Source organism: Schistocerca cancellata, chromosome 6, assembly GCF_023864275.1.
Source record: "Schistocerca cancellata isolate TAMUIC-IGC-003103 chromosome 6, iqSchCanc2.1, whole genome shotgun sequence".
NCBI classification, from domain to species: domain Eukaryota; kingdom Metazoa; phylum Arthropoda; class Insecta; order Orthoptera; family Acrididae; genus Schistocerca; species Schistocerca cancellata.
The window spans coordinates 360,644,655-360,910,319 of NC_064631.1; the positions used below are offsets into that span (position 1 = coordinate 360,644,655).

The 265,665-nt window shown below is 42.5% G+C and overlaps 1 protein-coding gene across 6 annotated transcripts; it reads right to left on the minus strand.

Moving 5' to 3' along the window:
• Nucleotides 1-7,124: 7,124 nt before the first annotated feature.
• Nucleotides 7,125-223,328, minus strand: LOC126190720 (uncharacterized). Of its 6 annotated transcripts, none has more exons than XM_049931195.1 (7): nucleotides 223,240-223,328; nucleotides 113,416-113,487; nucleotides 113,186-113,310; nucleotides 30,418-31,797; nucleotides 28,620-28,880; nucleotides 20,903-21,082; nucleotides 7,125-9,491 (listed from the first exon to the last, which is right to left on the minus strand). In XM_049931195.1, exons 4-7 carry the CDS (start codon nucleotides 31,738-31,740, stop codon nucleotides 7,971-7,973), a joined length of 3,285 nt encoding a protein of 1,094 aa, XP_049787152.1. In that variant the 5' UTR covers nucleotides 31,741-31,797; nucleotides 113,186-113,310; nucleotides 113,416-113,487; nucleotides 223,240-223,328; the 3' UTR covers nucleotides 7,125-7,970. The 6 variants fall into 6 exon arrangements, with proteins under 6 accessions (XP_049787152.1, XP_049787154.1, XP_049787153.1 ...); XM_049931197.1 differs by having other exon boundaries at nucleotides 113,186-113,340; XM_049931196.1 differs by having other exon boundaries at nucleotides 223,236-223,313.
• Between the last annotated feature and the right edge of the window lie 42,337 nt (nucleotides 223,329-265,665).

A 265,665-nucleotide genomic window follows, 5' to 3' on the forward strand; every position in this document is an offset into this window, starting at 1 on the left:
ATACAAAACATTAATAAATCCAGTAGTACTATATGCTTGTCAAATGTGGAGCACCCGAAAACAAGACTTTCAGACTGCTTAATCTGATAGAAAGGTCCTCAGGAAAATACATGAACGTCTGAGATCCAACTATATGCGAATGGAGGAGGAGCCACAGTACAGAACTAGATCTACAAAACGGGCCTAAAATCACTGGAGTGATGAAAAGCATAAGACTCCAATGGACTGGACATGCAGGAAAAATGGGAGAAACAAGACAGCCATAAACTACAATAAACTGGATCCCATCAGTCAGCAGACCAGTGAGAAGATCTAAGAAGAGATGGAGGGATAGTGTAAGACAAGACTTGCTGCAGCTGGGAGTCTTGGAGACAGATGGCAGAAGACTGAAGCAGATGGAGAGCCTTAACTGTGACATCACACAGACATCTGGGCCTGATTGTAAAGGTTCCACACAAAATTAATTACGTATAAAAATGGTTTATCCATCCTGGGAATTGAGACACTTGACAGACTTTGCCTGTTATTAATATCAATAGTAGCAACAAATCGGTCACAGGAATTCCACGACCATATCAGAATCTCTACAGCAATTCCTGAGACTAGCCTGCACATACAAAAAGAAGTGAGCAGAGACATCAGTTTATATCTGTACAGAGAGATTAGATTTAATAAATTATGTTTTATTTACTTGCCGAAACATGACTACAACTTACATTTATGTTTGCATGCAGTAATATTTTTACCTTACACTTTTCACAGATGATGAATGTGAAGTTAGTTCTAATGCCAAAAACACTTTTTTTTTGTTTTTTAATAAGACAGAATCACACTTTAGCAATTTTCAGGTTTTTTGTTCTTTATTTGTACTGTGAAACCTTTCTTCTTGTAAAATTCCATGATTTTAGATCAACAGGAAGTACCCTATATGTTACATTATTGCACCACCCAGGGATCATATACCATAGGATGTGACAAAGTTCAACTTTATGCATCTACAAAGATACTCCGCAAGCTACCGTACAGTGCATGTACCACTGCTAGTCATTTCCTTTCCTGTTCTACTCACAAATAGAACAAGGGATACACAATGTTGCATTCTCTCCAGGGATTCCCATTTTATCTCGAAGCATCTCAGTAACACTTGTGTTCGTCAAACCTACTGGTAACAAATCTAGCAGCCTACCTCTGAATTGCTTCAATGTCTTCCTTCAATCTGACCTTGCACTCAAGAATAGGCTGCACCAGCACCCTATATGCGGTCTCCTCTATAGATGAACCACTGTTTCCTAAAATTCTCCCAATAAACCAAAGTCAACCACTCTTCCCTACCACAGTTCTCACACGCTCGTTCCACCTCATATCACTTTCAAATATTACGCCCAGATATTTAAAAGACTTGACTGTCTCAAGCAGGGCACTAATAATACTGTATCTGAACATTACTGGTTTTTTCTTCATACTTATCTGCATTAACTTACATTTTTCCACACTTAGGGCTAGCTGCCATTCATCACACCAACTGGAAATTTTGTCTGTCGTCGTCTTGTATCTTCCTACACTATACTCACTCAGCTTTGACACCTTACTGTACACCATGGCATCATCAGCAAACAACCTCTGATTGCTGCCCACCCTCTCCACCAATTATATTCCTGTATATAGAGAACAACAGTGTCCACATCACACTTCCCTTTGCACTTCTGATGTTACCCTTGTCTCCCACTCCTGAGAAAAAGGGGTCTTAACAGTCAACCAGACGAGGGACAACAGAGTGATTCTATACAGGTTCTGGTTTTGCTGACTGAGGTATGGGACCCTAAAAAGCCAATACTTTTAATTGTTTGCATTGGTAGTACTTGGAAGTTCACTTTCTGAAATAAGAATTGGCCAGCCATTCTGTTCTCCTTTTAATCTCCAATCTTAGGTATCTTGTCTGTATTATTTGTGTGTGCAATAATATAAAATACATCCTGTTTCATATTACTGTTATTCCATCCTAAATTTTCTGTTGTTTTATTTCTGTGTGCAGTCCTGAAGTACTTTCACAGGAGGTCTGATAGAATGTTGATTGTTAACAATAATTTAAATAATTTTATCTCATTTTATTATCCTTGAAATAAATGAAAATGATGATAATAATAACTGCTCCACTCAATGATAAACATTTGAAAACAATTAAAAATTAGATAATGCACCCTGTCCTCATTGCTGCTTTGTGTTTCTGTATTGGTTGTGTCTAATCAATGACCCACATCTCAGTTTATAAGATTATTTTAACATTTTATACTACCTGTGATTAACCTCTGTTTTTATTGTCTTTCAGACTCTGCTGTTTCTAATACAATTTTCTGGTCAGTAACATCAGTCTTCCAAGTAATTACGTAGTAATGTATCATTTTCAAATGAAACAAGAAATCAAAATAATATTCAAAACTTCATCCATAAAACTTATTCTTAACTCTGAGAAGCAATCTTCTTTTTAGTCGGCTTGTAAGACATAAAAACATAAATTCTCGAACAAAATTTCCTGTGTGTTATTGCTGTTACATTTTTATGCTATGATAGTTTTCATTGATACTTTTATGTCATTTGACAGTATTTGATAGATTTCAGGTTTCGCTCTCATCTATGAAGCTTGCAATGCAGTACAGCAATAAAACATGGGAAGAGTGACAATATGTGATTAAATGGGAGTAACACAAAGAGGAAAAGATAATACAATAATAATATAGATTAGAATAGAAAATGAAAGTTAACAAAAATGAAAGACGCCCTCACCAGGAGGTATATGCGGACAAGAACGGGAGGGAAGGGGGGGGGGGGCAATTAGCGGATTTTTCCTTCCCAGACTTCCCGGTTAAAAATGCACTTAATAGACTTCTTCCAAGGGAAAAAATACACTTTTTCCATGGTAAGTGACAGTATGCTTTCCCTTGGAGCTGTAAAAATATCAATTCATTGAATGGTAAAGGTTTTATACACCGGTGTGGAACTTCAGAGGGGGAGGGGTAAGTTTTGGAAAGATCTGAGGTGTGCAGCAACATTTACACTGCAAATTTTCATGTTACGATATGCTGTATATTTTTCTATTCGTATTACGAAAGTATAGATTCTAAACAGCACATTAGTTTCTGAAGCATTGAAATTGAGATTGAAATGCGCTTTTGTAAGCCAGTTGTAGCTCATGTCATGTGATCTGCCAGCCAATGACAGCAGATATTTAATGCATTGGACATGTGACAGTCAGCCACAGCAGCATCACTGTTAAGTGGTATGAATATATAAATAGAAACATTTAATGATTTAAATTAATGTACACAGTGTAGCTACAAGAAAAGTTAAGCTTTCGCATATAATAGTGGTCTTTTTTGCATTTGTTACACTTTTAAGATACATCATCACACAAATATGCAACTAAAATTTTAAATGATGACAATGTCTGTTCTTCTGGGCTCTAAATTCTTTTAAGTGGCTAGTCCTCAATATGTTAAGTTTTAAATGAGAGTCAGACACTCTGTGATTTAAGTAATTCATTGCACATTCGCGCACGTAACCTAATCTATCTTGCATACAAGGAAATTTACTATGAAACTAACACTTTCCAAAGTACCACTCGCAATATTTTCCCAAGACATGTTAGAAATAGCTTCGTTTCAGCAGTTGCCAGAGAGCACCAGAAACAGGCATTACTGCACTTGGGCAGCTATGATGATGTAGGAAGCCCATATGTTTGTACATATATAGTATTAAAGGATTTCACATGACATCATAAAAGAAATAGGATACTCCAAGAGCTTTGGAATTCCATGCACCATACTAAAATACATAACTCAGCTTAAAAGTGCACATTTTTTATATGTCCAGATTCACAATGAAGATTTCAGGACGGTTAGGGATGCACATTTTCTTGGAGTACCAGTACTGTATTATCTCATGTTTCGTTCTTTATTGAGGCATAATGTCATACATGCCAGAAGGTGAAAATGTGCAACTTTAACTTCAGTGAGCAGTTGAAACTAGCCAATAGCGCAGAATGAAACACTTTGATTCTAATAAATTGACTTCCTCTGGAGGAGAGATTAATAAAAACCATATTTATTTAGTAAACTGACAATAACTTCATTATTCTGTAAGGCAATTGACTGCCAAAAACATGGAAATAAAATAAGATCAGAAAACTGAAACTAATAACATATGTTAGCCTTCTGTAATTATTTGAATGTATTTTAATTCACTTGATAGCTCCCAACCACAGAAATCCGTTTTGTTTTCATATGATGTGAATAGTGTAAATAAAGAGGAAACAGCAAAAATACTAAACTCAAGCAAGGCTTACGTGGAGACTAGCCCCCTCCCCACTACAACCCAGACTTCCATGCATATGCGGCAATCTGGCAGCTTGGGCAGACCAGAAAAATTTTCCCGGATAGCATCTGGGCACTTGTTGCTACTGCTAATACAGCTAACAGCCACACTTCAAGTAGCCGGAAGGTACTGCATATGCGCTTGAGCCCTCAGGCAACTACTCAAATGAACTTAATGCAAACAGTTGTGACATCATGCTTGTCAACAGCAGTTTATTGTTACGAAGTATTCCATAGTCTCTGTCCTAAAGCCTTTGACGCATTTTTCTGTTTATCAGTTTCAGAGTTGAACTAAACTCTAAAACAACGAAAAATTCCTGGGTTTTCCCAGTTTTCTCCCGGTTGTAAAAATTCCTGGGTTTTTCCTGGATGTCCTGGAGCGTATACATCCTGCTCACTGAACTATTCCTGATAAAGATCTGTGGCATTTTGAGGTTCATTTTTTATATGCTCCCTCAGCAACAGTTGCTTCCTTCATTCATGGTATCCAGTTCTATTAGACCCTTGTACCTCACAAATAACCACTTTTTTATTTTTACAAGGAAGACAGAAATTTTTACAAAACAATCAACAGCTATCATCTTTCTTCAATTTTTGAAGTGAGCAGTGTTTACAATACACAAATAAAAGAATATACAAATTAATGGAGTAGGTATTTCTTTATTAACATAGTAAAAATTCCTTTACCTAAGTTATGTGCTTACTGACTTTATTGTAATATTTGTAAAACGTGATATGTGGAAATACACTTTTTAATGGTCAACTTTTCTCCTTATGGACTTTTATTTGGGCCACTTATGATGATCTGAATATTTTCTGATATATATATGGAACAGATTCTTCCATTTCCGTGTAACTGAACCTTATTACATAAAAAGTACATGTTTCTTACAGGAATTGATAGAATAATGAGCAAGTGCTTATTACCAGAAGTACGGGCCGACTCCTATGAAGTACTTTTTACTCCAGTTTTAAAACCTGGTGACAAACCAGTTGACATTTCAAAAATTCACTTATATGTCATAGAAGTTCGTGTGCATCCCCTTATGGTAAGTACCAGATAATTTTCTTCAAAACACATACCTTCCCGTGCAAGTCCTTTTTTTCAGCAAAATCTTTCCAGTTTGTGACCACTTTGCTGTACACATGAATTTTGAAATATGATAATGCAGTTAATGAAGCTGAGAATGACCACAGAAATCAAAGCTTGTAATTGTTCTTTTTCTTTCTTATGGCATGCATTGTTTCAGCTTGCAGTTTTTTTCCTTAATTTACTAGCCCTTTCCCTACCCTCCAATTTTACTACCAACCCCAGTAAATCCATTAGAAGATAGCTGCCTTTCATAGTACCATAAACTTGCACAATTTATGAAATGTAGATAATATTGTTTGTGCTTGATATATCTGTATTTATGTGAAAATTGTTTCATTTTACTCCAGCATATGGCTTACGTGGTGTATCAAGGCCGACGTTGTTTCATGAGACAAAATACCAGTACAGTTGAATGGACTGTAACACAGAAAAAGAATTATATGATGGAACAAGAGGAAAGAATTTTAGATGATTCAATTGAGAAATTAAATGAGGATACCAGAAATAATCTACACTTATTAGCAAACCTCATGCAGAAATATGTTATGGATAACAACTGAAGTAGCATTCTTTTGTGTTAGTAAAGCAAATACTACAAGAGTGAAGTAAGGTTTAATTTAAATATTTTGCAGTGTGTCCATTAAAACTGTTTACTGCTTCTACATGTTCTCTCTGCTTGAATTCCACAATTATAACAAATTGTAAGTGACACTTGTGAAATATCACTAAGCAACTGCAAGGAATGACAACACTGAAGAGAGATTTTATTCCAAATTTCAAATAAAATTATTACTCACATTATAACAAACTGTTAACTGAGGCAAGAAATGAAATGTTATCTAATATGGCTGTAAAGGCATGTAATAAAATAAAATAAACCCAACCCTAATTTTTTCTACACATTTCCTTGTTGGATACAGAATGTGGTGGAATGTGTGTGTGTGTGTGTGTGTGTGTGTGTGTGTGTGTGTGTGTGTAAGAAGGAAGTAATGACCTGCCAGAGAAGAAGAGAGGAAAGAAATATGATAAAGTGTGCTATGGAGAGCAGTCATTATAAGGAAGCAAAAAATTGAGTAAAAACATTAGGTATAACCCAAGAACATCTGTATCTCAAATAAGTTTTGTTTTTTCTTGAATGTTGTGCACAGCAGTCTGCTACTGCCTTAATAAAACACAACTTCTTGTTTCTATTGTCAATGTGGTATGTGAAAACTTTTACAAAAGATATCTGTGTATTAGATTAATACTTACCTCTTTCTCTTTTCATTTCATTTCATAACATTAAAGGTAAGATACACATAACCGATTATTTATTACAGTACTAACTGAGATTGCCATGTGTAGCTGTTTCTACCATTAAAATACAGTAGCAAGAGTCAGTGATGATGTTGACATGTTATGCTGAAACAAGTGTAAAGTGGCTCCTAACGGCCAAAACCATTAATCAACTGTATTATATCATCATTGTGACTATAATAAATAATCTGTTATAAATTTCAAACAGTTGCTGTATATCTCAATAAATATTATTTCTGCTCAGGAAGTATGGAGAAGTGTATCAGAAAACCTCTCAATTCACATGTGATTGTACACAGTTTCTGTCCCTCAAGAAAGCCATGGCAACTTACTTTGAGAGTAAATATTCTTATACAAAATTTTCTAGCATTTTGAATATGCTCTGACAGCAAACAACAGTTTTATTATTAAAACCTTGACATGTTATCAATCAGAAAATTTGTTATAACAAAATTAGAATACCATATTTTAACAGAGTCTGTTGTCATAGTTATGTTTACATTGATTACCAATTTTGTTCTTAACTGAACAACTTCACGTCTGGTAAAATAAATGAAAGATGTGCTAAGTTTGACCTCATTTAGTTTATCTCAAATATATGTGAGATATACGATACCCATCACAGTTGTAGAGCTGTGCTGCATTACAACTTATACCGACAATATACAGCGCATGAACCATTCATTGCCCTGCAGCTACAACAGTGTTTATTGTATAAACTGTTTTATTTGTTGTGTGTGTTTCAGAGATCAGTTAGCAAATTTAGCATGTCTCATTTATTTTATCAGATCTTAAGACTTTTTTTGAAAGAATGAAATGGGTTATCCATTGTAAAAATAAGTGTGAAAATAGACTGCATTAAAACAATGTTACAATTTTATTGTGTATTATGTAAGAGAATTTGTTGTTATATATCCTGTCCTGCCCTCTAATTCTAGGCAATCTACAGAAATTTGTTTCAAAGCAACCAAATGTAAATATTAGGAAGTGCAATCAAAAGGTATGTTTCTTTTGGTTTGTTTAAAACAAATTTTCATTTTCTTTTATGGGTTCATATTTTTGATGAAAAATAAATATAACATGGGTTGTTATCATACACTGCACAGTAACTTCTTTGAAAGTATACAATATATTTAAAACATTTTTACATTTTTCTGAAATGAATCATAACTACAATATATACTTTTTTATAAATACACCAGAACAAACATAAATTAGGCAGACACAGTTTCCACCATAGATTTCTTAATAATTTCACCAAAATTTTCATCACAGTCATCTGTCCCACCACTGGAACCTGTGTTATTAGTAACAAGTGGAGCTTTGCTCACATTGCACGATGACTCCGTGCCAGAAGTCATGCTGTTTTGCGGCAACTGTTCTGCTGTCACATTACTATTAAAAGTTGCAGATGGACCCTGCACGGAGTTACTAGACTCTTCAAAGGGAACACCATTTGATGGAGTATTCCCACCATTAATATAAGAATATCGTCCTTGCAGCAACTCTGAGAAAGGTTCCAACTTATTGCTAAGTGAACACACTGTATGTAGATTGGTATAATGATTGTTCTGTACAATGTCTGTTGATACCATGTTTTTACCATTCACATCTCTTGAAGAGATGTGGTCTTGAGAATAGCTTTCCCTTGCACTTGGTACAGAGGAAAATCCATGGTAAACACTGTTGTTTGAAGGGTGTGTTGGATGTTGCTCACTATATTGTGCATTAGATGCATTTAAGTCCACTCTCCCTTTGTAACTTTCACTGTCCAGCACTTGAACATCATTTTTTGGACTAAATTCTGAATTGTAAAGTGAACTGTAGTGACCAAAGGAGCCTGTCTGAAGATGGTGGTGTGAAGTGAAAGTGGGAAATGAAGATGAATACGGATGGTACTTTGCTGCCTGCTCATTAGCATAAAGTCCAATAACATCAGATGCTGCAGTCTGTGACTGAGTGTAATTTGTTTGAACAGTTTCGCAAAACCCACTGCCTTGCAAAACTGCAGAACCATTAAATCCTCGATTCACATTTGTACTTTGAGTGATATGAAAATTATTATCAGCTCCATACTCATGATGGACAGGACTCTGCAGTTTTCGTTGCTGGTGGAGAGGAAGGTTTGAATGGTGGGAGTTGAACTTACTATGATTAACACCATTGCTCTCCAGTTGATCCACTGATAGTTCTGTACTGTTTTCTTCAGAATAGCATTCATCTCTGAACACATACAGATCTAAAGAATCTTCTCTTGCAGGTAAATCCCCTACTATACCTGAATAACTCGAATTTGTTCCCTGAATGTCTGAACTGCTCGATACACGAGGTTCTGCTTGTGTTCTGTACTGCACATTGTTGAAGCTTCCAGAATGGACACAAGAGTCTGACTCAATATGTGAACCTACTGCAGCTTCACGTAGTAAATTGCCATTGAACTTACGTGGTGACACATTGTTTACAGTACTGACATGCACAGATTTCCCAGAACTTTCATATCTGCTCGAGTTGCACCGTACATGGGTATCTTCACTCCAAGTGACTCTTGGTGACAGATGCCTATGCTTGCTCCCAACGCTTTCTTCATCTTCCAATTTCTGTTTTTTCTCCAACTCCAATCTCATCAGAGTGTGAATGAAGTGTGTGCGTACCCTCACTGGATTAAACTCTATACGTCCGCTTGAGTTAGCACAGCCATCTCTTGTACAGCCACATGGAAAATTTAATCGATCAACCTGGAAAAATCCAACAGCAAATGTAAGTAGGATGTAACTGTATAATTTTCTAAATGAAAGCAATTCCACATGAAAGTTAAGAGTTTACCAGCAGTGGAGGTGGTTGTAGTAGTAGTAATATAAATATACATTAATTTTTACAGCCATAGCGTGCAATAATACAATTTTGAATGAATTATTATCTCATGTAAAAAGCAGCCTGAAAATAGTGTGTATCATGTTTTGGTACTGCACCATACTGCAAAACAGTGGTTAATATTTACACATGCTCAGACATTTTCAAAGAAATAATTCTATCACATAACCACTGCAACCACTGGCAGCCTAGTGAAGAAGATGCATAATTGACTCCTGGTAGTGCAACTAGATTACAAAATTGTGAGTTACAACAAAGGAGAAACAAAAAATTGGCGAAAGAACCATTGGTTGCTCTGGTACTACACATAAAGCAGTTTCTTGACAAAATTATAATTCTGATTGAAACATTACCTCTTGTGTGGCGATTGAAAAAACACTGGTTACAAACAGGTGTTGCATTACCTTAAATTATAATAGTGATTAATATTTTGAAGTGAGTGCACACACACTACCACTAATCATATTGCCTTGCAACAACAATGTACTTCTGAAAATGAAAATGATCCCAACAGCTGCTAGTCCCTAACAGTGCTGGGGTTTTGCATCCAAGCATTGACTTAAGCCAACATGACAACTGTATATCAGTCAATACTTTTCTGTAATTCCACAATTTCCAGTAATAAATGTAGAAAACCATCTACATCACTGTCATTTGGTGCAACAAGTTGTGTTACAAACAGATTTAATGTTTTATTACTGAAAACAAAGTAAAAGTAGAGAGTTGTTCTGATACAAAATTCCTAGCATTCATATACGTTTTATAACTGCTCCATATAACAGAAGTAAATCTTGAACTTGATGAAAGCTTAAAATGTTCAACAAAGAAAGACAAGGAACAAAGCACAACGGGTTTGTCACTGTCTTCAAAACTGTATCTCAATTTTTCCATGCCTTTTTCTTTCAGCTCACTTAATGCACATGGTTATTTATCTTTGAATTACTTGTTAGGATTAGTTTCTCTGTCAGCAGATAGAAAAAGTTATGGTAAATTCTAACCAACAAGCTACTTAGGATTGTTGCTTTATGGCTGACAACATACTGTGAAATGACAGATGCCTACAACTGCATTTCTTTAACAGGACAAATGCAATCGACAATTCATGTTCTTTCAGGTCAAAAATATTCTCTCTTAATGTTTCTGCTCTTCTTTTGTGTAAAGTGCTGTTCTGTTTTATCTATTTTGACCACTATATTAACTCCCAAGACCTGTCTACCGCATACCACTTTCACAATAGCACTCTAAAACTACACGCTTTAATCTTGTTTCCTTCAAACTACTTCAAATTTGACCTGTCTACCGCATACCACTTTCACAATAGCACTCTAAAACTACACGCTTTAATCTTGTTTCCTTCAAACTTACTTCAAATTTCTAACACTTTCCCCACCGGAATGCAATGATTACCACTCTTTCAGCTTACTATTCTGAGAGTATGGAAGCATGCTTCCTTTCGATGGCTGCATGTATCAATTCCAAGAGCTACAAATGACATAACACATAAATGTTATGATAGATTTGCCCAATACCCAAGAAACTGACTAAATGTGGCAAACTCGTACAAACGATTTCTACATAAAGCCAGGTACAAAAACACTGATTACCAAAATATATAATTTACAGGTCATGGTGGTACATAGTTTTTATTTTAGATTAAATTATTAAAACTAAATAAACAAGTTCATAGAACTGACAGTTTTAGACATAAGTATTACAGAAGGAAATACAAGATCAGGTTATTTTTATTTATCATAATATCTAAGTATTCTCCTACAAAACATACTTTTTTATGTCCCCCTCTTAGAATGATTTATACTGTATCTTCTGTCATGTTCGACGCTACAGCTTCGGTAATAATACTTTTTTTCTGAGTGACAGGAGTAGCCTTTACACGATGAAACCTGCCTTCTGTTTTATTTGTTTGTTTTTGTCAGATGTGCCCATGTCAAAACTGTAGAACACAAAAGACAAAGAGTGGAGTTAGAACACCTACATGTCAACCCAAATCGATGGAAGAGAAGACAGCTAAAAACAGGGATGTGGAGAAAGGTCTATAAAATACGCCATAGAGAAACGGAGGTCCAGAACTAAAAATTAAATGGCCTTTGTCATATTGCTACGATGGATAAAAAGTAAAACGCAGTCGACAGCTCAGCAAACACATATGGAAATGTAACCTACTAAAAAAAGAGCATTATGTCAGAAATGGCGGACAGTTAAAAGTTGGGCTCAATGTGCACAAAGTGGTGCACATTACACTTAACAAATGACAATGGCTAAAAAGACAGTGCCCAATAAGCGCACCTAGTTAAAATGATCTCGCAGTGGGAGGGTCGAGAGGTAGTCGTCCCAGCCGCTGGGATATGCTTAATAACCTGACGCTCAGGACACAACCCCAAGGCACACCGCTTTCCTGGATAAAGGTGTCTGACAAGGCAGAACCCACACAACCTTAAAAACTCAGCCTTTTAAAAATTCCTGAACAAAATGGGGCAGATGGCCACAGAAGCCCCACATGTAGAGAGTACGAAGGATACCAGTCCTCCAGCACGTCTCAGGCTTTCTCCAAATCGAAAAAAATGGTCAGTCTTGAATTTCCGCAGAAAACTATTCATGACATAGGTGGACAAAGTGATGAGAAGGTCAACTGCAGAACAGTGCACTCAAAATCCACACTGTGCAATGGTAGTAAATGGCAAGACTTGAGCCACCGTACCAGCCAGGCAAGAATCAGGAGGTCCATCACCTTGCAAACGCAGCTGTTGAGAGAAATGAGGCCAGCAGTTAGAAGGAAGGTGATTGTCCTTACCGGGCTTAGGTTATGACAGTGGCTTCATGCCAGCGTCTGGCAAACATGCCCTCTGCCCAGATGCAGTTGTATGTATTAAGCAGAAAGTGCTTGCCCACAGGAGAAAGGTGCTGCAACATCTGAATGTTAACAGCATCTGGCTCTGGAGTGGAGGATCAGGATGAAGTGAGAGCATGATCTAGCTCCCTTGTAGTAAAGGCAGCATTGTAGCACTCACGAGTCTGAGAAGAGAAGGATACTGTCCAAACCACCTCCACTTATTTCCGAAGTAGGAAGGCAGGGTGACAGTGGGAGGAGCTCAAAATCTCCGCAAAATGGTGGCCCAACATGTTGGAGATAGCAATTGGGTCCACGATGACATTGTCTGCTACCGTCAGGCTGGAAATAGGGGAACTGATCTTGGTGCCAGAGAGAAAAGATGTCAGAGGTTGGCCCACATGAAAGAAAAGGGAATGGAACTGTTAAAAGAACTAGTGAACAAAATCCAGCTAGCTTTTTTGCTATCCTGAAGAACATGATGACACTGTGCATGCATCTGTTTATAATGAATGCAGTTTTCCATCGTAGGATGACAGTTAAAAATGTGGAGAGCATGTCTCCACATGTGAACTACGTCACGCCATGCCTCAGTCCACCAAGTGACTGGGACATGGCATGGTAATGAGGATGTGTGAGAAACGGAACATTCTGCAGCAGTAAGGAAAACATGTGTAAGATATTCCACCTGGTCATCACAACTGGGGAAATCTTTTTCGTCGAAGGTTGCCAAGGAGCAGTAAAGCCTCCAGTCAGCCTAAGTAAGCTGCCATTTTGGCTGTGCACGCAGGTAAGGTAGGAGTCAGCAAATAGATAGCACATGGGAAATGGTCGCTGGAGTATGTGTCAGAGAGAATGGACCACTCAAGATGATGGGCAGTACAGGATAGGTCCAAATGGAAATAGGTGTGCAAGGAGTCTGAAAGGAACATGGGTGCTCCTGTGTTAAGGCAGAAGAGGTTAAGTTGATTAAGAGGGTCAGCCAAGAGGGCGTCTCTTGGACAGGTTCTGCGAGAACCCCAAAGGGGATGGTGTGCATTAAAGATACCAAGCAGTTGCTTCCATATGAGCAGCACGACTCCCCCATGGCATGGAATATTGACGTCAGGGAGGTGGTCAAAACAAACCAGGAAGAAATGCGAAAGTTCAAACCGATCATGAGGACGCAATTTTGTTTCCTGAAGGCAGAGAACAAGTGGACACTGTGATTCTGAGAGCTGCAAACATTCGATTGGAAGAGACTCATGATGAGGAAAAAATGAAAGGGTGTCACATCAGCAGCTGCCGAGTGCCAGCCTGTGAAGACTTGCTGCTACAGGGCACAGAGGCAGGAGTGTCCTGCTCCCTGAGGTCCACAGAAGCGTCGCCTTTCTTCTGCTGCAGAATCCAACGCACAAACATGATTGATGGTGCGCACTGGTGACATGGAGGTCGGCTGGGCGAGGGTATCACGTGATGACACTAAGAGGATCTTCGAATCCGCAAAGGAGAAGACCGTTTGCCTTTTTTGGACTTATTCGAGCCTTTCTGGTTACTGGAGGAAGATTCAGGCATTGGTTGGCTAGAGGGACATAGGAAGTCTTCACAGGAGTGTTCCTTCTGTCCTTTCCAGCCTGCCACTTGTATAGCTTGTGACTTCACCCCACAAGGCGACAGTTTGATGGCTTGTTGCACAGCCGGACGAGGAGACAGTGATGCTAACATGACATGGGTGATTTCAAAACCTCAGAGCTGAATACGACGTCACATGTCTGTGTGGCCATGCCCTTTAAGGAGCTAGGAGTAGCAAGAACAGTACTGTAAGTGCCAGGCTGTAGAACGCAAAGTTTGTGACTAGCCAATAACGAGCAACTGGGTAAGATATTTTTTCCTTTACCCAGATTTCCTGGACATCACCACTCGTCGAGATACAAAGGACAATCACGAAAGGTGGCGGCGTGGTCGTCACTGCAGTTGACAGAGCGGGATGAAGGAGGTGAACAACTGACCTCGTGCGCATCCCTACCGCAAGTTACACATATGGCTGGGTGTCGACAAGACAGTTGAGTGTGGTTGAAATGATGACACTCGTACAGTGCATTGGGTTTGGAATGTACAGTTGGAGTGTGATAACTTCATAACCTGAGTGATCTTGGAAAGAAGCACCACTCTATCAATGGTAAGAAAAAGAGTATATGTGGGCACTAAGGAGGCATCTAACTTTTTCATCACCCGATGGACGGCAATGACACCCTGATCCGAGACATAGGTTTCGATTTCGGCCTCGGTCAGACTGTTGAGGAGCCTAGTGTAAATAACTCCATGGGAAGAATTCACAGTTCTATAGCTTGCGGCAAACAGAATAGGTGTGGAGAAGCAATGTGGCAAGTAGTAGTTGTGCTTGAGAATCAGAAGTAGTCTCCAAAAGCAAAGTGCCATTGCATAAATGAGAGCAGGATTTCATGGGGCTGGTAGTTGCATCAACACCTTTCTGAATTAGAAACGAATTTACCATTGCAAAGGACTGACCATCTTCAGTTCAGGAAACCACGAGGAACTGTGGTGCAGCTAGGAGGGCATTTGAATTGATAGCTTCGTTGCATTTACATTTGGTGGACATGGACTGCAAAGATGATGACTGGCTCATTGCAAGAAAAACCAGCATGATTGCCCGCATTTCCGATGGCGCGCTCCTTCCAATTGGGGATCCCCTTCACAATGGGGCACACCCACGTTTGGTGATTGTTCACACCTCAGGTCACAACTCCCAAACACCTGACAGATGGACGAATCGGCAGTTTGGGAAGGTAGTAGCTCAGGCAATAGCCCCTCCCTAGGCCTCGCCTATAGCATGGAATACATGCTAACCCTACCTGTCGGCCCGGGGCTGGGACCTACCCAGTCGCTTGTTACGTGTCAGACACATGTGATGGCCTGCAGGATGCACAGGGAGGTAGACGAAAAGAGAGGAGCCTCAAACGTCAATGTAGAGGGAGGATACGAGAAGGTGAACGAAAAAAAAGGTGAGGCTGTTCTTATGTCAGCTACGGACAGTGCAGAACATTTCCAAAAACATCTCAGATATGTTCCCCAAGGGAGGTGAAAAAGAATAGCAAGATGATAGACATGCAGCACAGAAGGGAAAAGATGCTGCAAAGGCTGGGGACCCATGGGAGCTAATCACAAACCAGCTAAAGAGCAGCGAGCCCCCTGAGGGGACATCTGTTTTAGTTTTCTACTGGATGACTAGCATCTTATTCCTATCAATGCTTGAAGAAAGTTTCCTCTAAAAGAAAATATGTTACACCTTCCAGTTATCTGAATGTAAAACAGATCTGTGTTGTTCAGTTACATTTCCACAGTATGTAAAGCAATCTTTTCTTGCCATCTAATAAGATTTAGCACAGCAGAATAATATGAAAGTTTTTGATTGTACTGATCAATGCCCGACTTACCACCTATTTTAGTTTCTGACTACCTTAAATTTAGAAGAAACTTTAACCATTTCAGCACGGTGCATATTAGAAATGGCAAGGAATTCATTTTGACACTCTACTTGCAAATAAGTACACCGTCATACAAAAATTATTCTTGGTATACTTGAATGAAAATTCATGCCTTCAGTGATAACCTCCACCTTTCTCAGGAAAACTTTTTACAAGAGATTGTGTTATTTAAATGCAATGTCAGGGGTGCTCATTGAAACATAAATGAGTTGGTGAAGTTCTTTGTAGTTTCCTTATGTCAAGAATCCAGTCCCCTGCAACACTAAGATTATAGGCAATGTCCCTGACAAAATTATTGTTGCATCTAAAGAATTTTACATTCTTTTTGGTGACAGCATCCCATGCTGATGTGTGGAACAAGATTGTTGTTACATCAAACATAACTATATGTTTATTCATGAAGTAGTTTTTTCTTCTTCTTTTCTTTTTCTTCTTCCTCCTCCTCCTCCACCGCCTCAATCACAATTATTTAATATGCCACTGATGTTCCACTCAAGGTTTGGAAACTGTATGGATTGACTGATATATTGCTTCCACAAGAGCATCTGTCATTAGGTAATGTTTCACACATAGGTTTTATAAGTAGACACCACTTTTGTCAAGAGCTACAGACCTATAAAGATAATCTAAATAAAATGCATGTCCTTTGTCAAGGTGGTTTCCATCATCAGGTGTACAACTCCAGATGCATAACCTATTTCTGTCTTGTCTGCTGACTTGCTGCAATAGATCTTTTCTTTATTTTGAGAACCAAAGAATTGGATTCATAGAGCTTAATGTTCCACGATGTTGTTAAATGATCCACAAATGGTCTACCATTGTAGAATTAGTAATGGTAGCAATGAGTTTTCTGAAGTGCAGATATCTCAATAACCAGCAAAATCTATTTCGTTCATAACAAATCATCACTATGTGACAGTGTAAAAATGATTTTTATTCTAGTAACATTCTATTAACAAATGAATAAGTCCATCAATTACAAAATTTTGCAATCTGTTTCTAAGGGTACGTTTATTTTAGAACTGTGATGAGTGTGTCAAAGAGAGCAGCAAGTGAAGTGAACCACGGCTCTTAGCTTTAATAACATGTTTGTGGCAGAGCTTTGATAACAGCAGGGTGCTGAGCAATTAATTTATTTATTTACTTAGGTTTGGTATGGAAGCCAAGGTAGCTCTAAATTCATCACCCAAGTTTTTTCAATTTATATTATACTGGAGTTGCTAAAAAGCTAAATACGTTACTATTGAAAAGCACAATGCATAAACATAAATAAACAATAATTTGAAAAAAGAAAACAAAGCATGTTTTACTGAATGCCAATCCCACCCAATGTATGTCTACTGGTCAGGCTTTTATGAGAACAAACTTCGGTAGATGTGGCTAACAATATTATTAAATGCATTTGCTTTCTACACAATTGAGTATTTGACAGAGAATACATTGATCATCATCTCATAGTGAAAACTACTTCACAACCAATAAACACATCACCTAACCAAGCTTCCGCAAGAAGTCCCCAAATAATGGGGCTAAAATTTTCATGATCTCTCCAAAACTTATCTTTGTCAGAATCTAATGTTACTTATTACACATGTTGTTGTGAAACTAAACTTTCACATGTGTTATTTTGAATGTAACTGTCACTTTAAGACAAAATTTGTCCAAAACGAACATAATTATGACTTTATCTTTCTGGCCCAGCAATGCATGCTTCGAAAGTTTTTCAACAATAAAACTTTCGACATCCATCGTTGACCCCAGCAAAGAAAATTCAAACAGCGATAATTGACCCTCTTATCACTTTTCAGCTTCTAAACATGGCTCAGACAAATGCCCCAATAAAAGAATTGCTATGGGAATGCCATTTATAGTTTTTGCCACTACACTAGTATCACCACAGCTCCCACAAAATCATACCCTCAACTCACCTTCTCATTGAACACAGATACAGGTGGCTCTGAGAAATTTCATTCCACACATTACACATCACTGTTCGTAGCACCTACATTGTCATTATCTTCCTTGCATTCACAGACATCTGTGTTTGAATCTTCAGTAGACTGTTAAGCTTAAAATGAATTTTAGACACACTGTTTAGAGTCTGATTATAATGAACTCATACCAATATGATTTCTCTACTTTAGATAGCTATTGAAGTTCTGTATCACTCAGCTTCTTATTGTTAGCTGTTTTACATGGTGCAATAACAACAGGTAATGAGAAACATCAGTGAACAAGCTACAATGACGCTTCAATTGGATAGATAAAATCTCTACTCACCTAGTGGTGGTGGGAGAAAATGCACACAATAGATATGGAGATACACAAGCTTTTGGAGCCAGTGGCTCCTCCTCCTGACAGAAGGGTTGAAGGGAAAGGAAGAGGGATGGAGGAAAAGGAATGGCGAGGTTTAGGAAATGGGGGTAGCTGCAGAAAAGTCACCCACGATCAGAGGAAACTTACTGAACAGCAAGAGAAGGAAAGATTGACTATCAGTGCCAGCACCGTACAAGATCTGAAACCCTGATAACTTAAAGGTGGAAGATATGGTAATATAAAAGCCAGAGATTACTGGGGAGAAAATAATTGTCCAAGAGTCAATATGGTGTTATGCACAGTGGACAGGGAGGGGGGAATTAGACAGGTGGAAATTTAGGCCAGGTGAGGAACTAGAATTGAGCTTATGTTGTAGCGCCAGTTCCCACCTAGGGAGTTTTGAGAAACTGGATCAGGAAGGATAATCTAGATGGCACGTGTGAAGAAACGCAATGAGGTCATGACAATCCATAGAATTTCTTATCCCACCCAAACCATGCACTCCCACCTTTTTGCCTTCTTGCTAAGAAACACAAACCAATTCTTCTTGACCACCATTGATGCAACCTCCTCTATACAAACATTGCCCATGTAGATGGCTGGTTTGCTGCTGAACATTACCTCAAACAGTGCCCACCTACTTCCAAACCTATGACATGCTTCCTGCTTGCCTTAACCAACTTAATACTTATGAAACTTTATCTTTGAGGGGCAGGCATACATACAGATCAGGTTTATAGTCATGGCTCCTTCCTATGGCAACCTTTTCATGGGTCACTTGGACGGGGCTTTCCTGGGATTCATAAGCCTTCAAACCATTGTTTGGTTTCGATACACTGATGACATCTTTGCCATTATATTATATTTTAAAAGTCTTATTAATTTCAATTTCAAAGAGCACTCATACCTATTCATTATGAATGTAACTTTTTATAAATTATGCCCTCCATGCGAGCACCACTCTTGGCAATGCAACATTCAGCATCAGTGTATGCACTCACTATAACATTATGAGGAATGCCACTGTTTATGACCTCCACTTTTTTGGAAACACTCTGCACAAGGTTGTCATGGATGTTCATGCTATGTATGGTTGCACCATCCTGTAGGAACCACAGTTCCTGCTTATGGTTCATTTTCTCTGCTACAGTTTGATGCAACATAACCATCTGGAATGGGTGTGCCAGTGTCACCTTTCTCATATATACACGATGTAATGTGGTCGGTCTTAACGATGGTAAGAATTAGCAGGCGTCCAGTACCCATTTTCTGCCCAATAAATGATAAAGAGCTTTATTAGACAATGAAACTGTTAAGAAACTATCACCCGAAGCTGCATACAGAGATTTCAACGTTTGTCTCCAGGCAATTATTAATACACTTAATAGGAATGGAACTTGTGAAGATCCTACATCCTCCCATGTCAGAATATTTATTATATTTTGTTTTAAGCTTATTGATGTGTGTCACTGCAGCTACTACTGGTTCAGCTGCACCCAGCATTAAAAATAATCTGTGCCTGCTTACAACACTTTCTAAAGTAGTGGTTGTTGCTCTGTATGTACAAACAGCATAGTGCTGGGGTAGACAGTAAATAGTATCTCTTGCAGTTATTTGGCAGCTGTGCTTGTTAATGTGTTCAAGCCAACAATCTATGCAACATTCAGACAAACTTAATGTTCCACTCTGAAGTGATTAATTTTTTATTGTGGTATTCGGTACGCTACTAAAACTAAGTATATTAAAATTGGTTTCAAATGAGTAATAACTTCAGCAACAAGTTGTATAATCAGTGATGCCCCAGGATCTGTTCTCCATCAAACCACTTCAGTGCCTACTTCCCAAAAATGACTAGTAATAGGAGGTATATAATTAGCTCCTCGAGCTGGAGAGGAGAGATGCAGCATCAATTATTATAGCACCCAAGTCAGTCATTTTATATAAACTTAATAGTCAAATGCAACATATGTTGCACATTTCTGACAGACATATTGAGACTTTAAGAATGCCTGAAAACATTCTTACTGTTGCAAGGTTGTCCAGGATGTGAACTATAAATGGCCGATCAGGTGACTTGTTTGAAGCTGCTGTGCTGTTCTGAGCTATCTGATGAACCTTTTGCAAAGTGGCTAGGCCATTGCCCAATGTTGAAGTTTTGTTGAAACAAGTAATGTATTTTTGCATTCAACTGACCAGCATTCTATGCTGACTGTCACGTACACTGCGCTGTGTACCATAAAACAATTCATCAATTCAACTGCCAAGATGGCAATGGTTTCAACTGTGAATTCAAAACATAAGCTATCAGCAACAAAAATTCAAAGTGTTCTTTGAAAAAGTCTATAGTTCTTCATGCATAAATTTATAGTTTAAAATACTCCAAAGTTTCTGCTGCACACCTCAGTACAGAAGATATCTTCATATCACTACAGAACGCAATGGAATCAGTCATTTTATTAATTGCCAATACTTTCACTGACCAATGATTAATGTTACAATGACCATTTATAAACTAAAGTTTTTCTGTAGATAATGTGCATTAGTGTTCTGAAACTTGTTGACTGGAATCTATGTCCTCCTCTCTACAGATGTTCAGTACAATATTATGGCAGGAGACACTGTACTGTACCTGGCATTTTATTCCAGCTTGTGAACAGCTACAAGTATCAGGATCACAGTATCCTTTGCAACTGCATCCACAGAATTCACGAGATGAACGAATATCCCTGCATTCATCTTTTTCCAGGGAGTCAATTTTTCTCACTCCAGCAGCACGGAGAAGAGCTCGGCGCTGACGTGTAGGTACAGGCTGCAAAGAAATACTACACTGTACTGAATACAACATTTCATACATGATGAAATCATAAAAAGCAATTTCAATTCAATAAGACAAAGTTTCACTCCGAGTAGAAATAAGGAAAGCAATTGCTTCAACGAGGAATGACTTCAATCTTTAAATTAAGTACATGGGAAATTAAAGGGAAACTTACTTACTAATCAGTTCGCAAGAGAATACAAGTAACTTACAAGTTCTCATTTAACCAATCTTCTTACACAGAAATTGAACAGAAGTGAGAACAGATTCAATCTTTCCACAGGAAAAGCTAACAGCACTTTAATTGATTTTGAATGGGTTATGGATACTTGTGACAAAAGTGTGTCATTCTATGCTCTGCTGAAACAGAAATCGGGAACAAACACTTTATTTAAGCTAAAGCATTTGGAATTTTCTGAATGTTCCTTAACTTAAAAAAATATATATATATATATATATATATATATATATATATATATATATTGTTGAACAGGGGAGAGAAGGAGCATAATCATACATTCTGAAGGTCAGGAATCTTATGGCAAACACTAGATCAGGGGGGACAACCAAGAATTAAAAATTGACTTAAAAATTGCAAAATCTTAAAAATTCATTCATGTTGTTTGTGTATCTGTTAGTTCTACTGCAGTGTGTGTATATAAATATATCTTCCTCACCCCCTCCCTCCTTTAGGGGTCCCAAGCCTCAGTCTGTAAAACCGGAACCCATATAGGATTGCTCAGTGTTCAGACTGTCTAAGAAACCATTTCCTCAGGAATGAGTAGACCAATCAAGTTAAAATTTATGTCGCATACTGAGGCCAATGGTCCCTTGGCAGCGAAAATGTTTTAAACTTCTAAGCCAGTTCAACCATAAGATATGGCCATTTATGTCACATACTTTCATACTCATGGTACACAAAACACGTCACAACACTGTTGCAGAAGCAACGAAAAAAGCATGCCAAATTCAGAAGAACGCAAAATCCCAAGACTGGTCAAGTTTCACGGAAGCTCGAAACTTAGTGCAGACATCAATGCGAGATGTTTTTAATAGTTTCCACAATGAAACATTGTCTAAAAATATGGTAGAAAACCCAAAGAGATTCTGGTTGCATGTAAAGTACACCAGTGGCAAAAAACAGTCAATACCATCACTGTACGATAGCGATGGAAATGTTACCAATGATGGTGCCACTAGAGCGGAGTTACTAAATATAGTTTTCCGTAATTCCTTCACGAAAGAAGAAGTAAATATAGCAGAATTCGAAACCAGAACAGCTGTTAGCATGAGTGACATAAAAGTAGATATCTTAGGTGTTGCGAAACAACTCAAAGCACTTAAGAAAGGCAAGTCTTTCGGTCCAGATGGTATACCAATCAGGTTCCTTTCAGAGTATGCAGACACAACAGCACCTTTCTTAGCAATCCTATACAACCTCTCACTTAATGAAAGGTCTGTTCCTTGACTGGAAAGTAGCAAAGGTCACAACAATATTCAAGAAAGGAAACAGGAGTAACCCACTGAATTACAGACCCATATCACTGACCTCAATTTGCAGTAGGATTTTGGAGCATATACTGTCAACATGGATTCAGAAAATATCGTTCTTGTGCAACACAGCTATCTCGTTATTCCCATGAAGTAATGAATGCTGTCGACAAGGGATCTGATCGATTCCATTTTCCTATTTTTCCAGAAGGCTATTGATACCATTCCTCACAAGTGATTATTAATCAAATTGCATGCATATGGAGTATCATCTCAGTTGTCTGACTGGATTCGGATTTCCTCTCAGAGGGGTCACAGTTCGTAGTGATAAACATTAAATCATCGAGTAGAAAAGAAGTGATACCTCGCATTCTGCAAGGTAGTGTCATAGGCCCTCTGCTGTTCCTGATTTACATAAATGATCTAGGTGATTATCTGAGCAGCCCCCTTAGATTGTTTGCAGATGATGCTGCAATTTACCATCTAGTAAAATCATCAGACAATCAATTCCAATTACGAAAAGATCTAGAGAGAATTCCTGTATGGTGCGAAAAGTGGCAATTAGCATTAAACAAAGAAAAGTGGGAAGTCATCCACATGGGTACTAAAAGAAATCCGATAAATTTTGGGTATATGATAAATCGCACAAATCTAAAGGCTGTAAATTTGACTAAATACCTAGGAATTACAATTACAAGCAACTTAAATTGGAAAGACCACATAGATAATATTGTGGGGAAGGCAAAACAAGGACTGCGCTTTGTCGGCAGAACACTTAGAAGATGCGACAAATCCACTAAAGAGACAGCCTACATTACACTTGTCCGTCCTCTGCTGGAATATTGCTGCGAGGTGTGGGATCTTTACCAGGTACGACTGATGGAGGACATCGAAAAAATGCAAAGAAGGGCAGCTCATTTCGTGTTATCGCACAACATGGCTGAGAGTGTCACTGATATGATACACATGTTGGGGTGGCAGTCACTGAAACAAAGGTGGTTTTCTTTGCAGCGAGATTTATTTACTAAATTTCAATCACCAACTTTCTCTTCCAAATGCGAGAATATTTTGTTGACACCCACCTACGTAGGGAGAAATGATCATCATTAGAAAATAAGAGATATCAGAACTCTAACAGAAAGATTAGGGTGTTCCTTTTTCCCCATTCGCCATTAGAGAGTGGAATGGTAGGGAAGTAGTATGAAAATGGTTTGAGGAACCCTCTGCCAGGCACTTAAGTGTGAACTGCAGAGTAACAATTTAGATGTAGACTCAAAAACACATTCATCACAACCTATAGGGCACTTTTGTTGACCTAGGGTCACGAAATATGGCAAGAAGCACAGTCACGCACAAGTAAAGTGAAAAATATGAAATTGTTAATTTTTGATTACATCACACAAAAGACATTTCTTTTGTAATATGTTACCTAACTTCAAACTTTAAATTAAAACATTCTCAAAAGTTTTGGAATACATAGGACCAGCATCTTGCTAGTATCAATGACGATAACAGGCAAAAATAAACAACATTCAGATTACTGAAATGGATAAACTGTCTACATATATAATTTTGTACAGAATCCTAGGTGTGCGGGTCCTGCTCGTATCTGATCTTTCTTTCTTTTTTAAGCAGCTTCTTAGAGGACACAATCCGTCAAATACACAATTAACAACATTTAAAGATTTCATTCCTATTGCAGTAGGCTGTTGGTTAGCCTGTCTTGAATGTTAGAATCTGAAACTTATATTAAGTACTGTTCTTTTTCACACCACCATCTCACAATACCGTTTATTTTAATTTTATTCACATTTTCAATTGTGAAGATTGTAACCACACTTTAAGAGGTTGGACATTACTGTGCAGTTTTTACAAACATTTTCTTCGCCATTTTTTAAAAATTTTGTACATCTTTAGCAACATTTCAATAATAAGAATAGCGCAATAACCAACTATGATAAAATTCAAAGCAACCGGATATTGAATGTAAAACTCTTTGGTGGACTGTATAAGCCTATGTTAGTGTATTGTTAAGCTACTACAATTACTGTTTCAACTAGTGTTAATATTACAGTTACAGGTATGATAACTAGTACTGCTATTTGCCAATTTACATGCTCGTGTGAGCCATTTATGTCTTGTGAAGTGAATTTTGTGACTATATATTACAGGAAAGTATTTCACGGTGTTTTCGTGTTCTGAGTAATTGAAAACTGAAGACAGTGTTTCTGTCAAAGCAAGCACTTAATTACACAAAAGACTCAACTCAATAAAATCACAGGCTAAAGGACGAAAGCAAACAAAAATGACAGTTTCAAATCAGGAAGGGTTTTTTTCTAAATAATAATTTTCAATGAAAAGTTAGAGATGTACAACTTGGCAGTCAACACATAGTTGATTGGAGAGAGTATTGTAGAAAAGTTTGTAGTTCTATGTGTTTACAGAAAAATGGAGAACTTGGTAGGAAAGATGTAATAGTGGAAATTAATGAATATTTATTTGGGAGAGGCAATAATGCAAAAGGGAGAAGGGTATCTGGCATTACTGAAAGACGCCATTTTTTCATGTTGTCCAAGATATATCTCAGGTGGCACTTCTAGAGGTAATAGAAATTATGTTACCAGTGGCAACAATAACATCTGATTGTCTCAGTTTGTATAACTGCCTAAGGAATTCAGGATTCAAGCTTTCTGATAAGGTGAATGATTTCCAGTTTCCCTAATAAATTAATAAATGTGCAAGATAAACTGGGAAATGTTGTTTAATATGATAGAAAAAATTGCATTTGTTGACGTCTCAACATGGGCTTGGACAAAAGGAGCAGGGCACTATTGGTGAAGCTCTGTTATCAAAAAAACAATAATGCTGCAGCTGCACTCCAAGAATATCGCCGGCTGAAAGGACTACAGAAGCGTCCTCTTCCTCCACCTGCTGTGCAGAGCATGATGAAACTTGAGAACTGGGTGACGCTCCAGGAAGAGGTGGACGACCATTTGCACCACACATGGTTGCTGAAATCACAGTTGCTATGGCACGCAGCACTGTGCACAATTCCCGATCATCAGACAGTGTGTGAGGTGTATCGCAACAGTTAAACACCCAATAGCCCACTATATGGAAGATGCTTCTAATCATTGTCAAATGGTATCTGTACAAGATCCATATCATACAGCAGCTTGCAACACAGGACGCACAATAGCGCGTTGACTCCGCTCTCCACTTTCTTGCAAGGATTGAAGTTGATGAGGTCTGGCTGTGGACCATCCTATGGACAGATGAAGCTCATTTTTCTCTGACGGGCGAGGTGAACACACAGAACTGCCAAGTGAGGTGATATTCACAGCTACATTCATCACTGGCCCATTCTTTTTCGAACAGGTTGGCTCTCAAGGAGCAAAAATGTGCAGTGTGACTGGCCAGTGTTACTGTGATATGCTTCACCAGCATGTCATACTCACCCACCAGCAGAGACACGCATTGAACTCAACAGTTTTCATGGAAGATGGGGTCTCATTGCACACCGCTCGTGAAATTCACCTGTTTCTCCGAAACACATTTGGAAACAACCGAATTATCAGCCAATATTTCCAAACGCTTGGCCGACACTATCACCTGATCTCACACCCTGTCATTTATGGTTGAGGGGCTACCTGAGGGATAAGATTTGCCTGGAGAAGATTCACTCATGTGCTTCTCTGAAGTGCAACATATCAAGAGAGGTTGCCAGCATACCTATGGACATGCTTCGTTCTGTTGTGCAGAATCCAATCCTGCACTTTCAGACTCTTGTGGACACTGATGGGAGCCATACTGAGCCCCTTTTGTAGCAGTAGGGTTCTGGTATGATGTACCATAGCAGCACATTAAAAGTGTTTCAACTGAATTGATTCTGCATTATTTCTCTTTCCCATCTCGTTGACATTAATGCTACCAAGTTTGGTATTTGTACGGTAATTATTTTCTGTGTTATAATGTGTTAAATAGAAAAAGTTTAATTATAACCATCTGGATCAGATAATAAAGTAGAAGGTGCCAGGGACGCAGGGATGAATATTAAAAGTGATACAGAACATGCAAAATTTACTCAAAAATGTAATTTGGATTTTTTTTTTGCAAACACATTAAATAACTTCTCCCATTTATTTATGAAACCTTATATCCTCCATGTGACCACCCAAGCCCATGCGGCAACGAGCAATGCGTTCACTGATGTTCTCGATGACATTCACAAATGTCTGGTGGGCTATCATTAAAAACCATTTTAATTTCATCCTTTAACTGGTGTATTGTTTGTAGTTTGTTCAAGTATGCTTTTGATTTCACAAATCCCTACAAAAAGAAGTCAGGCATAAGATCACATTATCTGGCATGCCATTCCTTGTTGCCACACAAACAGATAACTTTTTTAGAAAACTTTTCATTCAGCACAGCAATCATTTCACCGGATGTGTGACATGTCGCATCATATTGTTGAAACCAAAAATTATTTTCATCAATAAGAGGGAAAAATCAATCACAAAGCATGTTTCGGTAATGGCTGCCGTTCACAGTGACAGCAGCTCCCTTATTTTGAAAAGTACGGGCTGATCACTCCTCCTGCTCAGGACCCACACAGTTGTGCATTGTGGATGCATCTCAACTTCCACAGTCACTCTTAGATTTACATTAACCCAAATTCTGCAGTTCTGCTTACTGATGTACCCACTAAGGTGGAAGTTGCCTCATCTGAGAAAATTATTTGAGTGAAGTTCTCATTCTCCATTTGTTGAGCTAAGACCCATTGAGCAAATCAATGTCTTTTTCCATAATCTACAGGCTTCAACTCTTGTGCAAGTTGAATTTTGTATGCAAGCACTTTCAGATCTTTTAAAAGGATTTCATGCAGTGAACTTTGTGACGGATTCAATTGCTGACCTCAGTGAACTAATTTTCTGAGGCCTACAGTCACGTTGCCATACACGACAGCAATGGTTTCTTGTGTTTGAACAGAACGTTTGAAACAGAACCCGTGGTCTCAAACTTCCAGATCAACTCCACAACTGAGGATTCAGTTGGAGCAGAATTATGTCCCAGTGTCACATGCAGTTCACAAAAGGTTGCCGTGGGACTTTCACTGTTTTTGTAATAACTTTTTATCACTTGGATACATTGCTCAGTTGTCATCTGCTCCATGACAAAAATAAATATCATACAATGATACTCACCACAGAAAAGCTATCAGGCTAATAATGTGAAGGATCACAGATAATAAACATGAAAAAACCATGGCTGTCAACCATCTTCTGACAAAATGGCACAAAATTCAAATTCGTCCATGCTTCTATTTGACATTTGAGCATAGAAAAGGGAAATATCAGTTTGCTGTTTTGCGAAAGGGAAATATGGCTTTGGTAACATCAGCTGTGGGGTTCAGTACTGAATATGTTCCAAAACAATCAAGTTAAAGACAGCAATTGTCATTCACAGCTGATTGGGAGCTAGCAGCTGAGGTGGCAGAGCTATTTCACAACTGTGGAGATGACAGAAGATGTGACCAAACTCGAGCTTGGATCGGGCGTTATTGTAGCTGTCCTGTAAACAACTAGCTGCCACTCACTTTGTTATTTTAATCAAAGTACAAATTACCAAAAATGGGAGGGGGTCCAATATGTAACATTTACCTACTAGGTCGGCCATTCTATCTCCTTGTAATTCAACTATTTGGTACACAGATTATGGTGCTCAAGGAGAAAGAAAACTGAACAAAAGAAGGCAACAGTGGAAAAAAGTAAAGTTTCTGATGAGGATTCATTAACACAGGCAAAGGCTATGTGAAGAGAGGAGTTAACGAAATGGGCAGATGGTGTTGCACTGCTCCCCTACCAAACGATGGTATACTACCAAACAACAATGTTTCTCGCTGAGTGAAATGATCTGCTGCCTACAATGAATTTATGAACAATGATCTTGATAGTATAAAAATGTTTCCACAGCTGTAGCCTTACATGAGTGATGATAAAGTTTTGGTGATGTTGTACCCTAATAAAAATAACAATCTCACCTGCAAGAAATAGTAACTGTCGAGATCAAGCTCCGACTCAGAAATATCACTGGGCTCATCATCAGTATCGGAGTCATCACTGGATGAACCATGAGGACGAGAGCTAGGAATGCCCCCTGCTGCTGTACCAGATGCTAGCCTCTCATTGCGAAGCTGTATTAGCATCTGACGATGATGTCTTCGTTGCTCAACAGCATGCTCCAACAGTGAGAACTGTTGCACATGGGCATGCTGTGGTGCCATACCCAAAGTGGATCCTCCCTGTAATGAGTAACCATCAATAATGTTTATGTGCCATAATATGTCATTTTGTAGGGCTACAAATTTGTAAGTCATACCTTCACAAGCTTACAACTACACACAAGAATGCAAGAGAAATGCCACACAACAGTATAAACAACATTTTCAGAAATTTTTTTGGTTATTTTAAATGGCATACATGGTTTCTTCAATCATTAAAGACAGAACTGCTATTAATTAAGGATAGCAGTCCCAGCAGAAGTAAAACATACTTGCAATAAGCAAATTAATTAGTTATATGTAAGAAATTGTCGAATTGCTGGTGCATATATTGACAGCTATATCATTGCAGACCCTACACATGTGTAGGGTCTACAATTATACAGTTACAATATGGCAAGAATTTATAACAACACTCCATATTAATTTCACCAGCATTCTCTTATGCAATGTACCAGAGATAAGCCTTGTGGCATTCAATGGCAATCACTTAAAGAATGGGAAATTATCTCATAATTTTAACAGTAGGAAACTACGGTACCTCAATGCAGGCTGCAAAATGAACAGAAGAAGCACAGACATATAGACTAAAGTGCACTTGAGGTGTACCAGGCTCTTTTGCTATGTGCTACTGTTGGCAATTTGTTTTTGTCAGTATTTTTGAATTGGGTTATAGTATTCAGCAGTCAATGTGAAACTCTGAGTCCACTTTCTTTTGGCACAATATGTGAACTGATTTGTTTGTGATAGAGAGAGAGGGGAGAAAATTGTATGTGCTAACTGACCGTCTGACGTGTAGTTTAGATCAAAGCCGAGGTTGGATCAGAATGCCTGAATTTTATTATAAGTTGGAAAAGCCAACAAATTTAAATGGACAAAAAATAACTTGTGCTGACTGACTGACTGACTCGTAGCAAAGCCCCCAGGCCTAGGTTTGGACGGAACATAACACTTTGGCTGAGAGTTGGTGAATACAATAAAACACGAAAGCCATCATAATCTGTTGTGCTGTACAGTCTGATACACACATTCATCATTGCAATCACCTGTTTATATGGCTTAATTCCAATTTTTTTCCAAAAATTCCAACAATGTTGGTAAATTCTGACCTAGCATAACAAAATACCAACTAAATTTATTTACAGACCATAGGAAAATACAAACAGGTATTCAGATTAACTAAGGACTATTGACTCACTATTTGTTGCATTTACTTCCCATCACTCGCAGCACCACCCAACAGAAAAGCTGCAATACACTGTTTGACATGTTAGGTTAAAGTTGTGAATGGAGAACGGGCATAGGGAATAGATAATGAGCAGCACAAAGTTTATTAATCTCGACTTCCAAAACCACATCAATGACCACATCTTTATACTTAAAACAAGCTAGACCTGGCCATCCATAGGATATCTACGCAGTATCTCAACAATTCACATTTCTCTGTATGTCACTGTATACATTTCTTGCCAAATAAAAATACAGAAGCACGTAAAACCCTACTTCTTACACTAGACAGGAATATTTATCAGAGAAAACAATGTCTGAAGGCATTTACCTGTGATGGAACACATGTGAAGCCCTGTGCACGTGGGAAGTAGTAGACTGTAACTTTATCAAAGCTGATTGACTTTCTTTTCTTTGGTGCTGGGCCTTCCGAGTCATCAAAGTCATGGCGGCGTTTCAGGTTGCTTCTTCTCTGTGTACAATTACTTGAACTTTCTGCAGCATCAAGAATAAGACCAATGTCTGTCTCTACAGAAGACTGACTTGAAGCACTTTCTGTGGAGCATTTGCCACCCATCTCTGTTTCTGATGCAGATGAAGTAAAATCAAAATAACTGGATGATGCACAACTTGAAGACTGTGGTTCAGATTTTGAAGACTCAACTGATGTTTCACCACCAGACTGCTGTACAGAATATGAAGCTTCACTTTCAACAGAACAGTTTGCCGAATCTTCAGTGAGCACATCTGGCTCTTGACTACTTGCAACTGCTTTTATGTCACCAGCCTGTTTTTCCAGATTATTAGAAGATATTTCAAGCTCATCTGGAAGCCTACCTAAAAATGAAGCAACAGAAATCCTGTCTTTTTCCCCATGCAAGAGAGAAGTCTCTGGGCTGTCTACGTTTCCAGCTACTAGAGTGGAATGATCACTGCACTGAACTCTCTCTTCTGTAAGTTCTGACCCCAACCCAGAGTCATTTGAACGATCGGACCTATCATTTGTCTCCAGAAGGGTTTCTTCTTGTCTGACTAAATAACTTACACTAAGTGGTTCCTCAAGTGTCCTATCTGTCTCACATTCCACTTTCAAACACTTATTTGAATCATTAGAACTTAAGGTTACAACTGTTTCAGTACTATTCATTTTACTGTCAATATGCTGCTCATCAGCAACTGTTACAATGCTATCTCTTGCCACTGCACTATCACAAAACATATCATCACCAAAAATTTCCTTTGAAATATCATCAGATTTTAATTTCAATCGCGTTAACTTGACAGTTGGATTCATTTTACTGTTAGTCTTCTCTTGAGAAGCCAGATTATTACTTCCCTCCACTAAGTTTTCATCACAGTTCAAGCCACACAACACTCTCTCACAAATTCTTTGGGTCACATCTTCATTATCGACCACATTAGGATGTTTGCATTCAAATTCTTTAGCGAATTTTTTGAAAAAACAGTTCAGATTCTTTACTGGCACTTTATTGCTGCATTCTCCTTGAAGAGTTTCATCCTCTTTTAGAAATAATATTGTGGTATTCCTTGAAATTTCACACAATGTAGCACATGCATGCAGCCTGCTTGCTGATGTTATCTTGTTGCTTAATAAACTTCTCTGGCTGACACCATCATCACTGGCATTCATCATGCATGCCAGCCACAGTCAGTGCTGTCCATCATGAAGTGCAGCATGGTGAGGCCACAGCTGTAAATAAAATCATCTTATTAGTTGTTTGTTGGTTCACAACATTCAAATATGGGCATTTATATACAATTTTATTTCTACTGGAGATATAGTGCTTTTGAGCAATGAAGTCTCAGATCACTGATATAATACAAGACACATTGGCATTTTACCTCTATCAGACCAATGTGAATAGTTTTAAAAGGGGACACAAAGGCAACTTTTTAAATGTGCAGGTAATGCAGTAGACTCCAGTTTTAGTGAAACTTATTTGTCTATGATATAAGCCACTTTAAGAACGACCTACACGAGGCAGAATGAGATCTTCAGATCACCGCTTCAGAATAGAGATTCCTTCACTACAAAGGTAAGGAATAAAAGAACCAGGGAAGATAAAAAAACTGAATTAAGAGATCCATAGCTCTATAAATGATATCTATTTTCCTTCAAATCTTCTTTTGCAGCTGTGTTTATGGTCATAAAAACCTGCAAATGTTTTGTAAAGTGTGAAGTACACCACTTCCATACAACAAGGAACTCCGGATGTCTAAAACATGAAAACCTTTTATCTATGAGATGAACATTCAACAATAATGTTTTGATATCTCATAAGTTACATCTTCATCTTCATAAGGCCAGCAAACATTGTGCAACATAAGAAGAGATGCTAAGGTGAATTCTGGGATGGTTCCATTAATAAGGCCATGGCCCTATTCTCAGCTAATCCTACCCTACTTCATATATGTCTATATATGTAGATATAACACTGGAGTTTGTCTGGCATGTGCGATAGTACTGTGCTGAATGGCCTAAGGATGCGTAAATAAATAAAACAAACATTCTTATATCTCCGTAATGACAAGTCTTCAGTTTAATAGATGACAGTATCTTCATCAATCAAGCACATGTTGCATAACTGCATCAACAATGAAAAATAAATGAAACTTTAAAAGTTGTTCGAGCCTTTAAATACATCATACCAATGGTATAGAGAATCACTGCCAACTGTGTGTCATCAATGGTGTGACAGTGAAACATGCTAGATATTCCAGTAAATATACATAATTTATACCTTAAAACCTGAGTTCAGTTGGTTTAAACATAAACAATATCAGATTCAATGTAAAAGATAAATCAAAATTACACTAAAAGATATGTTGGCTAAATTATACTGCAAAAAATGAAAAAAATATGCCGACACTAGATACATAATGATATACGTCTTAATACTTTAAATCATTTAGTCTAACAAGGATTAGTATCTGGTGTATATATTATTATTATTATTATTAATTGTAAGCAGGGTGTCAGATACAGAAGAAATGGCACTAAATAACTTAAAACACAATCACCATATGATGCATTAATTGTTCCATCACGCTTGAATTAATTAAAAAAGAAAGAAAGAACTACCCAGTACACCCCTTTTACGATTTTCGAAACTTACTTCCTCCCTCTATACTCACCCTTTTTAATATACAATGACTATTCGTAAAAACGAACGAATATGAGGAAAATATAACCCACCATGAACTACATACTGTTGGATCAATTCATCTCGAGAACATAAGAGGGGAGGGCCGGAAGCATGCTAGCTACAATATACGCTTAAGACAGATTACTTGTCGAAAATTTATATGTGAATGCCTACCATCATTATTCGACACGTTCACCATGCTTACCTCTGATACTAATAATGACCTGTATTTTCTGAACTTCTCCATTCTGCTTCAAAACATCTCCTTCGACAGCGCGAAATCAAAGCAACCGTCACTTACATCGAGTCCATTATCTTTTAGTTTTGGTAAGACGTATTCGTACGTAGCGCCAGTAACGGCACCACTGCAAACGTAATGACAACAAACCAACCTAAGTTACGCCTTCAAACCATATAAACAACTTCCCACCTCTGCTTGACATTGTACTAACGCTGAACATCGCTGTCACTGAACTGCAGTATTATCTATGGTATCAATCCTGGGCAGCGAAATCGATACAGCATGGGTTTCTCATCTCTGACTGCTGCGTGAAAGGAAATGGATGTGTATCTCCACCAATAATATTAGAAAAAGGCAATAAAGACGTAAAATAAGCGGGAACATATTCGAAAAATCTGCTCTCCCGACCACATCATAACTCACCAGAAGGCGAAGTACTTTATTCGTCTCGGTGCGTAAAAATTCATGTCCCCATATATTATAGAAACAAATATTTCATACCTGTTACTTCCCTGCACGATTACAGCAATTTCTGTTAGAATTCAATTTATAAGGTATGGTGTTAGTGCTGTTGTATGTTCAAGCACTGAATATTACACTACATAGGGTCGTGTATCACGTCTATCAGCATTAGATCCGATTCACACTTGACGTCAACGGACCGCCACGTCAAGTCACGGTCACGACAGAATGTATTGATGCTGGACATCACGTTAGTTCGCCCATTTCCAAACGGTGAAAGTGGGGATAAGAGATAGCCTATCATACGTGATGCAAAAAGTTGGGGTATAATATCGGAAATAAGGAACCAACAATGGTAGCATTTATTAATGGTCAATTCAAACTTCCTAACGTATGGTCTTCATCAGTTTTTTGTGGTTAAGTACTGAGAAGTGAAACATTATTTAGAAATATCGACATTTAACAGCGGAAATATATATTGTACGTAAAAACACATCAAACAATATTTATAAGTGAATAAATAGAGACTGTTTACCTTATCCATTATGTTTTCCCCCTTACGTAACTAATAACATCATAAAAACTATTTTTCTCTTTCATTAAGATTATGTTTTTGCTTAAAATATTTAATGAAGATTGTTTCATCAACTAATGTTACTTATACACAGTATATGTGTCTAATCTGTTCTGATGTTGTAAAATTAAATCATTTTTTGCTTTCAGACATCTAACCTACCTAAGGAAGAATATTCACTGGAGAAAATATCGAAGTCATCGTTGAACATCTGGAACTTACCACAAAAACAAGCCAAATAATACAATGAAGAATATAAAGAAACTAAAGCTGAAATCCACCACTAACAGGAATGAGCACAGCTAAAGAGGTTAACTTCCGACATCACAAGAAGATGACACAATCAAATCATTCTTCTTGAGAAACCTTGCTGATGATGTGATGTGACGTGACGTGACGTGACGGTCTGATGACAGCTTGTGAGAATGCCACCATTTGAAATGCAATGTGATATATTATGACATGACGTGACATGGTGTGGCAAGTATGAATTTGACTTTAGTTGTCAATAAGAAGTAGCAAAGAAAGTTCAGCTATAATCTAATATCAATAACACTGTAATTTTAATGATAATTAGTGTGACAGTAAACACACCTTGGTAGCGTAGCAGTTGACCTTTTATGTCACTCTTTTGTCCAGAAAAAAATAATCCTACAGTAAAAGAGAGATAAAAAGGTAATAATTTTTGCTTCAATGCACATGAAGTTTTTCTACCAATGAGGTTCTCCAAGTCGTTAGATGGTTGAGAACGCGGAACAAGTTATTCCTTCTTGAACCAAATATGGCTTCATTAAGATACATTTCGTGCAATTTTTTACTGTCTAAATATTAGCATTTTCTGGCTTTGTGTAATGCATAGGACAAGACGTACCGACAGTAGTTTTATTAGAGTATCAGAAAGCCACTTGAGACAACTAAGAGAGCTGCATCATAGAATCCAAGAAAGTCTTAGTGACAAACAAATGCTAAATGTAATTACTTGGACTAGAAACACAGGGAAGAGAGAAGTATTACATGTCTATGTCTACATCTATACTCTGAAAATCACCGTGAAGTGCATGGCATTGGGCTCAAAAGTAAAAGACAAAGCCAACTGGCATTAACTATGCTACATGATGTCCATAATTTTTTTCAGCAGAAAATCATGAAGTGAAATATTTTCAGAGTTAAATAAGACAAATGGTTTTTATTATAAATCAAACATGATATAATAAGATTGATAACCAAAAAATCAAAGACACACATTTCTTATTTTATTTATTTGGTACATGGTAAAAAAGTACCACACAGCCAATTTGCATTATAAATACACATTACAAATACGATCTTAAACATTCATTTTCAGTGCAGAGAAAATCTTACAGTAGATCTATGACGGCTTTTCTCAGGATGAACATACATAAGTACATTATGACATACATTACGAACAAATATTAAGAACAAGGTTATTAACAATAATAACACTCACTACAAGATCATTTTTGACAATACTCACATTCTTGTTTTTTTTTTACTTAACTATTGAGATCATTGAGATTTTTTTTTCTCTATTTGATACGGATTAGTCTCTAGTTAAAGGCTTTGTAAACAAATCTGCCAACTGTATATAAAAAAAGCGATAACTTCGATCTTTTGTTTTCAATATGTAGGTAACGGTATTTAATGTCTATGTCTTTGACATATTTGAGATAGTTTATATTTTTAATCAACTAAACAGCATTCTGATTATCAACTCCATTGAGCCACTAGTTTTTATAACTGAAAATCAAGTTCATTGAGAAAATTAAATAACCAAACAATGTCAGTAGCACCATAAGATGCTACTATCTATTTGGACTCTCGTTACACATTTCTGCCGACTTGAACACCATGACACAGATCCAGCTGCTGAAAAGCTCACATAGCCTGTTGCTGACCAACAAGTCTCGCAGTCACCAGCAGAGTCGCCATCAGAGTAGACCATATGTCCATTAGCTTTGTACCTTATGGTCATGTTATTGGTACCCTGCAGATACTTCATAAGCCGTTTAACAGTATGCCAATGTTCAAGATCTACTCACCATCCTCATGGTGAACATTGTGTTTAGCCACATGACAGTTGATGCAGACATTAAGCTACCAACAGCCTGTCAAAAGGGACTGTTGTCCACCCTCCTTTACCATGTGCTGGTTTTCAAGAGATTGTCCACTGCATAATATGGTTCCATGTTCCAAAGGAGTGGAATTTGAATAATCTATGCTGGACTTCTGAAGTAGATAAATGATGTATTCTTTCCAGCTTCTGTTAATTTTTTCTGCACAATGGTTATCTTCAGTTTCCATCCCACAGAAGTATTTGTCATTGAGCACAGCAATTTCAAACGTTGACTCCAGTGTTATCATAATGTTTTCCAATATTTTTGGAGACTTGCAAATGAACAAGCCATTATCTATATAATGTGTCAGGTATACGTTCAGGTCATATGTTAAAGCTTAGAAAACATACTTGCCCATGTCCAGTTTCTCAGATCCAAACACCATCAAATTTTGATTCCAAGAGGCTAGTGATCCTTTTAGTCTGTATAGAATCATATTCAGCTTGCAAACTATATTTGAATCCTCTAAAACAACACCTTTTCACTGCTCCATAGAAACTACTTCTTTCAAGTCTCTACCAAGGAATGCAATCTTAACATCAAACAGCCTGATTTCTGCATCACATGAAGTGGCTATGGCTATGAAAAATCTGAATTGTATCAAACCACAGGAGACGAAGTGTCTCCATACTCAATGCCTTCTCACTGTGAGTAGCCTTCTGCATATAATTTAAGTATAAAGCAGTCAGATTTTTCCCCTCAGAGTTACACATCACATGATGGACACATTTATAGACAACTGCCTTGCGATTGCATTGTAATACTACCAGGTTCCAAAGCTAGTTCTTCTTCAGAGAGCCATTTCCTTTCCCAACGCTTACTTCCACTTTTAGGATTCTCACACCATAGCTTTATCAAAAGTTTGAGGTTCAAAGATAATGGCAGAACAGGCTATATCTTTGTTCCAAAACTGAGCAGGTGCTAAAATTAGACTGACCATCAGATTCATCCTTTAATTTTCTTTCACTGGTTCACCATTATCATCCTCTCCAGATACCACTTCAATGCCTTCTGCAGCACTGTCCCCTAGCATATTTTTATTCCATAACCACCAATTTCCTTTCATTAAAATATACATTGCAGGAGATCGTTATTTTTTTCGATTCAGGATTGTAGAGGCGATAATTTGTACTCTATCCATCGTAACCAACGATGACCAGTTTACTACCCCCCCCTATGATATAAGCTGATAAGGAACATGTACATATGCTGCTGATCCAAACTTCCTCATGTGTTTTCCAAAGTGTTTTTCATACAATGTGATATTATCGTTATTTTTACTGGATTTATGATAGATTCAGCACAATTTACTGCCTATACCACAATTTGTGAGGCAATTCAGTACTGAATAACATAGTACATATCTAATCAATAACAGAAACATTTCCTCTCTCAATTCGGCCACTTTGTTGGGGTGTATAAGGACTTTTTTCCTCATGTTTTATTCCATTTTGTTTGAAATAATCTTAAAATTGTTTATTTATGAATTTAGTCTCATTGTCACTTCTCAGAACTCTGATTTTGTTCCCAGTTTGTCTATAAACCAATCTCTGAAATTTCAAAAACACAGGGAAAATATCACATTTAATTTTAAGAAAAAGCACAAATCTGTGTAAAAGTTGATCAACGTTGATAATTCTGCACAAATTTTCCAAGAGACTGTTTTCTCATCCATCCACTCACATCTGAGTGAATAAATCGCCAGAAACTTATTATCTTGTTTCCAAATTTGAATTAAACGATTTTCTCTTAATTTTGCCAAACTGACATAATTCACAATGAACATCATCATCTTTCTTCATTTTCAAACCAGAAACGAACTGAATTCACATCAGCCATATTCGTCAGGCATTTGAAGTGACCAAGTCTCCCCAAGAGAGATCACTGTGGAAGTCAACAAAGCAGGGTTTAACTGTACCAGATCTGGACGATTAAACATCATTTGATAACACTGACTGTTCATCTTAATTCCCACTGCAGCTAGACCTGAATTGTGAATTTTCATTCTCTTCATACAATGAAGGCTTTCATGACTGGATATCAGTTTTTTATGAGTCTTCTGGGCTGTATGGCTGTGGACAAAGAAACTTTTCAGTTCCTAACATTAAGTTTTCTGAAACCAAAATTTTACCTAATATGACAAAGCATTAACCACATGAAACTCAATGATATATGGATAGGGGGTCTTTAGTCACAATGGATAAGTTTTTATCCTTGATAGGCGACAATCTATAGTTAAGTTTCATCTCTGACGAAGATAATCTCTGCTGTTCACTTGTAAACCCGACATTGCTCACTTGACACATTATTTATGTCGCCCTCCAACGTCTGCCCCGTCAGTTGGCAGGACCCAGCATCACCAAAAGCATTTCCAAATATGTCCAGCATGGCTCTGGACAAAACACCACGAACCAGAAAGTTTATTCCACCATGGCCATACAATCCAGAAGACTCATCAGCAACTATTCCATTCTCTTCTTGTCAAAAATGATTTATATTTCTCTTTTGTGACTGCTCCCACCAACAATAAATTTTTCCATAGCTTACAAATGTGTAGCATGTTTTCCAAAATGTAAGGCTGCGACAGTATGTCAGTGGATCCAACATCTTCTGTTTTCACAATTTAGCTTTCTCCAATTTAAACATAGGAGTCATCAGATTAACTTGGTTTAAAAGTATTAAAATGATATTTGTGTGACATACGTTATCAACTAACCAAATAGTTTCGCCACCTGGAGCAGAAACATTCGCTTGTTCTTCATTCAAAGACTGGTGCTCAGAATAATTCTTGTGTTGAGCCCTCGCTAAAAGTTTTCTGCACTCAGATTTAAAATGTTCCCCTTTGTGAGAATAGTAAACTTCAACATCTTTTCTACTGACATGTTACACAAGCGGTTATTCTTTGAATTAACAATGTTTGTCTTGTTAACGTTAAAATAAGTTGCTGCAATAGCTATTATCTTCATCACATTCAAAAGTATTTGTTCCTCTTTAAATAATATTAGAGTCAAATTATCGAACATTTGTGATCATAAGCAAACAGTCCAAAAAAATTTAAATTTCGCCGGCAGACTTCTCAAAATTTTAACCATTTTGTCAACTTCTTTAACAGGTTTACCAATGTCAGTTAATGCTTGAACCAAAGACTCAACTTGATTGACGTGTTGTGTGACTGCATAAGTTGGCGACATTCTGTAATTAAAAAAAAAAGTCTGCTTCAGGTGCATCTCATCTCATTAATTGCATATTGTACACTTCATAACACACTCCAACTGCTCAAACTCCATCGCAGTAGATAGAATCAGTATCGCCTTGCACTTACGTCGTCACAAGTTATTTGACAACCACCAACCTCATTTGCCTTGGTTGCATGCTCTCCACGATACCAAGAATTTTTTCGGCATGAAAAACATTTGCAACTGACATTTCCATAACCGAAAATTCCTTTCGTCAAATTTTTGGATACTGCAACTATTCAGTTTATCACCTTCAACGTTTTCCCTTATGGCGAAAAGCAGCACGTAATATACCCAGGAACGTTATCGAACATGATTGTTTTTGTGGTCTGGGTGTAATGGCGTAGGGCGGATCGAACTCCAGATCTTTGAACTGGGTACTCTCACCAGTCAACATTATAGCGACAGTGTACTCCGTCCCCATATGCATCTTTTCAGGGCGCATTCGGCCCTGACTTCATTTTTATGGATGACAGCATCGAACAGAGGAGATTGAAGATCTTTTGGAATGAGAGGATATTTGGCGAATTGACTGATCTGCCCATTTCCCTGAATGATACCCCACCAAGCACATGAGGGATGCGTTGGAGAGATGTACTGCAGCAAGTCCACATGCTGCAACGATCATCCAGCAATTATCAACCGTGTTGTTTGAGGAATGGAATGCCCTACCGCAAGAACTCTTATCAACCTTGCTTCCAGCGCGGGAGCACGCTGCACGGCGTGCATTGCCATCTATGGTGATTACACATCCTATTAAGAACCATGTTCCGTCGTTCATAGTGTCCACGAGACCATCATGAATCACAATGACTTCAGTGCGATTAATGCCTTATTTAAAGTGACATTTCTGCTTGTCTCATCGTGTGTTTCTTTCAGTTACCTTCTGTTCTATACTGTAGCAGTTCTTTTAAGTGTTGTCCAAGTTGCAGAGAGCTATATTAATTCCACTGACTCTTCAAATATAAGTTATTTTCGTCTTTAATTTTTGCACTCCAGTGTATATACGTACGCGATTGTCTATAATTTCGTTTAGTACGATTTGAAAGATTGAAATAAGATCTGAGCTGATTAACACAACTGCCCTTTACTAGAAACCAAGCATGTCACAGTAACAACGATGACACAAAAAAACAAAGAGACATGTTTTACAACGTCTCAGAATGAACATACACAATGACTATGCTGAACGAATATTATAAACAAGTTTATTGGCAATAATAACATTCAATATAACACGTTCATTTTTGACAGTACTATGTATCAGAGTCTTCTACAGAGTAGCGCGCTCTTTAAGCAACAGTGCAGCTGCAGCGGTGGGTTCCATGTGATATATGAAGGGCAGACAGTGTGGTTCAAATTCGACGAATGTACTACGACTGGTGCGCAGTCAGTCAGATCAACCTGTTTGGAACACGTTCTGTGCTTGTGCATGACAATTTTTCTGCAGACTGAGCAACTCTTTTGTAGGAATCGACACTGATCGTATTAGATTACATTGAGCGCATTTCAGTTTGCCCTATTCGTTTAGGAGACACCAAAAGCTTATTGATGGTAGTGCTCAAGTTGACATGTAAAGAGTTTGCTACAGCTGTACATTGTTGTGTACTAAAAGAAAAAAATGAACACAGTAAACGAGTTCAGACATGAACCTGCGCTGAAGAACTCGTACAGAATGTTACATTTTGTCCTATATGAAGAGACAATGCGTCGGGTGTACCTCTAAAAAGAGCAAAATGACCTTCACTATCCGTGATACACACTGATGATTTATTAAGTAACTTCAGTAGCTGCAAGGAATCGTTCACAATCGACGTTGTTACATAATTCCCTCAGTAGGGAAATTATTGGGCGAACAGTACAATATAATTAGAATTGAGTGTGGCATACGCACATTATACACTGCCTAAAAAAAAAGTGAAGCATTCAGAAGACATGGTCGAGTGTCATAGTATCGATTAAACACTGGTTACACGATAAGTCACACAAATCTGATACCTACAAGCAGAACTCTTGCAGGTGCAACAAATCCACTAAGAGACAACCTACACTATACTTCCCTGTCACCTGCTGGAACATTTCTGTGCAGTACGGGATCCTTACCAGTATTGACAGAGGCCATCGAAAACGTTCAAAGAAAGGCAGCTCGTTTTGTATTAGCGCGAGATAGAGGAATGATATGCGAGTTCTGGCGGCAGTCATTAACACATGACGTTCTTCGTTGAGGCGAGTTGTTTTCACGTAATTTATGTATCCAACTTTCTACCCCAAATGCGAAAATATTTTGTTGATGCCCAATCACATAGGGAGCGTAATAAAGTAAGAGAAATCATAGGTCGCACGGAAAGATTTAAATGTTCATTTTTTTCTCACTCGCTGTTCGAGAGTGGAGCGGTAAAGAAACAGTGTGTCGGTGGATCTATTAACCTTCCTTCAGGCACTTAAGTGTGAACTGAGGAGTAGTGATGTAGATGCAGATCCAGATGTCACTTGAACTTCCCACACATGCACACCATTAGCTTGCAAATCTCTGTGACAGGTAGATCAGCCATGAGAGTGCATTAAAGTTGTTCTTTTTTAAAGTTGTCACCAAATCTAGTAGATTGAATAAGGGGGTGTGAACAGCGAAAGATGATGAATGATCTCTGTCAAGAATGCGGACATGTGAGACAGTTATCAGCATCCGACAGAATTTGGAAGGCAGGTCGAACCGCGCTACATTTAGATTTGTGGGGCATTCAGATGTGACAGTGGCCCGATGTTGGAGTGCATGAGAACATGAGGGCAGCGCTTCATTCAGATTTTGTTTGTCAGCTAGGCTTTGACTTCGCTTAAATCTCTGACGATGGTGTTGCTTTCATAGAACCTTTGTAAAACGACTATTAAATCAAGGCGCACCTTTGACGTTCCTGAAAACCTTGCTTGGCACATAAATGTCTAAGGAGTATTGAACAATTCTTTTGAATTTTATGTACTTGTGTTCCACAACATCAGTCTCCGAACTTAATATGTGATGTGAACTACTCAGATACTCTACAATTCGTATCATGTCACTCCTGTTAAGGAAAAATATCTTCCTACCTTCCTTACCATTTCTTGTAACACCCGAAGTGAATTATGCTATCACAGCCTTAAGATAACTAATGCCCTCCTGTAGTTAACTCATTCGAAAAATTAATTGTCAAAGACAAGACATTCAGAATAATTCGGAACGAATATTTGTCCTTGACACAAGGCTTGATCGGATGACTATTCCACTCTATATCTGTAAATAGGAATAGTCTCGTATCATACAGGGTGTTTCAAAAAGGACCGGTATATTTGAAACGGCAATAAAAACTAAACGAGCAGCGATAGAAATACACCGTTTGTTGCAATATGCTTGGGACAACAGTACATTTTCAGGCGGACAAACTTTCGAAATTACAGTAGTTACAATTTTCAACAACAGATGGCGCTGCAAGTGATGTGAAAGATATAGAAGACAACGCAGTCTGTGGGTGCGCCATTCTGTACGTCGTCTTTCTGCTGTAAGCGTGTGCTGTTCACAACGTGCAAGTGTGCTGTAGACAACATGGTTTATTCCTTAGAACAGAGGATTTTTCAGGTGTTGGAATTCCACCGCCTAGAACACAGTGTTGTTGCAACAAGACGAAGTTTTCAACGGAGGTTTAATGTAACCAAAGGACCGAAAAGCGATACAATAAAGGTTCTGTTTGAAAAATTTCAACGGACTGGGAACGTGCTGGAAAGGTAGGGCGACCGCGTATGGCAACCACAGAGGGCAACGCGCAGCTAGTGCAGCAGGTGATCCAACAGCGGCCTCGGGTTTCCGTTCGCCGTGTTGCAGCTGCGGTCCAAATGACGCCAACGTCCACGTATCGTCTCATGCGCCAGAGTTTACACCTCTATCCATACAAAATTCAAACGCGGCAACCCCTCAGCGCCGCTACCATTGCTGCACGAGAGACATTCGCTAACGATATAGTGCACAGGATTGATGACGGCGATATGCATGTGGGCAGCATTTGGTTTACTGACGAAGCTTATTTTTACCTGGACGGCTTCGTCAATAAACAGAACTGGCGCATATGGGGAACTGAAAAGCCCCATGTTGCAGTCCCATCGTCCCTGCATCCTCAAAAAGTACTGGTCTGGGCCGCCATTTCTTCCAAAGGAATCATTGGCCCATTTTTCAGATCCGAAACGATTACTGCATCACGCTATCTGGACATTCTTCGTGAATTTGTGGCGGTACAAACTGCCTTAGACGACACTGCGAACACCTCGTGGTTTATGCAAGATGGTGCCCGGCCACATCGCACGGCCGACGTCTTGAATTTCCTGAATGAATATTTCGATGATCGTGTGATTGCTTTGGGCTATCCGAAACATACAGGAGGCGGCGTGGTTTGGCCTCCCTATTCGCCAGACATGAACCCCTGTGACTTCTTTCTGTGGGGGCACTTGAAAGACCAGGTGTACCGCCAGAATCCAGAAACAATTGAACAGCTGAAGCAGTACATTTCATCTGCATGTGAAGCCATTCCGCCAGACACGTTGTCAAAGGTTTCGGGTAATTTCATTCAGAGACTACGCCATATTATTGCTACGCATGGTGGATATGTGGAAAATATCGTACTATAGAGTTTCCCAGACCGCAGCGCCATCTGTTGTTGAAAATTGTAACTACTGTAATTTCGAAAGTTTGTCCGCCTGAAAATGTACTGTTGTCCCAAGCATATTGCAACAAACGGTGTATTTCTATCGCTGCTCGTTTAGTTTTTATTGCCGTTTCAAATATACCGGTCATTTTTGAAACACCCTGTAATAGCACAATCTCGAAACGTAATGTTCTAGGTTTTCTCCGAAGTGGACTGCCACTACAGCTTGAGATGCAAGTGATCTAAGAAAGTATTCAATTACCATGTTTGACCCAACTTTGAAGCCAACTTCACCCAAACTACTTCACATTCGTAGTCTATAATAACGTCACTAGATATTAGTGAATGCTTTACGGCAGTAAATACGAGCCACTATATTCACACTATAAACTGATGAAGCAAAACATTATGACTACCTGCTTCGAACTGCAATACAGCAGAGATCTGACAAGTCCTTTGTAGGTTTCTGCAGATAAGTGACACCAAATGTTACCGCACATGCAGTTCCGTAAATTATGGGACAGTGGTTTGTAGGTGCAGACGTGGCACCTGACAGCATCCCAGATGTGTTCCACTGAGACCAGGTCAGGCGAATTTGGTGGCCAATACACCAACATGAGATCAGTATCAATACTGCTCAAATCACTGCAGCACGAGTCTGGACTTGTGACAAAGGACCGTTACCCTGCTGGAATATGCCACTGCCGTTGGAGAAGACATCGAGCCTGAACGGATACAGCTGGCACGCAATAATGTTCACAAAGACCGTAATGCCTTCGATTACTACCACAGATCGAATGGAAGGTGAAGTGAATGTTCCCCGTAGTATAATGCTTTCACCATTGGCCTGCGTCCCGTGGCACGCAGCACGCGTACAGCGGCTGCTCGCCTGGGTGACGGCATATCCGGATGCAACCATCGACCTAGTGCAGGCCTGGCCAAAAAGCGCTCCGCCAGCGTGAGCACTGCGGCCGCGCTCCGAGTGCAGCGGCGCGTTGGAGGAACAGGAAAAGGCTGCAGTCTACCAGAGCACGGCAGTCGGCTTGGCACAGTTTGCTAACAATACCAGCTGTGCTAAATTAGATTTATGTCTTGCATTAGGAATACCACGGGGTCTAAGCATTTCTCCCAAACAAGAAAAAGTGGAGAAGCCACATCACTCAATGCTGAATAGGAACTGCTTTGCTTTTCGTACGGTTTGAGGGCCATGTATGTGCTTAACGGGTCATCGCACTATCATGAGATGGAAAACCATCCACTGGAACATCATTACAACACCAGCCACAAAGATGATATGATGCATTTGTCTTCTGACGAACGAGAGTGAGTGCTGGCTGAGCTTAAGTTGTCCATTAGGGAAAAAATGGACTTAAGGATAAATATAACACTGACGAAATCTTTCGTGGCCGACATTGCCGATTATTCGAATTCATTAAGACTTTTTTTATTGGGGGTGGGGGGTTAGGGTGCAAGGGTAAAAAACCGTTTCCAGGTCTAATACAGAAAGGAAGAAAAACAAATCTAAAACGTCAAGACGTTACGGAAGAGTGTCTAAAAGACGTCGACAAGACACCGGAGTCACCAAGTAGAAATCAAATCTCTCGTCATATTACTGCTTTTTAAAAAACTTAAAATGCGAGCCATGGCTCGCAATTCATCCGCTACAAGGTCCGCCAAGGAGGGCGGCAGCCCGACCCTGAGACGTAAGTGGCTAAAATAGGGGCAGAGGACCAGGAAATGTCTGACTGTTACTGGCTGGCTACAGAAAGGACAGCTGGGTGCAGGGTCGCCACTCAACATGTGGCGGCGACTAAGGCGGCAGTGCCCTATTCGCAACCGAGCTAACATTACTTCCTACGGCGAGACGGCCGGGAGGAAGTCGACCAGGCTGATGGGAGAAGTCTCACTTCTCTGAGTTTGTTCCCATGAAGGGAGTACCAATGGTCATGCCAAAGTGACGTGATACGCAAACAGAGAAAAGTACATATATCTTGCGAGGGAACAGAGTAAGAGGCGGGCCGACCGAGATGGACTGAGGCCTTGGCTGCGGCATCAGCAGCGTCATTCCCAGGCACACCAACGTGGCCAGGAACCCACATCATCACTTGGGCTCCCCTCCCGGGAACAAATGGAGGCAGTCATGGATCCGTCGAACGATGGGGTGGACTGAATCTTGATCATCTACACTCTGAAGGGCACCGAGGGAGTCAGAGCAGGTCACACAGCGAGTGAGCTGGTGCCTCCGGACGTAGTGAACATTCTAATAGAGGGCAAAATGCTCTGCGGTAAAAACTGTGCACTGGTCGAGAACCCGGTATCGAAACTTATCATACCCGACGACAAAAACACAGCCAACACCGTGGGCGAACTTGGAACCATCAATGTACAAAAATATGTTATCGGCAAGTTGTGAGCAAAGTTCGAGAAATTTGCAGCGACAGATCAGCTCGGGAAATGAATCCTTCAGGAACGAGCTGAGGTCAAAATGAACACAAACCTGTGCCTGAAGCCAAGGTGGTGAATGGTGAAGGGCTCTCGCCCATTCGGAAGGTGACAAAGTGTGAAATGCAGCTGCTGAAGCAGGTGACGGAAGCGGACGCCGGGAGGCCGCAGAGAAGGAACGTACATCTCGTATTGGCAGTCAAGAATCATTAACTCTTTTAATGCGAGGGGAGAATCATTTGGTAACGGATACGGTGGACAAGGCTGATGCTACCAAACAAAAATTAATCCTATGGGAACACCAGCTTCAAGTGCATTATATGGAATATTTATTGAAACTCAGGGCAATCGTTTGTGGACCAGACAATAATTCAATCATTTCATCATGAGTTACATGCGACATTCCGAGACTTTGCACTCTGATGACTGATTTCGATTTATTTGTCAGGCGGTTCTCGAGTTTAGCTGCTGGCGTACCTCATCAGTACCTCGAGCTGATAAACGTACAGTGTAGCATCTGACTGATTGAGCTATTTGTCCAATACAGGTATTTACAAGACTCTCATGAAAAGTTACCCCAAGAACAAAATCCTCGACTGCGCAGACAATGCGTTAAAACGGTTCCCGCGTAGACCATATGGCCAGCTTGTCGGCAAGTTCAGTGCTTGGATTACTGACGTGTCCTGTGGTCCACACAAGCACCACTGAACGACGGCACCGGTCCAGGGCATAGACGGATACCTGGATGGACGCTGCCAAAGGATGGCGAGGGTAGCACTGGTCGATAGCTTGTAGGCTGTCAAGGAGTCAGTACACGGAAGAAACGATTCAAATGGTTCAAATGGCTCTGAGCACTATGGGACTCAACTGCTGAGGTTATTAGTCCCCTAGAACTTAGAACTAGTTAAACCTAACTAACCTAAGGACATCTCACACATCCATGCCCGAGGCAGGATTCGAACCTGCGACCGTAGCGGTCTCGCGGTTCCAGACTGCAGCGCCAGAACCGCGCGGCCACTTCGGCCGGCCAGAAACGATTCCCTAGGGCATGAACGGATATACCGAAGTGCACGAGAGATGGCCACCAGCTCTGCAGTGAATACAGTGCAGCCATCGGGCAAGGAATGCTGTTCATAATGGTCACTGTGGACGTAGGCGAAGCCAACATGACAAGCAGCGATCGAACCGTTGGTGTAAACCACTTCAGAGCACGGAACACGTCAAGAATCGAGAGTTTTCCAAGGAATTCCAACGGCACACAAGGTATCGCAGCTTTCGCCACTGGTGCCCCAATGTCGTTGCTGTTTAGAGCAGTTACCTGAGAACTGTCATCAGTGACTAACGCATATTCTAGTCGTTTGCTGACAGCGGGCAATTCTGCGTGCGTCCGCACACAGCAAGCACGCTGCTTATCCATTTCGTACAATGTAAAACCGCATCAAATCGCAACAAATGTACAATCAAAGCAGTAAGGAATAACTGGAAAAAACAGACAGACCTCTGCAACAGATAAAATTACCCGTCTGTGGTGCTACTAAAGTTGCGATGTACACCTAAATATAAACAAGAAAAACAAAAAATATCTAGACCAAAAGTCTGCTCTACAAAGTAAACCCAAAATAAACAGCACTAATCAAACGGCTAAATAAATCGTTGCTGTTAACTCTAAAGTCTAGTATGGTGTGATCTGTCGATGTCGCAATCAGAGGCCTCTAATCGTCGTGATAGGAAGCAAAGAGGGCCTCCACATGTTCCTGTACCTACACAGCTAGTTTGTTTGTTCAAACAGCATCAACTAACATTGCTGGAGGGCCGTGACGAACATGTTACCGATCAGCCATATGATGTTGTTGTGGTCTTCAGTCCAGAGACTGGTTTGATGCAGCTCTCCATGTTACTCTATCCTGTGCAAGCCTCTTCATCTCCGAATAACTACTGTAACCTAAAGTCTTCTGAATCTGCTTAGTGTATTCATCTCTTGGTCTCCCTCTACGATTTTTACCCTACACGCTTACCTCCAATACTAAATTGGTTATCCCTTGACGCCTCAGAATGTGTCCTACCAACCTATCTCTTCTTCTAGTAAAGTTCTCCCCAATTCTACTCAGTGCCGCCTCATTAGTTAAGTGATCTATCCATGTAATCATCAGCATTCTTCTGTAGCACCACATTTCGACATTTTGTATTCTCTTCCTGTCTAAACTATTTATCATCCATGTTTCATGTCCATATACGGCTACATTCCATACAAATACTTTGAGAAAAGACTCCCTGACACTTAAAGCTATACGCGCTGTTTACAAATTTCTCTTCTTTAGGAAAGCTTTCCTTGCCATTGCCAGTCTACATTTTACATCCTCTCTACTTCTACCATCATCAGTTACTTTGCTTCCCAAATAGCAAAACTCATCTCTTACTTTAAGGGTCTCATTTCCTAATCTAATTCCTGCAGCATTATCACCTGATCTAATTCCACTACCCTCGTTTTGCTTTTGTTGATGTTCATCTTATATCCTCCTTTCAAGACATTGTCCATTCCGTTCAACTGCTCTTCCAGCTTTGCTGTTTCTGGCTGAATTACAGTGTCATCGGCAAACCTCAAAGTTTTTATTTCTTTTCCATGAATTGTAATTCCCACTCCAAATTTTTCTTTTGTTCGCTTTTCTGCTTGCTCAGTATACAGTTTGAATAACATCGGTGATGTCTACAGCCCTGTCTCATTCCCTTCTCTATACTGCTTCCCTTTCATGCTCTTAGACTCTAATAACTACCATTTAGTTTCCGTACAAATTGTAAATAGCCTTTCCCTCCCTGTATTTTACCCTTGCCACCTTTAGAATTTGAAAGAGAGTATTCCAGCCAACATTGTCAAAAGCTTTCTCTAAGTCTACAAATGCTAGAAAGGTAGGTTTGCCTTTCCTTAACCTATCTTCTAACGTAAGTCGTAAGGTCAGTACTGCCTCGTGCGTTCCTAAATTTCTACGGAATCTAAACTGATCTTCCTCGAGGTCGGCTTCTACCGGTTTTTCCATTCGCCTGGAAAGAATTCGTGTTAGTATTTTGCAACCGTGAGTTATTAAGCTTATAGTTCGATAATTTTCACACCTGGAATTGGAATTATTATATTCTTCTTGAAATCTGAGGGTATTTCGCTTGTCTCGTACACGTTGCACACCAGATGACAGAGTTTTGTCAAGGCTGGCTCTCCAAAGGCTATCAGTAGTCCTAATGGAATGTTGTTTACTCCCGGGGCTTTCTTTCGACTTAGGTCTTTCAGTGCTCTTTCAAATTCTTCACGCAGTATTATATCGCCCACTTCATCTTCATCTACGTCCTCTCCCATTTTCATAATACTGCGCTCAAGTACATCGCCCTTGTATAGACCCTCTATATGCTATTCCACCTTTCTGCTTTCCCTTCTTTGCTTGGGGCTGGTTTGCCATCTGATTTCTTGATATTCGTACCGGTGGTTCTCTTTACTTCAATGGTCTTTTTAATATTCCTGTAGATAGTATCTATCTTACCTCTTCTACCACGCGGCTTCTTCTTTTATTCCTTATCCCCAGTTCATATTCACCTACTAATTTTCCTTCTTTTCCTTTTCGTACTATCTAATTCCAGTCCTCCATGACTATTAAATCTTCGTCTCCCGTAACTATCTGAATAATTTCTTTTATCGCAACATACATTTCTTCAATCTCTTCATCATCTGCGGAGCTAGTTGGCATACGAACTTGTACTACTGTGGCAGGCGTGGGCTCCGTGTCTATCTTGGCTACAATAATGCGTTCACTATGCTGTTCGTAGTAGCTTGTACGAATTCCTATCTTTTTAGTCATTATTAAACCTACGCATGCATTGCCCTTATTTGATTTTGTATTTATAACCCTGTATTCTCCTGACCAGAAGTCTTGTTCCTCCTGCCATCGAACTTCACTAATTCCCATTATAACTTTAACCCAACCATTTCCCTTTTTAAATCTTCTAACTTATCTGCCCGATTAAGGGATATGACATTCCACGCTCCTATCCGTAGAACGCCAGTTTTGTTTCTGCTGATAATGACGTCCTCCCGAGTAGTCCCTGCCCGGACATCCGAATGGGGGACTATTTTACCTCCGGAATATTTTACCCAAGAGGACGCCATCATCATTTATCCATACAGTAAAGCTGCATGCCCTAGGGAAAAATTACGGCTGTAGTTTCCCCTTGCTTTCAGCCGTTCACAGTATCAGCACAGCAAGGCAGCTTTGGTGGCTGTTACAAGGCCAGATCAGTCATTCATCCCGACTGTTGCCCCTGCAACTACTGAAAAGGCTGCTGCTCCTCTTCAGGAACCACATGTTTGTCTGTCCTGCGTTGTGGTTGCACCTACGGGACGGCTATCCGTATCGCTGAGGCATGCAAGCCTCCCCACCAGTGGCAAGGTCCATGGTTCATAGCATATATTTCCCATGGACGACTGACAGGCGAACGTGCGGGACAGAGAAAAAAAATAATATCCACTGTTCTTCGAAAGCGGTTTGCATGTTCCTCAAAATATGTGGCCCAAGATTGTCCTTCTGAAATATGACATAAGGACAGAAACCTCGTAGATGCAGCGGTTCCTCTACATCCACATCAATCACTGAAGTGCATGGTAAAGGGCACTTCCTATTCTATCATGTATTATGGTTACTTCCTGTTTCATGGGCAAGAAGAATGATTAATTATATGCGTCTGTGTCTGATGTAATTAGTTTAATCTGGGAGGAAAACGTAGGAAGATAAAAGTTTTTTGTGTTTTACTACATTCCTCACTTAACATTGGTTCTTGGAACTTCGTACGTAGGCTTTCACAGGATAGCTAGCGTCTATTTTCAAACGTCTTCCAGATCAAGATGTTTAGTAGTTCCGTGACGGTCTCCCATTGGTCAAACAAACCTGCTTACCTTTCGTGCTGACCTTCTTAGCATATAGTCAATGCCCTCTGTTTTTCCAGTGTGAGTCTGATACTCTTGAGCAATATTCTAGGTTGGATCACACGAGTGTGTCGCAAGCAATTCCCTTGTAAACTGACCGTATTTTCTCAGTATTCTGTCACTGAACGAACGTCTGCTTTCGCTACTACACAGCTTATGAGCTCGTCCAATTTCATATTCTCGCAAATTGTTGCACACAGGTTTTGTACGAGTTGTCTGTTTCCAACGGTGACATATTGTGATCACAGGATACTCACTACTTTCTGCGTTTTGTGTCGTGCACAGTTTCACATTTCTGTACATATGAAGAAAAAGTTGCCAACTTTTGCAGCACTTTGCAATCTTATCAAGATCTGACTGAGTATCTGTGTTGCTTTGTTTGGGTAGTAGTTCATTAGAGGTAACTGCATCACGTGCAACAATTCTAAGGTTATTACTAATACACGCTATGAACAGCAAAGGTCCCTACAGAGTTCCTGAGGCCCGCCTCAAGTGGCTTACATACCTTTCGATGACTCTTTAATCTGATTACCAAGAAATTCTTAAGCCAGACACAAATTTCGTTTGATACCCCTTATTACTATCCTTTCATTAAGAAGCTTTGGTATGTATCTCAGTGAAATGAGTTTTGCAATACAAGAAATTCAACGGCTACCTGACTGCTTTAATTTATGACTTTTAGGATATTGTGTGAGAAAAGCGCAAATTCTGTTTGGCATGACCGACGTTTTTGGAAGCCGTGCAGATTACCTCGTTACGTTTGAGCTCAGAGTATGGTTCAAATGGCTCTGAGCACTATGGGACTTAACTTCTGAGGTCATCAGTCCCCTAGAACTTAGAACTACTTAAACCTAACTAACCTAAGGACATCACACACATCCATGCCCGAGGCAGGATTCGAATCTGCGACCGTAGCAGCCGCGTAGTTCCGGACTGAAGCGCCTAGAACCGCTCGGCCACTCCGGCCGGCAGCTCAGAGTATGTTCCGAGATGTTACAATAGATGAACTTAGAACATTTGGAACGGTTGTTTTTCGGCTCAATGACGTTGCCTTCTGTTGTATTCTACAAGAGAGAAGTAGTGGTAGCTAGTGACAGCTGGACATGCAGAAAAACAGCCGTAACACATGGAAGCTGGTGACATGCTTCAATAACTATATAAGTGCACGTCAGGAGGCATTCCAAACCACAACACACCAGACAGCATCATTGTTGAACGGGAAAATGAACATCAGTTCTGATAACGTAACGCTCTGAAGACGCACAGAAGAGACTGACTACCTGCCAGCTCATTTTAACTAGAAGCTAATGGAAATATCCATCTTTGCAATGAACGTCAACAAAACCTGCCGGCTTCGATAATCCGCGCACGGAGAAAATGTTTTGGCGAGAAACAAAAGAGTGGATCCTGAACTTAAGCAACGGCTGCGTCTCACACGGTAAAATGGCGAAGATGTGGGGGAAAGCTAGGGTTGCAGCTTTACTAATAAGGAACCCGTCAAACCCCAAAAAAAGGTTTGACCACTTTCACTCATGAGTAATCTCCGCAAATTATTTCAAAGAATGATAACCCGTCGAACTTCCTTGATCACTGATCGTACTCTTATAAAGGAACAATACAGGAGATGGACAAAAAAATTGAAACACCACGGGATTGCGTGCTTCAACATGGATGCATATGGTAACCAAGCCTGCAGGTCGCGTTGTTGTAACTGACTACGAAAGACACCTGCCCAATGCCCTCAATACGTTGCAAGCTTCAGTCCTGATCAGAACAGTGTTCTGTCTAGTAGTGAGCGCACTATGTCGGAGCGAAGTGGCTCTGAAAATGGGTAGATTGTTGGTTTTAGTATGAGGGGTGCCAATGTAGTTGCAGTGTTCGGTGTTTCAAGAGGCGCCATATCACCATATGGAGCACTCGTATACCACATACAGGTAAGGGGAAAAACATCATTCGCTACGTCAGAATGCGGACAGAGTACTGGCCACTGTGGCTGTCCTCAGGTTAGTTAGGTTTAAGTAGTTTTAAGTCTAGGGGACTGATGACCTCAGATGTTAAGTCTCATAGTGCTTAGAGCCATTTTTGAGCGGACAGACCTGTCCGAAACGTGGACGCACTTTCAGCCTCGCGGATGTTCTGGCTCCTGAAGGCAGGAAAACCTCATCTAAGGGGTGTTTCAGGGGCTGCCTCAACCTCAGCGCGAGAGCAGCTGCGAGGTTGATATGTATCGAAGTTTCTGAAAAGTACATTTGTAACGTGCTCAGTAATGGTTCGCAGTTGGCACTGACGGTTTTGCCGAACTGGGGGGGGGGGGGGGGGGGGGGGGCTTAGACTCTTTATTGTTTTATTCACGCACATGTTTATGTCTCTCTCTCTCTCTCTCTCTCTCTCTCTCTCTCCTCTTCCCCCCCCCCCCCCCCACCTCCAACTCTAATCCACCACACGAAGAAGCGAAACAGACTGCTTCGGATCACGTTCAGACCTCGTTGAACAGTTTTGAACAGTCACCAGTAGTTCCATCCTGTATACCGGAGCAAAAAGACGGGTCAGATCACGTTCAAGGGGTTGCAGCCCACGTTGTACTTATAGTAGGGTTGAAACGCCCAGGGGTTGGCAGCAGTGGCGAACGTTGACAAGAGCGTCGTCCTGCTGCTCATCGGACTTCGAACTGTCGTTTTCGACAGTGCGGGAATCAACGCCCCACAGGAAGGGGGTGGTTTCATTGACGCTTTTATGCACCCTCTGAGGCCTTTTCGTGTAGACTCTGAGCGGCGGTGTGTCCGAAATGTTTTCGTCGCAATCCATAAGAAAACCACGTGACTTCAACGCTGTGTGTCGCGGTTCTCATTTCCATCGTAGAGACGTCAAAAGAAGGGGCGAAATGAGTTTAAGAGGAGGGGTGGCGACCTTCCCATCGTGTGGCACGTCCACGGTGGCGTTGAGCAGAATTGTGACTAAATTTGGTGTCGATGTGACGTCATTAACCCACCTTACAGCTCACATGAACTTCTGAGCTGAAGCCTTCTTTCAGCATCTGTCGACACCTTGCTGTCTGAGGCGTCGCCGAACCAGATGATGACGTTGCAGGGCGCCACGCTTTTGCACTATTACAGAGGAAGGCTGCAGGGGCACCTTCGAGACAAATCAAAGTTATGCGTAGGAATGTAGGATAAATATGGGGTTCCGGAAAAGTGATACTTTAATTTTGTTGCGCAATGTACTTTCAAGCCAAGGACTTTCATATCTAAATTTCAAGATGTGAAGATATCGAGCCACAGAAACCGCAATACTCTACTGATTCCAGAGGTGGACACCAGATTTTATAATTGGTTATGTGCGTACAGTGTTAATCTGTTGCTCGATTAGTCAATTATGTCCACTGATTCACCCCATAAAATTTACCCGAGTAAAATATGATTGCCAATTTTTAACATCTCAGCATCTGAGTATGAAACTTTATCCTTTTGTGCTATTTTGAATGATAATATGTAATTAAGAAATAGTGAAATGTATCGACAATTCACAGTTGCCATAATAAATGACTATGAAACGGTAAGTATGCCCATATCAATGCAATTATCTAAATATCTGGATAGGCAGGAGCCAAAATCTAGAATAGAAAAAGGTTGTGACGTCATCTGAGCACTGCCCACGGCTGACTAGATATATCTCTAGTCGGCCGTGAGCACTGACACAGAACACCTAAACGGACCGGCGTTTGTTATGGAGCTTGTACTGCAAAAGAGTTGGTGCTGTTTGCATTTAGAATTACGGCCCACAATTGACCTAATTTCAGTCCTCAAAATTTACCTTTAAAGCTGTTTCTTTATTTTTGAATTTCTACGACATAAATGTACATCCTCGCATAGTAATGATTGCACCCTCATAAAACTACAGTACAAAAGAATCGAATTTGGCGGTTTCCTGGCCCGTTGCATAATCCGCTACTGCCAATTGATCTGTGTACAAAGGAACTACTTAAGACAGCATCATCACCCGTATTAAGGAATACAGAAGCTGTCGCGCCTGGGCAACGCGAATATATCCTTTCAGAGCACCAAGTAAGAGATGATGTCATGAATGGGGTACCGACAAGAAATAGTCTTCCGAATGTGGAAGTACTCAGAGGTATACTGGAACAAATTAAGACGTTTTAATAAGTACATGGCCTTTCCGCGTCAGGGATGTCTGTGCCTGCTAAACCACACAATAGAGATAGTGGCACAGTTGCAAGCTTGTCTTACGGTTAGCGTTAAGCAGCTCGCTGTTGGAAGGCATCATGGCACATCACACAGGCAGCGTACGTACAGGGCTGCAATACGCGACCCATCGGTAGCTGTCTAATGGACATAACGAAGACACCTAACGACACTGGCAACCGTATAGTACGTAGTGTCTTAAAATACCTCGTTAGCAGCGATGTAAGAAGTCTACGGTCTTGCCAGACTTTTATTAGGCATGAATGGCTCAATTCACTGTCAATTACGCCGATGATGCTAGCAGACGCGAATAACTGTTGACCAGGAAGGTCAGAGTTTAGCGTTTCGCCGTTCACCGACGTAGTAATATCTCAACTAGAGAACGACTGGGGAGCTCTCTGCCGTGTTCTTATAAAATAGCACGTGCTCAGCTATCGCACGAAAGCGGATTAGAAAAACCATGTAACATTTAACATGCAACCCAGGATAGACGAAAGACGATCTAATCCTCGTTAACTTCAGTCTGAGAGTTCTGTGCCCTAAACGTTGCAACACGTACTCCGTGACTGTTTACAAATACTGCCACTGTAACTATTTCATTTCCATCCTATTTCCATTAAGCCAGTGGTTCCCAATCTTCTGAGACCATTGATCGTGAACGAGAGCACATATCAGCCAATACTCCCACCGAAGTTCGGCATAACATTAAACTTTGCAATGAATAAGAACACCAGTTTTCTTCAAAGTGACGAAAGATAAATAAAATTTAAATTTAAATATTTTGTGTGCTGGGCAGCTTTGATAAACCTTAAAAAACTTTTATAGCATAATATACAGCTGTATTTCTTATTTTTATTAAAGAAAATCATTTCGATCATGAATCTGACCATTCTCGGGTCACAAAAAAATATTCAGCTCTGCATTGCATAATTGCTATACCCAGTGAAACTCTTACAACGTATCATTCTTATTAGAGCTGTCCATGTAGGTCACGGGTGCACTACACGAAGGAAGCAGCTGCTCGGGTAACACAGTGCACATGGGGGATTTTTCTTAGGCAGGGCTGTAGTTTGACGTACTCTGATGAACACTCGCCAGTCGATAGGCAGCAAGGGAAAACAGACTGCTTTAAGAGTAAAGACACTTCGACTGTCAAAATTTAATGAATAAACTGTCGAAGTATTCGTAACGAAGTTCCCGAATTTACTGCGCTCCAGGAAAGCACACGTGCTCAAATTATTCTTGGGACCGAGAGTTGGCTGGAACCCGAAGTGCAAAGTTCTGAGACATTTAATGAATCGTGGAACATATACCGGAAAGAGAGATAGAAGCGATAGGAGTGGCAGTGTTCATTGCAGTTGACAAATTATTGTCTCTATTTAGGTCGAAGTGGAGAGCGACAGTGAAGTTATCTGGTCGCGTATAGCAGGTGTAGCTGAAACCAAGTTAATTGTTGGCTGTTTTTACCTGCCACCTGATTCTGCTGTGACAGTTCTGGAGTCATTCAAAGAATGCCTACGGTCAGTAGCGCGTGAATCCCCAGATCATGCAATACTAGTTGGAAGCGATATCAACATACCAATTATAGACTGGGGTGTCTATGGATTCATTGCGGGGGTACAGACAGACAGTCGTGTTAAATACTTTCGAACAGGTTTTCTGAAAAGTGTCTCGAGCAGCTAGCTCGGCAGCCCACACGCAATGGATATATCTTAGACTTTGTAGTTACAAATATCGACAGTGTCAGTGTAGAAACGGGGATTAACGATCATGATGTCTACGGCGACTATGGTTACGAAAGTTAATAAATCAGTCAAGAAGGCTAGGAGAGTGTTTCTCCTAGTTACAGCAGATAAACAGTTGTTAGCATCTCACTTAGAGAGTGAATTGACGTCACTTAGTTCCAGTAAGATGGACGTAGAGAGATTATGGGCAAAGTTCAAGAAGATTGTAAATCGTGGTGTGGAGAGTTGAGTGTCTAGTGAATGGATAAAGAATGGAAAAGACCCGCCGTGGCTTAATAACGAAGTTCGGAAGATGCTGAAGAAGCAGTGGCTGTAGCATTCTCGGTTCAAATCTTGGTTCAAAAGAGAACGTACAAATAACGACAACCAAAGGTTAGCAGAGATTTTTGCGTCTGTGAAAATATCTTTGCGCGAAGCATACAACTACCACCGTCATACCTTAGCAAAAGATCTGGCTAACAACCCGAGAAAATTCTGGTCCTACATAAAAACGCTAAGCTGGCCCAAGGCTTCCGCTCAGTCCCTGTTAACCACTCTAGTGTGGCAGCTGAAGATTGTTGTTGTTGTTGTTGTTGTTGTGGTCTTCAGTCCTGAGACTGGTTTGACGCAGCTCTCCATGGTACTCTATCCTGTGCAAGCTTCTTCATCTCCCAGTACTTACTGCAGCCTACATCCTTCTGAATATGCTTAGTGTATTCATCTCTTGGTCTCCCTCTACGATTTTTACCCTCCACTCGGCCCTCCAATACTAAATTGGTCATCCCTTGATGCCTCAGAACATGTCCTATCAACCGATCCCTTCTTCTAGTCAAGTTGTGCCACAAACTCCTCTTCTCCCCAATTCTATTCAATACCTCCTCATTAGTTATATGATCTACCCATCTAATCTTCAGCATTCTTCTGTAGCACCACATTACGAAAGCTTCTATTCTCTTCTTGTCGAAACTATTTATCGTCCACGTTTCACTTCCATACATGGCTACACTCCATACAAATACTTTCAGAAACGACTTCCTGACACTTAAATCTATACTCGATGTTAACAAATTTCTCTTGTTCAGAAACGCTTTCCTTGCCATTGCCAGTCTACATTTTATATCCTCTCTACTGCGACCAGCTGAAGATAGCAAAACGAAAGTCGAAGTTTTGAATTTCGCGTCCAAGAAACTGTTCACGCAAGAGAATCGTGCAAACATACCGTCATTTGACCATCGGATAGACTCCCATATGGACGGCACAGTAATAAGCATCTCTGGCGCAGAGAAAAAACTGAAAGATTTGAAAGCAAATAAGTCACCAGGTCCGGATGGAATCCCAATTCGGTTTTACAAAGAGTACTTAAGGTATTGGCCCTTTATCTAGCTTGCATTTATCGTTAATCTCTCGCCCAGCACAGAGTCCCAAGCAACTGGAAAAAAGCGGTGACTGCTGTGGACAAGAAGGGTGAAAGAACGGACCCGCAAAATTATAAACCAATATCCCTAACTTCCGTTTGCTGCAGAATCCTTGAACATATTCTCAGTTCCAATACATTTTCCCGAGACTGAGAAGCTTATGTCCACGAATCAGTATGGATTTAGACCGCATCGCATCGTGCGAAACTACAGTTTGCCCTTTTCTCACATGATATACTGCGATCTAAGTATGAAGGGCAAAAGGCAGATTCCATATTTCTAGATTTCCGGAAAGCATTTTACACGGTGCCCCATTGCAAGCCGTTAACGAAGGTACGAACATACGGAATAAGTTCACAGATACGTCAGCGGCTCGAAGACTTCTTAAGTGTGATAAAACCGCTGTTGTTCTCTATATAAATGAATGACTCGGCAGACGGGATGGGATGGGCGGCAATCTGCGGTTGTTTGCTGATGACGCCGTGGTGTACGTAAGGTGTCGAAGTTGAGTGCCTGTAGGAGGGTACAAGTGACTTAGACCAAATTTCTAGTTGGTGTGATGAATGGGCAGCTAGTTCTAAATGTGGGAAAATTTAAGTTAATGTGGATGAGTAGGAAAAACAACCCTGTAATGTTCGGCTACAGCATTGGTAGTGTACTTCTTGACAGTCACGTCGCTTAAATATCTGGGCGTAGCGTTGCAAAGTGGTATGAAATGGAACGAGCATGTGAGGACTGTGGTAGGGAAGGCGATTGGTCGACATCAGTTTATTGGGAGACTTTTAGAGAAGCGTGGTTCATCTGTAAAGGAGACCGCATATAGGATGCTTGTGCGTCCTATCCTTGAGTACAGCTCGAGTGTTTGGGATCCGTACTAGATCGGATTGAAGGACATCGAAGCATTTCAGAGGTACACTGCTACATTTGTTACCGGTAGTTGAACACATACGGACATCCATGGAGGAAAGGCGACGTTCTTTTCGGAGAACACTATTGAGAAAATTTAGAGAGCCGGCATTTGAAGCTGAATGCCGAATGATTCTACTGCCAACAAATTTTGCGAGTAAGGACCAAGAAGGTGAGATGCGAGAAATTAGGGCTCATCCAGAGACATATAGACAGTCTTTTCTCCATTGGTCTATTTGCGAGTGGAACGTAGGTTGCTTGCTAAGGTATCTATGTAGACGTACATGTTGTTGATGTAATGTGTGTGTAATATTTCTTACCCTGTACGATTTATTTAATGTAAGAAATAAGTTTTATATTAGGTTTAGAATTGCACTGCATGTCTAATTCACACAGTTATTTAAAGACTTAGTCGAGTAATTCCAATACGCAATGTGATGCACTGATTTGTCCAATACTGCGGCAGACAGTGCTACCGTAGATATGAAATGAATGAAGTTCCATGCTTCTTGACAGAGCGCAGGGGAAGGTCCTAGGCAAGGTCCTAATGGAGGTGGTTTGTCGCTGCCTTCCTCCAACCGTAATGTGGATGAATGATGATGATGAAGAAGACACAACACCACCCAGTCATCTCGGGGCAGGTGAAAAATCTCTGACCCCGCCGGGAATCGAACCCGGGACCCCGTGCTCGTGAGGCTAGAATCCTACCGCAAGACCACGAGCTGCGGACACGTAGATATAAAGGGCCAAAAATGTTGAACGAGCAATACAGTGAAAGTGTTGTGACGAATGCAAATTTGTGCCAAATCAATATCCTAGCTTGGACCAGCATTTTTGGTCAAAAGGAACATTTTGTTGTGCCACAGCCGAATCCAGCGTAAAGAACAGCCCAGCGTTGATTCAGCAGAACGAGGCCACAGAGGGAGAAGTGCCCGTCAGCCTGAAGCAAGAAAGAGTATTTTAAGTGCAAGCGCACTTATTCAGCACGCTGACGTTGCAGAATATGCCAGCCACCGCCTCTAAAACGGGAGCTGGGGCACCTTCCAGCAGTGGCAGGGCATCCAGAAAAGCTGACGTGACGAGACAATCAGGAGTGAAGTCACCATTGACTAATGGTCACAGCCGAGCTCTCCACACTGTTATGATTTCCGTTGTTGTTGTTGTTGTTGTTGTTGTTTGTTTGGGGAGAAGAGACCAAACAGCGAGGTCATCGGTCTCATCGGTTTAGGGAAGGATGTCGGCCGTGCCCTTTCAAAGGTACCATCCCGGCATTTGCCTGGATCGATTTACGGAAATCACGGAAAACCTAAATCAGGATGGCCGGACGCGGGATTGAACCGTCGTCCTCCCGAATGCGAGTCCAGTGTCCTAACCACTGCGCCACCTCGCTCGGTATGATTTCCGCGCTGAAGTACTGCCGTGGGGAAAACATTAGCCAACCTGGCTCACATATATACCACGTAACTTAGATCGTCACTCTCAGATGTTTTGTGTACTCAGCAGTAATCAAGTGTATAAGGTACTCTGGGTGACGGAGTCTACGCCAGCTCGTGATTTTGAGACTTGCAGTACAAGATGAAGCAGCCGGCCGCCATATCCGGATTAGCCACCAGTAGGTGCAGGATTCCTCCTCGGCTAACGTCTGCAAACTTGCGGCTTTCGCACCGCTGGGTCATCCACTGGGTTACTACCTTCTGCCGACGGGTACCTCCGTGGCGCGTAATGAATTCGATCTTGGGGCAGCTAGACGCCCAGCTACAAACTGTTTTCGGCCTGTGCGTGTCTACACTGTTGTTTACTATCGCACGGGAAGGGGGAACGTCATCGTTTCCGACCATGCCGGACACCACAGCTGTGGTGTATGTACGGTGCGGCCACGAAGCAGCGAGGGGCTGCCTCTGTCATCTGTCGCTGACGGCACACTGCATTACGTCGGGGCTGCGTGGCTGCGTTGACGCCAACAATGGTTCAAATGGCTCTGAGCACTAAAGGACTTATCAACTGAGGTCATCAGTCCCCTAGAACTTAGAACTACTTACGGACTACGGACTAAAGCGCCTAGAACCGCTCGGCCACCGCGGCCGGCGACGCCAACAATCGCCGCCACTAGCACGCGCTGCCGGTCTGGTAATAATAGGGATGGGAAGAACCGACCGGTTAAAACTGATACAGATATTTTAATTCTGAATCATCGGTATTTTGCGGTCTTTATTTGGCCTCGGTTATAATAGCTGTTTTCTTATTCTTTACTAATAACCGAGAAAGAAATCCGAAACATCAATTAGCTACAGCAGAAGTACTATAATTTTTCGTTTCTAAATAAACCTTATTTTTTTAAAAAAAAGGAGTAACTTTTATCCGTAAAATTTGCATTGTTTTGAAATATCGAGTTTTATTTCTCAAGCAATCAGTGCAATTTTGACAACAATGCCCACAGAAAAAAGCCACAAATACATTGGTTAGGCCAGTATTACACTGTCAAATATCTCTGTCAAAGAAATTTGATGGTGTAATAGGGAACTTCGCCAAATCTCGTGTGTCCTCAAATAAATTTGATCAAATCTAGGGCCTCGCTGCAGATTTGATGCAAGAAGTCGCTTGTCTTTTGTTCACTGCAATGTGACATGTTACCACGTGGAGCGCTTGCAACGCTGCAGCGTTCTGTCATCGTAGTGTTTTCATAAACATTGCCAGTAAATACAATTGGTGTGTACCGACAACTACAAAATTAAGAGAGATGTATGAAGCTGATGGGGCGCTTTACAACCTGAGGCACCCTGAATACAAAAATAGTTTAAGAAGATTGGAGACCTGACCTAACCTAAACTAAACTAACTCTCTCCTGTAGCAAGGAATCGGAGCGTTACAGTGAGCCTGTCTTCTGCAGATATAGCAGTTCTTAAGAGAGTATTGTGCTTTGTGATATGAGGATATACTTCACTGAGCACATGCTGAATTGTATGTTCATCCATTCTTAAGTAACTGATGTACGATTTGACGTCCTCCACTATAAGCTCACGTAATAAGTTTTGTTGAATGCTTTTATCATGTCATCGTAAAACCCACGGCTTCACCCAGGTACGTTTCCTTTTTTTTCCCCCGCTTCTCTTCCATATGTCCATACAGTGCAACTGTGGTACATGCAACTGCTGCGGTTAATAACAAGTTGTTGTTGTCAGCCATCTTGAACTTTGACGAAAAATATGATAACAGTGTAATACCCCTTTTTAGCGCCACGTCAAAGATCTTTGTCAAATATATTTGACGAATATTTGAAAAAATCTTTGACAAAGAAATTTGACAGTGTAATACCGGCCATACGAATGTGTATAGCACCTGCTGAGACAATAATGTGTGTGCTGGCTAGTGTCGCGGTTTACGGTATGCAGTGTGCGGGAGTTGCCCCCATCTGGACTAGACGGCAGTTCCGCGCTATCGTCGCCGGACATCCGTTGTATTGCAGGTCTGTACCGACGCTAGTCTGGATATGTTCTTACGAAGTGACGTAGCAATGGAGTACAACAACGACGACAACGTAGAAAGTAGCTGGTCTGCTTGTAGCCCTCGAAAACAGACTTTTAACAGAAAAAATAGAATCCTTCAACCTCTGTTTTCACTCTTTGTCACTGACTACTAATCGCAATGATCAAATGGTGGGATGGTCGCCGATTATAACATGGCTTTTGAGCAGAATTTCACAAACGTAGAATCATTTGGAGAACACTGGCGATTTTTTCTAGTATTCGATCACTTATCACTATTCGAGAAAAGCACTTATTCTATGTATTCTGAAAGTGACTTCCACTTCTACATTTTGACAGGAAATAATCGGTTGTTTCAGAAACCTGTTATTTTGAGCGGTTTTAAAAGACAGGTTAAATTGGCGTGAAAAAAAAACCATATATTCGAAAACGGATTGTTTCAGCGATAAACGGCGCATCTACCAGCCAGGCAAACCGCTGACGCCGGCATGCCGTTCGTATGTCTGCAGTCACGTCACAGAGGACAACAACCTTCCCTCCAGCTACGATTCCATCCCTATAACTGGCATGAATAAAAGACTTTCTTAAGCATGAATTTTTTACTGACGGTCCGCCGTACGATTCGTCATCACCTCCACCACAGCCCACGCCCCGGTGGGGAAACGGTTTTCCATCCTCGTTTGCCAGCAGCCGATTCACTCGATACCGTAGGGATCAAGTCCCGACCCCTACAAATTAGCAAGATACGCATTTACATAATCTGCATACTCTGGACGTAATAACTAGCATTTCATATTACTTGTAATTGCTCATTCCGGTCGACAGTATTTCGCATCTCTCACTGTCATATTCTTAATCACTCTGTATTTCCGAGGCAGAAAAAAAGTCTCATCACAACCAAGTGAATACTGTTACCAGATCTGCAATAGAAAATTCAAACATATAAATATTAGTGTTTGTGCGCTTCATAGCACTGTGTAGGAGTCACTCACGCGTCCCCCCCCCCCCCCCCCCCCCCCCCCCCCCCCGCCACGCGGTGAACCGAGACAAGATGAAAGTTACTTCTTTACATAGCCGAGTTTGTTTCCTGAATCCACTGACAGTCAGTAACAACTGTATTGACGGTAGCTGCTCCTGAGTGTCGAAGGTAATCTTAACGGCAACGTCCAAGTCAGCGAGGTCCTAGAGCACGAGATACTTTCACTCCTTCAGAGGACTCTGCCGCTACGCGATGTTAGCACTGCTTCTGTGTTCCGCAAATACACCCGACATGTAGCCTACCGAACACAGTGTCAGACCTCGAGAAATTCTGTAATTTTACCCATTTGTCACGCACCTAGTCTGTCACATTCCTTCTCCATTTGTGCTGTTATGACAAAAGTTAGTGTACGTCAGAAAGTGGTGTGCACTGTGGAGCACAGTGGAAGGGTCATGCTGAGCGTGAAACGCTGTATCAGTCTTTAGTGCCTTATCCAGTATCGTAACAAACACCACGGCGGGAGTACAATATCATCCGCGGAAATGCACTGCAGCATGCATCCTATCTGCTCTGATGCCCCAAAATTCTTCTTATACCGCTGTAGCTGGTAGCCAGCTATCTGGTTGACGCGACCGTGGATGGCTGCAACTGTGGGATGTGATGACAAAATGCACTCGCACTTAACAGACACAACGGAGAGCAGGCAACGTGCCGTTGCTGATTGCTAAGCGGCTCGCTCGTAGTGATTTTCTACTGCACTATGTACTAATCGTGACTCGACAGTCAAATCGTTGACATGAAATTATTTGAATCAACTGGTATGATCAGTGAAAGCAATCAACATACCTCAGCCAGAATTCGAAACGGATCTCCTGTTTACCTTGAGCTGTCACTGTAACCAATAAGATTTTCTGGGCCAACCGAAACTGTGTCAAGCAACTTTTACTAAATACCTAAAATTCAGTAAAAGTTTTCTTTTTCATTTCAGTGTGAAAGTCACATTTCCAAATGCTGTTAATATTTCCTTCGTTTCATAATGAAAAATGGAAACCTTATTAAAATGTTCTCAAAAGCCGCGCGGGATTAGCGGAGCGGACTGGCGCTGCAGTCATGGACTGTGCTGCTGGTCCCGGCGGAGGTTCAAGTCCTCCCTCGGGCATGGGTGAGTGTGTGTTTGTCCTTAGGATGATTTAGGTTAAGTAGTGTGTAAGCTTAGGGACTGATGACCTTAGCAGTTGAGTCCCATAAGCTTTCACACACATTTGAACAATTTTTGTTCTCAAAAACAGTTCTGAACACCGGCTGTAGACTTGATACACTAAGAAAAAAAAATGAACGACGCATCACGAAGCAATTATCCGAAAGGGACAGAAATCGGTAGATGTGATATACGTGGACGGACAAACAAATTATTACAATTTCAGAAAAAATGGATGGTTTCTGCAAGAAAAAATGAAATGAGCGTTTGGCATCATTGACCGGGAGGCCCCTTACGAGGCAGGTCCGGTCACTTTGGTGCAGGTCTTATTACATTCGATGCCACATTGGGCGACCTGCGCGCCGGATGGGAATGAAATGATGAAGACAACACAACACCCAGTCCATGAGCGGAGAAAATCCCCGATCCAGCCAAGGATCGAACCCGGGCACCTTAGGACGGCAGTTCGTCACGCTGACCATTCAGCTATCGGAGCGGCATTTCTTCAAGAGAAAGAGCTTCACAAATTGAGCAAAACAGTAAGGCAATGGTCCATCTGTGGGGCCTTATGCAGGCAGTTATTCGGCCTGACAATGATTAATAGAGTTGTTGGATACCCTCCTGAGCTGCCCAACTGACGCGTTAGAGCGTCAAAATCCCCCTATGGTGGAGGGCCTTGACCATAACCGAGCGAGGTGGCGCAGTGGTTACACACTGGACTCGCATTCGGAAGGACGACGGTTCAATCCCGCGTCCGGCCATCCTGATTTAGGTTTTCCGTGATTTCCCTAAATCGCTCCAGGCAAATGCCGGGATGGTTCCTTTCAAAGGGAACGGCCGACTTCCTTCCCCGTCCTTCCCTAATCCGATGAGACCGATGACCTCGCTGTCTGGTCTCCTTCCCCAAAACAACCAACCAACCAACCTTGACCATAATGCTCCAACGTTTGCAATTGGGGAGAGATTCTGCGGCCTAGCTGGGCAACGTAGGGTTTGACAAGCAGTAGAAACCCACGCGTGTGCGGGCGGGCATTATCTTGCTGAACCGTAAGCCCAGAATGGCTTCCCGTGAAGACCAACAAAATATCGTGGACATACAGGTGTGGTGTTAGAGTGCCGCTGATAACAACCAAAGGGGTCATGCTGTGATAAGAAATGACTCCCCAGACCATCATTTCTAGTTGTCGGGCTGCATGGTGGGCGACAGCCAGGCTAGTATCCCAACGCTGTCTGGGCCATTTCCAGGCACGTTTTCCGCCTAGAATATCATTGACTGGAGTAGAATTGTCTTACGTGATGAGTCTCGCTTCGAACTGAGCCTCTATGGCCAGTGAAGACGTGTCTGCAGGTGCCCCAGACAGCGGTAGGATACCGAACCGACTGTCTCCCGCCACACGGCCGACAACAAATGGCTCTGAGCACTATGCGACTTAACTTCTGAGGTTATCAGTCGCCTAGAACTTAGAACTACTTAAACCTAACTAACCTAAGGACATCACACACATCCATGCCCGAAGCAGGATTCGAACCTGCGACCGTAGCGGTCGCTCGGTTCCACACTGTAGCGCCTAGAACCGCACGGCCACTCTGGCCGGCCGGCCGCCAATTATTTTCACATCAGGACCGATTTGTTGGTTGTCATACGCGGCATACTTACAGCACAGCGGTACGTCGACGATATTCTGCGCCCCCTATTGTTGCCTTCATGGCACGCCATCCTGGGCTTACATCTCAGCAAGATAATGCCCGCTCGCAAATAGCAAGAGTTTCCACTGCTTGTTTTCGTGCTTGCCAAACCCTGCCTTGGCCAACAAGGCCGCTGGATATCTTCCCAATTAATGGAGAACGTTTGAGGCATTATGGTTGATTGGTTTGTGGGATTGAAGGGACCAGACTTCTAGAGCCATCGGTTCCTTTTTCCACGAACTTGAAACACCCACAAAGAATAAGAACAAACAATAGAGATGGCAAGAAAGACACAGGACAAGAAAGACACAGGACAAGAAAGACACAGGACAAGAAAGACACAGGACAAGAAAGACACAGGACAAGAAAGACACAGGACAAGAAAGACACAGGACAAGAAAGACACAGGGCAAGAAAGACACAGGGCAAGAAAGACACAGGACAAGAAAGACACAGGACAAGAAAGACACAGACAGAGACAGAGACCAGAAAAAAGGAATTAAAATCACACCGAGTGTGACAGTGGTTGGCCGACCATAGAAACAAAAAGGAAAAGCCATGAGGCATTATGAGCAGGACTCTCCAAACGGCTCCGAGTTTTGCCGATCTAACGCGCCAATTGGACAGAATATGTCACGATATCCGTCAGCCGGCCGGGGTGGTTCAAATGGTTCAAATGGCTCTGAGCACTATGGGACTCAACTTCTGAGGTCATCAGTCCCCTAGAAGTTCTAAGTTCTAGCGGACTGATGACTCATCACGTCTACCGATTTCCGTCACATTTGGATAAGTCCTTCGGAGTCCATTGTTTTCTTCTCTTAGCGTTTATATGAAATCGGCAAGATTTCCCAGCACCGACCGCTGACTGGATCTTTACTTGCGTAACGAGGGGCCCTGTAGTAAGCCTGCACGTTGTCAAACTGTTCTACGAACTTCCAGCATGCTGGAATAACTGCAGGTCAGCGACTTTCGTTAATCAGTACAACGAAAAAAAAGCCAAAATTGCAAATTTCACTTTTTTATGTACTCGATAATTACTTTCGGGCCGGCACCCATTTTCAAATCAGCGCAACAGATGGTCAAAATGGTAAATCCGAAAATATAAACACCATGTCAAATATGTATACGTATTGCGAAGTGCAATCAGCTCGGGTGTCTGCTGATCTAACGCACCAGTTGAACAGAATTTGGCACGATATCTCTCACGAGGACATCCAACAACTATGTCAATCAATGACAAGCCGAATGAATGCTTGCATAAGGATCAGAGGTGGATCAATGCGTTACTGACCTGCTCAATTTGTGAAGATCTTTCTCCTGAAGAAATCATCCAGTGTTCATTTGTTTATCTGTGCATGCATAGCGCTTCTACCTATTTCCCTCTTATTGGTATCCTTCGCAATGCGCCGTTTTCTTCTATGTCTTAAGAGTGTATAACGTATTGCAGATGAAAACCAATTATTGTTCGCTAATACGACTTGCGATAAATGGCAGGAAAAGGAACATGAATGACCACATGAAACAGGTTACATGATAATTTACCCTTGAAAGACACAGCTTTCAAAGCCCTCATTTGACTGCTACTCAGTATTGCTCTTCCGTCTGCGACCCTCATCAGGTAGGATTAATATAGGAGAATAAGGCAATCCAGAGAAGCGCAGCAAGTTTCCATGACGGGTCCGCTCAGTAACGGCGAGAGCGCCACGGAGATACCTGTCAAACAGCAATGGCAGTTCACGCAGCAGAGGTGCTGTACATCACCGACAAGTTTGCTTTCTAATTATGAGAGTGTATGTATCAAGGAATAAGGAATCCAGGAAACTTCCTGGAGTAGTGATTGAATCAGACCACAGGCTAGGATTTTAGGTTTTTTTTATTCCTCACACATTACGCATAAATACACACGGATATCTGTCAGGTAAGAATCACGTAATATTTGTTATTATTACTTGCTTATGATGTTCTTTCTAGGGTCTGATGGATTAACCTGATGACGCTGGACTATTCCCAAGACAACATGCGATACAGTGAACACTCAAGAACCTCTGCAAAAGTTCCTCCGGATGAAGCGACCGATTTGTGTTGTACGACGAATGAACATGCCATTCGCCGGCGCCATTTAATTTTTTAAAAAAATGCCGAGTGTTTTGAATGAAAGGGTTCGAATACATCCGCCTAACTGTAGAGCTGCACTTCTGCACGATTCCGCGCCATCACAGCCACACTGCGTCCCAACTGTCCCGTTATGCACCGATAGGCGCCGTTATCTCTCTAATGTCGTCGAGGAACAATTCAGAGAAACAATATTTACTTCCTGTTGTGCACCGCAAGATATACTGCTTGCACTGTGCTAATTCACAGAGTGGTAAACGCAGCCGCCCAGTACCTTGCAGAACTGGGTTTGAACGTCACATAGAACATCCTCACTCGTGTTTCCCCCAAATAAACTAAAAAATCATCAACACAAAAAGAAAAACAGTGGAAAATCCGTTCTAGGTTCGAGTCGTCCCTCTGGTATGGGTGTGTGTGTTGTTCTTTGCATAAGTTAGTTTACGTAGTGTGTAAGTCTAGGGACAGATGACCTCAGCAGTTCGGTCCCTTAGGAATTCACGCACATTTGCGCTGTTGTATTTGACCATAAACGGCATCTGTCCAGTGCCCTCAATAGGTTGCAAGTGCTAGGCGAGGTCAGAACTGTGTTCTATGTAGGTGTGAGTGCATTATGTCTGAGCCGAATGACTTAGAAGTGGGAAAATTGTTGGTGCTCCTATGATGGGTGCTTCCATAATCAAGGTACCAGATGTGTCTGGTGTTTCAACAGGCACCGTATCGAAGATTTACACCGCACATAAGGAAACCGGGAAAACATCAACCGCTAAGTCACAACGCGGACGAAAGTGTGTGCCTCGAGTGAACCTGACAGAAACTGATGGTTGTGGCGAAAAATAGGAGGCAGCTGCAAAAGTCGCTGCAGAACTGAATGTCGCACTCGCTAACCCTGTCAGTACGAAAACAACACGAAGGGAGCTCCATAAAGAGAGAGTTAAAGAGCGAGATGGGATTCTAAAGCCCTTAGCAGAAAACACGGTGCCGAAACAGCAAAAGCTGGACCACGGAGCAAAGGAAGAATGTTATTTGTTCGGATGAGTCTTGTTTCACACGGTTTCCAACTTCTGGCCGAGTTTACGAACCAAGAGCGAAATATGGCGGGGGTTCGGGGTTGGTTTACACACCCATATCGTGGTATTCCATGGGTCCCATGGTTAACCAGCGAGGTCGCTTTATTGTCAAGGATTTTGCGACTAGTTGGCTTTTTCCCCAGTGGCGATTCTGTGTTCCAAGGCATCAGGGCCCCTGTTCACTTAGTTCGCATCGTCCAGGACTGCGTTTGTGTCCGCAGCTCGTGGTCTAGGGGAGAGCATTGAGACTTTGTAGGGGCGCCGATGACCGCGCAGTTGAGCGCCCCACAAACCAAACACCACCAAACAGAACGCGTTTGTGAGCACCATGATGAATTGTTGCGTCTCCTCTGGCCACCTCAATCATCGAACCTCAATATTATTAAGCCTTTGTGACGCATCTACATCTACATCTATACTCCGCAAGCCACCTGACGGTGTGTGGTGGAGTGTACCTTGAGTACCTCTATCGGATCTCCCTTCTATCCCAGTCTCGTATTGTTCGTGGAAAGAAGGATTGTCGGTATGCCTCTGTGTGGGCTCTAATCTCTCTGATTTTATCCTCATGTTCTCTTCGCGAGATATACGTAGGAGGGAGCAATATACTGCTTGACTCTTCGGTGAAGGTATGTTCTCGAAACTTTAACAAAAGCCCGTACCGAGCTACTGAGCGTCTCTCCTGCAGAGTCTTCCACTGGAGTTTATCTATCATCTCCGTAACGCTTTCGCGATTACTAAATGATCCTGTAATGAAGCGCGCTGCTCTCTGTTGGATCTTCTCTACCTCTTCTATCAACCCTATCCGGTTCGGATCCCACACTGCTGAGCAGTATTCAAGCAGTGGCCGAACAAGCGTACTTCCTTTGTTTTCAGATTGCATTTCCTTAGGATTCTTTCAATGAATCTCAGTCTGGCATCTGCTTTACCGACGATCAACTGTATATGATCATTCCATTTTAAATCACTCCTAATGCCTACTCCCAGATAATTTATGGAATTAACTTGGCTCTGAGCACTATGGGACTTCTATGGTCATCAGTCCCCTATATGGAATTAACTGCTTCCAGTTGCTGACCTGCTATATTGTAGCTATATGATAAAGGATCTTTCTTTCTATGTATTCGCAGCACATTACACTTGTCTTCATTGAGATTCAATTGCCATTCCATGCACCATGCGTCAATTCGCTGCAGATCCTCTTGCATTTCAGTACAATTTCCCATTGTTACAACCTCTAGATACACCACAGCATCATCCGCAAAAACCCTCAGTGAACTTCCGATGTCATCCACAAGGTCATTTATGTATATTGTGAATAGCAACGGTCCTACGACACTCCCCTGCGGCACACCTGAAATCACTCTTACTTCGGAAGACTTCTCTCCATTGAGAATGACATGCTGCGTTCTGTTATCTAGGACCTCTTCAAACCAATCACACAATTGGTCTGATAGTCCATATGCTCTTACTTTGTTCATTTCCCCTTTGGAAATAAGGGTGCGTGGAAGATATCCACTTGCACCGTCGTTACATGAACTTGCCACTATTTTGAAGGAAGGACAGTACAAGCCTTCCTTAAAAATGAAACAGGGCCTGTATATATCCATTCCGAGACGACTGGAAGCTGTTTTTGATGCCAACGGTTTTCCTACATCGTATTAGGCAAGGTAATGTGTCGTGTCTACATGTTTCTGTCCACCCCCATATATTACAGGCGTGATAATCCAGATATCACTACCGAAATGTAAACTTTTATTCAATATTCATCTCGTAGACGAATTGACGTAACAGCGAGAGTATCACGGATAGTTAAATATAATTCGTAATAGTGCTTTACGTGAAAAGTCGTGCTAACATAAAACCACGGCGTCCTATGTGTTATATAGGGTGGCTGATAAGTCACTCCCTATTTTTGACAGTTAGAAATTTGGCTCATAAATAAAGAAATTGTGAGAACTACTTTTGTTAGAAACAGCACTTCTTCAGGTAGTGTTTAACATCGAACGGGCCAAAATAGCAGCTCGTTATGAAGTCTGGGGATCTGTGGTGTGAGTACAAAGGTGGTGGAGGGCTGAACGAGGGCTCCGTGCAACATTGGATGCAAAAACGGTTGAAAATTACCATTTCAAGTTACTAACAACGGCGAGTGCCGCCGATGCAAAAAGATAATCAACTTCGAGGACAGCAGAGAACGTTGACGGAGGTCGTGAAATGTTCACGAGGAGCCCTAAGAAGTCACTGCGTTAAGGATCTCGTGAAAGTGGTCTTCCAAGTTAAGCAGTTGCAACGATTCTTAAGAAAGATCTCACTTCTACGCCGTGGAACACACACATGTGCAGCAATTGTTTCCTGAAGACTGTGACAGAAGAAGGGAGTTAGGAGAAAGTTTCTTGGTTTGGAATGACGATTGGCCTAGCCTTTTTGAGAACATTCTGTGGGCTGATCAGGTAGTTTTCCACACTGGAGTATTTGTAAACAGGCATAATTACAACTACTTGGCAGTCGAAAACCCTCACGAAAGTGTTGAAAAAGCAGAGGGGCGTCCGAAAAAGATGATCAAATGTGTGTGAAATGGGACTTAACTGCTAAGGTCATCAGTCCCTAAGCTTACACACTACTTAACCCAAATTACCCTAAAGACAAACACACACACACACACACACACACCCATGTCCGAGGGAGGACTCTAACCTCCGCCGGGACGAGCCGCACAGTCCATGACTGCAGCGCCTGAGACCGCTCGGCTAATCCCGCGCGGCGGAGCGTCCGAAGGTGACAGTATGGTGTGGTATCATGTCATCCGAAGTTGTTGGTCCTTTTTCTATGCGGAACACAGCGAATGGCGAAAGATATCTGGAAGTGCTTCAAGATCGTGTATGGCCAGTAATTTCACAATGGAACAACCGCACGTACCAATTCGTTTAAAAAAAATGCGAAGAGAATGCTGTAGTTTATGTGTAAGTCTAAAGTAATTTTAAACACAGCAGCAAGGGGTGCTGTTTCTAACAAAAGGAGTTCTACGAAAACTGGTTCACAAATAAAGAAATTGTAAGTGTTTAAAAATAGGGAGTGACTTATCAGACGCCCTGTAGATCAAGATTACTGTACTGTCGAAGTGCGGCATAAAAATGCTACCAATTTACAGAATGCTGGAGTAACAGCTGGGCAGCAACTTGTGTTAATCAATACAACGAAAAAACAGCGAAAGTTGCAATTTTCACTTTTATTTATATGACGACTAGTTTCGGGTCGGGTCCCATTTTCAAAGCACCCGGATAGTCAAAATGGTATTGTTCAAAATACACTGAAGAGCCAAAGAAGCTGCTCCACCTGCCAGATACCGTGTAGGGCCCCCGCGATCACGCAGAAGTGCCGCAACACCACGTGGCAGGACTCGACTAACGTCTGAAGTAGTGCTGGAGCGAACTGACACCGTGAATCCTGCAGGGCTGTCCACAAATCCGTTAGAGTACGAGGGAATGGAGATCCCTTCTGAACAGCACGTTGCAAGGCATTCCATATATGATCAATAATGTTTATGCCTGGAGAGTTTGGTGGCCAGCGGAAGTGTTTAAACTCAGAAGGATGTTCCTAGAGCCACTCTGCACGTGTGGGGTATCGCATTGTCCTGCTGGAATCGCTGAAATCCGTCAGAATACGCAATGGACATGAATGGATGCAGGTGATCAGACAGGATGCTTACGCACGTGTCACTTGTCAGAGATATATCTAGACGTATCTGGGGTCAACATCACTTTTTTCCGGCCGCAGCGATGTCTGAGATTTGATGTGTTGCCGGATACCTGATATTCACTGTACTCTCGTGAAATGGTCGTCCGTGAAAATCCCCACTTCATCGCTAGGTCGGAGATGCTGTGTTCCATCGCTCGTGCGGTGACTATAACACCACGTTGAAACTCACTTTAATCTTGACAACCTGCCACTGTAGCAGCAGTAACCGATCTAACAACTGCGCCAAACACTTGTTGTCTTATATAAGCGTTGTCGACCGCGGCACCGTATTCCGCCTGTTTGCATGTCTCTGCCCTTAACATAGACAAATGTATTGCGAATACATAGAAAGAAGGATCCTTTATTGTGTGGTTATATGATAGCGGAACAAACATTGGTAGCAGTTATTTCTGTAAAATATCTGGGAGTATGCGTGCGTAAGGATTTGAAGTGGAATGATCATATAAAATTAATTGTTGGTAAGGCGGGTGCCAGGTTGAGATTCATTGGGAGAGTCCTTAGAAAATGTAGTCCATGAACAAAGGAGGTGGCTTACAAAACACTCGTTCGACCTATACTTGAGTATTGCTCATCAGTGTGGGATCCGTACCAGGTCGGGTTGACGGAGGAGATAGAGAAAATCCAAAGAAGAGCGGCGCGTTTCGTCACAGGTTTATTTGGTAAGCGCGATAGCGTTACAGAGATGTTTAGCAAACTCAAGTGGCAGACTCTGCAAGAGAGGCGCTCTGCATCGCGGTGTATCTTGCTGTCCAGGTTTCGAGAGGGTGCGTTTCTGGATGAGGTATCGAATATATTGCTTGCCCCTACTTATAACTCCCGAGGAGATCACGAATGTAAAATTAGGGAGATTCGAGCGCGCACGGAGGCTTTCCGGCAGTCGTTCTTCCCGCGAACCATACGCGAGTGGAACAGGACAGGAAGGTAATGACAGTGGCACGTAAAGTGCCCTCCGCCACACACCGTTGGGTGGCTTGCGGAGTATAAATGGAGATGTAGATGTATTTGAATACGCATGCCTATACCAGTTTCCTTGGCGCTTCAGTTTGTAAGAACCTTGCCAAGATAAACATACACGCATTTAGTAATAACAGATCGTTCTGGTAACTCACAGAGTAGAAAGAAAACTCATTTGCAGTTTGTTATATGTTTGTTACAAATAAAAGTGTAATTTCCAGTTCAGGCCGTGTATCCCTCGTATTCAAAATGCTGCGTGTTCGCGTCGAGGTGCCGCCGGCTCGGGCCAGCAGAAAGGCTGTGATTAGCGGCAGAGTGATGGGGCGTGGAGAGGGCCAGCCAGGCTGGCGGCGGAGCGCACGTCAGAGCGCAGGCCGCCGGGCTGCGCCGCTCCGCCGCCCACCTGCACGCCGCCGCCGTGGGCGCCGCATCGACCGGTGACGCGGGCCCGGCCCCGGCCCCAGCCCCAGCCGCGGGCGAACGCGCGGGGGGCGGTGAGGGGCGGCGCGGCCGCCGGGGGCGGCGCATCGACCCGTCGGCCCCACCCCCGCGCCGCCGTCGCCGCGGTATCGGCGCGGACGCGGACGCGCTCACGTACGAACAAGTGGCTCGTCTCCGGCGCGGCGCTCGTCCACCGCTGCATTGCACCAAACGTCGCAAAATGCTACACTACTGGCCATTAAAACTGCTACACCACGAAGATGACGTGGTACAGACGCGAAATTTAACCGACAGTAAGAAGGTGTTGTGATACACAAATGATTAGCTTTTCAGAGCATTCACACAAGATTGGCGCCGGTGGTGACACCTACAACGTGCTGACATGAGGAAAGTTTCCAACCGATTACTCATACACAAACAACAGTTGACCGGCGTTGCCTGGTGAAACGTTGTTGTGATGCCTCGTGTACAGCGGAGATATGCGTACCATCACGTTTCCGACTTTGACAAAGGTCGGATTGTAGCCTATCGCGATTGTGGTTTATCGTATCGCGACTTTGTTGCTCGCGTTGGTCGAGATCCAATGACTGTTAGCAGAATATGGAATCGGTGGGTTCAGGAGGGTAATACGGAACGCCGTGCTGCATCCCAACGGCCTCGTATCACTAGCAGTCGAGACGACAGGCATCTTATCCGCATGTCTGTAACGGATCGTGCAGCCACGTCTCGATCCCTGAGTCAACAGATGGGGACGTTTGCAAGACGACAACCATCTGCACGGACAGTTCGACGACGTTTGCAGCAGCATGGACTATCAGCTCGGAGACCATGGCTGCGGTTACCCTTGACGCTGCATCACAGACAGGAGCGCCTGCGATGGTGTACTCAACGACGAACCTGGCTGCACGAATGGCAAAACGTCATGTTTTCGGATGAATCAAGTTTCTGTTTACAGCATCATGATGGTCGCATCCGTGTTTGGCGACATCGTGGTGAACGCACATTGGAAGCGTGTATTCGTCATCGCCATACTGGCGTATCACCCGGCGTGATGGTATGGGGTGCCATTGGTTACACATCTCGTACATCTCTTGTGCGCATTGACGGCACTTTGAACAGAGGACGTTACATTTCAGATGTGTTACGACGCGTGGCTCTACCCTTCATTCGATCCCTGCGAAACCCTACATTTCAGCAGGATATTGCGCGACCGCATGTTGCAGGTTCTGTACGGGCCTTTCTGGATACAGAAAATGTTCGACTGCTGCCATGGCCAGCACATTCTCCAGATCTCTCAACAACTGAAAACGCGTGGTCAGTGGTGGCCGAGCAACTGGCTCGTCACAATACGCCAGTCACTACTCTTGATGAACTGTGGTATCGTGTTGAAGCTGCATGGGCAGCTGTACCTGTACACGTCATCCAACCTCTGTCTGACTCAATGCCCAGGCGTATCAAACCCGTTATTACGGCCAGAGGTGGTTGTTCTGGGTACTGATTTCTTAGGATCTATGCACCAAAATAGCGTGAAAATGTAATCACATGTCAGTTCTAGTATAATATATTTGTCCAATGAATACCCTTTTATCATCTGCATTTCTTCTTCTTGTAGCAGTTTTAATGGGCAGTACTGTACTAATTCACATACAAATTGGCCGCAAGTGCTGTCCGTCGCCACACTAAGTCTGAGCTTATACGAAAGGCATTCAATAACTCGTGCAACACTTTCTTTCCTGAAAGCAGATTGCTTTTATTCAGCATTTCAATACACCGTGTCATTCTCCACTGTTTTGGGTACAAAACCCTATTTTTCATATTAATCTCCGTTCAAGGTGCGGGTCGCGAACTCTAGTGTGGATAAGGAAGAACAGTACGACGAAGTTTTGTGAGCTCCTATCGGGAGTGGTTGGGGAGGGAGTAAGGCAGGGTTGTAGCTTCTCCCCGATGCTATTCAATTTGTATATTGAGCAAGCAGTAGAGGAAACAAAAGAAAAGTTAGGAGTAGGCATTAAAATCCATGGAGAAGAAATAAAATCTTTGAGGTTCGCCGATGACATTGGTAATTCTGTCAGAGACAGCGAAGGACTTGGAAGAGCAGTTGAACGGAATGGACAGTGTCTTGAAAGGAGGGTATAAGATGAACGTCAACAAAATCAAAACGAGGATAATGGAATGTAGTCGAATTAAGTCGGGTGATGCTGAAAGAATTAGATTAGGAAATGAGACACTTAAAGTAGTAAAGGAGTTTTACTATTTGGGGAGCAAAATAACTGATGATGGTCGAAGTAGAGAGGATATAAAATGTAGACTGGCAATGGCAAGGAAAGCGTTTCTGAAGAAGAGAAATTTGTTAACATCGAGTATTGATTTAAGTGTCAGGAAGTCGTTTCTGAAAGTATTTGTATGGAGTGTGGCCATGTATGGAAGTGAAACATGGACGATAAATAGTTTAGACAAGAAGAGGATAGAAGCTTTCGAAATGTGGTGCTACAGAAGAATGCTGAAGATTAGATGGGTAGATCACATGACTAATGAGGAGGTATTGAATAGAATTGGGGAGAAGAGGAGTTTGTGGCACAACTTGACTAGAAGAAGGGATCAGTTGGTAGGGCATATTATGAGGCATCAAGGGGTCACAAATTTAGTATTGGAGGGCAGCGTGGAGGGTAAAAATCGTAGAGGGAGATCAAGAGATGAATGCACTAAGCAGATTCAGAAGGATGTAGGCTGCAGTAGGTACTCGGAGATGAAGAAGCTTGCACAGGATAGAGTAGCATGCAGAGCTGCATCAAACCAGTCTCAGGACTGAAGACCACAACAACACCGGGAGCGCAGACTTGTGTAAGGCCTTGCGTTGCCATAGAGGAGAATTCCGTTTGCATTTTTGTGGCGGCGAACACGCTGAAGCCGTGTCTTCAATTTCCTGAGTGTAGCACAATACACTTCAGAGTTGATTGTTGCATCGTGAGGGAGGATATCAAACAGAATAACGCCTTCAGAGTCCTAGAAGACCGTCGTCACGACCTTACCGGCTGAGGGTGCGGCTTTGAACTTTTCCTTCGGAGGAGAGGTGATGTGGCGCCACCCCCAGGGATTGCCGTTTTGCCTCCGTTTCGAAGTGATGAACCCATTTTCCATCGTATGTGACTCGACAAAAAGTTGTCACCATCACCCTAGTAACGATAGCTGGGCACAACACCTTTAATCGGTAGACTCTCTAACTTCAGTTAATATTTTTGAGTCCGTTAATCGTTAATTAGGTTCCTACTATTTATGACAACAATGACGCCGCGTCGCCGGCGGTAATCATGTTCCGACAAGTTAGGGTCATGTAGATGCTTGGCTACGGCGGGGTGTGCGCGATTGATGTATACAGTCGAGTACGAAAAGAGAATAACTCGGTGTTGGCTGTTGAAAATGCACGTCAGCAGTCTAGTGGCAGTAGCAGGAAAATGAATGGATGACGCTGTAGAAGAGGCTTTGATGCAAGAAGCCACCGAAAGTGCAGCCAGAGATAAGGAAATATGCATCTTCGATGTCGGATACTGATTCTGCTATGTAAAATGGATAAACCGGTTTTTTGTTTATCTTCGATGTCATACCCACCCCATCCAAAACATTTTTATTCAAGCAACGGTAATACGTTTGATTCACTTGCTCATTTCACTACACCCACAACGTAACATGTGCTATTACGAGTTAAGGATTAACTTCCAATGGATGCCCTGTAAAGCAATGAAATGAAATGGCTCTGAGCACTATGGGACTTAACTTCCAAGGTCATCAGTCCCCTAGAACTTAGAACTACTTGCACCTAACTAACCTAAGGACATCACACACATCCATGCCCGAGGCAGGATTCGAACCTGCGACCGTAGCGGTCGCGCGGTTCCGGACTGTAGCGCCTAGAACCGCTCGGCCACACCGGCCGGCTTTTGGGGGTGTCTGAATACTTTTGATCACATAGTGTATCTTCATGGAGTATACTCAAATGACCGTCGTGAAATGTTAGCTAAGGGTTACCATGCTGTGCCAGAAAATAAAAACCGCCACAAATCCGTAACGCGCGCTCGCTCGCGCAGTGTCGGTTCCTGTAGTGGCATTTTCTACACTGCCACTCTGTCATGTTAGCGTGCTATACTGGATGCATTGTGGTTCCTATATAACTGATTGAGGAATTTCAGTTAAGAGGTCGGAGCAAGGCAACGGCATGTCACCTCCAACAGGATCACGTATAGTAAAGCACTATGGTGTGATAGAACTTCACCTTTTAGAATATTGACAACTCGACCTCTCTGCCTTCATCTTACTCGCTTGGTGTAAGGAGCGTGAACACTGGACGATTGAACAGTTGAAAAACTGTTGTGTGGGGTGACGAATCACGGTACACAATGTGGCGATCCGATAGCAAGATGTGGGTATGTGCGAATGCCCGGTGAACGTCATCTGCCAGCGTGTATAGTGCCAACACTAAAATTCGAAGGCGGTGGTGTTATAGTGTGGTTGTGTTTTTCATGGAGGGGGCGTTGCTTGGCGTGGCACTATCACAGTACAGACCTGCATTGATGTTTAAAGCACCTTCTTGCTTCCCACTGTTGAGGAGCATTTCGGGGATGGCGACTGCATCTTTCAACACGATCGAGCGCCTGTTCATAATGCACGGCATGTGTGGGAGTGGTTACACGACAATAACATCCCTTTAAGGGACTGGCCTGCACAGAGTCCAGACCTGAATCCTACAGAACATCCTTGGGATGTTTTTGAACGCCGACTTCGTGCCAGGTGTCACCGACCGACATCGATACCTGTCCTCAGTGCAGCACACCCTGAAGAATGGGCTGCCATTCCCCAAGAAACCTTCCAGCACCTGACTGAACGTGTGCTTGCGAGAGTGGAAGCTGTGATCAAGGCTAAGGGTGAGCCAACACCATATTGAATTCCAACATTACCGATGGAGGGCACCACTGACTTTTAAGTCATATTCAGCCTGGTGTCCTGATACTTTTGATCACACAGTGCACATGCTTCAAATAGGATTCCCCAAAGCAAACCGATAGGTAAAAGACATTCTGCTTCACACTAACGTTAATTTCTGCCAAAGCCCAATCAAAGCACTGAGGAAGGAGTTTCACGACCAAACATGGCCTGATATTTAGGGAACACTCCCTAAAAATCGTACCTCGAACTATTTTTCTGTAAGGTAAGCGGTACTTCGGGAACACTGTGAACGAAGAGTACCTGCGCTCTATTGACCTGTGAGAGATACAGCGTGCAAGCACGCTGTCGCTCCGACGTAGCCTTATCTCTGGACATTTCACAGGGCTGCGTGCGGCTCGGCGTTGTCGCCGCGCTCCTAGCTTCTGAACAATTACGTGCCGGTAGTCGGAGTGAGTTCGCGTTTATGTCCTGCGGAGGGACGGCCGAGGCGTTATGATTTTGATTTGATTTAAATTACGTAGAAGCGTGTAACTTGTTTTCGAAAACTGCTTCTAATAATAATCAGTGAACAGAAATTGACTGATCATAGGAGCAACTTATACACACTCCGTCAATCCGAAAAGTTTAGAGACTGGACAAAAAAAAGGAACGTCAGATATTCTACAAAGTCTCCTTCCGCTTCAGTACGTCGTACAGAACGTTCACACAACCATGTTAAACTGTCAGAAAAGTCCTCCTTGGAATGTTATATGAGAACCTGGGCTTTCTCGGTGAACCTTGATGGTGAAATCTTCTCGGGTTGACAGCCAAGAAGATTTTACCATCTCCTTGGAATGTTGTTGAGCTTGCGCGTCACATTGACTTGAATGTCTGTTACGTCGTCAGTTTCATGTGAATTTCTGCTCGCTTTTGTCGTAGATTCGTATCGATAACACTGAGTCTCGTCACCCTCGATGATTTTATTTATTTATTTATTTATTTTCAGAAAAGAACTGTCTGCGTTTTACATTTCGATCAGGTCGCGGCAGGTGCCCACACGTCGTCGTCTTCCTTTGGGAGTAAAAACATTCTAGAGAGTGTCTTGAACACTTGTTTTAGTAGTAGAACAGTGTGTATATATCTACTAATATGAGACTGTAACTCAGTACTTCGGATAAGCACTTTCAAGAGTTATGCAAGTGTGTTCGTAACTTGCGGAACGTTATTTGGTACGACCACCAGAGGTGAAGTGTAATGAAATTGCAGGAGCTGCACGAAAGCAGCTTGCTGTCTAGCAAACGTGAGTGTCTTTAAAGAACTGTGTTCGAGTGACACTCTCACGCTCTCCAAATTGTGCAGGCTGACGCAGTGCGTTCCGTATGAGACTTAGGCCCACTGTCCACCTATAAGTAAAGATCTTTCTAATTTAGCTCTGAAGAGGGGCGAAGCCTAGTATTGTATATGGAAGTCATTAAACCACATCAATTCTAATCGAACATTCACCACAAATTTCACGAGAGAAAGTATGTACTACGATGATATAGTTAAATATCTAACTTCTCGAACAGTTATCATAAGACGACTGAGGGCGAGCACAACATATTATTCTTATGCCACGCTGTTGTGAAATTAAGACTTTCTTTCTTACAGAGGAATTACCTCCGAATACAATTCCGTATGACATAACCGAATGAAAATAATCAAACTATGTTAAATTAATTACTTGTTTCTCTTCAAGACTTGAATAACACGAAATGCAGAAATGGCTGAGGTGGGTTGATCAAGAAGCTATAAAATCTAATTATATTCTCATCAATCAGTACATCAAAAAAATCTGAAGATTCTGCCGTTCTTACTAACACCTATTAATGCTTTAAATTTATCACTGGTGTGCCCTTTGGTAAACAGAATTGAATATAGGACCCACTGCGTTTTCTTAAAATTTAAGAGTGAGAACGTTCACAGAAAACCATTCTATAATATGAACATACTATTTATATTTTCCTCTGTTGCTGTATGTATATTGGCGGGGCAGATTGTAATGTTTGTGTCTTCTGTAAAAAGAACCGTTTCTACTTGACCTTTGTTAAGTGGAAGATCAGGAATATATATATAACAAACAACAGAAGACCTAATATTGAATTTCGTGGAACTTTTTTAAAGATCAGCCGCTACCCTTCCCCCCCCCCCCCCTCCCCGCTCCGCTTCCCCCAAAAAATGACGGAATCAGAAAAAATTTCTCCTGTCTAAAGTTGATAAATTATGAACTACAACGTTCTGTATTCTTTTACATACATATAATGCCAGTCTTCTGTTATCTATACCAGCAACTCCATAAAATCTTCCTTTTGTAGCAAAATACTATGATTTAAACAAATACCTCGGATATGTCACAAAAATACCAACTGATGGTTTCTTTTTTAAAGTAATCCTCGTCAAAAATGTTAAGACCTGCAAGTAGCACTGCTAGGTGAGTAATTCTTCTGAAATCCAAATTGTATTAGTATTAGCAAGACGGAAAACTAGTCGACATTATTTTCTCAAAAATGTTAGAAAATTGTGTCAGAAACGAAATATACGGTAATTATTCACAATACACCTGTCACCCTTTTCATTAGGAGTTTAATAATTGCATATGTTGCACTCCCTGGTAAAATAAAGCTTAGTGATTTCAGAGACAACAGTACTTATTGTATGACAACTACTCCTGAACGTTATTGATAACGCTACCAACTCTGTATAAGCTTTTATTTTCACGAGAGTTTATTATTGCGGTTCTTTTGTTCAGTAAAATTAACAGTAGAATATAAGTGAACACTCCGAGATGGGAAAGTAAACTGCGTGGAGATTTCTCGAGGTGTATTTGCCATGGATGCTAATGTCGGAATTAAGGCAACCGAATTAAAACGCGTTGTATACGTTATCTCTGTCAAATCTGCAGCCAAACTTAACATTCACGTACATGTGAGACGTGTACACTTCTTGACCTCTCTTTCCTTATTGTGAATTTTGATTCCTGACGAAGCTGAATAAGTTGGCTCCTACGAATGTTTGACACTGTCTTATGCTTGCAGATAGATTCATTCCGTAAGGCTCGCTTGCATGTCATCGCGTGTATTCATTTCGTGACGACACTGACTCGTCGAGTATTCTGGTGGGATTTCCACAACTACAATCAATAGGCGACATTATTGACCAAGAGTCCTTCATTTGGAGAGGGTGCGGTGATCAAAGGCCTTATTCTATCGGAGAAGTGGCCACTTACATGCACATTCCCCCTAAATCAATACCTCTACGCCAAGGACATTACCTCACTGCGACAAAACCTCATCCTTTTTCGAACAGTCGACACCGATACCACTATACATAAAAAGAGACCGACTGTGTGAGAAACTGACAACAAACAATTCTATATTTTGCGTGTCTATCTACAGCTACATTCATACTCTGGAAACCACAGCACAGCGTACTTGCCATTTAGCCAGTTATTAGCGCTTCTTCCCGTTCCATTCACGTATGCTCCGTAAGGATGAGGGTTTAAACGCCTCTGTGTGCGCTGTAATCAATCTAATCTTGTTCTTGCGATACCTACGGCAGCGGTATTTAGGGGGGTAGTAGTATGTCCCTAGATTCATCATTTAAAGCTGATTCTTTCTCAGGGTAGTTTGCGACTGCCAGTTCAGTTTCTTCGTTATCTCCGTGATACTTCCGCACGGGTCAGACAAAACTGTCACCATTCGCACTGTCATTTTTTGTATACGTTCCAATGTCCCCAGTTAATCATTCATTATAGGATCCCACATACTTGACAAGTAGTCTAGGATGTGTCGCACAGTCAAGGATGTGTCGCACTGTAAACAATCTCCTATGTGGACTGCCTGAATTCCCCTAGTATTGTACCAGTGGACCGAGGTCTCCTACTTACCTTGCCAACGACTCAGCCGATGTGATGGTCTACAATTGTTTTATTGACCTACACATGTCCCTACTGAGTTGCTGCTGGCTACTTAATATGTAGAATTCACAATCTATCTAATGTATAGCTAATGTCGCCGTCATTTTTCCTTGATGTGAGCTAAATCATTGATTTCATTTGTCCATATTCTGCGTTGCAGCAGCGTTCATGTAGGCTGATCGGAAGTACGACCTGTTGTTCGTTTCTAAATAGTAATGGTCTGACACAAGAGGGCTCTGCTGCTGTTTTCGTCTAAAAAAAAATGTTCAAATGTTTGTGAAATCTTATGGGACTTAACTGCTATGGTCATCAGTCCTTAAGCTTACACACTGCTTAACCTAAATTATCCCAAGGACAAACACACACACACCCATGCCCGAGGGAGGACTCGAACCTCCGCCGGGACCAACCGCACAGTCCATGACTGCAGCGCCCAAGATCGTTCGGCTAATCCCGCGCGGCTGTTTTTGTCTCAGCACAACTAATTTATATACGTGAAATGAATTAAATGAAATCACTGGATCGATCTGGAGCTACTTATACACGTTTGCTTTGTAATTCACACTTATGCATTTGACATTAAGTCATAGGGTCACATTCAGACTATTTCCAGACTGTTCCATCCTCAAATAGCACGTGGTGGAAAATGAACACCTAAGTCTTTCCCCGCAACCTCCAATTTCTCTTATTTTATTTCGTTGGTGATTTCTCCCTATGCAGGTCGAAGTCAATAAAATATTTAGAAAGAAACCAATGCATAAGCAATAACATTAAATATTATTTCTGCAAACCGTTCATATATGGGGAAATAGCAATGAAATAAATATCACGACAACTGAAAATTTCTGCCACACCAGCATTCGAATATGCATTTCCTCCTTTTTTCACACTGTCACCTTAACCACCATGGTATTAGAACATGCTTCATAAATGCAAAAAAGTCGACTCTTGCTAATTCCAGCCTCGATAAATCGATTTTCTCGACAAACCAAATTGATACTCCTGTTTTGTTGGAAAAACCTCGATAAATCGAAAAATCCTATTTGTTTTGGTTCACTTGATGATTTCAGTATGTGACATACCACCAATGAACAGACGATGATTCGAAGTCATCGAGTATCTGTTGTTGTTGTTGTTGTTGTTGTGGTCTTCAGTCCTGACACTGATTTGATGCAGCTCTCCATGCTACTCTATCCTGTGCAAGCTTCTTCATCTCCCAGTACCTATTGCAGCCTACATCCTTCTGAATCTGTTTAGTGTATTCATCTCTTGGTCTCCCTCTACGATTTTTACCCTCCACGCTGCCCTCCAATACTAAATTGGTGATCCCTCGATGTCTCAGAACATGTCCTACCAATCGATCCCTTCTTCTAGTCAAGTTGTGCCACAAGCTCCAAATGGTTCAAATGGCTCTGAGCACTATGGGACTTAACTACTGTGGTCATCAGTCCCCTAGAACTTAGAACTACTTAAACCTAACTAACCTAAGGACATCACACACATCCATGCCCGAGGCAGGATTCGAACCTGCGACCGTAGCAGTCGCGCGGTTCCGGACTGCGCGCCTAGAACCGCTAGAACACCGCGGCCGGCGCACAAGCTCCTCTTCTCCCCAATTCTATTCAATACCTCCTCATTAGATATGTGATCTACCCATCTAATCATCAGCATTCTTCTGTAGCACCTCATTTCGAAAGCTTCTATTCTCTTATTGTCTACACTATTTATCGTCCACGTTTCACTTCCATACATGGCTACACTCCATACAAATACTTTCAGAAACGACATCCTGACACTTAAATCTATACTCGATGTTAACAAATTTTTCTTTTTCAGAAACGCTTTCCGCTATTGCCAGTCTACATTTTATATCCTCTCTACTTCGACCATCATCAGTTATTTTGCTCCCCAAATAGCAAAACTCCTTTACTACTTTAAGTGTCTCATTTCCTAATCTAATTCCCTCAGCATCTCCCGACTTAATTAGACTACATTCCATTATCCTAGTTTTGGTTTTGTTGATGTTCATCTTATACCCTCCTTTCAAGACACTGTCCATTCCGTTCAACTGCTCTTCCAAGCCTTTTGCTGTCTCTGACAGAATTACAATGTCATCGGCGAAACTCAAAGTTTTTATTTCTTCTCCATGGATTTTAATTCCTACTCCGAACTTTTCTTTTGTTTCCTTTATTGCTTGCTCAATATACAGATTGAATAACATCGGGGATAGGCTACAACCCTGTCTCACTCCCTCCCCAACCACTGCTTCCCTTTCATACCCCTCGACTCTTATAACTGCCATCTGTTTTCTGTACAAATTGTAAATAGCCTTTCGCTCCCTGTATTTTACCCCTGCCACCTTCAGAATTTGAAAGAGAGTATTCCAATCAACATTGTCAAAAGCTTTCTCTAAGTCTACAAATGCTAGAAACGTAGGTTTGCCTTTTCTTAATCTTTCTTCCAAGATAAGTCGTAAGGTCAGTATTGCTTCACGTGTTCCAACATTTGTACGGAATCCAAACTGATCTTCCCAGAGGTCGGCTTCTATCAGTTTTCCCATTATCGACTATCTACCACTCGTTAATTCGAATTATTTCGTCAATTGTTTCGACAGTTGTCTCTTCACGACGTTCAGTGAAGTACAAGTGATCTAGTTTCGCCGGGCCTTCATCTTGATGTAGAAGAAAGGTGACAGTTGATAATTTCGTACATTTTAACGAGTATGTGCAAAGCAAAAGAAGAAGCAGAGCCGATTCTATGTGTGACTCAAAGAGGAAAAGTCGTCATTAGTGGCGTTGCGCATATGCACTTCAAATGGCTCTGAGCACTATGGAACTTAACATCTGAGGTTATCAGTACCCTAGACTTAGAACTACTTAAACCTAACTAAGCTAAGGACTTCTTCCAATCCGTATGTGGCATACAGCAAACTATTGGTTAACAGTATTGGTTAAAAACAGTTTTGGTTGCAATTTCAGTTTTTTACTTTTTAACGACGCGTTTCGCCTTATTTAGGCATCTTCAGGTTATCTTTTCTTGCTGAAAGATCAAAAGATAACCTGAAGATGCCTAAACAAGGCGAAACGCGTCGTTGAAAAATAAAAAAATTAAAATTGCAACCAAGACTGTTTTTAACCTAAGGACATCACACACAACCATGCGCGAGACAGGATTCGAAACTGCGACCGTAGCAACAGCGCGGTACCATACTGAAGTGCCTGGAACCGCTCGGCCACAGCGGCCGGCGCATATGCACTATACGATCAAAAGCGGAACTGGCTATCAGATAGCACGATAGGCCTGACCCGCCAGTAGAAAAGAAGACAGTGAGTAATGTGTTGCCACTAGACAAGCAGTAGCAGCAGGCAGGGTCCGTCCGGAGGACACAGTGGCTCTGAACGTGTCCTTCTGGGACATTTAAACCCCTCTAAACCTGCTCTGTTCGATTGTAGGTGATGCGATTGTGAAATGGAAACGCGAAACAACGACCACAGCTAAGACAAGACCAAGCAGACCCACATGTACTGAAGGACAGGGACCGCCGAGCATTGCGCACAGTAGGTGTACGAAATCGCACAAAATCACCGTAAAAACACACTCGTGTGTTCCCAAGTGCTACCAGCAGTCTAGCTAGGGCATTGACTGTGCGTAGGGAGTCAAAGATAATGGGGTACAATGGCCTACCGGCAAGCCACAGATTTCTGCAGTCAACGTTACGCGGCGCTTGAGGAGATATAAAGAGTGACCCAACTGCACGGTGGACGACTGGAAACGTCTGATTTGGAGTGACAGATAAATCACGCTACACCCTGTGGCAATTCGATGGAAGGATGTGGCAAATGCTTGGAGAATGTTACCTACAATCACAGCAGTGAAATAAGGAAAAGATGGCGTTAGGTAAGGAGATGTTCTTCGTGGTTACGACGTAGTGCCCTCATTGCGCTTATGAAAACTGTAAAAGCGGAAGGATATCAACACATTTTACAGCAATGAGAACATTTCGGAGACGATTATTGTATCAGCATGACAATGTGCACTGTCAAAGCAGCATCTGTGAGGGGCCGGCCGCGGTGGTCTAGCGGTTCTGGCGCTGCAGTCCGGAACCGCGGGACTGCTACGGTCGCAGGTTCGAATCCTGCCTCGGGCATGGGTGTGTGTGATGTCCTTAGGTTAGTTAGGTTTAAGTAGTTCTAAGTTCTAGGGGACTTATGACCTAAGATGTTGAGTCCCATAGTGCTCAGAGCCATTTGAACCATCTGTGAGGGAATGGTTCTGTGGGTAATCACATACCTGATATAGACTGAGCTACTCAGAATAGCGACCTGGACCCAATGGAACACTTTTGGGATGAGTTAAAACGTCGACTTCGCTCCAGATCCCAGCGTGCAACACCTCTACTTTCCTTAATTTCGGCTCCTGACGAAGAATACGGAGCAGCTTCTCTACAGACATCCAGATACCTAGTTGGAAGTGTCTCCCGCTGAGTTAAAGCCGTCATAAAGGCGAAGGGTGGACCCACTTCGTATGAATGTCCACTACTAGGTGTCCGTATACTTTTGATCAGAATGTATGAATCAGTACATCCGTAGAACGCAAGCAGAAGATGATGTTTTTCAGATTTTGGACACAACAGAGAATGCGCTTGCTCAATCACACTGGACGTCACTGAAGCAGATACTGATCATAGCTATCATTTCTGAACCATTCTTGTACCGTATGCCGTTATTTCGACTATTTTTTGAGTCCATCTTCATGAGTCAAACTTTCTTTAATTCTTTAACTGTTAATTATCAAGATACGACGGTAGCGTAATGGTTAAGACGGCTGCTCGCGTAAGGCAAGAAATCTGGGTTCGAGTCCCTCTCTGGTACAAAATTTCAAGCGTCGCAAAATGTCCTGTAATTTAGATCTTACCATAACATTATTGAGACTTCAAAATATTCAGTTAGCTTATTTTACGGACGTGTCCAAATGCAGACTCCCGTTTCACGATTAAGTTTGAGACATCTCACGTCAACCTACAAAACTTGGAATCTCAGAGTAGAAACACAACACCTGTACATCTGATAAGGCGACAGACCTGTTCATATAGCGGTACTGTAGGAGACAGGAAGATGGGCCCGATTCTAAACGGATCCGCGCGTCGAGTTTACCAGTCATTGGTGTAGAGCACCGCCAATCTTTTATGTTGTTTTTAGTAGGCTTTCCCACGCTCCTTTGGCTGGTTCTCCATTTCTGACTTGGAAACATTGTCTGCAAACTATTTACAAACGAAAAACCCTGAACAAACCCATGAAACTGCGGGAAATCGTCCATAACCAAACTTTGCCTACTAGTAATATTTCGGCTGTAAAATCATTCAGTCATCTTCAGGATTTTTTTCATTACAAGTTATTTACATTCCTAGCCGAAGAGGAGACAGGGTAGCAGCAGTCATGTAGCTGGTCGTATGTCACTGTATTTTTTTTTAATTTATAGATTAAATTACAATTTATGAAGTTAAACTACAGATGATTATGTTTATGATAAGATGGTAATGATGTGATGAACATGTAAAATTCACAATGGGAACGATGTGGTCTGGGCTGCTACTACCCTACTTACTGATAGGGAGAGCCAAGTGCTTAGGAGTAAACGGCAAATCACAGTGGATGAAATACCGCACGGACCGCAGAGATATTTGCTGCCACGTGTTTTTCTAGGGGGATCAACTAGATAACTCTACAGTATTCCTGTCGACCAGAATTTGTGAAACAACATCCTTCACAGATGGTAGCATAAATCTCTGTCTGGATATTTAATCCATTATGATTTACCATATACTCTTATGCACCTCACTAGCACCACCGGTACAGGGGTGGACGGAAGCACTTTACCGCCAGTCTTTCCGACTCGCCCTGAAGATGGTGAACACTTTACAGCAGAAATATTAGCAAGAGACAAAGTTCTGTTATGGCAGAATCCCGGTAATTTGAGGGATTAATTAATGCGCTGTATGAACATGAAGGTTCACGCCCAGAACAGAGTTTACGCGAAGGACGCAGTGACATATCTCTGAAAATCAGGGTGACGTGTTTTCCATAGGCCACAATGGCGCAACAACAGAAGTCTCAACGGCTGCCATACGTGCTTTGGGAGTTAATACCAGGCTAGAAAACCTAAACCTGCCGTGGAAGTGAGCAGCAGGGTAGAAAACCAAAACCTACCTATGAAATTACGCTGGGAACTGTCAGTAACTGTCTGTGGAATGAGGTAGTACTAAAATGAAGCACAGGCTAGGTTACTACGAATGAACGTCGGAGTGCAGCGTTATGCAAGAAATGTAGAAGACAAACTGTTGTGCATGTCGACAAAAAGCGATCTTCGAAAACTGCTCGTCTGAGGGCTGTAAATTTCCTGTGGCGATAGCGATTTTTTAGTTGTCTGCCCTTCACGCACCGGCCAATGAAAGAGTCGTCTGTTTTCTGCCAGTTCAAACGATAACTGGACGCTCATTTAGAGTCACGTCCCTTTCGCAACCAAGAACAGGATACGATAGCAGCAGCGGGCGGCGTTCGTCACCTGTCATCGCCCCTGCGCAGCACAACAAAAAAAGTCCACATCTCGCCCGCTACTCGAGGCCATTCGACGCGCTGGCAGTGGGTGCGTAACTGCACCGTGGAAATGTTAGAACTGAGCTGCGCTCTTACGGAATTTTCAATCGATAAAGAAAAAAGCATTCCTGTATCTTCTTTTCAGGTGACAGCTGTATCTGGTTAAACTCTTTTTATGAAAATCTGCCCCTACGACTTGTCTAGAGGATGGAATTAAAAAAGGTGAACCTACATTTTTACATTTACAGAAAGCTATTGACAAAGTTCATGGAATATATTCTTTGAAATTCTGAGTGGGAAAAATACAGGGAGCGAAAGATAATATGCAACCTCAACGGAAGTCAAACTGTAGTTGTGAGAGTGGAAACATATGAAAGAGAAGCAATAATTGAGAAGGGAGTGAGACAGGGTTGCAGCCTTTCCTCAGTGTTATTCGATCAGTAGACCGAGCACACAGTAAGAAAAACCGAGAGGAAATTTAGAAAAATAATTAAAGATCTCAAAGAAGCAAGAGACACTTAACGGTTTTCCTATGAAACTGCAATTGTGTCAGACTTGGCAAAGGATTTGGAAGATCAAATGGAATGAGTAGTGTCTTCAAAAGAGATTATATGATAAACATCAACAAAGTAAAACAAGGGTGACTGAATGTAGTCGAATTGAATTAGGTGATTTTGAGGAAAATAGATTAGGAAAGGAGACACTAAACGTAAGAGGGGAAAGAAAAGGGATACAAAATGTAGACCTACAATAGTGGGGAAAAGAGTTTCAGAAACTAGAAATATTTAACATAGACTATAAATTTAAGTGTTATGAAGTCTTGAGAGTATTAGATACGAGAGTAACTTTGTATGTAAGTAAGATGTGAACGATAAGCAGTACAGAGAAAAACGGTAAAGAAGTTTTTTAAGCTACCAGAAGAATGCTGCAGATTAGACGGATAGACCGAATTTATTCATTAATGAAGCTGTCCTAAATCGAATAGGAGAGTAAAGGAATTGTTGGCACAACTTGACAATAGACGATAATAGGTTGACATGACACATCCGAAAGCAACAGGTATTTTTCAATTTGGTAATGGTAAGGAGGGGGGAGGGGAAGAGAGATAGATAGACAGAGAGAGAGAGAGAGAGAGAGAGAGAGAGAGAGAGAGAGGGGGGGGGGGGTTGGAGAAGAGGAGATGCAACTGTAGAGGAACCCAAGGCTTGCGTACAGTAAGTTTGTTGGAACAGATGTAGAGTGTACTAGTTCCGCAGAAACGAAAAGATATGCACAAGACAAACTAGCGTATGAATCCAATCTTCTAAACGAAGACGACAACAACAACAACCACTATCAGTCAGTGAGAAATAACTAGTTTATTACTGAACTACTACTTTTGGTCTTGCACCGACTACTAAGAGGCACCGTACATACAAGGATTACAATTTAAGCCTAGTACATAATTCATCGAACTTTTAAGTAGGTAAACCACTTTCTGCAAAGCTGTGTGATTTCTGTTGCTCTTTTTTCTTTATTTTTACTAGCAATATGCAGCCCTGTCCCTACTGATCTATTTCCTTTGTAACCGAAGTCTGGGTTCTTTACAAGTTGTAGACAGCCAGTCGCTCCAAGCTAATTTCAGAATTTCAAAGATCATGTTATAGTCATTACTGTCAAAATTGTACTACTAGACCTAAAATGTTGTTAATGCCTAGCTTCTAATATAATTCGTAGGTCAGTAACGCCTCTCCAGTTACTACATTTCTCCCGAAATCTCTGAGGTCGGGTTCTTCAGTCTTATCTTCTGTAAATAATTTGTCTTAGTATTTTCCAAATATGACTCATTAAGACGAGTGTTTGGCAATACTCACTCCTGTCAACATCTGCATTCTTTGCAGCTGAGCACGTTCTAATATGAGTTGGGTCCAAAATACATTCTGCGTGCTAAGGACCACAACTGAAAGATCGAACGCATTCGCGTTAAAAAGGGCGGAGGGTGACAATATTTTTTTTATGTGGAGCATGAACGAAAGGTTCGTCACACAATACCGGTGTAAATATCAAAACAATCTGTGTTACTGCGCTGTGTGGAGTTATTCTCAAGGCGACTAACTCGTACCATATATTCGTCCTTTCAACTGTAGCCGCTCTTACGTATCTCAGTTGACTGAGCTGTGCATTATTTCTTCTGAGTGAAACCCGTCTACAGTTCTTTCATTTTTTGAACAAAAGCAGCGGTGTACAGGGCGTATCAAAATGAAACATCCGATTTGGCACGTTAACTACGGAGAGTAGCCCTAACCCGGGAGGTACCTGAAGACATCTCAGAGGGTAGGCCAAAGCTAAGATAAGGATTATACATGCACCTTTAGTCTTACACTTCTTTTCACCATTTAAATCTGTTTAATATATTGCTGGGGATTAACACACAACTAATTAAGCTAATGTATCGTTGGTGGTACAATGTTTAGCATGTTAAGTACCCTTAGGGGTACGTGAAGAAGAATCATTTCCAAATTTTGGCGACTGTTTGCATTTCTTGTTCTGAAAAGGTATATGATTTCCATTAATTAAACATCGTTTGACTGTAGCCCTTAAACAATTATTCAGCCATATATTTGAGTGGTAGATAAATACAGGGCGTATCAAAATGAAACATCCGATTTGGCACGTCTATATTTTTGAAACCAATAAACATATACAATGAATTTTGTTTTTTGATGAAAGAGAAACTCAATTTTTTTCCATACCTTTTCATAGGTGTTCAATATGGGCCCCTAGAGATGCTCGACATATGTAAATGCGGTATTCAAATTGTTCCCACACTCCAAGCGAGTATGTCTTGAGTTACAGTTTCCACAGCTGCTGTTATGCGATGTCTCAGTTCATTCATTGTTGTTGGTAACAGCGGCACATAAACAGTCTTTTATAGACCCGTACAAGAAATAATCACATACAGTCAGGTCCGGTGACCCTGGAGGCCAGTAATGTAAGGTTGACTCATTTGGTCCAGTGCACCGATCCATCGTTCAACAGTCCTCTGATTTAAAAATTCCCGCACTTGCAGGTGCCAATGTGGCGGTACCCCATCCTGTTTGAAAATGAAGTCGTTCGAATCACTCTCCAACTGTGGGAAAACAAAGTCCTCAAGCATATCGAGATATTTGCTTCCTGTAACAGTGTTCTCAGCAAAGACAAATGGACCATCCACCTTTTCCCGTGAAACTGCGCTAAACACCTTAAATTTTGGTGAGTCCCCTCATGTTGTACAACTTAACGCGGTTATTCAGTACCCCATATTCTCACATTATGACGGTTCACCTTTCCATTTAAATGGGATGTTGCCTCGTCACTACACACTAAGCGTGGAAGAAAACCGTCATCCTCCATCTTGTCAAGAACGAAATTACAGAACTCCACACGTTGTTGTTTGTCACCTTAACGAAGAGCATGCAGTAGCTGCATTTTGTATGATTTCATGTGTAAAGTCGACGCAACACAAGCCAGACGGCCGTCGGAGGCATGTTGAGCTGTCGAGTGCACGGCGAGCGGGTTTCCGCGGACTCCTTGTGAAACTATGGCGGATACGTTCGACGCCTGTGTCTAGACATTCGGGGACGGCCCGGTGATTTGCCTGTAAGCAAACAACCTGTTTCTCGGGAATTGTTCATGCCATCGTCTAATGCTCTGTGCTGTAGGATGATCACGCCACACGTAGTACGAAAAGTCACGCTGAACAGTTATTAACGACACGCTCTACGCAAAACGTAGACCACAAAACGCTTTCTGTCGTCCCGACACCATCTCTACTAGAACTGAAGTGGGCGCACACTGCTGCTACCTAGCGGGAACCACGTAAAACTCGAGAGTTTGCTCTTTCCAACAGTACGTTGTTTACGCACATATCTCAAATAACATAATAGGTCGGATGATACTTTTGATCACATAGTGTATCTGTTAACTTTTACAGCCTCTGAAAAGTAGAAGGTACAGTATTTCAAGGGTATTTACGCACTGATACTTGGGTTTCACAGTTACGCCTACCCCAGCAAGTATTGTAAACAGTCTGTAACCACGTTCCTCTCCCTCTCTGGGCCGCTGGGAGCTACAACTGGAGTCGCCTCATCCGTGCAGCGTTTAGTTTTCAGCGGAAAAATCGATCGTTTTGGACTTCAGGCATTGTTAAATCACTATTGTTGACTGACTGTTATCGCTTTATATCACTGTTCTTGTTGTTCCGATGTTTCCTTTTTCCTTTATGCCAATTTAGTAGCTTTTTGTTCAGTTTTTCGTACACATTTACGAATAGGAATTTTACTTAATAATGAACTTCTGTCTGGATAAAATGCTCAGTGGCGTGGCTTTGGGAAAAATTGTATGATTGGACAAAAAGTGATTCTCAAGATAAATTTAATGCGATATGCAGTATCTGCAAGGAAGATTCATATTCTGAAACTGTATTAAAGAAAGTCAAAGAAAATCAATGAGAGAAGAAATATTTCAAGCGAAAAAAATTTCCCACAAGTGATAGTATGTGTTCAAAACGCAAGCGATTACGTAAGTCACCTACCAACTAAAAAAATTGTATCATTTATATTTTCTGCTCATGTCGTCTCAACTTTTACTGAAAGGAAATCGTCGGTAATGCGCGCAAACCAGAGGAAAGAGAAAGACAGAGCTTCGATAAATTCAAATAAAAAAGTAATTATTTATTTGAATATAAATTTATTATGTAGCACATCTTTTAAAAACAACCAAAAATCCATATTTAATGAAGAAGTATGAAAAATTCTTATCGAAGTAAATAAATACATGAATACAGAAAATATTTCGTTTTTAGAAATTTAGTCTTTTCACGACTCCGTGAAATAAGATGCTTCATTTGCCCGTAAGTAGTTGTCAACCCTAGTCATGGTTCGTATATAACTGAGAAAGTAAGTAAGAGAAATTATTCAGATTCGGAGAGTGAGTGAGAAATATATATATATATATATATATATATATATATATATATATATATATATATATATATATATATATACTACTGGCCATTAAAATTGCCACACCAAGAAGAAATGCAGATGATAAACGAGTATTCATTGGACAAATATATTATACTAGAACTGACATGTGATTACATTTTCAAGCAATTTTAGGGAATAGATCCTGAGAAATCAGTACCCAGAACAACCACCTCTGGCCGTAATAACGGCCATGATACGCCTGGGCATTGAGTCGAACAGAGCTTGGATGGCGTGTACTGGTACTGCTGCACATGCAGCTTCAACACGATACCACAGTTCATCAAGAGTAGTGACTGGCATATTGTGACGAAACAGGTGCTAGGCCACCATTGACCAGACGTTTTCAATTGGTGAGAGATCTGGAGAATGTGCTGGCCAGGGCAGCACTCCAACATTTTCTACATCCAGAAAAGCCCGTACAGGACCTGCAACATGCGGTCGTTCATTATCCTGCTGAAATGTAGGGTTTTGCCGGGATCGAATGAAGGGTAGAGCCACGGATGGTAACACATCTGAAATGTAACGTCAACTGTTCAAAGTGCCGTCAATACGAACAAGAGGTGACCGAGACGTGTATCCAATGGCACCCCATACCATCACGCCGGGTTATACACAAGTATGGCGATAACGAATACACGCTTCCAATGTGCGTTCACCGCGATGTCGCCAAACACGGATGCGACCATCATGATGCTGTAAACAGAACCTGGATTCATCCGAAAAAATGACGTTTTGCCATTCGTGCAGCCAGGTTCGTCGTTGAGTACACCATCGCAGGTGCTCCTGTCTTTGACGCAGCGTCAAGGCTAACCGCAGCCATGGTCTCCGAGCTAATAGTCCATTGCTGCAAACGTCGTCGAACAGTTCGTACAGATGATTGTCGTCTTGCAAACGTCCCCATCTGTTGACTCAGGGATCGAGACGTGGCTGCACGATCCGTTACAGCCATGCGGATAAGATGCCTGCCGTCTCGACTGCTTGTGATACGAGGCCGTTGGGATGCAGCACGGCGTTCCGTATTACCCTCCTGAACCCACCGATTTCATATTCCGCTAACAGTTATTGTATCCCGACCAACACGAGCAGCAATGTCGCGATACGATTAACCACAACCGCGATAGGCTACAATCCGACCTTTGTCAAAGTCGGAAACGTGATGGTACGCATTTCTCCGCCGTACACGAGGCATCACAACAACGTTTCACCAGGCAACGCCGGTCAACTGCTGTTTGTGTATGAGAGATCGGTTGGAAACTTTCCTCATGGCAGCACGTTGTAGGTGTCGCCACAGGCGCCAACCTTGTGTGAATGCTCTGAAAAGCTAATCATTTGCATATCACAACATCTTCTTCCTGTCGGTTAAATTTCGCGTCTGTACCACGTCATCTTCGTGGTGTAGCAATTTTAATGGCCAGTAGTGTATATATAGCTCACATGGTCGCATAGACGAAGAAAACCGGTTTCGGTAGCCAGCGTGGATCCGTCAGAGCCACGTGCACTGTTACAGATCTTCGGTCGGGGCAAATGAAGTCGATTCTCGCATCTCTACCTCTCTGCGAGTTGGATTGTTAAACCGACTCTCGGTTACGACCACAGCTGTAGCGGCTAAGCAGCTCAGTGGCAGCCCTACCTGCATTAACCGGGAGTAATATTCCGTAAGCGTGTCCGCCTCGGCAGTGGTGTGTGGATGCAGCGCTGATGGCCGGCAATTAGCCACAGCCTTTCCTAGTTGCGTGAATTTGGGGGCGGGGAGGGAGGGGGAGACGGGTCAGCAAGCCAGCAGCAGCCTTCGGGGTCCGATTAGGTCGCGCCGTTCCCCTCTCCAAGGCTCCACTTCTCCTTCTCTCTCTTTTCCCATTCTCCGCGTCTTTCTAGGCGGCGTACATCCAAGGTGGCACAGAAAGATACTGCGCAGCGCTGAGGCCTTGAACTTAATTCAACAGGACGTGGATCTGCCCGCCGCCACAGTCACTACAATGCTTGCTTTCTCGTATTGTACAGTTCCCTCTGCGGAAACGCTAATGCTGATTTTTAACACAGTTGACAGCCTTTTCATTTGGTTTTGAGGATATACATTCACTGATACATTCACTGGAAAACTGTTCAGGGAATGTTAACGGAAGGAGTTAAGCGCCTCGTCGATGTTTGTGTCATTTGAGAGGGAGCACTAACTTCGTCTGACGAGAAAAAAAATGCCGGGACTTTATTAATTAAACATTTAGCATTTTTATTTCATCTATGATGGTGCTTGCATGGAGTCCAGCGAATGAAGAAGCTTTTGAGTTCGAAATTCGCATTTAGTTCACACTTACAATTCGAAATGCAATGCGCACAATACGAAAGTTAAGAATGTGACTGAAATCGGATTTTTTACCCCCAATAATATATTCAGTGTTTCCCGTATAATGCGGGAAACCACCGAAATTCTAAAATAGGATAGTTGTACGACTATTTGAACTCGTTCCCCAATAAGTTTCAGTGTCTGCCACTACGTCAATGAATGTGCCTTCCCCTTATCATCATTATACGAATCCATACACACTAAATTTCGACTTGGAAGGCACTTTGTAAGAATTTTATCACTAGCTGTGTCAGGCCACGCGCTGCTGCGCCTCAGTCTGACTAAGCGAATAAGGAAACAGACACCACACGTTTCCAACATGTATGAGAACTCGATATACGTCCTGATCTCCTTCACCCGCTCTGACTGTGTCCATCGCCTCCTCCTCTGTCTGTCACGTCGTCCCCCTTTCTGTCCATCATCTCATCAGTCCTCTCTCATCATCTTCTTCTGCCCCCTTGTCCGTCGCCTGCCCCCTTACCATCTTCTCCTTCCACTCTCTCTCCATTTCCTCCTGCTACCTCTCGCTGCCCATCTTCTTCTTTCTGCTTTGTATCTCCACTTCCTTCCACCCCTCCGTGCATCTCCTCTCCCCCCCCCCCCCCTCGCCCCGACCTCGAACATTGTTTATTGTTATGGCATATCCATATTCTGTAGTAGTATTCTAATCCGGTATGCCATAGATAAAATTTTCCAGTTTGCTAACATCGTTTAACTATGTGTAAAGCCCGGTGTACTAAATCGATCACGAACTTTTCGAGATTTTCGGTGATAATTTTTCCCTTTTACACACCTCATACACTATGTGATCAAAAGTATCCGAACACCGGGCTGAAAATGACTTACTAGTTCGTGGCGCCCTCCATCAGTAATGACAGCTTCCACTCTCGCAAGCACACGTTCAATCACGTACTGGAAGGTTTCTTGGGGAATGGCAGCCCATTCTTCACGGAGTGTTGCACTGAGGAGAGGTATCGATGTCGGTCGGTGACGCCTGGCACAAAGTCGGCGTTCAAAAACATCCCAAGGATGTTCTGCAGGATTCAGGTCTGGACTCTGTGCAGGCCAGTCCCTTAACGGGATGTTATTGTCGTGTAACCACTCCCACGCATGCCGTGCATTATGGACAAGCGCTCGATCGTGTTGAAAGATGCAGTCGCCATCCCCGAAATGCTCCTCAACAGTGCGAAGCAAGAAGGTGCTTAAAACATCAACGTAAGCTGTGCTGTGATAGTGCCACGCAAAACAACAAGGGGTGCAAGCCCCCTCCATGAAAAACACGACCACACCATAATAGCACCCTCCGAATTTTACTGTTGGCACTACACACACTGGCAGATGACGTTCACCGGGCATCCGCCATACCCACAGCTTGCCATCGGATCGCCACATTGTGTACCATGATTCGTCACTCCACACAACGTTTTTCCACTGTTCAATCGTCCAATGTTTACGCTCCTTACGCCAAGTAAAGCGTCGTTTGGCATTTACCGGCGACATGTGTGGCTTATGAGCAGCCGCTCGATCATGAAATCCGAGTTTTCTCACCTCCCGCCTACCTGTCATAGTACTTGCAGTGGATCCTGATGCAGTGTGGAATTCCTGTGTGATGGTATGGACAGATGTCTGCCTGTTACAAATTACGACCCTCTTCGACTATCGGCGGTCTCTGTCAGTCAACAGACGAGGTCGGCCGCGCGGTTCGAGGCGCCATGAATGGATTGCGCGGCCCCTCCCGCCCGAGGTTAGAGTCTTTCCTCGGGCAAGGGTTCGTGTGTTGTTCTTAGCCTAAGTTAGTTTAAGTAGTGTGTAAGTCTAGGGACCGATGACCTCAGCAGTTGGTCCCTTGCCACACATTTGAACATTAGACGAGGTCGGCCTGTACGCTTGTGTGCTGTACGTATCCCTTCACGTTTCCACCTCACTATCACATCGGAAACAGTGGACCTAGGGATGTTTAGGAGTGTGGAAATCTCGCGTACAGACGTATGACCCAAGTGACACCCAATCATCTGACCAATTTCGAAGTCCTTGAGTTCCGCGGAGCGCCCCATTCTGCTCTCTCACCATGTCTAATGACTACTGAGGTCGCTGATATGGAGTACCTGGCAGTAGGTGACAGCACAATGCACCTAATATGAAAAAGTGTGTTTTGGGGGGTGTCGGGATACTTTTCATCACATAGTGTATTTACTTACATATTATACATATTAAAAATGGGTATATAAAAACACGCGCGTATCTGAATGTAACGTTGTGTCAAAATTTCAAAGGAATCGGTGAAGAACTTCCGGAAATTTACCATTTTGTACAAACGAACTTTTACACTTTTATTTATATAGCTAATGAGGAGGTTAGCAAGTGGCTCGGAAAGTATGTCAACCAACTGAGCACTTAAAACCAGAATCACCAAATGCGTTTAAACGAATAATTTAATAAGACACACTCGCGGAAATATCAGACTTACAGCTAAGAGAGTAAGTAACGAAAAATGTCCTAAGTCTTACTATCAATCACTGAAATTAAATAATAACAACACAGATTAAGGTCGCGTACTGACTTTACAGACAGTCGTGCGCTTATGAAACTAAAGACAACAGCGCTGAAGGCTCAGCAAAATAATACTACGCAACGAGATCACGACTGAATAGCTATGCCTTAGTCACAACGAAATCCGGTATTGTTTGTAGAATATCTACAGCAAACGATCACTGTAACTGCCACGTCTTAACAGATAACGACTCCACACCGATGCGGACGGACAGCGACATACTCGTAAATAAAGAAAAATATAGACAAGTACATAAATTTTACGAAATATGTTAACAGTCTTAGTAGGGCCCTCCACATCATCGCTCAATGGTTACTAATTTAGCTGGAAGTAATGGCGCTTTACTTTCGTTCTGAAACTTTTAATCACACTGCGGTCATGTACGATGACTGTCTTGCTTCCTGTCTGAAATTTTTGCGGGTCATTACTCCCAAGAGTGCTTTTTAGTGCGTTCAGGTGCACAGCTCTCTGTTTATAAACTGATGAAAACATACAGAACGAAAAGGGGGACACCTGCTATCGATATCAAGGTCATCATAGACCAATACCTGACTTAGAAAACGAATCGTTACGGCATTTTCCTTGAGCGATTAAGAGCAATCACGGAAAACTTTAATCTGGATGGCCGGACGGAGATCTGAACCGACGCCCTTCCGAGTGCGAGTTCGTGCTTCATTTTTCACGACCGTATAACAGTGCACGTGGCTCTGACGAATGCGGTCTGGCTACCGAAACCAGTTTTCTTAACTCGTGCATCAGATACTTGAGGTTTCCAAAGGCAATCGATCCACGACTTTCTTTTTTTTTTGTGGCGCCCTTCTAAAATTCTGAGAGGTGAAGGAGCGCGCTGGTTGAACAGGTGCGCAGCCAGACAGCTTGTCACCAGTCTTCTAAAGACAACCGCTTCTTCTCAATCTTTCCACGGGAGTGTCTCTGACATATGCACTTGAGGTGACGACTGAACTGCTGTATAAACAGGCAGGACGGTAGTTTAGCGTTTAACGTTCCGTCGGCACCGCGGCTTACATCAGTGAATTTACTCTGCAACCTGCTACATAGCCCACAGCGAAGGGTTAGCTACCTTAGTGCCAGAGGGAGAATTACAGCGTGTATGCCCCCAAACACATTTTGAAATCTCTCATTCTGACATCCACTATGCGATATAATATACGAAGGATGCTGAAGAAATGTTACACATTCTCCATCGATTTTTTTTATTTACTCGTCTTGTTTTCGAAAGGACAGCGTTACCTTTCACCTAGTGACTTCGATTTATGTTGCCTGTACATCACTGTACGGTTTTATATGGGGTACCAACCTTTTCCATGCAGCTTCGCCCGCATACGCGTGTGTTACGTACAGTAAAGAGCCAAAGAAACTGGTACACCTGCGTAATATCGTGAAGGAGCCCCGCCAGCAGGCAGAATGCCGCAACGCGACGTGGTACGGACTGCAGTAATGTCTGAAGTAGTGCTGGGGGAAACTGACACCATGAATCCTGCAGAGCTGTCCACAAATCCGTAAGAGAACGAGGGGGAGATCTGTTCTTAACAGTACGTTGCAAGGCATTCCAGATAGGCCCAATAACCTTTATGCCTGGCGAGTTTGGTGGCCAGCAGTAGTGTTTGAACGCAGAAGAGTGTTCCTGGAGCCGCTCTGTAGCAATTCTGGACGTGTGGTGTGTCGTATAGTCCTGCTGGAATTGCCCAAGTCCGTCGGAATGCACAATGGAAATGAATGGATGCAGGTAACCACACAGAATGCTTACGTACGTGTCACCTGCCAGAGTCGTATCTAGACCTATCAGGGGTCCCATTTCACTCCAACTGCGCACGCCCCACACCACTGCAGAGCCTCCAACAGCTTCAAAAGTTCTCTCTTCACATGCAGGGTCCATGAATTCGTGAGGTTGTCTCCATACCCGTACACGTCCATTTGCTCGATACAATTTGAAACGAGACTCGTCCGACCAGGTAACATGTTTACAGTCATCAACAGTCCAATGTCGGTTCTGACGGGCCCTGGCGAGGCGTACAGCTTTGTGTCGTCCAATCATCAAGGGTACACGAGTGGGCCTTCGGCTCCGAAAGCCCATATCGATGATTTTTCGTTGAATGGTTCGCACGCTGGCACTTTTTGATGGCCCAGCACTAAAATGTGCAGCAATGTGCGGAATGGCTGCACTTCTGTCACGTTGAACGATTCTCTTCAGTCGTCGTTGGTCCCGTTCTTGTAGGATCTTTTTCTGGCCGCAGCGATGTCGGAGATTTGATGTTTTACCAGATTCCTGATATTCACGATACATTCGTGAAATGGTCGTACGGGAAAATCCCCACTTCAGCGCTACGTCGGATGCTGTGTCCCATCGCTCGTGCGCCGATTATATCACCACGTTCAAACTCAAATCATGATAACCTGCCATTGTAGCAGCAGTAGCCGATCTAACGACAGCGCCAGACACTTTTTGTCTTATACAAGCGTTGCCGAGCGCAGCTCCGTATTCTGCCTGCTTACAGATCTCTACATTGGAATACGCACGCTGCAGTTTCTTTGGCGCTTCAGTGTACATTGTTCACATGTGTACATGTGTGTTTGTATGATTCTCTGCTGTTTTACATAATAGGACTCTCGAGAGGATGTTAAATAGTCTGTGGTATCCATACGTGTGGCATGATATTTGGTGCCGAAACACGTTGACAAAATTACTATCACTTGGTGCTCATTCTTGCAACCTGTTTGACAAACTGAACAGCTCAAATAATAGAGAAACTGCACTTCAGAATACAATATTCTGACTTGTAGTTCCGCAGCTACCTAGATCTGAATGTCATCCAGGGAGGTCGAAATTAGTCACATTGTCAAAATTATGCAACTGGGATTGACAGATGAATGATAATATACAAAATTTTTAAAATTAAATTTGGGTTTTTTAATTCCACCTTCTGTAAAACACAATGTATATGCACCACAGCAAGCTGCATCAAAAGTTCAAAATTTGCGCCACACTAGAAAAAAACAAAACAAGAAATAAGAGAGCAGTGACAATACCGCAGCGTCTCTCAATGAATATTGCGACGTAAGTTAACTCCCAAATCTCGTTCTGTGTATGAACAGTGTGAAAATAAAAATGGCTCTTAAGCACTATGGGACTTAACATCTGAGGTCATCAGTCCTCTAGACTTAGAACTACTTAAACCCGACTAATCTAAGGACATCACACACATCCATGTCCGAGGCAGGATTCGAACCTGCGACCGTAGCAGCAGCGCGGTTCCGGACTGAAGTGCTTATAACCGCTCGGCCACAGAGGCCGGAAGTGTGATAGTAGGCGATGGGGAAGTGTAGAAGGTGTGAGAAACGTGTATGTAATTATAATGAAACAACAAAACACTTTAGTGATGCACAACAGGACGGTAAACGTTAAGTACAGAAGATGGACCCCTACAAACTTAAAAATTAGTAACTTTCTAAGCAAATTCTTGCGACTACTTTGCAGCTGACATGCTGTAAAATCATAAAAAGCCATAAATCCAAGCCATTCCGCACAAATCCACTTTCACAGTATACGTAATTGGAGGCAACCAATCAAAACAAAACATAAAACGTATATCTTATAATTTTTAGCCAAAAAACAGACAAGCAACCGTGAACCCTGTATAATATTTTTACAGAAATACATCGAGGCACACAGAAGACGACATAAAATTTTCCAAACATGTTTGGTTAAACAGAAAAAAGAAATACATTGTGTTTTATAGGAGGTGTTTCACAACATAAATTTAATTTACAGACACGGAAAAAACTTCAGCAGGAGCTGTCAATCGCAGTAAGATGATTGGCGAATTAACTACGAGGAAGTTTTGTGCAAGATACGCCCCGCGTTTGTTGAACTCTGGAAAAAACAATATTCGATACGAATTGTCAGACATGTTTGGACGCCAATTGATTTTTCTGCTTCGCTTTTTTTTACGCTGGATGACAGGTGGTTCCCCTACTTCCCGACAGAAATTAAACAGGAAATCGAAGTCATGGCTGGACGTTTGTGACTCCACGCCGAAAAAGGCGAAGTCGATTTCATGTGCCCGAAACGCTATGGCCTGTGTTTTCTGGGGTGCAAAAAATATTCTTCTCAGTGAGAACGATGAAAAGATTGATGGAAGTAATGCGTGAGAAGAGGCTTGTACTATAAAGGAAACTTATCTTTCACCAGGACAATGCACCTGCCAACATAGGTGTTTTGACAGTTGGGAAACTCGGATAAAGTGGATGTTCCACTACACCGCGCGTCAAATGCCAGATCTGACACCATCCACTTCCGCATCTTGCCGTATGTTATTCAATTCGTGACTGGGAATTACTTGAGTCCAACGCAGATGTTGAGGCAGCCGTAGAACGGTACGTTGCAGATCTTTCAGACACGCACAGAATATACGTGAAAACGTTACATAAAGTGCTCTGCCATAATAGCAGACAATATTTTACCGATTTTCCAACAGTCTTTCGCTATTGTGTCGACAAATTTCTTTTACTCCTCGTGTGCGGATTGTTTCAGTGAGAGTTCGGGACCTCTACACTGTCTTGTGTCACATCCTCTTGTCTCCATCTCCTTCGGTCTAGTTACATGCAACCAACAAAACAACTTGTGAATGGTACTTTGGATTCTCAAACATGAGTGCACGTGGCTTTAAGATAAGTCCTCGGGGCCTAAATTAGCCTTGGGCGAGTGGCGGCTGTCTATTAATATGCGGTGGACACGGACGGGCTTCCGCCGTCGCACAACCCCGCTTGGCCGTCGCCCTACGCCCACTGCGAGCCTCTACACAGTGCACACTGCCAACTTCAGCATTTTCTGCGGGAGCGCAGCTGCATCAACACCGGGCGTTTCTTTACTCCATTTTCGAAGCTAACGGCCACTAATACGTACAGTGACATCATGCCGGTTATTGTACTGGGTTGGGGCATACTTCCGTAGTGTTTTTCCATAAGTTTAATAAACACATATACATGTAGTAGAGACTGCAGCCATCAGTAATATATTCTCCTTAACTATTTACAGCAGTCTGCACAACGCTGGAGTAAACTTTCCGTCCCAAGACTGTAGAAATCACGGGGTTTTGAGGCGAAGAACTCGTCAAGCCACGTTCGGAGCGCGCGTTTTCGTTCGGGAAGGAAGCTCTTTGAGGGTTGTTTGATAGTCAGCGGCAACTGTGAAAATCTGAAGGCGCCTGATTAGGTGAATAAGGTGGATGCCGAATGATTTCCCAACCCAACTCCTGTATAGTATTTTTTGTCAGTTTAGCAGAATGCGGGCAGACACCATTGTGGGGTAGCATCCCTTCACACTGCTTGTAGGGAGTTATACTCTGAGTGCGTCTGCAAGACGCCTCAGTTGTTGACAAAAAATGTCAACATTGATGGTTACACTCCGGGGAAGCAATTCGTAGTACACCACACCGACGGTGTTCCACCAGATGCGTAATATTATCTTTTGTGGATGCGTGCACGTGTTTGCACGAACAGTTGCTGTTTTGATTGGGCTTAATCATTTCCTTATTTTCCTTGCTTTATCATGAAGACACGATTTCTCGTCAGCAGTAACGATACAGAACACGAATGGTCAGTGTTGTTCCCGAGACAACTGATGATGAGCAAACAGAGATGCACATCTGGTCACCTGCTGATTGTTGTGATTTTCGCTTTGAGCACGCGGTACCCATAACCCGATTTTTTAACCTTCCCCACCGCGTGCAAATGCCGCACGATGGTGGAATGATCACAGTTCATCTCGTTTTGCCAGTTCACGAGTACAATGATGTGGATCGTTGTCGATCAATGCGTTTAACGATCTTCATCAAACCTAGAAGGTCTTCCTGAGAGTGGAAAGTTTCTAATCCCAAAACGATCCCCCTTAAAACGAGAAAACCATTTTGTTGCCGTGTTCTGTCCAATAGCATTATCCTCATACACGGCACAAATGTTTCTGGGTGCCTCCGCTGCTTTCACCTCTCTGCTGAACTCAAACAGGAGACTATGTCGGAAATGTTGCGATTTATCTGTTTGGCACTCCATTTTATAGCGTCCACAGCTCCACTCACTATCTCCAAATGACAAAATGATGAAATTACAATACGTAAACAAAAATAGCAATAGTCAACTACAAATAAAATGGCAGTCGATAAATAAATACACAGCAAAGAGAATACCAACACGCAAAACAAAAATGCTACGAACTTTTGTACCAACCTAATATATCTTAGTGACGAAGTGGTACAGCACTATAGCTAAACACCCAGAAATAACATACTCGTATCCCCGGGTGCATTCATGTTTTACCGAAAATTAAACCACCAAGGAACCACAGAAAGCTGTTTATTGTCCCATACTGCTACAATAACTGCATATCTAAAGGCACATGCTAAATCGGAACTCATTCTCCTCTCCGTCACTGTCTAACAAACATTTATTTTTTATCTGTTTTACAGTCTGTTCGACAAGGGCTTTCACCTTCCGGAATTGCAGTATGGCGACATCCTGGAACATCCGACAGCCCAGTGCTAACGTCAGTTTAGCAGAGGATATGTGGTGTCAAACAAGTAATCTCTTCAAAAATTTACTGTGCTGTATATGACGGTCACATATCTCAAACATTCGTAGGCCCAAGTGAACAGAGAGCTTCTCCAGTGCCAAAACTGGATGGTAACTGGCATTGACTAGTACAAATTATAAACGAATAGTTCCAAAATGTATGTCTCTGTTCGATAATCGAACAGGGCGTGGACAGTCTTTTCAGTTGCTTGTGAAGTCTTAATCGAGCAAGGAGCTACATTAACGGATTAGTCTTCAGTACCGGGACATGTTGACATTAGAGGCAACTTATGATCAAATCAAGTGGCGAAAATGGCGCAGCATCTACTTCTCATCGACATATCCCAACGATACAGAGATTTTCGTAGTAGACTTGTTAGCTAAGTAAAAACGGAATGGACAAAGTTAGCGGACACAGGCCGTAACATGGAAGGAACACAGTATTGCGTGATTCATCAACAGATTACACGCCACATTTGGTTTCTCAACTTGGCGCTCGTGAGAAGAGAATGTCTTACTCTTAACAGGCCACGACGCAAGTCACATGAATACCAATAAAAGGAGACATTTCTTAAAGTTAAGTCGTTCTGCACAATGTGGTTTCTGCCTCACTGACGAGGACATTGTACATATATTCACTGAATGTGATAAGTACCACCATTCAGGAACAATTACGCTGTACTATATTTTAAAAATTATGGACTATTTGTCTCTTCGAGTAGCTCTTAGTTCCACGAATAGGTCCGTTGCCAAATGGGTCAGCATGTTCCGTTATTAATGTGTACAATACGATTTTATATTGAAACGTCTTGGCTCTAATTGTAATGGTGTAGTGAGACCAATGTACTTTGTGACTCCTACCCTTGTTTAATTATGTTTTATACTTTGTAATGAAATCAGTCCAATGTGGTGTTTACAAGTGACCCTGAAGGTAAATAAACATAATGTATCGAGCGTAAAAGGGCGAAGAATACTATTACTGTCTGATTGCCCTATTTGCGATAAATAAGATCAAGCATCTAGAGCAGTGGAAGTCAACCAGGTCTCCATCGTCCACTAGTGAGCGTTCCAGCTTTCATGACAAGCAGTAAGGGTTTTAAAGTGTTCGATAAGATGATGTTATATGCTGTAACTTGCTATAACTTTGCTTTATAAAGTTACTTCTGTACTTTAAGTCATCACTACTGTGGAACCGGTGGACGGTTACAGTATTTTACTACTTGTAGTGATACGAAAGTTGGCGTTGGGTTGAAAAGGTTGACTACCTCTGATCTACAGCGACCTGTACTGAAAAGTCCACAGACAACTAAGTGAGATCCGCTGGAAAATTTAAGTCGTCGACGAAAGCAGTGGCTTACAAAATATTTGTTCGACCGATTCTGTATTGATTAACGGAAGAAGTCGGATTATTCTAAGAGGGAGTCTGGGAGCCTTACCAGGTAGGATTAATGGGACGGAGGAGGAAGGGAGGGAGGGAGGGAGGGATAGAGTGTTCGGACGAAGTACGCCACGTTCCGTGACTGTACGTGATCATTTAGCAAACGCGAGAACATGACGGTGATGCTGCTCAGCAATCTCCAGACGCAGACTCTACAAGGAGGCGCTTTTGTATAACGGACAGGTTTACTGTAGAGATTCAGAGAGCATACCGGCACGTTCGAAGAGGCGTCTGGCAACATGTATTGTGCATTGTGTATCGAACCGGGAACCTAGAAACGACGGAGAGGCTTCTTCTCCGCCATCGCCCTCAGTGGTTCATTACCCTACAACAGGCTACAGCAGTCCACTCACCCCACCGCCGCCCCACACCGAACACAGGGTTATTGTGCGGTACGGCCCGACATAGTTTAACTGAGGCGGAATAAGGGGAACCGGCCCGCATTCGCCGAGGCAGACGGAAAACCTACTTAAAAACCATCCACAGGCTGGCCGGCACACCAGACCTCGACACTAATCCAGCGGGCGGATTTTTGCCGAGGACCGGCGCGCTTTCCCGCTCGGGAAGCAACGCGTTAGACCGTGCGGCTAACCGGGCGGGCGGCAGCATGTGACTCCATCGCACATACGTCTCGCGACGAAAACCTCAGAGAAGAGGAAGCTCTTATGGGGGTAGGTGATATTTGTACCAGATATACATACACACACACACACACACACACACACACACACACACACACACACACCGTAAAAAGGGTTGCATAGTACAGACACAGATAGCCCACAGCTCTGACTTTTCGCTATTGGGTAGTTTTTTGATTTTTGCGGTTCTCGGAATGCGGTGCAACTCCCCGGAAACACAGCTATTCGTCTTCTCTCACTCCATGCGTTACATCGTGATTCTCGCTCCCGCGAGGAAAACTGTTTCAGATGTACGACTTAATGTACCATTTAGCGTCAAACTTCTTATATACTAACGTCTTGAACGTTACAACACCTTGGTAGCATGGCTCGAAAGAATTAAAAAACCGAAGATGTGGTGAAAACAGCATCAGTGATACGAAATTAAGATAGCAGAAAGATTGTGTACACATGAACCCAGCACCGTGACTGGAAATTCAGTGAGTACGCTACTTTTATGATGACTGTCACCTAAAGTGGAACCGTGGAAGTAAGTGTCAGTATGCCTGAAGGGGGCTCGAAGGACCGAACGTCCGGAAGGGGCAGAATGATCAGTCTCCTGGAAATGGCTGGGTCTTCTCCTGATATTTCGGCTAGCACAGGTCATGCTGCTACAGTAGACCAGAATTTAACGTCCTTTCAACATCTGAGACATAGCGAGCTGGGATGAGACAGGAAAGGGAAGCGTGGGTCATTTCGAAACATCAGTCACGACATTTGCCTGGAGTGTTTTAGGACAGCCACGGTAAATATAAATCGAGTAGACCGGATCGAAATTTGGACCTCATTCCTCAACGATACAAGTAAAGTCGTATTGCACTGTTTGCTAGGATACTCTGAAGGGCAGCTTCCGCCGCGTAATTGGAAAAGTTTTTCTGTTCTTCACGCACATTGGCACCTTTCCTCCGTGAAGTGTGGGAGTTGTGTGCTTAAGTGTCTTTGATAAGTGTAAGTGACTGTAATGGATATGAGCAGTATGATGCCATGTTGGTGTTGGATGATGAGGGTGAAACTCGGTCCCAGCCCAGAGCCTGTTCCTCTTGAATAGCACCGACTTTGTCCCCATCCGAGGAACAGGTTACCATCAGCAGAGACATGTGCTCTGAGTTCATGAGACATTGCGGACAGGTTTGGAATTTAATAAAGGACTTCGGCGCAAAGATTGGTGATCAGGAACTTCACGCCACCACCCCTTCCCCCTTTGCTATAAAGGTGAAGGGAAGGCAGCCACCGGCACGTAACGTACCCAGGCGCTTACTCATCCAGGCACTGGCCACACCCGACGTAGCTTAACATCGGTGACCTGACGAGAACCGGTGTAATCAATGAGTCAAAGTCGTTGGCGAGAATACGAGTGGAATGCCTTAACTGCAGCGCCTTCTCGCCCCGTCTAACAGAACGGAGGCTCTGAAGTGAACACCAAGAATTGTCGACATGTACCTCAACATTTCATTTCTGCGACGCTGTCTGATAAAAGATCTAATGAATGATGTGCATACCCTTAGCCATGAGATAACTGTGTAATAGTATTTGGCCTTATTTCGGGTGTGTCTCCTTAATGGTGTCAAACGCATTTTCTACGGAGTTTCGGCAGATTTTTGTAATTTTGTTTTTGCACTGCGTAGCTGGAGTCTGCCCAAACAATAACAGCTCGTCACGTCTTTCATTCGACGTCCAGTGTCAACAGAAAATGTCGATTTGCTCCCCGTCACAAAGGAAATGATTCTTAAAAGCGGGTGCCCATTCAACAGAGCACTCCCAGCTTAGTCTATCGCGATATTTATTTTATGGGCATGTACTAACGGAAAAAGTTAAACAAGAAGAATAACCAGTACTCTAGCAGCGAATGAGCAGCGCTGCATGCTTGGCAGCAGCATTCTGCTCGGGGCAGGGCAGTGCAGTCGCTTCTGGAATACTGTTTATTCTTCATGTTTTACTGTTCCTGCTAACACATATTGATAAAAAAGCAAATATCGCATGAGATTAATCTGGGACCACTCTATCAAATGGGCAGGTAAAATTCCGCTTCGAGAAAATACGCCTGACGACTCTTAGGAGAGACACCCTCTATATTTCTTAGATATATACAACAATATTTATAAAATATTAAGCATAATATTTCATATTTTAATAATCTTTCCAACCTGTACTTGCAAAATACAAAACTTGTGTCTCACTGACTTCCTATGGCACTTACCTCTTACGAACTTTTTTTACACATATCACAGATAAATGCAAAGGGACCGAAAACTCTTTTCTTTGTTACAATCTTTATCTTCCTACCTGCTACTATTTAACACGCAAAGGTGAAACTTGTGTCAAAAACGTTGGAAGAATTCTTTTTATTTTGATTTAATCAGCGTGGCTGTACTTTTTTACCACTACTGTAACCAGGAAACGACTGATTCTTGAGTTTCTCCCGGCGTATTTGATAATCAACATATCCAAGGGTGTACTGCCGGTCTACAGTGTCCAACGGGCACAATATTTCGGCAATCATACATGTCGCCATCATCAGGTGAACTGACGGACTGAGCTCCTGTGAACGTGCCGGCACGTTCACAGGAGCTCAGTCCGTCAGTTCACCTTATGATGGCGACATGTATGATCGCCGAAATATTGTGCCCGTTGGACACTGTAGACCGGCAGTACACCCGTGGATATTTTGATTAGGAAATGATTGAATTAGCTAGTATAAGTGGAGGGAGTCATGGATATCCTTTCGTTTATGGGCCGGTGTCCACGTACTTACGAAGGTCCATGCAGATTGCATCGTGTGTTTGGGGAAAATTAAAACGCAATATTCAGTGCATGCTTGATATTCTGAAGCCTGCTAATAACGACATTTCATTTTATTACGCGAAGGTGTGGACTCTTGACTCATAAAAAGAATTTTGCGACAGAAGTTTTGTGTTGATAAAGTAACTAGTTCTAAGTTTCCCTTTAACTCACTTTTCTAAAATAACTTTTCGGCTTAAGTCCAAGAAGAAAGACGCATTTAGATATTTGTTAAACGGTTGCATTTTGTTCAAGTACAATACACAACGGTTTTCCGTAACAAAATGAGACAAGATAATTCCTACTTATTTACTGTACAACAAAAAGAAATTAAATTTGCAAACAGTATTGCTTTTTCTCTGTAATAACGATATCTTTCTGTTGATTTATCCCGCGATGCTAAATATGTAAAAAAAAAGACTTTTCTATAATTATTTAAAAAAATTACAAAACCAAACCTGTTTATTGGCCTCTTGCTCAATAGCTGCAATTCATGAAATGCATCAGTGATACACCTTCGCATCATACGGATGTCAGTAGATTTTAGAGAACTTATCTGCGAACCGGAAACGTTCTGAACTTGCTGTAACGTAAGGTCAAATAACAAACAATACTGATGAAGGGACTCATTTCTTTTCTCAACATACCGTATAAAGTGACTTGTTGAGTGAAATAATTTTATGCTCACCTTATTGCACCCATTCTGCTTTGTAGTGTCTGGAACCCCTCCGATTTTCAAACTGGTTCATCGGTTCATCTCCTAGAAAATGGAAAGAAAAGAAATCTTTAGTATTAGTTCTTCGATATTACACAGAAAGATTCTTTCGGAGCAGGTCGAGAAGAGTCGTGAATATTCATGAAACTATGGAAGGTATTTATGGAAAAATTGTGGTGAAGTCTTTCGAGTGATTAGCGGGCGACATCCAGCTCCCACTATCTTGTGCTAACCGTTTTGCACTGATGAGTCAAAACAAGACAGCTGCTTAACAGCGTGTTGACGCTGCTCCAAAACGTAATACTGTAGCGATTCTGCGTGGCATGGATTCCACAAGTCTTTGGTAGGTTTCCATAGGTATATGGAACTAAATGTCTACGAAAAGGTAGCGCAATTACCGTAAATTTCGTGCCAGTGGTTTTTGGCTCCAGAGGTCGCATCCCATCGGGTTCAAATCGGGCGAATTTGGTGTCCAAGAAATCGACGTAAGTTCGCTATCATGCTCCTTAAACAACTGTAACACGATTTTGGCCTTTTGAGACAGAGTTATCCCGCTGGAAGAGGCCATCGCTGTAGGAGAAGACATCACGGATGAAGGAATGCAGATGGTCCGCAGCAACGTTCAGATAGTCCACAGCTGTCACCTTGCTTTCGATTACTATCTCAGGTTCCAAGGAAGTTCATGTGAATGTCCCCCTTAGCAAAATACAGTCCTCACTGGCATGCGTCTGTGGAGCAGTGTGTTTCGAGCGGTGGCTGGGCGTATCTGACACGTCCATCGTCCCAGTGTACCAAGAAATGCAATTCGTCCGACCAAACGACACGCTTCCGCTTTACATGATCCCGCGTCCACTGGTTTCACCATCCACCAACCACTTTCCATAGACTCTCTAGACAATTCCACGCGAAAAACCGATCAGCTTCGCAGTTTCCGAGATCTTCTTTCCCACTTGCCAGATTATAACAATCTGCCCTTTTCCAAAGTTACTTTTGTTTACGGTTTCCCCATTTGCGGCCCGTTTCGTCGCTAGAATGATTTCTCAGCCGTTCTGCAGGGTGTAAAGTACAGGAGTGACAGAAGTTCCTGAATCGCTTCTAAAATACCTTTATACGCTCACAGATATACATTCTTAAGGTATTCTTGTCGAAAATCACTATCAGTTTACTGGGGTAGATAGTATGCAGCACACCTGGTTAGTAAACCCTGGTAGGTTAGTGGAATGTCGTCGTCCCAGGACCGGCGGGTAGTAAAGGACACCAAAAGTCGCTGTAAGTGTCAGTGCACATTTTATCTCTAACTAAAGTAAGTTGTTCCCCATTACCTGATCTATCACCCCTGCAGGTTTGATGCAAAGACTTTGAAACACACTGTATACTTTCCATGCCGTGTCACGTACCTGCAACGCCACCAGGATGCACTCTGTCTCGCCTTGGGCAGTGGTTACAATGTTCTGGTTCATCAATTAAATGCGTATTGCTTTCTCCTTAAACTCATTATCCTAAATCATCTGTTCTACATACTGACACGCCAGGTTAGGCGAGAGCGCTTCCTAGAGTCGGGTACGCGCGCCGGCCCTGGATCGGAGTCGCCCGGCGGATTAACGACAAGGGCCGGTGTGCCGGCCAGCCTGGATGTTTTTAGGCTGTTTGCCACATCCCCTATGTGAATACCGGGCTGGTCCCCACGTTCCGCCTGAGTTACACACTGCGCAGACGTCTGAATACGTTCACACTCTTCCATGGATTACACTAGACGCAGACAGCTGGGGTACACTATTTCCGTCCCGGGGGGAACAGAGTGGCGGCAGGAAGGGTATCTGGCCACCCATTACCATTAACCTTGCCAAATCCGATACTAACAATGCCGACCTTGCGAAACGGCGAGATAAAGGCACAAGTGAAAGAAGAAGATCTGTTCTACGTTTACAAACTTTCTTTCCTATCTCCTGATACAAAGCTGTTGTATGATGTGTGTCCAAAAAGTACCATAAGTTCTGATCAGTCGCGAAATGGAAACCACAGTGAAAATCCGATGAAGCTTTGCACAGCCGTGTTGGGCAGTGTCTCTAGGACGCCCCTCGATCTCGTCACAATGCACTCTGCAGTTCTGAGCGCACAGTGAGCTCGTAAAGATACCCAGAAAATGTCTCCCGCCACGTATGAATGCCTGTCGAGAGATTTCGTCTGATTTCATGCAAGCCCACATAAGGTAACTATCACGCATTTTCTTCTTCACTGCAATCCTCGCTCGCACACTGCGGGGGTAATGAGGACGCTCCTGTAGCGTGTGTCGATGGGAAGTGTTCCATCACCCATCACACAACCCGGACGTGGCTACATGCTATTTTCCACCTGTACTCACTTGTACAGCTGACTATGAAGACAGCATTTTGCCACAGACAACGAGCTACAGGCAAACATGGAGAATGGATGGAAAGGATAGGCGACTGCCTTATATGACGAGGGTGTTGGGAAGTTGGTACAAAGCTACAACAGATGTCTAAGCCGGAGCGGGCGAATACGTAGAAAAGTAGCTAGATGGCGTAGCTAACTGTTGCAAATGAAACATTTCTCATTTTCACTATGGTTTCCATTTCGCAACCGATAGGATGATTCTTTACGGACAACCCTCGCACATGTTCCACTAGCTTGCCTGTTCCTTTAGAAAGGATTTGCCACAGACTTCTTTACTCACTTATTCAGTAACGCCTCACAGCGCATTTCACACGTTTTCAGTCTTCCTTTTCCGGTTTTCCTATTGTTCGCCTTTCATACAGCGCAGTGCTCTAGACGTGCGAAGTTTTTCACTTGCACGCTTGTTCCTATGTTAAATTTCCCTTATCATTCTTTGAGATGCTGAAGTGGAATGAATTCGTCATGCGCTCGTCCTTTGAGAGCGTACGGGAACAGCTTAGGGCAGGACTATGAACCACCTCGTATCGTTAGAGGTCTGGAGCATTCAAGTATCCGCGGTAGTAAGTAGTTTGCGGGTAAAAGCCACTCCTATATTTACAAATACCCGCAATTATAATTGCTTTGTGGTTTAAAGTTGACAGAGGAAAAACATGCCTCCGTCCTTAACGTTTAGATTCAAGAGCTTTACCTGCACTTATTGGCTGTTTTGGTATGAAATCCTTAGTGAAATTATCAAATGCTGCCAGAGAAACTTTGTAGATCATTCCATGACGCTTCGTCTTACAGACCTACAGTTTAACATGGACTCCGAAACGTGTCACATTTCGGAATTTTTCACGTAACAAATCATTGTCTGAAGCGAGAAAGCGATGCTGGAAAAAAATCTCCGAATAATCATTATGCAAACGAAAATAATTCGGACCTGGCGTAAGCCTCTCGTCAGAGCTATGACATATCGAACAAGTCAAATGATCTATAAAATCGTAAAATCCACGTATGCGGATGAGGAACTTGCAGAGGCGGTGAGGATACTATATCAGTTGTCTGTGTAGACCGATATCTATGGTGCACTTGGACTCAAGCTTTCACTGTCTTTGTTTCGTGCATACATCTCCCATGAAACAGGGCCGGAATACGTGTTGAGGCGAATATAATCTTTGAGATCTCTTCGAGAGCGTCATCTAGAATATGGAACATGACAGAAAAACGACTGGGGGCGGATGGCGACCCTGTGGCTCGCATAAGTGGAGGCCGCTACCAACACCGCACATTACGGACCGTCTACACACGTAGTGATAAACCTGAGGTCCTTTTTGCACGCCACTATCTCCGTTATGATGAAAGCTATTCGTGATTTTCGGAGCGTGCCCAGAAGACTCAAATTACATAAATTTACTGTCTGCTAATGTTAGTTGTGAGAACAACAACAATAATAATAACAATAATAGTAATCCTAATACATTATTATTATTATTAAGACTGTGTTTCATTGCCAAAAAAGTTTCGCCTTAATCTGGATATGTATAAGTCACATCCAGAAGTCATTTGTTATTTGGTTGCAACGCCATTTCCTATCACCCGGGACAACCGGAGTCGGTGAAGATTATTCGAAATTCTCCTCCGGCTACCAGGAAAATAAGACAGACAAAGAGAATCCCAACTAAGGAGATGTGGCGGGGAATTGTCCATTTCTACCGTCTCCCTTACACGCCTCCGAATCTGAGAGGTATATTTTCATTTCAAGTACATTCGAACTTCACTGTACATGTCTACTGACAACGTATGAACTGAAGTGTAGGGCAAAGACTGATTAGATATTACCGCAGCAGAGCAATCTGACTTTTACTTGGCCGGCCGGTGTGGCCGTGCGGTTCTAAGCGCTTCAGTTTGGAACCGCGTGACCGCTACGGTCGCAGGTTCGAATCCTGCCTCGGGCGTGGATGTGTGTGATGTCCTTAGGTTAGTTAGGTTTAAGTAGTTCTAAGTTCTAGGGGACTGATGACCTCAGAAGTTAAGTCCCATAGTGCTCAGAGCCATTTGAACCATTTGACTTTTACTTCTAAGGTTAACAGCATTACACTGAAGTGACAAGAGTCATGGTATAGCGGTATGCACATATATAGGTTGCCGTAACATCGCGTACACAAGATATAAAAGAGAAGTGCACTGGCGGAGCTGTCATTTGTATTCTGGTTTCCGACGTGATTTTGGTTGCACGACGGGAATCAATGAAATCTGAACGCAGAATGGTAGATGAAGCTAGACGCATGGTACACTCCAATTCGGAAACCATTATTCTGAGATACACCTTGTCAAGAATGTGCCGAAAGTACAGAATTTCAGGCATTACCTCTCACCACGGACAACGCAGTGTCCGACTGCGTTCACTTATTGACTGAGAGCAGCAGCGTTTTCGTAGAGTTGTCGTTGTTGTTGTTGTTGTTGTTGTTGTGGTCTTCAGTCCTGAGACTGGTTTGATGCAGCTCTCCATGCTACTCTATCCTGTACAAGCTTCTTCATCTCCCAGTACTTACTGCAACCTACATCCTTCTGAATCTGCTTAGTGTATTCATCTCTTGGTCTCCCTCTACGATTTTTACCCTCCACGCTGCCGTCCAATGCTAAATTTGTGATCCCTTGATGCCTCAGAACATGTCCTACCCTTCTTCTTGTCAAGTTGTGCCACAAACTCCTCTTCTCCCCGATTCTATTCAATACCTCCTGTTGTCAGTGCTAACAAAAAGGCAACACTGCGTAAAATAACCGCAGAAATCAATATGGGACATACAATGAACGTATCCGTTAGGAAAGTACGGCGAAATCCGACATTAGTAGGTTATGGTAGCACAAGACCGACGCGAGTGCCTTTGCACGACATCGCCTACAGCGCTTCTACTGGGCTCGTGACCATATCGGTTGGACCCTAGACGACTGGAAGGCCGTGGCCTCGTCAGATGAGTCCCGACTGCAGTGGGCAGAGTGTGGGGGCAGGCCTCACGAAGCCTTTGGCCCAAGTTGTCAACAAGGCATTGTGCAGGCTAGGGGTGGCTCCATAATGGTGTGGGCTGTGTCTACATAAACTGATCATTTACTGGAAATGATGGTGGTCGGCTGCTTGGACATCATTTGCAGCCATTCATGGACATCATGTTCCCAAACAACGATATAATTTTTATAGATGACAATGCGCCATGTCACGGGTCCACAATTGTCCGCGACTGGTTTGTAGAACATTCTGAACAATTCGAGCGAATGATTTGGCGACCAAGACCGCACAACATGAATCCCTTCGACCAGTTATGGATAGCAATCGAGAGGTGAGTTCGTGCACAAAATCTTACACCGGCAACACTCCCGCAGTCCCCAAGGGACTTTCAACGACTCGAGTTGCTGCACTATGCCGGGCAAAAGAAGGTCCGACACGATATTAGGAGGCATCCCATGATTTATGTCACCTCACTGTACTTTTAATATCTACTGTCATTTCGTTTTTTATTATTTCACTCGCAACACAAGGTTTATATGTTTACAGCTGCAAATGACAATGTTCTCGTCTTGTATGTGTTGGCAACACATTCAAATACATGTGATCTCAAAATTTGTGCCTTCCGAATCTATGTACACATCTTGTCAATTCTTAAGCAACATATTATAGAGCGTTTTTAATAAGTCAACTGAAGAATCGAAACACCATATTGTCACGTAGAAGGTGTAATTAAATAAATGACGAACACTAACTTCACTTAACGAAGGTTTATTCAGAACATGCACATTCAAGAGCGCGGAGCGAACTGCCTCCGGCCAGAACACATACAGTATATATACGGCTACAGATCGTTCCAGTACAATGATTCTTGACATCTGTGGATACTTTTAGAATGTTCTCGAACTGAATATGGAAATTAAAATTATACAGTCGAGATGAGTTTTGAACTCACGACCCTCCATGCATCAGTTTTTTTTTTTTTTTTTTTTTTTTTGTTCGGTATAGTTCGTTGCGTTTGGTCTAGGCGGACGTCACAAGACATCCGTTCAAGTTGATCGTTGATTCCTTGACTCAGTTTTTTTTATTACAGAGAGCACACAGCCCTCTGACCGAACACGCTGAGGTACCGTGCCGGCGTTAAGTAGCACAACCACTACACTACGGTGCTTTTCAGCTTCTTCAGCGACAATATAAACGTGTAGACAACTTTAGTGATATGACACATCAGGAACTGACCACAATGGAAAACATCAACTACAAAAAGAAGAAAGGAATCTCCACTCGGCACAATATGTGTGATGGTGGTGGTGGTGGTGGTGGTGGTGGTGACGTCATTAACCCACGGAAGCGAGCAGATGAATAAAGAATAGGCCTTCAGAGGCGCATCATCTGCTTTTGTTACACTCTGTTGTTCAGAATTACTGTACGGCTTTATTCAGTCTCGTAAGAAATCATTCAGGCCGCCGTGACCACTTGTTGAAGTATAATCGGTTGGCGTCTGTCTCAGTATCTTCGGTCGACATTTGTTCAACGATTTTCCGGACGTTTCGCCAGAACTAGGAGTTGGCATTGTCAAAGGTTTACTCTTCATTGCTGGTAGAGGACAAAACCTTTGACAATGCCAGCCACTAGTGCTGGCGAAACGTCTGCAAAATCGGTAAACAAACGTCGGCCTGCCGGCAATAAATCAGCGTTCTCATATCCCCTTCAATGCAATATCAAAGTCCCAAAGGAGCGTCTTCATAAAGAATTCCACGCATCCACAGGTCCGGAGAACATGGGGGCCACTCTATTTGTGAGATGGTCTCTGTCTATAGTATGCCGATAGTTTTTCGAGAATGAGCGTTTGAGTATGATATTAAAAGAGCCAACCGTCCCACGGAACAGATTTCCCTCAAATATATTGGTAGAATACCATTATCCTGCTACCACAGTCGCTGTACAGTAGGAAAATAGTTGCATTTATGATGCTGCCGCACGGACCGTAATTTTTAATACAGCTTACGATACTTTTTGGACAGATAAACCACTTCCTCTTTCTCTCCAGACCAGTTGGTAACAGGAATGGATCGGTACAATGAAGAGAAGATTAACCTGAGAACTCTGTCGTGGTCTATTGCGTTCAACAAAATCACCCCACTAAGTAGGCAGTACCGAGATAATGTCGACTCATACACCGAAGTAATTTGGCAGTGCCCTTGCCGGGAGTCAGCAGAATCCACTGAGTGACATTCCGAGCGTACGTGGCACCGGGGCAGTCCTCGTGAAACAGCTGTTGTGGAACTAGGGTGCCTGAAATAGAGGACTAACGGAATTTTGCAGGAATTTAGGACTTCTGTTATAAAGGCTGTTTACGATCTCTACAATAGACGGACATAGCTATTGTTCTAGTTAACAGCACCGATCTTCAGTCGTAACGTCACACCTTTTCGTCACTGACATCATACGCACACTGATGCTGACACTGACCGCCTGGAGTCAAACTGCTGCCCTTCCACGATTATTACCATTCTCGTATAGGATTATTCACTGCATGCCGCAATACTGAGCTACACAAGATCGAAACTTCCTGTGAGGTTAAAGGTGTATGCCAGGCCCGGAATCGAATCTGGGACCTTTGATTTTCGCGGAAGTACTCAGCTGACTGAGCTATGTAGGCAAGACCACGACCTGCCGTTATAGCTTTACTTCCGCCAGCACCTCGTCTCCTAGCTTTCAGACTTCTTTTCTTCTATGAGTGGTAGTCCCGCACGAAATGCAAGAAAATTTCTGGAACTGTGGAAGGTACGAGAAAAATTACACGCGGAAGTGAAGGATGTGGGGGAATAGAGTTGTCCTTGCCACTGGGGCAGTCCTCGTAAAACAGTCGGTATAGCACTTGCCCGCGTAACACAAAGGTACCAGAGTCGAGTCCTGGTACAGCACACAATTTTGATTTACCAGGAAGACGCAAATCAGCTCACACTCTGCTGCAAAGTGAAAATCCATTTTTCATACAAACGATTGCTTCTGATTTCAATATTGATTACAGCAGATTTTCCTTGATTGGTCAGTTCAGATAGCGCTTATGCGTGGTGTACTGAAATGTGTCGTTTGCAGTAGCCCCTACGAGGACCTACATATAGATAGCATCCAGGATATCTAATGTATTATATTGCTGAAACGCAGCTACGATTGTGGTAATTTGGTTTACTTTGACAGTTCTCAAGAAATGTAGATACTAATTTAAGTTTTCCATTTTTCACTTCCAGTCTGGTTTGACACCTGTAGGCTCACATCTAGAGTAGGTATCAGCTGAAGCTCTATACTGACATGCACTTCCTGTGGAGGAAGATGCATCCGGTAATTGACTAGCTGCAGTCCAGGGAACGCTCGATTGCTGTTAGCTCCTGTTATCTGATGTAGCGATCTGCTGATATCGATAGCTAATACTGTACTCTACAGTGGAGCACAGTACGATGCCTGTTTCCTATAATGCAATTTATCAACAAATCTGAAATTTGTGAGAGTGAATAACTCCTAACGATTTACGCATGATCGAAAGATACGACCCCCATAATCCATTAACCCACTGTTAACAGTAAGAATTAAGTAGTAACTGCAAAGAGCTCTCTGACGAAATTAAGCGTTAAGTAGCAACACTTGACAGATTGAACTTCCCGCTGGTGGCTACTAAATATCTCACCGACAAAACATTTTTTTAGCTAATTGTACCTTAATTTATAATGGCGTGTAGAATCCCTAAGGGTATCATCTACTGTTCTGCTCTTTACGTATTGGTGTTATACCGAGTGCCCCTTAAAATGCGTGGCCCTTCATCGGCTGCAAATATGACACATCTAAACAAATACAAAAATATACTTCAAAGTGGGATTTAATCTGCCTGGTTTCCGTATGTGTGCTCTTACGATACTGATACAGTCGGATACTGTTGTCGAGGATGTTCAAAATGAGCACCTGCTGTTTTAGTGTCACCATCCAGCCTTCGAGAAACAGTATTAATATTACACTGATAAAGACGTTTTCATCTTACCCATGAATTCGGGATCTTGTCTTCATCGTTCAGTGGCAAAGTGCTGTTTCGGCCTACAGTAAACGTTTTGGAACTTGCTTTCGGTTTTAGGAAACATAGCTAACGTAAATTACAGTATTACTTCCTTGAAGCCCATTCATATCGGGTGCGTCCAAGTGAATCGGTGAAAACAACAGTATCGGATGAGATAGCACTCATTATGTAATGATAAGCATTTCTTTCAGCCTGATATCACGCATACAGGTATATACTTTCAGATATGGAATAATACAGAGGAATATAATGTGGCAGGTGATTTGTAATACTTATCTCTACGACGCGAGGCATGATACGACATTTCTGTGCCAATAACATAGCGTAGAAATACGGCACGGTATCACCGGAAACATCAGACGTTCCTTCGTACTTATTTGACACGGCACATATCCAGCGAAATTCTCGATGGGCTACGGACAAATTGGCCACTTGGCGTGATGAGCAATAAGGTCAGCAACAGTCGTGGTCGCAGCTCCACTGTCCGCAATACGCCATTCACAGGACTCTCAGAAAAAACAAACCCCATTCGATTTCGGAAGACACATTGACACAGCAGGTGAGTAGATTTTAGCAAGACGATCAATAACTTAATGTTGACGAGCACTGTCGTCAAAAAAAAAAAACTGGAAAGCGCATCAGCATACTACAGGAGGACCCAAAAGCTCCCTCTGCCACATATCGTAAGATGTCTAGCTGATTAGAGATGTAGGTGTAGATCTTGTCCCTAAGTCATCGATCCGTCAGAGAATCGTTTCAGATAATGTGGAAACCGGGTCCCTCGTCTGATGCCGATTGCTGTCCTCGGCTCATCGACAATATACTGGAATGTTTCACACTGACGTGCACACATGGGCAACTAATCGGACACAGTTTATGGAGAAGGGAGACCGCGTTCGTCGCCACAGCGAATGGAACAGTTCGTTATGTCACGTCACTGGAAGTGCCGTCAGACCTTCCGGTGCCAGTCGGCATGATTGAAGAGCAGAATGAACAAGGCACGTGTTGTTGTTGCTGCTGTTGTCTTCAGTCCGAAGACTGATTTGGTGCATCTCTCTACGCTAGTCTATCCTGAGGAGGCCTCTTCAACTCTGCAAAGCAATTACAACCAACACTCATTTGAACCTGCTTACTATAGTCGTGTCGTGCTGCCCCCGTTCACACGCTCTCAGTGCCGTTGCCATACCGACGATTCCTTGATGCCTCATGGTATGTACACATACCAAAAAAAGTTTTGCATCACCCCGATTCCCACAACTGAAGATAGACGTTGACTGTGGATATTGTATCACAGACACAGTCCCTTTGACTGTTCACAGATGTTAATAAACCCGCCCAATGACGTAAACAACCATGCATGAGCAGCGTCTATTAGACGGAGGGAGTCCGACAGCCGATCAGCTCCAGTTATTCCACCAGGGAGGAGGCACACGGCTTGTCTGTAGTTCAACTATGCCCAGTCGGTCAATACCGCGGTTCGATCGCATCCGCATTGTTACTTTTTGCCAGGAAGGGCTCTCAACAAAGGAAGTGTCCAGTGAACCAAAGTGATGCTGTTCCGACGTGGAGGAGATACAGAGAAATAGGAACTGTCGATGACATGCCTCGCTCAGGCCGCACAAGACCTACTACTGCAGTGGATAACGACTACCTACGGTCTATGGCTCGGAGGAACCCTGACAGAAAAGCCACCATGTTGAATAATGTTTTTCGTGCAGCCACAGGACGTCGTGTTGCGACTCAAAGTGTGCGCAATAGGCTGCATGACGCGTAACTTCGCTCCCGACGTCCATGGCGAGGTCCATCTTTGCAACCACGACACCATGCAGCGCGGTACAGACGGGCCCTACAACATGCCGAATGGACCTCTCAGGATTGGCATCACGTTCTCATCATTGATGTGTGTCGCCTGTTTGGCGACAACCCGGTCAGGCTGAAAGAATTACACACACTGTCCAGCGAGTGCAGCAAGGTGGAGGTTCCCTACTATTTGGGGGTGGCATTATGTGGAGCCGACGTATGCCACTGGTGGCAATTGAAGGCGCCGTAACGGCTGCACGATACGTGAATGCCATCCTCCGAGCGATAGTGCAACCATATCGGCAGCATATTGGCGAGGCATTCGTCTTCATGGACGACAGTTCGCATCCCAATCGTGCACAGCTTGTGAATGACTTCTTTCAGGATAACGACAGTGCTCAACTAGAGTGGCCAGCATGTCCTCCAGACATGAACTCTATCCAACATGCCTTGGATCGTTTGAAAAGGGCTGTTTATGGACGACGTGACCCACCAACCACTTTTGAATCGTCGTTGAGGAGTGGGGCAATCTGTACCAACAGTACTTTGATGAACTTGTGGATAGTATGCCACGACGAGTACAGCCATGCATCAATGAAAGAGGATGTGCTACTGGGTATTAAAGGTACCGGTGTGTAGAGCAATCTGGACCACCACCTCGGAATGTCCTTCTGAATGGTGGTACAACATGCAATGTGTGGTTTTCATGAGCAATAAAAAGGGCGGAAATGATTAATCGATCCCTCTGTTAGTGAAGCTGTGCCATAAATTTGTTCTCGCCCCCCCCCCCCCCCCTCCAATTCTGTGCAGTAACTCCTCATTAGTTATTCGATCTATCCATTTATTCTTCACCATCCTTATGTAACACCACATTTCAAAAGCTTCTACTCTGTTCTTGTCTGATCTTTTTATCGAGTGAGTTTCACTTCCGCATAAGGCTACATTCCATACAAATAACTACGGAAAAGGCTCCTAGCACTTACATTTATATTCGATGTTAACAAATTTCTCTTTCAGACCATTATTTTGTTATGTGTTATAGAGTGAGAGCAAAATTAACTATCGATAGACATTACCTACACAATCGCGATGTTAAATTTTTTGTATCGATTTGTGTTACTGGATAGGAGTAACAGGTACTATATTGAAGCCATTCCTTAACTACCATTTAGTCTCTACAAACATGTAACGCGCCAGTTATTCAATTCCTAAATTCCTTGACGATACATCTCCGCTCCTTGGTCAATGAGTCATTCGAGAATCTCTATGGCCACGCCTTCATCGTTGGAGAATCACTAGATGGTGCACCATCTGGACTTGCCCATCAGCGTCACGCACGTCCCTACGGTCTTGGTCAAACGACTGGTGCCATTTCACGAACGCTGGACGTGACACTGCATTTGGTCCTTATACCGCCAGAAGTCGACGCGGAATTTGTGTGCAGTTTAGACCATTTGCTCCCAAGAATCGTATGCCCCGCCTACTTTAACACTATCATGCGTTTCCATTTGCCGCGCCATTCCAAAGGCACATTCTCATACACCTGTTACCTGTACCGAAGCAGATCTCTGGCTGCAGGAAAGCCGGAACATTTACTCTCTTCTAACAATGCGTCACTCTTGTTGCGTCACGGTCTTAGCCTTGGACGACATGTGTAACCCACATTCTGTAGTCCCTGCGTATTACATGACTCATATATGGATACAGAAGTACCTCACATTTTGTCACGATTATGTTCGACAGGCAACTTCGGTGGATGAAGCGTCGATAAATATTAGGAAAAGTAAACACTAAGGATAAGCCCAGAAGTTTAGCCTGCAATAATTTCATATGAATGCCTGTTTCTCTTCCTCATTTCACATTCTTAACTTAGCAACAGAAAATTGCAGATTTTCCATGAGGGAAAAGTTCTTACATTTATTTACTACATTTTGGAAATTTAACTTGTAACGGGACATGCTCCTCTAGCATTATTTTTACTCAACAGTAGTTGTCGATGCCAGCATTAATCTTTTTTCGAATTTTGGACAGGTCAGTATTATCTCAGTTGCTTTTTTGAAAACTTTCATACAAAACTTTCATACAATTTTTTACGCAGTACGTTAGAATTCAAGCTAAAATATATGAAAAGGAATTACTTCATAAATTTTTTTAGTTTCGATGCTATAATCGGTAAGTACTAGTTCTGAATGTAGAGTTAAAATTGTTTTTTAGAAACATGTGAAAAAATGAATTATTTGCACACTTAAAAATTTCTATTATTAATTACATAATCCCGTACTGTTTACTATTTTTATTTCTGGATTCATTTATGAAATAATAATGGAAATTTATAATGTAACGAAAACTGGTATAAATTAATTTGTTAAGAAAAATTGTAAACCCTTTGGAATGTTGATATTTCCGCAGAGTGTGGGAGTCGTAAGCTTTCCTCTGATGTGATCGGACGTATTTTTGTGTAACATGTGTGAACGATGTAATTTCGGCTTTGATAATGTGAAAAATCGAAATACTGTATGCCGCACCAAAATGTGAGAAAAACAGTGGAAAATATATTTACCTAAAAAAAATTCCGCAACAACAATCTTTCAATTTTATTAGTTCAAAGCAACCGCGAGGACCTGATGTTAGATTTTCAGCTTCCAGAATCAGACCCTTAAACAAGAAGAGCTGAAGTCATCTTAACATGACAAACTAACATCATCATCATCATCATCATCATCATCATCATCATCATCATCATCATTTAAGACTGATTATGCCTTTCAGCGTTCAGTCTGGAGCATAGCCTCCCTTATACAATTCCTCCATTATCCCCTATTCAGTGCTAACATTGGTGCCTCTTCTGATGTTAAACCTATTACTTCAAAATCATTCTTAACCGAATCCAGGTACCTTCTCCTCGGTCTGCCCCGACTCCTCCTACCCTCTACTGCAGAATCCATGAGTCTCTTGGGTAACCTTACTTCTCCCATGCGTGTAACATGACCCCACCATCTAAGCCTGTTCGCCCTGACTGCTACATCTATAGAGATCATTCCCAGTTTTTCTTTGATTTCCTCATTGTGGACACCCTCCTGCCATTGTTCCCATCTACTAGTACCTGCAATCATCCTAGCTACTTTCATATCCGTAACCTCAACCTTGTTGATAAGGTAACCTGAATCCACCCAGCTTTCGCTCCCATACAACAAAGTTGGTTGAAAGATTGAACGGTGCACAGATAACTTAGTCTTGGTACTGACTTCCTTCTTGCAGAAGAGAGTAGATCGTAGCTGAGCGCTCACTGCATTAGCTTTGCTACACCTCGCTTCCATTTCTTTCATTGTGTTGCCATCCTGTGAGAATATGCATCCTAAGTACTTGAAACCGTCCACCTGTTCTAACTTTGTTCCTCCTATTTGGCACTCAATCCGTTTATATTTCTTTCCCACTGACATTACTTTCGTTTTGGAGATGCTAATCTTCATACCATAGTCCTTACATTTCTGATCTAGCTCTGAAATATTACTTTGCAAACTTTCAATCGAATCTGCCATCACAACTAAGTCATCCGCATATGCAAGACTGCTTATTTTGTGTTCACATATCTTAATCTCACCCAGCCAGTCTATTGTTTTCAACATATGATCCATAAATAATATGAACAACAGTGGAGACAGGTTGCAGCCTTGTCTTACCCCTGAAACTACTCTGAACCATGAACTCATGGTGTGGGTTCCTGTAGTCATGTCCTAGTTCATGAAGCACGAGCAACGTATGAGTGGCCAAGTAAGTGGTCCTGACAGTCGGGATACCAGTTACTTTGGAATAAGGCTGGGCATCTCGGACATATTCTTAGTCGTGGTCACCTTTGTGCTCATACGGCAAAGACTACCAAATCCACCGGTTAGTCCCTCAGCCGTTAGGGGTAAAACCCAATGGGACTCGGGGCAAGTAAGGCTAGCAACCTGCTTCCCTGGTACTTTAAATATGATGCTGGCAACAATCAGAGCAAAATGCCTCGGACCTTTGGAGGTGACGGAGTCCCACCTCTAACTGACAAACCAGGGACTCCTAAGACAAACTAACTAAACTTTAAATTTTATTGTAATCTTCGCTCCTCTCAAATCTTCATAAAAGACTTTGGTTATCAATTTGTTGGACTGGGCATTGTCTAATGTGAACAACAGATGGAAGCAGGAAGGGGGACGGGGGGGGGGGGGGGGGCGGGGTGAGATTACAATCTACTCTGGAATACGCCATTGGCTTTCTCTTTGTAAATTACAGACGTTAATCTTTCTCTGTCTCCAAGAGTAAAGCATTTTTCTGTACTTATTAACTAAACCTAAAGTTTCTAGGCACTGCGTCTCCGGATACTGTTTGGAACCTTTGATGCATATTTCTATTTCAAAAGGTTCCAGATAACAAGCAAATCAAATAGCGTGGTGAGCAGTTCTGGTGAAAACGCTTTGGGGTAAAACTGAATAGCAGGGAAACTATGTGGCTTATGAGTACATTCAGTCACAGATCAGTAACTTCCTACAGCTTCAATTATCTTTCTTTTTTGCGTTAGTCTACTTGAGTGTTTGGAGTATATAGTGTCAGAAATCGTACAGGTAAGCCGACAACCAGTTATCAGCGGTGTTCAGAGCGGTGAAGCAAACAAGCAACGGTCGGAGATAAAGCATACGGGGCAGAATGCTTCGATTTCTTGTACCACGGCCAACAGTCGGGAGATGAACTGTGTTATCCCATTAGCGGCGTAGGCACGATGCCTATCTAAGTCGACAATGAGAAAGTACATCAAATGAGAAAGTAATTGGAGCTGTTTGCGCTCTTTCACATACGTGTAAATTTACTGTTCGTGGCAAAACCAGAAAAAGAGATTCAGCATTATTTAGGGTTCTATTGCTAGAAGAGGCAGTCAAATGAAAACGAGACAGACGGAAAAAAGTAAGTACACTGTTTATTACTTCAAAAGTAATTTACATAACTGTTAATACATTTAGCCCACTGTGAGATAAGATAGTCAACGCTGTCAACGAAAAATGTTTGCGGGTTGCCTCTGGAACCGTGATTGTACCCAGGTGTGTACCTCTTCGTCCGAAGCAAATCGACGGTCACGAATGTCTCTTCTTTAAATGAAGGCACTAACAATCTTGTCCCCCAGTGGGATAAAAGTTTTTACAGTTTTGGCGATTACTTTCGATCTGTCTTAATTTCATCTGATTGCCCCTTATATAGATACTTCCAACTACTCCACAACAAATATATACGTGGAACAGAGTGAGATGACTTACTCGAAACAGAATGGAACTACGAAGGTTATTGTTAGTTTTCTTGCAGAATGTAGCTCAAGAGTTTATTTTATTCTCAACCTCTTAATCGCATCAACAACGTAACTCAACTGGAAAGACATACGAACGTTGTCAGAGCGCACGATGCAAACTGAGTTAACTACTGTTCTAGGTGGGAAGTAAATAGAGCGTATCCAAGCGCAAAGTCTCCAGATAATAATTTAGAAACCAAGTGTAGAGGGTTATTCTTGTCTGGAAATCATCTTCGCTTAATACACGATGAACACGTATGTAATATGGATGTAAAGAACTGCCGGATTTAGAATCCTCAAGACGATAATTCTGATAACCGTGGACTCCCACACTATTTTTCGTATAGAAAGATGAGGCTCGACTTATATGACAGTAGTCTCTCACACGTCTTCCGACTCGTTTGTTACGATTGTGGGTCGCTTGCATATGGATACTATTTCGAACCCGTGTTTACATTCTATGGAAAAAAAACATGTCGTGACTTCCATGGACGATTTTCTTATCTTGCACGCTTACAGGTAATTTCGGCGGTGTTCTCCGGGTGCCTTTAAGCATATGAAGTGCCTGTTCTCCGTTAGAATATGCCGTTACGGAACGAATAACATAAGCTCAAGACCACCACAGAAACCTTTTACAATGAACCACTAAAATGGCTCCTGGTAGACGCGAGTAGCGAAGCTAGCGGTGAGGAAATTTAAGTAACGCTACCTAGCGTCAACAGTTTGCACTTGTTTTGATTGGCCGACGTGGAATGGCACGTGGCCTGGAAGAGATTTTTGGAATTTCACCGAAACGCGGGGAATATTACACTTTCTAGACAAACAATATCCACTTTTGTGAGGTATTTTCAATGCTTTTAATTTTTCCCTTGTCGCCATTCGAAATTCTGAAATTGCGTTCGCTTTCTTCATTTTACAGCAGTTTACACGCTATGTAAGGTTCGCCGTTCTATTCGCCGTTATCGGTTTGCCTAAACCGCATACTACCCTAAGAAGGGAAGACGAATGTTTTCGGAGAAAAAGTGTCAGCATTTTAGATCTAAAGCACCTCGATTAACAGATATGATCTCAGGCCGAGGAATGGACGACAGTTTCACGGCGGAAGAAAAGGCAGCAATGAAACCTCGTTGTCGTGCCTGGCTCCTGCGTGGGAATCTTTGTTGGACACAGCTGCAATGGAGACACAAAGTAGAACGTCACACGGAGACGAAGTTAGTCTTCAACGCAAGGTGCCGCAATAGGTACCGGCGTTCTCAGGTAAAAGTTGATCCGTGACGTATCTCCGGCAGCAACTCACTACAAGCATCACACCCAGTCACACTAATTTAGGAATGTTTTATAAAGCAGCGAATTCGTGGCAAACAGTGCTAGTAGTTCAAAGAAAATCCTGCAAAAATCGAAATTTGGATCTTATTACGAGCCCAAAACGCAAAGAGAGTCCCCTTTCCACCGGCCAAATCAGAATGGTTACTACACAAGCACTGAGACAGAACATCCAGGCTCATGTATCCTAACAAGAAGTAAGACGGTAATGTTCTAAGCTAGCACAAGCCCATTAGATACTGTGTGTTTTTAAACAAATTCAGTTCAAAATTTCAGATATATTGTACAGCTCTGGATATTTACAACTAACAAGCCCTATGTGACGTCACTTTCATTCTTTATGTTTTGCAATTAATGGGTTATCCGACATTATTTATCGCACAAAAATTTGTTCTCTGCGAAGTTAGAAAGCTTTTTGAAATCAGCACCTTTCCAGTGTCAATAAAGAGACGTATTCCAAATTAACCCTTTTCCATTACTGTGCATTATTAATCAATGATCTTTCCACGTACCTCGTCGTCCTTATGCTTTATTGGCGACAGGTCGTGCATTGACTAATTCTGTTTCGTTATGAATTAATAGGTTATCGACACCGTGACCATTAAGAGATTGAGAATTTTCTGATTTGAATGTGCACAGGGGAAGAACACAGTGGCTTTGAAGAAACCATCGAAACGTTCCTCTGCAGCAGAGATTTGTATCTACAGACAGAAATGGTGGAATACGATCTGAACCTCAGATTTTGTTCAAACATGCCCTAGGGTATTCCCCTCCTGCACTCATCAGCTCCGCAACGCTTAGGAGAAATTCCATTCACTTCTATTATTAGTTCTACATCTACATGGACAACCTGCGAATCACACTTAAATGCCTAGCAGATGGTTCATCGAACCACCTCAGCAATAATTCTCTATTATTCCAATCTCTAACACGATCTCTGATTTCCCTTATTTTATTATGATGATCGTTTCTCCCTAGGTTAAGTTGGCGTCAGCAAAATATTTTCGCATTCGTAGAAAAAAGTTAGTGACTCAAATTTTGTAGGAAGATTCCGCAGCAACCAAAAACGCCTTTGTTTTAATGATGTCCCTCCCAGATCCTGTATCATGTCAGTGACACTCGTTTCTGTATTTCCCCATACCACGAAACGTGCTGCTCTTCTCTGGACTTTCTCGATATACTCCGTTAATCCTATCTGATACGGATCCCACACAGCGCAGCAGTACTCCAAAAGAGGACGAACAAGCGAAAAGTAGGCAGTCTCTTTAGTAGATCTGTTGCATCTCCTAAGTGTTCTGTCAACAAATCGTAGTTTTCGGTTCTGTTTCCCCCACAAGATTCGCAGTGCGTTCTTTCCTATTTAAGTTGTTCGGGATTGTAATTCCTAGGTATTTAGCTGAATTTACGATCTTTAGATTTGACTGATTTATCATGTAACCGAAGTTTAACGGATTCCTTTTAGCACTCTTGTAGATGACCTCACACTTCATTTTTTAGCGTCACTTGCCAATTTTCGCACCATACAGATGTCTTTTCTGAATCGTTTTCCAATTTGTTCTAATCTTCTGATGACTTCACTAGACGATAAACGACAGCATCATCTGCAAACAACCTAAGACGGCAGCTCAGATTGTCTCCTAAAGCGTTTATATAGATACGGAGTAGCAGAGGGCCTATAACACTACCTTGGGAAACGCCAGAAATCACTTCTCATTTACTCGATGACTTTCCGACAATTACTACGAACTGTGACCTCTCCGACAGGATATCACGAATCCAGTCGCATAACTGAAACGATATTCCATAAGCAGGCAATTTGATTACAAGCTGCTTGTGAGGTACAAGGTCAAAAGCCTTCTGGAAACCCAGAAACACAGAATCAGTTTGAAATCTCTTGCCAATAGCACTCAAAACTGCATGTGAGTAAAGAGTTAGTTGTTTCACAAGAATGATATTTTCTAAATCAGGGTTGACTGTGTCTGTAGACCGTTCTCTTCAAGATTACTCGAAATCTTCGAACGCAATCCTGCTGCATATCGACGTTAATGTGATGGACTTGTAATTTAGTGGCTTACGCCTAGTGCCTTTCTGAAATATTGGTGTGACTTGTGCAGATTTCCAGTCTTGGGTACGATCTTTCGTCGAGCGAGCGGTCGTATATGATTGTTAAGTATGGAGCTGTTGCATCAGCACACTTTGAAAGGAACCTGATTTGTATACAATCTGGATCGGAAGACTTTCTTTTATTAAGTGATTTAAGTTGCTTTGCTACTCCGAGGATACCTAGTTCCGAGTTACTCATGTTGAGAGCTGTACTTGAATCGAATGCTGTGTTTAGTAACTCTGATTTAGGGACCGTCATCGATAGTATTTCCATTGTTGTCGCGCAGAAAAGGCATTGGGTGTGTGTCAGGTAGCATACTTTACATACGACCTGAATCTCTTTGGATTTTCTGCCAGGTTTCGAAACAAAGTTTCGTTGTGGAAACTATTATAAGGATCACGCAATGAAGTCGGCGCTAAATTTCGAGCTTTTGTAAAAGATAGCCAATTTTGAAGATTTTGCGTTTGTTTGAATGTGGCATGCTTTTTTCGTTGTTCTGCAACAGTGTTCTGACCCGTTTCGTGTAACAAGGGGGATCAGATCCGTCATTTGTTAATTTATTTGGTATAAGTCAATTGCTGTCTATGTTACTCGTATTTCTTTGAATTCAAGCTATATCTGGCCTACACTTACCGCTACTTTATTATTTTGGAAGGAGTGAAAATTGTCTTTCAGGAAGACATAATTCGAATTTTTATCTGCTTTTTTTTAATAGGTATATTTTTCGTTTATTTTTGGAAGATTTGAGAGCTGCAGTCTTCAGCCTCGGTACGACAACCCCGTGTTCACTATTCCCTGTTCTTCCTTAATCGTTCGCAGTTCTATGTTGGCCACATTGAAGCATGAAAAGTTAAAGAACACGAGCACAAAAGATATTCCAATGAAGGCATCGTAGTCACAGCAGCTCACAGAGTTTTAAAACAAAGCGACTTTTAAAAAAGATCTGTCCACTATACACGCTCAACCAATGTTTTGCAGCCCATTTTCTGTTTGCTGCAACAGAGCCGAGGCAGAACGTCTTTGCTAGGAGGGTAGTAATGTGAGTTTTGCGTTAGCTTGCTGGCTGATCATTCGCAAAGCAGGCAGCCCGCAGCGCACCCTAGCTGTTGTCGCTGCCGCGCCCGGACCCTCGCCTTGCACGGCTGTGTCGTGGGTGGGACGGGTAGGATGCGACTGGTGTGTGTGTGTGTGTGTGTGTGTGTGTTGGAGGGGGCCGGCGGCGGCTCGGGCGGGGAAGCCGTTGGTATCTCCCCACAGTGGCGCTGCGCGCTAGCTCGCCCGCTCGCTGCGCCTTAAGCGGTCGGCCTTGGTCCTGACGTCAGGCTTAATCTAGCACAGCACGCAATTGGTGACGTCACCTAGTCGCAGCAATGCCAGCCATGTCGAGCTGGGTTCGGTCCCCGCCTTTATTTCCCACCACTGAAACCTGCCCTCGCAGCAGAGACAGTCAGTGGGTGGTTCTCAACAGAACCTTAACAATATAATACAGTAGGTGCGTCTTGAAAGTAGGAGTCGGACGGATAGAAAACATGACGGTCCACAGTTATCATCTTGCGCATGCGAATTGTATCTAGGGAATCTGAACGGCTAGTCAAAGTTCTTCATAGTGTATTGCTTTCTACGAGTGTAACGAGCCAGTGTTATTACTTTCTTCACATGCAGCAAGTCACTTAAAAGAGCTGTAAAAATAAACTTGCCTCAATGTGCGAAGTACATCCATTATTTAGATTTCTCACTGCAAAGAGATAACTGCCATATGTGTGAGCCTTTTTTTATTTGTGTACTGCAAGAACGCCCACTACCTACGACTACTATAAATCTGCTATACAACAGGTGATAATTACGCTGTATTTGGCCACTTAGCCTCGATGAACAAATTACATGAAGCTACTGACCCCAGCTTGAACAAGTGTGCCTCTTCTACGAGTCATTAGTCGTGGATATTTTACTCTCCAAAGGTTCCTGTGCCATTTTCTTTACGTAAGCCATAAAATTCCATTGGCTGTCAGATGAATGTCCAGGCAACTAAATTCAAAAAACTCTGAATTCGTGCTTCTCTAACCATTACTGTGTGGCCTAGTAAACACTTAACAGAAATTCATAGTTATTTTCTTGGAAAAAAAGGAAGCCCGAGACGGGAAATAGGAAACGACACCGTAGGGAAATGTGTACAGATTAGCGCGTAAGAACCCGACGAAATGTAAGAGCGGTCAGTTGCGAGAGTGAAGAAATTAAAGCTTCTAATATAGATGGACTGTAAATGAAAATTAAGATTTAGAGTCGTAAAAAATCGTACCCAACTGAAACGGCTTTTTTTTTAATATACGTATAGACAGAGTGGTCTACGATGAACGAGTGAATAAATGAGTAATGAATGAATGAATGAACGAATATGTCGCGTCTAGCAACAATTTTCTCGTCAGTATCATCGTACAGTTTCTTTGCACGAGCAAAGACACGGTCATCAACAGTTTATTTTCGATCTGGCCTAAATTCCATGAGCTAGAATTCTGGACATTGTGTCAAAAAAATCTTGATTCTAAGGCAGAAAAATGCGCGGAGAGCAATATTGAATGTAGTAAAACGAGGAAAATAGTGTTTCGCAAACTTTTTAACGTCTTTCTTTGTGAGCTTTTCTGTATAACATCCCTCTCACTGAAATGCGGCTCCAAATTTAGGGAACATCTCAGGGAACTACTCACAATATACACTGACGAGGCAAAACATTGTAACCACTAGCCACCGCGATATTGAATGCCACTTGGTGGCGCTTTTGGCATCTAAAGCGGTAACGAAAGGGTATAACTGGAACGGGGATCAATGGGGACTTGTTCAAGCGGCGATACGAGCCGTGAGTGGGGAAATCCACTGACATAAGCGACTCTGAAAAATAGCACACTGTTAGGGCCTTGCGTCTGGGGCGAGCACTAGGAAAGGGCGAAGCAGATCGGCTGCTCCGGTGCAGGTGAGCATCTACGGAAAGTGGCTGAACGACGGTGAATCCAAGAATAGGCGACGAAGTGCTGGATGTCTACACCTCATCACAGAACCCGAAAGTCGAAGGCCTTCGCACTCTGTAAAGCCGTATCGGCGGCGGTCTGCGACAGATCTGACGACAGAATACGATAACGGCACAGGTACAACTGTTTCGCAGCAACCCTTCAGCGCACATTGTTGAACATGGGGCTCCGCAGTAGATGACCTCTGTGTGTTCCCCTGTTGTCCCAAAGACATAGTCAGTTGCTATTGCAATGGGTAAGAGATCGTCGAGACCGGACCGTGAATTAGTCACGCTTCCTATTACACCAGTCGACGATCGTGCCCAATTACGCTGTTATTCAGGCGAATTTCTGCTCGAAACCCACATCGCGCCACGGACGCAGGCCAGTGGGGCCAGTATTATGTTATGGAGGCATTCATCCCCCTCCATGCCTGATGTCTTTCCCGACGGCGGTGGCATTTTCCAGCAGGATAACTGCTCCTGTCACAAAGCCAGAATAGCGTTAATGTGGTTTCAAGAGCATAACAGCAACTCACGATGATGTCTTGGCTACCAAATCCGACTGATCTGAATTCGATGAAACACATCTGGGACGCTACAGATGTCAATTCTGCGCTGACAAACCAAGGTCCTCCCCCTCCCCCACCCTCTCTCTCACACACACACTCTCTCTCTCTCTCTCTCACACACACACACACTCTCTCTCTCTCTCTCTCTCTCTCTCCTCTCTCTCTCTCTCACACACACACACACACACACTCTCACACACACACACACACACTCTCACACACACACACACACACACTCTCACACACACACACACACACTCTCACTCACACACACTCTCACACACACACACTCTCACACACACACACTCACACTCACATACACTCACTCACACTCACATACACTCACTCACACTCATATACACATACACACACACACACACACACACACACACACACATATACACACACACACACACACACACACACACACCACATAATACATATTCTCTGTATAAATAGCAGTGTGTGGTTTCACATTAAAGGTAGCACGTTGTCATGTTGTCATTTGTCTGCCCCTAAATGTGTTTCGTGTGTGTGTGTGTGTGTGTGTGTGTGTGTGTGTGTGTGTGTGTTGAAAGAGCCTTTGTCCTACCATCAGTGAAGTCACTAATGCTTCACATATATTGCATATGAAACATTTCTGTTAGCACGTTCCTACCTGTCGCTACCACTTGTTCGTGCATACGCAGAATATTTTGTCGTGGCCCATCACCATCACCTTGACATTCTATCAAGAACCTCGCGGCCCGTGTAAATGATCGTGCATGAGTAACGTCATGTAATTAATTGTAAAAGGGCTCAAGAGTGGACACATTTTAACGCATTTCTATATTGACGTTGAATTTAATTCATCTTTAGAAGAATCTGAATGAAGCAACTCACAGTCGTGCTGGAATCGCCAAATACACTCCCTCTCAAAAAAAAGTGAAGCTGCCAGAAGGCGAGACGGAAACGTACTGTAACTTCACGTGTTGAGAGGGTATGTGATATTTCAGTGATTACAAAATCGATTCAAATTTACAAAGAACTGGCAGTATGAGTCCATTTTCTTGTTCCGTTGCACCATTTCTGGCCTGAATGCATGCACTGGATCGGTTGTGTGTCCTCTACTGGGGCAAGCTGCTGCCCGACAACTGTTGTAACTGGTCCTTCATATTCTGGATACTGGCGCCGGGACGGAGTTGAAATCCGAACTGGACGCTCGCATGTCCTATCGGGGAGAGATCTGGGGACCTTACTGACCACACGGGTACCTCAACATCAGGCAGACAGTTCAGAGAGACAAGTGCCCTGTGTGGGCCAGCATTAGCCTGTTGAAAAATCTCACCTCGATACTGTCGCATGTAACACATGAGGATGCAGGATGTCTATGATGTACCGTTGCGCTGTCAGAGTTCTCTCAGCCACTGCTAGCCGTGACCTGAAATCATCCCCGATGGTTCCCCACACGTGAAGCCAGGAGTAACGTCTCTGTGCCTCTACAGAACACTGGAGGAATCGGGACCTTTCAGCAGGTCACCGCCATTCTCGACGATAATCGCCCAACGCAGTACAGAAACCAAGATTCATTACTGGACACAATACGTCGCCATTCATCAGCAGTCCATGCTCCCCAGTCATGGCACCACTCCAAACAGCTGTTTGTGTTTTAGATTTAACGACAGCCTACGTGTGGGCTACTAATTCCCTAGTCCGCTGTTGCTAATCTCAGACGAAAGCAGTGGCATGACAGATTGTTGTGGAGTCCATTACTTGTTCTGGGGTGACGTGCGCGGATGTGAAGGGACTACGACGTGCTCGGTGCTCGGTGCTCGATACGGCGATCCTCCCTCGTGGTGGTTAGACGTGGTCGCAGGAGCCTTGACGAGTGTGTCTGTCCTCGCGTCCCACAAATCTGGATATTGCACGATTCGCCCGGCCAGCCAAATGGAGACCCACGACGAGATTCCTTTCAAACTCTTTCAGGTGCTGATAACGCTGTCCCACACACATACGTGGTATCTCCGTGTACTTCACAGTGATCGCTCAACATCTGTCGCTGTTCGTGCCCCTCATTACCCTACCAGACCTGGTAACAACATCAAACACCGACAACATTAATGCAATCTGGTGTCCGCTCTACCTAACACAGAGAATTGCATCTCTCATCATTAACATACCCACCGACAGTGCGTACGTGTACGGAGTTACACTGACTTCTGGCCATGTCTTCCGGGAGCTAGACTTTTTCAGTCAATCAGTGTATTTAAAACGAACTTTATAATTTTAAATTTACATCTGAATCTTCCCCTCCAGTTTACATCAATATTTTAAAATTTTCTCCTCTTTATCTACATCTACATCTACCTCATACTCCGCAAGCCTCCTAATGGTGTGTGGCGGAGGGGACTTTCGGTACTACCATTTCATCCCTGCAACCCACTCGCGAATAGTGCGTGGGTAGAATGATTGTCGGTAAGCCTCTGTATTGGCTCTAATTTCTCGAATTTTCTCCTCGTGGTCAATACGCGAGCTGTATGGGGGGGGGGGGGGGGAAGTAATATGTTGTCAGACTACTCCTAAAATGTGCCGTCCCTACATTTCAATAGTAAGTCTCTCCGCGATGCACAACGCCTCTCTTGTAACGTCTGCCAGTGGAGTTTGTTTATCATCTCCGTAAGGCTCTCTCGCCAGCTAAACGATCCCGTGACGAAACGCGCCGTTCTTCGTTGGATCTTCTCTATCTCCTCTATCAGTTCTACCAGATAGGGATACCAGATAGATGAACAATACTCAAGAATCTATTCCGTAGTAATTTGTACGTTGTTTCGGTATTACGAAATCTTTTGCGTCAATACTCAACACGAGCGGTAGATCTCTTTTGGAAATTACGCTAAACGCTCCTGTTTCTTTCCTATATTATCTTGCTTCGAACACCTCTTAGTTATGACAGGTCGAACGAACCGCACTACGTACTTTTTCGTGACATTTCTATTTTACCTACCACCTAGTGGCTAAGACAGGTCATGATTTCACAGTAGTAAGACATACATGTACTTAAAATGAAAGTAATTTAGTTTTTCGGCGTTTTAAGGAAACTGTAGATTTATGTGCTTAGTAACTTAAAATAATTAGGAAATGGAAATATCACAAATCAATAATTTATTAAGAAGAAGGCAGGGGAGAATTTAGATCTGTATACTGCGACCATCGAGGCTGCTCCGGAGGGGGTACAGCATTAAAACATCAATACTCTCGCTCCCGGACAGTCACCGCCCGATCTATCGCTAAGCATCATTCCAAGGCGAGGATCTCAGCAATACTTTGAGCCTCTCGCCCTCAGATGGCGTAGCTCCGCGTCAGGTTAGGTTCTACATTATCTACGGGGAAGTGTGTGCTGTCCTCTATTTCCACAGCTGACTTACAATTTAATATTTAGTTTAATGTACTCTTTTTCGGGTGTAACGCACATATTACCTGCTAAACACCTGGCTCTGGCTGTTACTAATCGGGGACTCGCGGGGTGATCGTGCGCTACCAAATTAAATCACTAGACCGAGCGGAAAACTGTCAGCGTCTTGGCGGTCGCAGTAGCTTTCTCTGCCCTGCGTTTTGAAACAGGCCTCATTGTCAGCCCTGCAGTCTTTACAAGGGTCACGACTCTTTCCTGGCCTGCAGTGTGTCGCAGTGGCGCTGCTACCCGCCGCTCCGACGGCGGCCTCGGACAGCTGCACACGTGTTTCCCGGCAAGGCCGCAAAACATGTCGCGGCGCTGGCGTCAGCGAGCCAGCCGCTGGCCGGCAAACAGGGCGATAGATTCAGCCGTGTCGAAAGCACTGGCACGAGAAACGTCCCTTTGTAATCACTGTTTCTAGCTCCAACCAGCGTGCACTACAGTACGTGTGCTATGACAAGATACCTCGGCATTTAAGTTGACGAACATTTAAACTTTAACGAACACATCACACTAACAACTACCAGAACGATGAAACACATGCATAAACTTGAGCAAGACTGAACACTATAAGATACAGACTGTTACTACAGACAATGAGGACATATTACACAGCACTCTGAGTCAATAGCTTGTTTTGCACCTACTGTTAGAGCACAGGCATTACGCAAAGGCACACATAAAACCGGTGCGACCAGAAGAGCATTATACTCGAATCTCGGGGGCTTTCGGCCCGACCTTCAAAAATTGGTTCAAATGGCTCTGAGTACTATAGGACTTAACATCTGAGGTCATCAGTTCCCTAGAACTTAGAAATATTTAAACCCAACTAACCTAAGGACATCACACACATCCATGCCCGAGGCAGGATTCGAACCTGCGACCGTGGCAGTCGCGCGGTTCCGGACTGAAGCGCCTAGAACCGCTCGGCCACCGCTCGGCCGACCTTCATTGAGACACTGTGTTTAGTACAAGGAGTTTTCCCAACAGATATTACAATTCGCCACACAGCAGCTGCCTACTGGCAGAAGAGGGGAAGACGCGACAAAATATGAGAATAACTGGACAAGGCACAGTCGACAAACGAAAATTAAACAAGTGGAGAATTGACAAATGGCAGACAGTATGAGACACAACTGATAAGGGAAGACGAGTCGACTCTTTCTTCCCCAGTATCCGAGAGCGGTTGAATTATGAAGTACATAAATCCAACACGCGGCATGCTGCACTTCCTAATGGGCCACGGCCCGTATCCCGTGCAACTCAACAGGTTTGGCCTAAAATAGACTCACACTTGCGGCTACAGCGAGAATGGCACACCTGAACGTACAGTGCTCACCTGCGATCCACTAAGACCAAGTTTAGGCAACAAGGACACAGGACAGTTAATAAGCAGACAAGATAACTTGAACTCTATAAACGACATCGCAGACGAAGTAGCGCGAGCACTACATACGGCATACAAACAGATGAGACCACATGCATCTGACGGATCAGCAGTACATAGTAAACGACACGGATACAAAAACAGGCTCTGAATCTGATGCCATACCACACACGGGAAGTGAAGACGAGATAAACATACAAACATAGCAAAAGTAATCTAAGGTTCTCCAATCGATCTGAAAATGTAACTCTTTATGTAGTCGGTTGTTATACCATTCCATAGCATGTAACACTATCTGCACATCGTCACATTTATTCTTCTTTCACTGCATCAGGTGTGACTCGTTCGAAGTTTTACCGATGCAGCTTACGATGACATTTTAAATCAACTCCCAATCTCCACTGTTATCTTAACTTCGGAAACACATAATAACCTAATTAATCAACACATTTTTAACTATTACCACAGTGATGACAGCATATGTAACAGATGTAACCATACACATAGAAGGTACAAAGGGAAGAACAGTCACATCACATCTAAGTCAAATTGCCGTCTCCTGTTTCTCCCATTAAATACACTTTTAATTTTACCTTAAAATACATCCACAACCTATTATGTATCTCATTTATTATCATTATATAAGTTAGCAAAACTCTTAAAACAAAATTGTTTATTTGCGTTACACATATAAGTTATTTTTTATTTTACCCTTTTGTAAAATTCTCAAAAACAAAATGTACTAAAACTGAATTTGTATAATATAACATGTAAAATCACATAATGTACAACCTGCTATATAACAAAAGGCAGCAGGTCTTTACTTAAGAAATAAATAAATACGTTTGTCGCATTTGTATCCTTCAAAAGCATCTGCTCCGTAATGTACCAATGCACAGCCACCAATGGGTTTTGTTACTAGTCTGGCATTTCTCTCTGGGTTAGAGAAAGCCACCACTATCTCTGTAGCTACTATTACATCCTTCTTTACACCCCTCTTCTCTTTAATGGCCAGTGTAGTTACTACTTACAGTTCTACAGAACGCATCGAGGTCTTGCCTGATACGAAATTACATTCTTTTCTGGAAATTTCACTAACAATTTTTCGTCGTGCTATGTATTCAAATGATCTTACACGAAGTGCGGAATCTCTCTCTCTCTCTCTCTCTCTCTCTCTCTCTCTCTCTCTCTCTGTGTGTGTATGTGTGTGTGTGTGTGTGTGTGTGTGTGTGTGAAAGAAATGCTGCTCTGACAAAGCCGTACTCTGGACCTAGCTTCGGATATGCTTCACGGAAGTTTAAAGCAACTTCGTGTTCACGATCTTCATTCATTACAAACTAAATGTTTGGTAGAATAAAAAAATTGTTTTTGTAGAATATGCTGTTATAGATGACAACCTTACTGGAAGGAAACGGTACGAATGTCCATCACTTCGTGTTTGCATAACAGGTACACTTTATATGCGGTAACTGTACAAATATCGCCTGTTGAGAAATTGTCAACCAAGTGTAGGATCTGACATCACCCACAAAACTCTGAAAAATGCGAAATGTGTTCTGCGCCAACCATAAAGACGCAACTTCATACTGTCGTAAACGCAATATCATCTCATACGCACTATCGCAATACACGAAAATAAAATGTGTGCGAATATGGAACGAAATAACTACGTAGGTTTGTAAGAAGTTAAAGAGGTGACTAAATTTAGCAGAATATGGGGAATTTGAAGTTTGACTGTATAGATATTGCTTGCAGAAGGCTTGTACCACGTACCGTTGCATATTATTGAAATCGAGTTAGAAATTGGGGTATTTAATAGATAAAGATGGATGGTAAAGAGATTGTTCAACACCCTTGAGTGCTATGCAAGCACTGAACGGTATTAATTAGCAGCCATTGTCGAAAAGATGGAAAATATATTGCGGAAACCTATAAGGAAAAGGTCAGAAAGTGGTTTCACTTGTTCATATGCTCGTTAACAGTTAACATGTGCCTTTTTGCGAAGTAATAAATTTTAGCTAGGTGAGCAAAAGCTACGTTTGTACGGTCTGAGGAAACCAAACGAAGAACCCGTTTGACGACACCACCTCTGGGAAGGCCGCCTGAATTTGCGAGCGCGACGAACTGATAGGTCAACTTCAGTGCTAGATAACTCGTAAACGGCGGCGCAACGTACTGAATTTTTTTTCTTAACAATTATTTCTCAGCACGACCTCCCCTGCACACCCTACGAACTTATAAGACTGTTTCTGACCATCTTGTATGGTCGAGGCAGATAATGTTCAATTATTTTGCTGTAAGCGTTTCTAAAGTTGTTTCGTGCTTGGGAGGTGCTTATCTAACATTGCTGCGCTCAGCATTTGCGTGTACGTGTATAAGAACACACTGAACGATACTGTTATTTATATAAACGTGTGATTTACAGTATTTGCCGTTTGCTGTGTTCCTCGTGTGTGTCTGCTGCCAGTTAATAAATAGCTACCTGTACCACACATCCCCATCTTCTCCTCTTTTTTCTTCTTCGTTGAGGCTGGAAGCACATTATTAATAGCCGCCTCACTTCTTCCACTCTTCTCAGTGTCCGTAACAGATGAACCTGTCTCTCTCTATCCAGGCTATGATTCGTCCATCATCTCTATTTTGTTGCTTTACTATACTCTAAGCGCGTCAGTCTGGTACTATTTAGTTTCCATTTACAGGAATTTAGCTTATTTTTCAATTTTTTTACCAACTTACCACCTTGCTGCATTTAATAAAGCTATCGCATCAAAAAGTATTTTACGCATTCTTTACTTAGGGTCTTCCCGAACGGATATGTTCAACCATGGGCAATTGCATTTTTTATATATATCTTTTGGCCGTTTTCAAGTCAATATTGTATGTCACTCTCACAATTTGATTGTTTATGAAATAAAGATTCACTCTACTTAAATTCCTTGCAGTTCTTAACCATGTTTCTCCTAAGTATCTAAATCTTCCTCCATTAAGGTACTCACAGCCTCGTGTAATTATTTTAGCCGGCCGTTGTGTCCATGTAACGTGTGTCAATCTCTGATAAGTTTCCATTTCGCGTGTTGATACTGTACTGCAGTTGCTATCGACTATTTAGTGTTGTCATTTCTCTTTTGAAGGTCAGGTTGTGAAGCTATGCTTGAATTTGTGTACTTCCATTTTACAAAAGCAACTGTGATTGTAACCTGTTGGCAAATTTTAATGTATCTTTTAAGCACACAACGCGTATTTACAGTGCTGAATATGTTGATACAATATTTGTGTACGGTTTTGTAATGGAATCACTGACGCTGCTTGTAGAGGATAGGGTATTGTGTTGTATGTTAACCGGGGGCGTAGAAACGACGGAGACGCTCCGTCCCCGCCCCAGCCGCAGTGGTCCACAACGCCACGACTACCGCAGTTCACTTCACCCCTCCGCCCCCCCCCCCCCCACCGAACCACTCTTTCAGGGTTATTGTGCGGTTCGCCCCCTCCGAGCCGCCCCCCCCCCCCCCCCCCCCCCCCAGTCACAGAGACCGTCTCACTCCAGACGAGTGCAGCCCCTATGTTTGCGTGGTAAGGTAATGATGGTGTACGCGTACGTGGAGAACTTGCTTGCGCAGCAATCGCCGACATAGTGTAGGTGCGGCGGAATAAGGGGAACCAGCCTACATTCAGCGAGGCAGATGGAAAACCGCCTAAAAACCATCCACAGACTGGTCGGCTCACCGGACCTATACACAAGTCCGCCGGGCGGATTAGTGCTGGGGTCCAGGCTCTCCTTCCCAATCCGGAAAGCCGTGCGTTAGACCGCACGTCAAACCGGGCGGGCAAAGGATAGGGTAGACGGTTTCCTAACAGCAGTGCAAAAAATTCCAGAGTGCTTACTCGTGTTTTCATTAAACTGCACGAGACTGGTGTAGTGTCCAGCAGTCATACCTCATCTGAATGTGCAAAGGAACAAGTGTCAACGAAGTAAAAGCCATCATTCACTTTGTAGAAGGTAGCACTTTCTACACGTACTGTTGCTCTAAATACACCCTCGAATATGGGCGACATTACGTGTTCACAGCCTCTATGCTCATTAACAGCGGATTCAGCACTTTCGAGCAGAGGAAAGCTGACGACTAGATTTTTGTCGTTGGCTAACTGCCAATAGACGAGTGATCCAGTTACTGATTGTGCTGGCGCACGCTTTCGCCAGCACACCGATCGGCACTAGGAAACATTGTATAGTAGGCGCTGAATTAGGTGTGCCTATGACAAGAGAAGACCAAGACTTGTCCCTAGGCTACGTGTCTATAGCACCCCCTGGGCAGCGCGAATACAGGCCGCCGCCGCTGACCGAGCTATCTCAATGTCTCAATCTCAGTGCCTTAGTACGTCACATTCGGACTCAGTTCGTATTGCACCTCAGTACGTCGCAGTGTGCTCTAGTCCTCCACAGCGACAGCCGTCGTCTCGCACCTTAGCTAGCTGTGAGGGAACATTAAGTCATTGTATACAGAGTGTTACAAAAAGGTACGGCCAAACTTTCTGGAAACATTCCTCACACACAAATAAAGGAAAGATTTTATGTGGACATGTGTCCGGAAACGCTTAATTTCCATGTTAGAGCTCATTTTAGTTTCGTCAGTATGTATTGTACTTCCTCGATTCACCGCCAGTTGGCCCAATTGAAGGAAGGTAATGTTGACTTCGGTGCTTGTGTTGACATACGACTCATTGCTCTACAGTACTAGCATCAAGCACATCAGTACGTAGCATCAACAGGTTAGTGTTCATCACGAACGTGGTTTTGCAGTCAGTGCAATGTTTACAAATGCGGAGTTGGCAGGTGCCCATTTGATGTACGGATTAGCACGGGGCAATAGCCGTGGCGCGGTACATTTGTATCGAGACAAATTTCCAGAACGAAGGTGTCCCGACAGGAAGACGTTCGAAGCAATTGATCGGCGTCTTAAGGAGCACGGAACATTCCAGCCTATGACTCGCGACTGGGGAAGACCTAGAACGACGAGGACACCTGCAATGGACGAGGCAGTTCTTCGTGCAGTTGACGATAACCCTAATGTCAGCGTCAGAGAAGTTGCTGCTGTACAAGGTAACGTTGACTACGTCACTGTATGGAGAGTGCTACCGGAGAACCATTGTTTCCGCAACATGACAGCGTGTGCAGGCACTATCAGCAGCTGATTGGCCTCCACGGGTACACTTCTGCGAATGGTTCATCCAACAATGTGTCAATCCTCGTTTCAGTGCAAATGTTCTCCTTACGGATGAAGCTTCATTCCAACGTGATCAAATTGTAAATTTTCACAATCAACATGTGTGGGCTGACGATAATCCGCACGCAGTTGTGCAATCACGTCATCAACACAGATTTTCTGTGAACGTTTGGGCAGGCATTGTTGGTGATGTCTTGATTGGGCCCCATGTTCTTCCACCTACGGTCAATGGAGCACGTTGTCATGATTTCATGCGGGATACTCTACCTGTGCTGCTAGAACATGTGGCTTTACAAGTACGACACAACATGTGGTTCATGCACGATGGAGCTCCTGCACATTTCAGTCGAAGTGTTCGTACGCTTCTCAACAACAGATTGGGTGACCGATGGATGGGTAGAGGCGGACCAATTCTATGGCCTCCACGCTCTCCTGACCTCAACCCTCTTGACTTTCATTTATGGGGGCATTTGAAAGCACTTGTCTACGCAATCCCGGTACCAAATGTAGAGACTCCTCGTGCTCGTATTGTGGACGGCTGTGATACAATACGCCATTCTCCAGGGCGGCATCAGCGCATCAGGGATTCCATGCGACGGAGGGTGGATGCATGTATCCTCGCTAACGGGGGACATTTTGAACATTTCCTGTAACAAAGTGTTTGAAGTCACGCTGGTACGTTCTGTTGCTGTGTGTTTCCATTCCATGACTAATGTGATTTGAAGAGAAGTAATAAAATGAGCTCTAACATGGAAAGTAAGCGTTTCCGGACACATGTACACATAACATCTTTTCTTTCTTTGTGTGTGAGGAACGTTTCCTGAAAGTTTGGCCATACCTTTTTGTAACACCCTGTATAGTTATGATATGAACATGGACAAGATTGAAGAATTAGTACATGTTATTTGATTGCTGTTAACCACAGAAGTACTCAATTGATTCTTGTAATAAAGTGTATTTTAATGACGTGTGCATTTTGTGTTGTAGTGAGAGGAAACCAGCCACCCACTTATCATACCACCCTCTCCTCATAGAGCCAGGAACCCCAAAACACGACAAGACGGCACAGCCACAACACTGATAAACCACATATTCTTGACGATATCAATAACGCTTGTAACACAACACTGGTGGTCCGAGAGAAACGACATGTCTTTGTGGAGAGACATTTTCCGGAACGCTTCTCTGTAAATGTTTGGTGTGGTACACAATCAGTTCATTCGGCACATTGTCTTGCCGCGTCGTCTTACAGGGCTTCGTTTTCATCCAGCACTATTCGGCGACGTTCCTTTGGCTACAAAGATGAGTATGTTTTTCTAACATAGTGCCCCTGTACATCATCTAAACCTAATATTCCCCGAAAGATGGTTCGGCAGAAATGTTTATTAGACACCAAAGTTCCCGGACCTTGTCTCGTTAGAATTTTTGTCCGTGCGGTAGTTGAAAGGTGAAGTCTACAAAGAGAAAGTAAACACAAGAGCCGAATATTCAAATCTGTGTGAATTTGTAAGGGACAAAACTGCGTAGGTCATCGGTCCCTCGACTTATACACTACTTAAACTAACTTTAACTTATGCTAAGAACAATACACACACCCATGCCCGAGGGAGGACTCGAACCTTCGGCGGGAGAGACTGCGAAGTCCGTTACATCACGTCTCAAACCGCGCGGCCACTCCGCGGGGCTCACAAGAGCCGAACCGATCGTTCGGATTATAATTGTGCTACCCTTATTAAAGAATTCCAAGCTCAGAAAAGCTAGACGTGGTGAAGGAGATTATTATTTACCGTTCCGTCGACAATCAGCTCATTAGAGACGGAGCACAAGCTCGGAGTACGGAAGGATGGAGAAGTAAATGGGCCTTGGGCTTTCAAAGGAACCATCCCGGCATTTTCCAGAAGCGATTTAGGGAACTCGCGGAGCTACACGTGAGGTCGTCAAGTAGCTTCAAAAGTTACTCAGATGGAATTTATGAAAATCAGCTTTGATCTCCTGTGAGTATTTGTTTAGTTTACATTCTAACAGCTGTGTCTTTCTAACCAATAAAAATGGACAAACGCTACATGGAATGTTTTATTTGAAACAGTCTATACTAGCACCTCATAAAGCACTCTATATTGTTACGGCACCGTCCTGAATGCAGCTGTTGCCGACTCTTACATTTTGCTGCTAAACCGAGTGTGGTGACAGACGACACACAGGCTAGTCCACAAGGGCAGTGTGATCACGGATGTGCCTGTGTTGTTAGATGCGCGCAGAGCTCCGCACCGCAACCTATCGCAACGTTGAGTTCCGATCAAGGTTACGCGCGCTGCAAGGCCACGAGTCGGCGTACCGGCGTACCCAGTCACCTGGACACGGCGGGCCGTGCCGTCTGGCGCCCTTGGTATTTGGTCCGCCCCTCCCCCAACTGGGTCATAACTGCCTCGATTCCCACTAGCCTCGACAAGTTGTGTACAGTCTGGGGAACTCTCGCCACAACCGCTGGAAGCAAAGCAGTACCCGAATCATCATGTATGGAAGTTACGTACAAATACCAACCGGAAATCTCTTATCTATGGATAGCAATCCCAGTTTGTTATCTTATAATACGCAAATGAATATAGTAATCACACTAAAGGCTTTCAGAAAATGAATGGTAACATTTTCAGGAATAATACCGGGTGGTTACAACTAAGGTCCCCGTAAACGATCAAAATTGTTTGACGAAATTGCTCTTATCTTGCCACGGATTTGCCAAGCAAGCCCGCACACGTCCAAACAACGTTTGTCAATTTAGTCTCACTTTGAATCAGACGCTGCCAGTCTTCGTAAATATTTTGACAGTAGTGAGAACGGCCACAAATGCAAACAAACCAGTCCTGGTGTTGACTTTGGCACTGTGTTTAAGGAAGACGGAGAAGGAAACAAGACTCAGGTCCAAAGAATGGCTTAAAATGAGAGATTCGCTTATGAATACCTGCTAAAGGAAATATTACCCTCAGAACCCGATGATTACATCAACTTTCCTCAAATGTGTCTGTCAAGTTCGCTCTTATCTAGCCACGGATATGTCAAACAAGTCCGTACACGAACCACGAAAGCTTGTCAATTTAACCTTAATCTTGAAGCAGAAGGTTTTCGCGTATGGTGTATTTTGACACTAGAGGGAATGGCTACAAATGCACATAAAGCGTTTTTAGTAGCATAGAGATCTGCACCAAACCACTCTTCGCACAGAAGACCACATGTCCGCAGCTCGTGGTCGTGTGGTAGCGTTCTCGCTTCCCACGCCCGGGTTCCCGGGTTCGATTCCCGGCGGGGTCAGGGATTTTCTCTGCCTTGTGATGACTGGGTGTTGTGTGCTGTCCTTAGGTTAGTTAGGTTTAAGTAGTTCTAAGTTCTAGGGGACTGATGACCATAGATGTTAAGTCCCATAGTGCTCAGAACCATTTGAACCATTTGAACTGAAGACCACAAAAACAACAACACTAACTCTGGCACTGTGTTCAAAGAATAAGAAAACAAGACGCTGGTCCAGGGAATGGTTTAAAATGAAAGAGATATATGCAACTGAAAACTGGTTAATGTAAATGTTACATTCGGAACCTGATGATTACATCAGCTTTCTGCGGATGGACAGTGAAACATACCTTTTTTAGCGTTACTTCGCCCTCACACTGACAAAGAAAACAGAAGGATGCGAAAATGTATTCTCTTCTACTTATTCCTCTAATGAGAGCTCATTAAGATACCAAAAAGTAGGAACATATAGCCCACATCGTCCGTGAAAGAACCAAAGAAGTTCAATTTCTTTTATTTCAGTCCACTTCTGCTTGTATGTGACTCTATAGGTAAAATATTGATTTTGTTCATGACCCCTTCATGCGTAATATATGGCTGGGAAAGATGCTATACATCTACCAATTTGGTAATTGTCACTCCTATTTTGTTTTTATACTTGACCGCACTTTCCATGATTGTCGAAACTCACGATACAATGAGATAAATTGTAATTAAACAATTTTTCGCTAAACATAGGCGGCAAAACATCGTTACAAATAACTCCCGCCTTCTTGTCAAACTTTCCGTCAATTAAAATTTCTGTCACACACGATACATGCATGACAAACACCTCAAAGAGCACCGCAGACGATAAATATTTGGCAAGCATAGTTAAGTGTGACAAGATGTTTGATCGTTTACAGGGGCCTTTAAACCGACGGTGTTCGGAGGACTGCAGGGCGGGCTGTATACATCACAGGACGTTGAAACAATGTAGGTCTGCTCACTAATCCGTGCGCTTGCGGACTATGCTGAAAAAAAAAATTGAGTTTCTTTTTCTGGCACTAGGTGAAAATATGGCGCTGCAAGCAGTCAATGTGGTGTGGCTGCAAGAAAATGGGAGAGACAATCAAATACGTGATAACGGTGGTTGTGTCACTTTTGTTAGGATAGGGTCACGAGTTGCAGCATGTGTTCAACATGGTCTCCCGACCCAGGAATGCGCTGCATCAACTATGGTCGACAGTCGCTCGCAGCATATACGGTGTAATCAGAGAGATATGTCGTCGTATGTTATCCTCCAGATCAGGAAGAGTGCGGATGCCGCCCTAATAGACACGATCTTCCTGATATTCCCACAACAAAAATTCACATGGATTTAGGGCGGGGAATCTGGAAGGCTGCACATTTTGTAACTGCGTACAGATGATGCGGTCGTTACCGAAAGTTTCTCAAAGGATATCTTTCACCTGGTAAGCGATGTGTGGGGTCTTCGCATCTTGCATCAAAATTATTATGTGGACACAGTTGCGTTCTTGTAAAGCTGGAATCACGTGTTGCTCAAGGAGGTCCTTATGAGGTGTAGATGTCACTGTACACCTAATAGGCCCGTGAGGTGTCATCTCCTGGAAGAAAAACGGTCCGAGAATGATGGAGATTGTGAAACCACAGCACACAGTCAAGGTGAGTGCATTGGGTGTTCTTACACAACGTATGGTGAAGTAGAGCCTCATATGCGACAGTTATGTGCATTCACGGCGTCATGCGGAGTAAAATGTGCTTCGCCCATCCAAAGAATATCCCCCAGCCACATGTCATCCATTTCGGTGCGTGTCAAAAGTCGAAGGGCAAAATCACGGCATTGTGGCCTATCTTGGGGCTTCATTTGGTGCGCATTCTAAATCTTGTGGGGATACCAGTGTAAAATGTGCCGCAAAATCTTTTGAACTGTTGACCAGGGGAGAGACAATTCCTGTAACACAGCTCGAGCACTGGCCGCAGTATTTGAGGCATGTGGTGCACGGTCGGCTATAGCTTCATCAACTTCATCAACAACTGCTATGGGAATGGGCCGCCCCCTCTCCCTGCCGCACAACCCAGTTCACCCGTTTTTTTTTCCAAATTTCTTGGTCGTATTCCTTAGTCCATTTATTGACAAGGGCCCTCTCCACAGCTGTTTCTGTCGGCGATATTCCCTCAAAGCAGCGCTGCTATTGCTGCCGTTCTGATAAAACCACTTAAACAGTAAAAATTTCACATTCTGACGGCTTACAGTCCCATATTTTCATCTGGTAGTGGAAAGTGGACTATAATTCTTTTCAGAATACGCGGCGAGAGCACCAATTAATGAGTATACTCCGCAGGTGCACCAGTTAATGAATATACCTACGAGGTGTCACAGTCCTGCGATATATACGGCCCGCACTACAGCACTCTGAACAAGGTTAGTTCCATTATAACCACCCTGTATTTATTTGTGATGTTGTTACATATTTCTAGAGGCGTCTGTGGGATTGTCAACTTGGCTGTGTTCTCTCCAACTGATGATTGTGATAAGGATGGTGATAAGAATGATAAGGTTGATGACGAGGACGACGAATTCGGGTTTCCAAGGGACTCAACAACGTGATTAGTAGTCCCTTTATACTAATCATCAAGGAGCCCATAGAAAAATTTTGCGAGTGGTGTAGACTGATTCGGGTCACGAGTTGTGACACAGTCACAGAAAATGACCGACACAACAGCCAACTGAAAGTACCGGGAAAAGAAGTTGTAGCACGCACAAAAATGGAGCTGGAGTAGCGAGAGGAAGAGCGCGGCCAAAGTTTCCCCAGAACAAGAGCTATAGGGTTAATGTACTTAGTGGCTCTCTCTTCCTTACCTCTGTACTGACACTGGGAGCAAATACCATAACAAAAAATAGAAAAAAAACAGTTAAATGTTTTGTGAAACAATTTACCTAAAAGTAACAGAACAGTAGAGAGATACTAGCCGCGACTTTGAATAATGCTGGAGGTCGGACTCCACAATCTACATAACCCACCAGATCAATATCCTCTAGCACTTTTTAAAATTCTGTGTTAAACGTCGAACTTTAAATTCTCAACGGGCACCCTGTCGGTTTTAACATGATTTCGAGCATCATCCAATGCCGTGTCAAATGTTTATCTAATCTATTTTATTTTGTGCTCCACCGTTAAACTTTAATTTTTCTTCTTTCTTTCCTTCACTATGAGATATAATATATGTGCAAGATCTGCCGTCTTAACAGTCATATTCTTACAATTTTTATTTTTATTTTCCATTTTTGCCCACTATAACAGTGCATTTTCCCCGAAGTACTAATAATTTTTGTCTCACTCACCTCGATTACTTTCAAGAAATTGAATACCAGTTTTGCAAAAAATTTGATATCCCATCTGTCCATTTTCCACTCTATGAAAATTCGGACAAAAATTGAATGTGTAGCTTCTGGAGGGGTCTTGTTTTAGCTCCACTCAAACATATGCCCCCGAAAAGAAAAAAAACCATAGACTCGCATTCGAAAGGGCGGTGTATTCTGGCATTCTGGTGCAGTCATTATGGGTTTCGGTTTTCTGAGATTTTCCTAACTCGCTTGAGGCGAATTCTGGGATGATTCCTTTGCACTGGAACGACTGATTTTCTTCCCTAATCTGAGCTTGTGTTTCATCTCTAAAGACCTAGACATCGATGGGACTTTAAATCCTCATTATCCTTCCTTCCATCCTCCCTCCCAGTATGTAGGTATCGAATGTGAAATCATTCGCTGATTTTCTGGTCGATTTACTTCTTTCGCCACAACAGTTCGTTGTTTTTTTTTAAAGCACACTCATTACGTCGTACTTTATTAACTTCTCCCCACATTTGTCTACGCTTCATAAATTCTAAAACACACTTAAATTCGAAAAAACAACCAACGAAATTTTTTCTGTTTTGACGCCATGATTATGTCTCGTCTTGTAACACACAACAGCAGACGATAAACGTCAAAAATATACGGGAAAGGAATCAAAATGGCTATGCATCTGAACAGAGTAACAATGGTAGAGAACATCACTGCAGATAATGTTATTTTGTACAACGCTCTCAGATATCGGCAAAGCGATCGTTGCATTCATGAAGATAACGACAGGACGGGGCGAAGAGAAAGTACACAAATCCCGTGCTATGCCATTCATTATTTGACGAGACGATTAGATCTACTTCCGTGGAACCATCTAATCAATTTGTAAATAAGCATCGTACAGTACTTTGCCCTGTGGAGATATTATGCACTTTCCTCGTGCATATATGGTTATCTATGTCTACTGATTGTAGTGGCGGCGAGATAAAAGAATCATGCATCTCTCCCTCCCACATGCAGAAGATCACCCGTGTCTTAATTTATAGTTCTTTTACTCGATGATCAGTTTCGGACATTGGCCGCTTGCAAGTGGTACATATAACTAAATCACCAAAACAACCAGCTCGGTCAACTTCCGGGCATTATCTTGCTGAAATGTAAGTCCATGATGAATTGCCATGAACGGGAACAAAATGGGGCGTAGAATATCGTCATCCACCGTTTTGAGTAAGGGTGCCGCGGACGACGACCAAAGTGGTCCTGCTATGAAAAGATATGGCACCCAAACCATCCTTCCTGGTTGTTGGATCCTACTGCGAACGACAGTCCGGTTGGTAACCCGTCCGGTGTGTGTCCAGACATGTCTTCGGTCTGCATTCTTGTTGACTGCAGTATAACTGTGATTGGTCCCGCTTCAAATTGGGCCCTGATGACCAGCCCATCCTGGCCTTACATTTCAGCAAGATAATGCCCGATCACACACGGCGATGTTTTCTACTGCTTGTGTTCGTGCTTGCCAATGGAATACCAAGATTTCCGATGTGAAGCAATAGCACACCAGTTGCGTTAAAAAACAATTTCTTGATATCTGCATTCTTCAAAAACAATTGCTGAAAATGATAAACAAAAATCTCAATGACAACATTGGTCCTTGCGAGGGGCAGAGACGTGTGAGGGGAAATGCTGACGTAAGCGGCGCTCGGCGTTACCAACAGAACCTGCAACGTTTAACTTCATACCGCAATTTTGACACTGGCGTTTGCAGAAATGGAAAAAACAGGGAAGTCGACATGAAGTGTTCCGAACAAATCCGATAGGTGACCAAACAGAACGACTCACTCATCGGATACATTTTATTGTGCCACTTACATGCAGTTACCACTGATAGGAAAGTGCTTCTCGCCAAGCATGAACGTGCATCGTTTTTCTTTCAGTTCATGCTCTAAAGGAGATAAGCAGGCTGCTAGCTCATTGATGTACAGAATAACTAATAATAAATCAATACCTAAATATACAGCTCCAAAATCGGCAGCATATTTCTGATAAGCAGCTAATATTTTTACAGGCCGGTACGTCTAAAATCAATCCGTCGATATATCGATATACTTTTCGATGTGTCGGGCGCCCATGACGATACCTTTCTAAATATCGATATATCGAACTCCTATATTTTTAAAAAATATCAACAGTGCTACTTCACCGCCATCTATCACCCTCCAAACAGTCCCGACTAGGCCCCATCCGGTTTTCATTTGTTTCCAAAACTTAAAGAACACCTTCGTGAATTTCACTTTGATAGTGATGAAACGGCGAACTGGTCTCTTATTGGGAGAAATGTGTTCGTCGCCAGGATGACGAAGTTGAGAAAGAAATAGGTAGACAAGATGAATAAATATATATAATATTCTTAACGTTTGTTTCATTAAAAAAGGCTTACAAGCTGGCAGTGTTTGCACATTCCGTTTGTGAACATAATACACTGCCTGACAAAAAAAGTGTACTTCCAGGAGAAGAGAACGAAACGAAAATAAATTTCACGAGTAGGGAGGCTACGAGATGTTATTTCAGCGATTACAAAATCGAGTAACCTTTGAATACAGGTATCGCACGATTCGGCCATCCGGCCAAACTCTGTCACATGTTTTTAACGCCGTCTCACAGGAGTACACCCCTTCTCCGTGAACTTTACAGTGACCACTGAGTATCTGACGCCGTTCACGCCCCTTATATACCCTACCACAATACTGAACACGTACAACACTAATGCACACTGATCGCCGTTCTACCTGTCGCAGAGAATTGCAGTTCTAATCATTTATATACCCGCCGGTGGAGCGTACCTATGCGAAGCTACACTGACTTCCGACCGTGTCTTCTGGGTGTCCCACTTTTTTGGTGGGTAATTTACGTGCTACACTGTCCGCCTGCTTAGCTGGGTGGTAACGTGCTCGCCCCCCATGCAAGCGGGCCCGTGTTCGATTTCCGACCGGGTTGCAGATTTTCTCCAGTCAGGGACTGAGTGTTGTATTGTCCTCATCATCATTTCATCCTCATCACAGGCGTGCAAGTCGCCCAATGTGGCGTCGATTGAAATAGGACTTTCACTTGGCGGCCGAAGTTCCCCGGATGGGGCCTCCCGGCCAACGATGCCACGCGCTCATTTGATTTCCATTGTGGTACACTAAAAGGTATCACCTGGCTCGCACTTTATCATACGCATACAGACGTAGATGTGGGCGCCGTAATTATCACTGCTGCTGTTACTGTCAGATGTAATACTTAAAAAGTAATGGAAGGCTTGATTTCAATGTATAGTACGCAGCAAATGGATACTCGTAGCACAGCAGGAGAAGCCCCGTCAATGAAGTGGTTAGGAGCTTGTCGTAAGCACCTCAGGTGGACTACAAGAACCCAGGAAATTCTAACAGTCCTCATATTACCGAGATCAGGAGGTCAGTCACTGGAATCGTCTGCGTGAGGAGCGTTTACACCTTACTCCTCTCGAACATGACTCCGGTGTCAGATCATTTGGTCTCGGTAGTACAAGGACTGAAGTCTTATTATACGATTACTTCTCAAAGAGTCGTCACGGATTCACAAAAGAAGCACACGTGTGAAACAGAGCTTGCTTTGTTCTTACACGATATCTTGCGAACAGTAGATGTAGGTAAAGAGATGGATACGGTCTTGGCTTTATTTACAAAAGACGCTCGACACCATACCATGTTGGCGACCAATGACAAAGGTAAGATCCTCGCAGTTATGCCAATTCTCCCGTGAATTTTTGTCCAACCGATTCCAGCACGTTACGCATGAAGGCGAATTCCAGCTGAAACGAACGTTAAATCGGGTTTTCCCCAAAGAAGCGTATTAGAATCTCCAATGTTCTCAACATACATAAACAATATATCAGATTGATCAGAAGCGCTATCGGATTGTTCGCTGATGAAGCTGTTGTATGTATGGAAGTATGATCGCTGGACGATCGTAGGGGAAATGCAGAAAGACTTGGACGAAATATCCGCTAGATGTAATGAACGGCAGCTCTCTTTAAATGTGGGTAAATACGAGTATAAGATAATTTCTGTGACGAAGAGAAGACGCTCGACAATATTTGTTTCAAAGGTGAGTGTCGAGCATCTGGAGCAAGTCACGCCGTTTAAATATTTACGGGGAATACTGGAAGCTATGCGAAATGGGACGAACACGTAAACGAATAGTAAGGAAAGCGGATGGAAGACTTAGGTTAGTTGGAAGGGATCTGGGCAAGCGCCGAGCGTCTGCAAGAGAAATCCCTTACAATACACTAGATAGTCTAATTCTAGAGTATCACTCCAGGGTTCATCTCAAGCAGCAGTGAAAGCAGACGTAAAAGGTATTCAGAGACGCTGGAATCCTAAGAGGTCGATGTAGCTTCTACGAAGGTGTAACAGATATGCTATGAGAAGTTAAATAGGAATCTTTTGAGGGAACGTGGCGCTGGTCTCACTAAATCTTTTTGGATAGATTTACAGAACCTTTATTCGAGGAATTCTGTGGTGCCATTCTGCTACCACCATATATCTGGCGCAGCGGTCAAGACAATAAGATAAGAAATTGGGTAACGTACAATGGCAGATAGGCAGTGATTTTTCCCTAGTTCAGTGTGTGAGTAGAATAGGAACGAAGCCGTTAATACTGGCAAGAAGTACGTACCCTCCGTCACACATTGTACAGTACCTTCTGAAGTATAAATGTAGAAGTAACATGACTGAATCAGCTACAGTTTTATGATTACCGATACTCGTGAATCTCACCAAACGCGCTGAACTTCTTTCAGTCAGTTTCATCTGCGGACTTCGTTCTACTGCTGGCAGATAACAGAAGCTGGATGGCTGTCAACTGGGACCCACGGCTTTCACGGAAACCCGCAAACGCCCGCACGAGCTACTGCCGTGGTGCAAATGGTTCTGAGCACTATGCGACTTAACTTCTGAGGTCATCAGTCGCCTAGAACTTAGAACTAATGAAACCTAACTAACCGAAGGACATCACACACATCCATGCCCGAGGCAGGATTCGAACCTGCGACCGTAGCAGTCCCGCGGTTCCGGACTGCGCGCCTAGAACCACTAGACCACCGCGGCCGGCCTACTGCCGTGTTCGGGATCAGACGACAACAGATGTTCTCAGCAAGTATTATGGGGTGCTTCCTAATGTTGCTTCTACTGAGCGAGTGCTTGTCTCCTGTCAACTATCGAATAGCTTTTTATTGGATATTTCCAGACGATTCGGTCAGATGTAGCCTAGGTACAACTCTTAGCTCACACGAATGCGTTGCAGACCTTAACCTTAAATGCAGTGCGCCGTGAAGGAGCAGATCTACATGATAATTAGTAGGCTTCCGTTGCCGGTGTCTGCCTCATTCAAACCTTTCTGGTGCACTGCCGCTACAACTTGCAAAATACTTAAAAATGCTACGTCCTGAGAAAGCACGTCGCAGCACGGCCAAAACGTCGGATATTTTAGTTTTTTAAGTTTTTTATAAGATGATGCGGCATCCTATGCAAAACGATTTTACTGAGGCAGGTCTCGATAGTTACGGACTCTTAACAGGCGGGACTGCTCGAACTTTGTCAGTAACTGTTCGCATAGCTTCCTTGTACTAACTCCAATTCTTATAGCAAAGGATGCGTTTTCATCCTCCGCTGCTAACTGGTCACTTTTTCAATTTCTTTTGCACAATTCACAACAGCGTCGACATGCTGGAAAGCGACAAATACCGGCACGTACAAAATTTACTATTGCATTCTTGTTAGTTTTCTGTTTTCGACTGAAATCCAAGCCAGTAGTGTGCGGGCAGTTGAATTTCGATAAGGATTGGGGAACGGTAAGATGAACATCAACAGAAGCAAAACGAGGATAATGGAATGTAATCGAAATAAATCGGGTGATGTTGAGGGTATTAGATTAGGAAATGAGAGACTTAAAGTAGTAAATGAGTTTTGCTATTTGGGGAGCAAAATAACTGATGATGGTCGAAGTAGAGAGGATATATAATGTAGACTGGCAATGGCAAGGAAAGCGTTTCTGAAGAAGAGAAATTTGTTAACATCGAGTATAGATTTAAGTGTCAGGAAGCCGTTTTTGAAAGTATTTGTATCGAGTGTAGCGTGGTGTGAAACGTGGACGATAAATAGTTTAAACAAGAAGAGAATAGAAACTTTCGAAATGTGGTGCTACAGAAGAATGCTGAAGATTAGGTGGGTAGATCACATAACTAATGAGGAGGTATTGAATAGAATCGGAGTGAAGAGAAGTTTGTGGCACTACTAGGAGAAGGGATCGGTTGGTGGGGCATATTCTGAGGCATCAAGGGATCACCAATTTAGTACTGAAGGGCAGCTTGGAGGGTAAAAATCGTAGATGGAGACCAAGAGATGAATACACTAAGCAGATTCAGAAGGATGTAGCTTGCAGTAGATACTGGGAGATGAAGAAACTTGCACAGGATAGAGTAGCAGGGAGAGCTGCATCAAACCAGTCTCAGGGCTGAAGACCACCACCACCACCACAACAACAACAACAACAACAACAACAACAACTGGAAATTACAGAAAAATTCCAACATTTACCTGAAGGCATAACAAGTTGTAAATCATTGAGACGACTGAAGTTCACATCACTCTGCTTCTCCTGGATACAGATTCGTCGTTGTAACGACTGTTGTCATTTCACTAGATGTCGAGAACGATAATCCGTAGAAATACGGACCTACTGATTAGTAGTAGTTTGTAATGAAAGCAGGCAGCCGCTGACCGACCGAAGAGAGGCACCCCTCCTCCTTGGGTAGCCACTACCCTGTGCCAAAAAGCTGGCGAGGAGAGTAGAAGCGAGCTGTTAACAGATGGAGCAACAGAAACAATTGGATGCCTCTGCGGCTTGTGAAACGGCAAAGTGCAATAGACGCTAAGTAGTTCGCCAAAGGAAAGAACGCTTACTGTGAGTACCTTTTACTGTCTGCATGTGCTCTGCTGCAGAGAGATGTGTGGGAAAGATCGCCCTGAAGTGGATGTTCATTTTAGCAGAGGAGGAAGAAAAGGAGACAAATGGATGGGACTCAAGATATCTATTTCCTAACTGGCGACATGGAGTTTGCCCTATGAGGTCGTCTAGTCGAGGGAATTGCGGGGGGGGGGGGGGGGGGGGGGCACAGAAGATTTAACGAGGGTGGTAAGCAATAATTTGATGGGCTGGAAAAGAAAATGAGCCAGCCAATCGAATGTATTGCTCCGCACAGGGACATAGCTCTGGATAGCGCAAAGAGATTGCCTCGAGACACTTGTGATCGAGACGGCATGCCCGCCGCATCCGCGCAGCTAAAGGACACGGGCAGTCGCCTGCAACACGCCTGCCCGCCGCTTTCGCGGTGCCACGAGACGATACCAGCTGGCTGCAGTGCGTCTTCCGATAGCAGCCTGATAACCGCCACGTGAAAAGTACAACATCTGTCATTAGAGTCCGCCTGTCACTTACGTTTGTCTCCCAGCAACCACGACTTAAACATACTGGTAACGATCACGAGGTTCGTGTAATTTATAATGGGGAAATTAGGTACTACATCCTTTTTCGTGAGCAAAAGTAATTTGTAAATTGCATTTCAATACCCGTGACCCAAGGCGCTTTCTTCGTATCAACAAATGTTTGCGATAAATCTATTTACGTCCTCGAGGCTGGCGCTTTTAATCCTTTCATTTACGAGGGGCGCTCAGATGAAAATATACGAAACATCACTGTCGTTATAACTGAAGTCTTTATTCAAAAGTAGTCACCAGAGGCCTGAGCACAGCTGTCCCAACGTTTCGCGAGCCAAGAATTCCTGTGGCTAAGACTGGAACCAGTCCTTCACTGTGTTCTTCAGTTCGTCGTCCGAGTTGAAGCTCTTCCCTTTGAGATGCCTCTTTTAGCGAACGAAACACAAACCTGGAAGATGCAGGACGACATTTCCGGACTGTAGAACGGATACTCAAGCAGCTCCTGCTTGAACTTGGCCATTATACTGTGTGTGACCTTGCAGACGTGTGGACGCACATTACCGGGGAGCAGAATCACTCCCTCCGTGAGCGGGCCAGGCCGTTTGCTCTTGATGGCCGTTCTTAGCTTGCGGAGTGTCTCAGGGTACACGCCACTGTTAACGATTTTCCTTTGCTCGAGGAATTCGGTTGAGTATTGCACCTCGGACATCGATAAAGACTGTGAGTGTCACTTTTCCTGTTGAGGGTACAGTTATGAATTACTTTGGGGAAAAGTGATGACGCTACATGCTCGTCCCCAGGTGTCTCATTACGTTATCCCAAAGCGGCATATCCAAATTTCAAAAAATTTCAACGGGTTTAGTTGGGACGGCGTTTGATACCTCTTCGTTTGAACACTCCCTAGTTTGCAAATTCGGTACAAGGTAGTAATATACATAAAGAAAAACAATGCACCACGAAGGAATTATCCGAATGGGATGGAAATCGGTAGATGTGATGTACATGTACAGACAAACAAATGATTACAATTTTAGAAAAATTGGGTGATTTATTCAAGAGAAAGTGCCACAAACGAAGTAAATCTATGACGCGTTGATCCACCTCTGGCCTTTTTCCGGCTTGGAATTGATTGACAGTTGTTCGATGTTGTTCTGAGGGACACGTCTTCGGCCTGGAACCTGACTGGAGTAGAACCGTCTCCAGTGATGAGTCCTGCTTCGAACTCAGCTCCGATGACCAGCGAAGCCGTATCTGGAGACGCCCCGGACAGCAGTGGGATACCAAACTGACCATCGCCCACCATACGGTTCGATAATCAGAAGTGAAAATCGGGGCTGGGGGTGGGGGGGGGGGGGGGGGTGCCACTTCTTTTCACAGCAAGACCGCTTCGGTTATCAACCACGACACCCTTACAGCACACTGGTATGTCGACGAGATTTTACATCCCTTTATTTTGCTCTTCGTCCCTGCCATCCTGGATTTACATTTCAGCAAGATAATGACTGCTCGCATACTGCTGATTGCCTACACGCTTGTCAAACCCTACCTTGACTTGCGTGGTCACCGGATCTCTCCCCAATTGAGAGCTTTTGGAACATTATGGGAAGGAACCTCCAACCGGTTTGGGATTTTAACGGTCCAACGCGACATCTGGACAGAATTTGGCACGATAATCCTCAAGAGAACATCCAAGATCTGTGTCAATCAATGCGAGGCCGAGTAAGTGCTTGCATAAGGACCAGAGGTAAACCAACGCATACCTGGCTTGCTTAATTTGTGAAGGTCTGTCTCTTGAAGAAATCAGCCAGTTTTTCTGAAATTGTCCGCAGCTCGTGGTCGTGCGGTAGCGTTCTCGCTTCCCGCACCCGGGTTCGATTCCCGGCGGGGTCAGGGATTTTCTCTGCCTCGTGATGACTGGGTGTTGTGTGATGTCCTTAGGTTAGTTAGGTTTAAGTAGTTCTAAGTTCTAGGGGACTAATGACCATAGATGTTAAGTCCCATAGTGCTCAGAGACATTTGAACCATTTTTTTTCTGAAATTGTTATCATGGTTGTCTACACATGTTCATTACATCTATAGATTTCCGCCCCATTCGAGTAATTCCTTCGTGGTGCTATTTTATTTTTCTCTTAGAGTGTATATTGTAAGATTTCAGCCGCTACTTAAGAAGTTCTAAGCCGAAAATTCTAAAGCATTTACACGAGTGTTGAAGTGAAACAAATCTTTAGGTAGATACCCCTTCGCCGTGGGTCAAATGTGTGTGTATAGCTTGCTGATGACAGTGTTAAGCACTTCCGCATTTGAAAGCTTCCTATATGTTAAAAATTTCGTGAAACGGTCTAGAGTTCGCGAAATATAAGGGTCGGTCGGCAGCACTCTTATGGTTGAGGCGGCAAGTCGTGGACCTTCAGCGGCTGAGATTATGGGTTAAAATGGTTATCATTTCGGATGTCTGCAGTCGGTGATCCTCTGTAATCAGAATACTTTCCCGGCGAGCGGGCGTGGAATTATGGTTGGACATTTTCCTGCTTTTTTTTCAGCGGGTTTTATGGATTAGTGAGTGTGAACTTGTTCTATCGAAAGAGCGCACAGCAGAGCATGTAGCTTGGTGGTGGCGTCACTTTTATTAAAGTGACTTGGCTAGAATTAATTCGTGCCAATGAATTCCATTTGTTGCCGTGCAAATTTTAGTGTGTTGTTTCTGTGAGACTTTCTACTTTATAGACACTGGACTGCTGTTCTGTTGTGTGCAGGATATCGACAGGAGTCGTTAGGGGCCGTTTAGGACTGTGCATGAGTTGTTAGCGGTGAACTATTCCAATCCAGTAGCCGCATCTCGGAATCTCTATGGAAGGCTTTGGTATTGATATTGTAGTAGCGAGAAGCTAAACACTGTCTCGCGGGTTAAAGTGAGGCTTGCGTAGCAGTGGAGACAAATGATCCGGGTCCCACAATGAACGTTTTCAATTAAATAGGCGGGGGAGTGTCTCGCGTAATTCGTCCCGCGCGCCGCACGTCGCCATGGCTGCGTGGTTCCAGACCGCAGCCGCTAATGTGACTTCGCGCGACGCCAGGAAAGCTCCGACGAAGACGGACAAAAGAAATGACCAGCGTGAATTGCAGAGTCGATGTAAATTCACGATCGCGATTTCGACCTATTATCCAATGTGTAATCGTTCTTTTTAAGACGACACTGTTCTCGTGTCAACCATATTTACATATTTCACATGCGTACTAAGACAGGAATCTTGCATCATTTATATAAAATAACTTAGCACTTCATCTAACTTTATCTTTTAGAGATGACAAAACTACACAAATATCCTTTGTACAACGGCATTTTTGATTTAAAGCGGTAGACTCAAATACGCTATTGTTAAACCAATGCATAAAAAAAGGGATAGGTCTGACGCAAACAATTACCACCCAATTTCACTTCTGACACAGCTTCACCCAAAATTCTTGAAAAAGTGAAATATTCAAGAGTAGCATCACATAATTGTAAAAAATGAAGTACTAACAAAATGTCAGTTTCGTTTTCAGAAACGCTTTTTAAAAGAAAATGCTATATATTCTTTCAATGATCAAATATTAAATGCACTGAATAACCGATCATCATCCAATGGTATATTTTGTGATCTCTCAAAGGCTTTTGATTGTGTGGATCATGAAAGTCTTCTACAGAAGCTTAAGTATTGTGGTATGAGGGGAACAAAAGGTTTAATTTATATTCAACTGGAAGAATGCAGAAGGTTTAAATTAACACCACAGATAGTTAGCAAAAATCAGCAGAAAACTAACTGGGGAGGTATCAAGAATAGTGTCTCACAGGGTTCAGTTTTGGGTTCCTTGCTGTTCTTAATATATATTTATGACTTGCCACTCTATATTCATGAAGATGCAAACCTAGTTCTTTTTGCTGATGATACAAGTATAGTAATCACACCAAATAAACAAGAATCAGCTGAGGAGATTATAAATAATGTCTGTCGGAAAATTATTAAGTGGTGGTAACGAGATGGATAGTTTTTATGACGCACTCAGTGATGTAGTTGTTAGAGTGAAGCAGTCTTCGAAAGGGACGTAAGAAGGAAATGAAAAGTATTTTGGACAGGCCAGGAAAACTGCTGGTGAATCCTGTTGATGCCTTGGGCAGATGGAGGGAATAGTTTGAAGAGTTGCTCAATGTAGGTGAAAATACGATCAGTAATGTTTCAGATTTCGATGTACAATGGGATAGGAATGATGGTGGAAATAGGATCACATTTGAGGAAGTGGAGAAAGTGGTCAATAGATTGCAGTGCAATAAAGCGGCTGGGGTGGATGAAATTAAGTTGGAACTCATCAAATACAGTGGAATGTCAGGTCTTAAATAGCTACACAGGATATTTGAAATGGCCTGGGAGTCGGGACAGGTTCCATCAGACTGGACAAAAGCAGTAATCACACCAATCTTTAAACATGGAAACAGAAAAGATTGTAATAACTACAGAGGTATCTCTTTAATAAGCGTTGTGGGTAAAATCTTCTCAGGTATTGTTGAAAGGAAAGTACGAGTATTAGTTGATGACAAATTGGATGAAAATCAGTGTGGGTTTAGGCCTCTTAGAGGTTGTCAGGACCAGATCTTCAGCTTACGGCAAATAATGGAGAAGTGTTATGAGTGGAACAGGGAATTGTATCTATGCTTTACAGATCTAGAAAAGGCATATGACCGGGTTCCTAGGAGGAAGTTATTGTCTGCTCTACGAGATTATGGAATAGGAGGCAAACTTTTGCAAGCAATTAAAGGTCTTTACACAGATAGTCAGGCAGCAGTTAGAGTTGACGGTAAATTGAGTTCATGGTTCAGAGTAGTTTCAGGGGTAAGACAAGGCTGCAACCTGTGTCCACTGTTGTTTATATTATTTATGGATCATATGTTGAAAACAATAGACTGACTGGGTGAGATTAAGATATGTGAACACAAAATAAGCAGTCTCGCATATGCGGATGACTTTTAGTTGTGATGGCAGATTCGATTGAAAGTTTGCAAAGTAATATTTCAGAGCTAGATCAGAAATGTAAGGACTATGGTATGAAGATTAGCATCTCCAAAACGAAAGTAATGTCAGTGGGAAAGAGATATAAACGGACTGAGTGCCAAATAGGAGGAACAAAGTTAGAACAGGTGGACGGTTTCAAGTACTTAGGATGCATATTCTCGCAGGATGACAACATAGTGAAAGAACTGGAAGCGAGGTGTAGCAAAGCTAATGCAGTGAGCGCTCAGCTAAGATCTACTCTCTTCTGCAAGAAGGAAGTCAGTACCAAGACTAAGTTATCTGTGCACCGTTCAATCTTTCGACCAGCTTTGTTGTATAGGAGCGAAAGCTGGGTGGATTCAGGTTACCTTATCAATAAGGTTGAGGTTACGGATATGAAGGTGGCTAGGATGATTGCAGGTACTAGTAGATGGGAACAATGGCAGGAGGGTGTCCACAATGAGGAAATCACAGAAAAACTGGGAATGAACTCTATAGATGTAGCAGTCAGGGCGAACAGGCTTAGATGGTGGGGTCATGTTACACCCATGGGAGAAGCAAGGTTACCCAAGAGACTCACGGGTTCAGCAGTAGAGGGTAGGAGGAGTCGGGGTAGACCAAGGAGAAGGTACCTGGATTCGGTTAAGAATGGTTTTTTATTAATAGGCTTAACATCAGAAGAAGCACCAATGTTAGCACTGAATTGGGGATCATGGAGGAATTTTATAAGGGGGACTATGCTCCAGACTGAACGCTGAAAGGCATAATCAGTCTTAAATCATGATGATGATGATGATGATGATATATTGTGTAAAGAAAACTTATGTTAAATGACACGTTCCATGTCATTACGAAATGTATTCATGATCTATGGAACAAGTATTAATGTATGTATGTGTGTAATGGGACACAGTGTGATAATCAAGAGATGTACGTCAGCAGCTGTCCTCCTCTCGCTGCGGCAAATACTGATACCATAAATCTATTCCATCATCCGGGTCCTATCGGCCTGTTTCCGGGCGGAGCGACACTGCGCTATGGTTAAGTTAGCGGCCTGGATGGAATAGCGTCGGGGGGCCAGTACAAAAAGCGACAAGAGAAGACGGCGTGAAACAGAACGCAGAGCTATGGCGTGCTTCGCGCCGACCAAGAAGGAAGTGTGGGGACGCGATAGGCGGAGTAGGAGGGGGCAAGTGAGCGCGGAGTGGAGACGGGCGAGGAAGGGGGAGCGGGCCTGTGTTTCCGTGTCGGCGCGGCGTCCACCAGGTGCGGTCGCTGTCGCCGTCGCCAGCTAACGGTCCCACAACGCCGAGCTGCCGCCCCGCGCGCACAATACCACGGCTTTTCTTCCCAGCCCTAGGTGCGCTGCACTCGTTGCCACCGTCACAACTTGTACGTACGATACAACTTGCACAAGACGAAAATCGAGGTATGGAAACCTATTTCCTCTATTCTGAGTAGGGTATGCATCCAATTTGCCGGCCGCGGTGGTCTAGCCGTTCTAGGCGTTCAGTCCGGAACCGCGCGACTGCTACGGTCGCAGGTTCGAATCCTGCCTAGGGCATGGATGTGTGTGATGTCCTTAGGTTAGTTAGGTTTAAGTAGTTCTAAGTTCTAGGGGACTGATGACCACAGATGTTAAGCCCCATAGTGCTCAGAGCCATTTGAACCATTTTTTTATGCATTGAATTTACTATCTCTATCAAATATCGGTTTTCCGAGCGTCAGCTGTCTTTATACGAATGGCGTCTGAATTGGTTCTTACGATTTAGTCATCACGGTGAATGAGGTCGTTTCTTCGTATTCTTAATAAATCTAAAGAACATAACAGAAATGAAGAAAATCTGCAACCTGAAATAAGAGATAACATTTGCAGATATTTAAAAAAAAAGACACAATGTCATCAAAAGTATCCGGACAATCCCAAAAACATACCTTTTTTATATTAGGCGCATTGTGCTGCCACCTACTGCCAGATACTCTATATCAGCGACTTCTGTAGTCGTTAGACATCGTGAGAGAGCAGACTGGGGCGCTCCCCGGAATTCACGGACTTCGAACGTGGTCAGGTGATTTGAGTATCACTTGTGTCGTACGTCTGTACGCGGACTTCCACACTCCTACACATCCTTAGGTCCACTGTTTCCGATGTGATAGTGAAGTGGAAACGTGAAGGGACACGCACAGCACAAAAGCGTACAGGGCGACCTCGTCTACTGACTGACAGAGACCGCCGATGGTTGAAGGAGGTCGAAATGTGTAATAGGCAGACAAAAAATGGTTCAAATGGCTCTGAGCACTATGGGACTTAACTTCTGTGGTCATCAGTCCCCTGGAACTTAGAACTACTTAAACCTAACTAACCTTAGGACGTCACAAACATCCATGCCCGAGACAGGATTCAAACCTGTGACCGTAGCGGTCGTGCAGCTCCAGACAGTAGCGCCTAGAACCGCTCGACCACTCCGGCCGGCAATAGGCAGACATCTATCCAGACCATCACACGGGAGATTCCAGACTGGATCAGGATCCGCAGCAAATACTATGACAGTTAGTCGGGAGGTGAGAAAACTTTGATTTCATGGTCGAACGGCTGTTCGTGATCCACACATCACGCCGGTAAATGCCAAACGACACGTCGTTTGGTGTAAGGAGCGTGAACATTGGACGGTTGAACAGTTGAAAAACGTTGTGTGGACTAACGAATCACGGTACACAATGTGGCGATCCGATGGCAGGCTGTGGTTATGTGCGAACGCCCGCTGAACCTCATCTGCCAACGTGTATAGTGCCAACACTAAAATTCGAAGGCGGTGGTGTTATAGTGTGGTTGTGTTTTTCATGGAGGGGGCGTTGTTTAGCGTGGTACTATCACAGCACAGGCCTACATTGATGTTTTAAGTACCTTCTTCCTTTCCACTGTTGAAGAGCATTTCGGGGATGGCGATTGCACCTTTCAACATGATCGATCCTCTGTTCATAATGCATGGCATGTGTGGGAGTGGTTAAACGACAATAACATCCTTTTAATGGACTGGCCTGCACAGAGTCCAGACCTGAATCCTGCAGAACATCTTTGGGATGTTCCGGAACGCTGACTTCGTGCCAAGCCTCACCGACCAACATCGATACCTGTCCTCAGTGCAGCACTCCGTGTAGAATGGGGTGCCGTTCCCCAAGAAACCTTCCTGCAACTGATTGAACCTATACCTGCGAGAGTGGAAGCTGTCATCAAGGCTAAAGCTGAGCCAACACCATACTGAATTCCAGCATTACCGATGGAGGGCGCCACGAGCTTGTAAGTCATTTTCAGCCAGGTGGCCGGATACTTTTGCTCACGTACTGTATGACTGAACTGATGGAAATACACTGATCAACATTTTAAAGGAATTCGGATCGATAGTAAAAGACAGAAATAATTAAAAAGTATTTGTATGGAGTGTAGCCATGTATGGAAGTGAAACATGGACGGTAAATAGTTTGGACAAGAAGAGAATAGAAGCTTTTGAAATGTGGTGCTACAGAAGAATGCTGAAGATCAGATGGGTAGATCACATAACTAATGAGGAAGTATTGAATAGGATTGGGGAGAAGAGAAGTTTGTGGCACAACTTGACCAGAAGAAGGGATCCGTTGGTAGGACATGTTCTGAGGCATCAAGGGATCACCAACTTAGTATTGGAAGGCAGCGTGGAGGGTAAAAATCGTAGGGGGAGACCAAGAGATGAATACACTAAGCAGATTCAGAAGGATGTAGGTTGCAGTAGGTACTGGGAGATGAATAAGCTTGCACAGGATAGATTAGCATGGAGAGCTGCATCAAACCAGTCTCAGGACTAAAGAAAACAACAACAACAACAACAATTAAAGGAAATTTTAACAAACACAACATCAAATGTAAAATTTATTGGGGAACAGTCAAGACCTTTTGAAATAAAATCAGGAGTATGACAGGGAGATGGTTTATCACCCCAACTTTTTAATTGCGCATTAATCCTTCAATACTAAGAGTGTTCAGCTAGGAAGAAACCCAAATAAAATCACCACAGATTATCTAGTTTTTGCAGATGACATGGCATTAATTATCGACTCACCAGATAGTGCCAAAGAACAAATCACAGAACTACAGAAACAAGCAGACAAAATAGAATTAAAATCATCATTTGAAAGAAAAGCACATTTTATGACAATATCAGTGAGGTTCCTTTAAATTCATAACAACACATAATCCAAAACAAACTGTTTTAAATCAATAGGAGAACCGGATAACAAGCAACGTAAATGAAAAGATATCCGCCGGCCGGGGTTGCCGAGCGGTTCTAGGCGCTACAGTCTGGAACCGCGCGACCGCTAGGGTCGCAGGTTCGAATCCTGCCTCGGGCATGGATGTGTGTTATGTCCTTAGGTTAGTTAGGTTTAAGTAGTTCTAAGTTCTAGGGGACTGATGACCTCAGAAGTTAAGTCCCATAGTGCTCAGAGCCATTTTTGAAAAGATAGCCATAGAAAATAGAGTACATAAAATGGAAATGGCATTCCAAATGACAAAAAACTCTAAAACAAAAAGGCTGTCCTGGTACACAAAACTAAGACACTATGAAACGGTGGTAAGGCCTGAAACACTGTATGCAGAAGAAACACAAACTAACAAGATTAGGGGATCTCGAAAAACTGGAAAAAGTTCAAAGGAAAATACTTGGACCCAGAAATAATACTAATGTTGATTACAAATTAAGATCAAACATGGAGCTCTATTTGAAAATGGAAAGGCTGACTGATGTAATGAGGAAACTAAGGGCACAGTTCAATGGCCACATATACCGAATGGATAGTAAAAGACCAGCCAAGCAGATCTTCTATTTACTAAACAGCTACAAATTCGAACCCACATGGCTCACCGAAATTGACAATGATATGAAAAACACAGGAATTAGAATGGACATAATAGGTAACAATTTTTTTTTTTCGAGAAGCAGCACAAAATGCAGGATTTCAGGAAAGAAAGAGGTCTGCAAAAGGAAGAAAGTGAACCCAGGAAGGAAAAAAAAAAAAAAAAAAACGAAACACGACTCACTCTAAGGATGAAGGAAGTCAGGAAGCAAAGAAGCAAAACCAAAGTTGATTTATCGTACCCTTCAAAAATGTTATTCGAATAAATAAATAAAGCACGGTCTCCTTATAGATGTCAGAACTCGTTGGGAGGATGAGGGGTTTGTTTAACAAGAGATGTATACACCCTCAAGTAATGGGTGACAAACTGCTTTTTTTTTCTTTATTGTATTTCAGTTCCCCCCGAAGGGGGCAGGCTGGCAGCAGCTTAGTACGCTGCTCTAAGACTTGTTTTTAAAAAAAGGAAGAAGAAAGAAACAAGGAAAAACAGGCGATAAAATGGTGACTTAAAGTGTAAAAATGCGGAAAGTTAAAACAGAAAGCAAAAGGGGTTGGCAATGTTGATAAAATACACAGGAATCAGACAAGTAACATAGTAGACACACAAAAAAAACATGGCGACAGTCAAACTGCTTTATTGTACCTGGTTAGATAACGCACGTTGTGGGGAAAAAAAAACGTGCGAGATTAAAAATGACTAAAGACACATTGATATTCCTGTGCACAGAATTAGCGAATGTTGTAACACTGTCATTTACTGTGTATGAGCTTTTTTCACTGAAACACAGTAGTTACACAGTACATAGAGTTGTTGTAAAGCCACAAAATTTTGCTAGTTCAGCAAATATATTATCAGATCGAAAGTATCTGGACATCTCTAGGTAATGCAGAACTGACCACTAGATGTCACCAGAGGCGGACCCGCCAGTAGAAAACGAGTCGGGTATGGAAGCAGTAACAGCAGGAGAGAGCTCAGTCACTTACAACGTGAACTAATCATCTGCAATCAACTGAGTAACAAATCCACCAGGGACAATTAATCTCTTCTAAAGCCACCCATGTCGACAGCTGGTGACGTGATTGAAAAGGCAACGCGAAGAAACAACCACATCTAACCAAGACACATTGATAAAGTACACATAATTACGATTCAAGTAATAGTAATCATAGGCCTATTATATACATAACAGATAAGTCGATAAACTTAATCGGCAGAATTATACGTTAATATCAATTTTCCTCAGCCACCTGGACACACCGATGTGTCGCCAAGCTACAGGACTATCGGATGGTGGGGGCGGATCACTTAATATATTCTGGTCAGCTAAATTAATAAAACTACAATATGGCGCAGGTGAGTAAGGTTCGGACCACATTCTTAACTTCATAGACATCTTTTTGTTACACACTGCGACTGCAGCGCGCCAAGGGACCAGGAAGTTAAACTGTCGAGGTTGGTGGAATCTTGTGAAAGCGAAAGCGAATCGTATTTATTTACTAAGATGGTATCTGTTATTTCGGACATGTCCGAAAGAACAGATACCATCGGTGACCAAGCAGCTCGTTAGAATGAAATTACTATGAAATGAACACCCGGGTTCGAGTCCCGGTCGGGGCACACATTTTCATCGGTCCCCGTTGACGTATGTCAACGCCTGTAAGCAGCTAAGGGTATTTGTTTGTATTGGTCTACCGAATGATTTTTACAAACGGGAGCGCCTGTAGCCCCATAGCCTACAGCAACAACAAGAACAAGACAACACATTTGCCTTTTTTTAGGTTTCCAAACGACCCGCGGAGGTGTGAATCGCTACATTACTCAACACTATTTCCGATTTTCTTGTAACCTACAGTTATTTACTGAAGAATGTCATGTTCTTTGAAAACAGAAAAAGACCTGATCTTTTGGAGAAAGCCATTGCGTATCTACTGAAAAAACGAAGTTTTCTTCACTACACTTCCAGACAAATCAGTGAGTGAGGAACATAGGAAATTTGTATGAAATGCAATATCTACATTATTTAATGTAACAGATAAGATACCACAACTGTCGAAGAAGGAAAAACCAGACAGACGTGGTAATAAAAGAACAAAAGCAATAAAACTGCTTAATAACACAGAAGAAGCCAATACTACAACTGTTGCTGCATCTGAGCCACAAACGGCAAGAATCTTCACAACACATTCTCATTTGAAGCAAAAGTAATTACATCTACAAAACTATTTATGTATAAGAAAGTCGAGTGAAGTGGAAGACTGTGCCTCACTACAAAGTTGTTACGTGTCAACGGATGTCACTATCATAATAAGAACAGACAACAAAAGAAATACATTCTTCTCTCGCATGAACAGTCTGTTTATGTTCTCTTACTTTCAGTGGAGTAAGCTGCAATTATACACACATTCGAAAGTATTTCTTCATCAGGAAGTTTTAGCTTATGTCATTGAATCAGGGAGATTCGGTTGTTTTTACACGTGTTTCATGGTCATTCATGTCTCTTGATATTCCACTAATGCTTGGAACCCAAAAATATAATAGGTATTTCGCTAATTAACTTGCAAAATAATTAGAAATAAACTTTAATTTTACGGCTGCTTTCCCGCCGCTTGGCGCTAGTATCGCGCCAACTATCAGACGGTAATAATTTTCACAGCAGTCAATGTCGCGACATATATGTTAGGCTACGGTTCGCACCTTTGCGCTCAATTTCGGGCCGCAGACATGTCAACGCCATGTAGACGCTTTTTCTGGCGCGATCGCTACACAACCTTAACGCCAGGAGGTCTCGCCGCCCCGACAGCTAAAAGGCGCAGGAACCGCTGTCTCTGTCCCCCATCCTCTTTAAAGTTGGCTATAGCGGCTAGATTCTCTACGAATAGGCACACTACCGTGCTGTCACCGAGTTCACAAACACCACGGAGAGAGCTCTCCGGGCCGCAGTTCACTGCGGACTAAGACGGTATCACTTCGTTACAGATATTACGTCGATAGTGCGGAAGTTGCCGCCATCTTTATTCGGCCTGAACTGGCTTCAACCACCTTCAAATCAGTCTTCTATAAATTCAGATTAGTAGCTGCTAGTCGTATCCCGGTAGTATGCTCATATCCTCGTTCTTCGACCTCCTGTATTATGCGAGTACGCAGCTTTCGCTGCGAGCTGCCGGTACCACGCATTCAACGATGCTGAGGAGGTAAGAATTGTCTCGCATGGTTACCTCTTACTTCTCATGGCAACATCGATCAATCTTTTTAGGGACTGAACGATCTACTATTCTTTGTTTGGTAGCGTTTCTATGTTATTAACTTTTCATACAGAACAATGGTGTACCTAGCCGGGGGCAACGGGGAGGGGGAGGGGTAGGGGGGAGGGTGCGGGGGCGAAGGCAACCCGTCCACACCTCTTAGGGAAAGGAAAAAAATAATGTAGTCAGGTGTTTTTCTTTCAAGAAAATGACTAAAAAGTTGGTATTAAGTAGGTATTTAACAGGGTCGAAACAGAATTGTTTTAAATGGATACTTAAAGTCGTCTATGTGTTCGAAAATATTAAAAATACTCCATAGCCCATGTCTTCGCGACCCAGCCCTCCCTACAAGCTACCGTAAGAAAGCTCTTGCTACAGAAGAATGGCTTAACCGACAAGTAATTCTGAGTTGATGTGATTCCATAGTGTAACATCACATTTAACTTGCTCTTGATAATCAATATACATTGATTCCATTAACTGCTTACGTGTTACTGGTTTAGGAGCTTTCCCCCTGACCCCTCTTGCTATAACTTATTATAGAAGAGAGTCCGATCTCTCCACGGTCAGCGAACAGAAGATTTACCTGCTAACAGGAAAACTTGGCAATAAGAACAGCTGATTCATTTACATAATTTGCATCTCTTCATAATAATACGCGCTACAGCCCATTTTAACGCGTCCAAGGATACACAGCGAAAAAGGGAGAAAACGGAGTCTTTGAAGAATACGTTATAAGTCTCATAAGGATACTGCAATTTGTGCACACTGAAAATGCAAACATGACAAACATTATGAGTCCAGTACACTGATTCTTGTGGTCTGTAAATCATATATCTACCAAGTAAGAGAATTTGTTTCCATATTGCATTATCTGAATTCTGTATACGTCTTTGTAAGTGACTTGTCCTTAAGATTGAACAAAATGATGAAAGCATTAATAATAATAGAAACAATAACAACAATTATTATTGTGCAAATAGCTCGATTCCTGTTTATGATGAAATATTGTCGGTCACTTACTGTGGGCACTTACCACCTCACTTTCCATGTTTTAGTTTTTCTGGTCATGCTTAATTCTTGGATTATAGAGCAATTACTTCGAGCATACATTCTTGGTACATAAGACGAGCCCATTCATAACATTTATTCTAGATGTTCAAGGACGATAACTGCTCTCATCGAAATTGCGGCGCTCTGCTTCCATAAGCAACCAACCGTCACTGTTCAAATGGCTCCGAGCACTATGCGACTTAACTTCTGATGTCATCAGTCACATAGAACTTAGAACTAATTAAACCTAACTAACCTAAGGACATCACACACATCCATGCCCGAGGCAGGATTCGAACCTGCGACCGGAGCGAACCGTCACTGTTACCATCTTAAGTCCTAACCAGGCGAATACAACGTTTCTGTATTTTTGCACCTTATTCTCTTCCTTGTTGCGAGTACGGCAGACACAATATACCTGTGGTGGGAATCGAGTAATTGTTTATTACGAGAGGCCACCACTATCTGCTATGGCTGAAATTTGTCACACTGCCGCTAACTCTGCCTTCTGTTACTGAGCGCTCAGAATAATTTTTGTGAGTGAAATTTTCATCACGAGCTACCGATAAAGTGTGAGATAAGCGGAAGAGCCTAGGTATTCTTCATATACAAAAATCAGACCGGAGACTTCCGACTTTCTATCAGTCGACGCGACGAAGCGAGGTTAGGACAGCAATAATTACAGACAGTTTTTATAGAGAATTTTTTTGCCGGATTCAAAGCTCGCGAAAGAACTATAAAGTGATACGCCATATACTTCAAGAATACATTCTTACATGACAGACTAGACATAGCCGCTAGCTGCAGTCTCCACGTAGCAGCGGTTTCGTGTGGGGCTAATGCTGCAGTTTATGTTGACATTGCTATTTTTTACTCAAAACTGAACTGCTGGTGAAATAAATAACAGCAGGAACGTTTGTGCTCTGCCTCATTGCACCAACATAGCCCAGAAAACATGGGGTATTAAATTTCATCGTTTTCCGAGAATACTGAATCTATTTCCAACTCATTGCGGGGATGGTTCAGCAGGCAGTAATATACGATGAAGACTGTTTGTTTCTTCACACCGACACTATTTCAGATTCAACCACGTTAGTAACGACAGATTATATGAAGACCTCAGGTGACAGCTAGTAACAATATAGTGAAGAATAATGACCATATCACGTCTTACAAAAGTGTAAAATGAAACAAAATACTATTAGTAAACCAAAAAAATGATTCAAATGGCTCTGAGCACTACGGGACTCAACTGCTGTGGTCATAAGAACTTAGAACTACTTAAACCTAACTAACCTAAGGACATCACACACATCCATGCCCGAGGCAGGATTCGAACCTGCGACCGTAGCGGTCGTGCGGTCCCAGACTGTAGCGCCGTTAACCGCTCGGCCACTCCGGCCGGCCATTAGTAAACCCATACAGACTATTTTGTCACCGCGTTTCACATCAACACAGATTCTCTGCTCACCACGAAAGGGAAAGCGTGTTATTTCGTGCACAGCCTTCTGACTTTGTGTAAACGTCAGTGAAAGCAAAGATCAATGGCTGAATTCTCGTCCGCAACTATAATACCACAAAAAGGAATAGCGATCGTATTTGCGGTGAGTGCTATAAGGGGAGGTTTTTTCGTGGAATGCACCAAGGTCGCAAATTGTGGAAAAATAATTTCACAGCCTGTATCGGTTCAACCTAGCGGTCAATATGTAACATGTTCCCATGTTTTCTTTAATATCGATGAGGATATCAAGGACTGAGTTGAAGATGTCAAGGCTCCTTTCCATAATGCTTGAGAGACTACTACTTCTTATAATCATTGCCGAATAAACTTCCTAAAGTCTTCTTAAAATATTATACCGGTTTTTAAGGTTGAAGCCGTATCAACTTTTGAGATAAAATCATCTCCTCTTTGGGATAACTGGAGTGGAGTGGTGTGATAACTGTGCAGCAATTCTCAAACTTTGACGTATAAGTACATTATATACAGGTGCGCCTCTGAAATATGAAACGCAATTGAAACACCGTCCTTCAACTGATCCAGGAGAACTTGCATTAACTTGCGAAATTTGTCCCAGATTTTCTTCAACATCTAAACTCCCTTGCATGAAAACGTAAAATTTGCCATGGAGATAGAAAAGAATGTTGTTTGCTGTTTTTACACGTCTTAGGCAAAAATCACACGGAAATGGTGCGGCGCGGACTCCTAGCGGCGGTGAGTCAAGGGCGTGGTGTGCGCGGGACGTGAGCAGGATGAGATTTTCACTCTGCAGCGGAGTGTGCGCTGATATGAAACTTCCTGGCAGATTACAACTGTGTGCCGGACAGAGACTCGAACTCGGGACCTTTTGCTTTCGCGGGCAAGTGCTCTACCAACTGATCTGCCAGGAAGTTTCATATCAGCGCACACTCCGCGGCAGAGTGAAAATCTCATTCTGCAAACATCCCCTGGGCTGTGGCAAAGCCATGTCTCCACAGTATCCTTTCTTTCAGGAGTGCTAGTTGTGCAGGGTTCGCAGGAGAGCTTCTGTAAAGTTTGGAAGGTAGGAGACGAGGTACTGGCAAAAGTAAAGCTGTGAGGAAGGGGCGTGAGTCGCGCTTGGGTAGCTCCGTTGGTAGAGCACTTGCCCGCGAAAGGCAAAGGTCCCGAGTTCGAGTCTCGGTCCGGCACACAGTTTTAATCTGCCAGGAAGGGACGTGAGCAGCTCACATTGGAGTGGCGCTCTCAGAGACACGCGGGACTGTCTCAGTATGAATGAATCAGAATATGTCACTTTCATCAGACAGAGAAATTTATGCACTGGATCTTTCGCAACTCGTAAATGTGAGTAGTGAAGAAGATACTCCGCACATTCATTATGATTGAAAGCGGCAAGAAATACAGCACATTGGACGCAATGAAAGAAAATATGTCTCGACCGTTTCTAGCGTTTTTGCAAACTGTCCCAAAAATGTTTCTACATTTAGTTTGACTTAACGAAGGACATCATTCAGAGAAAAGTAAGGAAATTGGAATATTCTGACCACCTTCCTGTTTTTCATATGAATCAATTGAACGTAAGCGTAAATATTGCTGATTTTGTGGGAGATGCTCAAAATACTACGACACTTTTTCAAAATCCGGCCATCCGTAAATATTTCGCTGCTATAGACCAGAAATTCCTCTTTACAGGGCACTGTGACAAAAATTTTGCGCTTATGAAGAGGAACAGAACATTCTTTCACCCAGACAACTGCTTTACAATAATTGTCACGCGAAGGACAACGGATTCCTTCTGCTTAAGACGGAAACAGAGGATTTTAGAGATTTTAGCGCACTAGACCACGGGTTGCACAGAGGTTCATTCAAAATAACTGGGTGTGCCTGGCTACACATTTTATCTGCGAATCATACTACCTAACGGGAACGAAAAGTCATAACATCCAGCACCGTGGATTTGTCAAAGCACTACAGAGAAGCTAAGACGTACTGGGAAAAGGAATTTGTCGCTATTTTTCCCTATCTTGTGTGATAAAATTCTGCCAGTACAAGGTGCCAAGAAGAAATACTTACTTGATATGTGACAGTGTACACCAAATGCAAACGCCATTTCTATGAGCAAGTACCAAGTGAATAGTGGATTTGCATCTCTGCCTGGCAAAACCCATTGACTGAGAACAGAAAATGTAATGATGACTGAACAAGTTTAGCGTAATTCCTGCAGATACAGAGTTAAATTTTTCCATGTCTTCTGCTGCTGCTTGTGCAGATTTGTACTGCAGTAAACATTATGTCTTTTCACATGTGTAGTACGTTCTCAAAATGAGGTTTCTATTTCTGTAATGAATAACACAGAAAAAAAAACAGTGTTTTCGCAGCACAACGTTATAACTGCAGTAGAGGAGATAATGGGATGGTCAGTGGGGCTCATCTGTGGAACTCTAGGTTATGCCAGAGAGACCGGAAGATCGAGGATCAGGAGGCGAAGATTTGTGCCTTTCAGGCAGAGTTGGAAAACATGGAATTTGAATTACGATTCCTGAAAAAATGGGGGAGGGGGGGGGGAGGAAGAGGTGCTGGAAATAGGTGGGAGGCAACGGGCAAACAGGGCAAAATCATGTTAGGAAATTCGAAATTCAGGTAAGCAATAAATTTTCCTTGCTAGCAGATTATAGAAGGAAGAGCCAACCTCATATAGATGTACACTACTGGCCATTAAAATTGCTACAAACCAAGAAGAAATGAAGATGATAAACGGATATTCATTGGACAAATATGTTATACCACAACTGAATGCGATTACATTTTCACGCAATTTGGATGCATACATCCTGAGAAATCAGTACCCAGAACAACCACTTCTGGCCGTAATAACGGCCTTGATATGCCTGGTCATTGAGTCAAACAGAGCTTGGATGGCGTGTACAGGTACAGCTGCCCATGCACCTTCAACACGATACGACAGTTTATCAAGAGTAGTGACTGGCGTATTGTGACCAGCCAGTTGCTCGGCCACCATTGAACAGACGTTTTCGATTGGTGAGAGATCTGGAGAATGTGCTGGCCAGGGCAGCAGTCGAACATTTTCTGTATCCAGAAAGGCCCGTACAGGACCTGCAACATGCGGTCATGCATTATCCTGCTGAAATGTAGAGTTTCGCAGGGATCGAATGGAAGGTAGAACCACGGGTCGTAACACATCTGAAATGTAACGTCCACTGTTCAAAGTGCCGTCAATGTGAACAAGAGGTGACCGAGACGTGTAATCAAGGGCACCCCATACCAACACGCCGGGTGATACGCCAGTATGACGATGACGAATACACACTTCCAATGTGCGTTCACCACGATGTCGCCAAACACGGATGCGACCATCATGATGCTGTAAACAGAACCAGGATTCATTCGAAAAAATGACGTTTTGCCATTCGTGCATCCAGGTTCGTCGTTGAGTAAACCATTGCAGGCGCTCCTGTCTGTGATGCAGCGTCAAGGGTAACCGCAGCCACGGTCTCCGAGCTGATAGTCTATGCTGCTGCAAACGTCGTCGAACTGTTCGTGCAGATGGTGGTTGTCTTGCAAACGTCCCCATCTGTTGACTCAGGGTTCGAGACGTTGCTGCACGATCCGTTCCAGCCATGGGGATAACATGCCTGTCATCTCGACTGCTAGTGATATGAGGCCGTTGGGATGCAGCACGGCGTTCCGTATTACCCTCCTGAACCCACCGATTCCATATTCTGCTAACAGTCATTGGATCTCGACCAACGCAAGCAGCAATGTCTCGATACGATAAACAGCCATCGCGATAGGCTACAATCCGACCTTTATCAAAGTCGGAAACGTGATGGTACGCATTTCTCCTCCTTACTCGAGGCATGACAACAACGTTTCACCAGGCAACGCCGGTCAACTGCTGTTTGTGTATGATAAATCGGTTGGAAACTTTCTTCATGTCAACACGTTGTAGGTGTCGCCACCGGCGCCAACCTTGTGTGAATGCTCTGAAAAGCTACTCATTTGCATATCAGAGCATCTTCTTCCCGTCGGTTAAATTTCGCCTCTGTAGAACATCATCATCATCGTGTAGCAATTTTAATGGCCAGTAGTGTAGATAAATGTAGGGTGCAGCAGAAACTTGCTGCGCAGTCAGGTGAAAAGCAGAACAGGAAAAGAAGAGTTCTGCTGTTACGTAGCACACATGGGAGGGTGTAGGCCAGAAGCTACAGGAAAAATTAGGTAAAGAGAAATAGAAGATTTGTGAAATCAAGTGCTAGTCTTAAGAAACAGTAAACTTAGGACAAACTTGTAGGTATTTCAACAATGAAGTTCAGATGATAGAGGAGCTGGAAACAGCCTTGCTAAAAACGAAAAATATAGTGTTACAGATGACCTGGAGAAAATAGGAGCAGCTAAGCACTGAAGTGTGGGTTTTGAGTGTTGAGCGGATGTACGTTTACGAGTATAGAGACAACCTAATGAATCCATGGACCCTGCATGTCAGAAGGGGACTGTTCAAGCTGGTGGGGGCTCTGTAATGGTGTGGGACGTGTGCAGGTGGAGTGATATGGGACCCCTGATACGTCTAGATACGACTCTGACAGGTGACACATACGAAAGCATCTTGTCTAATCAACTGCATTCTTTCATGTCCATTATAATTCTGACGGACTCGGGCAATTCCAGCAGGACAATGCGACATCCCACAGGTCCAGAATTGCTTCAGAGTGGCTCCAGGAACACTCTTCCGGGTTTAAACACTTTTGCTGGCCACCAAACTCCCGAGGCATGAATATTATTGAGCACATCTGGGATGCCTTGCAACGTGCTGTTCAGACTGTGTGTTATTAGTATTTTCTGTACCTAAGAGATCAGACCGACAGAGAGGAAGAGTAGTCTATTTTAAAAAATATTTCAGCATGAAGAATTATCATTACATATTGTTAGTGTGCATTATCTGAGAGAATACTTCACATCATTATTATTCATGGCTTCCAAGAGGTGACATCCAAACAGTGCAGTTAAAAGCAGTGTGTTTGCCTTGACAGTTGTACTGGTTTATCTTCAGAACAGAGCATACTTGGCAATCAGTAAAAAGCGCTGGTAGAATATATATAGCGCGTTTGAACTTTAAATTTTTTTTACATGCTCTGACTATGTCGTCAGAAGACTTCGACATTGACCAGTGTGGTCAAGTTTCGTCGCTGAAAGCAGTTATGACGTTCAGAAACATAGCATCTTCTTCAAACAACAAACCACCAGATAGCCCATGTACGGTTAGCATATCAGACAACATTACAAAAGAAGAGTCAACATCGAGTCGATCCCTATGCAGTCAATTCGTCGGCATTTGTAGGCGTTTAACATGGCTGAGAGAATAGTGCAGCAGATGATACCCCTACAAGATGCGAACAGCGCAACAATTATTGGCCACAGATCTCGAGAGACGCTGAAATGTCTGCACAAAACTTCTGTAGATGATAAAACACTCATCCTAATTTTCTCAGCAATTTTATTCTGTCTGAAAAGGTCCATTTATATTTATCCACTGTCACAGAAGATCGTTGTGTTATTCTACAAAAATTCGTAACGCGGCAAAAGGAGACGTATGAATATTCACCTGCAGTCGAGGTTCCAAGAGGGCGATGCCGCCGCCATGCAGTCAAACACTCCGTGATAAACTTGCGAAGAATGTTTCCACAGTGCCTTGTTTCCCGATTCACCTTGTTTGTATGTGTGTGATTGTTTTTTCACCCTGACGATTTCTGAAATTCAAAGTGTATGCTAAAAGACCAGTAATGCCCGTTTTCGCACGGGAGGTAGTGCATCTGAATGCAATGAGCCGCTTCCTGCAGCAGGTCTTCGGCGTACTGAGCCCAATTCCCGCCCACTTTGTTCAGGTGTTACTTTGTGACTGGACTGCCAAATGTCGGCATATTATTGTAAGAGTACTCACTCACAAGCTGTTTCCCGTACAGGAAGCAGTTGCAATTGCAGCAAGTGCTCTTACGATGAAACACAAAATACGGAAAATAAAGAATTACTGGCACCCGACTAGTCGTTCTCCATTATTCGTAGGAGCTTTTGATTGCCTTCACGAGGCACTTCGAGCAATTGCTGAGAAATTTTTCAATTTATATCGTACGTCAGTGACGTTCTCTGAACAATACTGAAACCATTACTTCAGTTAGAATATATAGCAACATGAGGAAACGAGAGGGTGCCTGAGACTGAGATGAGTACAAGAAAGAGTTGTTTGTTGCAAAAACTGGGGAAATATTGTTAGAATTGTAGCAATTAGCCCTATTATAAATGCCTGTATGGGCAAAAGTTAGGTAATGCTACCCTCTGCATTTTTCCGTTTCTTACATCATATGAACATAAACATACATGCATAAAAATACTCATCAGGGTCTTGTTTACTTTATAACAGCGGTTTCCTAAATTTAATTTGAAGTTCTAGCTTTTATAATGAAAAATACGTTAAATGTAATAAAGTGTGTTAAATGTGGTGCACGAACATAGGCATCAGGCTAAGCTACAGGTCAGTCTATTACCACAGCGTTTTATTTCGCAGTCACATTCGCTTGTTTCGCCAATTCACAACCAGACAGTTACTTACTCTGTCGTGTGCAAATGAGATATTATTGACAGCGCTTTAACATTACTAGATAATTATGCAGCCACGAATTAGCGATTTATTTTAATTTCAAAACTTCTGGCAGCTAATTTTCCAATATATTTTGTCAAGGTGATAGTCCACAGGACGTAAGTAATTAAAAACCACCAAGAGTTGATGATAAATACTTGTTTATTACGACCACGACCAGGTGTCGTAACGCGTTTATATCGCAATGCAAGCTGTTCCAAATGTCTTACGATACATGACGGTGATCTGATCTGGCCGTAATAAACAAGTATTCATCATCAGCTATTTGCAATTAACTATGAAGTTTTCTAAATAACTAATTTTTCTCCAAAAAGAAGCGACTGCTGGACTTCTAGCCTGTACTGCATGCATAAATCAACTCTGGTTACAGAGGGCTGTAAGCAATCATCCTCCTTATACTCCGTCAACGAATAAAACTGGAGGAAACCTTAAAAATGCTACCATAAACAGTATTTTCTGCCATTAGTTTTGTACTGTTTCGCTTAGTACAGACGCAGTGAAGCGACTCTGGTTCAGAATGAATTTTCGCTCCGCAGCGGAGTGTGCACTGATCCGAAACTTGCTGGCAGACAAACTGTGTGTCGTCCTGGGGCATGGGGCTCTGCATATTACGGGCAAGTGCTCTGACGGCTGAACTATCCAAGGACGACTCACGATCTGCCCTCACAGCTATACATTCTACCAGTACCTTGCCTCCTACCTGGTAAACTTCACAGTACCCCTCCATACTTTGGGGGATTAGCACTCCTGAAATAAGGGATAGCCCGTGACTGAGCTATTGGCCTGAGTGCACGTCGAGTACAGCCTTTCTTTACCACAGGGCCAGGAAGGAGGATGGTGGGACCATTTCTTCACCTCCGGCGAAGATCCCCGGTACTCGTCTGATAGACTGAGTGGACCTGGAATCGTCCTGGAGGGATGGGAATGATGAAAAATCCCCATCGGTACCTGGGGGACTCTAGCGCCCTAACTACAAAATCACGGCACTATAGAAAACATACACTGCAGGGAAATGGCTTTGCCACAGTTTAAGGGATTGTTTCCAGAACGAATTTCCACTATGCAGCACAGTGTGTGCTATACTGCCTGGGACACAATTTTAGCCTACCAGGAAGTTTCGACTGATTCAAGTTCATGTCACAATGAAGCCTTTCACTCAGCAGCAGAGTGTGTGCCTGCCAAGAAGTTTTAGGATGTGCAATGATTTGAATCTGTAATACGACTTCTATGAAGGATTATATTTATTTTACGAGATACCACAACTATACGGAACACTGTTTCCGCGGCGCTTTAATTTACTTGCCTTCGAGCGTCGTTACGGTTTCCAAGACACTGACTTGGACAGTAGTCGTGATTCGCGCGCTGCCAAGCAACAGAAGAAAGCCTAGAGTACGACAGAGACGCATTATGCGCAGCGCGCATTGGACTGGAGGATGGCAGGCAGGGTGGTCCCCGGCAAGCAGAGGCGCGCCTCAGCGACCGACTGACCGCCCGCTGACCTTGTCGCGACCCTCCAGAGGCTGCTGGAAGAGGATACAGCGGCGGGCGGTGCCGCGCCGGTATGGAACGCGGGCTGTAGCAGGCACTACTGTGTCTGGCGGCCGTTACGTCTCTCACTGCGCATCTGACACCACCGTAACCGACGTATGTAACGTACACTTCTGCCATGCTCGGATCCCGGTGATGCTACAAATTGACAGTAACAGCAAGCACGGAGACAAGTGGCACTCAGATGTTTGTTGAAATTCCAATTTCAGTGACGACAGATACGACTAAACGGGGTTTTATACGAAAGCATCGTTTCCCAGTGACATATACAGATAAAATTCTCGCCGATACCCCGCCGTGTCAAGTGGTTTAAAAATCCAAGAGCTGTCGACCGAGTACTCCGCGGCGTTTATCAAGTGGTGACTGTCGTGTGCTTGCTACGTGCTGTCCTATGCGGCGCCACCGCCTGTGACGTCACTGGTTTCCAGTCTAGTGCCATATAAAGCTGTTTCTATTATTGAGCCATCTAGGGAGAACGTCAATAATATCGCACAATATTACTGTGCAGTATTATTGACGTTCTCTCTAGGTCACTCACAAGGGAACGTCCCCATCGCACCCCCCTCAGATTTAGTTATAAATTGGCGCAGTGGATAGGCCTTGAAAAACTGAACACAGAACAATCGAGAAAACAGGAAGAAGTTGTGTGGAACTATGAAAAAAATAAGCAAAACATACAAACTGAGTCCATGCGCAAGATAGGCAACATCAAGGAGGTCAAGAACTCAGGGGCGCTGTGGTCCCGTGCTTAGCATGAGCAGCTGCGGACCGAGAGGTCCTTGGTTCAAGTCTTCCCTCGAGTGAAAAGTTTAATTTTTTATTTTCAGTTTATGTGACAAACTCTTATGTTTTGATCACTTTTTTGGGAGTGATTATCACATCCACAAGAAAACCTAAATCGGGCAAGGTAGAAGAATCTTTTTACCCATTCGCAAAGTGTACAAGTTAGGTGGGTCGACAACATATTCCTGTCATGTAACGCACATGCCGTCACCACTGTCGTATAGAGTATATCAGACGTGTCTTCCTGTGGAGAAATCGGTTACCCTATGAATTTGCGATCAAATGTTTTCGTTTCCCATTGGAGAGGCACCTCCTTTCGTCTACTAATCACACGGTTTTGCGGTGCGGTCGCAAAACACAGACACTAAACTTATCACAGGGAACAGAGACGTCAATGAACGAACGGACAGATCATAACTTTGCGAAAATAAAGAAAGTAAACTTTTCACTCGAGGGAAGACTTGAACCAAGTACCTCTCATTCCGCAGCTGCTCACGCTAACCACAGGACCACGGCGCTCCTGAGCTCAGTTTATCCTTGATGTTGCCTATCTTGCACATGGACTACTCAGTTTGTATATTTTGCTTATTTTTTTCATAGTTCCACACAACTTCCTCCTGTTTCCTCGATTGATTTGTGTTCAGTTGATCAAGGCCTATCGACTGTGCCAACTTATAACTAAATCTGAGGGGGGTGCGATGGGGAAATCTGAGGGGGTGCGATGGGGAGGTTCCCTTGTCAGTAACATTGGTTCAAATGGCTCTGAGCACTATGCGACTTAACTTCTGAGGTCATCAGTCGCCTAGAACTTAGACCTAATTAAACCTAACTAACCTAAGGACATCACACACATCCATACCCGAGGCAGGATTCGAACCTGCGACCGTAGCGGTCGCTCGGTTCCAGACTGTAGCGCCTAGACCCGCACAGCCACTCCGGCCGGCCACTCAGTAACATTGGCAATTATATGTTAAACAGTACTGTGGTTCGGAGTGTTGGACGATAAAGACGCTGCTGCTGTGAAATGATCACTCACGGAAACTTTGAGAAAACTGAGACTGAAGGGGAAAGAAAAAGATTATCATAACTTCTTGAAACAGCACTGGGACTGGTTCTCACCATGTATTGGAGTCCCCATACGTAGCCATTTGGCACTGCCCTCCACATCCCTCCGATAAATTTCTGTGGACGTTCATATCCCCATAATCAAAAAATAAAATACAATGAGAGAGACAGTTACACCACGTAAGCGCTTATCTCTTACGCCATGATATCTTGCTATTGGCCATTCTTTGGAAGACTTGACATCTACAAGTGCAGTTTCTCCTGACACTACTCATTGCCGTTTAATGAAAAAAAAATACGAGCTTACGGAGTATCGGAGCAGACTTTTGATTGGATTCAAGACTTTCTTGCAGACAGAACTCAACACGTCGCTCTTAACGGAACAAAATCGACAGAGGGATAGATTAGGCAGAATTGGTGATGGAGTGTTTGTGTCTGTCAGTAGTGGTTTATCTTGTAATGAAGTCGAAGTAGATACTCCGTGCAAATTGGTATGGGTGGAGGTTATACTTAACAGCCGAACTAAGTTAATAATTGGCTCCTTCTACCGACCCCCAGACTCCGATGATATAGTTGCGGAACAGTTCAGAGAAAATTTGAGTCTCGTAACAAATAAATACCCCACTCATACGGTTATAGTTGGTGGGGACTTCAACCTTCCCTCGATATGTTGGCAAAAATACTTGTTCAAAACCGGTGGTAGGCAGAAAACACCTTCCGAGATTGTCCTAAATGCTTTCTCCGAAAATTATTTCGAGCAGTTAGTCCACGAACCCACGCGAATTGTAAATGGTTGCGAAAACACACTTGACCTCTTAGCCACAAACAATCCAGAGCTGATAGAGAGCATCATGACTGATACAGGGATTAGTGATCACAAGGTCGTTGTCGCTAGGCTCAATACCGTTTCTTCCAAATCCACCAGAAACAAACGCAAAATAATTTTATTTAAAAAAGCGGATAAAGTGTCACTAGAAGCCTTCCTAAGAGTCAATCTCCATTCCTTCCGAACTGACTATGCAAATGTAAACGAGATGTGGCTCAAATTCAAAGATATAGTAGCAACAGCAATTGAGAGATTCATACCTCATAAATTGGTAAGAAATGGAACTGATCCCCCGTGGTACACAAAACAGGTCCGAACTCTGTTGCAGAGGCAACGGAAAAAGCATGCGAAGTTCAGAAGAACGTGAAATCCCGAAGATTGGCTAAAATTTACAGACGCGCGAAATTTGGCACGGACTTCGATGCGAGATGCCTTTAATAGGTTCCACAACGAAACATTGTCTCGAAATTTGGTAGAAAATCCGAAGAAATTCTGGTCGTATGTAAAGTACACAAGCGGCAAGACGCAGTCAACACCTTCGCTGCGCAGTGTCGATGGTACTGTTACCGACGACTGTGCCGCTAAAGCGGAGTTATTGAACGCAGTTTTCCGAAATTCCTTCACCAGGGAAGATGAATGGAATATTCCAGAATTTGAAACACGAACAGCTGCTAGTATGAGTTTCTTAGAAGTAGATACCTTAGGGGTTGCGAAGCAACTCAAATCGCTTGATACGGGCAAGTCTTCAGGTCCAGATTGTATACCGATTAGGTTCCTTTCAGATTACGCTGATACAGTAGCTCCCTACTTAGCACTCATATACAACCGCTCGCTCACCGATAGATCTGTACCTACAGATTGGAAAATTGCGCAGGTCGCACCAGTGTTTAAGAAGGGTAGTAGGAGTAATCCATCGAACTACAGACCTATATCATTGACGTCAGTTTGCAGTACGGTTTTGGAGCATATAATGTATTCAAACATTATGAATCACCTCGAAGGGAACGATCTATTGATACGTAACCAGCATGGTTTCAGAAAACATCGTTCTTGTGCAACGCAGCTAGCTCTTTATTCGCACGAAGTAATAGCCGCTATCGACAGGGGATCTCAAGTTGATTCCGTATTTCTAGATTTCCGGAAAGCTTTTGACACCGTTCCTCACAAGCGACTTCTAATCAAGCTGCGGGCCTATGGGGTATCGTCTCAGTTGTGCAACTGGATTCGTGATTTCCTGTCAGGAAGGTCTCAGTTCGTAGTAATACACGGCAAATCATCGAGTACAACTGAAGTGGTATCAGGTGTTACCCAGGGAAGCGTCCTGAGACCTCTGCTGTTCCTGATCTATATAAATGACTTGGGTGACAATCTGAGCAGTTCTCTTAGGTTGTTCGCAGATGATGCTGTAATTTACCGTCTAGTAAGGTCATCCGAAGACCAGTATCAGTTGCAAAGCGATTTAGAAAAGATTGCTGTATGGTGTGGCAGGTGGCAGTTGACGCTAAATAACGAAAAGTGTGAGGTGATCCACATGAGTTCCAAAAGAAATCCGTTGGAATTCGATAACTCGATAAATAGTACAATTCTCAAGGCTGTCAATTCAACTAAGTACCAGGGTGTTAAAATTACGAACAACTTCAGTTGGAAAGACCACATAGATAATATTGTGGGGAAGGCGAGCCAAAGGTTGCGTTTCATTGGCAGGACAATTAGAAGGTGCAACAAGTCCACTAAAGAGCCAGCTTACACTACACCCGTTCGTCCTCTGTTAGAATATTGCTGCGCGGTGTGGGATCCTTACCAGGTGGGATTGACGGAGGACATCGAAAGGGTGCAAAAAAGGGCAGCTCGTTTTGTATTAACACGTAGTAGGGGAGAGTGTGGCAGATATGATACGCGAATTGGGATGGAAGTCATTACAGCAAAGACGTTTTTCGTCGCGGCGAGATCTATTTACGAAATTTCAGTCACCAACTTTCTCTTCCGAATGCGAAAATATTTTGTTGAGCCCAACCTACATAGGTAGGAATGATCATCAAAATAAAATAAGAGACATCAGAGCTCGAACAGAAAGGTTTAGGTGTTCGTTTTTCCCGCGCGCTGTTCGGGAGTGGAATGGTAGAGAGATAGTATGATTGTGGTTCGACGAACCCTCTGCCAAGCACTTAAATGTGAATTGCAGAGTAGTCATGTAGATGTAGATGTAGACATGTAGATGTAAGTGGTATGACCACATAAAACAGATAGTGGGAAAAGCAGATACCTGACTCAGATTCATCGGAAGAATTTTAAGGAAATGTAACTCATCCACGAAAGATGTGGCTTATAAGGCACTTGTTCGCCCGATTCTTGAGTACTGTTCATCTATCTGGGATCCCTATCAGGTAGGACTAATAGAGGAAATAGAGAAGATCCAACGAAGAGCGGCGCGTTTCGTCACGGGATCGTTTAGCTGGCGAGAGAGCGTTACGGAGATGCTGAACAAACTCCAGTGGCAGACGTTACAAGAGAAGCGTTGTGCAACATGGAGAGAGATTTACTATTGAAACTTCGGGACAGCACTTTTCAGGGGGAGTCGGACAACATATTCCTCCCCCTACGCCTACATACATCTCGCGTACTGACCTCGAGGAGAAAATTCGAGAGATTAGAGCCAATACAGTGGCTTACCGTCCATAATTCTCCCATGCACTATTCTCGAGTGGAAAAGGGTTGGAGGGATCAGATAGTGGTACCGAAAGTACCCTCCGCCTCACATCATTAGGTGGCTTGCGGAGTATGATGTAGATGAAGATGTATTTGAGACATAGTTATGGAAAAGTGTCAGGCAGTAATACGTGCAATAAATAATTATATTCGGGTCAACAATGTATACACATAGATAAATAAGTATATATACTTTCATTCATAACTCTGTATCAATTTTTTTTTTCAAAACATCTTTCCTCATGGCTGTTCGCTATAGACCTACTATCTGAGCAACAAATAATACGATCTATCATTCTTAACACTTCTGTTTCTGTATTCATCTGCTCTAATATCCCACAATGGCGGCAATGATTTCTATACTTCGATGCACCCTCATAATAATGCTCTTCCGTCTCGTTCTGATCTCATTTTTCACGCAACAACAACGACAACAACAACAACAACAGAATGAAGTCATTCAGTCAGCAGCAGAATGTGTGCCAGTCAAGACGTTTTAGGCTGTGCACTGATCTGAATTTGTAATACGATTTCTATGAAGGATTATTCTTATTTTGCGAGGTACCACAACGACGTTCAAGCTTGGTTTGTGCAGCATGGGAGAGACTGTCAAGGGCATTGTCAATGCTGCCCACAGACAGCACAATATTTCCAGACTGCGCAATATATTTCCAAAGATTTTGTTGTTCTCAACATTATTGTGCAACCTCTCAATCTTACTCCTAGACGGTTAATATTATTGCGCACCAAGGAAATAGTCTGAATGTTATCGACCAACAGGGGCGCCTAAGGTAATATTTTAGTTAGAAGACCGCCGTGCCCGCTTGAACCTTCTGAAGGCAGGTCGCAAGCAGTTCGTAATTGCAGGCCGCCGTTCTTACTGAGGGTGCTCGTTTGGTCGGTGCGAGAGCGTTGTTAGAGATGCTCAACAAACTCCAGTGCCAGCCGCTGCAAGACAGGCTTCGAGCATCACGGTTTTGTTTAATTTTGAAATCCGAGCAAGCACGTTTCGGGATGTGTCGGCCAAAATATTACTTCCTCCCACATACGTCTCACGATATGACCGAAACGAGGAAACTCGAGAAAGCAGAGCTAATACTGAGGTTTACCGACAATCATTCTTCCCACATGCCATTCGCGAAAGGAACAGGGAAGAGGGAATCAGATAACAGCCTCCGCATAACCGTTACGTGGCTTGGTGAGTATCATGTAAACGTAGATGCTCTCTACCGCAGATTTCTCAAGATAGCGTAGGCGAAAAAATCTCTCGTCTTCTATACGACGCTGTTCAATAATGTGCACAGTTTGTCCCGTATAAAACCAGGGGCAAAGTCTCCCGATGGGAAGCCCATTAACTCGACTTATACCCGCGCTGTTTATGAAGTACTTTGAGGACATCATCCTGCCCACAGTTCCTGCAAAGCCCAGTCGCTTTTGTGGTTTCGTTGACGACACATTTATTGTCTGGCCTCATGGACGTCATCAACATTATCCATGACCGCATCAAGTCCACGATGAACGTACAGATGGACGTTGCCTTCAGCACAACGAAAAATCAGTGAAGGTTGCAAATTTCACTTTTTTTATTCATTCGATGACTAGTTTCGGGCCGGGACCCATTTTCGAATCACCCTAACATAGCAATCAATGGTATTTCCGAAAAGGCAAAAGCCATGCAAAAAATGTGCAAACAATCAGTTACTGGCAGTTATCTGTATGCGCTGTAATTGTTCGTTTGCACATTTTTACATGGTTTTTGCCTTTTCGGAAATACCATTTGTTGCTGTGTTAGGATGATTTGAAAATGGGTCCCGGCCCGAAACTAGTCATCAATTGAAAGAAAAAGTGAAATTTGGAACTTTGACTGGTTTTTCGTTGTACTGATTAACAGCAGTTGCTTTTCCACAGCTGTTCCAGCAAACTGGAAGTTCACGGACGGTTCCTTGCTATTCCTTGGCGTCCTTGCTCGCCCAAGATCAAATGGGTGTCTCAGCCACAGCGTTTACCGAAAATCCACCCACGCGGACAGGTATCTTCACGTTACCAGCTACCACCACCCAGAGCAGAAGCGTTCTGCCACGAAAACCTTGCTGCATTGAGCGGAAGCCGTTTCAGACGCTGCAAAACCTGCCGAAAGAACTGAGCCACTCGAGGCAACAGCAAACTACAAATTTCGCAAGCTATCTCACCAAAGACTTGTAAACACAAGGCCCCGGAGGAGGAGACGAAGAAGCTTGCGATTTTGCTGCTCTGTAGCTCAGTAACAGGATAGATTACTCGGCTCCTGATGAGGCATAAAATCGTTCAATCTTCAGGCCTACAGGAAAATTCGACAGCACATGAGGCCAGTGAAAGACGATATAGGCCTCAGAGTATACAGAATACTGTGTAAATGTGAACAGTTTTATGTTGGACGACTGTGCTTGCTACTGAACAGGGCCGTGCAGGAGATTAAAGGTGTATCCTGAGAAATCAGTAGTAACACAGCAAGCTCTGGGAAATGGATACTGAAATCTATTACGAAATGAACAAATGCTTTCTGGGATACCATCATATGAGGAGCAATTTATATCAAAATTTATGGAAACATCCTCAATAAAGACGGCGGTCTGCAGTCTGCGGTAGAGCCGCTATGTAAGGACGGCAGCACACTTGCCACATGACAGTGGCCAAGGGGTACTCGGTCTAAATCTCGACCATTTTAAACAAACTGATGCGGCTGTAAGCACGAGAGAATTGTATCAAATGAAGTGTTTTTGCCACAGACTATGAAAACGACAAATAGGATTTTCAGGATATCAGAAGTAAAAATGGCCTCTGATGCAGGCCAGGAGCAGCGGTACTAGTCGTCTCACTTACACCGTCTCCTTTTACGTTTCTTTCTCACTGTCACTATCTCATACCTCAGCAGCTCAAAAATCCTGGGGGGTCCTACTCAATTTTTCCCCTGTAACCAAGAGTTAAGCGCTGTCAGGTGTGGCCGGCACTTTGATGGGTGACCATCCGGGCCGCCATGCGCTGTTGCCATTTTTCGGGGTGCACTCAGCCTCTTGATGCTAATTGAGGAGCTACTCGACCAAACAGCAGCGGCTCCGGTCAAAGAAAACACCATAACGACCGGGAGAGCGGTGTGCTGACCACACGCCCCTCCTATCTGCACCTTCATCTGAGGATGACACGGCCCGATGGCCACTTGTGGCCTGAAGACGGAGTGCTTTTTTTTTATAACCAAGAGTTTAAATTTTGGTCCAAAATGGGCCCTCCCGTATACCTACGTGTTACATTTCGCCGGTCTGGGAGGGTCCAAGCTCCCCAAGTCTATACATGATCTCCATGTATTTGTATTATTCATTTCCACCGTCTCCTCTCTCTTTTGCTCCCACTGTTTCTATCTCCATACATCTCTCTTTCTCTTTTACTGCCGACCACCAGTACCTCTATTCTCTTTGACTCCCACTGCTCGGCCGGCCGGAGTGGCCGAGCGGTTAAAGGCGCTACAGTCTGGAACCGTACGACCGCTACGGTCGCAGGTTCGAATCCTGCCTCGGGCATGGATGTGTGTGATGTCCTTAGGTTAGTTAGGTTTAAGTAGTTCCAAGTTCTAGGGGACTTATGACCACAGCAGTTGAGTCCCATAGTGCTCAGAACCATTTGAACCCACTGCTATTTTCTTCATCCATCTCTCTTTATCACTGCCATTTTCCCTCTCTCATTGTCATTGTCTTCTTTCTCCTTCTCTCTCACTGACACTGTCTCCTCTCTCTTCCACGATCACTGTCTCTGCGCAATTCTCTTCCAGCACAAAAAACCGCGAATAAGTTCGTATGCCAAAAATTTTTAGTGAGGAAGGCGGAATGAGTATTGAGATAACTGGTTACCCACTTTTCTATCGGAGCCTTTTACAGAGGAACACAGTCGCCTATTTTGTGTTCCGACAGAAGCATTTTTCTGCTTGTTCCCTTCTTTTTCCTGCTACAGCATGCAGTGCTACTTATATAAAACGAATTCTTTTCGACACAGTTATATACTTCGGTACATATAAACAACAAATAACTACGCATAACATAAGGTGAACACATTTTTTTCTGGATACTTTGCCCACCGATCATAAATCGTCGAAAACGCCTCACTTATGATTTGTATCTTAAAAAAGTAAAAATATTATTATAAATATTTCATTGAATTTGGAGCTTTTCCAGTTTTCCATAATTCCCCGAGAACACCACCTTAAGAAGATATGGTAGAAATTTAGACGATCTGCGCCAAAAAATAAAATAAAAAAAATAAAAAAAATAAAAAATTAAAAAATTAAAAAATAAAATAAATAAATAAATAAAAAATTGCAGAAGTGCCCCCCCCCCTCACAATTGGTACGTTTCTTACCCGAAAATCAGGGTTTTTCGGAGTTTTCTCAGGAAATTCCCACGAAGAAAGGGTGGTTTTAAAAATGGTTCAAATGGCTCTGAGCACTATGGGACTTAACATCTGTGGTCATCAGTCCCCTAGAACTTAGAACTACTTAAACCTAACTAACCTAAGGACATCACACACATCCATGCCCGAGGCAGGATTCGAACCTGCGACCGTAGCAGTCGCGCGGTTCCGGACTGAGCGCCTAGACCCGCACGGCCACACCGGCCGGCCGGGTGGTTTTAAAATCCGCATAAGATCCACCCTAGACAACTACTAATGCCAAAGAACCAACCGATAGGCTCAATTTGCCTGGGTTGGAAGGCGTGTATAATGTTTAAATTTTGATCCTTCACAGTACAAGGGAGATCCCAAAGAAACCGTACTTATTTTTTAAAAACTATATATTTTAAAATTGTTACATTACAACTAATACATTTGTCCCACCGTTGATTCCAGCGTTCGAAATATTTTTCGTAGACGTCTTTAGAAATGGCTGATAGGTTGTCCCTCCTCTTGTTCTTGATTTCTTCAATGTTGTCAAGTCGGTGTCCTTTCATGCCCTTTTTCATGCGTGGAAACAAAAAGTCGCAGGGAGCCAGGTCAGGCGAGTAACGTGCGTGAAGCAGCGGAACCATGCCGTTTCTGGCCAAAAACTGTCTAACAGAGATTGGTGTGTGTGTGTGTGTGTGTGTGTGTGTGTGTGTGTGTGTGTGTGTGTGCAGGTGCGTTGTCGTGGTGGAAGAACCAGTCTCTGGTCTGTCACAATTCGGGTCTTTTTAGACGAACACCGAGCACCAAGTAACCCATTAATCTGCTTATTGATCAATTGCCTGTCATCGGTCTGTGTGGACAAGCTCTCGAATTTTTTCAATATTTTCGTCGATTCTGGCAGTTGGACGTCTAGAACCAGGTTTGTCGTCAACCGGCATGTCGCCATTTTTAAATCGAGCAAACTACTCGTATCCTGTACTTTTTCCCATGGCGTCACCTTGCTAAGCTGTTTTCAACATTATAACAGAATCAGCAACATTTTTACCGAGTATACAACAAAATTTCGCAGCTGCACGTTGTTCACTTAATTTGCTATCATAAAAAACGATACAAGAACAAAACAGCGCTAGCAAAAACAGGCACTGCAGATAAACTGAGCAAGTCAGGTCGACAACACTGGAGTGGCAATGAGTTGCGCTATACACACCTAGCGGTAGAAGTGCGCACTACACAAGCTCCACTCCCGCCAATTTTTCGTCTTTTTTTCTTTTTGGTACCACCACGTAGGATAGCCACAGTAAGCCTTTTTTCCCCCATAGGCACACAAATGGTCGCTAGACTAAGGGCTGTCCAAAACATTTGACCCATTATCTTTGTGGTCAATAGAACCCGATCTATGAAGCCCTGAAAAATTGCATTTTCGCACGCGGCGTTTTCGAACATATTGGTACCGTGCGCTATCGTGCACGCATCGATTACGAAAATTTTATCTGTTTTTCATCTATGCTCTTCGAACAGAAGTGACACTAAACAACATGTGTGTGTAGGTGCGACTTTTGTGGTTTGCATTGTGTAAAATTCAATCAGGTACATATCATATAACTGCCGCAACAGTATGACTTTCACATTAGCTTACTCTATTTCAAGCTGTTTTATGCTTTCTTTTGTACGTGTCTCTCCGCACAACAGAACGCTCAACCAACGTCATGGTTCTTAATAATGTTTCAGGGATGTTCCCTTTAGCACCAGGCTAATTGGGGCGGTGTAATCACACCCACCCGAGCAAAAATCGAAAGAACAATACAGGACTAAACGAACATAGTTATAATCAATGTTAAATGAAATCTGAATCAACATCGATTATTTACCAACATTGGCCATTCCTAGTTCTAAGTGTCACCTTGTCCACTTTCTTAGCACACCACAGTGCTGGAGGGTTTGTACTGTTGCTCTAATAAACGCCTCGAGCACAAACTAGTCGAATGCATACCGTGTGGGGCGACACGGCCCTCGCAAGTTGCCTCTATACAGAGGCAGCACGCAGTTTTGCCATTTTTGCTCGGAGTAACAACGAGCCATAATTTGTAGCCATCATAAACTCATGTCGTTGACTGCGGGCTACCACTAACAGGCAGATCTGAAATGTTGCATGGCTCACGTTAGCGGCTGAATGTTCACATGACGTCACTGTAGTGCACAACTCGGCTGACTACTCCTCATGCCGTATAGCGACCAAGTGCTCATATACTAAGCTGGAAGTGATCTTTCGAGCTACGTTTTATTTATTTAATTATTTAACCTGATCTGAATGGAGCCTCAGGCCTTCTCTTATATCGGACCGGGAATCCGGGAATTCACAAATATAGTACCGTTTTACGTCATAGTTACCTACGAAATAATTTGAATGTGACAAATAGTATTAAAATAATTTGAGTGTTTATAGTGACAGTGTAGTAAATAATACTATGAACTAATGAAGTTAACAGTGGCAATACTTGCACTACTGCTGATGCCAAAACCACCAATAGTGATGATGATTATAATAATAATAATGACAATAATGATAGTCGCAGATATACAAGGACTTTATACGTTTACAAAATATATGTTTTCTGATACAGCGAGTTCTGGGGAAAGGAAATTTAAGGAAACTGCACCCGCAAAAATAATGAAGATCGTGGTGGAAAGAGGATGTACAAAAGGTGCATATAAGGACAATATTAATCATTAGTGTTGCTGTAGTGGATGTGTCGTTAACAGTCCACTGAAGCTGGAGATATTCAGTTCTCTGTTATAATGGGGAGGTTATTCCAGAGTCGGGATCCTGGTACTGAGAAGGACCTCTAGAAAGTGGTTGAACAGTGGAGCGGGTCAGAAAGGATTTTGCTCTGACGGGAACGATTGTTTCTGTCATGTTGTTCAGAGGTCGAGGAGATACATGATAGACAGTGTACGATGAAAAGAGAGAAAAAAAGGCAGACGGTATGGAAATCTCTGCGTTTGTCTGCACGCATTCAGGACAGCTGTGGATATGATGGTGAGATATGATCAAAGAGTTGAAAATCACTGATATAACAAACACAGGCATTTACAACTAGTTCCAAGCGCCGCGAGCTTTCCTGAGAAAGACCTTGCAGGACAAAGTCGCTGTAATCATCGCCGTTGTTCATAATACACGCTTGGAGGGCAAACTGATCGTGGAGACAGTTGCATACTGTCTGCGGCATGACCCTCTCAGGTGCCTCCATGGAGGCAGGACGCAATTGTCACTTTTGCTCGGGGTGACTACGAAGAAGCGTAACTTTTATATAGTAAGTACGAGAGTAATCCCAGAAGTAAGGTCTATTTTTATATGTACATAGACCTGTTTATTTCTACAATGGTTTACATCAGTTTACAGCTTGAACATTTAGCTATTTTTCGACATAATCACCATTTCTGTCGATGCATTTTTGTACACGCTGTGGCAGTTTTTGTATGCCCATGTCATACCAGCTCGCCGCCGTGCTGTTTAGAAAGTTAGGAACCTCTTCTTTCACTTCGTCGTCGGAGCTGAATCGCTGGGACCACAATTAACGCTGACAAGTACTGCAAGACTGAAAAAACTCAAACGGGCAATTCAGAATCGGAGAAGACGAATGTTGAGCAAGGGCGTACACATTCTCCATGACAACGCTCGCCCACACATCGCTCGGCACACCGTTGCTCTCCTGCAACAGTTTCAGTGGAACATAATCACCCACCCACCCTACAGTACTGACTTGGAGCCCAATGACTATCACTTGCTCCCTAGGTTAAAAGAACATTTGGCCGGAAAGTAATTCAGCACCGACGACGAGGTGAAAGAAGAGTTTCATAACTTTCTAAACAGCATGGCGGCGAGATAGTATGACATGGGCGTACAAAAACTGCCACAGCGTCTACAAAAATGCATCGACAGAAATGGTAATTATCTCGAAATATAGCTAAACGTTCAAGTTGTAAACTGATGTACACCATTGTAGAAATAAACAGATCTATATACTTATAAAAAATAGGAGACCTTACTTTTGGGATTACCCTTGTATAAGGGTACGTTTATTTGGTATATCATAATTATTGGTATTATTATATTGGTATATAATGCCAATAGTACAAATGTAAGTATAATTGTTTGTGCAAATTTCGTTTTCATATCAAAAGGGAAGAGCTTTTTATATTTTTATAGGGCATATTACAGTTACGTGCTCAGTCCAATTTAGATATCCACCTATAATTACTCCTAAACTCTTTGCTGAGGTAAATAAGCTGATATTTGTCCCAGTTATGGTCAGAGATGGTAGGGATTCCTGATATTTTGGGCTAATGAGCCTAGAATGACCAACCACTATCGTTTGCGTTTTTGGATGGGTTGAGGTTTAACCTTACGTTGGCTGACAAATGTGAACACAAGCTGCATTACCCACGTCTGGAAACAGAGTACGCCCAAGAGAATTACACACAGAATGAATCTTTAGTTTCGCCTCCATTACAGAGGTGGCTGTTTGTAGCGATTTTTTGTGGTTACAAAGAGTATTTTGACGCAGGTTCCGATCAAAAATAAATAAACTCTGCAACTTTTGAGGATGGTGCAAAGTCTTTTGAGCAGTTTAGCTTTAGTACAATACCTCTGGAGTAGCGAAAGCCTCATACGATTACATGAAATATTGAAAATCAAATTTTTGCTCTCTCTGGAAGCCATTAGACATGCACACTGCACCAGATTGCGAATCAGGTTAGCCGTTTAGTAATACAGACTGAACAACCTATGGTACTTACACATTAGCTTTAGGCGCATAGCATAGAAAACAAATTTGAACCTGAATACGCATTTAATAAATATGTGACAACGCACTTCATAAAAAAGGACTCCCTATAAAAAAAGGTTCAGAGGCAATCCATTTTTTAACAGCCGGCACTTGACGTCAGTTCTTAACAACCTTATATTGCGGTTAATTGCTGGTTGAGCCAGCATGCGTAGAACAGTGCAAACATTCAGCCTCGATAATTTTGTCCCGTAAACAAGATTTTGCGGCGGAGCACAAGAATACGTCTACACAAAACAAATTTTTTACCTTTGCAGGCTTCTTTTACATAACGTTAAAGTATTTCCATCAGACATAATTATGGAACATAAACTGTCGGAAAATGTCGCAACACCAAAGAATAGTTAACGTAGAGTTATGAAATTACGGGAATACATTTGTCTAGGAAACCTATTTAAGTGATTAACATTGCGAAATCACCGATTAATGTAAGCGCGAGATAAGCCATTGCAAATGTGAAATGCTGGTACATTAATAACTGGTGTAACCATCAGAATGTTGCATGCAAGCACGCAAACGGTGCTTGCATCATATTGTACAGATGCCAGATGTCAGTTTGTGGGATGGAGTTCCATGCCTGCTGCACTTGGTAGGACGGTTAATGCTATCTGTATATGACACTGGATGTGACGATGTCCCATATGTGCTCGACTGGAGACAGATCTGGTGGTCGAGCAGCCCAAGGCAACATGTCGATACACTGTAGACGTAGAGCATGTTGGGTTACAACAACGGTATGTGGGCGACCGTTATCTTGGAAAACACCCCCTAGAATGTTATTCATGAATGGCAGCACAATAGGTAGAATCACCAGATTTACGTGCAAATTTGCAGTCATGGTGCTTGGGATAATCACGTGAGTGTTCCTGCTGTCACACGGAATTGCATCCTAGAACATAACTTCAGGTGTAGGTCCAGTGTGTCTAGCAACTAACATTCAAACGCGTTTTCTGAATGATATACCGCTGCATAATCTCTCCTTACATACTAAATGCAAAATGTGTAGGTTTGCACTGAAACATTAATAATTTGCATATCCAAGCACATAGTAAATTCCATGCCAGCCTGATATCTGTGGCATGCTGCCTCCATGGTGTTGGAATATTAATGGCCAGAGTTATATAGGGTGCAATCAGTATAACTACATATATCTTTATATGTGGTACCTTAATATATATATATACACACACACACACACACACACACACACACACACACACACACACACACATCAATGTTTTATAAATTATAGAGCGCAGTAATCAGTTGTCTTTTTTTCAGGTTTCATTTGACAAATCCAGATTTCGGCTAGTGCCTAGCCACTATCAATGCACTATTTTCTAGTCTCGATGCATGTCAGTTTCCTGTTGTTCAGGCGTCAGTCACAGTTCTTTGAGCAGTATTCAAAGAACTGTGACTGACGCCCGAACAGGGAACTTAATGCGACACACGTTCAATGTAGGGGATATGCTCCACTGCAGTATATACAGCCCTGAGAAAACTTCAAAACCGATTATCTCCGTAAATTTATGAAAAACATTAAGAATAGCCTGCTTTTCAGTACTTTTTAACCGTGTTCCGCGCGTGTGTCACTACGGAACAGAGACCAGCGTCAGCGATTTTCATACTGCGCAATAACAGCGCCACAATCACATCACAACGCTGCAGAGGCTGTGACTGTACACGATTTTTGAAATAAAAACTACGTTAAAGCGTGATTAAGAAAAACATTGATGGCTATTAATACATTTGAATATCTTACATTTCATTTAACGCAACTTAGTAATAAGATATCTAATACATAAGTAGGACTACTTCCAAGAGTGCAACAACACCAATGTACGTGCGCTACGGCTTCTGACCAATCATCGCGTTTGTGTTTGTTTACATCAGGTTTATTCTTATGACGAATGGATTATAGACTGCTCTCTGTCTCTTGTGTATATGCAATGTTTGGCTTGCTGGAAAAGTTGAACAATGACAAGCCAAGCTGCAATGAGTTACTGACGCTGCATCTAATCACACAAGGTGAACGAGCACATTGAAGCCATTTATCATTAGTTGGCGTTAAGAGATTTGTGTTATCTTCTGTTGCCTGTTGGAAGACCGTCACTGCGCGTTAATTCAAGAACACTCAGCAGTGTTAGTTGCTTTTAAATTTCATTTTGATCGTTGTATATTTTGCTTGCCGCTTTTATTTAAACTGAGATTGTCACATGTAAAAGGGTGGAGGACGATTTCAAGTGACTGGTGTAACTTGTTCTTCAAATGTATGAAAGTATTATGTCCTGTTGTTTTTAGGAAGTGCGGGCATCAGGATCTTTCTTTAATTGGGTTCTTGCCTTGATCGTATTTAATAAATTATGAAAGAGCTGCACAACTTCCTAAGTAATGATATTTGGTATTGTTTCAATTATAGTACGTTTTGGGGGTAGTCATAAAATTTCTGAGGAATGCTATTTGTATTGATTTAAATGACTGTACAGTTTGGGATCGCTGTATACAGGGTGTACATAAAGTCCAGGAACACTCAATTATTTCAAATATGGTTCAAATGGCTCTGAGCACTATGGTACTTTAACATCTGAGGTCATCAGTCCCCTAGAACTTAGAACTACTTAAACGTAACTAACCTAAGGACATCACACACATCCATGCCCCAAGCAGGGTTCGAACCTGCGACCGTAGCGGTCGCGCGGTTCCAGACTGAAGCGCCTAGAACCGCTCGGCCACAGAGGCCGGCCTCAATTATTTATTGCACAAGAACCCAACGTTGTATAGATATTATACATGTCATTTTGAAGAGAAACCCTGAAAGTTTTTTTTCGTGTACACCGCCACAGCGTAATTTGGAAATTTGCCGATAGTCAACGCTAGTCGCAAACTGGCGAGTTCCGGTGCGGAGCGAGCTTACTGTGTGTGGGAGTTCGCCAAAACCAAAGTGCTATAGCTATTCAACGGACGTTTAGAACCAAGTACGGTAAGAAGCCGCTAACAAGGAAGGCCATTTACCACTGGCACAACAAATTCGTTCCGACAGGTTGCCTGTGCCCGGCAAAGAGAAGCGGACGTCCCAGTGTGAGTGAAGTGAATGTGGAGCGCGTACGAGAGACATTCACAAGGAGTCCGGAGAAATAGGTGCGTCATGCATCCCGTGAACTCGAAATGGCTCCCATGACAGTCTGGAACGTCTTGCGACAGAAGCTGTCTATGAAACCATTCAAATTGGAGCTAGTACAGAAGCTCAATGACGACGACAAAGACAAGCGTTTTGAGTTTTGTTCGCAGTTGCAACAATTGAATGAGGATGTGGATAGCATTGTTGATCGCTTAATTTTTAGCGACGAAGCCACTTTTCACACTAACGGGAAAGTGAACAGGCATAACTGTCGAATCTGAGGTACAAAACATCCACACGAATGCACTGAATTGGAGCGTGATTCCCCGAAGATAAATGTTTTCTTTTTTTTTTTTTGTGCCTTGTCACTGTGCGGGCCATTCTTCTTCGCCGAGAATGTCACTTGATACTCCTACTTGGTCATGTTGCAGCATTAGCTGATGCCTCAAATGCAGACGGACTCACCGTTCATCTTTCAGCAGGATGGATCTCCGCCCTATTTTCATCGTGAAGTTCGTGGGTCTCTGAAAACTGAGCTGCCGCATCAATGGATCGGCCGTGCTACAGAAGGGGACAGCTGTTTCATGATGTGGCCTCCCCGAACACCATATCTGACTCCGTGTGACTTTTTTCTGTGGGGACACATCAAAGATCTGGTGTATGTACCGCCTCTGCCACGTGATTAGTACAGCTCCGGGAGAGAATACGGGAAGCGACTGCCACGGTCGACGATGCCATGCTGGGACGGGTGTGGCAAGAATTCGACAACCATATTGACGTCTGCTGGGTCACACATGGTTCACATATCATGTTTGTAAAAAACTTTTCAGAGTTTCTCTTCAAAATGCAGTATGTATGACATGTGTACAATGCTTAGTTCTTGTGCAATAAATAATTGAAAGTGTTCCCGTACTTTATGTATACCCTGATACTTATTGTAAAATTGCAATTCGATGACTCAACTTTCGATTGGGCATCATTTTAATGCTTTGGTTCTTGTGTTTAACAAAACTTGGTTATTTGCCGAATGTTGTGACGCACACTTCTCAAATCCAATATCACCACTCTGTCTATGTCACAAAGCCTCTTCGTTTGCAGCCATATTTGCGGTCCATCAGTAGCCTACTCTTTGATCCAACTAGAAAGTCACACGAAATAGTGACTCTGATCGTAGAACAAACGGCGAATAGTACTAAGAGAGTCAGCACCAGATATATTACGAAACACAGCTTATGCTGATCATGTTACTTAGTGATCTTCGGCAATTTTTAGCACATCGCTCACGGTTTGATCAGATGGCTCTTAAGTCTTCACCCACTAAGTTCTCTGTCAGGAGTTGGACATTTAATTTCAAGCTAATTCCGCATACGATGCACCACACTCCTTACAGGACAAAATCACACTTGCGCACTGAACCTTGCAAGCCAACGGCCCATGCTGCATACACCTGCTCACGTTGCTTAATATATTGATTAAATTTGAGCCTCGTTGCAACTATGTGGGTTTGGTAACTGTATTCGCCAGCAAAGCACAAACAGTGGAGAAGCTTAAACTAGTCGGATCCAAGAGTTGGTATAGTTTGCATCACTTCGTACAATTTAATACTAGAAGACAATAAGAGTGCACTCTGACATTCAGAGTCAGTTATTTGATTTGTCTTGCAGTGCAGAACAAAACGACACGAACAGACCTCCCAGCTCTCGATTGTCGAAGAAAGCAAATGATGGAGGGGGAGGCAATGTTGCCGCAGCTGCGGAGCATTGTTGGTTTTGCAGCAGTGGTATCATCAGTTTCTGCTGCTGTTTAAATTCCCATAGCTATTCTTGCTGTCGCTGCTGCCACAAGTTTAGAAACACAGGATCCGTGCCTCACATTGAATAGCTACATGGTGAGAAAGTCCTCGTCGCCCCCCTTTTTTTATCGTAGGTAAAACACGACCCCTCGCACTGGGTGTTATGCAGGGGCCTGTGAAAGAAACAGGCAGTTCCTGTGTTCGATGATGGCGGAGTTTACCAAGTGAATGGTTACCCCTAAGCGAAGTCCAGAGCATAACGAAAGTCGTCGTATGCGAGTGCAAACAGTCGAGAGCGCGGTTAGAATAGAAAAACGTAAACAGAGGCAAGGGCAGTCACTCTACTATTAACGGCGCGTATCGAAGGCTTCATGGAACAGCGAGAACTGCCGTACAAGTGCGGGGCCATGGTATTTACAGGCACTCTCGCGTCAATGTACGGCCACATGTGGCCAGTGTTGCCAACTCTAAAAAACCCGAGTCGCTAGATTCAATATCAAAAGTCGCTAGAAAGTCGCTAAAACTGATTTTACTACGGGTGTACTTAAAAATGCGTGCTGTGAATGGTGCAATAAGCCAGTGGTGGTGGTGGTGGTGGTGGTGGTGATGGTGGTGGTGGAGGGGAGGGGTAATAAAATATTAATAAAAATTGTCTCATACGTAATTGCTATATTGTCTTAATTAAATGATGCATCGCTTGCAACAACATACATATAAAATACGCTAACGTTTAATTAAACATGTTATCATAGCTGACACAACACATAAATTGTTGTTTCAATCACAGTAGTCAAATATACTAGAAATATACAACCATATTTGTAACAAAAGAAAACAAGAACTCAAATTAGGTTACAACAGTCATTGCTAGCTGTGAAATCAAAGAAAAACGATTCTCCCCTGCGGCATTTTTATACTGCAAAACCTCACTCCAAAATCGAATAGTGTTTGTAGTGTTATTCCACCTAACGAAGTTGATATTATGCCATTCTTGCAGCATACCGTCTATGAAATCGCCACTAAAACCCAACTCTTTGTCTACATCCGCTACAGCATTATTTTTATTCACTTATAGTGTTTCTTCAACATTCAGCATTGACATTTTTTTCAGGATCGTAACGTTACTTGGCAGTCTTTGCTGAATTTCTTTTATGAGTTTCAGACTAAACTGAATGCATCTCTTCTTCAAATAAACTATTTTTCTCAGACAAACTTGACTCAGACAATTTCTGTTCAAACATAAAGCCAAGGTTCAGATTTACGTACATACATTCGCTTGGAATTGGTGTTGTCAACAAATCAACAGTTGGAAAAACTATGTTTTGTCCGAGTGACTGCATGAGAAATACAAGTGTATCTAGTAATTTAGTGGGGTCATTGTCTTCTCCTTCAAAAGCCTTTATTGCTCTTTGTACGTCTTTTAAAGCATGTTTAAGGGAAAACATGTAAAGATGATTTAATTGTCACAATACATCTTGTACAAAAGATCGGCAGTTCTTTTTTTTTGTTATGGTTTTAGGGCGCAAAACTGCTAAGGTCATTAGCGCCCCGTCTGTGACTTAGGAAACAGTAAAAAAACGAAAACGGAAACTAGCAGCAATGGGAACGAAAGTCATAAAATTAGAGAAACTAAAAGCAGAAGGAAGGCTTAAAAATTCACTACAGAAGGGGGTTGGTTGTCCCAAAAAAAACTTCAAATGACTGACGACATTTCACTGGCACGAATGAACTCTAGAACGCGATCGGCCGGTCGCGTGTCATCTGCTAAAATTGACGATATATCAGGCGACAGCTGTAGACGGGCGCGTAACGGAGTAAAATAGGGGCACTCAATTAAAAGGTGTCTTACCGTCCACAACTGAGAGCAGTGGGGACAGAGTGGGGGAGGATCGCCGCTTAAAAGATGTCGATGGCTAAAAAGACAGTGCCCTATCCGGAGTCTAGTTAAAATTACCTCCTCCCGACGACGCGTTCGGGAGGAAGAGGTCCAAGCACAAGGAAGAGTTTTCACGTCCCGCAATTTATTTTGGGAAAGTGTCGACCAGTGCGCGTGCCATAAATGAGAACACGACGACATAAAACGCTCCGTAGATCGGCGACGGGAATCGATGGAATAACTGGCCGAAGAAGAGAGACTGCAGCCTTGGCTGCAATATCGGCCGCCTCATTTCCGCAGATACCAACGTGTCCCGGGAGCCAGAGGAACGCCACCGAGACGCCCCCCAGGTGGAGCAAGCGCAGACAGTCCTGAATCCGGTGGACCAGAGGGTGCACAGGGTAAAGAGCTTGGAGACTGAGGAGAGAGCTGAGAGAATCGGAGCAGATAACGTACTGTATCCGCTGATGGCGGCGGATGTAGTGGACAGCCCGGAGAACAGCGTAAAGCTCCGCAGTAGAGACCGAACACTGGTCGGGAAGCCGAAAGTGATTTGGGGTGTCGCCAACAACATAGGCACTCCCTACACCTAACGATGTTTTCGAGCCATCGGTGTAAATAAATGTGGCGTCCGTCATTTGTGCACATAGAGCAGCAAATGCCCGACGATAAACAAGTGAAGGGGTACTATCTTTGGGAAATCGACAAAGGTCACGGAGCAGGCAGATCCGGGGACGGAGCCAAGGCGGTGCTGTACCCCAAGTTGTCAAGAAGGTTTTAGGAAAGCGGAAGGAAAGAGAATGGAGCAGTTGACGGAAGCGGACTCCCGGTGGTAGTAGGGAGGAGGGGCGGCCTGCATACCCTACATCAAAGGAGGCGTCGAAAAATATGTCATGGGCTGGATTAGCAGGCATGGAAGACAGATGGCTGGCATAACGGCTCAGAAGGACTGCTCGCCGATTGGACAGCGGAGGTTCAGCAGTCTCAGCATAAAGGCTTTCCACAGGGCTGGTGTAAAAATCTCCAGACACTAAACGTAATCCACGGTGGTGGATAGAGAATAGACGGCCGAGCAGAGGAGTAGACTATGCTTCCATAATCCAATTTCGAGCGCACTAAGGCGCGATAGAGGCGGAGAAGGACCACTCGGTCCGCTTCCCAGGAGGTACCATTCAGGACACGGAGGGTGTTGAGGGATCGCAGACAGCGAGCCGAAAGATACGAAATGTGGGAGGACCAGCATAGTTTTCTGTCAAACATAAGACCCAAGAATTTAGCGACGTCTGAAAACGGAAGGTTGACAGGTCCTTGATGTAAGGAGGGTGGAAGAAACTCCTTACGTCGCCAAAAATTAACACAAACGGTCTTACTGGGAGAAAAACGGAAGCCGGTGTCGATGCTCCAAGAGTGGAGGCGATCGAGACATCCTTGAAGACGTCGTTCAAGAAGGCTGGTCCGTTGAGAGCTGTAGTAGATCGCAAAATTGTCCACAAAGAGGGAGCCCGAGACATCAGGAAGGAGACAATCCATAATTGGATTGATGGCAATGGCAAACAGTACAACACTCAGCTCGGAGCCCTGGGGTACCCCGTTTTCTTGGGAGAAAGTACGGGAGAGAGTAGTGTTCACCCGCACCCTAAATGTGCGCTCTGCCATAAATTCGCGAAGAAAAAGGGGCAGCCGACCTCGAAAGCCCCAAGAGAACAGTGTGCGGAGGATACCTGTCCTCCAACAGGTATCGTATGCTCTCTCCAGATCAAAAAATATTGCTACTGTTTGGCGTTTCCGGAGAAAATTATTCATGATATAAGTGGAGTGAGCAACAAGATGGTCAACGGCAGAACGATGCTTTCGGAATCCGCATTGGGCAGGTGTGAAAAGACTGCGGGACTCCAGCCACCACGCTAGACGGTAATTCACCATACGCTCCAAAACCTTACAGACACTACTCGTGAGAGAAATGGGGCGATAGCTAGAGGGGAGATGTTTGTCCTTTCCAGGTTTCGGGACGGGAACGACGATAGCTTCCCGCCATCGTCTGGGAAAAGTACTGTCGGTCCAAATTCGATTATAAAGGCGAAGGAGGTAATGCAGACTATGGGTTGATAAATGCAGCAACATTTGGACGTGGATACCATCCGGTCCTGGGGCGGAGGAGCGAGAAGAAGAGAGTGCATGTTGGAGTTCCCGCATGGAGAAAACAGTATTATAGCTTTCGCGATTTTGAGAGGAGAAAGCAAGAGGTCGCACTTCCGCTGCACGTTTCTTCGGGAGAAACGCTGGTGGGTAATTGGAAGAGCTCGAAATCTCAGCAAAGTGCTGACCCAACGAGTTAGAAATTGCGACGGGGTCCACGAATGTATCATGCGCGACAGTGAGCCCAGAGACCGGGGAGAAGCTAGGCGCGCCTGAGAATTGTCGAAGCCGACTCCAAACTTCCGAGGAGGGAGTGAAGGTGTTAAATGAGCTAATAAAGAATTTCCAGCTTGCCTTCTTGCTATCGCGGATGACGCGACGGCATCGCGCACGGAACTGCTTATAGCGGATACAGTTGGCCAAAGTAGGATGGTGGCGGAAAACGCGGAGAGCACGTCGCCGCTCACGTATTGCATCACGGCATGCCTCGTTCCACCAAGGAACTGGGGGGCGCCGGGGCAATTCGGAGGTGCGTGGTATTGAATGTTCCGCAGCCGTAAGAATAACGTCGGTAATATGTGTGACCTCATCGTCGACGCTGGGAAAGTGACGGTCATCGAATGTCGCTAGAGACGAAAAAAGTGTCCAATCAGCTTGGGCAAACTTCCATCGTCGCGGGCGCATGTATGGCAGTGGAGGCTGCAGTCTAAGGACACATGGAAAGTGGTCACTCGAGTGTGTATCATCAAGGGCGAACCATTCAAAGCGCCGAGCTAGCGGAACAGTACCGACCGCAAGGTCCAAATGAGATAAATTTGTCGTGGAGGCAGATAAAAATGTAGGGATCCCAGTGTTGAGGCAAACTAGATCCGCTTGGTGGAAGACGTCTAGCAATAGTGAGCCACGTGGACAAGGATGTGGAGATCCCCAAAGCGGGTGGTGGGCATTGAAGTCCCCAACCAGCAAATAGGGGGGTGGAAGCTGACCAAAAATATGAAGGAGATCATCTCGTGCCATTGGTGTGGACGAGGGAATGTATACAGTACAAAGAGAGAACGTGTATCCGGAAAGGGAAAGACGGACGGCGACAGCTTGGAAGGAAGTGTTTAAGGGGATTGGGTGATAATGGAGAGTATCATGGAGAAGAATCATGAGTCCTCCATGGGCTGGAGTGCCTTCAACAGAGGGGAGATCATATCGGACGGACTGAAAATGAGGGAGAACAAAGCGGTCATGGGGACGCAGCTTTGTTTCCTGAAGACAGAAGATGACCGGCGAGTAGGATCGTAAGAGGATCGACAATTCATCCCTATTGGCTCGAATGCCGCGGATATTCCAGTGGATAATGGACATGGGGTGAACAGAAAATGGAGGAATGTGACCAAAGTTGCTGTCAACTCAAAGACTGCTCGGAGCTAGCGACCGACAGCATGGAATGGCATTCAGCCGAAGGCAGAAGATCCTGATCCATAGGTTGGTCAGGAGTAGCTCCTGCCACCAGTGATCGGCCGGTTGACCGGCCACCAGCAGTGCGCCTCGGCGACACAGAAGACGGCCGAGGGCGATTTCCGCCAGGTGGTGCCGTAGATGGGACACGCCTTGGCGGAGAAGGAGAGGAACTGGGTTTCTTTGTAGCCTTCTTAGAAGTATGATGTTTAGATGAAGGAGGAACCGATGGTTGGGAAGTTGCGGTACGTAAAAACTCTTCACGAGTATGCTCTTTTTTGGAAGGCTTGGTGTCTGACTTTTGGGCTCGAGATTTAGCAGAACCCGATGAAGGGTGAGCCATAGAGTGGGCAGGCGAAAGTGGTGAGGTTGAACGGGCGATCTTTGCACTGGCCGATCTGACGACCGTGGCACTAAAGGTGAGGTCGCAAGTCTGCGTGGCCGCCTCCTTTGTTGGCCGAGGAGAAGCAAGGACAGTGCTGTATTTTCCTGTCTGAGGCACGGTGGGTTGGCGACTGACAAATAATTTTCGAGCAGCAAAGGTCGACACCTTTTCCTTCACTCTGATTTCCTGGATGAGCTTTTCATCCTTAAAAATGGGGCAATCTCGAGAGGAAGCAGCGTGGTCACCCATACAGTTGATGCAGCGAGGGGATGGAGGTGGACAAGCACCCTCATGGGTATCCTTGCCACACATAACACATTTGGCCGGATTGGAACAGGACTGGCTGGTGTGATTGAACCGCTGACACCGATAGCAACGCGTAGGGTTTGGGACATAAGGGCGAACGGAAATTATCTCATAACCTGCTTTGATTTTCGATGGGAGTTGAACTTTGTCAAATGTCAAGAAGACAGTGCGGGTTGGAATGATGTTCGTGTCAACCCTTTTCATAACTCTATGAACAGCCGTTACGCCCTGGTCAGACAGGTAGTGCTGAATTTCTTCGTCAGACAATCCATCGAGGGAGCGTGTATAAACGACTCCACGCGAGGAATTTAAGGTACGGTGTAGTTCCACCCGGACAGGGAAGGTGTGGAGCAGAGAAGTACGCAGCAATTTTTGTGCCTGGAGGGCACTGACTGTTTCTAACAAAAGGGTGCCATTCCGTAATCTGGAACAAGACTTTACAGGACCTGCAATTGCGTCGACACCTTTCTGAATAATGAAAGGGTTGACCGTGGAGAAGTCGTGACCTTCGTCAGACCGAGAAACAACAAGGAACTGTGGCAACGATGGAAGAACTGTCTGTGGCTGAGACTCAGTATACTTACGTTTGTGAGCAGACATAGTGGAAGGTGAAGAAACCATTGCGGAAGAATCCCCCATGATTACCAGCGTCTCCGATGGCGCGCTCCTCCCTTGTGGGGGCCCTCACTGAGGGCACTCCCGCCTTAGGTGATTGTTCACACCTCAGGTCACACCTCCCGACAAACGGACGGAGGGACCAATCGGCACTTTCGGAAGGTATCAGCTCAGGTAATCACCCCTCCCTGGGCCTGGCCGTTACCAGGGGGTACGTACGTGTCCTACCTGTCTACCCGGGGCGGGGAATTACGCGTTACCCCGTCACCGGCTACGCATGGAAGTGCGTGGGTCGGCCTTCAGACACGCACAGGGAGGAAAAAAGAGAAAGGGAAAGGAAAGAAGAGGGGTCTCAAACGCTGCGGCGGAGAAAAGTGCAGAGAGAAGCGGGAAGGAAAAGAGAAGGACAGAGGAAGGACGAAGACTTGCAAGTATAGAAAGCAAGGAATTTGTAACAGTTTAGAGCGTCCGTCTCCGGACGTATGCACAAACCATCAAACCATACTCCCAGAGGGGGAGAAAGGGAAGGAAAGAGCCAGAGGTGAGGGGGGGGGGGGGGGCGAAGATGGGGGAGGGGGAAGGTATGCAGCCCGGAAAGGAAGGAGGGCCACATTAGCTCGGGGTCCCGTGCTCGCTACGCACGTGTCCACAAAAGAGTTGTGAACCCCCTGGGGGGAAAAGATCGGCAGTGTACAATTGTCTTGAACCATGGCAAGTGACAAATGTAGCTTTAGTTCTTCCCACTGCTCCAGAATTCTTCATATTTTTCGTTCAATTGAAAGCCAACGTATTGCCCAGACCTTCAAAATTTTTAGTGGCTGTTTTCTACCATTTATTGTCTCATAAACCTTTTTATATTCCTCTTGTCTTTTGGGTGAAATGGAGAAACAATTCAGGTTTCCCGTACAAGAAACTCAATGTTTCTAGGTATGGTATTCACTGAGGCGTGCGAAACTGCAAGCTGCAGAGAGTGACAAATGCAACGGATCAATACCAATTGCTTCAAACCACATTCTCTCTTAAGTTGTTCGAAAAGCCCATTGTTCATTCCAACCATTGCAGAAGCATTATCTGTGCCAATTCCTACCATATTAGCGATTGGAAGTTTGAGATCTTTCAAAGAATTCACAAGAACAGCAGCCAGATTTCTAGCATCTGCAGTTTATACTACAGCGAGTTTGAGAAATGCTGCTCTAATGGTTTGGTTGTTTACACTATAGTACCGTATAACGATACCTAGCATTTTAGATATTGATACATCTGTGGATTCATCTATTAGTACGCTGTATTTTTGGTTACCTATATCTTCAACCAATGATTGTGTAAAATATGGAGCCAAAACTTCAGTTATAATGTTAGTGCACTTTGTACGATGTAATTGCATGTTTTTAGCGCCCTCAGCACCGGAAAACACCTTCTTGCACAGTATTACTAAATGATCTACAGCTGAAGTAGAACAATATTCAGCAATAAATAAAGAAAGGGCGCCTTCCGCTCTGCTTGCGTTTCTAACTGTAGTTTTCGGAACAATTTTCACAGGTAAGGTGGTTTGTGTTTTTTTTTAAATCAATTTTTTGTTTATGCTTAATAATTTTCGAATGCTTTCTAATACCACACAATTTAGCATAAAACTCTGTTGCACATACTTGACATCTTGCCTTGGATAAGTCTCCAACGACTGGTTTCAGCCACCCAATGAATTCAGGTTCTGCTTCCCACGCATCCCGATATTTATGAGAGTACTGCTTCTTCTTCTGCAGTAAATCTATTATGCAAGCCACCACAACGTAAGTTTCAGCAATTTAGAATCACTGAAAATACATTAAAACTCAGACGAACTAGAGGTCATGAAACAATCTACTCACTCGGTAACTCGATATCAGTCATATTGTTCGTTGTTTAAAACCCCCACCGAATTGTTCTCGCATTACCACTGTGCATGTGGTAATAATTTAACTGTGAGTTAACATTTCAAAAAATTAGAGGTTGCTGGACAGATATGCATTTTATTATACTTAATATTACGTATGTTTTTTGTCAATTCGAAAAATAAAGGTAGTTCAAAAGTTGAAAAATTATAGATCGATACGCTAGTGGGTAATGAATGATGAATTGTTCTATGGTCAAGGTTTTCTTACTCTGTAGGCAATTCCCACATTCAGATTTACTAAATTCTGAACAATGCTACATGATCTGCTAAGAACTTAATTTAACTTAGTAAATCTAGAACAAAGTCAGTGTAGTAACTATTCTATAGTTAAAATCTTAGTTTTGTTAATGAAAATACTTGCCCAAAATAATTTTGATTTGTACTTCAAAAGTCGTCAGTACTCCAAAAGTCGCCAGATAAGTCGCTAAATAATTTTTGTCGCTAAAAAGTTTTTTTTGTCGCTAAGACGAAGGCAAAAGTCGCCATTTCTAGCGACGAACTCGCTAAATTGGCAACACTGCACGTGGCATGCGCGGAGCTGCAGTGGCTCCCTCTGCGAGATGATGATTGATTCTTCGGGCGCTCAACGGCGCCGTCATCAGCGCCCGCAAGCTGCGGTCATTGTTATGTAGTCAAGAGTATCCCTGACTTTTCCTCTGTATCGATACGCGGGCTGCGCGGAGAATGCGAATAACTGTCGGATATTAAAAGGTAATGCATTGTTGTGTTTTTAATTACTATTGTTTTCAGTATCAGTGTAAGCGTGCAACTCCAAATAACAGCCCATCACGCTCAAGACTCGGTGCTTGCGGGACATTATCTATGTTACCTCTCAGAAGTACACATCTACATCTACATCCATACTCCGCAAGCCACCTGACGGTGTGTGGCGGAGGGTACCTTGAGTACCTCTATCGGTTCTCCCTTCTATTCCAGTCTCGTATTGTTCGTGGAAAGAAGGATTGACACAGATAAAGAGAAGTACAAATTTCAGGACATGGTCCTGTTTTTCTTGACAGATCTTTGTCTTCCCTACAAGAAGCAGTGCATAGCTCAAAACTAACAAGGTTGGACATGATCCACTATTTTACTCAAACGTTTAATGTCACGCTGACAGCTAGTACACTGTCCAGTCAAATGTGACCATCCGTCAAAAGCCTGCATAGCCACGTTTCGCAGCGCAAGATGTGCAGGAACGGAGTCAACGAAATTCTGGAAGGTACCGCCAGGGATGTGGAGCCATGCTGACTCCAAAACCGAGGCGTGCTGCGCTAGGTTTATCGTTTGAGGATCCATGGTACTCACAGCCCGAACGAGATGATACCACATATTACCGACTGGGTTTAAATCCGGAGACATTGGTGACCAGGCGGGTACGGTAAACTCATCCTGATGCTTTTCTATCCAGGCACGTGGACTGCGTGCTGTGTAATACGTTGCATTGTCCTGCTGGTGGATTCCATTCTGCCGAGGAGAAACAAACTGCATGTAGGGGTGGACATGGTCATCAACGATAGATGCATACTTGTGTTGATTCATTGTGTCTTCCGGAATGATGAGATCGCCTGAGAATGCCACGGAAACATTCCATAAACCATGAAGCTCCCTCCTGGTTGCAGGGTGTTTGCTTTCAGACGTTTCGCACCCTACACGCCAACAGCCATCTGTTCGATGGAGCATAAAACGCGATTCATCTGGAAAGGCCAGTGGTTGCCACGCAGTGGACGTCCACCTGTGGTATTGGCTTGTAAGTTTCAACCTTCGTCGCCAATGGACAGCAGTCAGCATGAACCAGAGGCTTGCTGCGGTCGCCCCTACACACCAATGTTCACTGAACGGTGGTTGAAGAGACGTTCTTGGTAGCCCCTTGGTTCACCTGGGCAGTCACTTGTAGAACAGTCGCGAGTCCATTTGCCCGTACACATCTCAGCACCCGTCATTCACGCTGTCATCTGTGGCCTGTGGTGTGCTACATCGCCTCCGTGCCAGTTTTGGATAGCACCACTTTGTCGTGCATAATGTACACTACTGGCCATTAAAATTGCTACACCAGGAGGAAATGATGATGATAAACGGGTATTCATTGGACAAATATATTATACTAGAACTGACATGTGATTACATTTTCAAGCAATTTGGATGCATACATCCTGAGAAATCAGTACCCAGAACAACCACCTCTGGCCGTAATAACGGCCTTGATACGCCTGGGCATTGAGCTTGGTAGGCGTGTACAGGTACAGCTGCCCATGCAGCTTCAACACGATACCACAGTTCATCAAGAGTAGTGACTGGCGTATTGTGACGAGCCAGATGCTCGGCCACCACTGACCAGACGTTTTCAAGTGGTGAGAGATCTGGAGAATGTGCTGACCAGGGCAGCAGCTGAACATTTTCTGTATCCAGAAAGGCCCGTACAGGACCTGCAACATGCGGTCGTGCATTATCCTGCTGAAATGTAGGGATTTGCCGGGATCGAATGAAGGGTAGAGCAACGGGTCGTAACACATCTGAAATGTAACGCCCACTGTTCAAAGTGCCGTCAATGCGAACAAGAGGTGACCGAGACGTGTAATCAAGGGCACCCCATACCAACACGCCGGGTGATACGCCAGTATGACGATGACGAATACACACTTCCAATGTGCGTTCACCACGATGTCGCCAAACACGGATGCGACCATCATGATGCTGTAAACTGAACCTGGATTCATCCGAAAAAATGACGTTTTGCCATTCGTGCACCCAGGTTCTCGTTGAGTACACCATCGCAGGCGCTCCTGTCTGTGATGCAGCGTCAAGGGTAACCGCAGCCACGGTCTCCGAGCTGATAGTCCATGCTGCTGCAAACGTCGTCGAACTGTTGGTGCAAATGGTTGTTGTCTTGCAAACGTCCCCATCTGTTGACTCAGAGATCGAGACGTGGCTGCACGATCCGTTACAGCCATGCAGATAAGATGCCTGTCATCTCGACTGCTAGTGATACGAGGCCGTTGGGATGCAGCACGGCGTTTCGTATTACCCTCCTGAATGCACTGATTCCATATTCTGCTAACAGTCACTGGATCTCGACCAACGCGAGCAGCAATGTCGCGATACGATAAACCGTAATCGCGATAGGTTACAATCCGACCTTTATCAAAGTCGCAAACGTGATGGTACGCATTTGTCCTCCTTACACGAGGCACCACAGCAACGATTCACCAGGCAACGCCAGTCAACTGCTGTTTGTGTACGAGAAATCGGTTGGAAACTTTCCTCGTGTCAGCACGATATAGGTGTCGCCACCGGCGCCAAGATTGTGTGAATGCTCTGAAAAGCTAATCATTTGCATATCACAGCATCTTGTTCCTGTCGGTTAAATTTCGCGTCTGTTGCACGTTATCTTCGTGGTGTAGCAATTTTAATGGCCAGTGGTGTACTTTAACCACGTCGTCACGCAAACAGTTTACAAACTTAGTCGTTTCGGTGATGCTTCCGCCCTTGGCCCAAAAGTCAGTGATCACGGTCTGTTGAATATCAAACCGCTCCGTTTCTGCATTAGGACAACGACTGCACTGTTTCTCGCGTCCCCCGACATGGTTTATATGCGGTCCATGGCCAGTAGTGCCACCTGCTGTCTGGGAGTGGATACGGCAGGTTGACGTCGATCGCAGGTGGTGGCCACAGTAATGTGACTGGACCGTATATGTCCATTAACGCGACACGCCCGTTAATTCAAATGGCTCTAAGCACTATGGGACTTAACATATGAGGTCATCAGTCCCCTAGAACTTAGAACTACCTAAACCTAACTAACCTAAGGACGACACACACATCCATGCCCGAGGCAGGATTCGAACCTGCGACAGTAGCAGCAGCTTCGGTTCCGGACTGAAGCGCCTAGAACCGTTCGACCGAGCGGCCGGCCCCGTTAATTCCATTCGCCGTGATTGACAGGAGCGTCTTCAGTACACCAGCATCTCTGATTCAATTATACATGAGTATGTATAGCGTGATGGCGTTTTCGATATACGTGTGTAGCTTTCTGTTGGGTGTGCACTGGCCAAAGACGATTAATCTGCATTAATGAAGCAAAGTTTGATGATGGCGCCAGTTTTATCGAAGGCCAATCAGGCACTGAAATTCAGAAGTTATGCGGTGAGTCTCACTGAAGGATGAGCTCCACCCATAAGTTTTACACACATCGGTAAGAAACCATTTGGCTGTAAATGAGACGTAGATGTGGCTAGGGCCTCCCGTCGGCTAGACTGGTCGCCACTTCGGCGACTTGCGGGTCGATGGGGATGAAATGATTGTAAAGACAGCAACCACATCCGAGTGGAGAAAAGCTGCGACCTGACCGGGAATCAAACCCACACCCTTTGCATGTAATTCTGCCGCGCTGACCACCTAGTTATCGAGGCGGGCATGTGAGTGGAAAAAATGGCAGTGATCGGGTGAAGAAATGGTGATTTTCGTAAGTGCGACTTCCTAGTACTCTATAGATAATATTCACAAACTTTGACGCACAATTTGAGATTCATTGTCGATGCTGACTCTGCCAAAACTACTAGATTGATCGAGTTATCACTCAGTATCGTTTCTCCCTCTACTCCAGCGTACTTTGCTGAATTCTAGGTATTTTATTCAACAAAGTAATGATAGATTCACTCTTCTATCCTTGCAAAACTGGGCTAGTGTCTCAGATTTAAACAATACGATGTTGACACGACATTTAACTCAGGGCCTGCCTCAAGGATTTCCTCTTGTGTACTACCAATAACTTAAATCTTCCAACAGCCTAAACCTTCAAAAAGTGCAGCGGTTTTGATACATCAAATTATGAACTTCATTTTTACAAAACAGATCAGGAAATGACAAAAAAATATGTTCACCACACCTTCCCATTTCAGGGATGAGCAATGTTTGGCTTGCGACCTACTCTGCTGCGCTGCCATACAAGAACTCTATCCGTGAATTCGCTACCACTACCAAACAATGCTACACTTACATTTCGCGAACATATCGAATTTCCTCCTTTAGCTCTCAAATGTTTCGGGGGTTTTTGACGTACACCAATAGTTTACTATAACCCCAAAGAAAAAAATCGCGAAGGATTAAGTCATATGACATTGGTGGCAACAGTTTATCACCATTATGGGAAATGAAGCGATCTGGAAATTCCTCACGGAGCAATTAATTTGTTTCGCAGGAAGCGTGATCGATGGCTAACTCTTGAACCTCCATTCTACTGAAATGGGGCCAAAAAAAATCTCTCATCGTTGCACGGCAACGATTTCCGGGTGCATTTCCCACTCTTGAATTATGGAAGGATTGTATGACCGCAGATACAGGAACTCTTTATTCGTGTATCCGTTTAGGAGGAAATGCGTCTCATCCCTGAAGGTGATACTCGTAGCAAAACTGTCGTTTTCCTGTCGCTTCTTCTCATGATCAAGCTTCTTTCAGCTTAGCGTTAACCGAATTCTGTAAGGATGGTAATGTAGATCATACCGGAGAATTCGACGTACTGCAGTATATCCTAGGCCCAATTGTTGGAAATGGCGAAGAATCCATTCCACTCGGTTAACAGCCACACTGTGAAAACCACCGCAATGGTTTGCACAGACCGCCAAAAATGAGGGCGCCCTGAACTCTTTATGAAGTTCACTGCTGAACCCATTTCATTGAACTGTAAAATACCTCTGAGAGCTTTCGATTCATTCGGTGCTCTATTGCTCACTAAAATCGAGCGAAGATGCCTCACAGTTGCCACACAACTTTCTCCGTTCTGATAAAATGTTTTCACAATCGGCACATGTCGCGCAATAGTAAACTGCTCCATGGTTAGACATACAATGAATAAATGCGAGAAATTGCCGCGTAAAATAACCGCAGAAATCAATGTGGAACGTACGACGAACGTGTCCGTTAGGACAGTGCGGCGAAATTTGGCGTTAATGGGCTATGGCGGCAGACAGCCGACGCGAGTGCCATTGCTAACAGCACCACATCGCCTGCAGCGCGTCTCCTGGGCTCGTGACCATATCGGTTGGGCGCTAGACCACTGGAAAACTGTGGGACGGACAGATGAGTCCCGATTTCAGTTGACCAGAGCTGATGGTGGGATTCAAGTGTGGCGCGGACCCCACGAAGCCGTGGCCCCAGGTTGTGAACAATGCACTGTGTAAGCTGGCGGTGGCTCCATCATGGTGCGGGCTGTGTTTACATGGAATAGACTGGTTACGTTCGGCTACTTGGAGATCATTTGCAGCCATTCGTGGACTTCATGCTGCAGAACAACGATGGAATTTTTATGGTTGACAGTGCACCGTGTCACCGGGCCACAATTCTACTTGACTGGTTTTCAGAACATTTTGGAAATTCGAGAAAATGATTTGGCAACCCAGATCTCCTGGGCTCGTGACCATATCGGTTGGGCGCTAGACCACTGGAAAACTGTGGGACGGACAGATGAGTCCCGATTTCAGTTGACCAGAGCTGATGGTGGGATTCAAGTGTGGCGCGGACCCCACGAAGCCATGGGCCCAGGTTGTGAACAATGCACTCTGTAAGCTGGCGGTGGCTCCATCATGGTGCGGGCTGTGTTTACATGGAATAGACTGGTTACGTTCTGCTACTTGGAGGTCATTTGCAGCCATTCGTGGACTTCATGCTGCCGAACAACGATGGAATTTTCATGTTTGACAGTGCACCATGTCACCGGGCCACAATTCTACTTGACTGGTTTGAAGAACATTTTGGAAATTCGAGAAAATGATTTGGCAACCCAGATCTCCCGACATGAATCCCGTGGAATATTTTTGGGACATAATCGAGAGATCATGTCCGTGCACAAAATCTTGCACCGGCAACACTTTCGCAATAGGACAGCTGTAGAGATAGCAGGGTAGCTGCACCGACTTGTCGAGTCCATGCCACGCCGAGTTGCTGCACTATGCTGGGTAAAGGAGGCCCGGCACGATGTTAGGAGGTATCTCATGACTTGTCACCTCAGTGGAACCAACCTTAAAGGGCCAAGTCTTTCTTCACTACAAAAATGTATAAACGATCGCTAACCAGCGAAATTCTAAAAGAAAGTAAGTAGGCGAGTTTGCAAGAAACCGATCAATTCCGCAAACACATGTATTAAGCACTAATTATACCGAAACGCTTAAACCACGCAACAAGGATGTGACTGATATTCTCCTCTTTTCGGTAGGCATACAAGGAAGATGTAGCCAGATCAATACGGTCGAGGAGCTACTTGAAATGCCCTCGTTAAAACGAAACTGTGATTGTCATGAACAGAGATTATCGCCAGACCAACGATGCGTCGCCCGTGATATGTATGTTGCTCTCCTCATCGGTGCTGAGAAGACGCTTACATTTTCCTAGTCCAGCCGGAACTGGGCGTTGTATCGCAGAATTCTCTCTGTTGCGGAAAGGCCTCCGTGGAACCGCCTCCTTTGCCAGTTTACCTGCTGTTTCGTTGCCTTTCGTGACTTGTGCCTTGATTGAAAGGAGTTTCCTTATGTTTCTTATGGTATGTCATAGGAGATTTGTTAACTAACGCTTCTCCCCAAATAAAAAAAGAAAAAAGTGACACTCAGGTTAACGGGCAGCTGAATCAGAAAAGTGGAATGTTCTCTTCACCCTTGTTGGCTGAATACTGAAACGCATCGAGAACGCTAGTTAAGTTCTTCAGTAGTAATAGTTGTGTCGGATGAGAGCTTAGATTTCAACTTGCATGTCTACCTCGTTCTACAAATGAAGCTTGCACTAAGAATTTTTTATTTCATGTAAATCCAGTGCGTCTAAGGTCACCTCCCACGCCAAGGGCACCAGTGAGTGAGCAACTAGTCGGCCTCGACAAAGACATGAAAACAGAAGACGGTGAGACTAACAGGATGAGCGATGAGACTGGGTAAAACGGCCGATCGCGTCGGGACTTGGCAAGAGAATGAAAAAAAGGCAATAAAGTGGAGCGGGATAAAGAATTTTAAATGAAATGAGAAATTGTGTGTTGGCAGCGAAGCTCAGAGGTGGCATCAGACAGTTTTGCCAGCAGATACAACACGATAACATCATTTCTCCGTGAAACAATGAATCTGTGCTACATTTCGTAGACGATAATGAACAGATTTTTCGTGGCAAATCATTCAAACACCTACCTAGTGGGAGACGTTACAGCCCTTGGAAAATACGATGGTCAAGTGAGTACTTCTTCTGCTCTTAAGACAAGATCGAAGGTATTCCAGTTAGGAATGATAATTATGAACTGTTGTTCCGCATTGGGGGTGGGTAAGCAAGGCAACACCGTCATTTGGGGCGATATTTTTCTTTTCCATCGGTAGCCATTTTGACTCTAGACAATAGGAAGATATAAATTTTCAATATTTGACTCCAAAATCTAACATCTTTGCCCTATTAATCGCCTATGGAAAAAATCGACGGAGATGCGGCAGTGAACCCTGCGCTTTCGTACTGTCGACATCGTCACAACCGAGCATTATTTTTAGAATCTACTCTCCCAAGGCCGCGAGCACTCGCGCATCCAACAGCTGCCAGTCCTTCGCGTTACAAACCCTGGGCATTTTCGTCGTCGTGGCGGGCACGCCCACCCTTGCGGAAGCGCGTGTTGATCCGCATCTCACTTCCAAGTTGACACCAGTTCCACACTTATTCAGGCAGGGAAGAGGACGCCACGACTTACTGCAGGTTACTTGCCTGAATTCTGTAAACTGAAGTCACCGAGTCAATTGCTCCCCCTCCACCTACAGCAAAAGAGCTACTTCCGCTCGCGTCAACAAAAGAAGACGCGGAATAATGCACATAACGCCCAGTTCTCCGGCGCAGAAGGTGCGAGAATGTTCTTGCTTCCTGAACGGAAACCAGATATTAGCGCACGTATCGACTCTCGTTCGTACGGAATCGGCAGACCTCGCTCCCACCCGTACAGGTATATTGATCCACTCAAAGCCCGCCACGAAAAAAAAGAAGAAAAAAGCGACGAAGGAGAGAAACCACGCAGCCGGTATATTCATTCGGCGAGAAACTTCATGTAAAACGAATATTATGTTTCGTCTATAAACATGCGACAATGGTGCAGTAAGCTGTATTCACTTAATATCCTACCTACGTAATAGGTATGTAAAATGTGCTGTGCCGTTCGTTTACTTTTCCTCGCATTTTTTAAAATCTCTCATATAAAAGGCGCGCAGTAGTCGATTTTTCAGTGCGGATCTCTCTCGAAAGAGACATATTATGACTAACATAGCAGGTATCAACTGTTGTCATAGCAACAATTTGCCGAAGGATACTGAATGAGATAACGCGTTTATTTAGATAACAGTGGGGAAGAAATGGCTTTAAACCTACTCACATTCAGTCAGTGACAGCTAAGCGCGTCAACACAGGCTTTTGAAAACAAAAGGAACACAGAAGAACCAAAAAATAATGAAGCTTCGTGCTCGCATTATGAACACTTGAATTACCTCTCTACCTTCCTTATCTTTTCTCAAGACTAAACGCAAAAATTTAACAAAAACTGAAATTTACCATAATTCGTCTGTCACGGAATAAACAGCGCCAAGTAATGAATTATCGCTGTAACTACACAGTGACAGATTTCAGGCGACTGAACATCTATAGTGTTTTCTGCAACCACAACTCACTGTTACCGAAGACGGGGGCTTTCAGTTTTCTTTGCGCGCCATAATGACCTCAAATGTACTGGAATGACGTCAAAAATGCGACATAGCAGAACCTGTGATCCACTTTCTTCAATCATCACGAACTATAACGCACATGTCAGCCAGCAGGAGATCGGTCATGTCATATTTGAAAAGAAATGTAACCGTTTTTTAATAGTTACCTACTGAAAACTACTGCAGTTACGAACATTAAAAAACTTACCTACCTTTCTCTACATGCCACCTCCTTCCCTCTTGTTTCACATACACTCTGGGAATAAGCCCGCAGACCGAAGGCAGCTGGTTCTAAACATTGCAGTAACCGTGAGGTAGTTACGAAATATACCGCGGGCGCTGTAGCCAGAGTCGTCTGTGCTGCCACCTTGTAGTCAGCGAGCTTAGCTCGCTGAGTCCCGTGAGTTCTCTGTAAGTGTATAGAACTTACCTTAGGCAGCGTAGTGTTAGCTACAGATTTATAATATAGTTACGAGGCGTTTACATGTGACGGCCTCTGGTGCAAATTTTCAGCTTAGTACTGCCTATAAAGAAAAGGTCACTGTAGTTAATCACACACACACATACACTTACGGAAACAATGAATAATAGCGATCGCCGCTCACCGCAACTGAAAATACGTAGTGAAGGCCGTCCAATACGACAGCACTTGAAAGAAATACGTATAAAAAAGTGGTAGAATTAGGAAACAAAATTAAGATAACATCCATTAATGGAACATGCAACTGCAACTAACTAACCAACTAACTGCTTTCCGCCCATCAGATGTACTCTCACAGTTTAATGATTAGTGTTGTTAATAATTCATTAATTCTTGAGGAACTTGACTCCATCGGAATTATTGCCCCCGAATCTACCAAACTGTGTCTGTACAATGTTAAAACATTGCAACAAATGAACTTAAAACTAAATTTGAAGAAGTGGATTTTTCGATTTTCCTTGGATTTTAATAATTAAGTTGTGAATTCCAATAAGCGATCTTTCTAAATTTATGTGAACCATTGTAACTTGAGAAAACTTAATCCTTAAACAGAAACCGATACTGTCACCTGCCGCATAGGTCATACGATGCTCGGCCGTGTGCAAGCCCTCCGCCGGACAACAGGAACTAGATGCGTCTCCCGCGAGAGTTGGAAGCTGCACGCATCTTTGTGTAAATGAGAGGTGGTCATCAAGCAGCTGTGGCGGCTTGTTGTTCACAAATTTTTAAATTCAGATAAATATGAGAGTTCGAAATTAATAGTATCTGCTTTATAAGAATTATGTGTATCAATATGTTTATACAACTTGAGTCAGTGTCTATAATACTACTACTACTAATAATAATAATAATATGCAAACTTGTCTGAAAAAAGGAAGAGTTGCTTTTTGTGGAATTTTGTTGTTTTGTTCATAATTAAGTACAGTTTATGGCAAGAACGAAATAATGTTTAAGCTTTCGCTACTCTCCATTTCTCATTTTTGTCTAAGTGGGAGTTCTTGTGCTTTTTTTATTTTTTCGAACAAATGTACAAGATCCCTAATTGATGTACTGTATTAGTTCACGAATTAACTTCTGCGCAGAAAATCAGGCAGCCTTACGTTGCAGGCACACAACTTATATTTACTGTACACTTTTTACTAGATGTTCGCTTGTAGTCGCGCTTGTTTAGTTTCGTCACTTTCTCAGACAACGCATCTGGTCTAGAATGTCCAAGTTTCTTTGATGCTAGCTTTTCCTCGTAATTTTCTTTTCTGTTAGTGCTTAATGCAGGTTCAACAGAGCGCATGTTGACACTCCATAGGAAAGCCGATTCGTGCACAGCAGACAATCGACTCCAAACACAAACTGCCGTTTGCGGAAATTACTAAATTCAAGTAGTACTAGCAACCAACAAAGACACTTGAGTAGAATGCTAAGGAGGCGCTGAGAGCCACAAGGGCCAAGAGGACACTGTCTTCGACCCTCCATATTCAAATGAATATCAGAGACACCAGTGAGACAGTTCTTCGTGAATGCTCACATCTACGTTCAATGTGGGCCCACACTACAGATAAACCTGACCATCCATAAAATCAACAAATGTCAGAAGCATGAATAAATGTTGCAGTCTCACAATCGACGATATGTGCTTTATGGTTCTCAGCGCCTCAAAATGGATTTTTATAGTATAAAATCCAAATGTACCATATCTCACTCAAAATCCTCTAAAATAGGTTTTTCTGTTAGTATAGCTACAATATAAACTGATGTCCGATCTAATTTTACTATATACTGGTTGAATTCGCATATCTGAGGAGTGTGCTACTGCCTGGCGGGATTTATGCAAGCGAATATAGGCAAGTCTGCTGCCACCTGGTGGCATTCACGTAAACTTGGGTGGTAAGGGCTAGCAGAGCACGCAGTGAACCGTGCACATTGTTTAAAAAATCCGTATGTATGTGGACCGTAAGGCAATTACGTCATGCCAGTTGCGCATGTGTAGAAGCTCCTTAAAGCGTGCACAAGTGAAGGTGTGCTTGCGACCCTGATGCCAAGTTTCACCAGGATTAGAAGGAGCAATATGTACCACAGCGCGGTAGATTTTGTGCCGTGTACTTCAGATTACAGCGTCTACATTAGTCTGACAGCATTCAAAGAAAAATAACTAATAAATCATCGAGGTTCAAAAGTTAGAGTGTTCGCTTGCTGTTGACCTTTTTCACAGCAGCCGCCACTGACAGAAAATATATACCTATAGGTCGACAGTACATAATTAGAAACATCGAGTGTTTTTTCCTCCTCCATATTTTTATACATATATCTTTTTAATAATTTTTATGTGTTTAGGACAATATTTTTGTTCTTTTCGTATGAGACATCAAATTGAGTGTTATTTAAGTTTTATTTAAGCAAAAAATTAACCAAGGTTATTACACAAATATTGTGCTTCATTTTTACTCAAGACTAACATAGTAAGTAGAATGAGATTTTCACTCTGCAGCGGATTGTGCACTGATATGAAACTTCCTGGCAGATCAAAACTGCGTGCTACTGCCTAGCGGGCAAGTGCTCTACTGCCCAAGCTACCCAAGCACAACTTACGCCCTCTTCTTACAACTTTACTTCTGCTAGTACCTTGTCTCCTGCCTCCCAAACTTCACAGAAACTCTCGTGCGAACCTTGCAGAACTAGCACTCCTGGTAGAATGTATATTGTGGATACATGGCTTAGCCACAGCCTGACGGATGTTTGCAGAATGAGATTTTCACTCTGCAGCGGAGTGTGCACTGATATGAAACTTCCTGGCAGATTAGAACTGTGTGCCAGAACGAGACTTGAACTTGGGACTTTGCCTTTCGTGGGCAAGTGCTCTACCTGTAACTGTTTGTGAAATCCAGCATTTATTCATTTCTGACTGCACAGGTGGTGTACATATTCCTGCTACATGCCAGACATATTTGCTTGTTGTCTTGGGGCAGTTTCACCGGGGAACACTTTGTATGAAAATAGAGCTCTTTAGTGGCAACTCTACAAACTATGCAAACAAGTTAGCAGACCTTTTTCCAGACAGCATAGGAAACCATATTGTATTTAGATGATGTTTGAGGCCGGAGGAGTAATTCTACAGATTTTCATATATGAGAGTACAATTTAGCTATCATCCTTAGAAGATATAAATAAAAGGTGATGATGATGATGAAGTCCCATGCTTCTTTACAGAGCATAGGGGAACGACGCGGGAGACCCGCACTGCCTTACTAGGCAAGGTCCTAGTGGACCGTAATTGGGATGAATTATGATGATGAAGAAGACGACACAACAACACCCAGTAATCACGAAAGGTTAGCTCATTATTTATATTTCTTAAAAATAGTTTTGTATGGCATTGTTTCAGTAAGCTATTGACGCCATAAGTGATAAACATATAAGAGCATATGTAGGTCTGGATACTGGTTTCTTTTATTGAGTAGTTTGTTTTACCTTGGGACACTATTCTGGTCTCATATTGGGACATGTCCCAAGTTACAACCAAATGTTTCATCTACAGTTTCACTAATGTTCATTTTTTTCTTTTGAGATGGGCAGGAGTAAGATGGAAAGGAAAAGAGAAGAACCAGATGCAGAATGTGTGGGTGCAGCTGCCAATGGGGTTATTACACAGAAACAGTCTGTATGAGAAGCAGCTGAAGCATATGGAGAGTCGAAAAGCACCCTTGCTAGGCACATTCAGAAACATGAATTGTCTGGTGGAAATCATTTCAAATATGTAGTCACTAAGCTACACAAAAAGTCTTCACCATTGAGCAAGAGGAAGAACTTCCTTTTTATACAGTAAGGGCTGCACAATGGAACTTTGACATGACTGTGAATGATTTGAGGAAATTAGCCTTCCATTATGCTAAAGCTAACATTAAATGTCCAGTGACATGGGAGGAACAGGAACTGACCATAAGACAATGGTATAGAATCTTTTGTAAGTCTTACAAGAACAGAATTTCCCTAAGAAAACCAGAGTCAACTAGTCTAGGCCAAATAGCATCTTTGAACTTGCCCAATATTGAAATTTTTTAAAGAAACTCCAAGAAGTTTATTCCAAGTATTGTCTAAAACTTCAAAAAGTGTGGAACCTTGATGAAACAGGGTTTTCTACAGTACACAAACCACTGCTTGTAATTGGTGCTATAACAGCCAAACAAATTGGAGCAGCTACTTCAGGGGAACAAGGAAGTAACATTACAATGATAGTTTGTGTCAGTGCTGCAGAAACATTTATTTCATCAGCCATTACATTTCCAACAGTTCATTACAAGGATCACATGTTAAATAATGCACCACCTGGCACTCTTGGTATTGCTGCTTCTAGTGGTTGGTCCAATGCTGAACTTTTTGTGAAATATCTGAAACTTTCATTTTCATGGTGAATCCCTTTCCTGGCAGTGATATACTGCTAATTATGGAAAACCATGAAAGTCATCTGTCACTGGAAGCAATACATCTGGCAAAGGAAAACAGCATCATCATTATGACTTTCCCTCTCTGTACTAGCCACAAATTACAGCCATTGGACAGAACCATCTTTGGCCTCTGAAGACACACTATAATAACACATGCAAGGATGGGATGCGCAGCAACCATGGAAAGGCAATTTCTATTCATGATATTTCTGCACTGGTGGACAGGGCATTTCCTTTGGCTATCACTCCGAACAATATAACAGCTGGTTTCAGGGTTACTGGCATGTAGCCATTCAATTAAGAAGTGTTCGGAGGTGATTAATTCTTGCCTGCAGAAATCATAAACAGGCCATATCCTGGAGGGCCTGGTGAAATCCATACACCAAATATTCCACCCGAGAATTACAACCATCTGTCTCTGTTACTCCAGAACACATCCGTCCATTGCCAAGAGCACCTCCCAGGAAGACTTCTGGTAGAGGAGGAAAACATGGAAGGTGTATGATTGTCACTGATACACAAGAAAAACAAAGAATTGAAGAGGAGAAAAATAAGAAAAAGAAGTCTTTCCTAGAGAAAGAAGCCACTACATGGGCAAAGGAGTTTTATCTTCTTCTTCCAATGATGATGAAGAAATTACTGAGCTTGGCAGTAGCTCTGGATGTAGTACACTTGTTTCCCCTTCTGAAGAGGAGAATTTCTCATCCTTCTGTCCATCTGAAAAAGGAACACTTTCTTGTTCTCAAAGTAGTTAGGTCTTAGTCAAATTTGATATCAGTGGCAGATCTCACATTTACTATACTGGAATACTTTTAGAAAATACAGAACAAGATTTAACTGCAGAGTTCTTATGGAAGCAAAGGACCCATTTTGTATTCCACAATCTTGAGGACATCAGCACTGTTAATCACAGTAACATAGCGAAGGAAACATGTACTAATTTCAATATGATTTTTTCTTTCATGTTGTTGTTGTGGTCTTCATTCCTGAGTCTGGTTTGATGCAACTCTCCATGCTACTCTATCCTGTGCAAGCTTCTTCATCTCCCAGTACCTACTGCAGCCTACATCCTTCTGAATCTGCTTAGTGTATTCATCTCTTGGTCTCCCTCTACAATTTTTACCCTCCACGCTGCCCTCCAATACTAAATTGGTGATCCCATGATGCCTCAGAATATGCCCTACCAACCGATCCCTTCTTCTAGTCAAGTTGTGCCACAAACTCCTCTTCTCCCCAATTCTATTCAGTACCTCCTCATTAGTTATGGGATCTACCCATCTAATCTTCAGCATTCTTCTGTAGCACCACATTTCGAAAGCTTCTATTCTCTTCTTGTCTAAACTATTTATCGTCCATATTTCATTTCCATACATGACTACACTCAATACAAATACTTTCAGGAACAACTTCCTGACACATAAATAAATACTCGATGTTAACAAATTTCTCTTCTTCAGAAACTCTTTCCTTGCCATTGCCAGTCTACATTTTATATCCTTTTATATCCCACAATCTTGAGGACATCAGCACTGTTAATATCCCTTCTTCTTGTCAAGTTATGCCAAAAACTCCTCTTCTCCCCAATTCTATTCAATACCTCCTCATTAGTTATGTGATCTACCCATCTAATCTTCAGCATTCTTCTGTAGCACCACATTTCGAAAGCTTCTATTCTCTTCTTGTCTAAACTATTTATCGTCCATGTTTCATATCCATACATGGCTACACTCAATACAAATATTTTCAGAAATGACTTCCTGACACTTAAATCAATACTCGATGTTAACAAATTTCTCTTCTTCAGAAACTCTTTCCTTGCCATTGCCAGTCTACATTTTATATCCTCTCTACTTCGACCATCATCAGTTATTTTGCTCCCCAAATAGCAAAACTCCTTTACTACTTTAAGTGTCTCATTTCCTAGTCTAATTCCCTCAGCATCACCCGACTTATTTCAACTACATTCCATTATCCTCATTTTGCTTTTGTTGATGTTCATCTTATACCCTCCTTTCAAGACACTGTACATTCCGTTCTAACTGCTCTTCCAAGTCTTTTGCTGTCTCTGACAGAATTACAATGTCATCGGCGAACCTTAAAGTTTTTATTTCTTCTCCATGGATTTTAAAGCCTACTCCGAACTTTTCTTTTGTTTCCTTTACTGCTTGCTCAATATACAGATTGAATAGCATTGGGGAGAGGCTACAACCCTGTCTCACTCCCTTCCCAACCACTGCTTCCCTTTCATGTCCCTCGACTCTTATAACTGTCAACTGCTTTATGTACAAATTATAAATAGCCTTTTGCTCCCTATATTTTAGCCCTGCCACCTTCAGAATTTGAAAGAGAGTATTCCAATCAACATTGTCAAAAGCTTTCTCTAAGTCTACAAATGCTGGAAACGTAGGTTTGCCTTTCCTTAATCTTTCTTCTAAGATAAGTCGTAGGGTCAGTATTGCCTCACGTGTTCCAACATTTCTTCGGAATCCACTCTGATCTTCCCCGAGGTCGGCTTCTACCACTTTTTCCATTCATCTGCAAAGAATTCGCATTAGTATTTTGCAGCTGTGACTTATTAAACTGATAATTTGGTAATTTTCACATCTGTCAACATCTGCTTTCTTTGGGATTGTAATTATTATATTCTTCTTGAAGTCTGAGGGAATTTCGCCTGTCTCATATAATTTGCTCACCAGATGGTAAAGTTTTGTCAGGACTGGCTCTCCCAAGGCTGTCAGTAGTTCTAATGGAATGTTGTCTACTCCCGGGGCATTGTTTCAACTTAGGTCTTTCAGTGTTCTGTCAAACTTTTCACGCAGTATCATATCTCCCATTTCATCTTCATCTACATCCTCTTCCATTTCCCTAATATTGCCCTCAAGAACATCACCCTTGTATAGACCCTCTATATACTTCTTCCACCTTTATGTTTTCCCTTCTTTGCTTAGAACTGGGTTTCCATCTGAGCTCTTGATATTCATGCAATTGGTTCTCTTTTCTCCAAAGGTCTCTCTAATTTTCCTGTATGCAGTATCTATCTTACCTCTCGTGAGATAAGCCTCTACATCCTTACATTTGTCCTCTAGCCATCCCTGCTTAGCCAGTTTGCACTTCCTGTCGAACTCATTTCTGAGACGTTTGTATTCCTTTTTGCCTGCTTCATTTGCTGCATTTTTATATTCTCTCCTTTCATCAATTAAATTCAGTATTTCTTCTGTTACCCAAGGATTTCTACTAGCCCTCGTCTTTTTACCTACTTGATCCTCTGCTGCCTTCACTATTTCATCCCTCAAAGCTACCCATTCTTCTTCTACTGTATTTCCCCCCCCCCCCCCCCATTCCCGTCAATTGTTCCCTTAAGCCGCGTACACGCTGAGACTAAAACATGTTTTCAAAACATGTTTCCGGTAGTTTGATGTGGACGCCATTTGGAAACATGTTTGGAAACACAGAAACATCTATCCATAGCAGTGTCGGTATAGATCAAAGGAAACAATGTTTCCGGCTAGCTACCACTTGTCACCGCTGCACGGCGCTAGCGTATGTGTGTGTGTGTGTCGTCAACTTTTAACGATGTTTTTCATTTTCTTACCTTTACATAATCCTTCAGTACTTCCACCAGAGCTCCACATACTTCGGGTACTATTTTAGATATTGCTTGTTTCGAAATGCGAAATAAATACGCAAGGCTCAGAGCCTCCTGTTGCCAGGAAACGAAGAGTAACTGCAAGCCTTTGGTTGACTGAAATAGCTTTCCTGAAATTCGTGTCTTTTTTTGAAACAAATGGTGATATCATATTTGCCAGATATCCAAAATTGGTAGGTGAGATCCGAGTGAAGTTGCGGAAGCCAGAGCCGTCTTCCATACTCAGCTCACGTAGCAGGTTATTTCCGCCAGTTCTTCTATAGAATGTTTTTCTCCACGAACGACGAGGACGCCTTTCATTTTGTTTGTGTAAACCTTCTAGCATTAATAATGCAGCTCCACATATAATTATTGTTTCTTCGACACCAGACATAACGCAGCAGCAGACGATACGAACACAATAACACAAGGGGCACTGCAGACGGCGTGAACACACGAGAAATGTTTGCTGCCAGTGTGGATGGAAACAGAGACCAGAAACAAAGTCGGAAACATTTACGAAACATCGCAGAAAACAATGTTTCCGGCAGAAACATGTTTCCAGTGGCAGTGTGTACGCGGCTTTATGCTCCCCCATGAAACTCCGTACAACCTGTGGTTCTTTCGGTTTATCCAGGTCCCAACTTCTTAAATTCCCACCTTTTTACAGTTTCATAAAACTAAGAAAATAGAAAATATTACTGCATCCCAATGTAGAACCACCATTGTCCCAAAGTGACACCATAGGTTGTACCTAGGAACAAGTATCACAGAAGTCTTTAGTGTCGAGTAATGATGTAACGATTGCTGTTTATTCAATATTACCTACAATTTCTGCCTGTGATGGGGTAAATTTCTTTTAAAAATATATGGTATAAAAATATAAAAACTATCCCAAGGTACAACCCTTTCACCTACACTTGTAGGAAGTCTTACTGTCTTTGGAAGATGGACACTTAGAGAGCAGATCTTCCTCTTCTCAAGTTTATTGCTTGACACTTGACCATCTCCTCCAGCAATAGATTTCTTTTCATGATGTCTTGCGGTGTGAGGTCCTTGATATCACAGGGCAGACTGGGAATGGTGTGCCACAGTCTAATGCATGGTTCTATCAGAGAGTAGGCCAATGTTTTTATGAACGTCACCCTTTTGACAATAGATTTAGATTAGATTAGGTTAATTTTTCATTCCATAGACCCATGAAAGAGGAAATCCTCCTGGGGTTTGGTCAATAGCGTGAGTAGAGTACGAAACTGTTTACACAACTTACATTTATAAGTGTGTAAAAAAGAGCTGATGGCCGTTTCTTATATCCCCTGTTGAAAGAGTACAGGGCACATTTTTGGTCCAGAAGGTCTACCCCACCTTTTGTCTTGCTTTAATAACAAATAATTTCTGGCTTCATCTTGTGAGGATATGTTGAGATACTATGGTGCATAGAGGTTATCAGAATAACTGCTCTCTTCTTCTTGAGAATAACCGAGAACAAAGTAACAGGTACATCATTTGCAAAACCATAGAAAACTGATCCAACTGGTCTAGATTTGTCAGACTCTGGAAGAATGACAGTTTTTTGTTATTTTTTGTTTTGTTTGTTTTTTATGGTTCCAACAAATGTCAGAGATCTATTTCTCAGTTCTTCTACCAGCTCCATGGATGAAAACCAGTTAGCTGCAGTGATGTTTCTGTTTGACCCTTCAATACATTTGTACAAGTGCACTGTTGCTTGAGTAGGTTCTGAAAATTTCTTTTCGTCTTAATTTAGTCCAGTGCCAAACTTGGCAAGTTTCTTTGGAAGACACATGTGAAATCCTATCGCTCTCTGAAAGGAACAAGCATTTTGTCAACTGTCACATTCTCACTAAGGTAATACATCTGCTGGGAATAATATATGAACCTGTTGAATATTTCACATTGGTAGCTTCACAGTCACATTGTTTCCTCATCTCATGTGTGGTAGAATCACCAAACTGTAGGCAGTTGATCATTGTTTCAAACCGTTTGATGGACATCTTGTTCTAAATATTGATCTTCCAGTCAGGTTCTTGGTAAACAGAGAGAGATCACATCTTCATTTCCAGATTTGGAAATGGATGTGAACATTGGCACACTAATGAGGGCATGAATTTCTACAGAATCAGTGTTGCGATAGTTAGATTGGTTTGTTGTGTCATCCAGGTTAGTTCTCACTGACAAAAGTTTACTATTTATATGTAAAACAATACTGTCAACCATAGTTTGGTCAAACAAACACTCCTAAATTGCACCTAAATTGCACAAATATTTGGAATATCTAACTTAGTAACTTTCCTAGTCAGTCCAGGTAATTGTCTCACATGTTCTGACATGGTGTTCTTGTTGGCTCCAGTATTTCCCACACAAAATCTACTCCTTCTTCTTCTTCTTCTTCTTCTTCTTCTTCTTCTTTTTCTTTTTCTTTTTTTTTTTAAAAACTGGCATGCCACCTTATCTTCTGTGTGTATTGTCAGTAATTATTTCTTGTTCATCTCCCAATATATTATAACAATTGTCACTGTCACTTGCTGTCAGTCTGTTACCATTCTTTTCTCTTCTCTGATGATCTTCTCTTCCATCAGTAATTATAAAGTCAGAATCAGCATCTGAGTAATCACTTTCCAACTCAAATTCACCTCTGCTCTCTTGCAACCACTGAGAAAGTTTCTTCTCAAAATTGGCATCACTGCATCACATTCTCTCATTTCTTTGCCCTCTTGTAGATTTACAAGCACACTGAAACATTATCCATCATGATGTCTTCTAAAATGTACAAAAAAAATCACAAAAGACAATGAGTAACAAAAAAAATAAATAACATATGATACAAAACATCTGGTATAACAGACTGAGCCATTTCGTATGTAATATGAAACACCCAATTGAATAGACCTGTACTTTTTATGAAATTAATACAAAACTGACAACAAGAAGCAACAAACTGAACTGCAATACTTCTGCTACATATATGATTTGACAATGAAAAGGGACTGTGGAGGGGACAGTGACAAATAGAACAGTGTTCCCACAGGACACATTTTAAAAACCTTAAAGGTATATCAGACTGATGTTTCGGTTTAAGTGTTGAACATCAAACAACTGATAATTTCATATGTTACCTGTTGTGATACACAAACTGCATGTCACTGTATGATACAATATCCTTGTTAATTGTTATCAGAATTACATTTGTTGCTAGCTACAAATATGTTTAGAAAGTTTCGTTTCAGACTTCGCTCTTACATTCTCTGATCAAGTACATTCTTACTTAATCCATAATGCTAGGAGAACTTGGTGAATGTTTAATTCAAGGTAACAAAAAGTCAGGAAATATCATTTCACTGGAAACAGTTATGGTACATGTTCCGTTAATCGTGTAAGATTGATTGGGTAATGTGGATCAAGTCACTTTATATTCATATTACACATTCATATGTAAGTATGATTATATGCTGACCATGTACAATTCTTTAAATACATATGTGAGTTGGTAATTCCTATCTACCACCTTTTACACATTACAAAAATAAAAGTTCTTCTATTTAATGGGAAGAGCTGGCAAGGAGAAACTTTTTCAGTTCATTTTCAAATTTAACTTTGCTTTCTGTCAGACATTTTATATTTTTTGGGTGATTAAAAATTTTGATAGCAGCATTATGCACCCCTTTTTGTTCTAAAGATGACCTTAATGTGGGGTAATGAATGTCATTTCTTATTCTGGTATTGTAATCACTTACATCATTGTTCCTTTTTTGAACTACAGTTGGTTACTTACAGTACAAAAAATGTAAGTCTGTAAACAGATGTCCACAAGATGAGAGTGCATGAGCACCTTATATCATTCCTGCAGCTTGTGTTTGAGCAATGAAAACTTCTTTCCTTAAAGATAAGTTACAGTACCCCAGAATATTATTCCATATTACATTAATGAACAAAAATACACAAAATACATCAACTGATTTGTCTCTGCCCAAGGTCGGCATTGTTTTGAAGTGCAAATGTGGCTGAACTAAGTTGTTTTAGGAGTTCCAGAATGTGTTTCTTCCAGTTTAAATTCTCATCAATATGTATATCTAAATTTTTTTGAAGTTTTCACCTTAGTTATTATTTTCCCACCATGTGTTACACTGATCACTGGGCAGTATCTTTAGATGTGCAGAACTGAATATGTTGTGTCTTTTTAAAATTGATATTGAGACCATTCATAGAAAACCAATCAATAATAGTTTTAAGAATATTATAATATTTTGTATGTTTGGACTGATTACAACATTAGTGTCATCCACAAAATGAATGAATTCTGCTTGTTGTAACAGACAGAAGGAAGTTTACATACTATGTATACAAAACAATAGGGGACCTAGACTGAACTTTGGGGAACCCCATAAATGATTTCTCCCTAGTCAGAAGAATCTTCTGTGCTTATGTTGGCTGGATTGTTGAGTCAAACTTCCATCATTCTTCTGGTTAGATATGACTTTATCCATTAGTTGGCTATACCATCTATTCCATAAAACCTTTGTTTACCAAGGAGAATATTATGATTCACACAGTCAGATGCCTTAGATAGGTTACAGAAAATGCCTACTGAAGCTACTTTGTTATTTAGTGCTTGTAAAATTAAGTGAGTGAATGTGTAAACGGCATTGTTACAAAATAGAAATGAGGGAAGAAACTATAGTACCGATGTGACTGTTTTTTATTTCTTTATTCTTGGATTTTTCTATTATAGTAGCTATATGAGACATAAATAGTCTGCATAAAATAATTTTGTGCGTTGGGCCATAGCACTGTAAACTACTACAACTAAACTGCTGACGTTTTGACCGACTTGCTGTGGTCCTCTTCGGGCCTTGAAGAGTACCACAGTAAGTTGATCAAAATGTCAACAATTTATTTCTTTTAGTAGTTTACAATGACACAAAATAATACTTAAAATTATTTTAGCCAAAATGACACGATCTGTGGAAGCCTGTCAACTTGTATGAATAGCCTGTTCCAAAAACATTTTCTTTCTCTTTTAAATTATTCTGTTATTTTCCCATGTTGTATACCATTTCATTAAACATTGTTTTCAATATCTAATAATGCAAGTACTCTAATGTTACATCTATGACTGGATCAGCTAATCAGTAATTGGAACACGATGATAAAAAAATAATTTTTTTTAAGTTCACTAAGTTTGATCAATGTATAGTGAGAAAAAATTAAAATGTTTATAAAAGTGCAGAGGATATAAATAACAAAGATAATGCATTAGCTGAGCAACACTAGAGAATGTGCTTAATCTGGAGTGCATGAGCCAATATAACTGAATGACTGAATGGTATCATTCACATTGAAATATGGAGGGTACATAATGCACCTCAGCTAAAGTATTGATACCAAATCAGTCATCAGCATCCTAGTTAACTTTAGAACTATTAATAAAATATTATGAACTGAATCAATAAATAATATACATGTTTTCCTAATGAATAAACAGTCTCCAATCCCAGATGCCAATAAAAACCAAAGTCCAAGAACTGACAATGGAGTGGCCAAATAGATGACAAATACGCTTTTGTCACAATGAAAGCAGCATTGCAGCTTTTGCAATGATCCTACTCCTTGAAGAACTAAGAAAAAGTCTTCCAGAGTGAATCTTAATAATGAGTAGGTGCAAAAAGAGTACCAGCTGCAATGCAGAGAATACTGATTTGTTAGGCTTACAAATCTTCAGATGGTAATAATTTATTTTAAAATCTTTTCAGGCTTATAGTGTTATACACAGTTTCCTCTCATGGCACACTGAAGAGAAAACAAACGTGTCAGGAAATGCAGTTATTCTTAGTAGAATATCATTCACATTGAAATATGGAGGATACATAATGCACCTCAGCTAAAGTATTGATACCAAATCAGTCATCAGCATCCTAGTTAACTTTAGAACTATTAATAAAATATTATGAACTGAATCAATAAATAATATACATGTTTTCCTAATGAATAAACAGTCTCCAATCCCAGATGCCAATAAAAACCAAAGTCCAAGAACTGACAATGGAGTGGCCAAATAGATGACAAATACGCTTTTGTCACAATGAAAGCAGCATTGCAGCTTTTGCAATGATCCTACTCCTTGAAGAACTAAGAAAAAGTCTTCCAGAGTGAATCTTAATAATGAGTAGGTGCAAAAAGAGTACCAGCTGCAATGCAGAGAATACTGATTTGTTAGGCTTACAAATCTTCAGATGGTAATAATTTATTTTAAAATCTTTTCAGGCTTATAGTGTTATACACAGTTTCCTCTCATGGCACACTGAAGAGAAAACAAACGTGTCAGGAAATGCAGTTATTCTTAGTAGAATATCATTCACATTGAAATATGGAGGATACATAATGCACCTCAGCTAAAGTATTGATACCAAATCAGTCATCAGCATCCTAGTTAACTTTAGAACTATTAATAAAATATTATGAACTGAATCAATAAATAATATACACGTTTTCCTAATGAATAAACAGTCTTCAATCCCAGATGCCAATAAAAACCAAAGTCCAAGAACTGACAATGGAGTGGCCAAATAGATGACAAATATGCTTTTGTCACAATGAAAGCAGCATTGCAGCTTTTGCAATGATCCTACTCCTTGAAGAACTAAGAAAAAGTCTTCCAGAGTGAATCTTCATAATGAGTAGGTGCAGAAAGAGTACCAGCTGCAATGCAGAGAATACTGATTTGTTAGGCTTACAAATCTTCAGATGGTAATAATTTATTTTAAAATCTTTTCAGGCTTATAGTGTTATACACAGTTTCCTCTCATGGCACACTGAAGAGAAAACAAACGTGTCAGGAAATGCAATTATTCTTAGTAGAGCAGCTGTGAAAACACTTACACTGTGGTTCAAGCAGAAATTCCATTATTAAATGATTGTTAGACTACAGTTCTTCTCTTAAAGTGAATTTATCATGGAATTTAAAAATGTTCCAGTTATGAAGGTACACTAAACAATGTGCATATGATGTAATTAGTACAAGGATGTCTTTCAGTAATTTCAAATGGTAGTTACAGTATCTAAATGATTTTGTTCTTAGTTTAGGTTTCTGTGTTCACACATGATGCTGTCTACTTGTAACAGAATAATAATAATTTGAATTAAAAACTACTCAGTATACACTGATGAGCAAACACATTATGACCAGCACCCTTCATGAGACTGAATGTTGCCTGGTGGCTTTGCAAACATGTGACACAATATGGAAAGTATGTAAAAGAGCAGAGACAAATGGGGAATAATTACAGTCACAAATCAAGCTTGTAATGCCTAGAAGATATGAAAAATTCTGAAGTGATATATGCTAGGTGCCTCTCTGAACGCTATGTAACCACAGGGATGGAAAACTTAAATATCAGGGACTATAGACTAGCATCATTTTTGTGTAGATGTAACACGTGAAAAGGAGGAGTTGCAACATAATGTAAAAGTTGGATGCAAAGTAAAAAATATTGAAACAGTTTTTACATGGATCAGATGGTAGAAGCATGTGCTTGTGAGTTGTCACTGCAGAATACTTGTCTGGTAATTGTAAAAGTCAATAGAGCCCCTTCGCTACCTACAAGAAACTTAGATGCATTATTGACCTATCTGTGATGCAAGAAGAAAGAGCTGTTTGTGAAGACTTCAGTGTGAATTTATTGAAAGATATGGATGCAAAAAATGTACTGGAATCATTATTTGGGTGTTTCAATCTAATTTCAGTTGTCAGTTTTCCATCTTCTGTGCCACAAGATAGTTGGTCCCTGGTTGATAACATATTTATTGACAGTGCTCAGGGTGAAACAATTAATATGCACCCAATTGTTAATGGACTATCTGATTATGATGCACTGTTAATGAAAATAAACAATATAGCACCTTGCACCCTTGAAGCATGGTCATAAAAATCAGTGAGAATTATTAATGAGAACAGGACACAGTGGTTTAAGATAAAGTTAAATGAGGTGATATTAGGTGAGCTATATAAAGAAAGAGAGGCTAATGTCAAACTGAATTTATTTCATAGTAAATTTGCATCGATATTTGAAAATTTCTTTACTATAAATTTATCCAGCCAGTGTATAAGAAACCGTATCAATTAAACCAAATGATGATGTTGTGACTGATAATTCACAAGTTGTGTGTATTTTTTTCTTCTATGTCGTCGTTGACACTGTAGAGTTTTGTACCATGGGAAACAAGGAGACATTGTTGTTTGGCGGCCAGTATTCTCTTTCTTCAACACAAACTGCACACATGTATTAACAGGGTTCTTTATTCATAAGAACAAGAAGCTATTTATCTTTAAGTAAGTTGCTGTGATACAAGCTCTTCCATAACAGTCCACATTAGCCTCACTGCTGGTGAATTACAAGTCCCACCATGTACACTACTGTGGTCACTGGGTACTGACTGACTATGAGCTTGAGACTGTGACTCTGACTGACTGCAACTGCAACTCTGACTGCGACTTACTGGGTGACTGTCTGTGACTGACTGATGACTCGACTGACTGGGCCCTCCAGTCTGTGGCAACAATCTAAATACTGGTGGTTGAGAGGGGGTTGGTGGCGCGTTGCTTGTGAGTCTGTCTTTGGCAGCTCTCCTGATAGGCGCACATGATTCAGTACCTATTAACAATCCTCTTGCGACCTCTTTGCTGACCAGTGTGCTGACGACAACTTACACCAGTACATTCCTCCCCCCCCCAAAATGCCGCCCCATTATTGTGTAGTGAGGCTGCAAACAACAATGGGGAGGAGGCAGTGCGCTGGATGTAGAGATGAGTCGGGAGTCGTAGCTGTGGAAGAAGGTGTACTCCCGACCGTCTGGCTTGCAAGGCAACAGGAACATCCTCCGTAAAACTGCTGCTAGGGCACACATCCAGGTCTGAGGGTGTGTCCTGGGGCGATGATGATGACGCCAACGATGATTAAGGGGCCAGGTCCATCAGGTTGGCGAGCAGGGATGGCGAGGGCAAGGGCGCATCTGCCCTTCCTGGGGTGCCCTGGTGGCATCAGTGGGCAGCTGTGAGGGCTTCTTAGTCCCGTGATGCAGTGAATCTGGGGAAAGAAAAGTAGCAGAATCACAGGGCAAAAGAAATGCATGAATTTGGTCCTGGTGGTGGCACTGCAAACTTTTGGGACCTGCAATCAAATACATATAAGATCCAATGCATTCCTGGATCACGCCTCTTCCCCATCGCCCATGGTTGCCACAAACCCTGAAAAGAACAAGATCGCATGGCAGAAAGCAATATTTGCAGACCATTTGTGGTGCCAGGTGCTGCACTGGATGTAGCAAGTGTAGCAGCAACTGATGGTGGCGGCATGCAGAAGTTCTGCTGGTGATGATCCATTTTGTGGGTGGGATCAGTAGGAAGTGAGAAAGAGTTGCAGTGCCTGTTCCCATGTGTGGGTGCTGTGAAGCTTGGCCATCTGTTGTTTGAAAGTGTGGACCAAGCGTTCTGCTTCTCCGTTGGACTGGGGGTGAAACAGAGTACTTGTGAGATGGCAAATGCCATTTTGTTCACAATACTTTTCAAAATCATGTGAAGTGAACTGTGGTCCATTGTTCAACACAAGCACTTCTGGCAAACCTTCCTTGCAAAATATGGAGGACAATGCTTGAATGGTGCTATGTGATGTGGTAGAAGCCAAAGGCACTGCAAATGGAAATTTTCTAAAGAGAGTCTACCACTATGAGCCAACAAGTGTTCCAGAATGGTCCTACAGAGTCAATGTACACTTGTCGCTATGGAAGTTGAGTCTTAGGCCAAGCTGAGAATGTCTGTGGTGGAGCAGATTGGTTTTCCACGCATGCACAACACTGTGATGACATCTGTTAAGTGTGGGCATCCATGCACTGCCAAGTACAGCGCTGACTTACTAACTATTTAGTGCAAACAAATGCCCAATGTCCTTGGTGGAGCAATCACAACACATACTTGTGCAACACTTTGGGACTAAGCACACACAATTGTCCACTGTCATTCTGAACAAGTATCACACTGAAAGGTTATGCTGACAAGCAAAGTATCACAACATAATTTAGTTCTGCATATTGTTCAATGAACAAGGCCAAGACATGTGAATGTAATGCAACAAAATCTGCTTCTATGGCCTGAGCAATTTTTTTGTAATGCAAGGGAAAAGATTCCAGCAATTCAGAGTCCTGCACATCAACTTTGCAACAAGATGTGGCAGGTGCATCAAAATCAGAGTCTGAGCCAGTTGGAAGACAAGATAGAGTGTCTGCATTGCCATGCTTTGCTGTAGGTCTGTACACAATTTCTTACTGATACTGTGAAAGCAACAAAGGCCACCATTACAGTTCTTGACTCATGCATGTAGGAACCGGCTTTGACCGATGAAACAAGGACTGCAAAGGCTTATGATCTGTCACTAAAAAGAACTTATGACCATACAAATAGTGATGGAATTGGGTCACATCACACACAATAGCAAGAGTCTCTTTTTCAATTTGTGGATAATTGCACTGAGTTTGAGTTAACAACTTTGAGGTAAGAGCAAGAGGTCTACAATTCTACGTGAAAGCACAGTGCCAATTCAATAGGAATAAGTATCAACTTGCAAAACTACTGGCTTGGCAGGGTCAAAATGCACTAAACATCTGTCACTAAACAAAGCATTTTTCAGTTTCTGAAATGTGTCTTGACAGTCTTTAGTACACTCAAAAGGTACATTTCTGTGAAGCAAGCAATGCAATGGAGCCGTGATCTGAGCGGCATTCAGTATGAACTGAATGTAGTATGCCATGTTGCCTAGTACTGACTGCAGTTCAGACACATTGCGAGGAATAGGCAGGTCACAGATTGCAAGCAAATGAGATTGGATAGGGTGCACACCCTGACTGTTTATCACATGGCGTAAGTACTGTAGTTCAGTTTGAAAAAAGTCACAATTTTCGAGATGACACTTGAGCCCTGCTTCTGACAACACTTGAAAAAGAATATGCAAATTGGCAATGTGTATGACCTGAGATGACAATATTGTCAAGGTAGTTTGAACAGAATGGCACTTTTGCAGTCAGCTGTTCCAAGTAACGTTGAAAAATGGCGGGTGTGGAAGCACTGGCGAAGGGCAAATGCTAATACTTGAACAGTCCTAAGTGTGTATTTACAACAAACACTTTCTGTGATTCTTTATCCAATGGAATTTGTAACTAGGTGTCACACAAATCTATCTTATAAAAGTAACATCCTGCTCCAAACCTGTCCGTGAGGGCAAGACAAAAGGTAAGTGTCAACCATTGTCTGTAGGTTGACTGTAGACTTGAAGACAACACGAATGCGGATGCGACCAGAAGGCTTATGCAACAAAATGAGAGGACTTGCCCATTGACTAGCTTGAATGGGAGCAATTACACCATTATCTTGCAATTCTTTCAATTTACTGGCTGCTTTGTCTCTTAAAGCAATGGGAACAGAGCAGGCCCAGAAAAACTTAGGCTGTGTATTGTCTTTCAATGTATCATGCACTACAAAGTTATTAGCTTTTCCCATTCCTTCTGAAAATAATTCAAGAAGCTATTTAAACAAACTAGTGACACTGTATTTAGTGCAAAAGCTGATATGGGAAGTATGTTCTCATGGATGCTAAGTCCAAACATATCAAAGGCATTTAAACCAAAAATGTTATCACTGTCTCTGGATTTCAACACAGTAAAATTCACAGTCCTAGAGTGGGATTTGTAAGTGGCGAGCAAATTACACTGTCCAAATGTTGGAATTTCCTGTCCGTTGTAAGCAGTGAGGTGCTTGCTAGATTTAGAAAGGCATGGTGAGCCTAACTGCTCGTATGTGTCATGGTCAAGCAAAGTTACTGAGGCACTTGTGTCTAACTGAAAGTTCACATGATGGCCAGCAAGTTTTAATGAGACAAATAGTTTGTTAGAACATCATTGTGTGAGAAGGAGGCATGACCTTAATCTTACTTTTGTCAGGACCTGTTGTAGGTTTAGAAAACAGAGCATTGACAGCATGTGCACAAGCCTGTTTCTTCTGGGAGCAGGTATAATTGGCATTTTTGTGCTGTTGCAAACAAACTGCTTGGACATGGCTTTTTTTCACACATCTAACACTTAGTGTTATGTGATGGGCAATCCTGTCTTTTATGGCGAGCAAAACATCTAGGGCAAAACTTCACTAAATTCAGAGGCTGGTTTACAAGTCTTCATGGCTGTTCACACAGGGTAAATATGCATTCATTGTTGTGACTGCTTGCTTGGGGCAGTTGTGAACAAGGGGTGACTTGAGCTGACAAATTGGGGTATTGCCAAATTTATCGGCCGCTATGGCACCCCAATCATATTTCTCTAGGATTTGCAATACTTGAGGTAGTGATGGATCAGAATACTTTAAGATCTATTCGTGTGTTCTACTATATGGGACATTGAATGTTATAGCATCCCTTATCATTAAATCACTGTAAAAGTTGCCGCAACTACACTTAAATTTACGCTTCCTAGTCATGCCCATTAATTCTGTGTACCACTGGTGCTACATCTATTCCGGCTTTTTATGCAAGCAAAAAAACTGATATCTGGCTGCAGCTACTTGGACTTCCTGGTCATAGTACTTGGCTAATGCAGTGATTACTTCATCATAACTGAGTTCATTGGGAGATGCAGTTGGGAATAGTTTTTTGTATTAACCTGAACACTGGGAACCTTAAAATTGAAATAAATATTGTAGTTTTACAGTACCTTCAACTCGACGAACTTGACAATGTGCTTGGAACTGTGTCAGATATTTGAGCCATTCTTCTTCTGTGTCGTTAAATTGTTAGAAGAGTGGTATGCTGGTCAGTAGCAGCACTTGTTGGGCTGATTTGTTTGTCTGTTGTGCAGGCAATGCATCTTGTGCAGCCAGTACTAGTTGTACAGTCGCCGGTAAGGTAGCAATTTGTTGGTTCTGAAACTGAAAAGCTTGTGTCAGATCCATCACGTTGGCCATCTGTGGCTGATGCGCAGGGCAGGGGGTGGGGTAGCCATGGTTTACAAAAAAGCGTTATTGCAAAAAAGCAAGCAAAGCCTCTGAGAAGAGAAGTTTGATCAGTTCTGAGGCTCCCCTCATGGAATACTTACAAAAACACAACAACAATTGAGCAGAATGATCACCCCTGCAAGCTAAAACACAAGAGAAGCAAGAAAAATCTTCTTCTGCACTGAATTATCTCGTCCTCATCACCACTTTGTTGTCATTGTCGACACTGTAGAGTCTTGCACCAGGGGAAGCAAGGAGAGGATAGTTTTTGGTGGCCAGTATCCTCTTTATACAACAAAAACTGCACACATGTATTAACAGGGCTCTTTATTCATAAGAACAAGAAGCTACTTATCTTTAGACATAAAAGTTTTCTGGGTTTGGTACCGCGTTCTAATGTAAAAACTACTGCTGCTATAGAAAAGTCAACGTTTCGGCCATGATTGCAGCGGCCTTCTTCTGGGTCTAATGGTGCATTCTAGCTATGCAGTGTCCTTTATATTTTGTTGTTGTTAGTGTTCACTGCACATGCCATTACGTCATAATTTTAAAAAGGTAGTTAGTTTCGTTGGTCACCTAAGGAAGAAGGAAAGGGAACTTTATTTTAACAGGTTATTGCAGTGGAGGGAGAACGTGACCTCTGTTGTCTTGGCTGCCAGCAATCAGAGCCCAACAGACCGCACTGTCAACACGAGGCATGAGCACTACCGGCGAGTAACTGCCACCACGCGGCCAACATCCAGCAGTTGGTAAACAGCAGCAAACTTCTCATTTGATGGTGGCCACCAATCATGGTACATAACATAAGAGCCAATGGACAACAGAGGTCACGTTCTCCCTCCACTGCAATAACCTATTAAAATAAAGTTCCCTTTCCTTCTTCCTTAAGTGACCAATGAAACTAACTACCTTTTTAAAATTATGACGTAATGGCATGCGTAGTGAACACTAACAACAAAAAATATAAAGGACACTGCATAGCTAGAACGCACCATTAGACTCAGAAGAAAGCCGCTGCAATCATGGCCGAAACGCTGGCTTTTCTATAGCAGCAGTAGTTTTTACATTATGAGGCGGTACCAAACCAAGAAAACTTTTATGTTGATGCAATTATACTTATCTTTAAGCAAGTTTTGGTACAAGCTCTTCCATAATAGTCCACGTTAGCCTCACTGCTGGTGAAGTACAAGCCCTGCTATGTATATTAATCTGGTTGCTAGGTATTGACTGACTCTGAGCTAGAGACAGTGCTCTGACTGACTACAACTGCAACTCTGACTGTGACTTACTGGGTGACTGTCTGTGACTGATAACTTGACTGACTGGGCCCTCTGGTCTGTGGCGGTGATGTAAATACTGGTGGTTGAGAGGGCGATGGCGGCATGTTGCTTGCGAGTCTGTCTTTGGCCTTTCTCCTGATAGGCACGCTTTATTCAGCGCCTATTATCGATCTTCTTGCAACCTCTTTGCTGAACGGTGTCCTGGCGACAACTTACACCACTTTCTAAATATAGCAGCAAAAACAGGATTAAATAGTTCAGTTGAGGAAACAAGAGAATATATTAAAAATGTTTTTTCACAAAACTTTAAGCAACTAAAGGTACCACCAACATCCTTCATTGAAATTAACAGACTTCAAAAATTTCTAAAAATGAAGCTCCTGTGTTGTTAATAAAATTTCAAACAGAATTCTGCAGAGTCATTCTAACTTAATTAGTTACGTCCATAGGGATACATGTAATAATTTGCAGGCACTGTGAATTTTTCCAGGAACATTAATGTATGGAGATGTCATCTTTCAGTTTGTCTTCTGAAATTTTTTCCAGAATATTGCAAAAAGTAATGTACTCAAGAGTAGTCTCACATTTAAGTGGAAACAATTTACTTGGCATGTCACAGTTTGATTTCTAGAAGTTATTTGACTGAGAATGCTATTTATACATTCACTCACCAAGTATTACAAGCCTTAAATAATGAAATATTCCCAATTGGTATTTTGTGTGCTCTTTCGAAAGCCTTTGACTGTGTAGAATGTAGATTATGTTACACTCTTAGAAAAACTCAAGTTTTATAGAAGTGATGGCTTTACACAAAACTGGTTTGAATCTTACTTAACAAACACAACACAAAAAAGTTGTGCAGAATAATTCAAACAATTCCGGAAGGGCAGAAAATTTTAGTAGCTAGGGAGAAATCACAAAGGGAGTCCATTGAGGTTCAGTTTTGGTTCCACTCATATTTTTTATATAAGTGAATGAACCTCCACTTAACATTCAACAGGCAGAATTGGTGCTTTTTGGAGACAATACTAGTGTTAAAATAAATCCCATTAGAGAGAAAGAAATTGTTAGCGATGCTTTTCAAAGAATTATTGAACGGTTCTCTGAAATGGTACTCTCCCTAAACTTTAAGAAAATGTACTATGTTTGGTTCTGTACAATAAATAGAGTCAAACCAATAAATAATGTGCAGGAGTCAGTAAATAGGGTAGAATTCTCAAAGTTTTTGGATATACCGGGTGATCAAAAAGTCAGTATAAATTTGAAAACTGAATAAATCATGGAATAATGTGGATGGAGAGGTACAAATTGACACACATGCTTGGAATGACATGGGGTTTTATTAGAACCAAAATAATGCAAATGTTCAAAAAATGTCCGACAGATGGCGCTTCATCTGATCAGAATAGCAATAATTAGCATAACAAAGTAAGACAAAGCAAAGATGTTGTTCTTTACAGGAAATGCTCAATATGTCCACCATCATTCCTCAACAATAGCTTTAGTCGAGGAATAATGTTGTGAACAGCACTTTAAAGCATGTCCGGAGTTATGGTGAGGCATTGGCGTCAGATGTTGTCTTTCAGCATCCCTACGATACACTTGCGACTTCAGGTAACCCCAAAGCCAATAATCACACGGACTGAGGTCTGGGGACCTGGGAGGCCAAGCATGACGAAAGTGGTGGCTGAGCACACGATCATCACCAAACGACGCGCGCAAGTGATCTTTCACGCGTCTAGCAACATGGGGTGGAGCGCCATCCTGCATCAACATCGTACGTTCCTGCAGGTGTTTATCAGCCAGGCTGGGGATGATGCGATTCTGTAACATATCGGCATATCTCTCACCCGTCACAGTAGCAGTTTTGCTGTCCAGGGCCATCTGTTGGACATTTTGTGAACTTTGTTTTTTCTGGTTCTAATAAAACCCCATGTCATTCCAAGCATGTGTGTCAATTTTTACCTCTCTATCTACATTATTCGGTGGTTTATTACATTTTCAAATTTATACTGACTTTTTGATCACCCTGTACATATTGATGGGAATTTAAACTGGAAGAAACATATTACTGAGCTTTTCAAACAATTAAGTTCATCCGATTTTGCTCTTCATATATGTGGCTAGTCATGGAAACAAACAAATCAACCTCCTTACATATTTTGCATGTTCCCACTCAACAATGTCTTAAGGAATAATTTTCTGTGGTACCTCAGCACTTGGAAAGAAACTATAGATTACACTAAAGCAAGCAGTAAGAATAATATGTAGTGTTCACCCACGTTTGTCATGTGGACACCTCTTCAAGGAGAGTGACTTTTCTTTTTCTTCTGGTCACAAATAATCCCACACAGTATTAATTGTGAGTTTTTTTTTAAAGGGGTTAAATGTCAAACCGGCTGACTGGGAGCAGGAGAGGTGCCAGAAGACATTTTATTTTCCATTGTCCTGAATATAGGTTTTATTGCTTCCATTATAAAATATACATGTCTGGATTCCACAGAATGAAATACAATGACATGTGATAAAAGAATGCTGTGTAAAGAGGTGTGGCACTGCTTCTTGGCACACTTATGACCAACTAACATAACTGACATATCCTCGAACATCTGCTACAAAATGAACATATTTTTGAAAAATCATTTTTTTATTTTTTATTTTTATGTATGTCCTGTCCCAAACGCTAGAGAGGGAGTTGGAAGGGCACCAATATCAAGTTTTTGCATCATTATATTCTGGTGCAAATGTGTTTTCCAAATACAAAGAAAAATTGAACTATATTAGACTTTCCTGCTATAATTTATCAGAATATCTGGAGTTCTCTGTACAAATTCTGATTAACACTTTTTTCATATTATACAAGTTATTATCTTTACCATTACGTAGACAGCTGATAGTGTTCTCTGAAAGTAGTTAAGTTACATAAAATCATAGTACTTAGTACTAGGTCTAGTTAGAAGCTGCATTCTCCTCATAATATGTATTAGGTGTGTGTTTTAAGTAGAATTTTTAAATATGATAACTATAGCACTGCTTTTGTCAATACCATAATTGCTGACTGAGATGTAAAAAACTAAGTGAGTAGCCAGTGTTTTGAATTTTCTTATGTAGGACAGCAATTGAAATACGGGTGGTTCATAACACAGCAGGGTTGAAACTTAGGAACGGAGGCACCCAACATCATCAAAGAAAGTGAAATTCAAGCAAACAACTTCAGCCCAAAGTATCATGTGCACTGTATTGTGGGATAGGCTGGGGTTGTTGCCTGAAGGTAAACACTCAACTGTGAGATAAATTGTGAGACTGTTACCAAAACAAAAGATATGATAAGGCCAGTAAAATTATTTTTTTAAAAAATTCCTGACATTTTCTGTCCACATGCAGCTCAATGAAGGCAATATTCATGTTTTTCAAATATGTTGAGTGTTCCATAAGTGCCAACCACATAAATGAGACTTTGCAGTTTAACAGCTGATTATTGTTGTTATTCTTATTTATTATGTCTTTACAGTTTAAAAAAAACTGTAGCTTTATTCTCCTCCCAAGACTTTACATGAACAGTTAATGGCATAATTGAGTTAACTCATAAAGATTATGAAACATGTGCAGTGATTGAATTAATTCATTATAGATTTTCCAGTTTTCTAATTTTATCTAATGGAAATTAAACTCAGTACACATACTGTTAACTTTCAGTACTTCAAAATATTTCCTGGATTTTATTTTAATGGACAACCTTAATAATAGAACAGACTTTCACTGTGCAGTGAAATGTAATGAATTATTGGTAACAGTGTGAAAGGAAGGATTTGTGGAATAAATAGCAGTTAAAAACAATAATGGAAAATCACAAATGGAATATAAACAGCAGTATGAGGAAATACTACCACTCATATTGAGATGCTGAGTAATAGATACATGAACTACATGATGTTTTCTGTAGTTTTGAACTTATATCAACAAATTACAATAGTAACTTGGATGCCTATATGCAAATTTTTCAATTAAAGGAAAATAAATTTGTATTTTACTTCAGATGAAATGCATAAGATTTAACATCAAATTATCCAAAGATTTTGCTGAAATTGTATTAGGTCTACAATGTTGTTTCCACCATTTGGCGAAAGATGGCACTAGCGGCAAGTGGTGGTGCAGGTGGCAGGTCATAAATGTCATACAGTGGGCATAGGCATTTGTACATACAATACCACCAAAATATTACTCAAAAGTTATTCTTGATCGAATATGTCAACTTATGAGACCAGTTCTCATCATCTGCAGGAAGTTTTAATTTTCTGCTTTAACATGAAGAACTCTGCTGCTGAAGATTATAAAATACTGGGTAAGAGATATGTTGAGGCAGCTATTAGTGAAAGCACAGGCAGAGAATAGTTTCAATGCTTTAAGAAAGGTGATTTTCATGTCAAAGACCAGCATGACGGTGGATGAGAGAAGGTTTTTGAAGCTACTGAAACTGACAAAAGAATTTCAGATCATTATTGAAAGCAATTAGTATATTTGAGCCAAGCACTGAAAGACAAATGGCCACAATCCAGTGATAGCCATGAAAAGCTGGTTTACACCTTGACAATGCTCAATCTCATGTCACAAAACCCATCAAAAAATACTTGGGTAACATTGAATTGGGATGTCCTACCTCACCTGCCATATTCTTCAGGCATTGCTTCCTCTGTCTGACTACCAGCTTTTTTGATCAGTGGCACATGGCCTGGCTGACCAGTATTTATGGTCATATGAACAAGTGCAAAATTGGATTGATTTATGGATCTCCTCAAAAGACACCCGATTTTTCTCCTACAGGATTCATTTGCTGACCGACAGATGGGAGAAGGTGCCAGCAATGGCCAATACCATTGATGGCTAATACTTTGAATAGTAAAGCCTTGAACCTTGAGAAAAAATGGCAGAAGCAAAGTTGTACATCTAGCACATTTATTTATTTATCAGTTTTCATGTGACCATATGAGCCAAAGCTGTTTGGTCATGGAACAATTCACTGCTCAGTTTAAGAATGCTGATTGGAATTTTAGTAAACAAAAGAAATTAAAATGGTTGACTTCACTGAATGTTTGGTAACATTGGGCCAATAAAATTTTGCTTTACAAGAGTTCTGTGTCAGGGACTGTATGCTCTATGTTTAATTGCAGTTAAATGTTAATTTGTTCTCTGAAAGCCACTATCTGATGTTACTGACTACCCTGATAGCTACATCAAAAGGAATGAACTCAGAACAGAATCCCGCGGCACTTTCCCACTTTATACGACACCAGACACATTCAAACTTCAGCTCTGTTTTTGATACTGGAGGGCAACTTTCTGCTTCTTACTTTCCACATATAGAGTGAACTATTGTTCTGCTTCTTCCCTAATCCCTTAATGTACAATTGATGCAGGGTCCACAGAGTCAAATGCTTTTGTTAAATCACAGAAAATATCTACTGTAATCAACATTCTGTTTAGCCCTGCTTTCAACTCACACATAAAAGAGAAACTGCATTTCTGTGAGTATTCCTTTCCTGCATGTGTGACATCAACTTATGTGTATTGTGTTGTTCTACTATTCTCTTATAAACTGTTTTAAAAACCTTTTGAAGACTCTGGTAGCAGTGAAACTTGATGGTAATTCCAAAATACTTTTAATTGTCTACATTATCTCTTTCCCTCTTTTTACAAAGTGTTTTCAATATGTATTTCAGTGTACCAGGAACCTCATCACACCTGAAATATCCATTGCACAGGTGACTAAATATGTAATGCATGGTGCAATGATCAAAATCCTACTTCACATTTCATCACACCCATGGGAGGCCTAACTCTTTAGTGGTTTACTAACATATTCAGTTCCAGCATTACTTGTTTGCTATAGATGCACTGGCTATACCCAGCGAACTTTGTTCCATCTCTGAAAATCTTTATATGTTATACTGACCCGGCAAACGTTGTTTTGCCATATAAATTATCTCTAGTCTATAAGAATAATGTATATGAATATAATAGAGGGAAACATTCCACGTGGGAAAAATATATCTAAAAACAAAGATGATGAGACTTACCAAACAAAAGCGCTGGCAGGTCGATAGACACACAAACAAATACAAACATACACACAAAATTCAAGCTTTCGCAACAAACAGTTGCTTCGTCAGGAAACAGGGAACGAGAGGGAAAGACGAAAGGATGTGGTTTTTAAGGGAGAGGGTAAGGAGTCATTCCAATCCCGAGAGCGGAATTAAGGTTAATCCTACTCTCAACATCACCACTGCTGAAGCCCAGGCTATCCGTGATCTGAAAGCTGACCGATCCATTGTTATTCTTCCGGCGGACAAGGGTTCCACGACCGTGGTACTTGATCATCGGGAGTATGTGGCTGAGGGACTGCATCAGCTTTCAGACAACACTACTTACAAAGTTTGCCAAGGTAATCCCATTCCTGATGTCCAGGCGGAGCTTCAAGGAATCCTCAGAACCTTAGGCCCCCTACAAAACCTTTCACCTGACTCCATCAACCTCCTGACCCCACCAACACCCCGCACCCCTACCTTCTACCTTCTTCCTAAAATTCACAAACCCAATCATCCCGGCCATCCCATTGTAGCTGGTTACCAAGCCCCCACAGAACGCATCTCTGCCTACGTAGATCAACACCTTCAACCCATTACATGCAGTCTCCCATCCTTCATCAAAGACACCAACCACTTTCTCGAACGCCTGGAAACCCTACCCAGTCTGTTACCCCCGGAAACCATCCTTGTAACCATTGATGCCACCTCCTTATACACAAATATTCCGCATGTCCAGGGCCTCGCTGCGATGGAGCACTTCCTTTCACGCCGATCACCTGCCGCCCTACCTAAAACCTCTTTCCTCATTACCTTAGCCAGCTTCATCCTGACCCACAACTTCTTCACTTTTGAAGGCCAGACATACCAACAATTAAAGGGAACAGCCATGGGTACCAGGATGGCCCCCTCGTACGCCAACCTATTCATGGGTCGCTTAGAGGAAGCCTTCTTGGTTACCCAGGCCTGCCAACCCAAAGTTTGGTACAGATTTATTGATGACATTTTCAAGATCTGGACTCACAGTGAAGAAGAACTCCAGAATTTCCACTCCAACCTCAACTCCTTTGGTTCCATCAGATTCACCTGGTCCTACTCTAAATCCCATGCAACTTTCCTTGACATTGACCTCCACCTGTCCAATGGCCAGCTTCACATGTCCGTCCACATCAAACCCACCAACAAGCAACAGTACCTCCATTATGACAGCTGCCACCCATTCCACATCAAACGGTCCCTTCCCTACAGCCTAGGTCTTCGTGGCAAACGAATCTGCTCCAGTCCGGAATCCTTGAACCATTACACCAACAACCTGAAAACAGCTTTCGCATCCCGCAACTACCCTTCCGACCTGGTACAGAAGCAAATAACCAGAGCCACTTCCTCATCTCCTCAAACCCGGAACCTCCCACAGAAGAACCCCAAAAGTGCCCCACTTGTGACAGGATACTTTCCGGGACTGGATCAGACTCTGAATGTGGCTCTCCAGCAGGGATACGACTTCCTCAAATCCTGCCCTGAAATGAGATCCATCCTTCATGAAATCCTCCCCACTCCACCAAGAGTGTCTTTCCGCCGTCCACCTAACCTTCGCAACCTGTTAGTTCATCCCTATGAAATCCCCAAACCACCTTCCCTACCCTCTGGCTCCTACCCTTGTAACCGCCCCCAGTGTAAAACCTGTCCCATGCACCCTCCCACCACCACCTACTCCAGTCCTGTAACCCAGAAGGCGCACACGATCAAAGGCAGAGCCACGTGTGAAAGCACCCACGTGATTTACCAACTGACCTGCCTACACTGTGAAGCGTTCTATGTGAGAATGACCAGCAACAAACTGTCCATTCACATGAATGGACACAGGCAGACAGTGTTTGTTAGTAATGAGGATCACCCTGTGGCTAAACATGCCTTGGTGCACGGCCAGCACATCTTGGCACAGTGTTACACCGTCCGGGTTATCTGGATACTTCCCACTAACACCAACCTGTCAGAACTCCGGAGATGGGAACTTTCCCTTCAGCATATCCTCTCTTCTCGCTATCTGCCAGGCCTCAATCTCCGCTAATTTCTAATTTCAATTTGCCGCCGCTCATACTTCACCTGTCTTTCAACAACATCTTTGCCTCTGTACTTCCGCCTCGACTGACATCTCTGCCCAAACTCTTTGCCTTTACAAATGTCTGCTTGTGTCTGTGTATATGCGGATGGATATGTGTGTGTGTGCGAGTGTATACCTGTCCTTTTTTCCCCCTAAGGCAAGTCTTTCCGCTCCCGGGATTGGAATGACTCCTTACCCTCTCCCTTAAAACCCACATCCTTTCGTCTTTCCCTCTCCTTCCCTGTTTCCTGATGAAGCAACTGTTTGTTGCGAAAGCTTGAATTTTGTGTGTATGTTTGTGTTTGTGTGTCTATCGACCTGCCAGCGCTTTTGTTTGGTAAGTCTCATCATCTTTGTTTTTAGAATAATGTACATGTGTAACACAATGTATACATGTAACACAATAGCCGTTGTTGGTGGGAGCTCGTGACACAAACAATAATAATGACCGAAAACTGTGTAGGGAGTGAGAAAAGGCTTAGGGGGAAGTCCGGCAGTATTGGCCACTATTAGTTCTAGCGTTTCTACGATGGATCATGCAAATTTAACAATTGCAGCTGATACACGGCTCGTCCATGAGCATACAAATATAGCGGCAATTTTGTGTCGAAACGTGTTTGCCAGCATTATGAATAAGGCCAAGTGCAAACGCATCGATTTTTATCATACGTAAAAATATTGTATGATTAAATTCTTTTAGAGGAACAAAGGAGAGCATAGGAACTTCTTTGTTCCACTAAAAGAATTTGATCGTACGATATATTTCCATACGATAAAAATCGATGCGTGTGTGCTAGGCCTAAATGTCAGTGTGGAGAATGATGTGTGCTACCTAGTTAAACTTCTCAGTCTAGTTACGTTGATTCAAAGAGGGATATTCGAGTCGTTGCTTTTGGTACGTTTTCTTCAATTACCTATCTATCGAATACTGAAAGACTATCTCCGGTATCCTGGTGGGGATAACTGATCAAGTGATAATTGATCAGTTATGGATCGGGGTTGAAAATTATTAAATTACTAAAATTGCTATTAAAAATAGGGGTTGGTGGTAGAAGGGTGAAAATTTAGGGTTGTGCGTATTTTTTAATGCCACATCATTAAAAAATAAAAATAGAAAGTTCTGTCCAAAAAATAAGAAAAAAGTTTTGGGGTGGACCACCCTTATCACTTAGGGGTATGAAAAACAGCTTACGACTGATTCTCAGACCTACCGAAAATTCATGTAAAATTTCATCAGAATTGATCAAGCCGTTTCAGAGGAGTATGGCAACTAACACTGTGACACGAGAATTTTATATATAAAAGGATATGATATAATTATCTCAGAGCACCAGCTTTTAGGAGTTCTGCATACTTACCCACACCAATATAATATCAATTTAATTTGCTGTCTATTGAAAGGAAGTGATCATTAAATATTTTTCAAAATTCTGGTGGTTCACTAACTGCTTAATCTTGCAAAGAGAAGTATAATATATTGATACCATTTTCATTATTAGTCATATAGTTTTAATTTTGTTCTGAGTGCTTTCTATTCTCTTGGTGTAATGCATTGATTCAGCCTTTCTGATGACACTCTTCAGGACTGCAGCATTGTCTGTAGTGAAATTCTGTAACCAGGCTCTGACTGTCCACCATTTTATGATACAGTTCACATTTCCTCCTACATTATATTCTAATGCCAATTTCAGTTGTAGTTGCCGATCTCGTGGCGTTAACATTGGTACATGTACGGGTCATTGGCTGTGGAGGCCCATTGTTAGGAGTGTTCAATGCACTGTGTGTTCAGACACACTTTTACTCTTCCCAGCATTAACGCCTAATGTTAATTCCACCAAAGTCTGCTGCCTGCCCTGGTTTACCATTCTGCTCAATCTACAATGTCCGACATCTGTAATGAAGTTTGGCTGCCCATCCTCATGACATCTTGACGTGGTTTCACCTTGGTTTCTCCCTTTGTTGAAGACAATCACCATGGCACTCTCAAACACCCGGCAAGTCATGCAGTGTATGAAATGCTGATGCTGAGTCTCCGGACTATCACAGTCTGCCTCGTTAAAAACTCAAATAGAGCACACACCTTCCCCATTCTACACATGGACATCACACTCATTGTTACTATGTGCATTGTGTGTGTGACTGACTACCACTCATTCCTCACCAGGTGATACTACTATCACCTAGATGGGTTTGTATTGATAGTAGGTCAGTGGTCATAATGTTCTGGCTGATGACTGTACTACCAACAGTGGGTCGGAAGGGGAGAAGTTACTTCATGACCACCACAAAAAATAAAATAATATAAATGTCATTAATTGTTGTTGACTGTTATTAACATTATATTTTTATGCTATTATTTGTTGAATAAGATATTCATTGTTAAAAAATCACATCTACTACTAGTAGGGGAGACTTATGTCTACACCAATTAGCTTTAACTATATGAGAGAAGGAAAGTTGCAACTCACCATATAGTGGAGATGCACAGTGGTTGCAGCATTCCATGTTGGCATGACAACCAACAAGCTGTCTGTCTGCATGAACGGCCACCGACAAACTGTGGCCAAAACACAAGTGAACCACCCTGTAGCTGAACATGCTGCCAAACATGATACCCCTCATCTCAATGACTGCTTCACAGCCTGTGCCACTTGGATCCTTCCCACCAACACCAATTTTTCTGAATTACGCAGGTGGAACTTTCCCTGCAATACATCCTACATTCCCGTAACCGTCCTGGTCTCAACCTTCATTAGTCACTGTCCTCACCCATCCAGCTCCCTCAGTGTTCCCATTCCAGCACTACACAGCCATCATTTCACTGCCACACCCAGTCTTTTAATTTCTTTCTTTTTATTTTTATTTCTCTCCTTTCCACTACTTACCCCCTCCCCCCTCTGCACCTTCTCTCCTGCCCTCCGTCTAAACTGCAACACTTCACTGCCCGCCACTCCGACCATACAATACCTCCCCCTCATCACCCCAGCCTCCTCCTTACCCCCACCCAGTCGCCACTCCCATCATGCACTGGTGCTGCTGCTCACAGTGTAGTGTCAGCTCTCTGAGACTGCAGACGTGTGCAAGTTGCACTCGCATGAGTGTGTGTGTGCGTGTATGTATGTGTATCTACTGCTGACAAAGGCCTTAATGGCCGAAAGCTATGATTGTGTGAATTTTTTTATTGTGCCTATCGTGACTCAGCATCTCTGCTATTTGGTGAGTAGCAACTTTCCTTCTCTCGTATTGTTACATTCCGTCCTGGATTTATCATCATCATCATTTAAGACTGATTATGCCTTTCAGCGTTCAGTCTGGAGCATAGCCCCCTTATAAAATTCCTCCATGATCCCCTATTCAGTGCTAACATTGGTGCCTCTTCTGATGTTAAACCTATTACTTCAAAATCATTCTTAACCGAATCCAGGTACCTTCTCCTTGGTCTGCCCCGACTCCTCCTACCCTCTACTGCTGAACCCATGAGTCTCTTGGGTAACCTTGCTTCTCCCATGCGTGTAACGTGACCCCACCATCTAAGCCTGTTCGCCCTGACTGCTACATCAATAGAGTTCATTCCCAGTTTTTCTTTGATTTCCTCTTTGTGGACACCCTCCTGCCATTGTTCCCATCTACTAGTACCTGCAATCATCGAGTTACTTTCATATCTGTAACCTCAACCTTGTTGATAAGGTAACCAGAATCCACCCAGCTTTCGCTCCCATACAACAAAGTTGGTCGAAAGATTGAATGGTGCACAGATAACTTAGTCTTGGTACTGACTTTCTTCTTGCATAAGAGAGTGGATCATAGCTGAGTGCTCACTGCATTAGCTTTGCTACACCTCGCTTCCAGTTCTTTCACTATGTTGCCATCCTGTGAGAATATGCATCCTAAGAACCTGAAACCGTCCACCTGTTTTAACTTTGTTCCTCCTATTTGGCACTCAATCCGTTTATATTTCTTTCCCACTGACATTACTTTCGTTTTGGAGATGCTAATCTTCATCCCATAGTCATTACATTTCTGATCTAGCTCTGAAATATCACTTTGCAAACTTTCAATTGAATCTGCCATCACAACTAAGTCATCCGCATATGCAAGACTGCTTATTTTGTGTTCACATATCTTAATCTCACCCAGCCAGTCTATTGTTTTCAACATATGATCCATAAATAATATGAACAACAGTGGAGACATGTTGCAGCCTTGTCTTACCCCTGAAACTACTCTGAACCATGAACTCAATTTACCGTCAACTGCTGCCTGACTATCCAGACCTTTAATTGCTTGCAAAAGTTTGCCTCCTATTCCATGATCTCGTAGAGCAGACAATAACTTCCTCCTAGGAACCTGGTCATATGCCTTTTCTAGTTCTATAAAGCATAGACACAATTCCCTGTTCCACTCATAACACTTCTCCATTATTTGCCGTAAGCTAAAGATCTGGTCCTGACAACCTCTAAGAGGCCTAAACCCACACTGATTTTCATCCAATTGGTCCTCAACTGATAATCGCACTTTCCTTTCAACAATACCTGAGAAGATTTTACCCACAATGCTGATTAAAGAGATACCTCTGTAGTTGTTACAATCTTTTCTGTTTCCATGTTTAAAGATTGGTGTGATTACTGCTTTTGTCCAGTCTGATGGAACCTGTCCCGACTCCCAGGCCATTTCAATTATCCTGTGTAGCCATTTAAGACCTGACATTCCACTGTATTTGATGAGTTCTGACTTAATTTCATCCACCCCAGCTGCTTTATTGCACTGCAATCTATTGACCATTTTCTCCACTTCCTCAAATGTGATCCTATTTCCATCATCATTCCTATCCCATTCTACCTCGAAATCTGAAACATTACTGATCGTATTTTCACCTACATTGAGCAACTCTTCAAAATATTCCCTCCATCTGCCCAAGGCATCCACAGGATTCACCAGCAGTTTTCCTGACCTGTCCAAAATACTTGTCATTTCCTTCTTACCTCCCTTTCGAAGACTGCTAATTACACTCCAGAATGGTTTTCCAGCAGCTTGACCCATAGTCTCCAACCTGTTTCCAAAGTCTTCCCAAGATTTCTTCTTGGATGCTGCAATTATCTGTTTGGCTTTGTTTCTTTCTTCAACATAACTTTCTCTGTCTACCTGAGTTCTAGTATGTAGCCATTTTTTATACGCCTTCTTTTTCCTTTTACAGGCTGCCTTGACTGTGTCATTCCATCAAGCTGTTTGCTTCATCCTACTTTTACACACTACTGTTCCAAGACATTCTTTAGCCACTTCTAGTACTGTGTCCATGTACCTTGTCCATTCCTTTTCCAATGACTGTAATTGACTACATTCAACTAACTGGTACCTTTCTGAGGTTGCTGTTATGTACTTGTGCCTGATTTCCTTATCCTGAAGTTTCTCCACTCTTATCCTCCTACATGTGGACCTGACCTCCTGCACTTTCGGCCTCACAATCCCAATTTCACTGCAGATTAAATAATGATCAGTGTAATCAAAGAATCCCCTGAATACACGTGTGTCCCTCACAGCCTTCCTGAATTCCTGATCTGTTAGTATATAGTCAATGACAGATCTGGTTCCCCTGCCTTCCCAAGTATACCGGTGAATGTTCTTATGTTTAAAAAAGGAGTTTGTGATTACTAAGCCCATACTGGCACAGAAATCCAAGAGTTGTTTCCCGTTCCTGTTGGCCTCCATATCCTCTCCAAATTTACCCATAACCTTTTCATACCCTTCTGTTCGATTTCCAATCCTGGCGTTAGAATCACTCATGAGCAGAACACTGTCCTTGTCCTTTACTCTACCAAATACATCACTGCGTGCCTCATAAAAACTATCTATCATATCTTGATCTGTCCCTTCACAATGCGAATATACTGACACAATCCTAATTTTCTTGCTAGACATTGTAAAACCTATCCATATCAGTCATTCGTTTACATACCTTATTGCAACTACGCTGGGTTCCATTTCTATCCTGATGTAAAGCCCTACACCCCATTATGCTATTCCTGCTTTGACTACTGACAGGTAGACCTTGTATTCTCCCACTTCCTCTTCTTTCTCACCCCTTACCCGAATGTCAATAACAGCTAAAACGTCCAGCCCCATCTTATTTGCAGCCTCTGCTAGCTCTACCTTCTTCCCAGAGTAGCCCCCATTGATATTAAAAGCTCCCCATCTCATTACCATTTGTTTGCCAAGTCATATCTTAGGAGTCGCTGGTTTGTCAGTTAGAGGTGGGACTCCATCACCTCCAAAGGTCCGAGGCATTTTGCTTTGATTGTTTTTCCAATTAGATTTAAATTGTTTGATTAAGTATAACTAAAAAATTTAAAACAATTTAGAATTTGGGAGAATAATTCTTGAAAACAATGAATAGTTTTCCAAAACTTTATAATATAAAGTATAAAACTAGATTACCGTAGTTCCAACTTATGCAAGGTTCATGCAAAAAAATGCTTTTATAAAGAAAATACCATTACTTCTCATCCTACTGTTTAGCTGTACTAACAATTCACACACAAGGGAATAATTACATTTCTGTGGGTATTACTGTCCCAAAGCCAAACCATGAATCTGACACCAAATTATGTGTACTATGTTGTGCCACTAACCTCTTATACATTGCTTTCTCAAAAACTTTTGAAGACGCTGTTAGTAATGAAACTTGATGGTAATTCGGAAATAGTTTTAATTGTATGCCCCTTGTTGGTACTGCTAGGGTTGAATATCTCTGTTGCAAATGGACTCATACCTCCACTTCTTTTGGTTACTGCTTAGGGCAGGGTTTCCAGACTGTGTTGTGTGGAACACTAGTGTTCCATGGGAAGTGAATAAGTGCTCCATGAAAAACTATTTTCGACATTTTGATAGAACCAATAATTTTTTAAAAAATTTATTATGATCTTTCTGTTATTAGTTATGATTTAAAATTGAAGTAATCACTGGGAAATACGAGTTTTTCTGAGTTTTTAAACATTTTATTGACCTTCGAAATAAACAAGGTATTCTACTGAAGTATCCCGATTCTGATTGTCCCATCAGAGGAAATGTTTGGGAATCCCTCGCTTAGGGCTATGACTCTGCCTTCATTCCCTTCAGTATTATTAACAGCTGTTATTTAATGTAACTGAGGAAGCAGAAGAGTTTTCAAAGTAGCTCTTCTTTGAAATTTACTAAGTTTCTTAACTGTGATATAGTTTGATGAGTGGTGCTGTGCTCAGTTATTAGTGTATTATCACATATAAGCAAATCTGTTCAGCAGTGGTGTATAGTTTGTGGCTTAAAATTTATATCAAGTATCATAAGGCGAAGTTTTGTTTTAAAAATTTTAAGTTTGTCCAATATCCTTGCATATCTTGTACATGTAGAATCTGATGGACTAATAAATAAATAAATTTCGATGGCATAAGCACAAACAGTACTAAGTAGTATAACCATAGTTTATTGTTAATGGAGTGCACATATTAAGTTCCTATGACATCTGTGTTTAGTTAATATAATCTTGACAACTTTCATATCCCTGAAGATGTTCCTTCTTGACAGCATCTATTAGAGCACAATGAATGAATGAATGAATGTTAGCAACATATGGTAGTCTTGATGAACAACTACATCTAAAACTAAACTCTGTGACCAGACCCAGAAATCTGTGCTATGCCAACTGATTGCCATGTCATTCTATATCAGATGGTATCATTTGGATGCAGTATGGGGAAGTATGAGGTCAGCGCATCCCTCTCGCAGCCATTGCTGGCTTTACAGACTTTTGAGCTGCTAGTTCTCATTCAAGTAGCTCCTCAATTGGCATCACGAAGTTGAGTGGACTCTATTCTAATTCTCCCACTAAGGAAAAATCCCTGACTGTATCAGGAATTGAACCTGCATCTGGGTGTTGTGTGATGTCCTTAGGTTAGTTAGGTTTAAGTAGTTCTAAGTTCTAGGGGACTGATGACCATAGATGTTAAGTCCCAAAGTGCTCAGAGCCATTTGAACCATTTGAACCTGCATCCCCAACATGGCAGTCAGACATGCTGACCACTTCCAGATGAATCACAAGATCAGAAATAGTAAAAAAAGTTTTCCTGTATGAATGCTAATTTGTGTTTTTTTTTTTCCATTTTTTTGTGTGTGCTAAGCTTTCTTTCAGTGTCACAGTACTCATTTATTCCCTACTTAATGGTCACAGGTTGATATCAATTCTTTAAGGCATAATTTCTGCGGTAGTGTCATTCGTGAATAAAATTGAGTAAAAAAATTACCTCTAATTACAGATCCATTTCAGCCCTCATATCTCGTTTTATTGAATATAACTTGCTCACTGCATCTCAATTTTCCTTTTATGAATTACACTCTATAGTAAAACTCATATATAATCTTACCAATGAAATTATGAAGCAGTTAAACAAAAAATAAAAATTCTGGTGCTTTATTCTGTGACCTGTAGAAGTCAACACAAAGTCAACACATATCGATTAGTTAATCCAACACTACCCTAAGCTGAATAGGACAGATGAACATACGTGAAGAAAGAGACCACATTGGACCTTACTAAAAAATTAGTCATTCAAATGCAGTCCCTCTAACTGATGTAAAAAATCCACAAAGTTATTAATGTGATGTACGAACCATTCTACAAGTGGGCTCAACAGAGACGTGCAGTGTTTCTCTACATGGCCTTGTGCATTTCTTATGTTGCTGACAGTAGGCCTAAGAGGAAACCCTTCCTTGTGGATCTTTGGAAGGCCATATAACCTAGGAGTGACAGCACAGTAAGAGTTCAGACTCTCGACAGTTTCTTTTGGCAAGGGGGCTGTCTCAATCCTATTTACCAGGTCAGCAGTCTGTGATATGCTGAATTAGGTAATAAACACTGTATCTTTTGAATATAATCCTTCTTGTCCATTACAACTGTAGCATACCCCTTGTCTGTGTGTAAGTTAGCAATGTCAGAATCCAGCCTGACTGAATGCAAAGCACCTCCCTCAGCTGTTGTAACATTACTCTTGGGTAAACATGCCCCAGTCAACGTACAACATGCGTCTCTCATAACCTTCTCAGTAGCACCTGGAGGTAGTTTAAAAACAATCTGTTTGACAGAACTTAGGAAATCAACAACCAGACAATGCTTGGGCATCAATGCAAAGTTCAAAGAAACAAGAAATATGAAGTGTGTGAGACAAGTAATGAGATTGATAACACTGCAAGCAGTCTGGCACTATTGTGTTGTCCTATTTATGTAGACCAGTGTGTTCATCCATTCCAGATGCTCAGTCCAAGTTTCAGATCCAAACAGTGATGACGTGATTTTTGAGAGTGCTGTCAGTGAAGTTGTGTTTTTGTTGTGTGTTATGAAAATGGGTCATTGGAATTTAGAGCAACTTTATGCCATGAAGTTTTGTGTTAAACTTGGGGAATCTGCAAGTGTGACCTTTGAAAAGTTGAAACAGGCCTATGTGGAACATACCTCATCAAGAGCACAAGTTTTTCACTGGTGCTAATCATTTTTGGAAGGCCAAGAACATGTTGAAGATGAAATTTGCTCAGGGAGACCTTCAACTTAAAAAACCATTGAAAATGTTGAACATGTGCATGCTATTGTGATATCAAACCAACGTTTAACAATAAGGATGATGAGAGACCTGTTAAACTTAACACTTTCATCGTACATCAAATTTTTACCAAAGTTTTGCACATGCGAAAGGTTTGTGCCAAAATGGTGCCAAAAAACCTCAAAGCTGAGCAGGAGGGCAATTGAAGAAACATGTGCATTGCTCTCCTTCAGAGGATTGACAATGACCATGAATGGTTCAATCATATCATGCTGGCAAAGAGAGGAGTGACACACTGAGACATCTCAGCTGTAAAAAGCTTGGATGAGTAAATCAAAGATCAAGACAATGCTGATTTGCTTTTTTGACAGCAAGGGTATTGTGCATAAAGAATTTGTCCCTCTACGACAAACTGTCAACCAGGTGTCTTACAAAGATGTCCCTGAAAGGTTTAGAAAAAGGGTGAGTTGTGTAAGACTGGATGTTGCAAACAAGCGGATGCTACATTGTGACAATGGACCATGACACATAGCCATTTCCATCATGAAATTTTTAACCTCAAGATGCATTTCTGTTATCCCACAGCCTCCAACCCCTGTTCATCTGATCTGAGTCCTTGTTACTTTTTTCTTTTCCTGAAATTGAAATATGTCTTAAAAGGATGTCATTTTTGGACTCCAGAGAATCTTCAGAAGAGTCTGACCAACATGTTAAAGGCTCTACCAGTTGAAGCCTTTCAGTGCTGCTACCAAGACTGGGAACAACAACTCTGCCAGTGTGTAGCTGCTGAAGGGAACTACTTTGAAGGGGACACTGTTGTTGTTTGAAAAAAATAAAAACTTACGGTGGATACAAAAAATCTGTCTCATTACTTTTCTCACACACCTTCTATATGGCACAACTTAACTGAAAGAATGATACATTTATAAAATGTATACTGAGGCAACAAGGAATTATCAATCTGCTTTTAGAAGGAAGTGTGTGTCTGTATGGAGGGGAGAGCTAAATATTATAGAGAGAGACTAAGGCTGGAATACAGTAGCAAGTTGAAGAGGATGTCAGTTGCAATAGTTATCCAGAACTGAAGAGACTTATACAGAATAGACTGGCATAGAAAGTTGCATCAAGATAGTCCTCAAGCTGAAGACCACAACAATAACAACAACAACGACAACAACAATCAGTTCGTTTTTATCTAGCATTTTCTATATTAACACATATTGATGATTAACTGTGCTTTATGTACTGTAAGAATGTGATTGTATTTTACCATTTACAATGGCTATCCAGGTATTAACCTCCTTTTTATGTGGTGTAGGAATTAAGTGGCAGAAGAGAACAGTTGTGATACTGGCTTATGCAGCAGATCAGTTCATTTAGAGCTGTGATAGTAAGAAAGCTACATTGCTTCTTGTTTGCATACAGCAGCTGTCAAAATGAATGTTGGAATAAAAAAATCTTGCCAAATGTAAGATCCATTCTGGAATGCAGTGTTCAGAGGCAAAAAATCTGAAAGCAGTTGGCATTCGTCATGAAATTTACATTGTATAAGGAGCATTGGTTTAAGAACAGAAGCATGAATGTAGATGTGACTGTCCATCAATAATCAGAAACAAATTGATACAGAAAACAGATAAAAAAACTGAAAATGGTGTTTCAAGACATCTCAAGTGTCAGATTTCTTGGTGTTGTTTGCATGAGATTGTGACTAAACACTCAGGAAAGCATATCTTCTGTGCTTGTTATGTTCCAAAACTCTTGGACAGCAGGATTCTATGCAGAGGGAGTTTGTCATCTTATTAAGAGAGATGATGAATGCCTAAATCTCAACAGTAATTATTTGGAGAAGTAATACAAAGGTGTGGTTTTAAGATTTTTCTGATAAATTTGCTTTAACTATTCAGATATTTTGTTTGTAATGTACTAGAGGTTATGTTCTAGATATTTCTTGCACAGTATCCTTTAGAGTGTCATAACATATAGAATGCAGAAGCTTTAACCCTGAAAGGTTGCACAGCCCAGGATCAGTC

Coding starts and splice junctions, on each gene's coding strand:
- LOC126190720 (XM_049931198.1), bottom strand. CDS start 31,740: ATGATGAATGCCAGTGATGATGGTGTCAGCCAGAGAAGTTTATTAAGC. Junction 21,083..28,619: donor ACAGTTACTATTTCTTGCAG/GTGAGATTGTTA, acceptor ATTTCTTTGCAG/CCTGTACCTACACGTCAGCG. Junction 9,492..20,902: donor AAGCTGGAATAAAATGCCAG/GTACAGTACAGT, acceptor GGATTTTTCCAG/GTTGATCGATTAAATTTTCC.